The following is a 279,283-nucleotide window of genomic DNA, read 5'->3' as shown; positions in this document are numbered from 1 at the left end:
GTCAAAGGCAGCTCTTGACCTTTTCCAGCCTCTTATCAATGGAAATGGAAGGTCTCTCAGGGCTGCTGGAGAATCAACGTTACTCTGAAAGGACTGAAACAAGCCCGTCTAAGCCGGGCTCCCACGTGATGAACACCCAGTGGCCGAGAACCAGGCTCCTGAGCCGCAGAAGAGCCGCGCTGGGGCAGGGAAGGCAGCGGGAGCCGAGGGCAGGGGCGATGCTGCTCCCAAAGGGGCCACGTCCGTCCCAGCTGTGCCAGGTCCATCCTCAGGGGATTTACACCTTGGGCCTTGGCCGGGAGAATGGAGACGTTTCATCCCCTCTTTCAGATCCAGAACGACTGTTTGTCCCCACCGCTCTGCTCTGTCCTGCTGCTTGCCTTCTACTCCCTGGGTTTTGGTTCCTGAGCCTCAGGAAAAATCATAATATTAAAAAAAACCCCACCCAAACTCATGCATCCTCAGTGTAACCATTTCCTGTAGCACACGCAAAAAAATCCACCAAGAAAATGCACATTTGGTATTTTTTTTTTTCAAGTGATGTTTTAAAATACACTGTAATATTCTGCATTCTACCTGCCGTAATTCAGATCTCTCCTGTGTGGGCCCCCCCAGCCGCCTTCTCTCAAAAAAGCCCTAAAACTTCCCTTTGTTTCAGTGAAAGAGCTTTTCCTGCATTTCAGAGCCACATTCCCTTATTTTCAGGAAAGGTGCTTGTTCACTGGAATGGAAAGCACAGGTCCAGTTTACCCAGTCTCTCACTGGGCTGAGCTGCCCGAAGCTCCACGACGCTTTCACAATTATTCCTGACCCTGGGAGGGGGGGTGCCCGACGGGACCCCACTCCCAGCAGCAGCCGGCGGTCACCTCCGACACGTGCTTTTGTTGGGCGAGAAACTACTGACGCAGGACGTGGGTATCGCTGGATTTAATCATCCTCCACCATCCGGCCACCACAGAAAGGGATTTACTGCGGCAGAAGCCAACGACTCTCAAACACCCCCTCGCGTTCCCCGGAGCTGGACCAGAAGCGGGAATGCCGGCCTGGACACTGACGCTCACGAGCCCATCTCCCGAATCCCTGCATTTCCCTCCCATAATTTCAATCGAAGGCCCACACATTTCTAGTGGCAACAGAAAAACATGTTTAATTAAACTGCTCTGTTTGCACATGCCACACGCTTTGTCCCAGCCTGATGCAGAACCATGTGATGTTTTTCTAATCGTTTTTAGACCGAAATTTTTTTTTTTTTCCCTCTTCCCTAACCAATTACAACCATCCCCCCTGCAAGCCCCCCGATTCTGCCCTCTCCTACCCTGCAAACAAACTCCTGTGAAGATTAAAGCGGACACTTTTCTGAAATGCTACTTCTGGGAGTCCCACGTGCCACCTGATGACACGTCTCAAATCACCTCAACAAGCCGTTCGTGGACAACGCAACAAAGGGCTCAGAAAATGCCACTTAAGGTAGTAACACGCGCTGCTGAAACTGTTCTTCTTTAAAAGGTTTCTGAAAGAATCTTTACTACCAGATATGAAACCCATGGTGTCTACAGGGGCATACGGAGGGGCTGGTCAGAGAGAACTTTCACCAAGCCCAAATTTAAAGCCACCAGAGCAGTGAAGGGACAGGTTCTACACCTAAGCAGGGAACAGCTTTATGAGGCCACTTTCAGCTACAGCTCTTATTTTTTTCCAATTCCCCCAATATTTTTCAAGTATTATTCAAAAAAGCCATAGAGATCGTGCTTATAACTTTTCCACCACTTACTGCTGTATCGTACCCACCCTTCTGTAAGGGGCACAGAGGGATGCTGCGCATGTTACTGATATCACAGCAGACATCAGTGATGTCAACTCCTGCTGCCTAAAGCCATCGGTGTCCCTGTAAAGGCCACCACAGCAGCGTGTTCGTGCCCATAAGCAACGCAGCCGGGAGGTACCAGGAGAGCTGGGTATGGTGGGAACACGGCTGGGGCAGCCCTTGTCCTCCCACCTCCCGGGGGTCTGTGGGGACAGAGCAGCCCGAAGGCTGGGCAAGGCAAACGGCAGAATTTAGCACAGAGTCACTAAAGTGACGTGGCCTCGGTTAAAACTTCGGTAACCGCATCCTGAGCCCATCTGGTGAAGGAACATCGTGGTGAGGAGCCAGGCATCACCCCCTGTTACTGCGGGGAACGGAACATGGAAAAACATGAAAACCACAACCCACAAACCGCCTGGGTGCGCAGGACACCCCACACCTCCCTGTCCATTACAAGGTCAGAGCCACCAGGAGCAGATCTCCCGCGTCCCCAGCACAGCGGGGGCAGAAGCAGCTCCATGTCCCCTTCTACCCTCCCTTGGAACTGGCTTCTACAAGCAAATTACAACCCCCTAATAACGCACCCGGGAACAGGCGTTACCGATCCAGAGTGACTGAAACCTGCTGCTGGTTTCGAGCAAAAGTGTAACAGAACAGGCCCCGTCTTCAGGAGCAGGCACAGCGTTCCCATTTCTATCAGTAAGTTAATTAATTGCCCCAGGGTTCTGATCCACACTTTTCTTCCGCTTGTTCATGAGTTTCAAACCACCAGCCCAGCCCCCAAAATGCTGACACTGCACAGTTAGGTGCGTGCCCACAGAAATCACTTGCTTTTTATCCGCTTTTCCCATTAATTATGCTTGGATACCAATTAGATATGTCTGAAAAACTACCAGCTGAAACCCTTGCGTTATGAGGATGAAAATCTGGGGGTCTGGGGAAGTTAAATCATGGCTGGGTTTGGGTTTTTTTCCCACTTTTATTTTGCACTTTCCTTAATTGGCAATACTATGTATGTTCACACACACACCTTCACCCTGCAGCCATGCAAGCCTTTCACAAAACGCTACGGAACAGGGAGATGGAGGGTGCTGGGAGACAGCCCGCCAGAGAGGCGGTGGGGGGACGCGCCGGGCACATGCAGAGGGAGGGGGGGACATGCACACCCAGCGTCAGGGCAGCACCGCAGCCGCGAGGTGTGAGGTTTGTTAGCGAGGAAACCAGCGCCTGTTGAATCTGTGTAGGATGCAGGAAAATCACGCTTGGGATGGCTGAGTGAGAGCTGGCCCGTCCCACCAGAGTTCTGTCGGACGGGACACGAGCAGCGCTCAAACACCAGCAGTTCTGTACCCGAGAACTGCTTTAGCGATGGCAAAGGCCACATCCCAGTGAGACAGACACCAGCCTGGGGGGGTCAGACAAAGCCATTGCTGAAATTTGGAGTGATTTTCCCAGCAGAAACCACATGCACGACCGAAATGGGGTATCAACATCCTCTCCCTGAAGACTGCTGTGACGTTGCTTTCAGTTGGAGAGGAAACCGAATTGTGAGATTGCCTAAAGCTTATTTGTTCTCTCTGGGAAATTTTTGATGGGCTACAAATATCGAGGCTTTACACAAATTCAACAAGTAAACTCAGCGTGGATTTTATTACAATGGGATGGAGATAAGGCCCAAGCTCACCTTGGACGTCTTCTTCTCCACCATCACCATCCTCTTCCTCATTGTAAGCCAGCTCGGCCTGTTTGTCTGCCTCGTACTCACCCACGTTACCATCATCCCCATTATAATCCGCCAGTTTAGAACCCTGCTGCGGATCAACAGGGGATTCATTCTCATCAAAGAACCGGCCTGTGAAGTAGGCAAAGGAGTCAGTCAGAAGCAGAGAGGACAGAAACAGGAAGATTCCGCCCCAAAGCAGGCGCAGAGTCGGGTTCTGGAGCGGTTCAGCGGGAGGAGGAAGGGGGTGGGAGGGAGAGGGCTAGAGCAGGGGGGGACAACAGGACTCAGGGGACACCTCGTGCCAGAGGGACAGACGTGGCCATTCAGCACCTGGGGCTTGTGAAATCGCACTGTTCTAAGCTTCACTCCTTGGGGGAAAAGAGCCAGAGGAAGCACCTGAACAAAAAGCTCCATCTTTGGTTACCTACAAACACCAATTAAAGCTTTCTTAAAGTGCTGAAGAGCACACGGAGGAAGGTTTTGTATCCCAGCTTTCTTCTGAGGACTGGCATTTCCCCAGGCACACCAGAGCAATGTATTGCTGACTCAGCAGAGCGTGTACCACTGTCAGGGGTAAAGCTCTAGCAGAGACCTGCCCTGCGTCTCTCAATGGGTATTTTTAACTACCTAATTAATTTGGCTTTTCACTCAGGTTTCCTACTAAGATTTAACAGTTTTCAAAATGTTCTGAACCCAGTATTTTTGTCTCCCAGCAAAGAATTAAGAATAGTTGCAGATACTGAGACAACGCACGGGAAACCCGAGATGAGCTGGAACTCTGAAAGGACCAGAGAGTCGGGCAGGCAGAGAGTGAGGGATTAATGGCGGGGTGTCCAGTCGGGAGCTGGGGTTTGATGGGGTACAGGGAGATCTGCTCAAGTCCAGCACAGCTCACTCTGCTCGCCCATCACTTAAAGAATGCAACATTGAGTCTGCAGGGGATACGGGTCTGGAGGGATTAGGTGTAAATGAAAAAAATAGGATTAAAGTGCAATACAGTCCTTAGGGACTGGGAACGCACTGAGAAAACCAGTCTGCCCGGGCAGGTGGTATTACTCGCAGTGGAGGCAATTAGAGAGAGGGAAAGCTGGAGAACAGGATTTCAACAGTGGGATTAAAAAGGAGGTTGGGGTTACAACGGACAGATGTAAAAATGAAATTATTTCTTAAAACAGTAAGAATTATGATGTGGCAGTATGGAAACATGAGGACAGAACCAGTAACAGAGTGCTTCTCTGGACGGGGAGGGAAAGCAGAGGAATCACATCTAGGGCAGCTCAAACAGACAGAAACAGAAGTTTCAGTTAATTTCATAAAATAAGCAAGAAGAAACTATGATCTGTTTAGAAATCAGAAGTTTAGTACATTATCCATTCTCTATTCAGCTCTAGTTGAGTAATCCTTGCTATTATTGGTTGTATTTTTGGACACTGCATTCTATATAAAAAGCAGACAGAACTGTACAATTCACACATGTTAAATATAAATCAAGCTCTGGAAAGACAATTGAATGCACTCAACTTACAGAGAAAACCCAGCCTGCATGTATGCCAGAAATACTGTGGCAAACAAGTACTGAATAAATTTAAGGAGACAGAAGGAAAGGTTAAAATATTAGGAAGGGGTGCTCAGAAACACGGCAAGCCCCCCCCCGGGGCTGGCAGCCGGGGCTCGTGTACAGCCCAGCCCTGGCGAGCTGGATGCCAGCCCAGCTCCGGGACGTGGCTGCTCCTTCACTGCGGGGGCTTCGCTCCCCTGGAAGTGCTCCGTGGTTTAGCTCACGGGAGGGGAGCCTGGGCACACAAACCTCAACCAGCCCGCTCTGGGCTCGGCAGCGCTGGCAGGAGCCAGGGGTGCAAGGTGCTGGCAGCAGGTATTTCCTGCAGAGCGCCAGGAGAACACCAACACTCTGTGCACTCACCAACACCCTCACAGAGGCACGTGTAACGGCCTGGGGGTGCCAAGACCTCAGGCTACACCAGAACAGGAGTCGCTGACAGCTGGAGCCAGCATCCATCGCTTTCTGAGATAGCCAGGATCTGGAATGCTGAGACACTGCGGGTCCCTCAGCTCACCCCAGACACCAGCCAGTGTCCCTAGCGCAGGAATTACACCGACAGATTCTTTGAGGAATATGTTGTCACGGAGCACAAAGGGTTAGTGACAGCATGGGATGCCCCATAAGGGTTTCTCTCCCCTGAATTCCTTCCAGCTTCCCATCATCTCCCCCTGACACCTGAAGCCAGAGGACGGCCTCGCAAGCCCCAGGTAAAGCAGAGTTACTTACTCCATCCTACTATCCTATTTGCTGCTCCTGTCAACACATCCCAGAAACAAACCTCACTGCAAACACCTGTCAGTGACTAACATCCACGGCCAACCGCATCCTTTCTGACTGAACCGCTCACTTGCCACTTGTCACTTACTCTGGGGGTCACTCGGCCTCAACTGCAGACCCTTTTTACGTGTACAAACATCTCTCTCGCTGAAAGCACATCTCACGCAGCGTTCACCAGCCGGCAGGCAAAACCCCCAGCGGTGCCAAGCGCAGGGTGCGTCTCTGCAAACCTCACAGAAGCCTTTCACCTAAAGCTGTGGGTGATACCTCCGCTTGGAATATTCTTCCCTCAAAGTTGTGCGCCCACCAAACAGCAAGTCATTCCCGACAGGTCTCAAATCATCTGCCTACGACAAAGTCACATTCCTGCTTTCACTGCCCCTTCCCCAATGCCAAACAATCGGAATTAGTTCTTTCAAAACAACTGGGCTAAGGTACAGCTGGTCGGTGTGCTCTGTGCTGTGCTCAGGAGCGTCTCTGCTGACACCGTAATGAACTTGTTTCCGTGTGGCGTTCCCACAAGCAGACACAATCAAATGCTGGAGGGATAACACTCCCGCTGTCACGGCATCTGCCGCGAGGTGGAGGCACCTCAAACCCCCAGTTTGCAGACAGGCGAGTGTGGATTTGAAGCTCTTCTCCCTGCCTGCCCACTCTGCCCCACCAGACACCACAAATCCATGGTTTGCTCCTCTCGGGAGGCTTCTTCCTTTTCTCCCATGGAAGGGAAAGGTTCTGGAAAACCTCCTCAGGCAGAAGAACAAACTTCTGGCCAATACACAGGTACCACCACAAAGAACCCCTACACAAGGGCTGAATTCTTGCGATATTGTCCAAAACACTGTATTTAAGTCAAGTAACAGCGTGAACTTGTCACCCAGTATCATGTGTGTATCAAAAGTCTTCACTTAATCTATTTCAATGTGTAGTTATTTCCAAAACCATTTTAAATTCCTATAAGCAAATGATTTTTTTTTTAACTGACTGAACATATATATGAAAGATGAGACATCAGGGCATATCTTTTCCCCAGTCACACATTACATTTCTTTCCAGGCTTACTCTCCAGAAGGCCACCCGCTGTAACGGCTCCTATTTCCCCAACAGGCACTTATTCCAGCTAGAATACGAAGTGATAACCTTCATAAATCGAAGTATGCGATATTGGCCAACTTACTTTGCTTCATCTTCTGCAAGTCACTAACTCTGCTCTTTGGAATTTTTATATGGTCCGTTTCAATTTTGTTTTCTTTCTGATTTTCCATATTTTCGTCAAAATTTAAGTGCTGGAGAGAATTTGGGGGGATCTGCTTTGCAATATCGGCGTTTCCATCATTGTCGCTGTGCAAACCTAGAGAGTGAGGAAGCGTGTTCAGTTTTTACGAGGTTCCAAAAGAAGGCTGTCACAAAAGTTAATTCATCACATTTTAATACGGAATTAACCCTAAATTGTTACATTCTTGGCTGATCTTCTGTATGTACTTAAGCGCTTGCTGAAGCCCAGAACAATAGCACGGTTACGTATGTTTTTATCCTCCTGCTGATTCTGCTTTTCCAATCTATTCAGCATCATTATAGATTATTCAAGAGCTGTGGCGTGAGAAGGCTGCAGCAGGTCACAGACGTTACGCTAAAAACACTGAGCAGAATCACGGGGCTACATCACCACGGAACAGAGAAAGCCCTGCTCCCCTTCAAACCCACAGCAACCTTCTGCTGATAAACTCCCAAGTCAACGAAGCGTTTCACTCACTGCCTTTCATGTCTTCTCATTAATAAAAGCCAAAATGAAGGACCACCCCAGAACAATGAAAAGAAACAAACTATTTGAAAGACTTGACATTTGGAAGTAATAAACTCTAAATGCATATACAGACCTGGAACTCACTAATTTTGGTATTCTCATCTGCTTACAGACCCTCTGCAAACGGGGAGAAGTTAAGAAATACTTCTGTTGCCTTTTTTCAAAAGATGGACATAACAATAATGGACATAAAAAACTTCAAGCTGTTTGGTCCTGTCACAAATATACAGAGTACATTATATTTGATAGTTTTTAGCAGGACAGTGTCTGAATATGACCTTTGCTGTGCAGATATAACCTACCCTTCTCTGTCACATTAAAACAAAAAGACACAATCCACAAGCTTTAAATTTAAGTGTATTTTCTATGGATTTGTGTCCTTTCTACCTGAAATTCTTCTAAACCCTTTCACTGCAGCACTTCAGTACTTTTAGTTTTCTCATGTCCTAAACCTGCTGCATGTTACCCTCCAGTGAGCTGTTCTCAGACACAGGAAGGCACTGAGCAAGTGACCCTGGCTAATTAGTACCCCTAAGTAAAGAGTGTTAATTTCAATTACTGTCCTTTGCCAGCAGAGAAATCTCAAAGCACTTCCCTTTGAAACTTCTAACTCTCAAATTTGGCTGAAGTTGGTCAGAAGGCTCAGAAATTATTGGGTGTGGGGGGCACAAAAAGAGCTCACGCAGCCATCAACCCCAGTGCCTCAGGAGGCCAGACCGAGAACACGCTCGGTCTCGGGTTCTGCAGAAACTGATCCTTGGTTTTTCTCTTGTAGGCACATCAAACCCGACGAGGGGCTGCCCAGGTGCATCTATCCTTCCTGATATGGCAGCAGATACTGAAGGGTAAGTTTCCTACAAAATGTTGACTTGTCAGATGCTCTTAAGAACTTACCTGGTGCCAGATTCGGGGCATGGGGCTGTTCAGTTGGGAGATTCATAACAGGCTGATGAACTTCACTTTTAGGAGCTGAAATAAGCGGCTTCTTTAAAGCTAAAATGAAACACATGGACAAAAGCATGAACATGAAGCAAACAGACACTATATACCAGGTCTTCCTCTAACAACCCTGTAAACTTTTTCTTGTTGTTTTCTTGTTTTTAAACCATAGAAGAAAATATAAAATACAAGATCTCTGGGATAAAAAAATACTATAAGCAGCATTCAGTTTTGAAAATTCAAATTCAAAGCACAGTAAAAATTATCAGATTTTCACCCCACTTGAATTTTATTACCATAGACAGATTGTAAAACTTTGCACTCACTATGAAACACACGGGATTCAAACAGAATATATATACCAAAAACCCAAATGTGAAAGTATTAAATTATTTCTCCTAACCGGTAGGAGTATCTTCAGCCTTAGCAGGGTCGTTATCTTCTATCTCAGGCATGCCCGCATCTCCTCCTGGTTTGATTTTCTCTGTAAAACAAGAACAGGATATTCTGCCTTATTAACCTTGAAGTTTGAACAGTGAATTTCCCTCTCATGGAAGGCTCTAAGGCCAGAAGAAAAGTCCTTTATCCACGGGACACATCCCATATTGATAATGTAAGTACAACTCATATATTGTCCTGTCAAAGCCACTGAAGACCCTTTGAAGCAGCGCTCCCAAGGGCGGTGCAACCTCCAGAAGAGGATGGGAGATGGCTGCGCGGCTCTCGGTAGCCGAGTAAGCAGAGCCCATTGCCAGAGCTTGCCGGAACAGACACTGGACTCATACAAGAAGGTGCTGATTCAGCAACAAAGGGAACCCATCTGCCTTTCAGAGAGGCTACAGGGAGGAAGACTGCGAGAGTCACTCGCCAAAAAGCCTCCTGCACAGCTCCGAGTAGCCAAAGGTCCCCACAGTTCTGCTGTCATCCCCAGCTGGAGGCTTCTCCTCACCTCCAGGCACTGCCTCTGTGCAGCCCCTAGCTCTCCAACAGTCCCCAGACTCCTCACAGGAGTGGAGAGGCAACCCCCAGTTCCCAACTGGCCACACAAGGAAGGAGATGCCAAACAAACCAACAAAGTGAACCCAAAACTGTGCAAGAAACTACTTTTGTAACAGGACCCAGAGAAAGGACATGCCCATCTCTAGACACCTGTAAATTCTACCTTGGTACAATCACATGCAGCTAATAAGTTATCCGAGCCAAATAATTCACTGTTCTACTTCAGAGAAAGTCACTATTCCGTATGATGGCAAAGGATAGAACACAACTGGCCCATCATCTATCAGAGATGGCCAAAAAAAAAAAGGAAATACCTTTCCCATTTACAGCATGGTCCGAGGGCTGCTCACTCTTTATTGCATTTTTATCTTCTGCCTCTGGAACAGTCTTAGATATTGCCTGGTCGTCATTGTTGGGACTTACTTCAGTGTCTTTACTGGACTGAATTTTTTGCGTGACCTGTTAGAACAAATTATAAAGAACCAATATTAAGCACATCCTTGAAAATTACAAAACAAATCCCCTCTGATTCAAGATTACTTTGGGTAAGCAGAGTCACATGTATGAATTAGATGATCAGCAAAGCAAACAGCAGCAGGACCTCTCTCTACACAAACCTGAACACTGAGGGCAGGAGATGAGGGTACAGACACTGCACAGAGGATGTAACACACAGCAGGGCTGGGTGACACACTGGCGTCTGGAGCTCTCAAGTGTAATGCAAACAGGTTAAGGCATCATTGGCCTTAAGCCTCAGGTCAGAGACCTTGAAACAATTCTAGATTTTAAGAAAAATCTGACTGAAATCTGCTTCAAGTCTGCCATATTATTTGAAATGTTTGTAAACAGACAAAGCAAGGAAATTAAGTTTTAAGAAGAACAGCTTATTTCAACTGTTTGCAGGAAAGAGGCCCATATTCTCCTGGCAGCTTGTACCTTTTAATTACACCCCTGATACCATTCCAATGCCATTGATTTGCATCACATTAACACCTCGAGGCCTCAGCAGAGATCAGGTTCCCTTTTGCAATAACCTCTGTAAGGTTGTAAGAGCACAGACCCTACCCCGGAGAGCTATAAAGTAATAGCCATTTCAGAGAGAAGAAACCCAACTCCCGGGCAGTGATATCAGGCAGGAAGGCTGCGGGAGAGCAGAGAATCCAGCCTGCTCTTCAAGGCTCATTCACCCATGGAGCCAAACAGCCAGATGTTCTTACACTAACACCCATTTAGGGCTGCTCGGGAAGGTATTTAAAAAAAATTAGGGGAGGAATGTCCAGAGCCTCCATGTAGCTGAAGTTCCAAGTCAAACAGCAGAATTCAGGCTCTTGAATTCAACACAGAAACTTTGCTGCACCTTACCTTTTGTTCCCGCATAATTTGGTCCATTAATTTCTTCATGTTTTCTTCATGTTGCAGTCTCATTTCCTTGATCTGTTGCCCACACTGCAGGCTTGATTAGAAACACATTGTTAGTTACATTTAATTTTATCTGTTGTATCTGCTCTCCCATAAATAAAATAAGGGGGAAGAAAAACAATGAAGTGGCACAAAAAGCCAAACCTGAGCTACAGCTAGAATAGTCTGTCCAAAAAGCCTTGTCCTGGAACGTGTCTGGAGTGGAAATGGACTGAATACAGAAAGAAAGCACAACTGGAAAAAATAGGGACAGAGCAGAAAAACAGTAAAATAAACAGAACGGCCTTGAACGTATTTCCTCTAAAACCTGGAAAGCAACTGAAAAGTCAAGCTTCACACTCCATGTGCCATCAGCACACATTAATTCCGCCGGGAAAGCAACGTGTCTCCCACAGGTGTCACCACAGGAGAGAGACAACTGCCACTACTGGGTACTGCCACCAACTCAAATAACAGGATCCCAGTGACACAGCTCAGTGTCCCACCTTCTCCAACAAGCCACAGCGAGATCAACCCAATTCCACAAAATTCCCGTCTCCCACAAACCCGCAGACACTCGACAGAGCACACGGAGCAAAGAATATCGATTTGTATGTGAAAGCTTCAAATGTTTTCTCAAGTGTTAACCCCTCCTCATTCCACACAACTTCAGAAGCAGTTTTCTCTCTGCTTCTCCATCAGAAACTTCAGAGGCTGAGATCAACTTAAAATCTCAACATTTACAATGGTTTCGACCTCAGCTGAAAAATAAAGTACACATAGAGAGACAGCGACTAACAAGCCTGGCGGCTTACAGAACTGTGCTGACTAAACTCTTCCAAGTATTTGTTAACAAAGATCTCCACGTTATAAAAAGTGCATTGGCTTAAAATGGTCCAATGATGAACAATTCCGGTAAGTCAGATTTTTCTTAGATCGTACCTCAGTTTGGGGAGAGGAGCAGAACATCACAAAAAACCCGAACTTTAAAATCCAGTGACAGCTAAGTCAGAGTCACATCGCAAGTGAGTCCCCTCAAGTCTGAGGGTTAGCAGGAGTAGGACTGTTGAGGACATACCTGTCATACTCCAGTCTCCGTGCGAGGTAAGTGTTGTTCTTCTTGTACTCATGGAGCTGATCTTCCTGGCGAATGAATTCCTGCCGTAACTCTGCTAGTTGTTCTACACCAAAAATCAACACGAATATAGAAATGTAAGAAAAAATGCCCCATGGCAGATACAACTTGCAATATTTCTATATAAGTTAAAAATTTGCTCAAGCTTTATGTTTTTTTCTTCTAGATATAAAGATTTTTAAACTAACTTGACAAAGATGCCAATTTACTCACGTATGCCAGATGTCACTATGAATTTTAGAACAATTCTTCTGATACTGTGCTGAACCCCTAACTTTTTCTTTACGTTTTCATTCAGAAGGCTCACATGATGCTGTTTCACCTGTTGGAAACCTCCTTAATTCCCTGAACGATTCTGTTATCCTGAGTAACACAAAACTACTACTAGGTTACTTTAGGCTCGGTGTTCAAATATTCTACTTCTGCAATAAATGTTCAAAAGAAGGTACCTTCACACTATCCATAAAACCAATACATATTCCTGTCTTCACAAGTAGTTGCTCCAGAAGTTTTTCTCCCTGTTCCTCGGGCTACAAATAATTGTTAGGTTTCTATTAATTTAAGTTGCAACACCCAGATACAGGCAGAAACGCCAAGTGTGTTGTCTGCATGTTCCCATTTCGGCATTAGCTGTTCCAGGCGACTCCAAAACCCACACAGCAGGACCGTAATCACGTCTGTACGTATCAACCTTAAAAAGATGTTTGCTGGACCTTTTCTAACCCAGCAGAAGGATCACAACATCGCTCACCCAAACTGTACCAAATTGCGTATTTGGCCATGAAAACGTTCCTATTGCCCTGGAAGCGGCCGTGCCAGGACAGGGGTTCCTTCTGCAGAGAGCAGAGCAAAGGCTCCGACAGCCGACCCCGCTCTTACCCAGACTAGACCATAAACAAACACAATGACATTCCACATCAGGCCGTGTTCCAGCATCGCTTCATCTCTCATTTCAAACACATTCTCCAGCGCTCGGGCAGCTAAAAACCACACAACTTCACAGTCCGCCAGACCACCTTTTGGCCCTGAATTCCTTACCCTTTAAGCGATGTATGTCTGCCATTTGATACGATACGTTGTTCTGCAGCTTGATCTGAAAGGAGGAGAAGTTGTATAAATACAGGCGATCGGGAGGTGCGAGGGGCGAGAGCGGGAACACAGGGGTGCATTTGTTTTCATTGTAGAGACAATGTACGTAAAGGATTATCAGAATGACGCACACAAAGTTCCTGTAAATACAGGAAATGTATATTTAGTTACCTCCGTGATATCACCAACCTAAACACTATCTTTAGGCTTTGCTAACAAAGACTTACCTTTATTTCCAGAACATATTTCTATCAAAAAAGTAGATTCTGTCAGGACTAAAATAAACACGCTGCATTGTGATACTGCAGGAGGAAACGGGGCATCTCCAATGTCAAAGCCTACGTGTAGGAAAATAAACACCCAGCATCATCAGCTAAAACAATTTTTACCTAATGAATATTTCAAGTAAGTTTTTTATGTGATGCTACCTAATGCTCATAATACGTTTTATTTTTAAGGGAATCTGACACCAGTGGGCTTCCACAACAGCTTCTAATTTGGTATTTTTAGTAAGGAAAAAAATAGCAAGTTACAATAAATAAGAACTGCATGTACACAAAGTCACTAAGGAAAAATGCTTTGTCTTGTTCTTACGTAAAGACATATGTAAAGCCAAAAAAGAGCAGAAACGAAGAGAAAGATGCACGTGGAGAGGATACTGAGAAAGGGTGAGAAAATCCACAACCATCACCAGGCAACACCGATGCTGTAATTACTTCTGTTGTAGTTTCATGATGGATACAGAGGGTCACTCTAGAAAGGGCACTGACAGAGGGCTGTGACTCGCGGCTCCCAAGGTCCGCATTGACCTGGGAACACCAAGGACACCAGCAAACCTCTGCCACGGGGGGGACACAGGGGCTGGTTCAATCCCCACAGGGACGCTGGAGCTCAGTGCCTGAGTCAGTACCTACATCCCCCGTCAAAACAAACAGAAAGGACACATGCCCTTATTTTAAGACTTCCTCCACCCACCTCTACTTTCCCTTTTTTCCAATTATTCATTTCTTTAGAGATGTTTCACGTCATGTTGTTGTTTGTAAAAGGCTCTCAGCCTCTGGACTGTGACTCAATGTGTCTGTCCCATATGGGTTGAGACAGGCTTTTCTAACTTTAGGAAGCACGGCCATGGGAGAACTGCTGAAATCGTGATTTTCTGCAGAACAGCATGTACACGGGGGCATGCATCCAACTGCTCTGCTCGCATCCCGGAGTGCTCCTGGAGAGCGTGCTCTGTGCCAGGCGGCAGCATCCCAGCTCATCCCCAGCAGCGACAGAGACACGGGCAGCGCTGGCACCAAACCCTGTCCCGGCCAGGGCCACCAGCCAAAAGGGTTTCTGCAGGCACACCCAGCCACTTCCCAGGGCTTTTCCCAAAAAAGCCAGTGGCAGATGATGCAATCTTTTGGGAACCTGAGATCGCTGACCACATTGCTCTGAAATAGGATATAAAACAAAGATACAAAGCACCCAACAGGGACTCTTGAGGAGCAGGTTAGAGCCAGGCATTTGTGAAAGGGTTCCACGTGTGCTCTGTCCCCCAAAGAGGTTTAAGGCAGCCTGTTACAGGGTGCCCAAAGAACAATACTCAGGCAAGTGAAAGCCCGGGCTGGACTTGCCCTGCTTTATCCCAAAAGCCGGAGTAACCCCTGCAGTGGGGACTTGCACAGAAGCACAAAACGGAAGTCACCGCCAAGAATTTCTACTCGACCAGGCGCCCAGCCCGTCAGCTCTCCATCGACAGACACCGGGGAACAGGCAAAAAGTGATTTGTTGATTGTTACTGAAAAAGTATCTTTCCCTATTTTACAAAGCCACTGGCAATAATGACCACATTTTTCCTGTCTTTCACTCTAATGCAGTTCTTTCTCTGAACCCACTAAGTCTACAACCAAAGGAGATCTTGGAAAGTAGCGGGTTCTGTTTTCAAACCTTCAGCTATCAGAATTCCGAATCCATAAAGCCTTCCTGCTGGCTTCTGCTCACCCTGTAACGCATCCGACTGGTGAGGGGCTGGGGGAGGGCTGCCTGTCTGTTACCGGGAGCTGGAGTTGCAGACAGCATCAGTTTTATCACACAATCTTTCATTTTGGCAATTTTGAGTTTCAGAGAAAAGTGACAGAATGTATATCCAAAACAGCTCAGCTGACAGCAAATGTCCCTCATCTGAAGGATAGAAAGAAATGAAGCTTTTTTATGATTCATGGGATCTGTTCCACCTACACATGCGAAAAACCACACTCCACAAACCATGGCGCGAGTCCAGTTCTTTCTGAGCTGTGTCTTCCTTGAGCCCAGACTTATTTGTACTGTTCCTGTTTCCCACTGGCTTCTCAGATCCTTCCCAAAGCAGCTGGGATGGATAAAAGAAATTCTCTGTAACCCAACAAGCTGTGCCCAGGAAAAAAACATCAAAAATCCCGTGCCTGCGGGAGCTACGTTCATGCAAGGCAGCCGTGCAGCGCTGGCTGAATTGTGGAAGGTCTTGTCATACAATGGAAGGCACTGTAAGGAAAAGAGCTATAAATGCTGGAGCTTATCTCTGTGGCAGGACAGCACTCAGGTGGGACTGCTTTCCGATGAAAGAAGCGGTAAATTGTAAACGTCCATTTCCCTGTGAGTCATTGCTTTATTGACTAAGAACACCCTCTGAACCGCCTGTGGGATCACCCCGAGCCGGTGTCCGTGCTCCTCTGTGCCGCTTCCCAGCCTGGGCACTCCCAGCACTTCGCTGGGCACGTGCAGGAACAGCCCGGGGAAGGGATTAACAGTCTGTTTGCACAGAGGTCTATGTGCCACAATCCCATCACCTTTCTACTGCTGTCAACCGCCTTTTCCAAATACGCAGAGCTGTCAGCAAACAGCCAGCACAGCGTTGGAGATGACATTGTGATCATTGGGAACAGGCAGCAAGACTGGAAGATGCTCTCAACATCACTGCTGTAAAGCTGCAGCTTTGCAAACTGGGGAGCTATCAAGGAGTCTGGGCAACAAAGAACATACCCAGCTGCTCCTGGGGATGGTTTACCAAACAGTTGCATCCTAGGAAGCCCCATTTCTAGGCATCAGCTAAGGGCAAGGCCATATCACGCCCTGGCATGGCCAGCAGTGGCTCTGGAGCAAGAGAGGCACGTTCTGGGAGCTGCAACACCGCACCCAGAGCCACCAGCCCTGACACGCTGGACGGCTGCCATCTGGATGTTCTCCACCACAGACGCCTGCCATTCAATCATTTTAGTGTGCTTATTGCAAAGGGACGTGTAAAGCTATGAAAAAAAAACCATCAGCACCATAGAATTCAGAGTGAAATACTCAGGAAATTAGTGCTGACTCTGCATGTATCGCCTCCCCAGCGCTGGGCAACCACCACCCCCAGGCCACCTCCCAGAAAGTGGTCCCAAGGAGAACTTCTCTAGTTTGTTCCAAGGTCCAGCAGACCCTCATGAGCTCATCAAGATGACCACAGGGTCATAGGAGAGAATTTCCAAAATTGCCAAGAACCCATGGTTTTGGGTTTGTAGGTTTTTTTGTTTTGTTTTGTTTTTTTTTTTAAACACAAGAGACCAGGTCACGCTCCTACACTTGCTCCTCAGAGCACACGATATCGTGGTGGGATGAGGGTCTGGGCTCCACTACAGGTATCACCGAGCCCGGAGGAAGCTGCCAGCAGAAATTCAAGTCACCTCAGCACCGGGGAAACGCACATTTGATTTACACCACCACAAGGCAAAGAGTCCCTTACGAAGACAAAGGGGCATAAAGCAGAACTGACCCCACGACAACCACCAGAGCGGCACCTTTCAAACGAGCTTTTTATGAAACAAGCCTGGATCTCCTGCAGTCACTCCATACCCCCAGAATTACCGGTGTTGGTGTTCTATTACAGCTCCTGCACGGCACAAGTGGAGCAAGATCACTGGTAAAAAACAGTTTGCTCAAAGAAGATCCTCGCCAAATTTCATTTTGAGAGGGAAAAAAATTATCAGTCAAGCCTTTTTGGTCAGACACTTTATGCCTACTACTCACTATTTTTTTAAAAATGTATCTTTACCCTCTAAAACAGAGCTTCATTCTCTACTCTCTAAAGTACAGTCACTTAAAGGGTTTTTTTTTAGAAAAAAATAGGATTGTTGCCACTGAAAGCATGACAGTAGCTCACGTGGGAGGAGAAGAGAAAGGGACAGTGAGTGATTATTGCTAAAACATCCCGCTATTCTTGCCTGTTAAGGCACACGGAACATTTTCAGCACAAGAAGAGAGGATATTCAAAAGCTACCAGCTCACATGACCTTAAATGGCAGCTTCTGGAACAAAGGAGGACGATACCGAGCACATACTGCAGCACGCATCCAATTAACGTTAACATTAATTTGGAAGGTTTACTAGTCCCATTTTCCCTGCTCTGCCCTGTGAGACACCAGGCTCCGAGAGCACCCACAGCCTGGCAGAGCTGCGGAGAACAGCTAATGGTCAGCAGCAGCTGCAGCCCAACAGCACCCAGGTTTGTGCCCTGGGCAACAAAGAGGGCTCTGGCTTCCAGGAACCTTGGCGAGACACCCTGCCTGAGCACTTGCATTCTCTCTCCTGGCGTCCTACAGTAAAACATCACGGATTTCCAAAAAAATACAAGTTTCTTGTATTACAAGCAAGCCTTGCCATGCAAGCCAGTAACTGACAGCACCAGCGGGTCTTACACCTGGAAATCAGTTACAATAATGCATGAAACAAGTTCAGTGCGCTACGAACACAGAACCAACTTCACCTCCCTACAGAACAGCCACACTACAAACACCCGCCAGCGTTACTTCCCTTCAGCATCCCCAGCCACCCCTCCAGCAGCGTGCAGGCAGTTTCAGTGCAGTTATCAGCCTTTGGCAGACTCCCTCCCCTAATTCCAGCCCCGAATTTCACTGTCCCAGCAGCCTGAGACAGGACGATCCAGCCCGGTGCCGTGGCTGACCACCTCCTGGCTTTTCAAGCTCCTACCACCCTTGGATGCTTGCTATTAGTGCGGAGGGCAATGGGCAAGTAAAACTATTTGCCCTCTATTTGTATGTAAAAGTTCAATTAAAATAAAAAACAAACAAACAACAACCCACCAAAGAAAACCAAAACAAAAACCTCAACAGCTTAGAAATCTACGAGTTTTCTGTCTCGTACATCTTCGTTAAAACCTAACTGCTTTGAGTTCAGCTTCTCTTACTCATCAGACTTAACTGTCTTGAGACCTGTAGAGAATATTTACTTGTAAATCAAATTAGATTTTATAGTAGCACAATATTTTTAACCACAACAGTGTCAGTTGCATTTATTTCCAGTGGAGAGCACCAGTACCCACCATTACAGACCTAATCAGGCTTTTTATCCCAATCTCAGAAAAAACTAAGAAATTAAAAAATCATGTTTGCTGAACAAACAAATGGCTTAATTTTAATGGTTCAGCAGGAAATAAAATATAACTTTAATACAAACTAAATCAATTTGAAGGAAGCTGTAATTCTGTAATGAGACATGTACACATTCAGTTTTTCTGTGACAATTAAATGCATTTTCTTATTCTGCTCATCAAATGTGGGATGTGAAAGGGCCAGAAAAACAAACTCAGCCAGTAATAAGCTTAAGTGTGATATTTCCAGAAATCCTACTGTGTTAAACAGTGTTCAATTAGCAGAATTATGAGCTGCATGCAAATAAGAGTACACGCCACCACACACCACTGAGTAAAAGAACTTGTCTGCTTAACTCCTTTGTGAGGAGCTGCCCGTGATGATGATGATCAAAGAGGAACAGTGAAAGTTGATGCATTCGCTCATTTTCCCTTCCACAACAACAGCAATCCCCAGGCCACCTCCACATCAAAGGGCAAGCTGAATTTTCTATTAGCTTGTCTCTTCCCAGCTGATGAAAATGACACCTTATGTCTGCAGCAAGAACTTCTGGTTTGGGTTTTTTTTCAGGAATATTCTGGCCACGTAAGCCCCAGCCCCTGCTGTGCAGGGCATTCGGAGACAAGCCCCAGGGCGCTGCACCCCAGCGTTAAGACTTGTTTCTTTTCCCTTCAGGCCGAACAAACTGTAGTTTTAAGGCTGTGCACAGCTTTTTGCCTGATCACAAAAGATCAAATAAGCTCAGCAGAGGAAAAAAGCTCAAAAAAAAAAAAAAATTAAAAATAGCCGTCTGGAAAACGGTGAGCTCTCGGCGTTTCCTTGTTAGCAGAGACACTGCCCTTGCTGGACGTTTGCAGCCCTTTTCTGGGGTGCCCGCAGAACCCCGGCCCTGCTGCAACGGCTCCACAGCACCACAGCCCCAGACAACGCTGCCTCCGGGGCTTATTTCACCACCAGGGCGGGCTGCAGACGCTGCCGGGCCACCGGCCACCACCGGGCGGGAGCCATCGCTGCCCCTCCAGCAGAACGGCCCCGCAGGACACCGGCGGACCGCCCTCCCCCCCCGCGCCGAGCCCGGGCCCGGCTGTCCCCTCCGCTTTACCTTGCTGTCCTCGCACTTCTTCACCTGGCCGTCCCGGGCCTGCAGCTGGCTGCTCAGCTGGCTGTAGTCGGCCTCCTTCTGCTCCAGCTGCTTCTTGTGGGAGTCCACCTTACCCATCAGGTCCGAGTTCCTCTTCTCCAGGCGGCCCCGGGCCACCTCGGTGCGCTTGGCCTGGCTCTGCAGCTCGGCCAGCTCCTCCTGCAGCAGGGCCTGGCGGGACGAGGCGTTCCAGCAGTTGAAGGCGAGGATGGCGATCACCACCAGCAGCGCCACGAAGACGAGGGAAGGCAGACGGCCGCCCCTCCGGTTGGCCCCGAAGCCCACCATGGGGGAGGCTTCACCCGCTCACCGCCTCCGCCCGCGCCTGAGAGGGGAGAAGCAGGGTCGGGAGTGTGGGGGGAAAGGCTGCTCAGGGCACCTGGCTGCCCCGTGGGGCCGGGCGCATCCCCGGCGGCGGCGAGTCCTAAGAGAGAGGAGACGAGAGAAGAGAGCGGGCTGCGCGGGGAGGAGCGGGGCGAGGGGGGGGCGAGGGGAGGCCGGGCGGAGGCCGGGCGGGGGCCGGGCTCTGCCCGCGCTGCCGTGGCCGCCCCGCGGGGAGGGACAGGCCGCACCGCCCACCTCGCCGGCCGGCAGCGCGCCCGGCCGCCCCGCCCCTTCCGCTCCCGCCTCTCGCGAGACCTGCACGGGGAGATCTCGCGAGACCTCAGCCTCCCGCCGCTCGCCGGCGCCATTTTCTGCGGGGCCCCGGGGAGTGGGGCGGTGCGGCGCGGGCGGGTCGGTGCCTGGGGGGGGGGTGGGTTTGCACCGGCGGTGACACACATGGACTCACAGATTCGCCCTCGTCCCCGGTGGCCCCGGGACGCCAAAGGGGCGGGCTGGGCCGGGCCGGGCCGAAATAACGGGCGGTTGGGGAGGAGAGGCGGAGTAGCACACCCAGGACTTCTCCTGAAAGGTGTTTTCCTGAGGAAGCACAGCATAGCTTCGGAATGATGTGGGGAAAGTAGTGCTTTGTTTCATGAAATACACGGGTAAAGCATCGATTCTTAATCAGACTGCTTCACAAGCCATTAGTCTCTTCTGGCTGTGGCACATATGCCTCTCAGGGGTGAGAGCTGGGCTGAAGCAGCTGGTGGCCAGGCTCGGCCGTGGTGGGATCACAGCAGCAGGGCCCAGGCACGCACCTGGGCTGTTCATGCCCATGGATGATACAAACCTTACCTCCCAACTGACAAAATAACATTGGGAGGATGTGAGAGAAACACGGATCAGTTTTCCTCCTAAAAGGAGGAAAAAGAGCAACATTTAAGAAATGAAATATAAACTACATTCCGTTCCTGAAGTACAGCACATACGTACATCCCTTTCTCTTTTCCACCTGATCCTATACTATACTTGCATCCCAATATTTGCATTTTGGCACTTTTAATTGCTGCTACACTGGTAGCCAGTTAATTTGCCAGTCTGCTTTCTGCAGATGGCGGTGTAGATTCACATTCTAAATGTGGTCTTGCAACTTCTACTTCGCTGTGCAGGTGGGCAGTGACAGGGGTTTCGTCCGCTGTGTTAGGCTTGTTCTCTCTGGATGCACTTACTCTGTGCAAACCTGAGCACCGCCGGGAGAAAGGAAATGTTTGTCTAAATAATGTAAATACAATATAAACATAACAAAGGTGAGCTCAGAACTGCACCTGGATTTCCTACACGTTGATTTCTTACCAGCCTGTAAAAGCCTGCTCAGGAATCTCCCTTCACGTGGTGCTCAGAGGAGTTTCCCTCTCTCCTGTTTCAGCCGTTTGGGGGCGGGGGGGTGGGAGCCCCCAGCTCCATTGCTGGCAGCAAAGTCTCCATCCCACCAGGGAGCTGTGTCCGCCTGGGAAAGTACCAGCCCCTGCAGGTTTTTGGTGGTTGCCTTTGCGTATCTGGGAGGTGAGGCAATACCAGGCAGTTTGCTTTTTCTGATTCATTTCCCATTTAATTCCAGCCACGTTCCAGGCCCTGTGATCGAGTCCTAGTCCACTTTTTCTGGTTGGAAAGGCTGCATTCCTGCTCCCTCTTCCTGAGCATCTGACTGTAATCTTAAAGTATGGTAGGAATCACCTATCTCAGCATCTTCAGCTCAACCTCTGACCAGGATCCTGGCTGGTCCTTCACAACAGTTTGTCTTGGCTTCTTTGGCCCTTGACCTCATCACTGTGAGCCGTTGTCTGGTGGACACTGCACTGTTGTTGTTGTGACAGACAATGCAAGCACAAGAACTAAGTTATAAACACCGTACTTATCTTGGAGAAAATGAAGGACATGAAGAAAATTCGGGATCGCGTCAAAACCTTACATGCTTCCGGATCTTTCTATTGAAGAGCTGCTCTGTAAGAGTAGCCATAAGGTATTCCAATTTAGCAGCCTTGTAGAAATAAAAAAAAGTATCAAAATATGCAATAGTAATGTTTAACTTTGGAAAGGGAAGCTATGCGAAACAAGGACGTTTGTCGAAAGAAAAGCGTTTAAGGGTTTGTAATGCAGAGATTGCTTCAAGATGGAGTATTAGAAACTCGGCCCAGGGGCAGGTCACTTATCAAAACACTCTGGAATATCTCAGAAATGACGATGTAGTTTAACAGAGCTGGAGAGGCTATTTAATGTTAAAAGCCATCTTTCTAAGAAACAGAAGTTGTGCCTGACCAAAGAAACTAGAAAAGGCAATCTGTCAAGTTAAGTGTAGAACTGCTGTGTAGCAGCCACAACGACCTCAGAGAGAAGCTTCCTGAAGGCCTACAAAAACATTCACATTAATTAAAATTGAGACCTGATCCCCTGCCACCTTACCAGCTCCAGCAAAAGGGTGAAAAGGAGTGAGCAAGGAGAAATATGGCTGTGGCAGAAAAGGTGCTGCATTTCTGTTCACGGCTGAAGATTCTTCTCAGAGCGGAGCCTTTTCTTGGGGTAGGTCTATGTCGGAGGAACTGGAGATGGCAGTGGAGTTAAAGTTTTGAAATGACTGACGAGATATTCAGGACCAGAACAGAAGATTTTAAAGGAACTCAGACTTGACACTGCTTGGCTGCCAGTAGTCGTTCCACCTGGGTGGCCAGGACGCTGCTCTCATGTCCTCCAGGAGGGACTTGAAGAACTACAAAGGAGAAGCCTGACCAGGCGGACTGAGCCAAGCTTCAGGTGCATCACCAGACGGTGTTATGTGGAGAGAGCCAGCACTGCTCTTCTGGAGGAAGGTCAGTTCTCCAGGTCTTATTGGAAGTTTCTGAAGGAGTCAAAAAGCAAACGCTTGTGGTTGATTTGATCATCACCATGCTCTTGAATTTTTAAGTGAGTTTTCTTGAGGTCCCTTGCCAAAGGTTCTTGAACTATTAAGCTATAAAGTGAGAGAAGTTTGCTCATGGATTAGCAATTAGATAAAAGTTAGGAAGAAAGGAGTAAATAACTTGTTTGCTAGTGTCGGTTTGTGACCTGTCTTCTTCCACATATTCATAAGTGATCAGAGGAAAAACAATAATAGCAAGGCAATGTAATTTGTCGGAGTTACATGTCATTTTTCATCATGATCAAAAGTGAAGCTGACTAGCAAGAGTTACTGAATTTCATGACACTGGGTAACTGAGTGAATAGAACAGCAGAGGAATTCCATTTTGATAAATGTCAAATAAAGCATAGAGGAGAAAGAAAACGATTGCAATGCCACATATGCAGAGGGCTCTTAGCTCCCTCCGATAACATCTCCTTTATCTCATGGGTGTTAAAAGGGGGGCAGGGAAAGGGAAGTAAATCCTGGGAACTGTCAAGATATAAATTAAGAATAAAATGGAAGATACTGTCAGTGTATGAAATTTCACTGCTCTTCTGCTTTGTGAACACGATGGTTCCGATCACAAGGTTATGAAAAGGTTACGAAATGAGGGGTGATCAAATGTGTTGAATGGCTTTTGTTTGAGGAGATGGCAGGGGAGTTTGGAAAGGAGGAGAGGGAGGAGGACTGTGATAATGATGTTTAAAATGATGAATGTTATGGAGAAGATGAATAGGAAAGATTATTTGGTGTTTCTTTTGCCAGTACAACTAGCAGGCACTGGGTGGAATTACTGGGCAGCAGGAGAAGGACATACTTTTTCCACACGCTGCACAATTTAATTGTGCATCACCACTGCTGCATTGTGGAGGTCAAAAATACAAATGAATTTAAAAAGCTGTTACGTAAATCAGTAGAGGAGCAGTTCCTCAAGGGCTGCTAAACACAGGCCTGAGATTCAAACTGCTCTAACCTAAGCCACTCAGAGGGCACACGAGGCAAAGGGTCACCGTGTCCTTGGCTCCTAAGCATTTGCACGGAGGGACCGTCCCTGTGACATTGTGTGGCCTTTCCTACAGGAACGCATTTCTGGGGACTGAGAGCCAAAGCACAAAGTGATGCAAAAGCGCCCCTGGGACGTGGTCCTCTTGGGGATAAATGAGGTGTTCCAGGGAGTGTAGAGCCTGGCAGAAACAGCGAAGCGTAAAGAACATCGGCGATGACTGACAGATGGTGTAACGAGGTGCGGAAACGCGCTGTCCTTGCTGGTGCTGCTGCAGTGGGAAGCGTGGCTCTTGGTAAATGCTGCAGCAATCAAAAAATACCAGTTTGGAACAGCTTTTCCGTGCCAGGCTGTGAAGCCTGGAGGGCAGAGGGGAACTGCAGAGGGAAGGTGTGTTCACTTAAGATTCAGAACTTACCCTGGAATCTCTTCAGACAAGGGTTGCTGTTTGCTGAGGTTCTGCAGACCTATTGTCTGCTGCTGATATATTAATATATACAAGTGTTATTTAAAAAATGAATAGCAATAAAATAGCAAACTCTTATGGCATATTTGTTAAGATAATCAAGAAAAAGTAATGCAACCAGTATTTATGGATTTTTTTATATGTCACAGAGAAGAAAAATGAACTAATTGAATTAACTTTCTGTTAGCATTACTAGGTGTTACAAAAGTGTGGAGAGACTTGATAATATAACATTTTTGTTGTTCTGGAAGGTGTTAACATTTTCCAAGGAAGAATGCTTAGAACTATGTGGTCACTGTAGAGCAGTATAAGCTACAGCTGCAGGCCTTGTAAAGGAAGAAATCGTTCAAAGCAACCTCCTAAGCTAAGGAACTGCGGGTTTGATCTACACACTGGTACTGCCGACAACAATGTATTCCTGCCTGCCCTGCGTTTCCTAATGAAGGCCTGAATGCTAATAGCCTGAAAAACGCATCCTCTCTCCTGGTCTATTAATCAATATTGTGGTGAGCAGAAAACATTTAAAAACACTTTGGCTGTAGAAGTCTGTGTTAGAAAAGGGATCGTGCGCTGGAAAAATGCAGACGGTGGTAAAAAGGATAACTGAGAAATCAAATGCTGCTGGATGCTCTCAGACTAGACAGGTTGAGGGGGAAAATACATTTCATTAGTTCCTGGTACAGATCTAGGGCATATCTCCTGATGAACGGATACACAGTGAGGTTTCTAAAGGCGTCAGGAATACTCACACTGAGTTCCAAGTGCCTGCAGCTCCCGGGGCTGTTGCCTGGCCCAGCCTCTGCCTCCCGCGCAGAGATCTCCCCGCAGCCTGCCGGGGCACTCACAGCCCAGGCACAGACCTTCTCTTGGGTTGGCTTCCCTCAGCAGGATGGTTTTGCTGATGAAATCATAATACACGTTTGATTTTCTTTTCCCCTTCAGACATTTTACTTTGCGAAGGGATTGCTGATTATTTATTTCCCCTTTTTTTTCTCTTGTACTGTGAAGTTGGAAATTCTAAGAGCCCCACATGTGGTATTTTTAGAACAAGTGTTCTGTATTGTTATTCCTGTGACATTTTTATCATTTAAACCAACAAAAAAGTCCAAATTGTTGTTCTGGTCAAGTATTTTGATCCCCTCAGAGCCTGAAGCAGGATTTTAAATGAAAGATAAGCTTAGATATATTTGTTTATTTTTTGTGCAGGATCTAACTCAAAGTTAAGAGAAGAGGCACTCTATAATAAAGACAATAGTTGGACACTCAGGAAGAACTGTCAGACGGGCTTAGATTTGAGTTCAGGCAGAAGGAAACAGGTGCTGATAGAAAAAAAAATGCCAGTAAGTTATCAACGTCCAAAAAAGTTGTGTGTGAGAACGGCAGTGATTGAGCAGCAGGTTTCCAGGGAGCAGCAAAGGGAGGTTGAGTTGTGGCAGCCCTCGGGGGGTTTTGGAGAGCGGGGCGTCAGGAGGAGGATGACGCTGGGGAGGTGTTAGAGCCTCCCCTCAGGGCCACCTCCGTGGGTTTGACGTTTGTTTCTGTCACCTCTGACTGCAGTGTGTCGGGTCCAGCCACGGCCAGAGGTCTAGAGCCGTATCCATTTGCTTGAATTATTCTGCTGTTAATAAGATGAGCCCTAAGAAAATATTCCCAGGCTGAATTGCCTTCGGGGACTTCATTTTGTGTTTCTTGGCTGGGGTGTTGCTCTGACTCGCTCCAGACTTTTTTCCTCTTTTTAAGTAGTGGAAATAACACTGTAGAGTTAAATTTTTTATATATAATTAGATCTAGAATAGTGAAAACTGCGTAAGAGAACATGCTGATTTAATAATCTATTCAGCATTACAGAAAAATAGTGATTTTAAAAGTATATAATTAATATTCTAAGATCTGTTTCCTTCCAACTGCAGCAGAATGTTTTTTGCATGTATTACAAGTTTGTGTTTTTTGCAAACATTCTGAACACAGAACTTAAACTAGCCCAGGCTTTTAGCATATACTTTAAAAACTGATTAACATACTCCATCTGTTGGTAGGCTGCACAACTGTCAAAATGAGCAGCAGAGCCTCCTAACATTTCTGTGTAGATTTGTCAGAGTCCAGTTCAAGTAACAAGCTTTTCATACCAGCACAGCACTCCAGCAGGCGAGTGGGGAGAGGTAATTTTTTTTTTTCAATACGATTGTTTCAGCTGGGGGATGAGGTAGATGCTTAAGATGAAGTTGTCTTGCACAACAGTGGCCGCCACCTATACTTTCCCAACAACTCTTTCGTCATTTCAGATTTTATCAAAACTCATTACAACAAGATTAAATAATGTTTTGAGGCTTATTAATGACATTTGTCTTGGAAGAGACTTCATGTCTTTGATGGGTAAAATTGTCTGTCTTAAAGTCACAAATGGCTCCCGTTCTTCCATGGCTTTCAGCAGGCTCAGGTGCCCCTTCCCTGCTTTGCTCCAGAGAAGGCAGGGGGGAGCGGGCTGGTGCTGCTGGAGACGGCATGAAAAGAAGAGAAAAAAGCTGCAGAAGCTCACGTCTTCATGTCCCTGCACACAGGCGTACCGGCATCTACATGTGCACGTTAAAAGTGTATGTTGCAAGAAAGCAATGCACATCAGCTACTCAAATTCTGTGCTGCTGCTTTTCCTGCCTTATTTTCAGTTTGCTGTGTTAGAACAACTGTACAGACACCCCTGTCATGCATCAAAAGCAGCTTTTATCCTGCGAGTAACGACAAGAAGGGGAACCACCACGGGTGAGGTCAGACAGGCAGCCCATCAGTTCAGGCATCTCTTTTAGCACATCCTTGGGTAGATTTACTGAGCAAGGAATCGATCTGTAGGGACGGAGGGCAATATGCAGTAGGAATTAAAGCTGTGCAAACCCAATCAAACACTTAGGGGGAAAAAAGAAAAGAAAGAGGAGGGAAAGCTGGAAAGTTGGTGTTGCATTTTGTTGTTTTGTGGGTGTTTATTTTTGTCAGTTAGGTTGATGGTTGGACAAGATGATCTTGAGGGTCCCTTCCAACCTAGAAGATTCTGTGATTCTGTGAAAGAAACCAGAAGGGTGGGGAAAGCAAGACCAGGTGGTTTGTGATACCTGGGTCAAGGTAAGGAATTGTGGCAGAGGGGGAACAGGAGGCACAGAACCCCTTTCCTGGTTCTGATTTTGATTTAAAACCATCTCAGCTACATCTTTGCCATCTTTGAAATAAAATGTAAGTTTGGCTGCGGAAGACAATTAAGGCATGTTGACTTCTAAGGCAAATGTTTGCTTTTATCTCTTAGGGATAAAGATGGTCCTTGGAACGACTTGAAGGCGCAATAGCATCAGTGCTTTTTTTTTTTTATAGCTGAAATGGTATTAAGTTTATTTATGGACATCTAGGATTTGGAAATCTTTCTGAGAATAATTTGGAGTGAGGTATCAGAATTAATCTCTTACAACATGTTGCATTCTGAAAACGAGCCAGGGAACCTCTGGGATTGACTCATCAAATGGCAGCACTTTCTGAAAAAAAACAGTCTGAAGAGTAGGTCTGTACCCAGGGAGCGGCGTTCAGCTTGAAGCTCCTGTGTGGGTCGGGAGCAGGAGCACATCTGGTCGGGAGAGGCAGCTGGGGACATTCAGTGCAGAGCTTGGCATTTTGGAAAAAGGTGTTTTCTCTAAATAGCATTTCCCCAGAAGTGAGTTTGTTTTCTTTTTTAATAGAAGCACAGTCATGTATGCAGCTCTGAGGGGCCTGCGAAGTTCCTTTAATAACAAATGACATTTGCAGCAAGGATGAAAACCCCAAATGTTGGCAGGAGCTCATCTAGGAGTGAATAATTACTGAAAAGGCAGAGCGTTGATTTAAATTCCCTTTTTGCAATATAATACCCAAGAACTGCCCATGTGGGGAATGAGGAGTGAGTGTGGCACTGGAAATGGGTTTATACCTGGACTTAAATCCTGCAAAGAGCCCAGAGGAAAAAAAAAAAAAAAATATCCTTGGAGATGGGTGTAGCTGTGACCCCTAAGAAGGTGCCGAAAGCTTTTTGGAATTCCCTGCTTCCAGAGGGAAAAGGTTAGAGGCCCTGTGACAAAGCGGCTGTGGCTCAGCCAGAGTGAAGACAAGTATTCTAATACAGCAGTGGTGTGGTGCTTTTGTCTTACAGTGCTCTTGTGGTTTCGCAAAACATTCATATTCAGTTACTCTTTTGTTTTGTTGCTGGGGAACACAAGCAGAGAAGGGAAATAATAATTTAAATCTAACTCTGCTAAATATAAATGAGATTTCATGGGACAAAGACTTCTCTAGCTTGAGGGGGTATTGCTGTGCCAGATTTCAAAGGCCTTACTGCTGCCAATAAAATTCTTGGAGCATCTTAAAAAAATACTGTAAGCATTTTTTATAAAAATGTTTTAGGCAACACAAATACAGCCATTGCCTCCAGGAGTGTATGTGATGGTACTTGAAGTCTGACACAACTATATCCACTTATTGCTAATTGTTACTGCATTTATTTGTGGGAATTAGAGAGAGCCCAGGATGATAAAAATTTCAAACCATGGCCTTAAAGTTTCAAGAAGATGTATCAAAGTGTATCTATTACCTCACTTTCCTGAGATGATTATGGTTACAATATAGACATTTGTGGGGCAGGTACTCAATTTTTATTCTCCCCGGGACAATGAAGACGTTTCTCAACTATGGCTGCTGGAATTGTCTTCTGATAAAGACTCCACCTGCACAATGATGCTGGTTACAGGAGACTTAATTTAACTCTATTTCATACGAGATTCTAAAAGGTAGTAGACAATTCTCCATTATGTAAGCATGTCTTATTCCAAAACACCCTTCTGTCTGGTACTTTGTATTATATTGAGATACTTTCTGATAAATGGGTGTTGGTTTCAAAGACTGTCATGAAATATCTTTTAAAAAAAAGATTAATTTGATAATATGAGTGGTGCTAAAATAATTGATTTATGAAATGGTTGGGATGGTGACGGTTTATGTTTGTTGTTCCCTGTACTAAATTTAATAATTGCTTGAGACCAAGATTTTAAAGTGTTTAAGCATCCCCAGCTTCATGGGTGAATCTTCTGATCTATCCATCAAAAACCCCAACAGTTTTGCCGTAGTCGTAAAGGTTCACGTAACAAAATCTCTCTTTATTGTCCCTGGAACCAGCCCTGTAAGGGGACCGCTGCTCAGTCACTGGGAAACCTGCAGCAGTTGAGCATATTCTGCATTTTCCAGAAATTTGTCCATCCCCCTTCCCAGACTCCTGTGTTACCGAGGGGCTCTGTGCCCCCCCACCCAGGGCAGTGTCACCCGAAGTTTTGAGAGGATATTTTGACTCCAGTTGATGAGAGCTACTCTAGTGAGGACAAGTGACATCTGAAATGACTTGTTGGGCCGTGCCACAGCCTGGCATCTCAGCACTAGATGGTGCCAGGCACCGCCGTGCAATGCGGGATGAAGAGAGGATCCAATTGCAGGGGCACTGAAGCAAGACTTTCCATCTGTATTGAAGAGCCATAAAACTCCACTGCAAACAATGTTCATCAATTATGGCATAAGTACCAGGTTAAGATATAATCAGCAATTAAGGCCAAACGCTTATTAAGGATTGAGAGACTGAATGCGAGCTCACTGGGCCGTAAGGAGTCGTACTGGAGCCTGGCTAATTCTTTTGCTTTTCCCAACGTACACACAAGTGGCTGCTGCCATTTACCACTCGCGCTTGGGAGGGCAGCTGGAAAAGGCAATTCCAGGGGAAGAGCTCTGCAGCGCGGAGTTGTTTGCTGCAAGCAGGTGATTACGATTGTGTATCTGAGTGCAGGAATAGCGCTGTCCCAATGGACCAGTTCCTTCTGCTGTGTGTGCACCTCATTTGGTTTACAGCTCGGATTCCTGGATTAGCATTTGGTTTTTTTTTTTTCTTATAGACTAAGCAAGCCACAAATGGAGCATCATAGATTGTCACTCCGGTGTCAAACCATGACCTGAATTTAAAACATGCTTTTGTATTCCCACATGTAGTTTAAGAACACCTTCCTTTGTCCTAAACAAAAAAGAAACCAAATTATTATTACAACAGATGGCTTGAAAAACACTTATTGTCGTACTTGAGGATCTCATGTATTTACTTCTTATTTCATGGTAGAAAAATCAGGATTTTAATTATAGGCTACTGATGAGAATTTTGGCAGATTTTCTTTATTGCTCTAAGAGGAATTGACATTTCAGTAGAGGAAAAGCAACAGTTTATTGAGCTGAGGACTAGAAGAGCTGTCCGTGTGCATTAACATATTTTCAATTATATGAAATGTGTGCTTTTGTAATTTAATTTAGGTGTCAATAAACTAGCAGCCATTGCAGCAGTTGATATTTACTGCCTTCCCAGCACAGAGCTGCACTCAACCTTACAGCTGGTATGCTCATCTTCCCTGGGACTTCTCTCGTCTGGGAAGCTCGCAGAGAGCGGCGAATAGCTCGGGCAGCCTGGGCAGGGGAGGAGGGGAGGAGAGGAGGAGAAGAGAGGAAGCTCTTTGCAGCAATCTCACAGCTCGCTGATGCCTGGTGAGGGATCAGGTGGGTCTGGTTTAGAGAAGCCTCAAAAACTGGAGTTGCTGGAGTCCCTCCTTGGCGGGACAGTGTACAGGATACATCCTTTAAGGGGGACTAGGCAGCTTCCCAGGTCTCTTCTAGGTCTGTTAAACATAAATCACTGCAGTAAAATCCTAATCCTGGCCTCTAATCTTAAAGGAAGTGGAAGCAGAGGTTGTGTAGCTGCTCTCCCGAAAGCAAAAGGAATATCGAGCCAGGGTAAGGAAAAGCTGATGCGGGTCAGTAATGGGATATGTTTTTAAGAGCAAATGGTTCCATTAAGTCCAGGGAAGTGCTTGCGTCCTTGGAAGTTAGAGCTGGCGTGAAGTACCGTGTCCGTCCAGGGCGCTGACAAACTGAACAGTCTTTGATGTGCTGAATTAGGTTACAAACTGTTTAAAGAATGCTTCCAGAGAAAAATGCTATTTCTTTAACAGTGTGAATGTGATTCTTCCTATTCTTGCCTTTGCTCCCTGTCCTCTGCCACGTACCTGCTCCAAATATTTTGTTGCTCTTTAAGTGCCAAATACTTCCCTCTCGTCACTCAATTATTTTTTTAAATGTTCAGTCTAATTAAGCCCTCTGAGCCAAGAGATGCAGAACAAGAGGGTCAATTGTGCTCCCTCTTCCATGGTGTGAGGCTGGAGTAACTCACTGAATGCCTGGCAGTAAATTTCCATGAGCTCCGGCAGTTGCTCGGGGCTGGCAGTGCAGGGTGAGCTGACTCAGACCTCTCAGAGCGTCAGAAGGGCACCGAAGACAAGCCATTACCATGAGGAGCTTCTCATGGGAAGCCGTTGTAGTGCATGGGATGAGAAAAGGAGAATGCCGTGGGAGACAGCCAGGCTGCCTCATTACCGGGGTGTCCTTGGGAATGATGCTTTGAAGGAGGCACATTGGGTCAGGCGCTGGGAGAGGGAAAAGGAGGGTGGGTGGATGTAGGGAAACATCTTGAATGGCCATAGCTGCTTTCCCCCTCCAGGAGATGCCTCCACCTGTGTCCTCCTGCCTCCCTGTACAGTACCTGTGGCACACACAAGAGTTTCCCAAGGGGCAGAGCAGCCCAGCGCAGCAGTTGCTGACTGGGAGAGATGGGAATGGTCTCTTCAAGCCTCAGCTTCTGTCTTCCCGAGAGCGGAGTGGGACTGGTGCCCTCTAACCTCACTCCCTCCCGCTCGGAGAACAATGACTGCCAGGGCTGCTTCAGCAATGGGCCTAATTTAGTGAGATGGCTGCGACCCAGGGTGGAGGTTGAGTAGCAAAGTGATGCAAGTCAGAGAAGAGAAGACAGGTCACGTAAATAACATCACCCAGTGTTTACTGTGAGCAAGCAGAATGTGAGTCGGGGAGAAATCTGTCTTTGTCAGGGACTCCTGCTGATCCATTTCTCCATGGATCAGCCGCATGTGAAGTTAATCTGCTTATGCAGCAGCTGAGCAACTGAGATGCCCTCAATGCCCTCATCTCATCCCTGCATCTAGCCAGACTCTCAAAATACCAGGGGAGCGCAAATTTCATTGACATTTGGGATGCGACCACCCCTCATCCCTCTCTCATTTCCTCTTCTCTACCACAAGTAGAGAATTTGGTGGGATGGGCTTAAGGGGGAGTGAAGTCCTGTCTGAGGACCCATCTGGGGTGGAAGCTTGTGGGCTTGGAGAGCAGAGTGCCCTCAGGCTCAGTGTCACTTCAGTGTCTGGGCCACTGCCTCAGATGTCCAAGGGCATCACATGTACGTTGTGTCCTCCAAAGTCCTGCTCCTGGGCTGGCCTCCGTCAGTGGCTCATGGTCCTCAGTTGCAGGAGCCACAGCAGCCAGGCCGCTTCTGGGTGGCCATGGGCTAGGCAGAAGGGCTGGCTGTCCTGGGGAAGGGAAGATGCTGCAGACCTGCTGCTCCTCTCACCTTCTGCACCCTGCCAGAAGGTCTGGTTCCTCATCTGCTGCTCATGGAGAGCAGCCCTGGCCCCTTATTGCCCTTGTTCTGACCCAATGAAGGTGCTGTTTTGTGGGATGCCCAAGTGGGGTGCAGAGACCACCCCAGGCAGTGTCCTTGTGTGAGGCTGCATTTGCCCATCTCCTATTTAAAGCCACAGTGGAGAGGACCGATGGACTAGATAGGCATGTCCAGTGTCAGGGCTGACCGGGATGTACTGGGCAGACTGGGTGGATGGGGACCAGTGCCACCAGGACTCCTGTGACCTTATGCCAGCCTGACACGGTTATTACCCCAACCGCTATGGGCTGATGTGCTCTGCAGGGGAAAGCCTGGGCGATCAGTGTGTGCCCCAGGGCATTCCCACAGGGGCTCAAATGCCACGGTAAGAAAAAGAAGAAAACCTCTATTTCAGTTCTAATTTAAAATCAGCTCAAGTGTGTAGGTTGTGAGATTCAGTATCGTGTTTGTAAACATTAGTAACAAATGTGCAATTTAATCTGCTTCCTTTTTTATTTCTTTCATTTAGAGTCTCATTTAGAATATCTCGTCCTTTATTTTATAATAACATTGCAAGGGCCAATCAGAATTAATCCATGATGCTTCCCTCTGATTCACTATTGATTTCTAGATAGAAACTCTGGCAGATAATTTACATTAAATACAGTTTTTATTTGCCACACACCACACTCTGACCCGTGTTCCTTGTCACTTTGCCTGTATGGGCCAGTACAATTACTTTCCCTTTGTAATCCAGTGCTACCTTCAGCCCCACCTAAGAGACGATACAGAGGCTGTTTAATTCACAGGGAACTAATCGAGGGCCGTGCCCTTGTAATTTCCCATGACAAACGCTTCCAAGGTCATTGCTATGGGGATGACTCGCTGGACGCCGGGGACTCTGCTACCTGCTCTGGCAGAGCTCTGCAGCGTCAGGCTCCACCTTGGGCACCTTCCAGTTGCAGTGTGAAATATCTGCCTGTGCACAACAGCTGATGCTCGGGACACTCCTTCCCGTGCAGCATCACAGCAGAGCAGGGAAACCTCCGGAGGGACCGTTCAGCAGAGCGAGGGAACACTGTATTTCCATGGTGAGGCATTTGGGATCGGGAAGCGCTGGGGTCAGTCTGCGCATCTTTGAGTTCCCCGTTGTGGCTGGGGTTCGGTGGTCTCAGTCAAACGCACCCCTTTATTTAGCTTTACTCTCTGGGGGAGGACCACAGCCAGTGCATTCTGAAAATGCTTCTTGCTTCGTCTTTCAGGCTTATTTTAGAGGAACAATAGGTCAGCCAGCAAGACCTCCCTGCCTTTAAACTAATGTATCCTAAGAAGGACATTGTTTTTCTAAGCCCCACCTCACCCTCATAACCTTTTTCTCCTTGGTTAGCACCACATACAGCAAGGTCCAATTCTCATCACCTGAGCTCCTTCAACAGCTGCTCAGTCTCAAACAGTTAATTAGATTAAAGTGTTTAAGAAATCACTTTCACAGTGAGACATGAGCAGAAAGCAAGATGCTTCTCTTCATTTAAGAAAGCAAGAGTCGTGCATTATATCAGTTAATTGGTTCAACTAAAACTTGGATAATTCAGTTACTTCAGAGTGACTGGGATTTAATAACAAACCCCTTCAGTTTAATGGCATCGCAGTGCTCAGGGTGCGTGACGATGCAGCAGGCTGCGTGTAGGAAAGCGATGTGCCCAGGGCTGCCACCACCAGCCATGTTCTGAGTGGTCCTGTGTGGTGTGGAGGTGTCTTTGGCCGAAGAACAGACACCGGGGGCATGGTCCTGCTGGGGACAAAGGAGGAGCAACCAGCAGGCAGCCGGAGAGGAGTAATTATTCCTGGGGACCTCCTCCAGAAAGGTCAACCTCAGATGGTTTTAGTACAGCTTCTTAAGCCTGTTCCTCAGGATTGTTGCTGTTACAGTGATCTACATTTTTAGCCCAGTTTTTTTCCAAGAAATGAAGCTTTACAGTCACACCATCTGTCTGCAAGTCCCCCTCCAAGAGCTTTTGTGCCTCTTGTCTGCTTGTGGCAGAAGTGTGTGGGTCTGCAACGCCCTGTGTTCCTCAGCGGGACGAGAAAATGGGTAACTGTTGTCAGAGAGACCCAGAGCGATTGACCCATTGAGCTAAAGGGCGAGGGAGGACTGATGACCCCTCAGGAGGTGTATGTAGGGGCAGAACACGGGTGCTTTGGAAATCAGGTGTCTTTAGTTCTGCTCTTCACTGAATTACTGTTCTTTCTCCCCAAAGAATAGGTAGGGGTCTAGATGCTCTCAGCTGTTTACTTAGGACATATTTTTGTTTGTAAGTAGGACGGTACTTGTAATGCACCTCTCATTCAGCCCTTTCTGAGCCTGTCTCCTTCCTCTCGGTTTCTCCACAAGCCACTCTCCTGGGACCTGCCCAGTTCTGGTCCAGGATGGGGCAGTGGCACTTCCCACACTGGGGAACCGCAGCTGGGTGCTGGCTGTGCCCCGCACGCCCACCATCACACCGGAGCTGGGCTCTGCTCTGGGGTGGCCCCTTCACGTGAATCCCTTTCTCTTCCCAAGCAGGTTCTTTAATGAATTTCTTTTCAAGGCTGGATTAAATTGCTGAGAGCCCTTGAGTACAGATTGCGGTGGCTCTAATCGTGCCGTGTTTGCTGAAAACGAGCTTCCAGGGTGTCACAGCGCCCTGTGCTTGCAGAGGAGCTGGTTTATCTGCAGGGTGAGACACTGCTGACAGCTTTTCTTTCCTCACTGCTGCAAGGTCTCTATTCTGACCATTCCACTGTGTTAACTTTCAGTGTCTTTGTGCCAAGTTTGATCCTGGGGACTCTCTTTCATTTGGGCCAGACATTCAAGTTATTGGTAGAAGTTCTGAGATACACCGATTAATCTTCCTGTATACTTTAGATTTATGTGTGATTTCAAAGCAAAGGTCAATTGTTCCACAGTGCTTGGTAGGACTGATTATTCAGATGTACAAAAAGATTCGTTTTTAGCATTAGACAATCGGCTTCTTGTTCACCAGTTTTCTATGGAGAAGAAAGAAGATACTTCCCCCACTTCCAGGTCCTATCCTGGTGCATTAACCCAAGATCCAGCATCTACAAGATGGGAAAATGTTTTGAAATGTAGCTGGTTTTTTTTACGAGTCTATTTGCTTTTGATATACTTTAATATTTTCAAAAGTTAACACTATTGAAGTTTACTTTTAAAAATATTTGCCCCAAAGACAGTGAGGGAATAGAACAGAATAGGAATAGGCTCCTGAGATACCCACAAAGTTGTTTCAAGTCCATGAGATCATACTGGAAAATGTTGTGATTTCTCAGTGGGGACTTTTATGTACATTTTGTTACTATCACAATGTAGCTGTGTTCATCTAACAGGCTAATCCTCACCTCCACTTTCCACCCATGGGTTAGCTAAAGCTCTATAGTCACAAAGTGCCAGGATTTGTGAGGATACCTGGCTGTGACCTGCAGGGAGTGGTGGAACTGAGGGGGGTTTGCCTTCTTGGCCATTTTGTGCCGGTTCTGACTAAGGCAAGGGGGGTCACTCTGAGAGGGCTCCCACCCTGCCACTGGAGAGGTCACTATGTGGAGAGGTTGGTGTGTTCCTTGGCTCACGCCTGCTGCGAGCCTGGATTGCTGGGCAGCGAGAACATCAAATGCCAACTAAGCCGTGGCTCCCAGCCACAGTCCGTGCTTCCTTCCAGCAGTACCGAAATGCTCCCCTCTGTCTAGACTATTTCATGTCCTTTTCAGTGCCTTTTTTATGCCCGGAATTTTGTGGCAGCAGCCTGGGAGCATAATACCCTCACCCTGGAGAAACAGCAGTGAAGACAAAGAGCAGTGTTAAGCTTGTTTACACTCACATGAGTGTTAAACCCATGAAGAACAGCTCCGGCCTCCTCCAGGCCATCCTGTCTCACACGCAGTTTATGTAAATCTTCTGAAAGCAGTTTTATATCTAGCTGCTAGTGGATCTACTGGAAGTAGATCTGCTGGAAGTAGATCCACTCATTTTCCTCCTACGTCTCATTGAACACAGAATCAGGAGAGTTAAGTTCTTTGTCTGGTAGAGGACATGCTAGAAACGGCTGGTTCAAAAAGATTAGGCACAGTAATTAAAGCATAATTGCTATTAATAGTTGTCTTCCTAATCAGACTTATCTCTCTATTGCTCTTTACCTCAGAGGCTTTTTTCTTCTTTGTGTTTTTCTGTAAATGTGTTTGTTGTGGATGAAACTGAAGCTAAACCATGGTCATAAACGTGTTTGGTAAATATTTTTAATTAAATGTGTCCAGCACACACACTGACTCGGGTCCCCCAGCAGAGCTCTGAGGGAGCATCTGGAGGCGCTTGTGATTTCTGGAGTCTGCCATTAAATGGGCAGGGGCCAGCACAAATCAAACCGGGCTCTCCTGGACTGCGCCTGAGCCCGACCCTGTGCACAGGGTGAGGTCCTCTGCTCACCCTGAGAAACCAAACTGCTTTTAACCGTGTAATCTCACTCTGATTTGTTTGCAACCCTGCTGTTAAATAGCGCAGTCACTTGTGTCATCCATCCCTTGGTGGCTGTGTCATTCACCCGAGCGGTTCAGCGGGAGCTGGCTGCCTGGACAAGGGTGTCCCCATCACTGGAGTCAGAGCAAGAGCCCATACTGCCGTGTGTCACTCGTTTCTTTTGCAAGCCGGACGCTAAGGAGGGCAGCTTGTGATCTGCAAATCCCAGCCCTCGACACAGCATTTGTGGAGACTTTAAACATACTGTCCAGTACAATTCAATCTCATCCCAGCTGCGTTTCTCTCTGGACATCTCTGTTGAAGTAGTGGCAGTCAGGAGTGCTCTGCTCATTCCCGACTTTCTCTGTGCTACTTTGTGCAAAGAGAACAGATTTTTCTTCTCTGTTTTCTCTTTCCTGTACACTATCTCCATCACACTCCTCTGTTCTTCTTCATTTTCTGATGTTCCCCTGTTTCAACTTTCTTCCTTTTCCTTTTTTTGTCTTTTCCAATACTCATATTTCCCCCAAGTGCAGCTGTGCAACTACAGGAGAAATCCCCAAGCAATCTGCCAGCCCTTTGAAGAATGGTTGTATTCTTCCATGTCGGCTTAATTACTGCATCCCGTTGAGGATGCAAAGGCCTTTGGGGAGGGGAGGGAAGAGGCAGCTCTGAATATGGCATTCAGCCTGGGGGATCGCGGTGCTCCGGGGGGACGCTGCCTACCATCTGGCCTCTTGACACCCCGAATGAGCCTCCAGCATCTTATTGTGTTGGATTTATTCGGGGTTGGATTCTTATGGACCTGTCTTTCAAGTGCTGAGCTCTTCAGCTGTGGGCTAGAAGGGTACTTAACAGCGTGCTCAGAATTAAGCACCTTGTTTAGTCGTTGGCTGAATTGGGTCAGAATCCGCCATGCCTTGCAGGAACGAGCCTACACACGAGACACACAAGGGTAAATCACAGGGGTAACTAGGAGGGCTCCTACCTGGTTTAGCTCCGATGTGATTGACCTGTTGGCTTCTCTATGTGCGTGTGTAGATCCTCGTTGTTCCACACCTCATGTCCTGGGTCTGTCCCTGGCCATTGCCAGTACTGATGAACTGAACTTCTCAGCACATGAGCTTTGCAGGAAAATCCCTGTTGCCTTGCATGTCTGAACACCTTTGTTGTCTAAACACGTTTCCTGGAAATAGCAAAAAGTTGTTATTAATGGGCCTGATCCTGTGAGGAGCTGAGCTCACTTCGTTCCCACTGACTTCCTTGGCAAATGAGTCTATTCCACAGCCGACTAACACAGCTCTGCTCCTGCTATGGGGACATGCTGTAGCGATGCACAAGCCAGGGAGTGACCACGCAGCCTTCTGCAGAGGGGCAATGGAAGTAGTACACAGAGGTTGGGCCAAATGTACCTTACTCCATAACACTGCCTCACCTACCCCGTCTGTACCCAGAGCCAGAAGCCCTTCTGGTACCTAAATAGGAAACCTACAGCTATGACAACATTTAACTTGAAATCTTGCTTGCTTTTTAAGCATCATATTTCAAGATGGACTGTGGAACGCTGTATGCATCAAACCAGTGTGTTTCTCGAGTAGACAGGGTCACATTATCTATGTGCTTTTTGCAGAAATAGCTTCCAGATGTAACCATTGTGTCACGGTACATTTATGAAATTTGGCAGTATTGCATGATGTGTGGGTTTTGTGTGCGTGATGGCAAATCCGTGCACTAATTTCATCTCTGACCTGCAGTCGTGGTGTGTCCCAGCTTCTCGGGCTTTGTGTGCTTTCATATTTCGAGACCACAATAAACAATCCTGGGTATTTAGCAGCCAGCATCTCCTTCCACTTGGAGGTCCACAGAAATACAAAAGTCCTGCTGGGCTTCAGCAAGATCCAGCAGGGAACCACTGGCATCACCTCCGGTTCTGGGTGGGCCACAGGACCTCCTGTGTGTTCCACCATCCTCACAGCCAGGGAGGTTCAGTCAGGTCTGGTTGGCCAGACTTTCCTCATTCTGGTGACCCGCTTCTGTGGGATTTGGGGCCTCTGGCAGGGATCTAAACACCGACTGCAAAGTTACTTGTCCACACACAGAGCTATGGCAAAAGCACATTAGTCTGCTCTACCATTAGCTTCTCCAGGGGGAGGACAGCTGGGGTTTCCAATCTCCAGTGAAAAATGAGAGCAAGAATACTTCCCACTTTGCAACTATTTGACATTTTTTCATGGCCTTTTAATGCTGGCAAATGGTGTTAGAAAAATCCAGGCATGAATTAAACCAGGCCTGGTGAATGCTTTCATTCTTTCAGATGGCGGGCACCAGACATGTCTCATTGACTGTTTCGATTAGGTTGTTGTTCCTGGTTTGATGCATAAGTTCTCTTTGGATGCGCTCTGAGGCTCCGGTGTTGTCCCAAGCCATGGGGGAGGAAGCTGCTGTGCTCCATGCATCCTCCTCTGCTGTCAGCCCCTTTAGGCAGGATGACACTCAGTGGTGCGAGCCATCTTCCTCAACAGCAACTTAGTCCATGAGAAGATATCAAGGGTGCTTTATTGCTCTGCTGCTTGTCGAACTCACTAACCCTCTTAAAAGGGGGGAAAATAACCATAACCCTTTACGAAGAGCTTTCTCATTAAAAAGCCACATGAGGGAAAGAGGGCATCTCAGGTTTGTTCCTGGTCATGCGCGTTTCCAGCCATCAAAGCATATGGCGAGTGATGAACAGTGACACATCGGAGTTTAGTTACATCTCATGTTATAGGAGGCAGCCTTTAAGGAGTTTTTAGTCATAAAACCGGATTAAGAAAGGTTTTTCTCCTCATGGAAGTTAAATAAACCAGCTTGCAGAGTCTTGGGAAGCTCTTTCCAGTGGAGATCCCTAAAGCCCTCCCATGGGTCATCGGATGGGTTTCCACCGCATCAGATTCCATCCCCAGCTCACACAGTATGAGGTAAAAGCCAAAGCTGGTGGTGACAATACGGTATGGCCACTTCTAGAGCTCTGCTACCAACAGAGGGTTACCTTTTGTTGGGCATGGCAGGAGCAGAAAATCTTACTTGACATAAGAATTTTTTCCTTGGCTCAGGGAGGAATGAATGTGGTGGCTGGAGACAGATTAACTGAGGACATGGAGTGACACGTCACAGCCTTTTTATCTGTGAGCTATTGCACTGGGCAGACGATGATCTTGTCCAGCATTTCAGTGAACTTACAGGACTGGGTCTACTCCAGAGCAGACATGGACCTCCTCTATGGTGGAGCAGTGCTCATGCACAGGATTGTGAAGAGAAGCAGCTGGCAGAGGCGCGAGTTGGCTTTGCGAGGTGCTGGCTCTCAGCGGGGTGCATTTGGTAGATCCCATCTGCATGAAAAGCTTCCATCTCTGTCAGACACTGCAGACATTGTCACACCTAGCAGGTCCGTTGGGTGGTTAGTCACTGCAACCGTCGTCTTCTCTAGTATTTCACTTTGTGAACAGAAGATGATGCTAGAGAATGAAAGACAGTTGAGCTCTGAAGATTAAAAATAATAAAAGTAGGCAAAAATATAACTCTGTGCTTTGTGATGGGTTGCTCAGCATAAGAAGATCTTGAGAACATACAGAAGTGTGAAGCCCAGGCTGGCACTGTGTGTGGACCCCTTTGGGATCCTTACAGTCTCTGGAGCCTATGTCAAAGAACAAAGATAAGGCTGCTTCACTCAAAAACCCCAGGAGATGTTGGCCTCCACATCTCGCCTTGCTTTTGAAGTAACAGATGTAACCTATTTGTTGGATGCCTGAAGGGTGTTAGGAAAAGGTCAGTGGTTAGAATACAGATGACATACTTTAAAAGTGCATTAAAATAGAACAATTCATTAGATTTAAACCACGAGGAGCAGAATGTTTGGAGTTAAGGGTGGGGTTGCTTTTATAACCCCCTTTGAGCTTTGTGGCCCACCTTGTGTGGAGGAATTTGAAAGCCAGGTAGTTTTGCATGCCTTTTTTTTGGCCTTGTTATAAAATATTCATACTGTAATTCAGGGGAACTAAAGTCAGGATTTCGGAGTCCACTTCTGTGACTGACACGATGTATGTCCATGGACTGTCCCTATTCCTCTCTTCTGCAGCAGACAGGCTAAGGGTCAAACCCCCTCTGCGATCCCTACGTGACTGTCCCACTTGAGCTGTGCCACCGGCGACCAGGATGACCTTATGCCGCTGATGGGTCTCTGAGCATCTGCACTGACGTGTGTGTGCACCCTCCCAGCGCTCTGGCAGCAGCTCAACGGTGGGATAATGCACTTGAAAAAAGAATGATACTTCCTTCCCCAGGAGACCATATCAATGCTGAGAATGCTTTTGTGGTCTATCGCAGAATTACACGTGTAGACAAATGGCTATGTCACAGAAATCATCCTAAAGCATATCTTAACAAACTTACTTTTTAAGCTACTAAAAGGAGTTTGACTGCACTGGAACCTAAACTCTTTCCTTGCTGTCCTTGGCAGGAGCAGGTTGTCTTCTTTCAACACGGCCACCTCCCGAAGGAGTGGATTTGCTTCGCTGACTCCAGATGGGAAACTCTGCCCCTGAGCCATGAAAGCAATGGCAGAAAACAGCTCCCCGTATTCTTCTAGAAATAAAAGAGGATTACAGCCTAAGCCAATCAAACAAATCAGACCACTTGGTAGCTTCAGGAGAGTGGCCCAGTGAAGCACCAAGGTCTCTTCCTCCAGGAACACTGTCTGCAGGGCATCCATCGCTTGCTGCCAGGGGTGGCCGGAGCTCCTCAGCAGCATGGACCAGGATTGGTGATGGCATCCAAAGGATGAAGACAAAAGAACTCTTCCAACCTCCTCCAGCACAAGCAAAATAGACAGGAAGTCCATGACAACCGTTTCCCTTGGCCACCCTGGAGATCTGGTGCTGCAGGCAGCTGCCTGCCCTGCCTGCACCCAAAGCGAGCTCTGAGCAGCACTGTGGCCGATTGGGGAGGCCCTGCAGGAATCTCAGCATGTCCCTTGTCCTGTCTCTGCAACATGTAGGAGTGGGATGGAAACTGCCTTACCTGATAGCATCTCCATGTGAGGACTGTCACTGACTCTTCCTGAAGGCAGCAACAAGTTGCTTTGCAGCAGGTGGGATGGTCAGTGGTTGCGGGGAGGATCTGAGGAGCAGTGATGCTGCTCGGTGCCTCTGCCTGTATGAGCACCTGGTGGTTCTGCATGGAGCCTCCTAGTCACGGCCATCATGGCCAGCTGAGGGAACGTTATCTCCAGACTTACAGGGCAGATGTGGGTCTCAGTAGAGTGCTACCAGCAATGGACTTGCAATGGGCAGGAGGGCCTTTGCCCTTACTCTTCTTTATCATGCTGAAAGCCCTGAAGTACTGGCAGTGCAGCATTTCCTGGCCTGTTTGCTCCCCTCCTCAGGGAGAGCCAGGCCAGCTGTCTGCTGGATGGACAGAATGCATGATGCTCTGATGAGTCAGTCTCTCCAGCTGAGGATGCTGCCCAGCCCGTGACTCACCGGACTCACTGGGTACTGCACTGATGCAGAGAAACCAGGTGTGTGCTGGGTGCTCCTCAGCTGGGGACTCATCCCTCTTCGGTCCTTCCTGGGGAGGAGGTTGCCAAGCTGAAGGTGTTTTTTAGAGTGGTCGTAAGGATCTTGGTCTGCATGGGTCTGCAGAGCGCCCGGGCTGGTGGTGGGCTTCCATTGGGAGCAGGGGTGCCTCTGCACCCACCAAGGGCCCTCCTGCCTGGTGGGGAGCGTGGCCACGAGAGGCAGGAGATGCCCATGCCCATCTCCGATGGTTATTTTAGGAGCCGCTTTGCACGGCATCAATAAACCCGCTGCCGTCATTTAGCAGTCACGAAGTGAGACAGACTGGGGAAAGCAGGCTATGGCGGGGGGGGGCAAGGCATGAGCTGATTTAGAAAATAGGCTCTGCAGCGTTTGGAGCGTGCACGCACGGAGCTGCTGTCTCTGCTCGGAGCTGAATAATGCACGGTTATTGTAAGTGGCCCTGGTATAATTAGAGGTGTACTGACCTGTGTGACAGCAGCAAGTTGTCAAACGCCACCCACGGGCTAGTGAGCGGGATGAGTAATTTGCACCCCCACCATCTCTCCTGCTTTGGTGACGGCGCTGGTGGCTGGAGAGGGACCTGACTGCCCAGCCTGTGCCTCGAGCCCCACCGCCAAGGAGGAAGAGGAAGAGGAGGAGGAGGTGGAGGAGGAGGAGGTGGAGGAGGAAGAACCCTGCTCTCACCTGGTTACTGTTGCTTGGGAAACCACTCCCTCTGCATCTGCTTCTTCAGTACAGTGGTTCTGCCTTCCAAAAAGGCAATATCGTGATGGGGCATCCTAAAACCCAGCACAAGGTGCAAGAAAAAGCACAGAAGAGGGATGGAAATATTCCAGAACGTTTTGTGAGAACAAGTACCTAAAGGTATTTGTGTTTTCATGTGCAGCATCAGAGAAAGAGACTGGTGATTGCATGGATGTGTGCTCCAGGCTGTAGTCTGCTGGGCTCTGGAGATGAAATTTTGGCCCCACAGAAATAAGTGATGAATTTCCCCTGACCTCCCAGGGCTGGGGTTTCACCTGGGGACCAGGAGGAGCACTGGAAGGGCTCAGCTGGGCTCTGCCCCAAAACCCTGGCTGGGGCCAGGGACCTTCCCTCTGCTCCCATACGGATCTCTCAGGCACATTTATACCAGGGAGATTTAAACCGGTATATTAGAGAGGACAGATGCCTCCAGGGTCTCTGGCTAAGGTGAGGAGAGGTCAGTGCCATGTGCCACGTGCTGGGGGGATTCAAAAAGGCTGGGGACATGGAGGAGTCCCTGGCTCCGCTCTGTGTGCAGTGGAGAGGGGTGAGGAGAGCTGCCCTCTTGTGCAGTGCCGGGTGCGGAGCCAGCGTGCATCCCGCCGGAGCATCACCTTCCGCAGCAGGAGCAGGGACCTGCATTTCCCCAGGAAACCTCCCAGGAGGGCTCTGCTGCTGGAGCAGAGCTGGGCAGCCTGGGGGACTCTGCTCGTGATTAGAGAAACTTGCTCTACCAGGAGAGAAATTCAAGCGTTTCTGCAAAAATTCATTATTTCCTCTTAATAAAAATTTGGAAAGTTTAAACACCTCTCTCAGTGGACTTGGTGAAATGGTCTGTGTGTGATTCATCTGGGCTTCCCTCGGTAGCTCTCCCAGAGTGATGTGTTTCCTCTTGCTGCCAACAGGAGAGACAGAAACCTTCAAAAGGAGGCAGCCGTAGAGGGGGTTAGCGTTTGGGACGGTGGGTGGGGGTCAGGCCATCTGCAGCTGCAGAGAAGCTTCGCTCAGCACCAGCCGCTCTCCTCCCCAGGCCCTGCGGCTGGATCCCATCATGGAGCGGATCAGGGCTGGGGATGGAGGAGCATCCCCCCAGCTCACAGCACTTGGCCTTGGGGTCAGGAGGAGATGGAGAGTCCATGCGTGTCCAGGACTGGTACTGGTGGTACTGGTACCACGCTTCAGGAGATGGCCCTGAGCTTGCTGGGCTCTACCCAGGGGACCTGCACTGGACTGAATCTGTCTCGATGCACCAGCAGCCCTTGCGCTCTGAGGGCAGCAGCTCCAGCTCCAACTCACTTCTAGGGTTTGGGGCTTTGTTTTCCAGCAAACTCTTGAGTTTATCCATTCTTTTATCCATATGAACTTGAGGATGCTCTTGGCTTTCTGTCTCCAGAGAGGAGGTGGTGTCTTTGCTTTAACTGTGCTGTGAGTCCTAAAGAAAAAAATTAGTTTAGTCAATTTTTCTTTGCCTTTTATCAGGAGATCCCCCTCTGGTCACCAGGGAATTAGATGCAGCTTTTTTCACTGTTTAGATTTTCAAATGGGGAAAGAGGCTGTTCATGGTGGGAGCTTTGGGTCCTGCAGTAACCCTTCCAGCTGGCAGCAGCACAGCCTTCCCTCTAAAATCCATCCCTGATCACAAGAACTGGCGCTTTTTGATATTCCTAAATGATGACATTAATCATTTTCTATTTTTATTCACTCTGTCAGAAACGTGGTAATTCCTTTTTGTTTCTCTTCCCTTCTTCAGGCTGCTTTCCCGGCACTTTCAACCCCCCTCTTTTCCTTGGCCGGATGCATCCATCCTCTCTGCCCTCCTAAGCTCCTTTCCGTGGTTCTGGAGTGAGCAGAAGCTAATGACCGACTTCTTCATCAACTTCTTCACTTTGCAAAAAACGTTATTGTTTTTTAAATGGTGAAGCTGTTTGTGCCGTACAGAAGAGCCAGGGTTGCAGCACCTCTTCCAGTCCATTGGGGACCAGCTGCATCTGGGGCAGCCTGTGCCTGCTTACAGGAGAAATGGGTGTCCGACGTCAGCGTCTCTGTTGAGTCACCATCCACTTCGACTGTCACTTTGATCTGACAGAAAGAGAAACATCTCTCTGAGCTAAAGGTCTTCCCATCTGAAACTCCAGGACACTTAATTACCATGCAGCAAGTACATTTTATATTCCCATTACAAATAATTTAGCTACAACAATATGGCAGTTTAATTTGCCTTATTTATCTCAATCATTTTGCATGAGGGAGACAAATGCCTCAGCGTGATTTCATGTGGACGCTTCGTCTCCTTTAATGTGGCTACAGGTAAAGGCTGCGCAAGACATCCCTGCATCAAATTTAATCTCGCAGGCAATTGGCCTGAATTAACCCCCCCAAACCAGATAAACAGGAACTTTGCTTGCATCCTGTGCTGGTGTCCTAACAGGAATTATTCCCAAAGTATCTTACCTTCACGCACAGAAGAGGGAAGAGGCAGTATCCCCACAGGTCTGTGTCCAGGCAGTCCTGCTGAGCACATACTTTGCTGCTTTTTGCCTTTTTTAGTTTAGAAATGTCAGCACTTTCCGTTCCCATGGGAACACTGTCGTTTCCCTTGGCATGCCGATGCATTTAGAGATGCTGGGACTGGGGGGGCTGTGGTCCTTCTGGAAGCCTGTGCTCCCGGTCCTGGCTCCCGGCTCAGCTCCAGTCCTTGCCCCCCGTCCTGCTCCTCCTGCCCCACGCTGGGGCAGTCGCAGCAACAGGCGTGACTGGCAGAAGGGGTCAGAAACCGATGAAAAAACCAATTGTGGGCCTGATTGATAGCCCTCTTGGAAGTTCCCGGTGATCTCATGGGAGAGCACAGGATCTTCCCAGTCTGGAGGGAAGCGTGGTGGGTACATAAGCACCGCGCTGAAATGCCTTTTTGATGGTGAAACTCATGTCTTCAGAGTAAAAACCTGATTTTGCTGCTGTTACAAATCTCCAAGTTAGGAACCAAGTTGGGAGGATCCATTCGCTGCTGAGGTCATCTGTCGTGTGATAAAATAGCAGTGATGGACTTTGTGAGGTTCAGCCGGTCAGTACCTTGGGGGGTTTATATTCTGGAATGTATTGAGTTAATACAATTCACCAAACATGCGCTGAGGTCACTGGGTTTACGGGTGCCAAGGTGGGGTGGCAAGATAGTCATCTTTGTTGCTCAGTTTTAAAATGCTGCTTCTGAAAAAAGCTCCTTTCAGAGCAGTAGGACGTGTGAAACAATGCTGCGAGCTGCTGACAGGTACCATGGCAATGGGCCCCGCCAGGAGCTGTGCCGCTCTCCGGAGCTGCTGCTCCTATTGACTGAACTATTTCTCACTCCATATTTATGAGTATTCCCACTCCTGAAGGATGCTGACAGCTCTCCCGGGTATTGCGAATGTCTCAGGCCGGGGGCGTGCAGCCTGTACCCCAGTTTCTGCTGGGCAGAGGGGACCTCTCTGCAGGTGTGTGCCCAGCACGCAGGTCATGGCCAGTGGGAGCTGGGGACACGCGCCGTGCTGAGGTGTCGGCCTGAGAAGTGACACTGAGATCCAGGTCCCACCACCAATGCACTGCGATGCCGGCCTCCAGAGCCCCTTCCCCACAAGCTGCCCTCCCTCCCAACACGTGCTGGGGAATCGCCATCTTTTTCTGTTCATCTCACTTGGTCTCTCAGCTCCCTTCATTTTGCACAAGACATTTCTAATGGCCAAACCGTGTCACCTCGCTCCCCGTCCCAAGGTGCTGTGCAGCAGGAAGGTGCCGTCGTCACTCTCTAGTGGGGGATATTTTTACTAATTTTTTGGCGGGTGCCAAAATACAGTTCCAGCTTGTCAGAGCTGCCCGTGTGTCAGAGCTGAGAAGAAGAGACCACCTTGGTCATTGTCCCTGGTGCCGAAGGGACAAGCTCCACGAGGCTGCGTGCCCAGGTCCTCCCGGCCATGCCAGCCCCATGCCAGGCTGGCTGTGCTGAGCCCCCACTGTCACCGTCCCGCACCCCTGGCTCCTTCTGGCCCAATAGCCACCGGTCTTGGCTCTCGGATCCTGCCAGTACTTGTGGGCGCAGCCACTGGTGATTTCTGCCACGGCGGCTCCTGCTGAAGCGCATCCGATGCTCCGTGTTGAGTAGGGTTTCTTTGGTGGCGCAGTAATGGGTTTATTATGCAAGGCTATAATGCAGTTGTATTGCAGCACTGCATAGTGCAATCTTCCCGTTCCACTGGGAGATGCACATGGACATTAAATCCCCAGGAAAGGTGGTTCACCCCCGCTGAAGAGATGCCAGAGCAGGGAGGGGAGCAGGGGGTCTCTCAGGCGCTTTGGGGCAGGAGAAAGCAGCCCAGCCTGCAGCAGGTCCTGCCCTCTCCTCACCAGCCACTCGCTTTGTACCTGTGCCACCCGCTCCTCCCCGACAGCCCAAAGCCAGGCACAGCCCAGGCAGCGCTCACGTGCCCACCGTCCCCCTGGCACACCGTCCCCCACAGCACCGTCACGCTCAGGCTGGTGGAGCTCCATCCAGGCCACGCTGGGTTGTGCTCCCATCCCCACTGGCCACCCATGGCTGCGGCAGCAGCTGGGCCAGCGCCGAGCGGGCACAGGCAAAAAGCCTGTCCTCTCCATCACCCTGGCTTCACCGAGCTGGGACGTGGACCACTGTTGGCAGTGCCAGCTGGGGTATGGAGGTGACACCCCTCCGTGGTCCCGGCTGTGCCGCCGTGGTGCTCAGCCGGCAGCGCATCCCCGGCAGGGCTGTGCCGCAGCCGAGGCATGTGGTGCTCCCCCTCCCCGGTGCCATGTGCCTGAGCTCCGGGAAGCCAGGTTTGCAGAACAGGAAGGTTAATTGCTATTTGCTTTCAAAGCCTTTCTCTCTTTTTTTAACTCCTCTCTCTTTCATCTTCCCTGGCTGCTTTTTGAAGAACAGCGTTTAGAAATCTGTTTTTCAGAGTCCAAACCAGCAGCAGGTTCAGGACCAGGGAGAATAAACAGAGGAGGCCCATCTCAGGGCTGCGGTGGTCCCGCGTGCAGGAACCTGCCTTCCAGTAAGACAGATTTTGTAGACACATGTTTTCAGGGTGTGGGGAGTCACCGAGCCCAGCTCCCACGGGTGGCCTGGCCCCACTGTGACCCCCAAGTGCTTTGTCTCTCATCTCAGCTTCTCTGCTTTGACTCCCAGCCATCGGCACCGTCTCTGCCTTTCTGTGTTAAATAAAAGAGCCTTTAACCGGCAGGTGCTTTCTTACCATAAAGATATTTATATAATAAAGTCAACTCTCAGTATTTTTTATAAGTTAAACAGATGGAGCTCGTAGGGTATTTTTACCAGCCTCTCAGTGATTTTACTCTTTCTCTTCTGCTCTCGCTGCACGTCTCTGTTAGGAACTCAAACACCAAACCTGAATGCAGATTTCCAGTGTTGGTCTAAACACTGGATAATTGGATTTTCCATGGGCAAATTCACTGCCCTGATCTCTTTGCTGTTGGCTTTGCTTGCCAGGGAGTCCCCTGGACACTCCCGGTGCGTTGCTTTGCCCTCTGGGTTCTCCCAGGACTTTCCAGGAGCACTCTCCAGCATCCTCACCGTGCCCCGGCCAGTGCATCTTCCACTCAAATGTCCGATTTTATTCTCATCCGTATTAAAGCACTCTCCATCGGATGAGCAGAGCGTCTCGGAGCACTGTGTGCCTCAGCTGCTCTTCCTCGTTAGTGACTGTCCTGCCAGGCTGTTAATCATCCATATGTTTTATCAGCAGTGATCTTGCATTTGCTAACAATTTGCTGATTAAAAAAAATGACTCCCAGTGGCTGGCGAGCCCCTGCGGAAGCTGTGCCGTGCCGGTCGTGGCACAGACCTGCCAGCTGGCCAGCGTCCCCTCAGCCCGGACCTCTGGATGGTCCTCATCTTCACAAACCCCACATTATAGCACATCTGCACAACTTCATTTAATTGTCATCTTGTCAAGGAACGAAAACACATTTATTTGACAGAATCTGCTGTCTAGAAAACTGTATTGGCAATAATTATATTTTTGTCCCTTAATTCTGTCTCATTTTTTTCCATTAGCCTTCCCATCTAGAAACCTGCCAGTCTGCTTGAGTATCAGTGCAGCACCAGCACTTTGCTCTATTTCGGATTTTCCCCAGTATTCAAAAGCCTATTCAGAATCAACAGCATTGGGTCAAACGCCTCTCTTCACATTCAGGTGTTCCTGATTGTGGCTATTTTACATCTTCCCCGGTTGCCAGTCGGTGGGAAAGGTGTTTGTCGTTGTTCTGTGGCTGAGGCACTGCCCTCTGCTCCTTGCCAGGCGCAGGAGACAAAGCGCGCTCCCGTCTGATGGTGGGCACAGAAATCAACTGTCCCGCTGTTTGGGAGGAGCTGGGTCCAACCCCTGTTACCCGATTGCTCCCGACAAACACAGGTTCTGCTGGTTGTTTCGGATCCTCTCTCATTCCGATGGCGTTTTTCCCTTCATCAGTTTTGTATATTTTATGACTCCTAATTGATCGGCTCATATCTGCTTCCCCATTTCTCACTTCCCAGGTACTGCTTTCAGGGTATTGCTGTTGGTATATCAGGGCAGACTCAGAACACGAGTACATTTCTACTCAGAAATGCTTTGCTCCTGATTGCAGAGGGGCGGTTTTCGGCTGCCTAGTGAGCTCCTCTCAGAGCGCTGGCTTTCCATCATATCTTCCTCTCTCTGTTCTCTTCTCAATCTCTTTGTTCCTAATCCAACCCATTAGAAGCATCAAGTATATAAAAATATCGCTACAGTTAATGAATGTCGTCATTTAATAAATGTGTCTAGTAGGTGTATTTAATAGTGTATTAGCTACAGCTGTGTGATTGTAATGCACTTTCGTTTTTGTAAAGGTTTGGCTTGGTACAGACAATATTCTTATTGCAATTATACATAAACTAAGTTCTTCAGAGCGCTAGGTATGTCTGTCTGTCTGTCGATACATCCCTCTCTACCTTCTGGGCTGGACCATCCTCTTCTGCTCATGGTAGGTACCATCGGGTGGTGCCTGCGGATCCCTGGGCAGCCGCACGCTCCCCACCTGCTGCTCGATTCCTCTTTGTTCCTCCTGAGAAAGTCCAGGAAAGAGCTGCAGCTCTTGGGGTCTGTCTCAGGCCTGAAGAACCCACGTCCCCCAGCACCGAGCTGCTGGAGCCAGGATGTGGCCCCTCCTGGCCGGGCTGGGACAAGGCAGTGAGGAAGAGACCAAGGGGAGGAGGAAAGCTGTCGGTTTAGTGAACCTAAAAGAGAATAGCAGTGTTGTGATAATAGCCCACATGAACGGGCTTCTTGCGTTTTGGAACCCAGTTACTATAGGTGCCAATCGCTTTCCTAAATACGTTCCCACTGGGGTACTTTTTCTGACGGGAACTACTTACGCTTCCTATCCACAATACCTACTTTTTAATTTCTTTTCTGCAGCTCGGCACAATCTCTGACTCCCAGGCAGCATTCAGAAATCCACAGGGACAAGAGAATTTCATATTGACTCTAAATAAAAAGGTAACTTTACACATGCAAAAAAAATAAAAATCCAAACAAAGCAGAAGCAAAAACCCCAGGGTTTCTGAGAGCGGAAAGGAAGGTTTAATTTGTTCCCGAGCGCCGCTGCTGTCGCTGCCAGGGACCAGCCCTGCTGCGGCACCGAGACCGCCTGGGCTCCCAGCCTCCCCCCGGCCTCTCCTGAGAGAGAAACCCTCCGAAAGGCATCTTTTTCCTTATGATTCATTAACCCGTAAAAAGGATCCATTTTGTGGAGAAAAGGCCATTTACTGAAATAACAAGTGGACATCATCGCTGCATTGATTTTCCAGGACTTATCAATAGAAACAGTATTAAGTAACTCAGGTGGGCTGGAGGCTGTGGAATAACGTGTTGGATTTCCCTCATTAGCCTCTAACGGAAGCCGACTCTGCGGCAGCGTGTTCTTGGAAGGGCAGAATGAAGAAAATCGGGATGCTGGCGGAGCTGGCGGCATCACCCATAGCCTCAGCCTGTTCACCCAGCTCACCCAGCCTGGGGTTCGTTATCCCAACCCAGCCTGGGTTCGTTATCCTGGCTTGCCCAGCCTCGGGTTCATTATCCCAACCCACCCAGCCTGGGGGTCGTTATCCCAACCCACCCAGCCTGGGGGTCGTTATCCCAACTGGCCCAGCCTGGGGGTCGTTATCCCAGCTTGCTGCACTCTCTGATATGGTCAGATACATTTGTGTCATCCAAAGGGCACAGTTTTTGGAGGTAATGCAGAGGGGCAGCAGCGTCTCAGAGGGCACTCGCTGCCTTTCCAGACGGGCCCCGCAGACTCTCACAAACCGCTTTATCTCTTTCCGCCCGAAATGTGCAGTAAATGCACAAGGCTCAGAAATGCAAGGGATTACCCGCTCCCTGCCGGCAGCCCAACGACGTCTCTGCCAATGCACAGATTATCTTTGTGGTGCTCTTGCAGCTACAATTGCCCAAAAATCTGTATATAAAATGAAGATAATAAGTAGTAAATATTCAACGCAGGCTGTTGAATTTTTAGGTGTAGAAGCACCCCGGGAGTCCATTTTCTTCAGGCAACAGGATTCTACTAGAAATATTTTGAAGGTAGTAATTTTAGACATATTTAAGAGAAAAATAAGAGCAGGTTAGGAAAAGCGATGCCCATTGCCTGAAACACTCATCATGCAAATGCATTTTCTTTACCCGGTGCCCAAGCCCCGGTGATTTTAGCACGATGTCTGAGGCTGAGCAGCTCCCTCCCCTCTCTGCCCTCCGCAAGCGTGGTTGGAAAGTCTCTTGGATCTGCCCGATGTGTGTTTTAATTATGGAGCTTCACCCGTTCCTCCTTCCTTTAGAAAAATACTAATTGACCCACAGGGGGGACTGCGCCAGGCTGGCAGTTGTCATTCCCCATTTCCCATTATCAGGGAGGGGAGCCATAGGAGGAGAGGGAAGGGTTTGACGCTGAAAGAGGGGAGATTGAGATGGGATCTGGGGAAGAACTTCTTTGCTGTGAGGGTGGTGAGAGCCTGGCCCAGGTTGCCCAGAGAAGCTGTGGCTGCCCCATCCCTGGAGGGGTTCAAGGCCAGGTTGGAGGGGGCTTGGAGCAACCTGGTCTGGTGGGAGATGTCCCTGCCCAGGGCAGGGGGTGGCACTGGGGGGGCTTTAAGGTCCCTTCCAACCCCAACCATTCTGTGATTCCATGATTTCTCTGCGGAGCCATCGCCTCCAGAAGCGCGTGGGGGCTGCAGGAGCAGACCTCCCCTTCCCACCACGGCTCTGAAGATGTTTTACAAATGGAAAGGAAGAGTCTCCAGCCACAGAAACGCTCCTGCAGCCAAGGTGGTTCAGTGACATTGGACAGCCAGCCTGATCCTCCTGACCGTCCCTTGCTGTGTCCCACCCCAGGCTCTGTGGCTGTGGCACAAAACTCAGGGGGTGTTTCACCCGTACGAGAGCCGAAGCGACAGCCCCTCCGCCTGCTGCTGGGAGAAGCGGGCAGAGTTCAAAGCAGAAACGCCACGAGTAGTTTAGATTAAATCCAAATTAATTCCAGTGCTTGTCAAACCCTGTGCTGTTGGGAGGGGTGGCGGGGGCAGAGGCCCTGGCTGTTTGCCGTTAACAGGGTCAGCTGCTGCTTGGCAGAGTGGCTCTGCCTCGGGGCGGCTCACCTCCCTGCCTTCCTCGGGGAAAGAGGTATTTCAGGAGGGTTCCCAAAGGCTCGTGTCCTGCCGTCCCCTCACAGAGACTGGGGACCAAGCTTGAATTAACACTGAGGGATGAGCCTAGGTTTTTTTTCTGTGGGAAATCTGCCAGTTTGGCCACACTCTGTGCACAGCTCGGAGCCCGGGGCAGCTCAAAGCGTGGCTGGCAGCCCACGGGCAGATGGGGTCCGTGGTGGTGGCAGTGGCTGTTCTTCTGCGGCTTGGAAACACATGGAGTTCAGGCAATTGTGTTTTGTTTTGGTTTGGTTTTTTTTGCCAGGGCTCATCAATTGTCTCGCTATGGAGTGGCCTGTTTGGTTCAGGTGAGAAGTGCCATCCTCTCTCGGTGACATCCCACCCATCACACCACGTGCAGCAGGACCCAGAACCACGCGCTCGGCTTCTTCTGCTCATCTTGGCTCCAGACCTACAGCTCCCAAACCCTGCACTGGACAGTCCCACATGCCTGCCCTCGGCGGCTGCTGTGAGTTATTGCCATCTTCCCCTGCAATGAAAGGGCACCCAAATTCCTGCCGTGCCTGGGTCCTCCCATTCTTGGAGCCCTCCCACTCATTTGGTCTGTTTAAACACTGGCTCTAGTGTTGTGAGGGCTTTTCTGCTGCCCCTCAGCACCTGCAGACACCGGGGGAGCCCAGTCCTGGGGAGGTGGCAGGACAGGAGCCCTGCAAAGAGGAGGGTTCCCCCAGGCATGTTCCCCAGGATCGGGCTTCACCAGAGTTGAACGGGGTTCGGGTGCCCAAATCTTGCTGGATTTTGATCCCAAGTCCCTCAAGCGTCCTTGAAAACTAAGTATTTCCTTACACTGAAATTCTCGCACGCCCGTCAGGGACAGCATTAGCAAATCTAGGACCTCATGCCTGAAAATTGGGAGCCGGGGGTGCAGAGCCTGAGATGGAGAGCAAAAAACCCCAGGGCTGCTTTTCCTGCTGCCTTATTTCTGACCCCTGCTGAGCACCCTCTGGTCCATACGCCTCACATTTTCAAGCCTTCTTTTGCAATCAGGACGGATAGCTCTATTATGGGTTTTTTTTGACAGAGACTGTGATTACTTCTTAGTCATGGAGAGCAAGAAGCAGGACTTTGAGAAAAATACCACTGAATATCAGGAGAGTCATACAAGAAATCACAAGCGCTGGCCGTGATGCACAGTGGTGGGTGGTGGCAGGATTCCCCTGGGGGTGTTGGTGGGGACACGCGACCCCAGTAACACGTTTATACGGACCCCCCAGTTCACAGCACAGAGTCCCCAGAGACAGAGACACCCTTCTCTCTGCCTGTTACAACATTTACAGAAAGGTCTGTAAATAGAATTATAGGACTATTTTAAATGGATTTCTGGGCCGGATTCAGAACTATTCCCTATTTGTATTCTCTAAATATAAACCAGAGCGTGTCTTGCTCGCAAAAAACTGCCGAGAGCGTTTTTCAGTGTTACCTCTGTGCGTACCCAAGGAGACTGAAAGTTCTATTTGCACTTTTATGGATCGGTGATGTAAATGTCTGCCGAACCAGTGACTCAGAAAGAGGAGAAAGCCCTGCGTGCCCCGTCGAGCCAGGCACAAGCGCGGTGCCTCCAATCTGGAGTCTCTGCCATGAGCGCTCAGAGCAAGGCTTTTTCTGACACGCTTATGATTAGCTCTGCAAGCAGGGAAAAAAGTCAAAGCAATCGTTTGCTGTGAATTGCCAATGGAACAGTCACACGTCGTGCTGTCTCTCTGCTTCCCAAGTGCCATCCTCCGCACGGGGAGATGCGGTGGTGCCGTGGGTGCGATGCTGGGAGCTCCCCACCACGAGGGGCTCGGCCAGACAGAGCTCCTGAAGGAAAGGGAAGAAAATCCAGGGATGAAGAGCCAAAAAAGGATCTTTAGGACCAAAAAAAGGCTGGCGAGTTTGATCCCCCAAGGAACCTGGTGGAAGATACAGGCTCTGCATCATGAAGGAAACCATTTCCTGAGAAGACCCAAGCCCTGTTGGGTGCAACCAAGAAGTAAAGGTGGGGAGACACGGCTGACGCTGCCCAGGGCTCAAGGCATTGCAGGGGTTCCAGAACCATCCAGAGAGCTTGGTAGGGGTCCCATGGCGAGATGATAGGGGTCCCATGGTGAGGTGCCACCCTGCAGCAATGGTGGTGGAGGAGAAGGAACAAGCTGTTCCAGAGCAAGCCAGGGGTACAGACTGCATCTGCTGCATGAGGGCTCCATCCCTGGCAGGCATCCTCTGGCCGGGAGAAATGCCTCTGGTGGGAATTCTGCCTTGTCCTGCTGTTTGTTGGGGAGAGTGGCAGCAAACACCCTCTGGAGAGAGATCTGTCATACCCTCTGGGTGACAGATTGTGCCGGAGAAGCAGCGTGTTAAAGGGTGTGACATCAGATGGGGACTTCTAAGCGTTGCTAGCATGGAAATGACAGTGCTGTAAAGCGGGTGGTTTATGGAGGCTCCTTGCTGGTTGATGCTCTTTGGCAACGTCCCGCTGCTCAGAGCTGATGCCGGGTGAGATTTTCCCCAGAGTCCACCCGGGGTGGTGGTCCCTGAGCACGCGAACCCCCCTCCTGTTCTTTCTCTGTCATCGTTGCCCCAGGGGAGGATCTGCACTGAACCCCCCAGTATGTGGGGCTGCAGAGAGGAGCGGAAAGTATCTAAACAGAAGAGGCTGCAGTTAAACAAGAAATACCAGTTAAAGCAGAGGCCCATGTTCTGGTCATCTTGAGCACAATAAATGGTTACTACTTACAAACATTAGCATAATTTAAAGATGATCAGTCATCATTTAATGCTGTGCCAGGACAGAGTGCGGCGGCTGGTTAACTGGGGTCTCCGGCCTGGCACCCCCCAGCAGGGTCTTTGCTGCCAACCTCCCCTTGGGAACCCCCAGGGTTTGTTCCCCAGCCCCCCCTTTGGGGACCCCCAGGGTTTGTTCTCTGCACCCCTGTACCCCTGCATCCACTCTCAAAGCTACTGCTAGCTGTTGATGAGAAATTATTATGTATGATAAATATATGGATTATGGATGATAAATAGATAAAGCATGACATTTTCCATTGAAATACCTGAGAAATGCATTACTTTTGCATTTAAGGCAGTCATTGCCTCTTTGCTTCTCTTAACATTAAATATTCCGACAGCTGAGCACTTTCCAAACAGCACCTGGACACACTGGGCTTGACTGGCGTTAACTTCGTCAATGCACCATCCATTATTGCACCAAATTAATGCCAAGTAAGACACGTAACTGGCTGTTTATACTTCGAAATATCTCAGGGATACTTCGGCCTGACTGTGCTGGTTGAACGGGCACGTTCGCCCCAGTGCCCGAGAGAGGACATCAAACTGGGCGTGATGGGATGGGGCTGCTGCTCCAGCCTCGGTCCTTCGCCTGAAACCAAGGTTTCTGCCCCGCAGCAGAGGCGAGGAGCGTCCCGAGAGCCCCTGGGGACAGGTCCTCGTCCACGGCTCTGCAGACACTTCTCCGGGGGCTTTGCGGTGGTTTGTGATGCGGGTGCCATCCCCAGGACGGGGGTCTCGCTGCCCTCGGGAGCCGCGTTCCCTGCTCCTCTGAGCAGCAGGGACACCCGCGCTCCCTCCTCCCTGGGTTCTGAACACAATCTCTTAGTGAAATGTAACCGACTGGAAGACAAATGCATCTAAGAATTCACTTTAAATATACATTTGGAAAGCTGCATTTTGGATTTTTGAGCTCAAAACTGCAAGTAATGGAGAATCCAAATATAGCGAATTTGTACGATTTACTGTATTAATTATTAAAAAGAAAAAAAGAAAAGACATTGCTCATCAAAACTGCATTCTTGTCGATGAAAGCTGGGGAATAGAGAGTATTTTTATAAAGGCATCTCCCAGCCTTTGATTCGCTCGGGGAGCGTAGAGCTGCTCTCGGGTGTCCCTCCAGCGACGTCCCCTCTTCTGAGGACGAGCCTGAGGCAGAGGAGGAGGGTGAGCTCAGCCCAGGGGCTCCTGCATCGCCTCGGCTGGGGGCTTTAAAAAAACCCCACACTTTCTCTGCCGAAAACCAGAACCTCAGCAGAACTGTTCACTTGGTGGAGGAACAAAGTCAAGAGGCGAGCTGTGGCACGGGCGGGAGGCGCCCTGACAAAGCCCTGGCTGCTGTGGCATGAATGCTCTCTTCATTAAGCCGCTCAGCTGGCTCAGAAGCTTCTGTTCCTGATGAAAGCAGCACCTGCTAATGCTGAGGATCCCATTCTTCATTAACAGTTCAGCTGGTTCAGAAGGGGAGCTCTGAGGCAGATGAACAATTTATGCAGAGTGGGATACATGACAAAGTAGCAGATACTTTAGTGAATACAAGCATCTTTGTAAAAGTGCCCAGATGGTTCAGGAGCGAGTCCCATTCTTTGTGAAAAGCGCCGTTGTTGTTCTGGGCTCCGCATCACGCCTCCTGACAACGTGCCGGGCACAGCCCGTCTTCCCGGGGAACGGCAAAATTCAGTCCCCCGACAGACATCCCGCACAGGCTGAGGGTCTGGGTTTGCCGTCATTTTTTCTGGCAGAATCATGTCCACTCCACGGTGCTGCCCACTCTCCCCATCCCACCGCTGCCTGCAACATCACCAGCAAACAGACATTTAGGTTACTTGCCTGTTGGCTACTGAGATAACCAAGCCTGGTCCTCCTCTGGGGTCCCTCCCGCGCATCCAGCCTGACGGGCAGACCCAGTGTGGCCAGTCTGGATGGGGACGGGGAGGCAGGGGCTGGGAAGGACTCACCTCTTGTTACCCATCATGGGGACAACCCCTGGACTGGATGGCCCCAAAGAAAAGCACCAGGCTCCCACGCCTGGTCGCTGCTGACACTGCCACCAGGGATTTCACTTCTCCGGAGCAGCACCAGCTGCATCTGAGCAGACACTGATCACTTTTAGAGTCCATTTTGTTTTAATAACTAGAGATGTAAAAGTTTCCTTCCACAGCGAATGAACACCGAGAGAGAAGCTCGTGCCCTGGGGACCACCTCAGCGTTTGGGCTGGTGCATCACTCTGCTCCAAGCTGACCCCTCGGTGGGAACATCAACCTATTAATCCCAACCCGTCTCAGGTAAGCGAGCCGGGCGCAGGCTGGTGCTTCAGCAGCGACTTGCAGGCCTGCTGGGTCACGCTTATTAATGGAATTATAGAATGGTTGGGGTTGGAAGGGACCTTAAAGTCCCCCCAGTGCCACCCCCTGCCCTGGGCAGGGACACCTCCCACCAGACCAGGTTGCTCCAAGCCCCCTCCAACCCGGCCTTGAACCCCTCCAGGGATGGGGCAGCCACAGCTTCTCTGGGCAACCTGGGCCAGGCTCTCACCACCCTCACAGCAAAGAACTTCTTCCCCACATCCCATCTCAATCTCCCCTCTCCCCTCTTTCAGTTTAAAGCCGCTCCCCCTCACGTTATCACAGGGATGCCGTTTGTCCTTCCCGGGCCGGCAAAGGCCGTTTCCCACCCCCCCGTTCAGTCGGTGCGGGGTGAGGATGCACCGACCACACGCACCCCCGCTCCGCGCCGCTGGTGACACGCACGGCTCACCCCCACAGCAGCGCTCTCGGCGCCGGCTGCCCCCGCAAACGGGGGGCTGTCCCCAACTCCCTGCCCCCGGGTGCGGGGGGGGGGCGGACACCCCTCCGTGGGCGCCAGGCTGCGGGGAGCGGGGCCAGAAGTTGCGGGCGGGAGGCGAAGCCGCCCGCGGCCCGGCCCCGCAGCGTCCCCGCTGTCCCCGGGGAGCCCCGCACCCCCGGCGCGGCGCCGCGCCCCCCCTCGCCGCTCCGCGCCCGCGGAGCCCCCTCCCGCGCGGGGCTGCCCAGCGGAGGCGGCGGATCCGCGCCGCCCCTGCCGCATTGGTTTGCGGCGGAGCCCGTCACCGCCGCCGCGCCGAGATTGGCCCCCGCAGACGGCGCCGGTCGCCCCCCCCCCCCCCTCCCGGGCCGGCCTCCACCCCGCCCGCCGTGCGCCGCGGCCCGGGCACGGGCACTGCGCTCCGCTCCGCGCCGCTCCGCGCAGGGCTCCGCTCGGCCCCGCAGCGGGGGCAGGGCCGGGCCGGGCCGAGCCGGGCGGGGGGGGGGGGGGCGCGCCCACCGCACCGCACCGCGCCCACCGCACCGCGGGGATGTGAGCGGAGGCTCCGCCGGCAGCGCCCGCCGCTCCGCGCCCGCTCCGCGCCCCGGGAAGATGCTGAGCAGGTGGATGAGTGGCAGCAGCAGGAACCTGGACCGCGAGTACAACTGCACCGTGCGGCTGCTGGACGACAGCGAGTACACCTGCACCATCCAGGTCAGCCTCCCGCGGGGCGCGGGGGCGGGACAGACCCCCGCCGGGGTCGCGCAGCCCCCGGAGCCGGCAGACAAAAGGAGCGGAGCGGCGGGGGCGGCTCGCTCCTGCCCCGCCGCCGCGAACAAAGGCGGACTCCCCCCCCCCCCCTCCGCCACAGCCCGGCTCCCGCCGACCCTCGGAGCGTCGCTGCGGGAAACGAACCGCGGCTGCCGGCGGCGAGGAGCCCCGGGGCAGAGTCCCCCGCCGCGGAGGCGTGCGGGGATGGCGCGGAGAGCCCTCAGCCGGCGCGGGGGCGTCCGCAGCCCCCGGAGCCGGAGCGGGGCAGGGACGGCCCGGCACGGCCACCCCGGGGCCGGGGAGAGCCTCGGCCGTGCCCCGCGGTGCTCGCCCTCCGCCGGCGGCCGCGGAGGCTCCGCGCATCGCGGGGAGGACTTCGGTGCGAAGTAAAGTGGCGGGGCTGCTGCTGGGCAGGGATGCGCAGGGGATGCTGCTGGGGGGGGGGGACTCTCCCCGGCCGCCGCCGCAGCCCGGGCTGCCCCGCTCGGCCTCGCTCATTAGCGCCCGGCTCCGCCCTAATGAGCGGTTGGGTTAGCGATGGGCCGGAGCGGCGGGGACGGGGGGCGCATCTGCCGCCCCCCGTGTGCCGGGCGGGACCGGGACCGGGACCCGGGGCCGTCGCCCCCCTCCCGGTTGCCGCCTCGCTGCGGGCGGTGCGGGAGACGCGCGGGGCCGTTCCCCCAGCGCGCAGGGACCGGGGGATGTCGTATTTCCAAAAACTGGCAAAACCCGCTCGTACCGTCTCCGCTGCCACCCGCTGGGTGACGGGACCTCGTGAGCGGGGGGGCTGAGAGCGGCAGCCCCCCCCGGCTGCTTTTACTCCTCGTTCTACCGTCGCCCCTGCCCGGGAACCGGTCCGCTGTGGCTCTCGCCGCTGTCGCCTGGCTCCAGCCCAGCCCGGGGGCGGCGGAAAACGCAGGGCAGAGTTTCGGGTAAAGGTGACTCAAGGAGTAAATAACAACAGCCCCCACCTCCCGGGTCTCCCCGTCCTGCGGCTCCGAGGAGGAGGGAGCCGCTCGCCGCCCGCGGGAGGAAACACGCGTTAACTGGGGATGCTGAAGGACGGGTACCGGGGGATGCTGCAGGCTGGGGGAGGCTCCGTCATTTTTGCTTAAATAGTCTGAAATAGATAAATACGGCGTTTTGTGCCAATAACGGCTGAAGAATGCTAATGCTGCTCCTTCCTCCCCCACCTGGGTTGTAAAGTGTGACCCAGTAAACAATGATAACGGCAACCCAGGTTATTTTGCATAAGCAAAACTAATTCGGCTCTGAGAGGCTGTTTTTGATACAAATTACACGGAAATCTGTAGTTTGGGAGAGAAAGTGTAGGCAATGCAGTTAAGAAAAATCTGGATTTTTTGTCCTTAAGGTAATTTAACGAGGTGTCATCATTTTGCACGTCTTTTTTTTTTTTTAATTACTACTTGATCAGGTATTTCAGTGGCTCGTTTTACGTTCGGCCCAGCGAAGAGTGAACCCTGGTGTTTAGTACGCACGACCTAAGGTAGAAAGAATTAGCTCCTGTCACCCTCACAATCAAGGTTACCCCACTTAAATATTTGTTGGCTATTGCTTTCACGCTGCCTTATCAGCCAAGCATTTATAGTGCGGGCAGAATTAGAGCGTGCATAGTAGGAATGTATAATGTCTTGCAAGTGAGAAAACCCGTCACCATCCAGGCTGGGAGCGGTGAATGAGTTTTGAAGGTCATTCCCTCACGAGCGCAGATATTTCCCGTCTTGCTGGGCTCCGTAGCGTTTCCTCGCCCAGCCTGTTTCTCCGCCTGTTGTTTCTAATTTATGTTTTTCTATTTTTACTTAAATACGGAGAGACTGTCCAAAGCGTAAGTCATCGTTGTCATACGCAGCGCTGTTCATCCCGGCACACATCTGGGGAGCGAAGCTGCTCGCTGGAAGTTCGGAACGTGTATTTTTGCTGCCGTACCCCTGTGTTTGTGCCGCTCACCCCGGCAGCGGCTGGGATGTGGGTGGGCTTCATACCCCCCCGAAGTGTGGCCTGTCTGACGTGTCCTCTGGCTTCTCCAGTGCTGGGGAAGGGAAAGAAGCAGCGCTGGGAGGCAGAGCTGATTTTAAGAGGTCTTATTTACCTTTGAGATAACGGCACTGGTTAAACCTGGCAACAAAATTAACCTCTGGCTGAGCTTGATAAAGGCGCGAGTAGGGCTTTGGTGCCGCTAGATAATACCTGAGTGTTCTGATTCTAAATAAAGCCCTTTTTTTATTTGATTATTGGAAGTTTACTTGGTTAATATTCCCATGTTGAGCGAATGGTTCATTGTCTGAGCTTGGATGAATCCTTCCTCTCTGCTGCCCTCATTTTCTCTCCCGAACAGCCCGTCCCAGCAGGCGGAGGAGCCTGGAGAGCTTGTCCCCGCGTCCCTCGGCCCGGGTGGGCTCAGGGACGGTGCTGGGGAGTCGGAGCGGAGGGAGGGTGTACGGTGGGCTGGGTCTGCGCCTCCATACGCGGTTTTGTTGTTGAGGGGTTTTTTTGTATATTGCAGTATTTTGCCATTTTGGGGAGGACGCTGTCCCAGCATCTGTCTCCGCTGGGCTCGGGGGACGGTCTGTGTCTGTCGGTGAGCGGGGCTGCGGGTCTCGGCCGATTGCCGGGACGCGGGGGCTCCCAGCAGCCGCCTGAGCAGGAAGGCGTTGGGCTTTCTTGACTCGGAAAAGCTTGTTTTTTGGTAATATTACATGCCATGGAGGCGTCTTAAAAGCAATACAGGTGGTGGTTTGCGGTGTGGGGCCCAGCAGGTGTGAGAAGGCAGCAGTGCCCGTTGATGCTCCGTTCCTCGGCGCTGTGTGATGCTGGGTCCCCGCTCCCGTGGGGGTCCCTGCCCCGCGCTGCGTCCCCGGGGAGCGCCTCGCCGGGTGGAGAGGCTTCTTGTTCATCCCCACGGCAAGGGGCTGCTCTAGCGGTGTATTCGATTTGTATTTACCACCTCGTGCTCCGTGTCTCCGATGAGGGACGCGAGGCAGCCCGGCCGCCGCCGCCGGAATAAAGCGAGCTTTGAAAAAACCCGAGCAGCGCTCTTGCACTGCGGTTTTGCTGTGACTGAGCCGCTTGTCTGAGGAAATGTTTTAAATTCTTCACTGTGGTGTCAGTGGTGGTGTAAAAGGCTTGAAATAATTAATGATTTGCCGTTGCTCGATGCATCAAGCATTTTCCTGAAAAGACAGCGGTGTTTTGTTTCGGTAGTACTACGAGAACGTGGAGATGTCAGAAAATAAATATAAAAATACGGTTTCTTAGATGCAGAATGTAAGAACTTTCTTGCATAAGACGGGGAATAAATGAACACGAGCTCCTGACTCTGCTCTTGGACAAACCCCGTGTTTTCCCCATGAAGCGCAAAGTTCATTAGAGGACCTGACAGGATCATTAATAACAGGCAGTCGACACAAAGGGGAACCTTGGGTTTTTGCAGCGCTGGCTGCTGTGAAGGTTATTTGTTCATTATCTTTTTATCTTCTGAGAGTTTCCAATGGCTTTTGCTGGGAAATAGGTTAGCAGCCCGCTGCTGGCCCAGTGGGGTCTCTTGTCTGAAGTCCCCAGCACAGGTGATGTCTTCTGCTCCGGAGGCTGCTCCCCACTGCCGACAGCGCCGGGAGCCACCAGGCTTCCAGCCGAGCAGCTCCGGTCTGCTCCCAGAGCCCCCCCTTCCCTCCCGCAGCCCGCACCTGGGGACAGGAACCAGAACTGGTGCCAGACCTGTCTGAAACATGGAGGAAGGTGGGTTTGGGTCCGAGGCTGCGGGTCCACACGGTGGGTCGGGTGCTCCGAGCATCCCCCTGGTCTCGTGGTCCAGCACCAGCCAGGTTCTGACAAAGCCACTGCAGCATCGCCGGCGCATCCTGGGAGCCAGGAGAGGTCCTGGCCCTGGAGAAGTTCATAGGCAAAGTCTCGGGGGTGCAGGGGGTGCAGGATCGCACCCCTCCCAGCCTGCGGGTCCCGGGGGCGTGAAAGCGACACTTTGGCCGGTTTGCTGTTGACTCTATTCAAAGTAATGTTTTTATTTATAGCTCTGGAAAGGTATTTGCAACAGAAACCTGTCATTCTTACTCAGGTGATCCTCAGCAGAGCTGCCCGCTGTCGGGCAGCTTCCTCCATCCCCTGCTCCAGCATTGCCATGCGTGTGGTTTGTGGGCTGGCAGGAAAGCTGCCTGAAATGCACAGTAAGTCTGAAGACCAAGTAGCAGCCCGAGCTGAGAGATTCTTGGGTTTCACCTCCTTTTCCCTTTTAAAGTCATTTGCAAGTATATAATTTTAAATACGAAGGATACAAAAGGCAGCTGAGGAAAACATCCACCAAATGTCCACTGAGAAACCGGTGACATGTTTACTCGCATTTTAATGGGAGGCAGAAACACAAGTTGTTATGGAGACCCGTCAAAAACATTTCTAGTGCTGCTACTTCCTCACCAGCTGAAATGTCTGTTTTCTGTTAACTTTTCCTACCTGTTTTACGACGTTACCTGCCGTGAGACTGCCAGCCATCCCCCTCTTAGGAGCCAGCTTCCTGAAAGAACTACTTTGGTTATCACTTTGCCATATAAGATGTGGAAGACAAATATAGACGCACACACACGCGGTAATAGCATTGTCGAAAGGTATGCACAATGGCATCACGAAAGAAGAAATTTGCTGCTTCTGTCATGTAAAAATTAGGTAATGCGCAGTAGGAGGCCTTTTTCAAGCTGTCTGGGGAATAGTGAAAGTGCCTCGAGCAGCCCACTTATTTTTAATTTTTGACTCATTCTTCAGGAGCTGAAAGCGATCGTGTACACGGGAACGACGTCTGCGGCCACGTTCCAGCAAGGCCAGCTCCTTCCACGGGAACTCACACGATGCTTCCATTTGCCCCATGCCAGGCTGGAGGCACCGAAGGTGTCCGTGGTCCCTCTCTGTCGGTCCGTGTCTGTCTTTTATTTTGTGTCTGGCGGGACATTGACGCGAGGGCTTCTCGCAGCTGAAGGCAGTGATTAAATATCCATTACGGCCTCTTCGTTTCCAGAGAGAGGAGTAACTGCTGCCTCTTGCGTTCAGTCGCGTTTGGAAAGGAGAAGGGTGGCGAGGTCTGAAGCGGCTGCAGCCTCGTCCCCCGGGTACGTGGTGCATCTCGTGACAGTGGGCAATCTTTCTCGCCCGTTGCTTTGTGGCACAGATTTTGCCATGATGTGATTTTCCAGGCGTTTACCGGGCGAGATGTACTGGGATGTGGCTCTTTCTAAAGTGACCTGTGGGAGCTGGGGCTGGCCGGGCAGGTTTCCTGCAGAGCCTGTCGTGTCTGTTGGGTAATTATGACCAAGACTGAGCTGAATTTCTGCAAAAAATGCCCAGTCCTTAGGGGCTGTTCCCGTCTCAGAGGGAAGTCGTCGGCTCTTTTTCCTAAGCAGAAATAGGATTTTAGTAGCTGCCGGTGGACGGATCTGGCGTGGCCCTGGGAAGCAGCTGGGCGCTTTGTTCCTCCTGCATCATGGTTTCAAAGATGCAGACCGTGCTTTGCCCTTAATTACAATTTGGCAATTACCATCCGGGTAGATTACCTTCACTGGTAACCGCTGGCTTCATTTGCAAAAGGGACTCGGCAGAGGAAATTTTGTGAGGAATACAGTTTATTCCACGCACACACAAAATGCGAGATGCCATCGTGCTCCCTCTGGCTCGTTATCTGTAGGGGACAGCAGGGGGGAAAATACAGTAAAATCTGATTTTAGTCAATAAAGTCAGCCGCTGTCTCTCCAGATACTCGTCAGGGGCTGCGCTACGGAGCAAGACAGGGCCATTTTTACATAACCAGTCTGTCGAGCAGAGCTGTATTTTAAGCCACGGGATCTTTCAGCTGCTCCGAGGATCGACTTTGTCCTTCCATTAGTGGACAATCCCGGTTCTCCTGATACAAACCGGGGGGGGTCTGCCTTCCAAACTGGTCAGGACCAAAGACTGAGCAGGAAAGTTGCAATGAAGCTGGTGTAAATGGGAACTGCTCTTCTGCAGAGGTGGGAACAGACTGGGAAACCCGCCTGTGTTTGTGGGATGTACTTTTCACTGTGAAAATGCAAAGGTTGGGAAATCCGTCCCGAAGAGCTGTGAGCCTTGCAGGGCTCAGAGCCGTGAGCCAGCTGCGCCTTAATAATTTTAACATCATAATTTTAATATATTTGCTTTAGATTTCTGAGCTGGCAGCCTCTCTCCACTCCCGGCCGGGTCACGGTCTCGCTGGAGCTGGACGTTGTGCGGAGAGCCATTTTCTGTCCCCGGGAGAGAGCACTGACCGAGCATCTCGTTGGAAAGAGAAGGCTGGCACATATTTTAATCTTTCCTATCTGGCAGTAAAGAATATGAACACCGCACTCCTGAGCATGGAGAAAAATCTTAGGCTGGTTCAGGGTGCTGCAGGAAGGGGTGAAATAAGGTGGGTCAGCACTCGCCAGGCACCAGATACGGGAGGCATTTTTATAGATGATAATTAACAAAAGCTGTGTGGTGTTGTGCTTTGTGAGGCCAGAGAGACCTCAGCCAGTTAATGTGGGGTGTCAAAATTTGATCAATGCTGCAGCTGGAAATAGAATATTTTGGCTGCATAATGTCGGTTACCAAAGACTTTAATTACAGTGGCATATCTGTCATATCGATGAGGCTTTTCTATTTTTCAGGGGTTTATAGCAGGGCTGCTTCAGATCGTATTGGCTTTTAGCTTGGCACATAAGCTTGGCTCCCGAAGGAAATATCCATCTAGCTGCCTATATGAAATTTTTCTTTAATAAAAAAATTACAAAAATTGATGAAACCATTCTGGAGCTAGAGAGAGACTTTAGGAATGCATAGATTTGGTAGTTTATAGCAGTTGTGACTATACGTTATCTAGGTACTTAACTCATAGAATGGACAGTATATTGGAACTGGAAAAAAAAAAGCCAGAATCCAATATAGTTGTGTTTGAAAAATAGATAAGAAACATGCTGAGCAGGTACTTTTCATGAATCGATTTAATTCTCATTAGCGTTGCGCTATACAGCATGCTGACTAATATTTCTGGCTTGCAAACAGCAATGGCTTTCCAAAGGAAATGTGTAACGAGAACAGAATGTTTTGGGGATCTGGAAACCTGGAGCTCCTGGGGCTATTGGAAGTGGGGAAGGGAAGACGCCAGGGCAATAGAAAGCGCAGCAGCGGAGGAGGGGGACGGGATTGGGGATGATGGTGGGACAGGGTCAGGACAGTTGGGGTGTGACAGATGTTGGCGAGTGTCCCCCGCCGTGCCGGGCACTCCTCCTCCACCCTGCAGGGACCCCTGGGACCCCCGCACCTTGTCTCCTGTCCCCGCAGTGGCACCGTCCCACCTCCCTCCCAGGGTGACTCCCTTGGACCCCGCTCCTGCCTTAACCTCGGTGTTCCTGGGCCCTTCCTCAGTGAGAAGGTTCTTCTCCTGATCCAGAACGGCCTTTTCTGTCTCCATGGTCCAGGTCGGTGTTACTGCTGTCCTTCCTTTCTTCCACTTGCATTTATTACCTCTGCATTTACAGTTTGCACCATTCTTGTTTGCACCTCGATATAAACCCCCCAAACCCGCAGGGAATGATTCCCCAGCCCATCACCACTGCCTGGAAGCAACTCCTTGAGGTCACCGATGGGGCTTTATCCGGCTGTGACTTCTGCTTTCTCAGGACAGATTTCTTCACCTGGGGTTTTGGAATGAAGCCGGGGCTCCTCGGGGCAGCTCAGGGATGGCTGCCAGCCCGCGTTCTGGCCTGCTGTCTTCCCCAGGACAGCCTGGGAGCTCGTGTGTCCTGTTGGCAGTGCCTGGGTGTCGCTTGGGCACCGTGTCCCTCAGCTTAACGCCTGCTTTTTGTTATAGACACAAATAAAGTGCTGATGCGCAATTAATCCCAGTGGAGGTGCCTTAAATTAATGATGGCGGTGATTTCCCTCTGCCCTTATGGGATGCTTCCCGCTGTCAGCGCTGCCACGTTGGCCCCATGGCGAAGTCCCCCAGAGTTAGAGAAAGAGAGTGCGCCCTGGAGTCTCACCCCATGCAGTTTCCATGGGACAGGGATAAGAGTAAAAAGCAGCCCAGAATGGCTTCAGCCTCGGCTTCTCCGTGGGACTTGGGCAACCGTAAATCAGCCTGAAAGGAGTGACTGCGTGTTGACCCCTGCAGACACTGCCTAATTGTTTTATTTTGCTTTGTTCCACGGATCTCTGTGGAGAGAGAGGAAAAGTCGACGTCGCGGTGCAGCTGCCGGGGCCGGGGATTGCCATGGGAACAGAGGAACGGGGCTGGTGGTGGCCATGGGACACCGCCATCGCCTGGGAGATGCCCTGGTCCCCACTGCTGCTGCAGGGACATCCTGCTGGAACTTCACGTCCAGCCCCTGGAAGCGATAACGAGGAGCCGTAGCCCAGATCCAGCCTTGTCCCAGGCACGGGGCTTGGGGACTCCTCCTGAGCCTGGCAGCAGTTTGGGACCACGCTCCCCACCCTGTGGGACCCAGGGGCACAGGGACCGCTGCTCGGGACTTGTTGGAGTTCAGGATTTGCAAGTCCTGCGCCTGTTGGATGCTCCAGCGTGCCCTTCCAGAGGGACGGGTGTCTCTTCAGCGTTGACCAGAATCACCCCAAATTGTTGCTAATGATGGAGCGTGATGTTGCTGGAGCGTGTCCAGAGGAGAGCCACCAAGCTGGTGAGGGGTCTGGAGAGCAAGTCACACGAGGAGAGGCTGAGGGAACTGGGCATGTTTAGTTTGGAGAAGAGGAGGCTGAGGGGGGACCTCATTGCCCTCTACAACTCCCTGAAAGGAGGGTGTAGAGAGGTGGGTGTTGGCCTCTTCTCCCAAGGGAATAATGACAGGACCAGAGGAAATGGTCTGAAGTTGGGGCAGGGGAGGTTTAGATTAGATATTGGGAAGAATGACTTTACTGAGAGAGTGGTCAGGCACTGGAACAGCCTGCCCAGGGAGGTGGTGGAGTCACCATCCCTGGAGGGATTTAAGAAACATGTAGACGTGGCACTTCAGGGCACGCTCTGGTGCCCGAGATTGCTGGGGTTTGGTTTTGTGTGTGTATGGTTGGCCTTGATGATCTTGAAGGTCCCTTCCAACCATGAAGATTCTGAGATTCTGTGATTCTATGGTAACAGCTTGTCTGCAAGCAACGGGGTTATTTACGGTCTGTGCCACCTTCCTGGGCAAACCCGTGCCCGCGCTCCCCGGGCTGTGCGCTGGCAGCCTGGAGCTGTGGGTGTTGCTGGAGGAGCTGCGCCGTTCCCTTTCCTGGGATTTTCTCCGTGGCCGGGCAAAGGAAACACAGTGCCATTTTGCTGTTGTGTCCTTCCCAGTGAGCAGCCCGGCATGAAATAATGCGTAGAGCAGGCATGAAGAGGGTGAGTGCTTGTGGCACGTTGACTTTTAGGTGTGTTTGGGAAAATAGAATCATCTTATAGACTAGAGAAGCTGAAAGAGACTATTTTGAATGCACTTGATTCTTCTGTAGGTGCTACAATTATCCTGGCCTTTATTTAGACACGGGGATAGCACCAGGGTAAAAATATGATGCTTTTTCCTGGATGGCATCCACTGCCGAGGGAGGGGCTGAGAGGGCCAGTGGAGCTTGGTACAACGTTAGCAACAGATTCACTCAAGCCCTTAAAATATTTATGGCGCTGTAATCCATACACATTTTAAGCGTATTTGACATCATCCTACACTTCCCTCATATCTGTCATTGCTTATGGAGAGACTCCAGAGAGCATCGCTGTGTGGCTGGTGGGAGGTAGCTGCAGGTAGCCATGCATTGCATGTGTATTTTTATAGCTGAGGTTTAGAGAGGAGCCGTAAAGCCTGTTCCTGGAGAGCTCTTTATGGGGCCAGGAGGGGCTTTGCGAAGGTGGCCGCCTGCTCCCGCAGCGGAGGGGGCTGGGATGCGGGGTACGTGCCGGCGCTGGATGGGCGAGGAGGGTTTTGGTCGTGGGGTTCGTCCCTTCCTTGCACCCCCAGCCACCCCCCCGGCTCTCCGTCACCCACAGGGAAGCGAAGCAGCCTGAGGAGAAGATATCTCAGACGTTTCTTCAGTGACTCAAAGGCCCCCGGTCGTTTGCTGCCTTCCCCTGCACAGGGGGACTGGGGACCTGTCACGGGGGCTGCCAGGGGGTTGTCACCTCGCAGCAGCCGGGTTTGGGGAGGCTGTGCAGCTCTCAGCACAGCTGGGGGGATTTGGGGTTCCTTTGAAGCTATGAAAACCCAGCTCAACGGGATGGATCATCTCCTCGGCTGGGCAATTTGTCTGCGCCGCTGCCAGGCAGCACCCCTGCCTCCCTCCTGCCTCCCTCCTGCCTCCCTCCTGCCTCCCTCCTGCCTCCCTCCTGCCTCCCTCCTGCCTCCCTCCTGCCTCCCTCCATTCTTCTCTCCCTCCCTGGTTTATGGTCCTGCCTGGATGAGAGAGCAGCCGCCGCCTCCTCCCGTGGTGCTGGTTCGATGGGACGGGCTGGGTGCCCTGCAGGTGCGGGGCTGGGGGTTCCCCGGGGCAGCCCCGGTGCATGGAGGGGGGATGGCACCAGCGCCTGGTCCATGAGACCCCACTGAGTGCTGGCTCCTTGGAAATCAGGCTAAGACCATTATGCAGGAGATTTAAAAAATCATCAGAAGTGGAAATGTGAATGCCTCCTTCCTCTCTGCCGTGGCACAGGAGGGCAGTTTTTCATCTAAAAACTACCTGGATTTTTTTTTCTCTTACGGTAAACCAATTTTTTAAAGGATAGCCCAGAGAAAACCCTCTTATATCAGGTTCCATCAGCCATAATCCAGCAGCTTTCCTTTTCCTCTGCACTGTGTCTCCTCCATCGCTCTCCTCACTTCTGCCCCTTCCATCACGCCTGAGGCTGCTGCCTCCTGAGTAGCTTTGGTCCTTGGGATTGGGCGGCTGGGCTGGGCTGGGGGTGGAGGAGGGCACATCTGCATGGGGTGACACCTCTCCTGGAGCCGCTTCAGCCGGTGGGAGCAGCGATGGGAGGGACGGGGTGACAGGAGGATGTGAGCTGGGTGGTGGCCGTGCCCAGGGGTGGCTGGTGGGGCTGCCGCAGCTGGAATTCATCTCGCATCCTGGGATGATGTGCTGGGAAGTCATTTTATTGGGTCCATGGCTTGGGTTTCCTCCACGGAGCATGTTACGTGGTGCCACCTGCCTGCGGAGGCTTGGGGGCAGCAGTGCCAGCGTTCTGAGCCGTCTGACTGTGGTGACAGCCCCAGTGCTCCACAGGGGACCTGCATGTGCCATGGGAGTGGGAATAGATAAACCCCTGCTTGGAGCTGCAGGAGAGAAGGTGGTGTGAGACCGTTACCTGTTCCCATGGTCTGGGGGGGAGAAAGGGGAGTTCTTGGCAGGGACCAGGAATGCTGGCTGCTTCCAGCTAGGAACACTGTTATTTGCATGTGCATCGCCCCTTTCTTTTACCTTTTTCTCCCTTGGAGGCTGAAATCTCCCAAGCGTTTCACCTCCTGGGCTTTCTCTTGACCCAGAAATACTTCCACCTGCCTGCAGTTGTCCGTGGTGACCGGGGCTGAGGAGCACAGCCAGGGGGTTTTGTGCTCGTGATGGTCTCCATGGGAATGGGGCAGCAGGGCTGCTGCTTTTTGAGGAAGACCATCCCCATGGCACCTTCCTGGGCAGCAGCGAGCCCTGGGCAGCTTCGTCTGCCCCACTGGGGTCTGCGGTGGGGTGGCCACCACGGCTACCAGCTCATGTGCATCTCCCCAGGCTGGTGCAAGGTGACACACGGGGGTTTATCATCAAGACAATGTCTGTAACAGGCCATAGGAGCAGCAGGACGTTCAAAAGGGTCTCCTCAGACATAGGGGGCAATTCCAGAGACCTGAGCAGCATCTTTGGGATATTAGTCATTTTGAGGATCCAGTCGAGCATCTTCCTCTTCTTGAGCGCCAGGCTGTGTCCCTGGGGTCCCCTCTGTCCCTGCCTTCTTGGACACATGCCCACTTGTCTTTGTGTTTTGGTGGCTTCTAGGAAGGCAAGACTGGACGGTTTCCCTCCCCAGGTGTTGAGGACACCCACGATCTCTGCAGGTGACAGGGTTGCTCTGACAGGATCGGTGACCCCAGGGTGCTGCCACTGCAGACAGGGGACACGTGGCTCCATGCCAGCAGAGAGATGTGACACCCAGCCGGGGTGGCCCTGGGACCATGAAGGGTTTGCCGTAGCTAATCCATGCGTGAAGAATGGCAGAAGAACCAGAGGCAGAGCAGTGGACCCCCAGCCCAGGTGTGTCCATCAGCCGGGGAAGTGGAGAGGACGGTGGGCAGCAGTGGCCCCTGCACCGGCTCCGCTGGTGGCACCCACCTGCTCTGAAGGGACAGGAACTTATTTTCTAGCAAAAGCAAGAAAAAGTCGTCAGTTTTACCAAGCCAGTTGCCTTACTGCTCGAGGGATAATTCTTGTCAATCTGCCACTTTTTACTCTGATGTGCTAAAAATAGTGCATTATTTCCAGGCAGTAATTGCACATCCTGTAGTCGTAATGAGCTCTTAAGGTAATTACCTTTTGGTGGGAAAGAGTGAAGATAGGGAGTGTTTGGCTGTCAGAGAGAGGGGTTTCAAGAAGCCCAGGGGGTTCTGTGCTCAGTTGAGGGGCAGAGGTCCCACAGCAGGGGAAGCGTCTGCGGGAGGGGGGACAGGCAGCAGCACATCACCCCTTCCTTGATTTCTCCACGGGTGTTGGGGGAACCACGGCTCCCCCGGCACATCACCCCCCTCTGTGCTGCTTTTACGGGAAATCCTGGAAATAGCAGCCACATCGTTGCCGTGCTTTATCCAGAGCACGTGAAAGGTGAATGTCATCTGGGGGGGGTGGCTGGGGAGGTGGCAGTAATGAGCTGTCCCCACGGACACCTGCAGCTTCCCATCTACAGAAGAGTGGCTTAATGCGTTCAATTTATTTGAACCAGTATCTAAAAGTGCTTTTCCATGGCTAGGGGTTATCTTCATGGGAATTATGGTATAGATTGAGAAAGTACAACGTGCCACCCACTCTGTCAAGCTTTGCCCTGCAGGAGGTTAACCTGAAAGCCCCCGTGCATCCTCCGAAGCCCCCCTCCCCGTCAGCTTTTGGTGCCGGGGGGGGCTGCCGGAGCAGGCAGGGGGGGACGGACCCACCTTTCCCCTGCGCGTGGTTTGCTATCTCTGGGTCAATAAATAATCTCTTGTAATACTGCTCTGCCTCCAGCTTTGTAAATCAATTTACCATGTTGCAGAGTGTCTAGTTCTTGCATGAAATAGGTAAATTACATCTACTGCCGCTACATCTTTGTAACTAATTTGATAACATATTAAGAATATAAACCATTTAGAACATTTTTGTCTGAATCAATTTTCCTTTTGTAAGGCAGAGGTGCTGATCTTACAGTACAATGCATTTCCCAATCCTGTGTAATCCTTTGGCTTTTCTTTATCGTGGTCTCCAATGTATTTTCACAATTACAGCCCCTTTATCTATCTCCAGTTTTGCTCCTGCACGGCGATGCTGGGTTATAACCTCTCCAGCTTCGGGTTTCTACACCCGCCCCAGGTACGCGAGCACCTTGCTACAAGGGAAAAAGCGTGTAAAGCCATAACTCGTGTTTTATGGAGACAGGATTTCCTCATATTTCTATTTTTTCCAAGCGTGGCTATAGCCAGTAAAGTGCTCCAATAAACCCCCCCGCCTCCTGCCGGCATCAATGAGGTCTGTGGCTGTGGGTTGAAGCTTTCTATCAGACATCAGAGAATCTGGACAGGAGGGGGATTTGGGAACATGCTCCTTCCCATGGCACCTCGTGCTCCGCTGGTGTTTCCCACCTGGGCTAACACGAGCGATGGGATTCTGAGGTCCTGGACTGTCGGTGCCGCATATTATTTTGCACAACCTTCTTTAAAATAAAGGACCTTATTAGGAACCAGGCTCAGTAGCCACACCGGGGCTGTTGTTCCTCGGGAAGAAGCTGTCAGAGCAGATGGAGCAGGGTTTGCTTGATGTGCCGTTGCCGGCTGCGCGGCTCCGGGGCCAGAAGCCGGCTGCGATCCCTGGGGAGGGAGCGGGCAGGATCCCAGCCCTGCCCTCGCCGCCCTCCCAGCGGAGTGACGGACGCAGCAGGACGGACCCACGGCGCTGACGGGCGGTGTTTGATGAGATCCTGCTGGCAGGAGGCTGGGACGTGGCTGGGTTCCTCTGCCCGGCTCCATCCCTGTTTGCCCCCCCCCCGGCTTGGGGGTCTGCAGCCGTGGGGCAGGGGACCAAACCCACGGCAGGAGGATGAGGTGCTGTCCTGAAGCTGCTGCAGCTCCCCAAGGGGAGGCACGGAATTGCTGTGGGTGTGAGGGAAGGGGCTGCGGTGCCTTCGTGCCACCGGAGCAGCTCCTTTGCAATAGAAATATTGTGGGTTTAATGAAGCCCGAGCGATCTGTTGCTGGCAGATAGCACCTGGAACGTGGTGTCAGCATCAGCAAAGAATTAAGTCAGCAATTGTTAGAAGGATGTGGCGGTGGCATGTCCCCGTTTCAGAGCGTGGGGTTACAGGCCACGGCATGAAATCTTTATCTTTTAATTGGTTAATGCCGTGTTTCATTGCCTTAGCTAGTGCAGGACTTTCACTGTAATTAATACTAATGAAGGAGTCTGTTGGAGGATGTGGTGGGAAGCCCTTCATCCTGTGCGGTTTTCTTCCTTTTTATTACTGTTTTGCTTTAGACAAGACCCCAAAAAGGAGAACCTGCCCGTTTCTGTGCTGTGGGAAGGCACTGGGCCAGGGGTGCTGGTGACACTCGGGGGCTCGGTGTCCCTGTGTGACTGGGGTTGGGGGACCTGCCAGGAAATTGCCTCCTGCCTCCCCGTCAGGAGCGTCTCTGCATCGGTGCAGAGCCCTCCATTGCTCTCTCAGACCCTCGGCGCTGGCCGGGAGCCCCTGCGCGTCCCGGGGAGGGCAGGACCCGCTGCCTGGATGAGGGAATTACAGCCGGGGGCTGCCCTACCAAGGTGGTTGCTTTTTTTTCCACCCACCTTATCTCGGGTGGCTTTCTGCTGCTTTGCTTGACGCAGAGTCCTGGGCATTTCGCCCTGAGTACTTTTTATGCTGAGCGCTGCTGGGACCAGAGAGGTCCCCGGGGGCCGTGGGTGCTGGACCCTGCCGCTCCCCAGGAATGCCGCCCCTCGACCCCCCCTGTGCCCCCCAGCCTGGCCGGTGCCTCCGGGTCTGTCCAGCCCCCCCTGCGAGGGCCGGGGGTGATGCTCCGCTCTCCTCCATCCGCAGGGAAGCGACTCCTCTCCGACGTGCCGCATTCCCAGACACGGCAGTGTTTTTAGGCTGATTTAGCGCAAAACGCTTGTGGAAGAGGGAGGTTTGTGGCGCGGAGCGGAGGTGGCCAGAGCAGCGCGGTTCCCTGCCGGCGGTGGTTCAAATGGGATTTATGTGATGTGGTGAAGCCCAGCTGAGCGTTGCAGAGCAGCTGAGACCGGGAGCGCGTGTTGTCTTCCCAGCTTCGAGGGCCATTTTAAGGGCTCTCGGTGCTGGCAGGATGACACCCTCTGGCAATTCCTGACCGATGGGGTTTTGGTTCAGGCTGGGTCAGAAGAAAGTGGTGAGAACATTTATGTTCATTACAAAGCTCTTCCTCCACCCCCTGCCATCAGCTTCCTGCCGTTCCCAGGCTGCTCCCCCTCTCTGGTGCTTCCCCCCAAAAGTGTCCCCAGGTCGTGTGGGCCGTGCCCACATCTCTGCTCCCAGTCTGCCCTTCGCCCCGTGCTAAGCTGGGAGCACTGGGAGGGACAGGCGACTGCTGCTTCCCTTGGCGGGTTCCCCCTGTCCTCCACCCCCTTTTCTTTGCACTTACAATCTCACGTGCACCGAGGGATGCTGCAAAGGACGTGGTTTTGTCCGTGACTGGCTCAGCGAAGGCGCCCCTGGGCACCCTGCTAAAACCCGGGGATGTTTCTGAAGGTGGTTTAGATTTGTGCATCTTCACAGAGGCTTTGAATTAAATCTCTGACAGTCCAGAGCCTCTATTTCCTTTGCTAAACTCCAGGAACTTTGAGTGATAGATCGGGAGTGGTGGATCTTAGAGATAGCGAGCAGCTTGAAAATGTGTTTCTGTACCGGGCCTGATATGAAGACTTGCCTCCAGCAAAAAGCGCTGCCGCGATTGCCAGGGGAGATGGCAATTCTTATACCTGCCAGGCAGAGCTTGCCTTTCCCTGCCTCTGCCCGCCCCGTGCGTCGCTGACACGCCATCGGCACTGACCCTGCGGCCGCCTTAATTTTTTAGCAGCTGAGAATGGCAGGAGCGTGCTCCTCTATCTGTTTACCCGTCTATTTCTGCAGAGTGAGGACCTAATTGAGCGAGTAATGTACGAGCCGACGGGTCGGGGAAGCCATGGCACAGCGCTTTGTGTTTTGGGGAAAAGCTTTTTACGGTGAGCCGTTTGCGGTGAGCCCCCGCAGGGTGCTCGGTCCCTGATGGATAGCCCCGGTCCCCGCTTGGGGCCGGCGTGGGACCCGGTCCCCGGGCCCGATGTGGGGGTTACTGGTTTGTACCGTGGGGAGAGGGTCCAGGAGAAGGTCTGCTTTGGCCCCAGGGATTGCAGGATCAGTCCCTGGCACCGTCAGACCAAGCCCAGGAAACATCCCCGCTGCAAACATCCCCGTTCCCCTCGGAAAGGGCAGATGGGACCCGGAGCTCGCTGGGTCCCAGTGATTCCTCGGTGGGATCTCAGCTCATTGCTGATGCCTCAGACCTCAAATGGCCTCTCGGCTCCCTGGGAGATGCTGAGCGAAGCCCTGTCCTTGGCAAACCGTTGGAAGCCCGCTCTGGCCGCAGGCTGAGCCCGGAGGAGCCGTTCCTCTTGTAATGTCCTTTGGTTTTCACTGCAAACATCAGCTCCGGCAGCTGGAAAAGCGCAGTCTCCCACCAGAAACCCCCTGTGTAGCTGAGCGAAATGTGATTGCGTTGTCTAATCAGGCAAGTGACTGACACAATTTGAAAAGTCCTTGAGGGTTTTTAAAGGTCAGTAATGTGCAATACGTCGCCAGCCCAGCGTGAATCCTGTGAGCTAAGCCGGCCTCCGCTGAAGTCGCGGGATGCCCTGCTTTGTTTCTGCGGTACCTTTCCCGCTTCTCCAGGAAAAGCATCGGCTGAGGATGGACCCGCACCCTCAAGGCATGGCTGCAGTGGTCTGTGAGCTCCGTGAGGGTGCTGAGGAGATGCTGGGCAGACGGGGTTTGGAATAAGAGCCACGGAGGACTGAGTACAGGCACGCTGAGAACACGGACTGCGCTCCGCTCCGTGATTCGGGGCCGTTTAAAGCGGAGCTGATGGGTGATGGAGGGGATGACGTTTCCCACCTGCACGCTGGGCTGTAGGTGATGTGCCTCAGCTGCTGCTGTATTTGGCGCACACACAGATGCTGAGCTGTGCACCAGCCCAGGCTGTGGCCGGGAAGGTCTCGCTCTCGTTTCCCCTTTCTACAGCAAAACTCCTCCGAAGGCGCCCGGCGCGTGGCCGGAGGGCTGCAGGCAGGGGAGGGGGCTGGGAGCGGGACGGGAACGGTGCTGGATGGTGCCCATCTACCTCCCCCTCCGGAGCAGCATCAGCACAAGGGATCACAGCCCATCCCTGGAGGGGTTCAAGGCCAGGTTGGACGGGGCTTTGAGCAACCTGGTCTGGTGGGAGGTGTCCCTGCCCAGGGCAGGGGGTGGCACTGGAAGGGCTTTAAAGTCCCTTCCAACTCAAACCATTCTGTGATTCCATGATCACTGCGGGGGCAGAAACTGCCTGGATTTAGATATGTCCTAGGAAATAAAACATCTTGAGCAGCCCACGCATGTGTAGACTTGACTCAGCTTTCCTAAAGGTGTTCTCCAGTTTTGGACAGAGTTGGGGGTGTTGTGGACGCAGCCCTGCCTGGGACTGCTGGCGGGTCATTTGCTGTTCCCTTTCCACCATTATTTTCATGCCGCAGCATTAAAGTAGATTCTCGTGCCTTGGGGTAGCTGCTTCATGTGTCTTTATGATTTAGGGAAAAATATTGATGAAGATGGCAATGGCGAGGCCGTGCCCGCAGGTTTTGGTGGCAGCAGTGACAGCAGCAGCCCCAGGCGCAGGACATGCGGTGCCTTTTGTGTAACCCAGGGCCTGTGCAGGATGGATGGATGGACACAGGGTGGCTGCTGGCATCCTTACCTGCCGAGCCATGCTGGGGATCCTGCTGGGAGCTCCCGGTGGGATACAGGAGCGAGAGTCCTGTGTCCGGAGCCGCTGGGGAGGTGGGATGTTGGGGTGAGCAGGATTCAGCAGCGCCGTGTGTGTGAAGGCAGGGTAATGTGCACATACATCATTTTTAAGGACTGCACTTTCTCCAATGTATAGATAATTTAAAAAAAAAATCACTCTGGTCTCTTTATCTACTACCAACATGTATTTTGTGTTTATTTGTGCCGAGACACGCTGGTGTTCTATAAGAAAGCTCGTCTCGGGCAGCAGTCAGGGTGTTGGTGCTCTCTGCACAATGTCTTTTGTCCTGACAGTGAATTATGGACCTCTGTGTCCTTCTGACTTTAATTCTTCTCTCATCACTCCAGAGTAACTCGGTTTGAGTAGGTGGAATCGCTCCGCCAACTATTTTCCCCAGCGAGGTCCCCGCTTCTGCAGTGGGTGAGCTCCAGCAGCGCTGCCTTTGTCTGCGCTGGGGGCAGTGAAAGGGCCCCTCCACTCCCCCTTTCCCAGCTATTTCAGCCCAAATTCCTCTGCAGAGTTTCAGTGGGTGGGAAGTGATCTCCTTCACTGGACCACGCACAGCAGCACTTGGTTGCATTTTTTACTGCTGTTGTCAGCAGTAGCATCTCGTTTTGAAGAACCACGACTCCCAGGAATTTTCTAATACTGGAGTTTCCAAAAAAAAATCCCCACCACCAAATCCAAGGTCTGTGTGGTGAGCACTGTAGCTGTGGCATTGGGAGCTGGGTGGCCACCCCTCACATGGGTTCAGGTCAGGGGCTGAAGGAGGGAAGGTGCCGTCTCCAGGCAGTGCCTGCGGGACGAGCTCCTCTGTGACAGCGGTGGGCTCCTAAAGGGATGGACGCCAAGGAGGAGCCAGGAGCTGGTGGGACCACAGGCTGGTTTTCTGAGCGCTGCCGTGGGACTGGGACGACCCTCAGGGTGCGGGCGCATCGGCCAGTCCCTCTCTGAAGTCAGGGATGAGGAGCCTTCTCACCCTTATTTCTCTGTCCCTTCGGTGTGTGTGCACGTAAATGCACACTGGTCTGAGACCCTTCAGCGGTTCTTTTACAGAATCACAGAATCTTCATGGTTGGAAGGGACCTTTGAGATCATCGAGTCCAACCACACGCACACACAAAAAAAACTCCCCAACAATCTCGGGCACTAGAGCATGCCCTGAAGTGCCACCTCTACATGTTTCTTAAATCCCTCCAGGGATGGCGACTCCACCACCTCCCTGGGCAGGCTGTTCCAGGGCCTGACCACCCTCTCAGTAAAGTCATTCTTCCTGATATCTAATCTAAACCTCCCCTGCCCCAACTTCAGACCATTATTTGCTTGGGAGAAGAGGCCAACACCCACCTCTCTACACCCTCCTTTCAGGGAGCTGTAGAGGGCAATGAGGTCTCCCCTCAGCCTCCTCTTCTCCAAACTAAACATGCCCAGTTCCCTCAGCCTCTCCTCGTGTGACTTGTTCTCCAGACCCCTCACCAGCTTGGTGGCTCTCCTCTGGACACGCTCCAGCAGCTCAATGTCCTTCCTGTAGTGAGGGGCCCGATTGCACTATTACCTTAGTGCAAATAATACATCAGAGATGGAAAATGTACTCAGAATGTTTATTCTCCATCAAATTAGTCCAACTGGCATTGATTTCTCTAACCCGTGCAAGCGTTCCTTGGGTGTATTTTCATTTTTCTCCCCGCAGGTTTCACAAACCATCGCTTCCCTGTAGCAGAGACGCTCTCTGATCCCATGTGAAGCCCGGTCGGATGTGAGTAAGTGGAACAGACAGGCAGAACCTTTTTTACATTAAACTCGAGTCGCAGAGTCTTGTGCGCACTCGGTGCTGGGAGAGTGTTATCTGCAGACATGATACCTTGGCTTCACATGCTCTGGGGACACACGGCTCCGCGCCTGGAGCAGCTCGGCTCAGTCGCCTTCTCAAAATTATGAGGTTGAACTCTTGGGAGAAGTTCCCTCGTTTGATTTTGTGTAAAACCAAACTGCATCTCCTTGTCCCCTTCGGGTTGCTGTCCCAATCTCATCGCTCTGTTTTAGGCGCAGCTCGTTTGGGTAGGTTTTTCTAAGGGCACGTCCGAGGCTGTGGAGTCCAGGAGTTGACCTGTTGTGGTGCTGACCCATCCCAGGGGGTCCCCGTGGGGCTGTGACCGGTCCTTGCTGAGGGGGGAGCACGGGGGGAGCCATCGCTTTCTGCCCGACAGATGATGGAGGAAGCACCTGGGGCTCTCAGCCCCCCCAGTGCCGGTGGGTCTGCTTCTTTAGCCTGGGGTAAGAGCAACTCGCTACGAACCCCTCTTCGTTAGGGCAGAATAACCCCCCCAGAGAGCCGGGGTGAGGAGGGGCAGAGGACAGCCCCTGCGATGGGTCATGGAGCTGTTGCTCCATGCGAGCGTCAGGGGAAAGGAGATGAGCAGGAGCGGGTTTGCTTCTGAGGGACAGCATAAAAATAGGATTTATACACTAGGATAAGGTTTGGAGCTCGCCGTCACCAGCAGCACCTCAAATCATTAAGCCTGAAATAATTTTAATTGGATCCAGAATTCCCAAGAGATGTCTTTGTGCCGTTGTGGAGCTGGACTAGTTTCTCCGATATCACACCAACCGTCTGAGTGTGGGAGGGGAGAGTCCCTGCTTTGCCTTGGAGTGCTGGGGGTCAGAAGTTACTGGGGCTCCTTCCAGTGCCAGCCTGGGCTTAAAGACTGAGAGAGAAATATTTTGTTCCCTTTGGAGTGGATAAACACCTCTTGAAAAGCTCTAAGTTGTTGATTGAAGTTCCTGAAACAAGTTCTCTAGTTTATTGCAGAGACAGTCTCTTGACACCCTGCTCCCATGGGACAGAGTTGTGTGTTGGGGACACGGACACACACACACACACACACATGGCTCTGCTGGGGGGGCTGAGGCGTGTGCAGGAAAGATAAAATTTCAGTTAATCGCTTTGCGTGTCCCAATTAAAAATCAGGCATTTGTCTTTGCAAATGAGTGGCAGAGCAGTAACCATCACCCACACAGACAGGCTTTTTCAGTTAATGTGTCTTTAGAGTGCACGGACTTCTTAAAATTAATCAGGCATTAATCAAACAGAGATGATTCAGTGACTGACTGCACAGAAAGGTGGAGTAAAAAGTAAGCATTAAAAATTCCATTTAAACAGACTGGCCTATGAACATTTGCAGCCTATAGGTTTTTGCGTTTTTTCTCTATATAACAGTGATGAGAAGCTTTAGCTTCATCCACACACCTTGGAGACAGCAGTGAATTAATACAGGAAAATGCAAAAATGCCATGAGGTTTAAAAATTAAATGGTACTTTCACCAAACTCTGTTGTATTTCCAAAATGATACTCGTGCAGCTGCTAATGGCAGTTCCTTTACCTTCACCCGGAGTCGCAGCTGCACGAGGGCTCCGGTTCGGGATCTGGCAGCTCCTGGGGTCTGAGCATCGCAATAAACCTCCCATTTCGTGCTTCCAGTTTAATGCCGGGGCTGCTCTGCCCCCGTGGCGCGGGCGGGCGAGGACCCCATGCGTGGGCAGAGGGACACGGCCGGCTGGCAGCCCAGGGAGGGGACTTGCCGCTTCTCTGAAGCGCCTGTGACAAGCGCTGTGGTTTGAATGGGAGTCGGCTCTTGTTCAGGTGTCTGCGTCCCTGCTGATAAGCACTGACGGGGAATTAAAAGCTGAAATTACATCGAGAGCCCCTGTCGTGTTTTTCCTGTTGCCGTGGGAATGGACAGGGTATAAACCAAGCAGAAGGAGTTAGTGCCAGGCAGACACGGCTCTGCCGGAGCACGGGGCTCGGGGCAGCACTTCGGGGTATTTACCGAAATACAGCTACAAATGTATTGATTTGGGAATGTCAGGACGGTATTTCTTGTTCGTGGAGCACCTGCTGGGAAACCTGTCAGGGCGAAAGCTGGTGGTGCTACCAGTGCAGCTCTGATCTGGGTGCCCAGGAGGATGCTGGACCTCGTTAGCGGGGTTAAAATGGGGCAGGGGAGATTCTTCCAGGTGGTGATGATGGGGCTGTAAATGGTTTGCTTCCCAGCGCAGGAGCAACCAGGGGATGTTTTAAAATGTAAATGCAAAAGTCCCATAGAGCATCAGAGATTTAACTCTGTTTGAGGAGGGCTCTGGAGTACAAACGGCACGGGGTGTTTGCACGGTGGTGTGCTCTGTGGAGCAGCCAGATGGTGTTCACACGGGGAAAAGTGTGGCCGAAGCCTCAGGAAGGTTAAAGCCTCGGCTGCTCTGGCCCCTGTGCAGGGTGGGATGGGGATGAGGAGCGACAGCAGGAGCGGGAGGAAGCGGGGGGCTGTGGGGAGCAGCGGCTGGTGTGGGGCTGGGGGCAGGCGGGCTGGCAGGGGGAGCGCTGTGGAGCTGGCAGAGCGGCCGGGGACACGGGCCTGGGCTGCGCAGGGAGCCACAGCCCTGCCCTTGGCCTCCGTCCCTCTCCGTGGGCGTCTGGCGAGTGGCTTTTGAGGAACGGCCGCCCCACCTGCCCGTCCTGCTGCCACCGCCACCACCGCTGCGAGCCCCGCAGGCAGGGGCTGCCGCCCATTGCGGAGGGATGAGGGGACGTGGGGGACGATGGACAAATGCAGAGGGGGACAGTGGTGCCATTTGCCACCATGAGCCCCAGCCCCATGTCCACCCCTTGCAGGGAAAGGGGCACCAGCCGTCTGAGAGCGGTCCCCAGCTGGGGTCCCTTGGCTCTGGCAGAAGCCGGGGGGCTCTGGCTGTGGTGCTCCATCCTCCAGCCCACCTGGGCATTCAGGAACCTCTGATCAACTGGCACTAAAACCGAGGGCAATTTTGCAGACAGGTTTTACAGCTGAAGTTTTGTTGCTGACATTCATTATTTCCTTGCCCTGACGGGTGCCGGCGATGCCATTGGGTCACCCTCAATTTTGAACGTTTAAGGAGATGCTTAAGTATTTAATGGGAGGTTGCCTGCTGTGAGCATGCGTGCCGGGGAGACGTCGCACCGCCGGTGCGATGCTGCACGAGCACAGAGTTTATTCTGCTCCAGCAGAGCCACGGCTGCTGGCGGGTGGTTTTCTGCCGGGGGGGACACATCCGAGTGGGGCCACGGGCTCCTGGTGCTCTCCCCACTGTGACCCCCGGCCAGAGCCACCCACGGGAGCCAGGCTGCTCCTCCGCAGGGACACGGACACGAGGACATTCCCTGGGATTGAATCCTGCTCCTCTGCGGAGCCCCCTCTGCCTTGGAGCCCCCCAGGGGTGGCTGTGTCAGGATCATCATTCCTGCTGCAGGAGTGAGGATTCCCAATGCTGGCAGCTATGGTTGAAGCCAATCCTGCCCAGATAAAAGCTGAGCTGGACCCCTCTCCAGCGCAGGCAGAGCCGGTGCCACCGGCTGCACGCCCAGCCCTTCCACCTTTCCCATTTCAAACCTCGACCCCTCAGTTTCCCTTCCCCATGTTATTTCACTCTGCCCTCCTTCGCAAAGCCCCTTTTTATTCTCTTTCCTGACTTCTTCATAAACATCCTTTTCTGCTGTGCTTTAAGGGTTGATGGCACCCTCCCAGGGGGCTCCTGCCCATGCCCCGACCGCCGTGGTGGGATGAGCATCCCGGTGGGATGAGCTCCTGGCACGAGGCTAATGAACCGTGCGCTCTCTGCAGCTGGACTTGAGCAGAGATCAGCTCGTCGCTCCAGCACCTCCCTGCTCCAGGCCATCTGCAACTTTTTGGACTGTGGCAGCTTTTCTGTCCTCTCCTGGGGTTGAGCTGCCAGCCCAGCTGCGGTCCCCGCTCCCGCAGCAGAACGAGGCGCTCCCGGAGCTGGGGGATCAGTCTGAGCCAACCCGAGCATCCCCCAGCCCTGGTCCCCCAGGCTTGTTCTCTCTCCGCTCCTCCTTACGCAACCCAGAAACTCCAGTCCTATTTTTATTCCTAGTTATTAGTTTGATCCAGTGAGAGTGTCAGTGTGGGTTTCCGAGGCAGGTTTGGGTGCCCTGGGAGGGCAGTGGGAGCACTGGTGCACACACACGTGCTCGTGCACACACGGGTCTGCCCTGTCTTGGCTATGTCACCCCCCAGCCCCACTCTGGGACCACGGCCGGGGGGGAGCTGCCGCCTCGGCAGGGGTCAAGAAGTAGTTCCTTGTGCTGCCCCTTGGTGCGGTCCCTCCCTGGTCTGCACCGTGCGGTTTTTAGCTAAATATCACTGCTGGGGGCGGTGGCTGTGGGGGCGCTGGGGGAAGACCGAGGCATCCCTCGACGTACGAGCTGCCTCTGAAGCTGCCCTGAGGTTAATTCGCTGTCGCAGACCAGCAGCGTGTTCTTGTGTCTGCCATGAGCACGGTGACTTTGAGGTGCTGCTGTCGTGCAGGTGACCAAGCCTTTTAATATTGCGTTTTCTGTTCAAACAAGCTGCAAACCCCCCGTGTCAGAGAGACGGATCTTGGGGCCGTGATGTGTGCTGGAGGTGATGCACCCTTGCTCTTCGTTTTCCGTTCACATCTCACGCCGACGCTGCTGGAACAGGCAGAGCTGGCAGCGATGGGCCTCATCCCCATTGACAAGAGATGTTCCTCCTCCCCGGGTTAATGAAATAGCCCAGGGGAGGAGCAGCACCGCTGTCTGTGTGGGGCTCTCCAGGCTGGGTGGGAAGGCGGAGAGCACAGCCATGCCCTTGGCTCCAGCTTGTTGCATCACTGGTACGGTGGCTTTGGTGGCTTTGGTGGCTTTGGGGGTTGCTCTTTGCCTTTGCATGGAGGAGGAGGTGGGTTTTCGGAGCGGTGCCTTGACCCGGCTGCTCGGGAGAGCCCGTGGGCCACGGCTGGGCTGTGCAGGGCTCATGTGGATCGGTGAGGGCACGGGAATGGCTTCCCAGTGCCTGCTGTTGGTTTTCAGGCAGCAGCAGCCGCAGTGCCTGGTTGGGCTGCTGCGAGCAGCCGAGCAATCGGTGCCACCCGAGGGCAGGCAGGCAGGAGCCGGGACGGGCAGACGCATCATTTTCACCACCTCCTTGTTGTGAAAATACTTCTTTAGCGATTGCAGAGGAGCTGGAGCGTCGGGCTGGGCTGTGCCGAGGTGGGTCTCACCGGGGCTTTCCTCCTCTCCTGCCCTGGCTGCTCAGCAGCTCCGAGCTGGGGGGCTCCAGCCCCATCGCCATGGGGCTGCAGATGTCAGCACTGGAGACGCCGGTGAGTGCCGGGAACCTTATCTCCCGCATGGGGCTGCGGCTGTGCGTTCCGTTCCTGGGGATGAGGGTGGTGAGTCTGTGGAGGGAAGACGTTAAACATTCCCTGGGTTTGTGCTCTGGATGGTTTCCCGTTGCCCGCGGGCTGCTGGATGGGAGCAGGCTGCCCCGTCTGCCTGCCGAGCGGCAGTGCCAACCTCCAGGCCGTGCCGTGCTGCTGCAAGCCCGAACCAGACCAGCAGATCTCTTCAGCTGCTTTATTTCTCTGGAATTAGGAATCAAATTCTTTTTTAGTAAATACTAACACTTAAAAAAAAAATAATAATTCCCAAGGCTGGGATCCTCCGTTTCAAGTTCCATTTGGTGCCAATGCAGCTCCTGCAAAGCCATTATCTCCAGTATAAATCGTTACACAATCCTAATTCTCATGCTGCAAACGGCTTCATTATGAAAACATAACATCAAAGTAGACCCAGAAACAATCAAGTTTCTGTTCAGAATCCAAGATGTTTGGGGAGGATCAAGAGTTCAGCCTTGCAAACTGCTCCAGAGAAGCAGGTTGGGCTGGAGCCGGGGAGGATGAAAAGCGGCTCCCTCCCCCCGCAGCCTGACAACAAGTCGTAGTTTATCCTGAATTTGCACGGGGAGATAAATGTGGAAATCCTTTCATGACCCAGTAGGCATGCTGAATTAACTGGAAGTGAATGGGAATAATGTGTGAAATAAATGAACAAGGAGTCCTCGTACCTACTGCCTGGACAGCGGGAAGTAACTGGTCTGGCAGGGTGGAATGCTGGGATTTGATGCCGGGACGGGAGGATGGAGCAGGATGCTGGGGTCGGATGCTGGGGCAGGAGGATGGAGCAGGATGCTGAGGTCGGATGCTGGGGCGGGATGCTGGGGCAGGAGGATGGAGCAGGATGCTGGGGCGGGATGCTGGGGCAGGAGGATGGAGCAGGATGCTGGGGCGGGAAGATGCTCCCTACACGTCTACCCCCCCCCATCCCTCCCTCTACTTGACCCGAGGATCCTTCCACGCCCAGAGACTTACATTTTCCAAGATGTGGAACCCTGCAGGGTCCCACTGGGCTGGAGTGCTGGGGGATGAGGATTTGCTGGGCTGCCCCAGCTCTCTCCTCGGGACGTCTCTCTGTGCTTTGGGGCAGCATGGGGGCTGCAGGATGGGGAACCGTGCTCATCTTGCATCATGCTGCTTTAATGAACTTCTTTGCCAGTCCACGGCACAGACCAATTTGGTTCCTGTATCGCAGAGAATTAGCTGGCGGGGAAGTGGCCGTGTCTCCGCAGAGGTAACCGAGTTATCCGCGCAGTGCTGCTTTAGCTCCGATGGGGAGTAATGGCCGTGTAGCTTCCCATTACAGCTAATGGGCATCACCGGGGTGACTCGCCCGGCGCAGTGAAGCCGTGCCGTGCCGTGCCGTGGGAGCAGTGGGGAGGGGGGGCAGGGAGGGTGTCGAGGGACCCGCCACGGGGGGGTGGGTGCTGTTCCCCCCACGAAGGGGGATGGAGGGGAGAGACGGTCTCCCTGCTGGAGGGGAACTGGGGTGCGGGTCCTAAAGCTCCTTTTCAGACTGAAGCAGATGCTGCAGAAACGGGCCAGGGCCATGCAATGGGCACAGTGGGACCCAGGGTTTGGGCACAGTAATTCTAGGATTTTTCTAAACAGGCTTTGATTTTGTGGGATCCATGAAGGAAGGGCAAAGACCACAGACCCTGGCAGGTCTTCAATCTTCACAGCAGCCACCAGCGCATCAGCTGCCGGAGTAACCCTCGTTCCCTGGTTTTCCCTGAGCAGCCCCTTCTCTCCCAGCGCCATGGGCCATGGACCTCCTGGTCCCACTGGCCATGCTGCTGTTGGCCACCACTCTGTGCCCTCCGTGATGGCACCGTGTCTCCATCGGGCTGACCGGGGAGGGCCCTGAGCATCCTTCTGTCAGTGGAGCTACTTGTGCTCAGGGAGAGGCGCATCACAAGCAGAAACACACAACTGCCTGCTCTCTTTTCCTCCAAATTTCAGGATTTCTGATTAAGCAGGAGCCCAACCCGTGTCAGCCTTTGCTGGTTTCAGCAAAACCACTTCCCCCTGCCAGCTTTGGGTGAGGCTGGGGTTTCTGGAGTACACAATGGATCCAGCCTAAGCGCTAGTGATTTGATGTGTGGTGTTAGTGTTTCTTCTCGTCCTCAGTGTAACGTAGCGAAGAGGAAAGGGGAATGAGCGAGGGAGCCAAGCCTGATTGAAGAGTGTTAGAAAAGAGAAGTAAATGGCACAAATGGAGGCAGCTCTTACGTGACGGGTGACTCAGGCTCCCTTGGCGCGGGGCAGCCCCGGTGCGAGGGCGAGTGGCCGGCGAACAATGCCCACGGTGTGTGCGACACAAAGGGGCTTTTCTTCACCCAGACCACGCACGGCCGCTTGCTCCAGCTCCTCTCCCCCCCCAAAATAATGGCAAGAAAACCTCTATTTGCGCTGGAGTTCCCCTCGGTTGCTCTCATTGTCTCCCAGGCCAGGGGCTGCGTGGTCGTGGCTGAGCTCAGACCTGGGGGGCTTCGTAGCCTTCTTTGAAAAAACCCCCATCCCTGTGCCAAGGAGCAGCTGGTGGCAGCTGGTGACTTTCCGCACGAGTCGGTCAGTTTGTGTCCTGGGCATCCAGGTGCTGCCCATCCCCGTGGTGTGAGCCGGGGCAGAGCGAGTCCCCCTCCTGCCCATCCCCTTGCAGCCCCCAGCGCCGCTGCCGGGGACCCCGGGGGCTCAGCCCCCAGACACGCATTGCGGCTGGTGGATGGTCAGTGCGTGTCCCTTCCTGTCCTGTGTGAACAGAGAAAGAAAACCCATGGTTTTGCCCCGTTACGTGTGCCGTGGCAGCACCTCCTGTGCCTGGAGCTGGGCGTGGGGCTCCATCCCCTCCCCAAACCCCCATGGGGGGGTCCCCGACCCACCCTGCTCCAGACTCCACAGGTCTGGCTGATCTCACCCCTGTAAACAATAGGGTGAGAGTGTCACTTTTAGGCGGGTACGCGGTGCCAACGGTACGGACGTGCTGCGGGACGGTGGCAGGTAGGTGGGATGCTGCTGGGAAGTGGGGGTGCAGCACCGGTGGGCAGGAGCCGGGCACCCCAAGGGGCTGGGGAGGGAGAACTGATGGAAAATCCTCCAAACCTGGCAAAGGATGCGGCTGCCCATTTCTCTGACTATGGCTTTGGATGGTAATAGCAGGAAGAGCATCAGTGCAATGATGACGATAATGATGGTAATTAATGAAAACGCTTTTTCAGGTTTAAACCTATCGCTTTTATCTCGCCTGCAGAGCTTGCCCAAGGGGCGATGGTGGCCGGGCCACGGCGTTCCCTGTCCCGCAGGCTGCTGCTGCTTGGTCATTCTGCTCAGCCAGTGCAGTCCATTCGACGGCCTCCCTCTTTATTATAGTTTATTTCCTGTTTCTGAAAGATTTATTTGAATAAATTGCCAGACGAAACGCCGCTTTCAACTTGTTGACCCGCTGGGGTACTGCAGCCTTCCAGCGGTGCCGTCAGGGAGAACTCGAGCCTCAGAAGTTTGCCTGCTTGAAATTAATTGCCTCCTGGGTGCTTTTGATGGGAAGCTGCTTTAGGCAGCGCTGGGTGCTGCAACAACCGCCGGAATTTAAACTAAAATGGGGCAAAAGCACCTCCAGGAGGGTGAAATGGGGCAAAAGCACCTACAGCTCAGCAGCGGCCGTGCCGCTGCTGAGCTGTAGGTGCTTTTGCCCCATTTCACCCTCCCGAGCCTCCAGGGATGGGATTTAGGGGGGAAAAAACCCAATAACCCCCAAAACAACCACCAGCTTCCCATCTCCAGCCACCTCTGGGCAACCTCCAGCGCTTCGGGGTGACCTTCATACTCCTCCTCAAAGCCTGGGAAGCCCAATGATGTTCACCCCAACAAAATTACTCCTGGAAACGGAGCGCTGAGTAAAATAAATCACCTTCAGTAGCAGCAGGCGAGTTGTTACAGGTGGGGCGAGGAGCTTCGCTCGCCCTCCTGCGCTGCCAGCGACTCCCGCGGAAGGGAAAGCTCCGGGTGCCTTTGGAGCAAAAGTGGCACAAAATGGGGCATAATACATAGTTTGCAACTGTCCTGTTATTAATAGTTAATCAGTCTGCTCTGTGTTTCAAAGCGTGTGGGCATGGCAGGGAATTGCCAGCGCAGCAAACCACTTAACTTGGAGTTGCCTTTCTGGCGTTGGGCCCCCGAGGAAATGCTCTCCAGGTTTTTTTTTTTCCTGGAGAGCTCGTTACAGAGACAATAAAGGCCCGTGATAAATAGGATGCAACCGTTATTAACACGCGGTCCCTAGGAACTGGTCTGAAAAACTCGGCGCTTGGGCAGTAAAATTGTGTCCTTGATTTGTGTGGAAGTGTGTTCCCTCCCGTTGCCATGGCTACGGCATCCTCCAGCGATGCTCCCAGCTGCTGCCTGCGGGCTGCTCACGCTAACGCTGCCTCAGATCTGTGTCTTCTCGGACTGGGGTATTTGCATTTTAAACCACCAGGAATGCCTTCGCATGGATAGCCGGATTCGCGTCCTTTTTCCAAAGTATTCCCATTTATTCCTGCCATTTGTTCCTGTGAACGGAATACCCTTCCTCACGGCAGAGGGTGCCGGTGGGTGCCACCGCCCCCCCGGGTGAGGAGAGATGTCTCCAGAGGGGAAATTTACAGCGAATTGGATCGTTCGCCTTTTTGTTTAAAAAAAGTCTGTGTCTGTGGACGTCGGTGGTGGAGAGTGGGTTGGGTACCAGGAGGCCACCTCTTCACCGGCCCCGGCGGCAGAGGGGTCTGGTTGGGTATCCCCTTCCCACCAGCATCCTCCCTCAGCCCCACGCTCAGTCCCCGTCCCCCCGATTCCTTCCCGCACCCCCACCTCGTGTTTCCTGTACGCAGCAGCCACGGGGGCTGGGGGGGTGGGCGGCAGCAGGGAGCCAGCACCGGGAACGTTGTCTGGAGCCAGCACTCGGAGCGGTGCCAATCTTGGTTTGGGGGCACCATGAGCTGCGGGATCCACCACCTCCCGGGGCAGTTTATTCCTCTACTTAATCGCCCTTATTTTTAAAAACTGCATCTTGTTTCTAATTCGCATTTGTCTGCTTCCAGCTCCCAGAGGCTGGTTCTTGGGCTGCTTTTCTTCACTTGATTGAAGAGCCCTTTAGTAGCTGGTATTTTCTCTCTGTGAAGGCACTTCCTGATGGTAATCATGTCACCTCTCACTCTTCTGTTTGATATATTAGAGAGGCTGAGCTCTTCAGCGCTCCCACTGCAAGGTGGCTTCTCCAGCTTCCAAACAATTGCTGTCTCTTTTTGCAATCTTGCCAGTATTTTCACCTCCCCGTTGGCGATGCAGGGGCCGAGGCCGGGCACAGCCTTCCAGCTTCCCGGCTGGGAAGGCCCTGCAGAGGGAAAATCCTCTCCCCAGAGCTGACGCGGAGCCCCAGTTCGCCCCTCCAGCCCCACGCTGCTGCCCGCTGCCCGTCCCGGGGCTGCCCCGGCTCTGCAAATGCACCCAGGGAGCTCCCAGGGACAACTCGTTGCATCCTTTATGTAATTATCTTTTATTTTAGAGAAACTGCTTCTGTAGGCAGCCAGCACAGCAGGTCCTGTCTGCTTCTGTGTCTGTCCCCAGCAGCCTCTGCCAGACCCAGGGGAGGGACTGGGGGACCTCTGGTCTGAGCTGCTGTGACCGTGCTGGTGGCATCGCCCTGTGGCCCTGCTAGTCCTTCTCCTCAAGAGCAAACTTGCAAAAAGCAAGGCTTACGTTGCACAAGCAGCATTTAACAATTCCTCCCTCGCAGGCAGGCGTGTGCTTGGGGCTGTGCGGGTATTTGACAAATGGCACGTGTTTATCCCGTCATCGTGCCGGGATGGAGCCCTGTGGGAACCTGGTACCCAAAGCCGACACGGGCATGGGGGTGGCATTGGAATGACCACCAGCAGATCCCAGCACTGCACTGGTCCTGCCCCTGCCAGGGGACGTGTCAGGCAGCAGGAAGCCTCTGCACAGGAGAACGTACGATGTATGACGATGCTGAAGGGAGGCAGGGACGCAGCAGTGTCACCCTCCTCTGGTTCTGCCACTGCCCTGGCTCTGACCTTCCCCTCCCAGCCCCTCTGCAGCGCTGTGCTCCCCGGATCTGTGGGCACGAGCCCCACAGCCTTTTGCACTTCATCACTTTGCATTTTTCCCCGCTTCTTTTTTTTTTCTGATTTTTCTCAGGAAGGGTGGGGTGCTCCCGTGCACCAGGCAACGCCGTTCCCTGCCGTGGGGTGCAGCGGTGGCTCTGCCGTGACCTCTCTCCGAAGGAGGACTGTAGCCAGAAGGATGTGTTTCTGTACATCCTACGTGCAGGGGGTCGATAGGGTTTCTTCTGGGTGTGTGTTTTTCCAATTACCGCTTTTGACAGCATCTTCCTATGGATCTGCTGCCATTTTGCATTAGTGCCCTTTATGCGAATTCCTGCCTGTCTGAATACTGGTGTTTGGTGCCAGCATCCCCTGCAGCCCGGGGGAGCCTGCCCTGGGCCTCCTCCATCCCTGCTTCCTCTGCCTGAGTGGAACAGCTCAGCGTAACACAAAATCTTTTTTCTGGCAACATTTTTTCTGTACAGAAGCTCATACAACTGGTTCCTTCAGCAAAGAACTCCCATAATTTACTTCCAAGCCATGAAGAAAAAAAATACAGGTGGGCTAAATTGGATGGATGAGAAGGGAGAAAAGCAAAGGTCAGAAGCATCATTTTTACTGTGGGTGTTCTCAGGACGGAGGGGACAGGAGCAGGGACAGGAGCGGGGACAGGAGCGGGGAGGGCAGGGGATGCTTGGGTGGCTCGTGTCTGTGGACCAGGAGCTGATGACACACCGTCCTGCGAAGCGATGCTGGTGGGGACACCGCGGGGTGCTGGGCTTCCCCTGCCCGGCAGTGCCGGCGGGAGCTGTGCGCTGGTGTCACTTATAAGTCAGTGAAGGCCAAGCATCTCAGCAGCCCCAGAGGTCACCACCATCCCTGGGGACTGTAGAGAGCACAGCCCCAGGGCCAGGAAGATGACGTGGAAAGGACAGCAGCTCCTTGGCGAGCTCGCCGGGGCCCTTTGCACAAATAACGCCATTTTTCAGAATCCAGAGTGTGCCCGGCACACGTGTTAGACCACGGAGCCTTGAACAAGCACATGGGAAACCCAGTCATCGCTGGTGTTTGAAGGTGCCCCCACCTGCGCAGGGCTCGGGTGCTGGTGGGGAAGGGGCTCTGGTCCCCTCCCACCCTGGGAATGAGCCCCCCTGTCCTGCTGCAGGGACCGCGGTCCTGGCCGCTCCAGGGAGCGAGCCTGGAGACGGAGATGCTGCCCGTCATTGCATCCAGCCCAGCAGGATCCAGGTGCTCTGGATGCTGGGTTGCTCCTCCGGTCGGGAATCTGATTTCAGCGCCAGGAGCGGAGCTTTGACGGTGGCTGCTGAGTCCGGCCGTGGGCACGGTGGTCGCATCCCCTCTGCCTCCGCAGGATTTCTCAGCTCCTTCCTCCTCCGACAGCTTTTTGCTCAGGAAAGCAGTGAAGGTGAAAATTTAAATGAAAACACAAAGCGAGGCTTTAGAGCGAACAAATTGGAAAACAAACTCAGTGTAACAAGGAGAAAAGGCCCGTGACACACAAGAAATGGCGTGGTTAGAAATAGAGCTCAGCCAAAAATCAGCCAGTTGCGTTTTTTTCCCCCAGGCCAATTAACAGACGGTTAGTTCCTGTGGTTTTGAGGAGCTTTCTGCCTTACTGTGCCCCTGTTGCTCCCTCTGGTTCTGGTTTTGAGGTTCTGATTTTAATGAGGGGCTGCCTTGGCAGGTCCGGGCTGGTCCCACGCCGGGTGAGGAGGAGGATGGAGGGAGCAGACCCGGCACGAAGCTCTCGGGGCTCAGCATCTGCCTCACCCGGAGGGTTTTGCAGCTGGTCCCCAGCCCCCCGGGCAGCTGCTGGGAAATAGAGGGTCGTGAAGATTTTTGGAAAAACAACTGCCCACCAAGTCCCCTCTGCCCGTCGCCCCCCGGGGTGGGTATTTGCAGCTGCCTGGGCTTGTTGGTGGTATCTCCTTCCGGTGGGGCTGCAGGAGCAGATTGCTGCTCCCCCTTGGCAGGCGTGCGGGCTCCTGCGCGGACGCCCCTGTGACATAAAACAATGTGACACTTTTGCGCATGATGTCACACTCACACAAAAATACCCACGGCTGTCCACCGAGATCTTCGTACAGCCGGCAACAGCCGAATCTGGGGCATCTGCGGCCGTGGTGCCCACGGCACTGAATTTCCATATTGTCGTGTGCGGTTAATAATTTTATTCATCCCCAGCCCGTCTCCCCCAGGAGCGCGAGGTAGACAAAAGAGGTTCTAGCACTGCATGATCTGATCTTTGCCAGTCATTAGCAGGGCGGCAGCGGGCAGGCGCAGCCACAGCAGGACGTCCGATGGTTCGGGGTTCAAAATGGTTGTCGCTTGTTCGTATTGTGCGCTGGGGTGACGGCACCAATGGAAGTTGTGCACTAGGGGAAGACTGTCAAGGTGGGTTGAGATGAAAATGCCCTTTTTGTCCCTTTTCTTCTTGTTTACAATTGTAAACAAGCCCTTCAGTGCTGGCCGTCACCCGAGCAGAGCCCTGCGTGTCCTGGGGAGACGTGGCCTCGTGTCGGAGAAGGAGGGAGAGGGAGGGCGATGCTCTTTGCCGCATCCTCCTGCGCTCCCCTTCGCTGCGGGGAGCGGAGCTGTGATGTGTCCCAGGATGGCTATGGTCTCTCCTAACAGAGATGCCTCTTCCAAATCCTGCTCTTCTTCTTAAAACTTGTCCGAGAGCTGCCCCTTGGCCCCCGCTCCCCCTGCCCCTCCTGCTGCGCATCCTGGTGGGACTGGGCTGCCTGTGCCTGCCCGGGGGACTGTGCAGAGACGTGTACACACACACACACACACACACATATATTTTTTTTTTTTTAAAAAGGCTATACATACAGTCTTTACAAACCCTTCGCAAGGTCACCTTATGTGACAAAGGACATCAGTGCTTCAGCGTGAGGCACAGGAATGATCTTGAATGCTCATCCAGATGCTGTTGCGGAGGGTCACTCCGTGAGTGTGGGGATGTTCTGTGCCGAGGCGTGTTGCTAATTCATGAGGCAGGGAAGAGGCTGCCCTGGTGTAAGCGAGAAGGAGGAGGAGAAGAAGGAGAAAAAGGAGGAAGAGGAGGAGGCAGCAGGGTCAGAGGGGAGCAGGAGGGACAGGGCTGGCCTCTGTGCTCGGGCAGGGTGGTGGATGGTGGAGCTGGGACACGGAGGAAGGGGATGGGACACTGTATAGTTCATGCTTGGCAGAGAGGATGGAGAGACAGGGATTATTTGCACAGGGGGAGCGGGACTGGCAGAAAGAGCAGATGGCAGTATTTAGAGTTACAGGGAAATATTTTAAGTAAGTTTGCTGCTGAGGGTTAGGCTTTTCTGACCGACAGGGACAATACATGGGTAATGAAGCTGCTGCTGCTGTTTACGGATGACTTGACTGGTAATAAATTAGGTTTTAGGGCGATACCCAAAGGTAGTGTTTAGATTTGTTGCTCGGCACCCCCCTCACTGTTTCCCGCCCCCCCGCAGATGTGGAGGACAGCAGTTGTGGGCTCAGGGCAGTGCAGCATCTGCAGGGGCAGGACACTGAGAGACGGCTATGGTCGGCCAAGATGCTCCTAATAATACAGGTCCACGCCCAAATGCCTTAATTTCTCTTTAGTCTCATTTTATTCATCTTACGCACCGTCCCCCCAAGCCAAGCCAGAAGAAGCTGTAGCACGGCAGTGATGGTGAGACGTTTGAAGATGCTTTCATTTGGAGTGGCTCTGCACGGCGAGGCTCGTGCCGAGGATGGCAGCCGGCCTCCCCCCAAGAGCCTCTGCCTCACCGCATTTGCACAGCAGGAAGAGTAAACCCTCGGAAAACACGCTACCTCCTTTCAACCCCGTGCTGTTTGGAGAGTGGCAGTGGGGCAGCCTCCAGCCCGTGCCCTGGCCATGCAGCGAGGGCATCAGCCCATGGAGCCACCTCCGCTGCCGTTGGGTTCACCCCATTATGGTGGAGGAGCCCCCCAGAAGAGTCCCAGCTTTCCCCATCGCCCCTGCTCCCGGGTCTCCTTCCCATCCATCTCGTTAACTTCTCCCCCAATTACCTCCTGCTCACCTCTGCCTGTCTCTGATGATCTCTGTGGACATCTGCCCATTGACCCGAGCCCTATCTTCATGAGCCACCCCATTGTCATCACACAGGGCCACAGCCCTACATCATCCCCCTTGGCTCCTGTCCCCACGCTCAAACAGTGGCCCAGGCTCTGGCTTGATCTCTGGGTTTATTTAATCATGGGAGCAGCAGGAGAAGCAGCAGCTTCCACCTCTGCAGGGAAGAGAGGTGGCGATAGACAGACCTGCACGTGGCTGGGTTTGATGCGGTGCCTGGGACTCACCACAAAATCCCAACAGCAAATTCTTGAGGATTTCAGCTTTCAAGCAGGTTTAGCTTTTCCTCCTTCCATTGCCAGAGCTAATGGAAAATCGCTGTTTTCCTGCGGTCAGCAGGCTGGAGGAGCCAGTGAGGAAGTGGTGGTGTCCCATCGCCGGCTGGTGTGAGCTTGGGAAGCCTCTGGAGCAAACCCTCCCAGTCCATCTGAGCATTCGCCTTGGCTCCTGCTGAGCCAGAGGAGGTTGGCCAAGGACCAGGGCATTTCCACGGGGGTGAAGCCATCACCTGGCTGGGGGTAAGCCCCTTTCCACATCACCTCCAGGACACGTTGTTCCCCAGCACTTTGCTGATGTCTATTATTGACCAAATCACCCTGCCCTGCATCTTTAGTGCCTGCAGGAACCCCCTTCTAGGGGCTGAGGAGAAGGAGCCCCCCCAGGGTGGGTGGTGGCCAGCTTGGCTTGAGGTGTGAGGATGCTGGGGACCGGCCTGGCTCAGACACCCGAGAGCTTCCCTGGACAGGATCACAGCAGAGGAGCTGGAGACGGCACAAATGTCCCGTGAAGGCTGACTGTGATGCCAATAAACCCATTAGTCACTTGTGTAATTACTGCTCGGAGTCTCTCTGAAATCTGAAATTGCACATTCTTTTCAAATTACAAGGTGGCTGCAAGAAAATGGCAAGAAAATGGCTACAGGAAAAGGTGCAGGTATTTCACCTTGTAGAGAGCAAGTTTCATGTGTCCTCCCCACGTGCCATTTTCGGGAGACCCCATGGTTTGGAATTAGGAATTTTTAAACACCCAGGAGTGTCCTGGCAGGGTCATCCTCCGTGCTGGGGCTTAGCCGAGACGTTCATTCTCTCTCCTGCTTCAGCGCCTGCGTGGGGGCTGCTCTCGGAGGAATTAAGGGCATCAGCCGAGGAAGTTTGCTGCATAATCAGTTTCTGAGATTATGACAGAAAATGCACTTTTTTGGCGGCAGAGGTTTGGGGTTTCAGTCTCACACACCCCAGCCGAGGGAGCGGGATCTGCTCTGCCGCGGAGCTGGGGCTCCAGCCCCTCGGGGTTTTCTGCTGATGTAATGGGGAATGTGTGGATTATTGTAGCAAGAAGCCTTGGAGTCAAACCCCTCCAGCTGGATTTTGTGTTATCCAAGCCCCTCCCGCCAAATTTTCTGGGAATTTTAAGCTTTTTAAGATGGGTGTGGTAAAAATTGTCATTAGTAGGTGCTGTGAGGGTTGATTTAATTATTGCAGGCACCACTGGAGTCTGAAGGGGCACCATTTCCTATCACAAATGTCTCTGTTTCAGTATTGCAAAATCGGAATAATTCTCTTTGACAGCTTCTTTCTTTTTATAGCAGTAATTAGGCAAAAAGTGTTGCCGTGATGAGTGTTGGGCAAAGCTGCCCTGGGATCCCTGTTTGAGAGCTGCAAGTCCTGCTGCTCGGCTCAGGAAGGACGGGTCTGCAGATTTTAAAGGCGGCAATAACTACAGGATGTCGGACTCAAATGCTAAAACCTTTCCTCCAGAGGACAAAAACCAGCCTTTTTTTTCTCCCTAAAAGTTGCACTGGCATTTTGAGGCACCTGGTGGGATGCTGTGACCCGTGTCAGAGCCAGGCTGGTCAGTCAGCCCCAGCAGTGATTACTACAGAAAATAGCAAAAAAATTAAAAATTAAAGACTAGAAACTGTAATTTTTAAAGTTCAGCCTAGGTGGAAGGAGGTAGACGGATGTAGGGAAGAAACCAGATATTAAATGTAGTTTTAATCGCAGTTAGTCCCCCCAAAATTACAAGATCGAGTCACCGGGGGCTGACATTAGTGTCACATCGGCAGGACTGTGCGTTGCTTTAAGGGAAAATGTGCTGAAGTGTGGAAAGAATTTACCAAGGGAAATGATGGAGGTTTTGTCTCTCTTTGTCTCATTCAAGTTATCTAAAAGCCAGGGGCCTAGTTTTATTGAACACAAGCATTTTGTCAGGGAGGATAGTTGGCTTATTTTATTCAAAAGCTATACTTAGCGGGTCAGAGTTACCCGGTGACTTCAGAACAGGTGAGCTGGAGTGGAGTTTGAGTCGCCGGTGATATTTTTTTCCAGAAAGCCAAGATGGAATTAATCCGGCTTGCTGCAGTCAATGCAATGGTTTTTATACGGCGTGGACCGTGACTGTGTCTGTGTCCCAGGGGTTCGGTGCTGCTGATTCTCAGCAGCAGCGGCGGCAGCAGTGGGGATGGGGGTTTAACCCGTGCCCGGGGGATGCAGAGGCTCTGCCTCCCGCTGCTCCCCTGCATCACCAGCTGCAGAATTGAGCAGAAAAGGGGGCATTTCTCTTCCTTTCCCCAGAACTGCAGAGGGAGAGATGATGTCGCCTGTGATGTCGGAGAAAATACCTTCAGGGAGATGGATCTTTTCTCCTTGTTAGAAACACACGTGCAAATCTGAGGGGGCTCAGTGCTGTGGCCCGCAGCGGGGCCCGGGATGCACCCCTTCCCCTGGGGGTACCTCCTCTGCGCCCCCCTCCTGCCCAGAGCCTGCAGCGTTAGAGGTGCAGCCCTTAGCCCTTGAAAACGATAACATTTCCATGTGAAAACCCCATTTTGAGCTTTATTTTCATCTACTAAAGGGGGACGTTGCTTCCTGTTCCCACGCAAGTGAAGACGAGGAGCAGAATCCGTGCGTGGCTGCTCCTGCAAACGTGCTTTGGCAGCGGGACCTTCTGGTGCCAGCCCAGACCCCCTGCCAGGACAGCCCCTCGCTGCCCCCTTGCATCAACCGGGCTGCAGCAGCTACAGCCCTGGCCTCATTTTTTGTCTACACACACATGAGATACAACCAGGCATTCTCTATTCTTCTCTGTTACGCAGGAACGTTAAGTATCGGTGATATTAGAATAACGATGGATATCACCAGTAACTATAAAGTAGGTTCATCACAGAACGGTAGTTTTCAGCATTGCCTTTGGACGGACGTCTGAGGTCGGGCAGAAAAGGTGATCAATAATGGCCTGTGCTGCTGGTGGGTGGTGAAGGTTTGCCGAGGATGGAGTAGAGCTGTTCTAACCTTCTGCTTAATGCGCAGTTATTGCTGGTGGCCATATGCTGTTCTGTGTTGAAATAGTCAGCAGAGACTGTCGCCTCAGCTGCTGGAGTGCAGCAATTTGGCACCTCTGGCACCGTGTCCCAGCCTTGGCAAAGGCAGGGACCACAGATGTGTTAAGCACAGACGCTGGCAGCAGACAGCCCTCCCCGGACCCCTCCCCACCTCTGGGGGTGCTGGGCCCCTCACCGCCCCGGGAAGCCGATCAGCGGTGGGTGTCCCCACCTCAGGACTCACAGCCTGGCCGTCCCCTGCTTTGTCCTCGTTTACAGCCGGCTGGACCCTCTGGGCTCCGAGACTCATTTCGTGCCTGGTTTAAACTGGGCGATAAATATGGTGAAGGGCTTTTGCCAGTCTGATGGTAAATCTGGAAGATTTGGGGCTGGCACGCACCACCTGCGTGTCACCTGCACGGCCACAGCCTGCGCTGGGTTTCTGATGGGAGACACCGCTCAGGCTGTGTCCCATGAGGTTACCTTCACCTCCGTTGACGTTACCGAGGTGCCAGGTTTTAGTCAGTTGAACGTCAGACAACAGAAGCATCACGTTCATCTTGGGGACGAATGTTGACAGTGAAGTTCACACCTGAAAAGACACCACATGGAGTCCAAGGTGGACAAGGATGGGGACTTGGATGCCACCATGAGGACACAGAAGATGGAGATGCAGAACTAAGTAATCAGCTTCTTTGCTCTCCTGGCATTAGCAGCGCTGAAAAATTCTGTTCTATGCCCCAAAAAGACTGCCACTTGCATGCAGAAGCTTTTTCCTTTCCACGGAGCATTAAGATTAATTGTGAACGGGCATCGCAGCTCAGTGACTGTCCCAGGACCCCCACGGAAACAAAGGATGAGCCTTTGCTGATCGTTTCCAGTCTCAGGGTGCTCATGGTGAAACTGGGGAAGGCGGCCCCTGCAGCAATGCAGAACTGGAGGTGAAATGCACAAGCACCACAAGGAAATCCGGAGATGAGCTGCCATCTGCTGGGAGGTCCCTTTGATGGGGGTAAATAATCCAGTGGCACCTGGGAATACGGGAAAAACCTGGGGGTTTGTTTGAGGTGAGATGGTTCTTCCTCTTACGTGTGTTATGGAAAACTGAGGCTGTGCCTGAAATCAAGGAGAAGAGTTGAGCCTGTAAGACCTTGGGCACAGTGCTCAGCGCCCTGAGAAAGGGGTGTCCGTGATCAGGATGAGCTGGATGGGCTCTCCCAGCAGCCCGACCTCACGGGAGATGCCTCTCAGCCCCACAGCAGACCCTCAGCCCCATTCCAGCCCTGTTCCTCCCCCGTTCCTCCTGGCGAGGGCTGGGTGGGGGCTCCTCCCTGGTGTTAATGAGCCCCAAGTGGACCCAGCTGGGCTGTCTCTGCTCCACCCCACTGGGGTGGGACCAGGCTCTATTTATGGGGAGCAGCTGGGGGGGTAAAGGGTCCTTTGGAGCTGCTGGGGTGGGTGGCTCTGTGCTGTTCAGGATGTCTCTGTGGTGAGTACAGAGCCATGCAAAGTGCTCTGGTGGTGCTGAGCTCAGTGGGGTGGGAGGCATTTTGGCTCTCCAGGAGACTGGAGGATTTTTAATTTTTTTTTACCTCTACAGCAGTTATTTCTGGGGTGGGATGAAGGCTGTGAGCTGGAACCTGCTCAGGGTAAGGCTGGGGAGGGTGGAGAGTCAAAGGTTTTGCTAAAGAGTTGAGCTTTCAGGGGGTGAAGTGGCTGGGAAAAGAATGAGCATCGGTTACTAGAGAGGCGGGATGTCTGTTCAGAGTCCTCATCTCGCGCTTTCCCTCACTATCGTGGGTAAGTCCCAAGGAGCCCCTGGGTGCAGGTGCCAGGTTTTTATTTCTGAAAGGTGGCCCAAAGCCAGCACTTTGTCCTGAGGAACCTGGAGCAGAGAGTGGGAGGGGTGGCCCCGGGTGGGAGCTGTCACCCACGGACTGGGGAGAAGGCACCAGGGAACCTCTGGGCTGGTGCGTTTACTGGACCTTATGGGGGGAAAAAATACAAAGCAGAAGAAAGTGCCTGCTGCAGATCGTGTTATGTTTCCATCTTGCACCTTGGGGGAGTGTTTTTCTTTACTCCAGTTAGAAAACAAGGGATGGCCCTGGGTGGGAAGAAGGTGATGTCTGGTCCTGACCGAGCCCCGGGCTGGCTGGGGGGATGATGTTGGGCTGATGGTGCATCCAGAGGGCTCTTGGTGCGAACGCCTCCCGGCCCCCTCTGCCCATGCTCCTCCAGCGTCTGCGGCTGCGGTGGTCGGTGCTGCTGATGCCCTTCTGGGTTTTGCAATGGAGACAAAGCAGGTGAATTACTGGTTGCTAGTCCAGAATCTTGTAGCAAGTGGTTTTCCGTCTGCAGGACGGTGTCTGATGCTGAGTCACGGTTGTCTGGGTTTTTGTAAGGTTATAAATAGCTCTCGCAGCCGGTAGCCCACGGCGTTGGCTCTGAGCGGGGCTCCCCCCCACCAGCCCCATCTTCAGGGTTCATCTCTGCTCCTGTTCATCTCCGCTCTCCTCTTAGTGAGGAAGATGAGTGACTTCAGCCCCGTGAGAGGTGGCAGGAGGGGCTGAGTGGGCGCAGACAGGTCCTCCTGTGGGCACCGGGTTCCCTGGAGCTGGGGAAGGGTCTCCTCATCCTGGGGCTGGGGAGGCTCCCTGCCTGAGGGGGTCTGCAGGTGCGGGTCGGAGGGTGGTCCTGGCCAGCATGATGCCTTAGGTTTCTACTTGCTCTGGTTTCTTCAGCTGTGCTTTTTCCTCTACTGCTGTTGAATTCTTTGCTCTAATTCTGACCAGAAGAATAACTTGTAATAATCTCCCCAAACTGTGGTCCAGAAGCCGTAGTAAATCCCTTTTAGTCAAAATACACTGTGATACGTTTCAGTTTTGTTGTTTTATCTTAGATGTAAATACCCTGCAAGTCCAAAGTTGTGACTTGTGAAGGTATCCCCAAAGCCCGCTCTGCTGCCAGCGGGAGCAGCCGTTTGGGGAAGTTTTACTCTATTTGCTCTTTCTTCTATTCTTTTGTCGAGTGAGTGCTGGGACAGGCTGGGCTGGAGCTCTGCTCTGGTCCAGAGGGGGATGTTTTTATGTTCTGGGTATTTTTTAGTGTTCTTGTGTCACTTCTCTGGGGGTGCTGGGGCTGGTGGTGCTCTTGTGAGTGCTAGGCACATGGTGACATCTCTGCCTCAGTTCCCAGGTCCCGCTGGCACCCGTGGCTCCTGCGTTCCCTCTGTCCGTCGTCCCACCACCCTGTGGTCTTCAGTTCCTTCTCTATCATCAGACGGGGACACTTCATTACCTTAATGAAGGAGAAGTACGTATGTGCTTTCTGTTCCCAGGTGTGTACGCTTCACTTGGCAGAGAGAAAATGTTGATTTTTAATCTGTATTTAGTTTGCCAAGCAATTCCGATTGCTCTGTACCGGTGGCCTGGCATCTCCTTGTTTGCCGCTCTGTTTGCTGCCAGCTTTGCAGCAAGGCTGTGTTTTCTTGTAGGTTTTTGGTTAAAGTCTTGGGAATTGGATGCATTTTCTCGAGGATCCCTGTTAAACACCCGCCCAGTGGTTTCAGCATCCTAATTGTGTTGCAGGCAGCTTTTTTTAATCCATTTAGTGCGTGTCATGTTGATGCTGTGTCATTCTAATTTTTAATCAAAATGTCATGCAATACCAGGTTAAGTGTCTTACGGAAGTCTAAATATATTAAATCAACACCATCGCCTTTATTAGCAATTTTTAAACTCATCAAAAACTCTAATAGATTTGACAGGGTTCATTTTTCACCAGCCGTGGTTGGTGTCTGCGCTGGTGTCAGTGCCTTGTTTCGGCGGTTCCTTTATTTTTCCCATGGGCAGGGTTGGGCTGGAGGGACGGCGTTTGCCTGCGCTGACACCGTCCTCTCTATGTGTTGGCAGAATCCTCTTTTCCATCAGACTTTTGGAGCTTGCTCCAAAGAGATGAGATGAATTTCTGGTTGTAAGGGAAACTGCCTAACCCCGAACTGACCGACCGTCCCTGTCCTAAAGAAATTGCAATTTAAATGCTTAAACCCAGAGTCTGACCGGAGTTTTCTCTTTCTGAATAAGAATATTTGAATTCTGCTGTCGAATGCAAACCAGGAGCTGAGTTCTTGCCCTGCAGAGGAAAGCTAATTAGGCATTGACTAATTATTTCAGGTTTGGTCACCTTGAAATCTGGCTGAGAGTGGGAATGTGAAGGGGACGGGAATTATGGCCACGGCTCCTGGAAGGAGACAGAGATGCTGTTTCTCCCTTTGGAGGGTTCCTTTGCAGGAGCAGATCCAGGGCTGCCTTTTCCTGGGAAAACTGCGGGAACGCGCTTTCCCTCCCGCCCGGGGGGGTTCCAGCCTACCCAAGCCTAATTTATGATAATTATTTTTAATATTGCTTTTATGTGGCAATATATTGTTTTAATTTCATAACAATGCTACATCTGATATTAAGTGTTTCCAGCTTGACTCTGAGCTCCCTGAGGCGGTATTTATTAAAATCTTTTTTGTCCATATTTCATGTTTATTACTGCCATCTTTAATTAAGGGAGGTAAATATTGCTGATGTGGGTTGAGGGGCCTTTTTAACATGAATAATTAGAAATGCACTCAGCAGCACAGGGTGCAGTAGGAGGGAAAGGAGCTCTGGGGTGTTATTGCTGCCTCCCCCTGCAGCAGAGCAGGGGACCTCCCGCTGGTCCAGGGCCTGAGAATTTGTGGTTCTGGCTCATAATAACACTTCAGCCCTTTCCAAGGGGATCCCACCCTGTGTCCAGAGGCAGGTGTGGGACCTGGCAGTGGTGCAGGCTCTGGAGGGATGGAGCATCTCAGAGCCCACGTCACTGGGCTGCAGGATGGGGATGGGTGTTTGACACAAGCTCCCTATTTCTGCAGCACCTGAGATGTGGGAACTGAGGACACCCTGGGAGGCTCAGAATGAAGTCCTTGCACTGTGGTCCTTGCTTTGAGAACGTGTCTCAGGGCGCTGGTGTCTGGCATCATATAATTGTCGGATGGGAAAGGAGGAGAGCACGTGGCTGTGGGCTGGAGTGTCCCTGCCGTGAGGCTGAAGGTGCTGCAGGGCTGGTGGGGAGCAGCCTTTGGGGGCACAGGCCCTTGTTCCCCTCAAAAGGAGCTGTGGGGATGGTGCTTTGAAAGCTGGCAGAGGTCTTTGCTGCTGCCCCCGGACTGACTGCTCCGGGTTGGTGAAAACTAATTATCAACTGTTGGCACATCTGTTGTCCTCTGCTCTGCAGATCCCAGCCAGGAGAGGGTTTAATTTGGGAAAATGTCCTTTGGGGACAGATCAGATGTCTCATTTGAGGAGGCATCTAGAATCCAGCCACGCTGGGAAGTTTTGGAGATGCTTGTGCTTGCCTGTGCCTAGCAGGGTTTTTCTTTTGTCTCTTTTCTTTGTTAGGTCTCCTGTGTTCTCCTTCCTTGCATCTCTCAAACAGTCGCTGTGGAGCTACTTTGTGAGAGCTGAGTCACCGTTTGGTTTCTCTCTCTCGCATCTCCCCTTGCTCTGGAGAAACTCACTGACAACTCCAAACTTTCCCACGAGTCGTTCTGTCTTGTGGAATATGTTAAGGTTGTTGAAGCCTGTGATGGAAGGATTTTTCCTCTTTAACAGCCGAGGCACAGCCTTGCCGAGCTGTTGGGAGCAGTGTCTTGCTTTCCCTTATTCCCGGCAAAGCAGATGGAGGGAAACATGCCTGGTTGGGGGAGCTGAGTGGGCAGAGGTGCTGTTGGGGGAGAGCTGGGGCTAAACGGGTCCTGGTGCAGCCCAGGAAGCCCTGAGCGCCCTTTCAGAGATAACGCCAAACTCTTTGAACTTGGTGGCAGCTGAGATGAAGTATCGAGCAGCAGCAGGGAGGCTGGAAAAAGCCCATTGCTGCGCTGTGTGGGGCAGGAGACCCGCGCTGGGAGAAGGTTGGTGCCCTTTGGTGTGGTGTGGGGCGAGAAGAGTGGTCCAGCCTTGGCCACCGAGCGGAGCCTCTGCCGGCAGGGATGTGCTTCATCTCCAGCTCACTGCAGAGGGAGGGAAATGGTGTTCGGATGAAGGCTCGGTGGCAGCGGGGAGCCGAGCCGACCCCGGCGGTGCCGGGCTGTCCTGGCAGCGCTGCTGGCTCAGCTGCGTCAAGGGAGACTCTTCCTCCGGGCCTAATCTTTTGTCAACCTTGAGATAATTGGATGTGATAGTGCAGCCACAATGACTTCATTTCTGTAATTATTTTTGTTTCTTCTGCAGGCCTGTGTTTTAAAATAAACTCAGGAGCCGGTGCATTGAGTTACATCTCCATCTCCTTTATTTCATTTTGCTTAAAGGACTGAGTGTTCAGCTGTTCCTCGGTGCCAGGGTTGCCCAGCTTTGCTTGCTTTTCCTCCCTCTCCAGATTATTGAGGTGGGCTCAGATATTTCTAGGCAAGGCTGTGCTAAGGATTTTAAACTTAGGCTTTGGTCTGAGGGGTGGGAAAGGTTCCTGCAGAAGCTGGGACCCCATTGTGACGCTTGGAAGGATGGACAGTACTTACAGGTGGGACTTCTTAGGCTTGTGGCCCAATTCTGGTTTCACTTGCCAAGATGAAACCTACTGGCAAGTGCCTGTTTCCACCCCACTGCACAGCCTTCTCTGGCTGCGTTGCCTCTTGGGCACATCCCGGTTCTCCAGGTGCTCGCCCACCGTTGAGGCTCTCCTGCCCTTCCCAGGCTCCCCATCCCATGCCAAAGCCTTTCCCAAGGAAACGTTCATTTTGTGGGCATCTGAACTGGCTCCTGTGAAGTGCGTGCCCTGTGGGATACAGAGGGAGAAGGGCTCTGCGGGGCGCAGAACAGGGAAGAGAAATGTGTATTTGCTCTTGAGCTGTCGCTCGCAGAGTAACCTAGTGCTTGGTGTTTGGATATTCAGCCTGCGTTCGCTTCAATCAAGCGCTCGATCGGAAGTCTCCTGCCATTAAGTCGTGCGATTCTCATCCGCTGATCTGGGCTGCGGCAAAGCTTATGCAGCCATCTGGGCTTAAAACAATGACTTTCCACGTCAACATGAGTAATCCTCCTGCCTGACATCATTTAATCAGTACTTTGTCCGAATGCATCGTAAAGACACGGGGCCGTGGGTGGAGTCTGCGTTCCCAAAGCTGCTGCTTCTGCAAAGGGCAAGCGCCCCGTGCCTGAGCGAGGGGGTCTGTGGGGCAGAGGGTCCATGGTGAGAGCCCATGTCCTGCCCCTGGGAGCCAGGGCCATGTGTGCTGAGGTCCCCGTGTGATGATGGTGCTCAGGGTGGGTGTCCCTGGGACCCCTGTGCCTGAGGGGGGTGCAGCAGGGCCAGCCCCTCCTGCAAACTGCTGCTGTCAGTGGAGATCTGTCCTAAAAGTCAGGTTTTGTATGAACTCAGCTGCTGCTGAGCCCCGGGGAGAGCCCTGGGCCACGTTCCTGAGGATTTTTTTTCTCTCTAAATATGCAATTCTCTCTAAACAGCATTTAAAACTAATGTCATTGCCCTGGTGGTGGTGGCTGTCCAGGACACCAACGCGAGCATGGAAAGCATGGATTCTGGCATGAGAACTCAGACCGTTTCTTTCAGTGTCCATGACTTTTAGTATTACCAGGAATTTATTTTTTTAAAAAGTGATAATTTGTCTGAATGTGTTGGAGTCAGTTAAATGAACTGGCCGAGCTCATGGGGATGATTGAGCTCTGTCCGTCTGCAATTCCCACGTTCCTTCAGGGAGAAGAACCCCCCGATGGCTCCCAGAGCAGCTCTGCGGCATGTGCCCCAATCCCAGAGATGCTCCACACCTCCTGCCCATGCACATTCCAGTTTCAATACTGGGGAAAAATCCCTGTGAGACCGCAGCCTGGCTGCAGGACCGTGTTAAGCCCATCTCTAAATATTCCCGGGCAGTAAATCATCGGCCAGCAACTCTCAGAGCTGGGATCTCGCTGGGAGAGGGAGCAGGAATGCACCCACCTGCGCTGCATCCCTGCGGAACAGCCCACACCCGGCTGTGGGACCCCTGGCTGTGCCCCTCTTGGTGGCACATTCAATTGGTGGCTTTAAAAATCCTCTTCATTATTTAAAATAGAAGCATGGAGTTGTGAAAGTGGTGGTTGCCCTGGGGGCAGGCAGAGGTGATGCTCTGCCTGGCTCCTGCTGCCCTCCCTCCCTGCCAGCAGGACCTGATTTCCCTCTTATTTCCCCCAGAGCCAGCCCAGATGGGTCCCGTCGGGCAGGACACAGGCTCTGCAGCGCAGCCCTGCGCTCCGTGTCAAAAGAATCATCCCGATTTGTGCAGTGAAGGTTCAAATGGCATCTCCGTCGTCCTGCTGTCATGTTTTTAGCCAGGCAATAAAGCATTGTGGTAATTAGGAAGGATGACCTCGCCCCAATTAGCGTAATGAGGTGGCTGCTCAGCTCAGCCTGCTCGGGGCATCCTCTGGGCAGCCCCCCTGGGGACATCTTGCCTTCCCTCCTGCAGGGGAAGAGGTGGGAGCTGGGCACGGGTCCTGCAGGTGTTGCTGCACCTCTGGCTTCACTGTGGTGTCCAAATTTTCCCTTCCCATCCTATTTTTAGGGGTGCCACCCCCCTGACAGCACAGACGCTGCCCAAGTACACCCCACTCCATGCACGGCCAAGGTCTCTGCCTGGTTTCTCCAGGGATCGGCTCCCTTCCCTGGGGTGCTCCCAGGGATCCCCCTGGCATTCACCAGTGATCTGGGGAAGGGGAACGGCTTTGGATTTCAATTTAAAATGAAAATCTCAGCAACTGTTAAAACACTTCACCCCTGTGCCTGCTGGTGATGCCCTTCCCTGGCTCTCCCTATGGCTCCCGCCCGCAGGAAAGGCAGTTTTTCAGAGGCAACTGGTCTGTTTGCATGTGCTGGTGTGAACACCGGTACCTGAAAGTGCCGGGTGGACACAGGCTGCCGGTTTGGTGTTGCAGAGATGGCATCTGTAATTTGCATGGCAATTGATGGGCAGCAGACTGTGCTGTGCAGGGAACAGCCCTTGCAGGAGCCTCCCGCTCCGCAGGGACCGGGCGTGGGAGCCTGGGTGGCCTCTGAGACAGGATTTTGTGTGTTGCTTGTAGGTACAATATAGAATGAAGGAATTAAATCGTAAGAGCTTTTGTAATTTAGGTAACTAAAGGTTCTGCAGAAATGTCAGAGCCGCAGCTGGCAGGTCCCCGGTCCCCATGTGCCTCTCCCTGCGGCGGGCGGGAGCCTGGGACCTGGCATTTCTGGAGCTGTGCCGGTTTGTGACCTCGGCAGAGTCCCGTCGGGCTGCAGTTCTCCACCCACCTGCTGGGCTTGGGTGCTGGGGGTTTGGGGTGCGATGGGAGATGCTGGAGCTGACTTCTCTTGGGGGGGACTCAGCCCTGCAGGGTTTGGAGACCTTGTCACTGGTTTCTTGCTTTCACAAGAAATCTGATGCTTCCCCTGATGTTGGGGGGCTGGACCCTTATGGAGCCCTGACTGCCCCCGGAGCTGCTCGCCTATCGCCTGCACTGTGCATGGGGGGGCTCAGCGAGGAGGGCTCGGAATGGGCTTCACGGGGCTCCAGGGCACCCGGACCTCCTGGCTTCATCCTTTTCAGGCCGGGGGCTTGTATCCCTGTGGGCGGTTTGCCCATTAGCCGTGTGGCAGTGCCGCTGGATCCCCCTTTGCTGCGCAGCCGGGGACGGTGGCTGCAGTGATGGTGGGTTTGGCACTCGGTTATGGGGGGGCCTGATGGGTTCCCCCCTCCCTCGGGGACGCTTCTGCTTCTTCTGTGTTGTGCAATTGCAGCAGCTCCGCTTCTGTGCCGCCTCAGCCCCGTCTCGCTGCTTCTCATCTCCAGACATGACGCTTTGTCAAACATATTTTTTTTTCATTGAGTGGAGCTAAGAGTCCTTTATTCTGCCTTTTTTTGATATGGAAAGTAAACAAGTTAACACGGAGGCGTCTTTCTAAGGGCGTTTGAGTTTGCAGCAGGGTTGGGCTTCGGTTCCTTCTCTGCCGCCCTCTGAAGCTGTGCCAGTGTTCAGCGTCTGGGGGGGGACACACTACACGGGGAATTAAATTGCTATAGAGAGTGCTGAGAGCCGTGCGCTGCCTGCCCTGCTGTTAGCAGGGGTAAGGTCCCTTGTTTTACAGAATATAATAATGTGGGAGATGCTTTTGCTCTTAGAAATCCGGGCTGGGTTTGTGTGCTTTTCTCCTGCACGCCCTCGGGTCCCTGCTCCCCCCATTTGCCTCCCAGCGATGGGGTGGGGGCTTTGCAAGGAGGCTCTTGCTGTCTTACCAGAGTTTTCCGTACCTTTCCCCGTGCGGTGACAGGGGTGAGGGGTCTGGGACGGGCGTTCTGAGCCCTGGGTGGGCAGGGGATGGACCCAGCCCCGCACACCTCCATGGCTTGGTGGCCTGTGGGGACAAGCCTTTAGGTGCCACAGTTCTCACCCCCTGCTCTGGGCTGCGGCAGAGCTCACACAGCCCCCAGCCAGGCTTAGAACAACCTCTTCCTACAGCAACATGAGTAATTCCTGCCCGGCAGCGGGGAACAGCCCCCAGCTCTCGGCAACTGTCCCCTGCCAGAGGGTGTGATGGGGCTGAGGGGGTGAAATACCCAGTGATCAGGACAGAACACAGAAATAAGGTCACTTGTTTCTGTTGCGGGGGGAGTAATTCTGCTTATTGCTTGCTGTGGATAATTGGATCCTGCTGGAGAAGGACACGTGGAATGACAGTTTTCTTTCCGCTTCCCCAAGAGTTTCCCGTGAAGGATGGCACATCCTTCCTGCAGATGTGAACGGCAGATCCGGCCTCAGTCCGTGGCTGGAAATATCCAATAGACTCCTTATCTGTGTTTGCACTCTGTGGAGGAACGGATTTATATTTATTTTCATATTTATTTTCCCCAGCTGGGGTTTAAGCCGGGCTCTGTCTTGCTCCCTGTGGCGATGGGCTCTGGATGCCCAAGTGCCCTCCAGCTGCCCCACACAATCCTGGCTGTGGAGGGGAGGTGGGGGGATACCCCGGAGAGGGGGTGACAGTGACGGGGGGGCTGGCATCGGGTGCAGCATCGCCTGCCGGGTGCCCGCTCTGGGCTCGGGAGGACCTGAAATCCCCTGACATGTTTTCTGCAAAATACCAAGGCGCTGTGTCCTGTGGGTGTTTTCGGGGGAAGATGTCAACCCACATCACCATTCCCCAAATCACGTTACCGAGAGAATGGGTTTTTTGCCCTCTCGGGTTAATCAGAAAAGGTCGTGTGTGACACTGGCATGTGACTGGGAGGACAGAGGCCTTTTGGGGTCTTCTCTTTAAAAATAGCAGCAGCTGAGCAATGCCCCGTTCCCTTGCAGCTGGAAATGTCCCACAAGAGCTCTGGGCTTGGCTCAAGCAGGGCATGGGCTGTGCCACCCAGGGGGGCTGTGAGGGACAAGCAGGATGGCATCTTGCAGACCCCTGTGTCCGCAGCTCGTCCCTGGAGCAGAGCCACCAGCCCCAAGGACACGTGGAGGGTAAGAGGGGCTGTGCAGTGCCCTGCAGACCACAGGGGCTCCTCCATGGCTGAAGGGCGGCCTGAGCGATGCTGTGGGGCTGCTTGGGGGTCCCCGAGCCCCCCAGGGAGGGGACTGCGGTGTCCTCTAGGGAGCTACTGGGAAGTGCCATGAATGATGCTCGGCATCTCTGGGGGTTTGTCCCTGGACCTGGCAGGAGCCTGTGGAGGTTCCAGATGGGGCACCAGCATGAGCCAGTTCTGACCATCTCTCTGGACAGTTTGGGGTGGGTTTTCCAGGGAGCCTGTTCCCTGCAGGAGTCTGTTGCCCCGGAGCACCCTTCTCCTGGTGCCCATCACCAGGACGCTGCCTTGTCCGGGCTGGGGCGGTGGAGAGGGGGCGATGGTTGATGGCTGTTGTTCACCAGCGCCACCTTCTTCCCAGCAAGGTCCGAAGTCCAGGTTGTCTTCAGAGGCTCCGATTTGCAGAAGAAAGCAGGGAGAGACGAGAGTCAGCGTCAAAGGTCAACATTCATTTCAGCAAGAGCTTTTGTTGGGTCCCAGGTGAAACCAGAAAATTTGCATTTAAATGAATATGTATTTTGAGACATTAAACCCACAGGCAAAATAGAGGCCTTGCTGAGATGACAAATGCATCTCTTCTCCTGCCTGTTCCTGATGTTATGCCAACCAGCCTTTAGAAATAAAACGGCTAAAGCAGTTTTTCTTCCTTTTCTTTTCTGAAAACCACAGCCTGCTGTAAATACTTGATGTGGACATGAGCTACCGAAACTTTAAATGATGAAAGAAAAGAATTGGTGGATTTACAGGGGGACGTGTGCGATGTGTGGAGAATGGAGCTGCTCTGCAGTTCCAGATCAGCTTCTCTTTCATCCTAAAATCCTAGTAAATAGAGAAAAAATTGTTTGGGGGGGGGGGTGAGGGGGAGGAAAGTCAGCTCTGGGTGACCTGTGAAGAGCTGAGCCGGGGCTTTTCACTCCCGGTGGGTGCTGGGCTGGTGTCAGGCGTCTCCTCAGGCATTGGGGAGATGAGAGCTGACCTGTCACTGTGGTGTCTGTTGGGGTGTCAAAGGGCTACCGGGGCCACTGGCCAGGCTTTGCCGGGGGAGGCAGCGGGCAGTGGTCCCACGCAAACCAGAGCGGGTCTGCGGAGGAGTGGGCACTGTAAAACGAACAGTTACGGGGCTCCGCCACTGCTACAGGTTCTTGTCTGAACGCATTTCCTCTCAGGCTTCCGATGAATAAAACAGGGCTCTTTGCTGTGCTCTGAAGTCGACACCCAGCTGCTCAACAAGCTTGTAAAGCGTTTAGTTGAGGAGCAGAGCTGTGATCAAATGTGCCTGCTGTCTCTGCTCACGTGCTCCCGGGACCCACAGCTGGAGAGAGTTGCCCCCTGCCTGCATCTCCTGGCCACGGCTTTGGGGGAAAAGGGGCCGGTGCTGGTGCCCTTCCCTTGGAGGGGTCTTGCTTTGTGCACGCTGCCGGCCAGCGCTGCCCACCCGTGCCAGGTGCCGTGGGGCTGGCTGCCCTGCTGCATCCCTGCAGGGACACAGCCCTCGGTCCCTCCGAGGCGATGCTGGGGGAAGATTCCCCATCCAGAAGTCTCTCCGCTTTGTTGTTTTAAGCCCCAGTGCTGTGCGGCAGTGCCTGCGAGAGCTGCCCCGGCTGCCCTCGGCCAAGCCATCCTTGGTGGTGGCAATGGGGATGAGCATGTTTGCGTTATCCCATCCCAATCCCCCCAGATGGGGGTCGCTGAGCAAAGCGTCCCTGGCTTGGGGAAGGGGAGAGGGGACCAGGCAGTGGCTGTTGCTGTGGGACAGTGGCTCCTGGAGCTGCTTCCCTGGTGCCCGCGGTGTCCCTGCTCAACAAGGGGCTGTCCCAGCACAGACCGATGCTGGCACAGCTGTCCCTGAGCCCCTGTTTTTTGGGAAGAGGGCTCACAGCAGTGTTTTCCCCCAATTAATGCTTTTCCAGCCCCATGAGGGTCTTCTCTCCCCAAGGACAAGAGATTGTGGGTACCCTTTGCACAGCACCCGGCGTGTTAGCTAAGGTTTATTCCATGGTGTTATTGGGGAGATAACACTGTCCTCGTGGAGTTTTCATCACGCGATGCTTGTGTCTGTGTCTCATTTTCTGCTGAAGGCAGAGCCAGATTTATTGGGAGGCTTCTGCTCTCTGTCCCTCTATTAGTGTGGATCATTTACACCCTAAAATGGCTCTCCTCCCTCTCCCTAGGAAGTCACCTTTTGGGAGGATTAACAGTCTTTGCAGTCAAGTGATATCCGTGGTTATAAAAAAAAAAAAGAAGAAAGCCATCTTTGTTAATATTCAGTGAGCAACACGGTGTCTCCGAGGACAAAGATCTTCCCATCGCTGGGTAAATCAGAGTTCATTATCATGTTAATCTGGCTGATTACAGTCTCCCAAAAGGATTCCACATATGGTCATTTCTGTAGCACAAATAAGATCTGTTTTGCCTTAATGACAAGGCTTGTGCTCCTCGCTTCCTTGCCTGACAATCTTTATTCTTGAGGTGCAGTTCAGGGAGATTTAAATATTAATTGCTTTTGGACCTGCTCTTAGTTTTGATTCTGAATTGGGGTTTTGAATTTCTACCTCGTGTTTGGATTTGGGATTTGCCCTTATTTTTGTTTTATGTTGATTCTGTCTTATTTTAGTTTTCTGTTTTAAGTCTCTGGGAGCATGAGCTGTATCCCTTCCCCTCCAGCCGGGATACTGCGCAGACCCCAGGTTTCCCGGATTTTCTAGGAAATCATTTTGGGAGACCTTGGCATTGGGCTCTGGAGCAGTGGGGCCACGTCTGGCCCGTGGGCTTCTCTGCTCGCTCAGACACATACGGACGCTGCTGGCCCTGGGCTTTGCTCTGACACCTCACACCAAATCATTCCAGCAGCTTCCACAGCGATGGCAAGGGTTTGGGGACACCTGTGGAGCACATACAAATTAAACGGCTTGTTCCATCTTCCTGGGCACACTGGGATGCTCAGGCTTGCCCGGGACATGATGCTGGAGCGTTGGTGCAGGGACCCCTAGGGTGGGGGGGGTTTGGGGGCCGCACGCTCGGGGAGCAGCGGGGATGATGGAGGGAAGGGTGAAGGAGGAGCTCGGCTGGGCTGTGGCTTCACTAGGAGTTACTGCAGCTCTCGCCCTGGGTTCCTTCCAGCGCCTCACTTCGCTTTCATGAAAAGTAAATTTTTTATGAACCATTTATACTTTTCTTTCTTTTCTCCCATGAGCTTTTTGCTGCGTTCAGCTGCTGGAAGAGAAGCGAGCTCCTCGGCAGGAACGTTGCCAAGAAAACCGAAGGTGCCTGGTTGTGACTAGCGCACACCGAGTTTCATTTTTGGTGTTTGGTTTGTTATATTTTTCCTCGGCTGTGCGTGCCGAGTAGCACTGACCACAAAGTGCAGGGCTCTTACCAACAAGGTGTGGGACAGGATGCTGCTGGGAAAGGGGGATTCCCCCTGGGACCTTCCAAATCCCGGTCCCTCTGTCGGGCAGGACCCCGGCTCTGACAGCAGCTCAGGGCTGCCTTGGGTCCCCAGGGGCTTTCACAGCATCTCTGTGCTGTCTGAGGGCTTCAGGGGCACAAAGGGGAGGGGGCTGCGTAGCACAGCCGATGCCATTGCTGTCCTTTCCCCTCTAAGCAGCTTCTCGGGCTCATAAGGTCTGACCCAGCTTTGCTGGAGTTAGAGGATGCTGAGCCGGAGATCAGTTTGAGCATCCCATGGGAATATGGGGCTCAGGTCCCAGGGGTGGTTACCGGTTTGCACAGGAACCAGAGCTGCTCCGCAGCCAGCGTGGCTCCGGGTACAGATGCCAAGGTTCAGGGACAGCAGTGTTGACACCAGCCAGGTGGCATCTAACACGGCTTTGCAGACCAGAGGTGCCCCAGGCTTTGGTTGCTCCTCATTTGGGTTTGGAAATGCAGCCATCCCGTTTGCAGGAGGAAAACCAGGCAGCTCCGCCGTTCCCTGGGCGATGCAGCCGTTGCAAGTGAAGCTGTTGCTGGAGCATTTTCAGTTCTATGTGCCCCAAAGAGCAGGACTTGCCTTAAAAGTATCTTCCTTGTGTGCAGCAAGTAGGACTGACTTTGTGACAAGGCAATATTCATCACTGGATGATTACTGTGAAGGTGTTTATTAGCCTCTAAATAATATATACCAGAATTAGTTGCACCAAGAATATTTTGTGTGCTGAGGGGAGCAGCGTGCCAATTTAAACAAGAGCACGCGTGGAGCCTCTCCAAGCCTGCATGGATGAAAAAAAGTGAGTTTGAGTTATTGGAAAAACCAATTTGGTTTTATGGAGAGAGGTTTTTCAGTGCCTCTAAATTATAGACTTATAAATTCTAAATTTAATTCATAAAAGTTACACTGTAGCAAAATGTAGGGTGACATGTCATCAGTCACTGGGACTTAACGTATGGATCGCTGGAGAGCTGCCTTGGGAGCTGGAGGATGCTCTGTGCATCCTCGGGAGGGCTCAGTGGCAGGACCTGGGCTGGTGCCAGCCAGGATTTTGTCACCCCAGGTCGTCTTTAGCAGACGGGGACATCCTGCCTTGGGCCGACTGATGTTGGGATGGATGGAGGAAATTATGTTCCTGGTGATGCTGGGGCTCCAGGTAACCCCACGGGTGGTTGGGATAAACAAGGAAAAACAGTTTCTTGCCTTAAATGAGCCAGGCTAGACGATTCTTCACAAAATCAGACGTTGGTACCTTGGGGTCTGCAGAGCAGAGGCTTTTTTCTTACCCCCAAACCCTCGTGTTTGTGTTTTCCATTGACTTGTTGCGCACCGGCATGCTCTGAAGCCCTCCTATATGAGTGTGGCTGCAGATGTCACAGGGGATGGGATCGCTGTTAATCGGTATGAACTTCCCCTGCAGATATCACCGGCTGGGGGCTCTGGCAAAGAGAGCCTTTCCCTGCCCTGGGTTTCCTTTGCAGAAAGGGGGCTGCTGGAGACCTGAAGCACAGCTTGGATTCCTTCTGAAAAATTCCCTGCTTGACATCAGTCATTAAAGCTGGCTGTGGAATAGCCCCAGGCAGAAATATGGCCCCTCGTGGTGGGGTTGTTGGGAGAGGTGATGGGTTGAGGGTGTCCCACTGGGGGGGTCCCCTCTGCTCCTCTGCTGGTGGGTCCTTCCCTGCCACCCCCCCGGTGCCCTGCAGCCGGGCTGGCACCACGCTGACCACCTGGAAACTGCCGGTGACTGCAGGGCTTGTCGGCATAATATTTCAAAAATACATTTTTTTTCTCCCCCCTTTATTTTTTTTTTAAATCCTCTGTATTTAATACATGATAAATATTTGAATGGTGTGAAACTCGCTGTTCTGGCAGAAACTCGTGTCGTGCTCGTTCTCAACGGTGACTCACTGAGGAATGTTTGACTGCGAGAACAGCAAACAGATGGCCCTGTCGCCGGCACCCAGGATGGGAGCCTGAGGGGGAGAGGTGTCCCGTGGAACTGCTGGGTTTATTTTGGTTTGGTGGCTGCTGGCCGCCCTGTCCCCACCGCTTGGGCTCTGGTGTGCACTGGCAGCCCTGCTCGGGACAGAGTCCTGCCCTGAGAGCGGCTCCAGTGCCTCCATCCCTGCCTTCCCAAGGAGCTGGAGCATGTGGATCCTGCTCCTTGCTGAGAAATGCTGGGGCTGTGGGGATTGTGCCCACAGAGCTGTGGTGCTGGTGTCACACTGGGCTTTGTGGGGTTCGGGGAAGGGACAGAGCAAGTTTTGCCAAGCTGTCAGGAAACCTTCCTCCTCAAATGAGGAGATAAAACCTCATTGGATGCAGCAGCGAGGTGTGGACAGTTATGCGAGGCTGGCATGGTCCAGGAGGAAAAATTCCCTGATTATGATTTAAGATTTAAAAAATGTGCTAAACTGCTGTCCCAAAGTGGATTCTTTCCTAAATGGGGGCGTAAGCAGCATCAGCGGCTGGAATTCAGTGATGGAGAGCTGTGAAGGGCCTCTCACGTGCATGTCAAAGGGTTTTAAAAACCTGCTTGTGGATTAAACCAAGGAATCGATAATCTGGAGTTTAAGGCTTGGAGAGCCACTTCATTAGTAACTTTCTTTCTCTAAAGCTTTATAAACTTGTGGAGCAAAGTGCCCTGCTGAGTCTCGGAGACAGAAATTACTGTGTCAGCTAGGGAGAAGGATTACAGATAACAGGGAATTAATACTGAAATGCATATGCTATAAATACAGCAGGATTACATTCCAGTGTTATGTAAAACCCCTTTTCCCTCACTCCAGGTCTCCTCGGGTGGGCAGGTAGCCGTGGGCTCGGGCAGCACATCCCCGTGGGCTGCAGCCTGGGGGGGAGCTGGTGGGAGTTGGGGCTTTCGGGGCACAATTCTGCATTTCCCACTTTGCTGCCTGCTCGCAGCTGCCATTTGCTCCTCGGGCGACTCTGCTCCTGTTACCGCCTTTGCTGAAAGGGATTTTTTTCGTGTGTGTTTCTTGGAGATATGTTCATTTGGCACATGTGAAAACGCTTGGTGGCCCAGGGCAGGGTGGACTTGCTCCGTTCTGCTGCATCCCCAGCAGCTCCCTGTTGGGGGCTGGTGCTCCTCGGGGTCTGTGTGTCCCTGTTCCTACCCCTCCCCAGTCCCCTCCATGGCCTTTCGTCCTCCTTTTCCCCTGCGCTGGGGCTCCCTCTGGAAGCTGTCTGTGGTGTCCCGCCAAGAAAAATCATTCCCCTCTCACCCCTCTGTCCCTTCCCAGTCACTGCGGTGAGGCTGGCATCACTGCGGCAACTGGGTACCAGCCTGGGGCTTGGAGATTTGGCTGGAAATAGCCGTGCTCCCCCCTCTGCTCCCTACTGCACCGTGCTGCCTGGGGCTCATCCCCTGCTGGGCCTTCTCAGAAACCAGGGGACTGTTCCTGGAGTGGCCCCTCACCGCTCTTCTCAAGTCCTGGCTTCTCTGGTAGCTCCGAGAGCATCTTCCTGGGGGCTTTCTGTGATGCTGAGGCTCCCTGGTGTTGCTTGGTCACTTCTGGAAGCAGGGTTTAAGCTCCTGCCACAGCACGCTCGGGCACAGCAGGCTTTTGCTGAGCTCTGGCCACTGGCTGGGTTCTCCGTGGGCTGGAGTTGGGGGTGTCTTGGGCAGGGGGGGTGTCCCCGCTCCCTTCCTTGCCATGATGGGGTCCTGGGTGGGCACCTGGTGCCCTGCTTATGTAGAGCATCAGCTGGTGCAATAGCGGTGAAATAGCCAATAATAATAATGCTTCTTTCTGTGGCAACGGAGCAGGGGACAGGGCAGGTCTCAGCTCCTGCGCAGGAGCAGCGGATGGTGTGAGAGCTGTATGGTCCCCTGCCCTCCCCCTCGGGGTCACCCAGCCCACGTTGGTGGCCCCAACATCAGGGGTCACCCCAACATCAGGGACCCTCTGGGCTGGTGCTGAGGCTGCTCCTGATGCCCACAGCCCCTCCTGAGTGGCACGGGGACAGAGGGGCCATCGCAGGTCACGCACCCCCTTGGAGTGCTCTGCTCCAGGCATAGTCACAGATTTCTCAGCTGCTGCTTCCCTCTCTGCAAATAAATATTCTCGGGCATGCTTTTGCCCGTTTCCTCCTCGTGCCATAGCTGGGATGAGGTGCTGGGTTACTGTGAGGGCTGAGAGCTTTCAGCTGGAAGGACTGTGCCCTGCCTGCAAACCAAGCATTCACTATGAACTCTGTCCGAGGGATGATAAATCCCAGGCTCGTACAGCACAATGCTGAATTTTGAAAATGAAGCATTTAAACCACAATATTGCAATCAAATTGCTAGCGAAAATCTCTTCATGTTGGCAGCGGAGCTGGTGGGTCTTTGATCTCTCCCAGCTCAGATGTTGCTGCCAAAGGGACTTAAGCTTAAACTTCACTTTGTAAAATAGACTTTTTTTGACAGTTTCCTTTAAAAAAATAATCTTCTCCTAAGCTCAGGAAGCAGGGAGGAATGGCCAGCTCCACAATGAGATTTCCAAACCAAATAGTGCAGAAAGGAGCTGCTTTCAACGGCTGCTATTTCTTCCCTAAACCCTGTGCTTAATCCGCAGGGCGGCGCGGGAGGAGGAACGTTGCGGTGGGGCCGGGGGTCTGGCAGGGTCGGGTTGGGGCTGGCGGTGGCTGATGCTGATCTGGGCGAGCAGCCTTTTCCTGTAGCCCCGGGGCCGGTTGGGGTCCCATCGTCTTGGGGTGCCACTGCTGGCCGTGTCCTGGCAGGAGAGCCGGGACAGCGGTGGCTCTCTGCAAATGGATGCTCTGCTGATGTGAGAGCTAACCCTGTGGGTTGCAAAGCCCCGGTGGCCCCCCTTCAGCCCAGCTCCTGCTCCTCTCCAGCCCTTTTGGCCATGTCCGTGGAGCAGATCCAGCCCTCCCCAGGCAGGGGGGTGGTGAGCTCGGTCAGACTCTGAACCCCCTTTCTGCCCTGGCTCGGTGCAGCCGCCTGGCATCGCTGGAGCCACAGAGGAGAAGTGCCCACCAGCTTGCATGGAAGGAAATGCAGAATTATTACAGAGGAGGGAAGAGGGAATCTGTTATTACGCAGTTTGGAGCCGTCTCAGATGATTCTCTGGGGTGGGTGACTGGGTTGAGGTACAGCAGAGCTGTCACTGCTGCTCCCCAGCGTTCCCCAGCTTTGAACTCCTCTGGGCATCCGACCTGTTCCTCTGCCCCTGCGCTCGGGGAGATGCAGGATGCCCCCCAGCTTCTGCTGACGTGCTTTTCTTTTTCCCCTGGCAGAGGGAGAAGGCTCCCAGCTCCCCCAGCCCCTCTGCAGCGTGCTGGTTGTGGGAACTGCTTCCCGGGAGCTTCCCTGCCACACAAGGCGTGCCTTGTGGCTGCTTCAGTAATGCAAATGATCCCCTGCTTTTTTCTTTCACTCTGCAGTGAGCACCTTTCCAGCGTCTCCCCATGATTGTCTCCTGCTCTTCTACCTTGCTAAGCCTTGGCTGTGAAGTGAAGGGGGTGGTTGGGGGGATCGGCGTCTCTCCATAGCCCCCTGTGCTCTGCTGGGCTGCTCCACCACCACCACCATCTCCTCCCTGGGACCGGCCCTTCCTCCAGATCTGGGCTCCTGGCTGGGGCAGGACTTCACAAGGAGGACTGGGAAGCATGAGCCCATCTGGTTTGGTGCAGGGTCAGAAGCTGTTCCTTATCTCGGAGCAGAGTTTTGCGGTGCGAGCACACTGAAGGAGAAGGGAAGAACCTGCTGGGGGATTCCAGAGATGTCCCACGCCAAGAGACCTCTGGGCTTAGCAACGCTCGAGTGAGTACGTGGTACCCAGCCCTCACCTTCCCCTTGTGAGAAGCACATTTAAGGTTGGCCGATGGGTTTTTTCCAGCAGATGTATCGTTGTGCCGTCCCTGGGGCCATCGGCAGGAACTGGCAGGCTGCAGGAAGGCGCCAGGCTGGTAAAGGGGCTGGTTGTGCTCAGCTTCATCATGGAAACTGGCCTTGCTGGCCTGGTGTTGGCCCTGGAGGTGGCAGGTTTGGTGGCAGTGGTGCTGGGGCTGTGGTGGGGACCTTACCCTTCTATATCTCTTTGGGCTCGGTGCCGCGTGGTACCCGGTTAAGAAGCTGGAGTGAAACAAAACCATCATGGCACGTGATAAATGGTTCAAAAGAACCAACTGTGCTACCGGTATCTAAAAGCAAAGCTTTTGGAGAGACCTGGGCATCATCCTGCGATGCAGAGCCGTCTCTTCCACAAGTTCACAGCGCTGGAGCACATGGAAGTGCTGCTGGAGAGCTGCTGTGCTCAGCAGGACGAGGAACGCTCCTGCCTAAAGCCAGACACACCATTCGTTTTCAGATGAGCTACTATTTTTAAATATATCTCCCTTCACTTTTTTCTTTTTTTTTTTTTTTGGCTGTGGATGACCCTAATTTTGGCTGAGTAGCTTAGAGAAGCTGAGAATGCAAGGTTAGTTTAATCTTCTTAAAGTTTAAAAATCATCTGGGATTCTTCTGTTTGATAGTGCCGGAGGCGCTTATCTCCCCGCAGAAACCTTGTTTCTGTTTTCACAGGACGTCGTTCAAAAGCGCTTTTGCAGAAATGGGTGCCAGATCTCGGCGTTCTACACTTTTCATCTTCTGAAACTTTAGAGATGCTCCTGCTCGGCACGGGGAGGCGCTCGGGGGTGAGGAGCCACCGTGCTGGGCTGGTGGCATCCTTGCTGCCTTCCTGCAGGTCCAGGGCCAGATGGGTCCCAGCTGAAGTTTGGAAAAATCTGGAAAATCCCTGTCGCATCTCCCTGCCATCAGTGCAGCGCTGTCTTTCTGTCCCCTCTTAAAAGGGATGATAAAACTCCCTGGAAGAGCTCCTTCCCAAGGCCCCTGTTGAACCCGTCTCCTCCCCGAGCAGAGAGCAGTAAATCTCTGTGTGAAGCTGTTGCTGATGTGTTGATGCTCCTCAGGTACCTCATGAAGATGCTATGGGGCTGGATGGCCCTGAAGGGCTCTGAGGAGCCACAGCACCCTTGGTGACGGGCTCCCGGAGCCAGCCCTGCTCCTCTCCCGGAGCAGCCTTCCCTTCCCAGGGTTTGTCCCACAGCCAGCTCCACTCCCCTGCAGGAAGGAGCCCCCCGGACTGACCAGGGTGGCAGGAGGGTCTTGTGCCCAGGCAGCCACCGTGCCATGGATGGTGGCCCGTGAACAGCAACGTGTGTGTGGGGCTGGATGGCCACAGCGTGTCCCCAGGGGACCTTTGCTCATGTCACCCAAGGGCTCGGGGCAGAGAGCTCCTGCAGCTGCTGTCGGGAACACACAGGGCTGTGTCTCAAGGGAATGCGTGCCCCTGAGCCCTTCCAGCCCCAAGGCAGTCTTGTCCTGAGTTTGTCCCCAAACACCCCGCCGCTGCTGCCCCAAGGAGCTCAGCCGCTCTGCAGACTCCCACAGGGCTGTGGGTGGGGGCACTGGGATGTGCTCGGGGCTCCAGAGGGATCTCCGTGGATCCGGTCCCAGCACCCACAGCCACTGTCAGGCCCGAGGGAGGATGCAGGGGCTGAGCTGAGGGGGGTCGGGGCCCCCCAGGAGCATCGCCCCGTGCTACCCTGCAGCGCTGAAACCCTTGGGGCTTCGCCCGTCCTCCGGGGCGATGCGTGGTGCGTCTGCGGGGACCGTCACAGAAAAATGCAGCTCTGCAACTTTCTGCCTGTGCCGTAGCGCAGCCTTCTGTGAGCACGGCACGTCTGCGGCTCAGAGCAGGCGAAATTGGGGTCTGTTACCCATGGGAACCCTGGGGTGCGGTGCGTCAGCAGCGACTGGCAGCCCCCCTCAGCCCCTGTGCTGCCTCCACAGCCCCGGCCTCCCCCCGGGGACCCTCCTCATCCTCCCGCTCAATCACACAACTGAGATTAGTAACGGCAGCGCGCCGCCCTGCAGCCGGGACGTGATTACCTGCAGTTCCTCAAGTATTTATGTGTAACAGAAGTTTAATACAGAGAAAAGTCCCCAGGAACTGTTAGGATTCAGCAGCGCGTTCCTTTGCATGGTGCGTGCCAGCCCGGCGTGCGCCGGCCCCCCCCGGCAGTCATCTCTCCGTTAGGCAGCCGTGCCCTGAAAGGCCGACCTCAAAAGCTCTCAAACCCTAAGACAGATATGTGTCTTATTTTATAAGAACATATAAAGATCAAAACAGAATATTTAAGCTGATATTATGCAATAGACAGCTCTTTTAAGTTGTGATTTGTAAAGACAGTTCAGATAATTTCCTGAAAGCCATACTCATAATGATTAATTTAGAATATGTTTAATTCAAGTTAGAGAGATCAAAGGGACAGCGTTTCCCCCTGTAACGCCATTTGCATCTTTACGGTTTCCCCATATTCCATTGGACTGGGGGGGGGTGGCTGGTTTGTCTTGGGCTGTGATTTCTCTGTGCTAAAACTGCAGAGAAAAGGGTTATGCAGACGCTGCTGCTCACATCGGGCACGGACAGGGAGAAGAGCCCAGGGCAAATCCCTGCCGAACTGGCTGCGGGGGGTGAGGAGGGGGGTGATGCTGGGGGAGGTGAAGGCGTCCCCTCTGCTCTTGTCGCCCGGCTGGAGAGGTTCGTGCTTCTGCAGCTTTCTCTGGCGCTTTCCATGAGCGTTGGGTGTAGGAGCCTTTCCCGAGCGTGACCATTGGGTTCGTGTGAGGGGGACGGAGCCCAGCCCGGCGTGTGGGGCTGGGGCAGGGTCCCGGGGGAGCCCCCAGATGTGCCACCACAGCTGGCAGCAGAGGGACGAGGGGGGTGCAGGTGCAGTGGCAGCTGCTGCCGATATAACAGCCCCTCAGCGCTAATTTGGAATAATTTACCAGTACATCTTTATTTATGCAACCACGATTTCTGTTGTACGGTCGGTTGTTTTAACCTCTGCGGCTGCATCCAGTGTCTCTTTAGTTCAGCCTGTGAAGTAATCTTTTCTAGGGGAAGAAAATAAAACCAGCATTTACTACTGTTTTCCATATAATTCAGGAGGAGGTCCAGTCTTCCTCACGCCTGGAGCAGCGGTCGGTTACGTGGCGCCTGATGGCGAGCAGGGCTGGGCTGCTGTTCCACTGCCCGGGAGACGCTGCCGCTTCTCTCTTGACAAGAGAGACACAAGCTCCGTGTTGCCGCTTCCGTTCCCTTTGAAAAAAAAAGATGAATATTGTTTAATGCAAGAACAATAAGGTGCTCTAAGACAGGAGAAGAGATTTGGATTTTGGCAGGTTGTGTTGTTCTTTTCCGTTCTGTGCCCTTGTGCCTGCGCGGGGGCACAGCCTGTACCGGGCGGTGGTTGTGTGTGACAGTGATGGATGATGCGCCCAGAGACCCAATTAGCCTATTAATAAAGCACAATCTGGGCCACACTTCTCCAAGCTCCGCACCTAAATCTGTATTCAGGCTCAGGAATGAACGGCCTCGTTTCCCGAGTGGGTGCCGGTGAAGGTCTGGTTTGGGGGTGGGAAGCGGGGGGGACGCTGCAGCCGCAGGGACCTGGCCCAGGGCCAGCCACGTCTGCCTTCCCCGCCTGGGGAATGGGCACATCTGCCCATTCCCAGCTCATTAAATGAGCGTCTCTGCGCTGGGGGGGGTGCGGGACAAGGTGGGCTCCCGGGGAACGGGGGCTTTGCCAGCCCAAGGAGTCACCTTTGGCTCAGGTTGTGCTCAAACTCCAGGTTTCTGGTCCTTGAGCAATGGAAAAGGGGACATGGCCGGTGCGGGTGGCCCTGGGGTCTCTCCTGCTCCCCATGCGTCTGCTGTCCCCACCGTGGACTGGCATCTCGTCCCCTGGGGTGGTCCGAGGATGCTTCCCGAGCGTGGGGCAGCACCGGGGTGGCCGTGCCCATGGGCTGGGCAGGAGCTGCTGTGTGGGGGCCCATCCTGTGTGGCCACAAGTCATCGAAGCCTCGTGGGGCTGGTGCCCAGCCTGTGACTTCTCCAGCGGGTCCGTGGCTGTGGGGCTGCCACAAACACCGCTGGCCTGTGCGGCTTGGGGGGGCAACCAGCACCATCATCCTAGCCCGGCGAGGGTCCAGCGTGCAGGGCATCCTGCGGCCGGCAGCAGCTGAAACGGGAGTTTCGATATCTGTGTACGGAAATGGGAATCTTTCATTTTTTCCAGTGCTGGAGGCGTTTGGACACCACGGCAGGGGTAAGGAGCAGCTTTGCTGTTCATCCCGGGGGGGGGGAGCCGGGGAGGGATGCAGGAGAGGAGAGCAGGCAGAGACAGCTCCTGACGTTTTAGCTCTGAGCTGTCAGAGCGTGGATCCCGCGGGCTGGCAGGGCTCACTGCCTGCGGGGAGCTGGGTCGGTTTGTGGTCTCAGCATCTCCCGGGGCCGGGGGTGGGTCTGGCAGCACCGCTGCCTGCTTAGCTCCAGCCCGGCTCCCGGCCACGCTGCCTGGCTTCAACACCCTGCCTTCTGCTGTGCAGCCGTCAGGGCATAAGGATCCACCCTTGGCTGCATCCCAAACCGATCCCAGCCAACACCTTTGCCACAGGAGGCTTTTTAAGACCTGACCTAAGCTTGGCTGATGCCTGAGTGAGTCCCACCCCGGTCTGCGAGCGAGGGGGGAAGGAGGGGAGAGCAGGGGCTCGCTCCCGAGATGTGTAGATCAGCCCATGCTTGGGACAGCCCTGGAGGGGTGGGACACTGAGGCTGCAGGGATGAACCTCGGGGGCAGCCCATGGATCCTCTCCCTTGCCTGCAGGTGTTTTGGCGAGACGGCTGTGCCCATGCCGTGAGCACGGAGCTCCAGGAGATGGAGATGGTGGAGCAAGGGGAGGGCTGGGGTACAACCCCAATGGCACCGGCCCCGGGGCAGAGGGTTGGGGCCCAGTCACCAGCAGGATTTCCAGAGGAGGCTTCATGTCGGCAATCACTTTGAGACCATCGTCTTCTGGGAGCACAGGGCTCAGTGAGCACTCCCTGCCCCTCAGCTGAGCTTTACTGGGCAGCACTGGGGTCTTCCCTCCGCCGGGCACAGGGGCTGTCTGTCCTCCCCCCTCCTTCTGTTCCCTCTGGAGCTGGAGTGGGCACTGCACACCCCGTGTCCCCCCCAGCCCTCTCTGTGCTGCGTGGCCGGTTCCGCTCCCCTGCGGACGTCTGTGACTGCCCAGGATGCTCCATCAGCCGTTGCTGCTGGCCGAGGGCCAGCGCTGCAGCAGCCGGGCTGGCAGGATGGACGGGCTCCCCCACGGCCGATGCGGAGGAAGGGTTTTTCCCCCGGGACCGGGTGACCCTGCTGCAGCCGCAGCTTGCCCGGGAGCCACCGGACCAGTGCCTCCCATCACCTCGTTGCTGCCCTGCTGCCTGCCAGGCTCCGGCACCGGGGGCGAGTCATTTTAGCTGCTGCATAATCCCAGCCTGGACTTTGTGGCTCTCCAAACGAAGCGCTGTTTATTTAAAATGCCAGAGATGTTTATCACACTGTGCCGAGCCCCAGGAACGGGTTAATGCCAGACCGTGGGGTTCCCCTGTTGCAGGGCCTGTGTCTGGGATTGATTACTTGATCAGATAATGCACGTGTTAAATGTGTTTGTCGGGAAACAGAAACCGGTGTTCTGGGAAGGAGGCAGCGGGGGCGGCTGTCAGGAGCTGCCTTTGATCTGCGGAGATGCCGGGATGTAAAGCAGGTCCCCCATCAACTGTGGGTAAAGTGGGTCCCCCATGGATTGCAGGGTAAAGCGTGTCCCCCCATTCCCAGGTCCTTCTGCAGACCCCAGAGCACGGCGGAGGGCAGGCAGCAAGGGGGTGCTGAGGGGCCGGACCCTGCCTGCGCATCCCCTTAACCCCGGGCACCTGGGGCAGAGACAGCGGGGTCCCAACGATTTTACCTCTTCTCCCTCTCTGGCCCCAGGCAAGGGGGTTTCCCAGGGTTGCATCACTCAGTTTAAGCTTTTCAGAAAGAAATAAAATACTGGTTTTGATCCCAAACCTGGCACAGACTGAAGGACCCCGCTCTGAGCAGGCGCTGAGCCCCAGGGGTGAGACCACCGCGGGGGTACGGTTCTGCTCAGCTCGGAGCCCCTGCCCCGGGACGCATCCTGAGCACGGGCTCATGAATTAGGGGGTGCATCTGGGTTCTTGTCCACAAGCAAAGTGTTGCACTGGTCGGTTATAAATTGGATGGAAAATTTTGGAGCAGTTAAATTGCTGCCGTATAATGGGTGCGATACACAGCATTGCACAGCCGTACGCTTGGGCTGGGTAAATCCCATCGCTGATAGATCAGCTCTCCTGGGGGGGCTCTACAGCCCATGGATTCTGGGGAGCAGGGGAAGTGTTGAGCCAGAAGAGCCTCGGTGTAACTCCTTATTCTTCTCGGCTTCCTGACTTCAAACCTTTAGCACGTAGGAAAAGCTTTTCTGGATCAAATAGCGACCATCTTTTTGGCAGAGGGGATGCGCAGCCCGACTCCAGCAGTGACCCCCGCGGCCGGACGAGCTGTGAGTGGGGTCCTGGGTGGCTGTGAGTGGGTGTCACTGGGGTCCCGGGGCCCCTGTCTCTCTTGGGTGCTGCGTCTCCACACCAAAGGCAGGAAGGACCGTGGTGTCCGGGGCCCAGCGCTGCTGGGGAGCAGCTCACAGCACGGAAATTAAGTGTGTGTCTCGGTCTTTGCATCGCTGGAAATTAAATTTTTAATAATTTTGAGATGGATCAGATTTTATAACTATAATACTTTAAAATTCCCCATTAATGTTCAGTCCAGCACTGTCTGTAAGTTGCGCTGGCCCACAGGACCTCATAAAGCTGTGATTGTCGTTGCCCAGGTGCTCCCCCTCTCTCCAGAGTGGGGTCTGGCGGCACAGGCTGGTCCTGGGAAAGGTGGAGATCGGTGGAGCCCCCCTGGCGCAGCCCGCAGCGATGCCCAGGCACAGCCCCCAGGGCCCAGGGACGGGGAAGGCTTATTCCTAAAAGCTCAATAGCAGAAAAAGGCACAGAAGAAATCAGCTAAAAATAGGCAGGCGAGCCCTGGGCTGACGCCGTAGTGCCAGACTGGGGAAGGAGTGTGTAACGGGAGGGAGCAGAAGCGATGAGGTGACGGTGACCCGCGCCGTGTCTGCGGCGAGGGAGGCCACGGGGGTCACCACAGCCGCAAAGCTGCGACGTTACTGATCTGCCTGGAAACAGACCCCAAAATTCACAGCTTCCCCGCCAACGCTTCACTCCGGCTCGAGCTGCTGGGTGATTCCCAGACACACTCTGACCTTGGTCACCATTTTCTTTATGCTCTTAAAATACCCTGGGTGTCTCGTGGTGTTCGGGCTGTGTTTGGGGTGGTTGCTGTTCCGCTGCCCCACTCGTGCTCCATCCAGGCAGCTTCGCCTCCCCACCGCTGCCCAGAGTCACCTGGACCCAGTTGTTGTCCAAGCAATGGTGGGTTTTGGCCGATGCCGTGGTCTCCTGCCAAGCCCCGGTCAGCCTCAGCATCTTGCCGGGGTCTCGGGATGGGGACGGGGACCAGGGCACTCCATGGCATCCTGCTCCCGGCTGCTGTGGGGCTGCCCCTCGGGTGGGGTGGGAAATGGTTTCTGAGCTGAAAATGTCACTGGTGAAGGGGAAGTTGTTGGGATTTGCACTGTTCTTGGTCCCACCGTACGGGTTTCGGACCCTTTACCCGCTCAGCACCCCCGAGCTCCTCAGCCCCGCTGCCCCCCTCCTGCCGCTCCGTAAATGGGTTTCTTTCTCTTGCAGAGAGATGCCAAGGGCCAGTACCTGTTCGACCTTCTCTGCCACCACCTGAACCTGCTGGAGAAGGACTACTTTGGCATTCGGTTCGTGGACCCCGACAAGCAAAGGGTGAGAGCCCGTCCTGCCGGGGCTGGCTGTTGAGGGTTCTTGCAGCTCGGTGCTCTCAGACGTGTCCTGGCTGCCGTGGCTGAGAACCGGAGCGTGGGGCCAGTGGCCAAAATTCGGTTTGGGTGGTGACGGGGGGCTCTTCCCCAGCCATTCTCCCTGCCCTGGTGCTGGGACAGGAACAAAGCCCAGGGGGTTACAGGTGGCCTGATGGGGTCGTTGCTTTGCCTGTGGGAAGAGCGGCTACTTACGGTCCCTCTGAGAACCCTGGAGGTCTCCCCTGCCCCTTCCCACCTCTTTGGCCAGAGCCGGGGATGGGTCTGGTGCTCCAGCCCTGGGGAGGGGGTTCTGGGGTGCACCTGGGCTCTGGCAGTGGCAGCCTGGGTGTCCCGGCCCTGGGACAACGTCCTCGGCGCTGGTGGGGATGTGAGAGCTGGAGGAACCCGCACGGCTCTCGGAGCCCCTCACGAGCAGTGAGAGCATCGGGTGTTTGCAAAGTGAGAGGGTTTGGTGCTATTGCCCAGGCGAAGAGGGAGATCTCCTGACACCGGGTTTGCAGGACTGTTTCCAGCGCAGAGCCGTGTTTTAACGCCGAGATTAGGCCAAGTGACAGTTTCGTGCCCAGAATCCAAACACTTGCCTGTGTTGCCTCGGGCAGAGAAGAGTGGAACAAGACATGGGAGTGCCTGGAGCCGAGAGCCCCGTGGCAAGAGCTGGGCTGACCCAGCAGCTCCCGGCACGGATCCGTGCGAGTCCTCAGCATCTGCAGCAGGTCCGGGCACAGGGTGGCACAGCGTCCCCCAGGGACAGAGCCACACCACGCTCCCAATGTGTGACCAGCAGGTCGAGGAAAGCCATCCCTCGCCTCTACTCTGCCCTGGTGGGGCTGCATCTGCAGCACTGGGTCCAGTTCTGGGCCCCCCAGTTCAAGGACAGGGAACTGCTGGAAAGAGTCCAGCGGAGGCTACGAGGATGATGAAGGGCTGGAGCGTCTCTCTGCTGAGGAAAGGCTGAGAGCCCTGGGGCTGTTCAGCTGGAGAAGAGCAGGCTGAGGGGGGATCTTATCAATGCTTATAAATATCTGAAGGGTGGGGGGCAAGAGGATGAGGTCAGGCTCTTCTCAGTGGTGCCTGGTGGCAGGACAAGGGGCAACGGGCACCAACTGGGACACGGGAAATTCCATCTGAACATGCGGAAAAACTTCTCTCCTGTGAGGGTGCCAAAGCCCTGGAAGAGGCTGCCAGGTCTCCTTCTCTGGAGATATTCAAACCAACCTTAGACATGTTCCTGTCCAACCTGCTCTGGGTGACCCTGCTCTGGCAGGCGGTTGGGCTGGATGGTCTCCAAAGGTCCCTTCCAGCCCCTGCCAGGCTGGGAGGCTGTGATTTCCACGCAGAAGTTGTGTGAGCGATTCCTGCCGCTTCGGGGTTACCTGTCCAAGCTCCTTTTACAACACACAGAACTCAAGTTCTGCACAAACACACGTGAAATCACTGCTTGCCATTAGAGCCCTGGAGGTTTGTGAGTGAGCAGTGCTGTGAACGTGCTCGCAGGCGTAACTATTAATAACAGTCTTGTTATTAATTCCTGCTGATCAGTAGAAGCCACCGTAACCAACAATTTCTGCTCCCCGAGGCACTTTCTGCTGTGTCTGCTGTGGGGAGCAGCCGGAGCTGGGCTGGGGAGCTGCTCCCTCGCTGCCACCCGTGGTGGGACAGGGCCGATTTGAACCCCTCGCTCCCCCCTTCCCCCTTCCTGGGGCACCCACTGACCCTCACGTGGCTTTTCTCGCCCGGAGCAGTAGCCGCCTCCTCCTCCTCACCCTCCCCACCTTGCTGTGTTGGAGCCATCGGGGAGCGTGGGATACTGCTGCCTCTCGTGGGGTCTCTGGACCACCACCCCCCCTCACCTCACCAGTGCCCCCCAGCTTGTGTTTTCCGGGCTCTCTCCCTCCCGTCTTCTCCAGCCTCCTCCCGTCTCTGCAGCCTCGTCTCCTGGCTGTCATTGTCACGAGCCACCAGCCTGTGGGGAGATGGGTTTGTATTTGTTGCCTGCAGGACCTTGATTTAGGCTTTAAAAATCGCATCTCCAAGTGACCGGTCCACGCGCTTCTTCCACACCAGCCAGGGCACACGGGCAACCGTGTGGCACCAGAAAAGGGGGTGATTTTAGGGTGATTTTAAGGGCTGGGGACCCTTGGCTGCTGGTGAGACAGGCGGGGGCTGCAGCCCCCTCCCGCCTCAGCACAGGCTTTTATTTCAAGCAGAAGAGGGGTTGTTTCTTTAATTTTGCCCCAAAGAGTCAATGTTATTAATGGAAAGCGTTTGTTACCGAGTTGCTTTAATTGCCTTCTCTTTCCTTGCAGCATTGGCTGGAGTTTACCAAGTCGGTTGTGAAGCAGATGAGGGGTGAGTATTGCGGACGGACAGACGGCCCGTGCTCCTTCCCTCTTAGATGTGTGCCCATTTTCCCCAGTCCTTCCCCTTTGGGGTGGATTCCCAGCACATCTCCCGGAAAAAAAAAGGCCCTTTTTTGATTATCCACAAAGCTGTTCTGCTGGATCAAAAGTGGGATCATTCCACACCGGTCCTGCTGCCGTCGCAGCCGGCCGGGACCCCCCGGTGTGTGGGCACCGTCCCTGCCAGAGACCAGGGCAGAGATGATGGGGTCGAGCAAAGGGGGATTTGGGGGCGCCAGGGCCGTCCTGGTGAGCGGGGAGGGATGGTGTGGCCGGCAAACGGTGCCGCGGGCTGTTGGGGAGGAGGAAGGGGACAAACCCTGCCGTTTGGTGACCGTGGTGCCGCTGTTCCCGCTGCAGCCCAGCCTCCCTTCACCATGTGCTTCCGTGTGAAGTTTTACCCCACGGACCCCGCTGCCCTGAAGGAGGAGATCACCAGGTGAGACCCCGCCGGGGGGGACGGGGCAGCCGGGGCTGGAGCACACCCTGCCCAGCTCCGTGTTATCATTATATATAACTATTATATAGTTATATGTATATAACTATATGCATATAGTATATGTATATATACATATACATATACATATACATATACATATAGTATATGTATATATACATATACATATAGTATATGTTATATATAACAACAACAGCCATTCGGATTTCCCAACAAACCTGGCCGTTTCTGGGTTGCCCCAGCTGTGGGGGACAAGTGTGGAAATCCCCGCTGTGCTTTGTTGGGGTGTGGAGCGCGGGGGGGAGCGCTGGCTGTGGGTTCAAACCCACTGACCTGGGCTTTGGCTGCAGTCGGTCACAAAACCCACGTTCCCAGGGCAAAGTGCTCCAGGTAGAGCTCTGCTCACCGTAATGTCCATCGCAGCTTCCAAACCATCCTGCCAATGCAAGAGCTCCTGGGCTGCACCAGGAACTTCCCCGCAGTTCCCTGAAATCTCTCCTTCCAGCTGGGACCCCCCGGTCCCGGGGGAGGTGGGTTCCAGCAGGAGCAGCATTTCTCCTGCGAGGGTGTATTTCTGCCAATGCTCGTGCTGCTTCTGAATCAGCCGTCAGTGCCGCTGCCCGAGCACAGCCCTCGCTCAGGGTGTCATCAGGTGTGCTTGGTCCATCGGGAAGGGCTGGAGTGTCTCCGGTCCCCTTGCTGTCCCCTGGAAGCAGTTAGCCACCTCCCTTTTACGTAAAAGGGCATGAAGGCTCTGGGAGAAATGGATGATAAACTGCGCTGCAGAGACTTGACAGTGCTTCTCTCGAGTTTCTATCTTTAGGGGCCCTTCGTGCCGCTCTTCCTGCCAGAAGGAAGGATGTGAAGAGCACTCGCTGAGAAATTGCTGCAGCTTTGGGAAAAAAAGCCAAGACTGTGCATCTGTGGGGCACGACAGCCCAGTGTCCCCCACTTGCCGTGGGGTGGAGGGTTGGTCTCTGCCGGAGCCAGCCGGGCTGGCGCCTTTGCTGAAGGTTTCTGCATTTTCTCCCTGGAGCCTTTGCCCATTATTGCTGCAAATAATTCTTAGGGTTTTTTTTCAAGGGGTTTGTCAGGGAGAAGGCAATGAAAATGGTGCGGAGTGGGTGCGGGCACGCAGGAGGGAGCTGGGTAGGAGGGCTGAGCCTGGCCCCTCAGCGTGCCCGTGAGACCCCAGCCACCCAGCCGTGGCAGCGGGGACCACCACTGGGGCAGCGGTGGCACCCACCCTGCCCACGCCAGGGTCACTGCGGCTCCCTGCGGGACTGCCACCGCCTGTTAAAGCAAAGCTGGGAGTTCCTCACCCACGCTTAGATGTTTTCCAGATTTTCCTCAGGTCGGGAGTGAAGGGTCCCTGCTCCCCTCCCAGGTGTGGGGGCGTCTCCGCGCCGCCCCGCTCTCTCCCCGCTGGCTCCTCACGCAGGTCGAGAAGCTCTAAATGAACCTGTAGTGCGGAAAGTGAGGAAGGGGATATGGATCTTACCTGGGCTGTACCTCAGGCCAAGGAAGCCCCCCTTCTTTCCTGTCAAAAACAGGGACAAAAGTAGCCCAGACTTCTCCTGGTGTCTTCAGAGAAGGCTGTAAATGCCGTGTTGCACTGTGGACACTCAGCCGCTGCAGATTGCTGCAGGACCCCCGATGTCTGGGCCCCAGATGCCCTCAGATGGTGGCCCGTGGCCCTTGTCACTCCCGCAGAGCGGCTTGGTGCCAGCAGCCTGGAGCCGCGCACCCTGAGTCCCCCTGCACCTCCGGGTCCCGCTGGGTTGCCATTTCCCGTTTGCCTGGGGGACGATGCTCTGCTGCCCTGAAATATTCCCGATGAATAGCGGGGGTCCGTGCTGAGCCCGTCAAGAATTAAGTCGGCTTACTGATAGAGCTAAATATATCCCAGGATTTAATTCTGGGGATTTTCAGTCTGTTTCTGCAGGCAGCAAAGGAGAGAGGGTGTCTGGGCTTCGGCAGCCTGCTGAGCAGCGTCTTTGGAATAGACCTGGGCTCAGCTTTTTACTCCTTCAGTTTTGCATCAATAAACTCTGTATTTTTGTTTGGCAGATCAGCGAGAAGAAGCAGAGGATGGTGAGGTGTTTCCAAAAGCCGAAACTAAAAAAACAGCCTCAGATGTTGTTTGGAGGCCTGAGAAAGTTTTGGTTCTTTGGGTCTGACCTCAGATGGGGGGGTGCAGATTGGGGCGAGTTTGTAAAGAGCCCTGTGCGTGTTTGCTGAGCCTGTTGAAGGTGTTCTCGTGCCCAGAATGCTGCTGCCACTGCCAGCACATGTGCTGGAGTCGCTTTCTTGGGCAAGATTGATCTGGGGTTTTGTACAAACACATTTTAGGGGACCCACAGAAGTCGTTTGACATGGATCCATCGCCTTGTTTTGCTGAAGAGGCATTTATTTAGTTTGCAGATGTACCATTTACTCCCAGGGACTGCAGCCCTGGGCAGCCACCAGGCCTTCATTTAAATGTGAAATGGCCAAAGCCCCGTCTCTGAGTAAGGACAGCTCTTATGTGGGCATTAAGCTGCGCGTACGATATGTTAATTGTATTTCTTTTCTTTAATCAGAGCTTAGCAAACATCTGCAGTTGTCGGCACAGTAAGGAGAATTGAAATGCAGGTCAGGGATTTACCCTTGGGAGGGTGGGGGCCTCGGGGATGGAGCCAGCCGGGGGGCTTGCCAGGAAGCTCGGGAATATTTCCCTCAGGAACATTTCCCGTCTTTAATGCCCTTTTCTGAGGCAGCCTCATCCCCCAGCCCAGCACTGCCCGGGAAGCTCCCCTTTCCAGGGTGTGTTTCCAAGGCAAGGCTTTGGCAAACACTCTGTGGCACCCGCTCAATGGGTTTTGTTGGTAAAACCAGCTCAGATCTACAGCCTTTCCCTGCTCAAAGGGAACGGGGGGCTCCGTGGGGGGGGGAACACGAGGGGGCTGGGGGCTTGGCAGGGTTAAACCTGCTCGGTTATGCATTTCTGGTGAGGTCTGTGCTGGGGTCTCCATCCCCGCTGGCCCCTCGCGGGTGGGCTGCAGGGTTTGTCCCCCCGGCCACCAACCGGGGCTGTTGGAGGTGATGGGGGGCACTGGGAGCAGGAGACCCGTGAATGAAGGATTCCCCCAGCTTTGGGGCTGCAGCCACCTCCGTCCCCTTCTGTGCCCTGGGAGTGTGGAGCCCTGCAGCCCCAGGCTCTGGCTGTCTGGGGTCAGGGTCTGACAGTCCCCACAGACCCCCGCAGGTCCCCCACGCACCAGGACGAGCCCACGGTGTGTGCGGCTGCCCCTGCTCACCTCCTGCAACTGCAGCTGAAACCTGGGCTTAAAATTCACTTTCCCCTGGACTGAGTACGCTTTAATATCTGGATTTCTCTTTAATATATTTTATCTGAGGAAATTAGTGGTTTATCTCATCATAAATAGGGATTTGAGAGATGAAGCGTGACTGAGCTGTTGCAGAGTGTGAGTCTGGTTATTTAAACACGGTTCTGAGCACTCCAGTTTCCATTCTGCTCCTTCAACTCTGTGACTTACCTTTTGCCATCAAAAGGTTTCCCCAAAAGCGTTGCCATATGACTCAGCCCACACTGCTACTTGGGTTTAAATTTATGCAAATATGTCATTTTCCAACACAGTTTATCTCTTCACTGGGCTGTGGTGCGTGGAGATGGAGATGGGCCAGTGCAAGAGGTGGCTCACTCTGGGTGACGTGGTGATGAACATCAGTGAGGGGGGAGGAGGGGAAAGGGGGGCGTACGCAGGGACCTGGAAGGGTACAGAAAGCTGGGAAGGAGAAAATCACAGGAAGCTGAAAATACAGGGAAGCTGAAAATGTGGGGAAGCTGAGCAGCTGGGCGAGGATGCAGGACTGGGATGTGCAGCAGCCACTGGTGGGTTCAGGACCCCCTTCAGAGCATCATCCCTGGGTACCCTCAGCCCCGTGACGGGCTGGGGCGGTTGCAGTTGTCTTTGGGCACCGCTGCCCAAAACAGGGCAAAGCATCGCGGGGGACACTGGGGGCTGGTGGGCAGAGGGGACCTGGACCGGCAGCTCCTTGTCTATGAATTTCCTCCTTTCCATGTTTTCGCTGGTGGGAACGTGCATCCCGGTACCTCCCTGCCCAAGGGAGCTCTTGGTCTCTGCAGCAGCTCTGCCCTGCTGCGGTGGCCATTCCAGTGGGGAGTGGGCCAGTGGGGACCTCCATCAGCCCCCAGGGTCGGGTCCCAGCCCCGGGGCAGGTACTGTATCCCTGGGACAAGGAGATCCGAGCCCCAGCACCGGCCCTGACCCGGGGAACAGCCCGGTAATTAGCACTTGTTCCCTCCTCGCAAGTGTAATGTCTTGTAAATGGGCTGCTCGGAGAGAAATGTTAGTGCAAGTGTCTCGTGGCAGATATTCCACATCTAAATTGCCTGTTTAGGTAATTTAAACTTTGCTTAATAAATGGACTATCTCTTCTGTCCTCAGGTATTTAGTCTTCCTGCAGATAAAAAGGGATCTCTACCATGGCCGTCTCCTCTGCAAGACTTCGGATGCTGCTTTGTTGGCCGCCTATATCCTTCAAGGTAATGCTTTTTGACAAGATAAATTTGCTTTTCATGCTAAGTACTGATTACATTATTTCACTTACAACAGATCACTGCACCTAGAATACAAATGTCGTCCCGCCGGCGCGGGGCTGCTGCTCTTCACAGCTCTGCTTGTGCCTTGTGCTGGCCAGGAGGGGGGTGAGGATTGATGGCGGGGGCAGAAGCACCGCGCTGCCGTCTGCTCCCCGAGCTGTGTCCCTGCCATTCGGGGTGGCAGCATCCCCATAGGTGTCCCCTCGGCTAATCCAGCCCCTGTCCCCTGGTTCAGTGCTTGCCCGGCGCAGCAGCAGCCCTGGGACAAGGCACTTCTCTCCCTGGGGCTGCGCGTGGCCGGTGGTAGCTCCGGCAGGAGCCAGGGCTGCGGTTTGCAGTGGCCCAGAGAGCTCTGGGGCTACCGGCAGCGTTGCCGATTGCTGGGATGGATGGAGATGGCCTTGGGAAAGCTCATCACTTGCTGCCGAGCACCTCGGCAAAGGGAGTGCCTTTGTCAGCAAGTCGCAGAGGCGCTGCTGGAGTTCGGAGCAGGAGGTGGGAAAGCCTCTGGCAACCTCCTGCCTCCTGCCCGTTTCCCTGCCAGGGCGCCTCTGCCTGCTCTTGCCTCCACCGCCCCTGGCACGGAGAGCATCGAGGTGGCTGGCGTCGCTCGGTGTGGTGCTCAGCGAGGTCCATCGGGCTGTTTGGAGGAGCTGGATGGCCCTGGCACGGTGAAAAAGCCATTGGCACCATGATGCTGGGTGTGTGAGTGGGCATCCCCACCCAGGGGCGCTGGGCTCGGTGCCCTGCCGAGTCCCAGTCCCCTGGTGCCTGCAGTCACATCCCCGGGATGAGCTGGGGAGATGTGCCCCAGCAAGCAAAAAAGACAAATTTCAGCCCCAAAGCATTTTTGAGTTATTTTGCAGTGCTGGTGCGATTCCCCCCTTTTAGTGTTTTAAGCAGGAAACATAAAAATTAATGTCTCATCGTCTCCATCTCGCTTAGGACCTGAGGCTGGAGGGAATGAAATCAGAGCAAGGTCCTTTCATCCCCGGTGGAAGGGGCTGCCGGATCACTGCGAATCCCGGCAGGAGACACCAGCCCCAGCGAAACGCCGGGGGCGGTGGCTGCCGGTCCCGCGGGGTGCGGGGATGGGGAGCGGGGATGGGGAGCGGAGCTGCGTCAGCCCCCACCCAGGGGGGAGCAGACGATTCCCGAGCCCAGAAATCAGGTTCTCTCGGGCGTTTCTGCACCCTGGTCTCAGGGTCAGGGCCGCTGGGGAAATGTCTTGGGGACAGACCCCCTTTGGCTGCGCTTGCCCAGGCTTGAGGCAGGTTTTCCGGGGCGGGGGATCAATCCCAGGGCAGGCAGCCCCCCTGCCCCACTGCTGGGGCAGCCAGTGCCTGGCAGCGCTTCCCCGGGGCAGGTAAAGAGGGGGAAGGAGCTTTTCTCAATGTCACTTTACAGATTTCCAACTAATTATATTTTTGCAAGGCGCAGTGGCATCCCCTGGGCGAGCAGAACCCGCTCGCTGCCTTGTTCCCAGCTGGGATGGGGTGGGGGAGCCCCTGGGGTGCTCAGGGCCGGTGGCCGCAGGGCTGCCATCGCGCGGCCCCAGCTCCCGGCAGGTTCTTGGCAAGTAGCTTGAGGAATTAATAAATTCAGGACAGTCACCATCTGCTGGCGGGTGCTTCCCAAGGAAACGGTGAAATTAATTGGACGCAGTTAATGCTTTACAAACGATTCTTCCTAATGGGAAGCTCGGCCGGGTCGGAGCGGTGTTGCTCTGAGGATGCTCTGAGCCCCGGCCCTGCTCCTGGTTGCCACTGGCTCGGCTGCCGAGGGTTGGGGATGCCAGGATGGGGACACACACTGCAGACTGGTTTCTGACCAGTTGCACTGCTGTTCCTGACCAGCTTTGTCTCCCCCTAGCCGAGATCGGGGACTACGACCCTGGGAAGCACCCGGAGGGCTACAGCTCCAAGTTCCAGTTCTTCCCCAAACACTCAGAGAAGCTGGAGAGGAAAATTGCGGAGATCCACAAGTCGGAGCTGAGGTAGGGCCGGGGTCTGGCTGGGCTGGAGCGGCAGCTGCTGCAGGGATAACTGATGCTTGGCTGATTTTTGCCCCTGTTTGGGATTTTGAGCCGTGCCGTGGGATGAGCGCTCAGGGCTGTGGGATCCAGCGGTGCCCTTGGCGGGGTTGGTGGTAGCGGAAATGCCGAGCGGAGCTGGCTTTGGGAATGCAGGTCCTTGGATGGCGTAGAGGCATCACAACAAATCTCCCTGGGAGAGGAGCTGCCGTGCCCCGCCAAACCCCGCTCGCTGAAAGGAAAACGTGACTGAGAAGTCAAGGGCAAGCCACGGGAAGTGCAGGCAAATAAAAAAATACTCCAGCAATGTGGCAAAATCAGCCCGATCCCTCCTGCCCCGGGGGAGCGAGGGGTTTCTCTGGCTCTTGGCACAGCCGGCACAACCTGGGGGGGTCCCTGGTCTTCCCCAGTGGGATGGGGACAGTGACTACCCCCCTGTCCCCCATAGATCCCCTCCGCCATCTCCCCTCCTGCTCTGGGGACAGGAGGTGTGAGAGACCGTCACCAAAGCCCCGTCCTCCCGTGGTGCTGGCAGTGCCATGTCCCGACCGGGCAGCCCTGTGCCCATCCCTGGGGAGGACGGGGGGGTTGAGCTCCCCAGAAACCCAGCAGAGCCATCCCTTACATGCCGTGGGCTGCTGCCGTCTGCCCGGCAAACTCCCCGTTCCTCCCCCTGCCAAAAGATGCCTGCGCTGCCTATAGGAAATCCAGCCCTAAATTTTGCAGATACCGCTCAGATTTGGTCCTTTCGGGCAGTGCTGGCTCAGCGGATCGGATCTGCCGCGGGACGGGGGTGGCGGGAGACGAAGGGCTGGGTTTGGGTGCTGGGCTCCTGCTGCAGATGGACTGTGCTGGGGGATGTAACGGGGATGTGCCACAAATGATGCCTCTTGTGACCAGAAACCCTGCAGCCGAGGGCTGACCTTCACATTCATGTCTTCCATGGAATATTCGGGGGGGGGTTTCCCTTTTTTCCCTACTGCAGCGGGCAGACACCAGCTACTTCAGAGCTGAATTTCCTCAGGAAAGCCCAGACTCTGGAGACCTACGGGGTGGACCCGCACCCTTGCAAGGTAAAGCAGTTTTTCTAGGCTGTTCCTTGTGCTGGGTTCCGGCTCCAGCCGGTGCCAGGCTGCAGAGGCGCCGGTGACCGGTCCCCGGTGCAGCCCGTTGTCACCTGAAAAACCAGCCCCCAGTGGGTGTGTGTGCAGAGGGGGGAGCGGGGAGGGTGGGCACTCCAAAATCCTTCCAGAGAGTATTTAGGGAAGCGGTAGGACAGCGTTTTCACATGCAGACAGCTATAAGAGACAGCGGCTGATCATCTTCTGCTAAAGCATGTCATTTGGAGGCAGGAACAGGGTCAGTAATGTGTCTGAGAAACCAGCAGGCATTAATCTGCCCGGGAGAGTCTATCGCTCTGCTCTTCCCTGGCCAGTAATCCAGTTTTCTGTTTGAAATGCTTTTTATTGACTCTGGATGTCATTGCGTTTGGCTGGCTCTGGTCCCTTACAATCCCATCGCATGCAGATGGATGCGGGATGCAAAGCAGGGGGAGAATTTTACTCGAAGGGCAGTGCCTGCTCTGTGCTCCCCCGGGGCTTTTAACTGAATTATGCCCCTTAAACGCACAACTGGGGTAAATGAACCTGGCCTGGGTGACTGCAGCATCAGCCGTAGCCAGGGTTGGGGTGTCAGTGGTGGACTGGGGTGGGGGGCTCTGTACCCACCTGGAGGGTACGTCCCTCTCCAAGACCCTGCTTCTCCCATTCCCCAAAGTTTTCCCAGGCTGGTTTCTGTGAAGATGCACCGAAATCTCCCTCCCTCTGCAGGACAGGGCTCTGCAGCTCCGACACCGTGACTCTGGGGGTTCACATCTTGCCTTGTGCAGGGCACGGGCTGGGGGTTCAGGGCGCTCCGCTCTCGGCCATTCGCCCTTGACAGATTGAGACGGATTTTGGATCTAATTTGGATTTAAAACCAATTTGTTCTGTGCTCAATTCAGAAGATCTCCTCACAGCGCTGGCTCCCTGCGCAGCCCCAGCAGGTCTTTGGGGTGGCCGCCCCTGCCCCGTGCCAGCAGAGTAACCAAAAACCAGCACCCGGGGTGGAAAGCGAACAGCAGAGAAGATTCTTGTCTCTTGATTGAGCCGGGGAAGGGCCCGACTGGGAGCAGAGGGGAGAGCTGTGCTCCTGAGGGGGACACGTCCCGGGCACGGGGTGTCGCAGGGGCGAGCAGAGCTGCCCCACGGATGCCCTGCAGACGCCACGCTTTCCCCCAGGGAAACATCACAGACACCAAACGGGCCTTGCTCTTCTGCCACCACCCCTGGGGAATTCCTTGCCTGCTTTTCCTGCCCAATGTCCCAAAAATCCTGAGCCTGGCATCACCTTCCCTCCAGCTCAGCATCTTTTGAAAGCCACCGGAACGTCTGCCGGCCAAATTAAAGTCAGGGAAAATCTAACAATTACTGATCGGCCACAGCTGTTTCATAATATTTTTGAAACTGAGTGTATCTCTGTTTTTTCCGTGCACACCAGTGCAGTTAATGATTACTTCCCCCGAGTCTATAGACGTTATGATTAAGTTAAACTGCCGCCTTGCTCCGTACATGACACTAATTATTGGTTTTAAACTGTCTCGCTGCCGCCCAGCTGCACTGGCTGTGCCGGGCTCCGAGGGGAGCCAAGTGTAACGGGGTTTTACCATTTTCTGGTTTAATTACTAGCGAAAGGGCTGGTGAGGCACTGCCTTCGCTGTTCATTCCTCACCAGTAAGCGGATGGGAGCGCTGGGAGCTGTACTGCGGTTTCTCCCCATTAGTGCCGCCGGACCAGCTGCCCCGTTACTCGGCGGTGGGTTTTGCTGGGTGTTCGGGGTGTCACGGTCCACGTGAACCCCCCGGGAGCATCCCGCTGGCGTGGTCGGCACGGAGGGTCCCGCGTCGCCACCGCCTTCGGGGCCCAGGGCCGCTGGCGACGTATAACCTTTGCCAGCTCGGCGACGTTCTGCTGAGGGATTGCTGTTGTCTTCCAGGACGTGTCGGGGAACGCGGCGTTTTTGGCCTTCACTCCCTTCGGTTTTGTTGTTCTGCAGGGAAACAAGAGAGTTCACTTCATCAAGTGGTGAGTTCCCGCCCCGGCGCGGCCCCCGCTGCCCGTCTCCCTTCGGCTCACGAGAGGCGCGTGGGGCCGGGGCCGGGAGAGCCCCACGCCGCCTTCGGGGGATGCTCGGGTGGGCTCCTGCAGACGGGGTGCGGGGGTGATCCCCGGCACTCACACGGCACCGGGGCAGGGCGATGTGCCCGTAGGGGAGCGCACCCGGCGCCCACCCTGAGCCGGGACGGGGGCCGAGCAGGGGGCACGGAGGGGAGCGACGCTGCGGCGGCTGGAAAAACCACCCCGTGCCCCGCACACGCTTGCACCGGTGCAGCCGGGAGCTTGCACGCCCACAGCGGGGGGAAAGGGGTCCTCTTCACGCTGCCGGGGCAGCGGGACTCTCCGGAGACCAAGCGGAGCCTGCGCTGTGCGCTCAGGGTGTCACTTCTTGCTCTGTCCCACCCGTGGAGGAGCCCGGGAGCCCGGCTGCAGCCGCACACTGGCCCACTGGCTCCCACTGGCCCACTGGCTCCCACTGGCTCCAGGGTCTTTTCTGCCCTGGCCCCTGAGCCCGCCGCTGGTCAGCGGGGCTCCGTGTGAGCTGCACCCTCCCTCCATTCCCTTTGTTGTCCCCAGGCTTCTTATTTTCTACGTTTGTTGACATCAACCTGCATCGTCCCTGCGTTGACCGAGTCCCCCGAAATCCCCCCACCCCTCTGAACCCGGTGGCATTGTTCTTTGCTGGGTCTCAGGTTTTGGCCGGTGTGTCCCTCAGGGCTGTCATTGCCACCCGGAGGGTGCCCCTGTGCCGAGGTCCTGGTGACTCTGGGCTGCCCCACTCTGACCCCCAGCTTCACCCCAGGGCGTCCCCCTTTTCCAGCCACTGGTTTCTGAGCCAGGGCTCCTCTCGCTGCCCCAGGGCTCCTCCCAGGGACAGAAAACAGGGTCTTGAGGCTGTCCCCCCCCGAAAACCAGCTCGTGACCTGCAGCTCCCGATAAGCGCCTTGGCCGGGGCTGTCCCCGTCAGCCGGGCTGCGGGGGGTCCCTCACCTCCCTCTCCCTGTCTTTTCAGGAACGAGGTGACCAAAATGAAATTCGAAGGGAAGACTTTCTATCTGTACGTAAGTCAGAAAGAGGTGAGTGCTTTCCCTTCCCGCGGGGCTTCCCGGGCACAGCCATGGCCATTGCTCCCGCAGGTTCCCGGTGCCCGTGGGGGCGGCATCACCCCGTGCTGTGGTGCGGGGACACGGGCAGGGTGGCAGCAGGGGCTGTAGCTCGGTGGCAGCGCTAGGGCCACCTCCCCGCTCCTGCTGGCACCTTGCTGTGGGCGTTAGAGCCCGCAGATGCCGGGTCAGCCCCAGGCGGTGCCGTGGCCACAGCCCTGCCCTCAGCAGTAGCCCGGGACCTCTCGCAGCCTCTCCCTGTGCTGCCCCCCCAAGCCAAGTGCCGCGTTTGGGATTGTTGTGGTTAATTGTTACCGCTGTCCCCCTCGGGAATGAAGTTCACCCCCCTGGTGAATGAAATCAGCTTAAAAACCTCTGGCTGGAATTGGCTCCCGTGCAAGCCATCAGCATGATTTTTTTTAAAAAAAAAAAGAGTTTCTGGTAATTTAAAAAGGCGGGGGGGGGGGCGGCAGGTCACCAGGGCGCATGGCTGCCCGTCCCTCGCGCGAGGTGCCGTGCCGGGATGTCAGCTGATGCTCCGATGTCTCCCTGTGTCCTGAGTGGCTCCGGAGCAGGATCTGCCCCTTTCCAGCGCCGTTCTCCAGCCCCGGCTGCTCTGTCCTCCCTCCACACCCCCAGCATCCTGCCCGTGGCCACCACTCGCCTGGGCCCCGACCGACCCCTTCTCTTTCCCCTTTAGGAGAAGAAAATTGTTCTCACCTATTTTGCCCCGACACCAGAAGCCTGCAAGCACCTCTGGAAGTGCGGGATAGAAAACCAGGCTTTCTACAAGTAAGTGCCGGGGCACCTGGGTGTGTGTGGGGGCTGTTCTGTGTTCCCCCCGGGGGTCAGCGCTGGCCTACACGGCACCCCCCCGGGGGCTCCATCCAGGCACCGGGGACTTGGGCAGGGGCTGTCACCGTCAGCGTGGCCCCGGTGGCCCCGGCAGAGTCACCAGCCACCAAAAGCACCCATGCCCCCTGGGCAAAACCTTTGATCAGGAAATTAAAACTAATTGTTTGGAGATCAGACCTTTAATGCTGAGCGAGTGGAGCAAGTCCTGCCCGCAGCAGCACCTGTGTTTTACCCTTTTCCCTGTTAATGGCAGCATTTTTGGAGCCGTCCGGCGCGGGCAGATGCTCGGGAGCTGCCGGTTCGGTGCGGGAAGCAGCAGGGACGGACGCCGGCAAAACTGAGGGAATGTTCTCTGACCCAATATTCAGGGATGGATTTTCAAAATGGCTTTGCGGGGTCTGTTTGTGCTGAATCCAGCGCGAAAATCCCCACTGAAGCCGAGCCAGCGCCCCGGGGTGCTTTGGAGAAGCCTGCCTTTAGAGAAGCCTGCCTTTTAATGGGGAAGGTTCAAAAACTTTCTGAAATACTCTGCTTCTGAGCTCTTTGGGAACAAGTTAATTATTCATGGGAAATATTCAAGGGACTGGGGAGGTGATGCACAGCCTGGGCTGCAGCCGCGAGCTGCTGAGGACAGTGGCTCGAGGGACCATCCCTGCAGCTTCCTGGCTTTGGGGGACCCCTGGGCTGGGGGTCTCGCCGGTTCTGTCCTTCCCCAGCAGCTCTGGGCTCCCCGGCTCACGGCCACCTCGTCAGCTCCTCTGCCCCTGGTGTGGCTAATTGGGCTCAGAAAGTGGAAGGTCCTGGGCTGGATTGTGCCAAAACACAGGGGAGGTGCCAGGTGGAAGGGTTTGTTTTTACCATCCTGCTCGTGTTGTTACTTAAAAATAGCCTGCTTTGTGCTTCGTAATGAGTTTTATTTTAATCAGCGAGATGCGAGATAAAGCGTGTGATGTATTCTCTTTGGGAATACTGCAATCAGCAGCTGCAATCAGCAGGTTTCATTTCTCATTATATTAACATGAAATGAAATTGCGATATTGCTTTACAAATCTTTTTATGATTAATCGTGTCAGTGAATTACTGCTGGATTATGCGCCCGGTGGAGTGGACCGTGGGCTCGGCCGAGGTGCTGCCGGGCTCCCGCTGGGGCGAGGGACGGGTTCCCCGGGGATGAGGAGGAGTCGGGACTGTCCCTCCTGGCAGCGTCACCCACCGCTGGCCCAAATGACCCCAGCTGGTGGTGGCCCTGAGGGACCCGGTGTGAGCTGCAGCCTGAGCCCCCCTCCAGCCCCTGGGATGGCCGTTGGCAGCGGAGCCCGGGCATGGGCTGGGCAACGCTCCCGCTGCCGGCAGGGACGTGCTGTGCTGGCCGGGAGGGCTGTGAAGTGATGCCGTGATGGCCCAGGTGCTCGTGTCCCACCAGCCGGTGTCACGCCACCGCTGCCAGGGGCTTGCTTCATTCCTGGTGGTGTTTGGCATCTCCAGGGCTCTGCTGCTGTAATTTGGCCTGGCTGCCGTTTGCCGGCGGCTCTTGGCTCCCTCCCTCTGATGCCGGGGTCTGTCTGGCGGGGATGGTGCCGTGCCAGCACCAGCAGAGCGGGCAGTCCTCGCCACCGGCACGCAGGGTGCTCACGCAGCTCTTGGTGCCGTTGCAGGTTGGAGAAGTCGAGCCAGGTCCGGACGGTGTCCAGCAGCAACTTGTTCTTCAAGGGAAGCCGGTTCCGATACAGGTAAATAATGACAGTAAGTAGCAGTTACTGGACATATTTTGGGATGCTCCTTTGGATGCGCTTTGGGGAGCAGTTTGGGGCTGCAGTGGCCTGAGGACTTGCTGAGGGTCCTCCTGTCTTCCTGAGGTCCTCCCTCCCACTGCGGCGCAGCCACCTCAGCGAGGCCATCACCTCTTTGTTCACTGTGTCATGGCTGGCATCCCTCTCCCCAGCCCCAGGACGGCAGGGTTTGGGAGGGACAGGAGTGGAGGAGCGGAGAGGGTGGGGGGCTTTGGGGTGTTCCTGGGAGGGTGTTGCTCCTCCTTGGCCCTGGAGCGAGAGCCTGGACCTGGGACCTCGTATCTCTGCAAGACAAGAGACCCCAGCGCATCCCCAGCTGGGAGGTGCACGATGCCAGCACCCTCCTTGTTGGCGTGGGAGGGCCCATGGTGTGTGTGTCCCCCAGGAGGGGAGGTGACCCCCATGGTGTCCAGCATCTCATGCCAGGAGAAGCAGCAAAGCGTGGTGGCAGAGGTGTCAGCCCAGCCTTTCCCTGCTCTTCCCATCACCTTTATTTCCAGCAAATATGCCTCTGCTTCCCCCTGGAGCTGTGGGCAGACCCCCCCACTGGCCCATGTGGTGGGGAGGGGGCCAGGCCGTGCTGGGGCACGGTGGTGCAATGGGGGGAGGTCGTGGCTCGCCGGTGCGGTGGTCACATTCTCACACTGCTGTTCTTCACCTGCTGCAGTGGCCGTGTCGCAAAGGAGGTGATGGAGTCCAGCGCCAAGATCAAGAGGGAGCCCCCCGAGATCCACCGGTAAGAGCCGGGCAGCAGCTGGGGGGGCACAGCCACCACGCACCCAGGGCTCTGCCACCGTCCGGGGCTCTGACACCGTCCCCCTTCTCCTCCCCAGGGCAGGGCTGGTGCCGAGCCGGAGCTGCCCCTCCATCACCCATGGCCCCCGCCTGAGCAGCGTGCCCCGCACCCGCAGGAGAGCCGTCCACATCTCCATCATGGAAGGTAGGGCACGGGGCAGCTCTCCCTGATGCTGCCGGAGCTCACGACTGGGACACGCACACGCATGTGCACACACGCCCACAGAAAGCAGATACACACACATCCAGTTGGTTTTTGTAGCCCCTGATGTGGGGACACCGGGACAGGAAAGGTCCCTGTCGTGTCCCCAGGGTCCTTGGCAGGGCTGGGTATCACCAAACGTGGCTCTTGTGGCTCAGGGCCGGTTTGGCATCCATAGCTGAGCCAAGGCCGGTTGTGGGGCAGAAGTTTCCAGCACAGAAGCAAAGCAGAGGAGAATTTCTCAGCAATGTTAATTTAGGTTAAATTGGAAATCCAGCAAAAGGCTGCAGGTTGCCCTGAGGGCTCTGAGCCGGGCGAGCGGTGAGCGAGCCCTGCTTTGAAGGTTCCCAACAGCCCCATCCCGGTGTCCCTCGCTCTGCTCCTCCAAACGTGGCCCTGGTGTGAAAGCAAAGCACTGAAAGCACTGCCCGCCCAAAAGGACAGGTCCCTCGGAGCAGGAAAGGGGTTTCTTTCCACGGAGGGAGCCCAGGGCTGACGTCTGCGCTGGTTTTTGGGTCGGGAGCCTGTGGGGCGGCTGCGGCAGCCCCTGCAGCCTGGGTCACCTCCTCCCACGTGTGCTGTTGGGAAGCGGCAAGAGCATTAAATAGCCTCCCGCAATAAATCACCGGAGCTGGCACGGGCTCCCAGCCCCGGCAGCTCTCGCCCTGCCGGCAGCTGCTTTTCTTCCCTCTCACTTCAGCTCTGTCCCGTGGAAATGCGGGAGCCCAAAATAGCCCTGGCCCGGGGTCCAGCGGCACCTGCCCGGCTTGCGTCAGCCGTGCCGGGGGGCCAGCAGCCGCCCCCGCTCCCCGCCGCAGTCCCCGCAGTCCCCCCAACGCCGCGGGCCAGGCCCCGCCGCTGCCCGTGCCACCATGGTGAAGTGCCTGGTAAAGATTAAAACCAAAGTCAGCGTCCACCTGCGGCTCATCAACCACTGCTGCCGGGAGGTGAGGGTCCGGGTGCTGGCCCTGGGGCCGCGGCTGCTCACCCGGGCCCTGGGGGTTCTGCCGCTCCTCCCGGCTCTCCCCGGCCTCGGCCGCGACCCTCCGCACGGCCCCGGGGACACCCTCGTGCCAGGTAACGCTGCGCCAACGGGCTGTGCCAGGTCTGGGCTCCTCTTCGGCAGGAGCGTCCCCGGGGGGGTGTGGGAATGTGGGGTGCGGGACACCGTGCCGCGGGGAGCAGGCTGGGGGCTCCGAGCTGGCTGGACCCTGGGTCATTATTACCATGAATCCGCTCCAGTTTTGGGGCTGGACACAGCTTTTTCCAGAATCTCTAGCTTTTTATGGCAGTCCCGTAGAGAAAGCCGGGGGGGGCAAGTTCGGGTTTTTGGGGGGGGGAACTGGCACTGCTCTCATGGCAGTGATGAGCAGGGGGACCCCCATCGCTGCCCTCCCCGGGGAGCGGGGCTGCTGCCCACCCCAGAGGGTGCCCACCCCCTCGGGGACGCAGCGGGTGCCGCGGGGGGATGTTTTGTGGCCCGGCAGCAGACACAGCTGTCAGGGTGAGAACGCGTTTATTCCTCTGCTGCGCTTATCGCCGGAGCTGCCCCCGGCACCGGGTGCCCGCTGCGGCACTGGCGTTAAGCCGGGCTGAGCCGGAGGAATCCCGGGAGTATTTACAAGCAGGAGGTGGCAAAGTCCAGGGGAATGCAGCAGGATGGGCCCCCGGCCCTTCGCTTCACTCTCCGGCAAGGCGCGGGGCCAGGGCAGCCGGTGACACCGTGCCGGGGTGCTTTGGTGCCCTCCTCGCCTGGGGAAAGGCCCAGCCCCGGTCCCCTCGCAGCCGGGTGGCACTGGGGACCCGCCGGTCCCGGCCACCGCCGCCTCCAGCCACCCTCCCTGACACACGGGGGGGGGCAATGGCAGAACTGCCCAATCCCCCCCCACCGCCTGCCCCTCTTGCTGGGAAAACTGCAAGGAACGAGTCCCACATATGCGGGGTTTCTTGGAATGTGGAATTTGGAATTGGGAGGGGGCGGGGGGGGGGCGGTTGGTGAGGGGGGGAGTTCCCTGGTCCTGCCCGAGGCGCTCAGCCGTGGCGGGGGGCCGGGCGGGCTGGCACAGGGCTCCCCCCGCGGCTCTCCTTCCTCCGCGTCTGCCTGAGCGGGTGTCAGACGTTGTTTGGGTGGTGAATCAATGGAAATGGGAGCTGGCGGTGCCTCCGGGACGACTCGCGGTCCCCGAGCGTCCTGCTCTGCGGGGAGATGTCCCGCGGGACGGGGCTGCGGCTCCGGCCATCCCCTCCCCGCAGCCCTCGCCGCCCGCACGCCGACCCCGAGCTCGGCTCTTCGCCCCCCGCCGCGGGGTGGGCAGGAGACGCCTGTCCCGGGGCTCCCACCTGGGGCTGCGGCTGCGGGGGGACCCCGCTGCGCCTCTTCGGGGTGCAGGGGTGTGGCGGGGAGGGCTGTGCCGGCCGGGGGGGTAAACCCGTAAGGATAACGATGTGCGGATCGCCCCGTGGGCTGCGGCAGCTCGGCCGCCTCCGGCGGCGCCGCAGGGCGAGCTCCTCCCTGGTCCGCAGCTCAGGGCTGGTGGGGGACCCTCCGGCTGCCCCAGGACAGACCCCTGGGGGTGCCTTTTTGCCCCCCCCCCGGCTGCCGTGGCCGCGCTTCCCGGCTCATCCCTGCCCGCCTCTGGGCAGCCGGCCCGTGGGGGCTCTGCCGGGGGCCGAGGGGCCTCGAGTCCCGGGGACAGCTGCCGGAGGGGGGGCCTGTCACCTCCCGGCGGACGTGTTTGTGATGGATGGGGGACAAGCCCGGGTCCCCCGCCAGCAGCCCGCCTGCGGTGCGGAGTGACAGCCCGCGGCTGCGGGTGACGGGTCAGGCGGGTGTGCGGGCGTCACCGCCGCAGTCACGAGCTGCGGGCTCCGGCCGGGCCGTGGCTGCCGGCCCAGGGCACCGAAAACGGCAACGGGAGGCAGCCGGTGGCAGCCGTGCCCTGTCCCCGGGGACACACACACACACACACACACACACACCGGGCCGAGGCTGGCATCGGGCAAGGGGGGGGGGTTTCCATCCACTGAGCGTGTCCCCTCTCTCCCCCGCTGTCCCCAGGCCTGGAGTCCCTGCGTGACAGCGCCCACTCCACCCCGGTGCGCTCGGCCTCCCACGGCGACGCCTTCGCCGCCCCCGGCCGGGGCGGCCGCGCCGACAGCAGCGAGCGGGTGGCCGTCATCGCCGACGAGAACTACAGCCCGGCGGACAGCGTGCTGCCCACCCCGGTGGCCGAGCACAGCCTGGAGCTGATGCTGCTCTCGCGTCAGGCCAACGGGGCCCCGTGCAGCATCGAGGAGGAGAAGGAGTCGGAGGCGGGCACGCCGGCGGCGGGCGATGCGGAGGCGGCGGGCGGGGAGCTGCGGGCCCTCTGCCCCGGCGCCGGCGGCCTGGGGGCGGCGCAGGCCGAGCAGGTGAATAAGTTTGTTTTAAGTGTCCTCCGTTTGCTCCTTGTGACAGTTGGACTCCTCTTTGTTTTGCTCCTCCTCCTGATCGTCCTTACCGAGTCCGACCTTGACACTGCCTTTTTCCGTGATATCCGCCAGACCCCCGAGTTCGAGCAGTTCCATTACCAATACTTTTGTCCCCTCAGGCGATGGTTTGCCTGCAAAGTCCGCGCCGTGGTAAACCTGCTCATTGACACCTGAAGGCAGGAGCCGCCACCTAACTGTGCCGGGGGCCCCGGGGAGAGACCCGCCGCCGTCCTTCGGCCCCCTCACTAACCCTCCCCGCCCGACCCACGGCGCGTCCCGGGAGGAAGAGGGGGGGGGTGGGCGCAGACACCCACCCCCGCCACCCCCCCCGCGCCCCGGGGCCTCCTCCTCCCCGTGCCCGGCCGCGCTGCTGCTCCCACCCCCGGAGCCCGCACAGCACCCTCCGTCCCGGCCCCCGCAGACGCCCGCAGGACTTGGGAAGCACCCAGCAGAGAGAGGAGTTTGTTTTGCTCTGGCCGCCCGCCGTGGCACGAGCAGCGGCCGGGGGGTGGGGGGGCTGGCGATGCTGTGTCACGCAGGAGCTTCAGCAATGGTGCTACTCAGCGTTGATTTACACACTCCTGTACTCTCACGTTATGAAATCCGCCACTGTGCACATCGCCGCCGCCCGAGCACCGCTTCGCAGAACCCCTTCCCTGCCGCCCGGGGTCTCCTATGCGGGATGCGCGGCGGGGGAGCATCGCCCGGGGAAGGGCAGCCCTCGCCCCACACTGCAGCATCGACCAGAGAAGGGCAGCCCTCGTCCCATGCTACAGCATCACCCCGTGAAGGGAGCCTTCACTCTGCACTGCAGCATCACCCAGAAAAGGGCAGCCCTCGTTCCATGCTACAGCATCACCCCGTGAAGGGAGCCTTCACCCCACGCCACAGCATCACCCAGCCAAGGGCAGCCCTCGCCCTATGCCACAGCATCACCTGGTGAAGGGCAACCCTCGTCCCATGCTACAGCATCGCCCGGCCAAGGGCAGCCTTCGCTCCACGCCGCAGCATCACCCCGTTAAGGGAGCCTTCACCCTGCACCGCAGCATCACCCAGAGAAGGGCAGCCCTCGCCCCACGCCACCGCATTGACCAGTGAAGGGAACCCTTGCCCTGCAACCACAGCATCGCCTGGTGAAGGGCAGCCCTCGCCCTGCACCGCAACATCACCCAGCCAAGGGTAGCCCTGGCCCCACAGCACAGCATCGCCCAGAGAAGGGCAGCCCTGGACCCACAGATTTGGCCTCTCCCCACGGCTTCTGAGCCTGGCTGGGGCGGTGCTCCCCGCGGCAGGGAGAGCAGAGCTCACCGGGCACCCCCCAGCCAATCCCGGGCGCGTAGCCAGCAGTGACCGTGTCGGATTTATTAGGAAGACCTCTAGCCTCCGGAAGTTGTACCTGTTTTGTACAAAAAAAAAAAGAAAAGAAAAAAAAAAGAAAAAGGAAAAAAAAAAAAAAGACTGTTTCAAGGTCTATTTTAACAACAAAATGCTATTTTATTATGGAATCTAATCAAGTCTTTTTTTACTTTTCGTCTCGGTGACAGCGGTCAGTGACCTCGCTGAACCAAGCGGGTGTCGCTGAGGAAATGGTTCAGGAGGAAGCGCGTTTGTAGCCTGGAAGCCTCACAGCAGATTAACCCGGCGCTGGTTCGGGGCTAGAGAAAGGAGTTATAATTTTTGACTTTTCTGAAGCTAAAAAAGGCCAGAACTGCAGGAGCGGAGGTGACACTGAACAAGCCAATGGACAGCCATTAGACGTATTTGTTGTTAAGCAAAAATCAATAAAAGCAACTCATCACACTTGTGACGTAACCACCGGGACCTTCAGTTACCTGGGAAGCAGCAGTTTATTTCCACAGGGAGCAATAAAAGCCAGTTCTGTTAAGTTTTTGTTTGAGAAGTTGGACATACTTAACAAAAAAAAAAAAAAACAAAAACAAAACACACAAACAAAAAAGGTGAGAACAGGTGAGCGAGTTTTATTTCATCTCAGGGAGAGATTTTACGTAAGCTGGGGCCATAACTGCAGTTTTAAAGAAAAAAAAAACACCACAAACCCACAAATGAAAAGCCTGATTTTTGTGTTGTTGTCTCCGAGCATCCCCCGTCCATCTCCCGGCGGGTGCCAGCGCCGCTGCCCGGGTCGGTGCCCGGCCAAGGAGCCCCACGGTGAGGCTGGGGGATCCCACGCCGCGACACCTCGGCCAGACGTGGCTCCTTTGGCCCCACAACGAGAGAGCCCCCGGTCGCTGCCGGGTGGGGGGCGATAAAGCCCCCAGCCCTCGTGTCTCGCCGCTGAGGAGGTGGCAGCAGGGCCGTGGGGGCTTGGCGTGGAGCCCCCTGCTCGGGGCGGGGGGGGGGAGTGAGGGGGGGATGTCAGGAGACGCTTCGGGCGCTGCCAGGAGACGGAGGACGGCTTCGTTTTTTTTCATGTGAGATCCCGTTTTATGCAACGCAGCAAAATTAACTCTTAGCGTAGTGTTCCTACCTCAGCCCGTAGTTACTGGTGTCTCTATGCAGTGCGTGGTAGTCCCCAACCTGACGTTTCTCGACCCGGGTTAAAGACGCAGCACGTGTGTGTGTGTGTGTGTGTGTGTCCCCAACCCCACCCCGTCACTGCTGATGTCCCAACAGCCCAGACACCCCCTTCCACCCGCAGCGCAGTCCCCTGTTTCCCCCCCCCCCCCCGAGACCTTCAGCTTTCTCTCGCCGTGCGATTCCCACCAGCCCGAGTGTCACCTCCGCAGGTTTCACCCCTTTTACTGCAAAACCACCACAACTGGCGATTTATAATATTTTTTATTTTTTTTTCCCCATTGTCTGTTTCTCCTGTTGGTTCCACATCGCGTCTTGTGTTTCACCACCCCTTAGTTTTACCTGTCTTTATATTAAACTGTTGTTTCCATAGGTTCTTCTATCAGAAAAAGAAATAACTCTCATACTAGCGTACTGCATCTTTCCGCAGTAGACGGTAAAATACCTGAAAATGTGAATTTCTTAGTTTTCATAAAAAAAAAAAAAAAAATCTAGAAATTAACCTTTCATGTGCCAAATACTGTAAGTTACATTTTTCCTTCAAAATGTACCTTTTTCTACATATTCAATATCTTAGTTAGCATAAAAATCATTGGTGCCATGAAAAGTATTTTTAAATTTAAATAAATATTTAAATACCACGATCGCCAGAGCTGGTCTGGGCTTTGTTCAGGATTTACCGTGTCAGCACCAATTCGTCACTTAAGTGAAACGCTGTCCCAGTGGGGTCCCTCCTGGCCCCCCTCGGGGGAGGGGGGGCTTGTGGGTGCTGTGGCCAATGAGCCCCAGGACTGCGGGCCCCCCCGTGCAGCCTGTGCCACCTGCACCCCAAAAACTCCCCAAGTTCTGCTCAGACCCACGGGGCTTCCCTGGAAACTGGGCCCAGGGGCACCAGCCCCCCCAGCCCCAGACCGTCCTTCTGCCCCCAGGAGGGGTTTAATCAGACCTCAGAGACCTCACTCAGGGGACACGTTTTGCTGAGGACACAGACCTCGAGTGCCCGCTCCCCAAAGAGATGGTAGGAACCCCAGAACCCTCGGTGGGAACCCCAGAACCCCGCACAGGGGGGCAGAGAGCAAGCGCCCCACATTCCCTAATGGAAATGATTAATTGGCGCTTCACACCCGCAGCAAGTACCTTCTTGTTTTGAAAAAAGACTTCAGTATTGGGGAAATATTTCTATTTTGGTACAAACTGTCAAAGCAGGATTAACTTTTTATTATTTTTTTTTTTTAAAAATCAAAGAAGAGAATGCCAAAGGTAGTTTAGAAGATTTATTTTAAAGCTTTTAAAATATACTCTTGTCCTGAGAAAATACAGTTCGCTTAGAAACAGCGTCGTAGGGATTCAACAAACTTAATGCAAAAAGGAAAAAAAAAAATTATATATCTGAGCCACTTTTATTCTTCTTTGAACACATGAAGGCGGCCGCTGGAGTTGCCGCCCACCAGGATGTTCTTACTGGGATGGAACCCGTTGATGGAGCAGACGGAGCTGAGGCAGTCGGGGTTAGAGAAGGAGTGCAGGAGCTTCCCCGTGTCCTGGAAGACCTCGACCTGGCGGGGCCGCGCCAGGCTGCCCACCACGAAGCAGTCCTCCCGCCTGGGGTCCCAGACCGCCTGGAACCGCGTCAGCCAGCGCCCCGTGTTGTTGTTGTGTCTTTGGGGAAACAAAGGCCGGGGGGGAAGAAAACAAAGAGATGAACGTTCCTCTTCTTGCAGCCAGGATTTTTAAGTATCATCATTTATGTCACAGTTGCTTAAACCCATTCCTCGCCTCCTAAACCACCGGCGTTCCCAAGCCGGGCAGGTCCCACTGCTCACACCCACCCGGTGACCACCAGGCTGGGATGGGAGAAGGAAAGGGAGCAAGAGGACAAAGCGGAGGGTACTTTGATGTGATTATTGATCAAAGCAGTTACGCTTCAAGGTTGCACACATCAGTAAAAACAGGACAAACGCACATCAAGCCTGTCAATAAATCGCAAACTAAGAATTTCCAAGTTCCAGCCCCTCAGCAAACAACCCCGGCAGCGACTCGCCCTCTGGAGCACAAGGGGGTTCTACAAGCGTTGAGATTTCTCCCCAAACCACGCGCTTTTCTGTTCAGAGGCCGTTACAGCTCCCCTGAGGGCTCGCAGTGGCCGTGCCCCAGCCGTGCTGCGTGGACAAAAGGCATCTGTGGGGACGAGGGTGAATTCCCAGGTTGGAGGGCGCTGGGGCTGCTCCGGCTCCTGCAGGTGCCGTCACCCCGGGGCTGTTGGGGACCACGGCACCCACCAGGGAAACGGCCACAGCCAGGGCTGTCCTCACCCCCGACGCCTCCACTCACCTGATGGTGCTGAGAGCTGTGACCGTCGGTGACAAAGAGGAGGTGTCATAGATCCTGGAACACAGAACAGCGTGTGTTAAACACGGCAGCTCTCTCCTCCCAACACCCCTCCCGCAGGTCAGCACCGGCCAGTGGTAACGAAGGGCTCAGACATCAGCCCCCAAGCACCAACATCCCAACTGCCATTGTTAAATTTGCTTTTTTAATTGGATTTGCTCTTAGCTAGAATTGAAGGTCATCCTTTCTGAAGGCCCTTTTATGAGGGGTAACAGTTTTACCCTGAAAGAGGGGAGATTGAGATGAGATCTGGGGAAGAAATTCTCTGCTGTGAGGGTGGTGAGACCCTGGCCCAGGTTGCCCAGAGAAGCTGTGGCTGCCCCATCCCTGGAGGGGTTCAAGGCCAGGTTGGAGGGGGCTTGGAGCAACCTGGTCTGGTGGGAGGTGTCCCTGCCCAGGGCAGGGGGTGGCACTGGGGGGGCTTTAAGGTCCCTTCCAACCCCAACCATTCTGTGATTTCTAAGACCAGCACAAGAAGGACTCGCTGGGACAGAGGAGAGGCTCCCCCCACCCAGTGTCCTCTCCGTTCCATCACTGCACACACGGGCTGCTGGAGGAAGAACACAAGAGAAGAGGACACTCACCCGTGGTGAAATCCCACCACCTACAGCCCCAGGGCCAAGACTCCCTCCCAGGCGTCGGCTGGGCCAACACAAACCATCACAGCTCTCCCAGGCTCTCCTTCTCCCCCAAGAAACTTTTAGGATCTCAAAAACCGTAGAGCAAAAAGTTCAAGAGCTGCTGGGTTAAAAGCTGCTTTTTTTCTTTGGAGGAGGCAGCAAATGAATGATCCTGTATCTGTTTCTCCTTTCTGTCGAGCAGAAATATTCTGATTTACTCGTAGCCAGTTCCTACTCCGACACTTGCTCTGTTAGTGCCAAGGATTTACAATTTTCATAACAAAGCCGACTAGAACAGACCTTCAATTATCTACAGTAGCTAAATCACAGGAAAGCAAGCTTTACAGCACCGCACGCGGAAGATCTCTGTCCTGGGTACGTGGAGGGGGAAGAAAGAAAATCAAGTTTCCAGACAAAAAAGGGAATGCCATTACAACCACACCATAGTGGGGTTCTTTCCAGAATCCGTGCAGTTACTCCAGCTTTTAAAAGCCCTCACAGCCTGTGGAGCAGAGGCTGGATTTTCACCCTGGCCTGAGCTGGGCACCACGTTTTATACCTGCTCTTCTTTGGCACAATTTGGGACTCTGGAACGTCTACGTGGTGTATACGCAGCTGCAGTAGGGTACTTCCATCAATAGGTTGTCTGAAGTATGGGCACAAAACTACCCAGTAGAGAGAAAAACTACATCTCTAACACAGCTCACAGCAGTTTGAATTAATAAATAGGAGCTAGTTACAAAAGAGCTGATACTGTCACACTCCTAACTACCAGCAGCTAAAAATAAATCCAGTTTCTAAGCATTTCGTATTCACCAGCCGGGTTTTTGACTGGTTGGTTTGGGGTTTGTTGTTTGGGGGTTTTTTTTTTGTTCATTTGTTTGTTTTAAAGGCCAACAGCACCTGTATGTTTTACTGTTCACTGTTAAATATTCTTCAGGAAAATGAGAATTAGGAAAAACCACTCAAAATATCACGCAATGCAAGTAAGTATCACTTTTAGAAGAAGCGATAAAGACAGGAAGCTCTCAATGATGGACCATGCAAACAAGAAATATTAATAAAACCCCCACCAGCTGATATTTTCCACAAAGATGATTCCCCCCTCGCCTTACCTGAGTTTGTCATCAGCGCACACCGTCACCACTCTGCTCCCTGTCACCGGTGAGAAATAGGCGGAAGCGACGCTTTTGGTGTGTCCCTTAAGAGAGCTCACAGGGCTGTTCCCGCTGGACTTCAGGTACCGAACATCGTAAATGCAAACATCCCTGCAACACAGCACACCCAGCACTTCAGGAGGTGACAGGTAAATAACTAATATTCGTATGTTCTGTTCACCAAAACACGCTCGAGACATGGCAGGTTTTACGTGAGCTGCGTTTAGAAGCTGCCCTCAGCAGCACACATTCACTGCAACGGCCAGAGGCTCCACGGGATTCCGAAAGCCCCAGAACCAGCCCAAACCAACAATAAAGCCCCTCCACCTCTACACTGTCATCTGTCATAAGACCATTTTGTACCCACTACCAAAAGCGAAAGTCAAAAGCGTATCACACTTCAAATCCCGCTAAGAACAAAAAACCTGTTTTCTAAATAGAGGAGGAAAGCTTTGGCTGTAACTGGGGCTGACAAACAGCCTCATCGGGGGCTGCTCCTGCTCCAGCTGCAAAATTCACAGCTGGTTTCAGCCATCGGCCTGGAGACAACCCTGAGAACACTCAGAAACTGCAGCTGGGTTTGAGCTACCTACACTGAGCCAGCAGCCATGAAATACTGTTTATTCACGGGGTGAACGTGGACCGTCCTGGTTCTTTTGAAGCCGATGTCCACAGAAAGCTCCGAAGACGTTCCCGGGGTGCGTCTGTCCACAACAGCAACGCCGCCATGCCAGTACCCTACTATGGCACTGCAGGCGTTATCTTCCAAGAAGTCAAAGGAAGACAAATCTTCACTTCTGCATATCTGGGAATAGGAAAGGTCCAATGTAACCGAAACTGCTCAACACAATACACTGAGTTATTCCTGAGCGACCAACGGCAGATGCTGCCCACACCCCCGCCAGAGTTACGGTGCTTGTAAGGGTTGGGGAAAAAGCGCTTTATAGTGTTGTAGCTTGTTCTGTTTTCCAGCGTGGGAGAGCTGATCAGTGCAGATCTGTCTGTCAAAAGATAAGCAAAGCGAGCCCCGTGAAGCTCCTCAGTAGCTGCCTGGCTCACCGGGAGACACGCACAGCATTTTGCTCACTTCAAGCCTGAGAAAAGCAAAGTCAGCTCATGCTTTATGTTGTTTTACAGGGTTTATTTGGGTGCGGGCTTTTTTTGGTAAAATTTAGTTCTTTAAATCGCTCTTGTTTGTCATCATTAGAAGGCCCTGCTTTTGTAAAGATGCACATATTGCTTAAGTACAAAGATATGAATTTAAATTCAATAACTGCAACTGCCTCTGCAGGAGGGCAATGGGGAGTGCCCAAGCTGTTACTGCGTTCTATTGAGTAGAAGCATCTCCACGTTTTTATGATGTTTATTAAAGGTTACTTCATCTGTCCTTATGGAAATGGAGTCTTGAACTTTCTTGTTAACAAACCAACCAGCAAATAACAGCCTAGGCAGAAGGAGACCGAGACCCCCCAGCAGCAGACCCCAGGAGGTTCCTGAGGCGCCTGGAGCCGGGGGAGCGCTCACCTCATCGAAGATGGCCCTCGTGACGTCCCCACAGCGCAGGGACTCCGTGCTCAGGGACAGCAGGTGAGCAGGGTTACAGGGAGAAAACTGCATGCAGGTGACCGAGTAGCTGTGTGGGACAAAGACATGCGCCCCCTCTTCTGACCTGCAGCTCTGGAAAACAATTGAGACTCAATGGACACAGACGCTGATCACTGTAGTCATTTCTGCTAATTGCTGCAGCTGTCAAAGCAGTCTCTGTTTTCCCAACATTCTCGCTCTGCCCTGGAGAACCGTAGGAGGCAGCAGCGGGGTGCCTGATGTGTGGCCAGCACAGGTAGCAGGACGCAAGCCCACCTGGGGGCCCAGGCAAACGTTGTACCGGAGCAAAAGGGGTTTCACCTCTGCGTGGGAGAGAGAACTGCGCTCACACTATACAAGCAATTTAGCTCAAAAGAGCACTAAGAATTTACTCTGTTTCAGAATTCTGTTTCCTAATTAGGAAGAGCTGCCATTTCCTGCTGTAATTAAAGTGCACTTTATCTGCAAAGCCCTCAAAAGTTTTCAAAACACCAAGTGCTACACTATTTTTCAGACAATGTAAGTAAATACATGCCAGCGTATATATACTGGCACAGCAACTCCATCCCTGCTGCCTGGGACACACAGCGACTCCCTGCAGCTTCCCAAAATCTGTACAAACTCAAAAACCAAATACTCCAGCATCCATGCCACCTCACTCTCCAAAACCCAGCTGTGGTACTGCTACAAGGGTACTGGAATTAGAATCCCAATTTCTCAACGGTGACTTGGAATTTTAACCCTCACTGATAATATTGTTTCAGCTGGCGATCCATTTTCTTCTGCTCTGCCCCCCAAAATTACCAGTGCGACCTTTCCTCCCATTAAACCTGGCCTTGCCAAGGACCAGACAGACCTTTCAAGCCGTTCTGCTGAGCTTCAGCCTAACAGGCACCCTGGTGTTATCCGTGAGAATGGGGAAAGCCTAAAATATAACCGCGAGCCTGACAAACTAACGCCCCAGGCCGTGCCCCCTGCTCCCACCCTGCAGCCAACAGAGCACCCCAACAACTCCCCAGCACCCACTCCCAACACCCCAACAACTCACCACGTTCCAGAGCCCGATCTGCCCGGTCTTGTCCCCCGCTGCCACAAAGAGGAGGCTTTCGGAAGGGTGGATGGCCATCGAACACACTCGATACTTCACCACCTTTTTCACGTTCTCTTGGCTGAGCACCATGCTGTTCAGGCTCTCTTGGTACCTACAGAGCATGGTTAACGCCTTAGTTATTCAAGAGAGGAGAACAAGCCCACACCCGGTTTCTAGCTGCTGTCTTCAGGTTACCTTTTTATGTCACACGTGTGCTCTGTGTGCTCTTCGGGATCCTTAGCTTTCATCTACAGACAGAGAGGAAATACTTATCAGAATTAGATTGCTTAGAACCCAAGGTAAATGACTTTACCCCAAAATAACTCAGAGTAATACCTCGCTTATCCTCATCCACGTAGTCAATAGTTCCTCTCTCAATTTACTGTTCTCCACCTCATCTTCCGGAACCATGGGCAACGGTCCAGCAGGAACCTGAGGCTGGAAAGACACGAGCAATTTCTGTAACTCAAATCAACTAAAACTACAAACAGGGCGAATTGTTACTTTCCACACACCAGATATTCTGAGAACACACCTACGATAATACCAGAAATAAACATAACAACAACAAAGTTTCTATCAAATGTTATTAAAAAGATAAACAGAACTTTACTAAACACAACAGGGAAGACAAACAGCTCCCCCCTGGTTTTTCCTCTCCTCTCTGACACCCGGCACAGCTCATCTTCAGGAACTACACTAGAGATTTAGCTTCGTTCTACACCACTGCAGAAGATTTAAAGTCCCATCTCTCAGAGCAATAGAATGTTTACTTACTGCTATATAACTGCTTCAAAGAGGTAGTAAATATTGCAAAGGAAAATAAACTAGATCAAAAGTTACAGTGAAATAACATTAAAAAAGAGTAATAAAACTCTGAATTTAAAGCAGCTCAAATCTATGGGCTGTTGAAAAATGTGTAATGTTTTACCTCAGGCCCCTTCTGATCATCCCAAACCACCCTATTTCATCAGCCCGAGTCACTGCACGTGGACTAACGTTTGGAGAGGCCAGGGGGAGGTTGCGACTCGAGGGGCTTGCGGGTGAAAGAATTTACCTTTTCTTACTGCCAGGGTATAACGCACCTTCCCAAACATCTAAAGGCCTTTACAACAAGCTCAGCTTATTATAAACAACTGACAAGTGTTATCAGTCAGCAGCGTTTCTATAAAGCTGTGTATAAACACGCACACACACACGCACACCCCTCCTCTAGCCCTTCCCCGACTCACATATTCCTCTGCTCCCGGCTGGGCTGCCACCTCCGCCACTGGAATTCCTGATGGCTCCACTCTTTGCAAGCGCATAGACCTTCGCCGCACCGTTTCATCTTCTGCCTTCTTAGGCTTAGCCCTAGAACAATCAATACGTTTCAGAGTTACAGACACAGGTGAATAACATGAGCCCCCTGCGTTTGAGCAGCAGACTCCAGTGTGGGTCCCAGCCCTCCAGCCCAGCTCGCTCCCACCCGCTCCGGGAGGGCGGGCGTTACGTTTGCCTGCAGTGATGGTGCCCATCACCAGGAGCAGCACTTCCCAGTGCGCGTGTATGTACCGCATCTCTGTTTCGCTTGTAATACATCCTGCCGCTGTCACTTTTCTCCCCGGTCCTCCTTATTTATAATTCATCCTTCCATTCATTCATCTAGTCATCTTTTCCCACTTCCTTTCATCACGTATCTCACTCTGGTTTGTACCAAAGCTTGTTCTCCTGCTCTGCCTGGCGCTGTTCTGGCACTGCCGAACGTCTTTTCCTCTACACTAATTGGTGACTCTACCCCCTGCACCTCGTTCTCCAACCCCTTTCTTTCCCAAGCCTTTCCCCATCATTTGTTTTCATCATTTAACATTTCTTTCTTTAGCCATCGTGCAAAAATATCATCAGAAAAAAGAAATGGCCTTGAAATACCTTAATACGAATCTCACAAAAAGAACATATTCTGTAATTTGAGGGAAAAGATATTAATACTGTCATTCTCTTTCCAAAGGCTACAGAGGAGAGGCACCACCGAGAGGAGTTACCCATTCCTGAAGTCACACAGCTTAAGATAATCAATTATTCCTGTTTAGCTTTATGGGAGACTCCTTGCTAGCTCTCCCTCTTCCCACTATCAAGTATGTGCAGAGGGAAGCGCTAAAAGGGCAAACATACAATGAAGGAATGGTGACGTAAATCTCACATAAAGTTATTTTACCTTTTGGTGACATGCGATTGTCTTTTAGTTGCAATCTGTTGAAGTCTTGCAGCTGACTTAAAGAGAAAAAGATTAAAAATACATATAACAAGCATAAAAGATCAACCTGTATAAAATACAATTATCTAAAGGCTGCAATACGCAATATTACACTTATTTATAACAATAATAAAAAGGGATTTTTAAACACTGAGCTGTGTTGGGCCCGCTTCACTTCCGTGTACCAGCCTAATCTTCACCGGCCTCTCCGAGAGTGACTGGAGGAAACGGAGTTATTTTCACTCCATTTCAGTCTCGGCGGCAAGAGCCTCACTGCCCACGGGACACGTCTCGCAGCCAGGTATAACGACCACGCAAGCACACGGGCACTCACGGAGGTAATTCACTACCTGCTGCCAGGAAAGTCCTTAGAATACTTAGAATCTGCATTAGAAGCAGAATCTAATCCAGGAATTATGGATTTTAGAAATAAAAAGTTAAAAAAAAAAAGTAATAGAATGAAAGAGTATGGAAAGAAGGGCAGAGGTTTGGATCTACTCATGTGACAGCACTTGAAACCCTATGACCTGAGCTTTCCAGACTTCTCCAAGGTGGAAAGAATTCTGGTGACTAGCCGGGACAGGGGGAAGGGATCAGCAGCACACACCCTGCGGGCCCTCCAGCAGGGGGGGTGAGCCGAGCCCCCCCGACAGCCCCAGCCCTACCACCCGGTGCCCTGCCCTTAGATAACCAGCTGCATCTCCAACAGGAGAGCCCAACGCCCCGGGCGGGAAGGCGGGCGCGGAGCAGGGGCGGGGGCAGGCGTTACACAAGCGAGCAGGCCGGCGCACGTCCCACGCTCACACAAGCACCTTCACGAGAGCATTTCACCCCAGGGTCACCTCACCGGGCCCTGCCGGGTCGGCAGCGCGGGGACCACGCGCACTGGGTGCTGCCGGTCGGGAACACCGCGTCCGTGCGGTTCTGCTTTCTCCACTTTGTGCAAGTTTAACCAGTGACCTCCCCCTCTTTGGGTAAAGGGAACCGGCAAAACAAACCCCCCATTTTTTAGCCAGTCAGGGCAGTCCTGATGGCTCAGGACACTTCATGGCTCTCCTCACACACGTCACTGCTAGGGAAGGGTTTCACGATGAGAGGGACGACAGCACAATTACCATCACGCTTGGAGAAAGCCCATTTTGAAGCTACTTAGAATCTGCACAAACCTCATGCAGCTTTAAAGCAGCAAAGAATTTAGCATTTTCTGTAATGTTCTTCAGTCTTTTCCTTTCGTAAGCTGATAACTGTGAGCGTCCATCCTACAAAAAGAAAAGCCAATTACTCTTAATCGTGCAGTTACATGGCACACAAGATGTCCCACGCTTCTGGGAAGTGAGTCTCTAAATTGATTGACTAAATTATTTAGAGGTGGTTCGACAGACTTGTAATAAAACCACGCCAAACAAACCGGGGTGATCCCGTATCAATACCCAAACTTGTCCACGTAGGCCCTAGCTTGCATTATGAAACTTACTCCTAGCGTTAATTCTACAAAAAGGGTCAGTTCATCAAAATCTCAGTAAAATGAAAACAACTGTGAAGTGAATCAATAAACAACTTAAAACCTCAGCAACACAGCAAAGACTGCACATAAAGGCAATACAGCCTTGGATCATTTTTATCTTCTGTGGAGGAACAGCTGGACTTGACAAGTTGAAACGATGATTTAAATACGAATGAACATTGACAAAACTTTCCTATCTTGTGACTGCATCCACCTGTAAAAACGTCTGGAAGGTGGTTATCGACAGCACAAGAACACACCGAGGCTTTCGCTACCGGGTTTTAGCTACTCAGGCTGACAAGAGGAGCGCTGTGCTTCCAGCCCTTAGACATTCGAAGGGCAAAGGGAGGTTTTACACGCCAGCCGGAGGGGTCAAAGGGAAACGGGAAGAACCACTGCGCAGAGAGGAGAGACACCTCCAAACTTCGCTTATATAAACATCATACGCGGACACCCCGGGAACCCCAAAACCACCGTCCGTCCCCCGCCTCTTCGCGGCCGCGGAGCCAACAGCCCCCGAGGGCCGCGGGGCCGCGCCGGGACTCACCGCAGGAGCCTCCGGCCCCGCATCGCTCCCGTCGCTCTCCGCATCCCAAGCGCCGTCCCAGCCGTTTCCCTCCGGGCTGCCCGGGGGGGGCGAGGCCGGGGCCGGCTTCGGCGGGCCGGGCTCCGGGCGCAGCCTCTTGCCGGCCGGGGCGCTGCCCTCCGCGGCCCCGCCGCCGGCGCCCAGCAGCCGCTTCTGGGGCAGGCGGCGGCCCGCCACGGCCAGCGGCCGGAGCAGCACCCGCAGCTGCCGCGCCGCCACCGCCCGCCGCTCGCCCGGCCCCGGGCTGACCCGCAGCGCGGCGCTGCCCGGCGGGGTGGACTCCTGGGGAGGGAGAGCGGGGTGAGCGCGGCGCGGACCGGCGGCCGGGGCCGTTCCCGCGCCCGCCGGGCCCCGCCTGGCGCCCGCCTTCCCGCCCCGCTCCTCCCAGCCCCGGAACCCCCCCCGGACCCCGCTCCTCCCAGCCCGGGGCACCCCGTCCCCACAGCCCCGGAACCCCCCGGACCTTCCCCTCCCAGCCCCAGGACCCCTGGGTCTCCCTCCCCTCCCAGCCCCGGCCCCCCCGGGTCCTTCTCCCCGCAGCCCCGGGCGCCCCCGGGTCCCTCCCGGACCCTTCTCCCCACAGTCCCGGCTCCCCCAGACCTTCTCTTCACGGAGCCGGCTCCCTCGACCTCCCATCTCCTCCCAGCCCCCTGCGGCCGCTTCTCCTCCCGGCCCCGGCTCCCCCAGCCCCTCTCCTCACGGACCCGCCCCGCTCCTCACAGCCCCGGCCCCTTCCGCCCGCCATCTCTCCCCGCTGCCCGCGCCGCCCCGGGCCGGCAGCTCTCACGGCGGCCCCCGCTCCCCGCCGGCCCCGGACCTGCATCCGCTGCCGGGTGCGCGGCGATGCCTCCTCGGGCTCCGAGGTAGCGGCCTGAGAGAGCGCCATAACGGGCCCGGGTGCGGGGGGCGGAGCGGCCGCTTCCCGCTCCGGAGAGGGGCGGCCCGGGCCGGCTCCCGCCCACGGCGCCTTCCCGCCAGGGCGGCCATTGGCGGGGCGGCCCCGCCGGGCCCCGGGGCTGCGGTGATCGCTTCAAGAGCCCGGGGCCCGTGCGGTGTTGGTGCCCCAGGGCTGCGGGATCGAAGCCGTGAGACAGTTGGGGGGGTTCAGCCTGGAGAAGAGAAGGCTCCGGGGAGACCCCCGAGCCCCTTCCAGTCCCTAAAGGGGCTCCAGGAAAGCTGGGAGGGACTCTGGATCAGGGAGGGGAGCCCTAGGAGGAGGGGGGAGGGTTTGACACTGAAAGAGGGGAGATTGAGCTGAGATGTGGGGAAGAACTTCTTTGGTGTGAGGGTGGTGAGAGCCTGGCCCAGGTTGCCCAGAGAAGCTGTGGCTGCCCCATCCCTGGAGGGGTTCAAGGCCAGGTTGGAGGGGGCTTGGAGCAACCTGGTCTGGTGGGAGGTGTCCCTGCCCAGGGCAGGGGGTGGCACTGGGGGGGCTTTAAGGTCCCTTCCAACCCAAACCATTCTGTGATGGACAGACCGTGGGCGGCAGAGAAGAACGATGTGGTTACGCTCCACCAATACGTGCTACAGCTTGTTACGCTCAGGAGAGAAAAAGTGAACGTTCTGAAGAGCGAGGTTAATTGAAACGGTCTGAAGGCTCGCGAGGTGGGTCACAAAATACACAAGACCAGTCATCTCGGAGTCGTTGCTCAGCAATAGCTGATGAAATCCTCTGCTCCAGTCAAGCGAGCGAAGGGCTGGTCCTGGCCCCAACAGGCATCTCTGCAGCCCTCCTCTGAGCACACCGGGGCTGCCCTGGGTAGGGCAGGGCAGCGGGAGCTGAGGGCAGCTCAAACACCCTTCACCGCAGCTGCGACAAGATCACAAGTTTTAAAAATAATGAAAAAATTAACAACTGAAAAAGAAGCAGACCTGGGCCAGGGCTTGGCTCTCTCGTGAGGCTCTGCAGCCCCTCTTCAGCCCCAGAACCTGGGAATAAAGTGTGAAACTTCCAAACATTAATTATATTTTCTGTCTCTGGAGAATGCCCCGGGCTGAGGTTTTGAGAGGAGCAGCTCAGCTCTGAAGTGCTCACACAGCCAGGCAGGGAGCGGAGCAGAGGCAGCCCCAGCGCTGGGACACGCAGCTCCAGTCACCGCTTCTGATGTGGGGTCCCCAGGGGCTCCCGAGGAAGCTGAGGAACAGCCCTACACTCGTCTCCGCCGCTGGAACGGCAGCGCCTCCGCAACCCGGCAGAGCTCCTGTTTGCTTACGGCAGGAAGAACGGTCCAAATAAGCTTATGAGTTAAAAAGCATTTATTTAATGTGAGGTTTTTGTACTTGACAAATGTACAAGTCTCAGAAGGTTTAGCAAACGAAACAAAGATTTAATGAACAATGATTACATCTTCAGGGCTTGCTATGGTACAGTATTTACACTTCCCGAGTTACAGTACTGAATACGAAGGTTGAAGGAATTGCCTGGTTTTGGGTTTGGGAGGTGCCATAATCCCCAGCTTTGCGGCGGCTCCCCGGGGGGCTGTGACGGTGAGCGAGGCCGAGCTGCCGCCGGAGGGGCCGGGAGCCCTGGGGCCGGGCTGGCGTCGGGGCCTCCGGTACCTGCTGCGGCCCCTGCACGGGAGGGAAGGTGTGCGTCAGGCATCGCTTCGCTTCCCACGCTCCATACATATACTTAGATACAGATTTTCTAGAAGACTATGCTTTCATTTTTAAAGAGTTTTGGGGCTGGGGGGTATTTTGGGTTTGTTTGTGTTTTTTTTTTAAATACACATGGCTGCAAAAATACCTTTGAAATGTAAAGGGCGTGTAGCTGCTGCTCCGGCATCCACCTAAGGGCTGAACCACCCTGACTCCGATTAATTCTATTAGAGTATCAACGTTAAGCGACAGTTCAGGGTCAACAGCATTTAATGACTAATATTTTAGCAGATTGGAAGGTGAAAAGGGTGGGAGTAAAACCTACTGAGCCGGGACCTGCTGTTTGCTACAAAAAACAAGGACCAGAATGAGGGAAAACAGGGCAGAGGAGGAGAGAGACATCCTGGGAAAGCACAGGCGATGGCAGAACGCAGGGGGTTTGAAGAAGGCAGACGGTATTTTGGTGACGAATGCAATACTAAAGCAGTAAAACATAGGCAGTTATATACCAATAAACCCAAAGGGTCTTTAAAATTCACGGGGGGGTTTTACAGAACATTCTGGAGAACACGTTAGTACCAATTAGAGCTGCTCTTCCCCACGGCCTGAACTCCTCCCGGCTGGAAGGTAACGCAATGCCTGTGACACTTACAGACCGAATGAAGTCCTATTCAAAGAATTCTTTCAGAAATGCAAGAGGTGGGTTGTTCGTGTCACTGCTCTTTGGTTCCTCACCTTGTCTCGGACTCCAGGCGAGGTGCAACACCTCGGCGAGGGGTAAGGTGACCTGGCCATACCGCACTGAGGAAACTTTAATTTACTACCTTTTTGTGCCAGGCCAGCTGTGAGCACAGCCAGCCTCCGACAGGCGCGACTGTGGGACCCAAATAACAACTGACTGCTCAAGTTTTCTGATGTCACACACACATTACCCCACCTCTGTTTTTAAAGAGGGTTTGGGGAAGGTGGAATTTCTCCATTTCTCCTTTTTCGGTCATTCCCTTTCAGCACTGATTAATCAAGTTTTGAGGCACAAACATTCAGCACAAACTGCCACTTGAGTTACTGCACTAATAACTACATGAACTGTCAAAATAAGGTCAGATCTCAAAGGATGAGGCCCAGCCCGGCTCTTCGTCACCCTGGGATAGTTAGTGGTGGATCTGCCCTGGAAGCTCAAGACAAACCAGGCTCCTGGATCCAAACCTTATGGTCTTGATGCAGGTGTTGCCCCATATGGGACAATTGGAGGGAGAAGTTCTGAATTAACAAGGGGCTGGGAACTGAAGTTCAGATATTCCATCAAATCTTCAGTTTCCAGCTGCCTTTATGTTTCCAAGCCCAGAAGCCAGTCAGGCTGCTAACGACGGTTACGGCAGCACACTGAAACTCACTGTCACTACTCGGTTTGGGGCAGTCACGAGTGAGAAACAAAGGACAACTCCTAAATCCCTTTCCTCACCAGGAGCTTTCTAAACAGAAAATGGTAGAAAACCAAAGCAGAGCAGTTGTTAGCAGGTACCTGGATCATTTTAATGCCATTTTTAAAGCCCATACTCACTCAAGAAAGCGCAGCAGGATGATAGTGCAGTTCTGGGATCACCATCGGGCTGTTCTGGACAAAGAGAAGTTACAAATTACCACAACAACCTACCCTTTGGGATGGAACTGCTGGCTACCGCCAGCGCTTGTCTTTTTCCTCTTCGAGTCTGTGAAGTTTGGCGGCCTTTTCCTTTTCCTTCTTTGGTTTGCGTTATTGCAAAAATAGCTTGAGGTGGTAACTATGTCTTCCGCTTCTCCCTCGCTCTCGGGTGTGCCCGTGCTTCCCGTAGCCGTGTCCACGCTTTGGCCGGCAGCGTCTTCTGCAGAGACAGAGAGTTAATGCAAATGAAACCAAGGCATGGCCTGGGCCAGCCAGAACTGCCAGCCAGAGCACACCGACTGCGCCAGAACCACGGTCCTCGCTGTTCCAGGCCTCCCCTGCACCGCCTTCACCCTGCTCCAGGCTCAGCTAAAGGTGATGTCAACCAAAACTGCCCTCTCTCCTCGCTTTATCTCATGCCGTAAGAGTCCCGGGCAGCCCTGTTTCCTCTAGCTTGGCTTCTTGTCTACGCTATTTTGGTAACACTGGGCTTTCTGCCTTTACACTCCCTTCCCCGGGTCATCTGGAAAGAATTATGGAATATACCATAAATACTACAGTCAAATCTGGCACTTGTTTTTAAACCCAGCACCAGGAGACACTGAAAGGCTCAGGGAGCCCAGAGCTCCTTCTCAGTCAGCCACGATCCAGAGGGACGTGATCCTTTGCACCAGCAGTAGAATAAAATACTTTAAAACTGAGGTTTGTAGATACACGTTTATTCACATTGCAGTGTATGAAAGCACAGCCTCCTTAAATGTAAACATGAATCACTTTAAAATTGCAGGCCCCAGTGTCTAATCTGATAGCCAGGCTGTGTTAAATACTCTGATTACAGGCTACATGCTACACTCGGGGGAAGTTACCGGATTTACTAGTCTCGGGGCTCCATTTGCCATTATTCAATGCTGCCCCTGTTCAGTGCTGCCCCTGCTCGATACTGCCATTGTCACCTGGTCGTGGGTTTCACACCAAGCTTTGAAAGTTCTCCACTATTCAGTGAAGACCTGAACTCGCTGACCTCAGTTACTATGAAAAACAAAAGGTGGGAGTTACTGATTTTCTGCCAGCCCACGACGTTACCCCATACGTAGGAGATGCAGGTGTAAAAATATGCAGGAGGTGCAAGACCTGTAACTTTCAGGTCAGAATTCTCGTTATGACTAAGCATATTACATAAATGCCAGTAACTAACAGGTTCAGAGCAGAGCAGTCTGCTTAGGTCTCGTTTGCCTCTTCTACCCTTTCAGAGATACACTGAATTTAACAAGCGAGAAGATAACAAAGATCTTTGCATCTTCTGAAAATGTGAAATCACTCCCTTTTTGTAATTATTAAGCTGCAAGAATTAGTTATTTGTATTTAAAACAAGGCAACTTTTGAGTGAAACTTGTGATAGAGGAAGGGTGTTAGAGAGGAGAGCACACATTTAGATATTAGGAAGAAACTCTTTACCGTGAGGGTGGTGAGGCACTGGAACAGGTTGCCCGGGGAAGTTGTGGATGCCCCATCCCTGGAGGGGTTCAAGGCCAGGCTGGATGGGGCTTTGAGCAACCTGGTCTGGTGGGAGGTGTCCCTGCCCAGGGCAGGGGGGTTGGAACTCGATGATCTTTAAGGTCCCTTCCAACTCTACCCATTCTATGATTCTATGATTTAGGTACAGAGTATACTGAACCTGGTACGCTCCACTCCGAGTACTTATCCATCACTTTAATTATTTCTGCTCCGTATTTTTCCAGTTTATCTTCTGTAACACCATCAATCTGCAGTAAAACTTCTACATCAGATGACAAGGTCTCTGCAATGGAACAAAGTACCAATTAGACATGTCAAACAAACTAACTTTTTTTGAAGAGCTTCCCCAGGACGCGCCCAGTTATTTGTACTGAAACCTGTTCTCACTAAATGTCAGAAACTGCGGAGTTTCTGTCAGAAAAGGCTCCAATTGCAGCCGATGGGGCTTCCGAGTAAGGAAAAGCTGACCTTACCCGCTATTTTCTTTAGTGTTGAAGTACTGAAAATATTGAAGTAATGCACGTCAAAGACTTTCCCAAGCGTTTTGCAGGTGTCCGTGAGTTCCCCGAGGCACTTTTTAACCATCTCTTCCCGCTGGGACACCTTTGCCACGGAAGCCCTTTGCTTTCTGATGGCGCTGGCACTTTCCGTTTCATGAAACTCCACCTGAGCCATCAGGAGAAGAGTGAGGGACTGATTGAGAACACAGGAAGACAGGCAAAGAAACCGAAAGAATTCTCTGATGCACCAAAGCAAGCTATTTACCCAGTACACGCTTTTAAAGTTATTTTTTACAGGCTATTCAACCATCCTTAAGTTTCTTCTACAAAGAATTAGCAGAATGTGCACAACACAGGGGAAAATCCTGAGAACACTAATTACAGCTAGATTTAAAGAGTGGTCACTAGGCCTAGCGCTGAGGGCTCTCTCTGCTCCAGACACAGCACTAATGTAAAGGCGACGCTGTCTCGAGCATTTCTGGCACTGGTTCCATGACCTTCTCCAAGTGCATTTTCCATCAGAGCTCACCAATGACTGGGAAAAAATAGAGCAGAAAATGCTGGAGAAGGTAGTGCTGCTCCTTCTTCTCGCTTTAGCTTTTTCTGTGTTGGCCATCACTTCCCTTTCTTGCCAAGTGGGAATCAGGTGGATGGAGGAAGAGCAGTGAAGATTTCACCCTCTCCAATCCTCTCAAACTCACCTTTTGCCTTACAACGTTATTATTAGAGTAGTGGACTAGAAATCAAGCTTGCTGGATTCCGTTCCCTGCATCTGCTACAGATTGGTTCCTGCACTTCAGCTGGTTTTAGCTGTCCCAGGGCAAACGCTACAGAGAAACTGTAGCACGTCCCTTATAACAATATATTAGAGAACAACCCCAGCTGTTACACACCTCCAATGACCCGTCGAGCACCGCCTGAGCTTTCTGTCCCAGGATGACATATGCCACCGCCTGGTCGTTAGCAGTGATGTACAAGTCTTCGTCCAGAATCTTGTCCAAGACCAGTTTTCTGAAGAGCCTTTCGGCGTTGTGCCGCGAGTAGGCAGCTCCCTTCCCAAATATCCCAGACTGAACCTTCGCACTCTTGGTACCTGTGCAAGAGAAAGCACAGGGTTAGCCTGCCATCAGAAACCCCACCTGTGTGTGTACTTAGGCCTGTGGAGGGTTCCCAGGGGGATTCCATAGTCTACGCACATTAAAAAAATTCATTTAAGCACCAGAAACTCCAAGCACCACCAGAAAACTAATATTATCACTATAGCAACCTGAAACGGATTAAAGCTTTATTTTCATTTATTTTGGATCATTTTCCACCAAGAGATTCCTGTGAAGAATAAATTTGCAAAATATATCTTCTTGTCAACCACTGCTAGTGTTGCAGAGAGCTCCTGATACTTGATCAGGAATTTATGCACCGAGTCTCTTCAGGTGTTTTTTCTGGAAGAACTGAACTCACCTAAGAAAATGTCTACCATCATATTCAGTGTGTATCTTCCAAAACCTGCATTTCTCTTTGCAGTAGTTCGTCCCATTTGTCCACAGTGCTCTTGTACAAATCTTACAATGCTCTTCACGTCATCCGTTACATCTCGTGATTTGTAATCCTATTAAAACAGATTCGATTAGGAAACAACGTTCTGTGGTTCTGCCCCAATGCAAGTTGTTCCTGACAACCGTGGGTTTCATTATTGAGCTTTTTCCGGTCATAAATTAGTTTTGTTTCAAACAGAAATAGTGATTTTCTAGTTTGTACACCCACCGTGATACAATATAGTCACAAGCATTCTGCTTTTGATAATACTCTGAGAATATTAGGTACCAACTGTGTGTATATAACTGTTGTGTTAATTGTAGAGAGTGAGCTGCAGGATTGCTGGGTAAATACTGGTAATCAAGGTAAATCGTTTGGAAAGCACTCCCCTAATTATTCTGCTGCCGTGCACTAGGACTTACACTTCAAATATGCATGGAAATGAGACTGGACTGAACATACACTGTTCTAGTCAAGTTCTGTTACAGTGACAGCATGTAAGGTAACGCTTCAAACATGGGACTGAGAACCAGTATCAGCAGGTATAAAACTGAACCAGCTTACAGAGACCAGTACCCTGCCCTGTCTGCTTCTCTTCCACTCCTCTTTGTGCCACTGACACATCTGCCTCGGTCCCTGAGGCACAAGCCCTAATCCTTGGGCCACCTCAGGCAGTTACACCTCCTCAGGTGGCACTCGCCGCTCTGCCAGCACGGAGCTGCCTTGGAAACACAGCAACAGGCAGCTGAAGGGGCTCCCCCACAGCCCTTCCGGGGGGTCTGCTATTTGCTCTGCCTCCTGTAAGCACCCCCGCCACGAAAACGGACAGCAAGGAACATCCTTGTACCTCCTGGTCCTCCCCTGGCAGAAACAGGAACATCATAAATCCATGGACAGTCAGTGTAATTCTACCCTAGGTTAATCCCGGGAAATCATTCGAAGCATCCAGCGTCACAACAACACAAGACATTTTAAACGTTTTCTCCATTTGCCTTCCCAAAAGTCAGGTAACCATTTTTTAACACAGCTAAATGCAAACTCAGTTTAACAACACTACAAATAAGAGCTATGGCTTTTACCTTCTTTCTACTGCAGTTGTCGCAAGTAACTTCTGGGTGATCTTTACAGAAGGTGGGATTAAAATTAGTCTCCCCAAAGTAGGCTAAAAGCTGGATTCTCCGGCAGTCAACCAAATTCTCGCAGTAGTGAACCATGCTGTACAGGTTGTTAAAGTGGGTCTGCCTCGTGTGACTGTTCCCATCCTTCTCCACTGAAAGGCAAGAAATTAAATTGTATTTGTTAAATCTGCACCTCTGCATTTTTATATATTATCAGGTAGACAAAACACACTGTTCCTTTTTGCTGAAAAAAAGATGAGTAGGTTTAACCTAGGACAGATTTTACCTTTAAAATTGTAAAGGCTGGAGAAGGGAAAGACGACTAGAATGACAAGAGTCAAGAGATGGATATGAAGCAAAATGTTTTTGGCTAAAATTAAGTACAAGTGACAAAAATCTTTCATTACAGGAAACCATTCAGGTGAAGACGCCCCGTTCTCCCATCCTGGCCATACCACGCTGTATGTGGCACCTCGAAACGAGAAAATAACCCAGTCTAACGAAACAGAGACCAGTGATCGTGTGAATGCTTTAGTATTGTCTCCACTAAGTCAGAACGGGAGGACTCACTCAGTATCAGCCTCCGGAGCCGGGTGACGTCGCTGTAGCTGTAGAAGAGCAGACAGTGAGACATTTCCCCGTCTCGTCCAGCTCTGCCGGACTCCTGGTAGTACCCTTCCACCGACTTGGGAAGGGAGGCGTGGATAACGTAGCGCACGTCAGGTTTGTCGATTCCCATTCCAAAGGCAATCGTTGCACAGATCACCTGGGAAGGAAATCATCCTCTGTTACGCAGAGTTATCCGGGCAGCACTCTGCACCAAAAACAAGCGACCTGGATTACGAAACTGTGCAGAACCTGGAATTCCAATTGTAACCCTGCAAGAAGAGTATGAAACAGCAGAAACACCTCTCCCCTCAGAAGGGCTATTCCAGACAAAGGGAGAACCCCCAGTGTGAGTCTCAGCATACACTCAGCAGCAGGCCAAGCGCTGCTTCAGAAGCCTTGTACTGCTCAGCTCCTTCCTCCCTGTGTATCATACTTAAGTGCGGTGCTGCAGTCTTTGATTGGCAAAATTCCCAATAAAAAGACAGGTAAGGTCTCTGTTTGGGCAGATCTGTCCGGATCACTTATTTAATACTGCATCCCATTTGGCAATAACGTTACACAACTCCGCTTTCATTTTCTAGGCCAAGAGGGATAAAAGTGCTCTGAATTGTATTCACTCTTTTCCTGCAGTTGCTTTCCTTTTACCTGGCATCCTTCTTGGTTAATCCACTTCTTCTGTACCAGATCCCTGTTGGAGTCAGTGAGACCAGCGTGATAGGCCAGCGCAGCAAGGCCTTCCTTCTGCAGGATAGCCGCTGTCGTGTCACATTCGTGTCGGGAAAGGCAATAAATTATTCCAGAGTCATCTGCAAATATATAAAAAGATCTGTGCTACAATACAGCTTTATTCCCTTTCACTTCCTTAACGGTCATACCTGTCAAGCATATTAATTTATTCCACAGAGGAGAGGTTGGTAAGTGTAATGCAATAACTGCTTAATAATAAAGAAAAGTAGTTTTATTAATATCAGATGTTTTGTTAGTTTCTCCTCACCCAATTTCCTGGGGTTTTTTGGTAAGGTGGAATCAAGAAAAGTTTCCCTGGTCAGTACTGTGCAATCTCAGGATTTAAAATACATGAATAAAGAAGCAGATAAATGAAGAGCTAGAGCAGTTTAGGCAGTGAGACACCAGGTTAGAGCACAGAGAAGCCATGGGGGAGCCTGGGGCAGGGACCTCCCAGCAGCAGGACTCCAAACAGAGCCTCAAAGATAGGAATCTCTGAAGGTTCTTCAGGGGAAACCACAGATAAGCAGACCAAGACAATTAAACAATTAAAACAGTACAGACATTACATGACCTTTATATACAAGGTCTGGCATTCTCCAAAACGGTTACTCAAGAGCAACACCATAATTGACTTTTCCATCTTAACTTGAACTCCGAATTTAGGATGCCCATAAACCTGATTCCCACTGTCAATAACATCATTTTGCCTCCCACTTGGTTTTCTTGTAAATCTGTTCATGGCTTACAGAAAGGCACAAGTCTGGGGGTTTTACAGCATTATAAAAGCTTTTCCTGCCTTAAAGAGCAGTTCACGAAACACACGCAAGCACCCCATGCTGCTTGGTACTCACGTGGGTGATACTTTTTAATCCATTCCAAGCAATCCATCGCTACCTTCTTTGGCTTCTTGGGCAACACGTCGTATTTCAAGTTATGCCTGTTGAAGCTCATGGTAAACCTAAAACACGACAGTTCACGGGTGTCAGCTTTGTGGGTGCAGTGACAGTTCCAGCAGCCGGGTATCGACTGGAACGTCCCACATGAACTGCTGCTCGGGCTGATTAACTGCAAAGAAATTTCTGTTCCACTATCCCCACCGAGATTCACGGCACCCAGACTTTGGGTCTAAAATTCCTGCATTTTTCCTGTGGCTGTGAAAAAACCACAGCTGCATGGCTCTACGGAGAAGGAAGAAACACCCATAAACCAAACACTCACACCGTGATTTGCTTCACCTTCATTTTCCTTTTGAATATTTGCATCCACATTTGACTGATCTAATTTGCGAAATACAGCATCACCTCCCTCCTTCTACCCTAAAATATGTTGCTAAAATAAGAAATCTAACAAAACAGAATCCTTTATTTTTCCATCATGTACAATGAAAACACAATTCAGTCCCGGCCCAGGGGTACCTCATTAGCTACTTTGCTGCCAATGCTAATTAAGAAACACTTCCAGCTTTTGCAGTTTTCCAGCATTCTCATGAAAAGCACCCAAAAATACAACTTGTACATTTTGTCAGTGACACAGAAAATTTCATGATGTTATTTTCTATTAAACAGCTTCCTTTATCATGCAAGGAAGAGTTTGGCAAGTTTTTTTTTCTTCTAACTTTAATATTTTGCATGTAACTCACTGCAAATTCCGTGCATGCAACCTCATTTAATCAGCTACAACTACCTAAGTATTCCAGGCGGACCCAGAAGGCTTTTCTTACTTTACTAAGTTTTCCACTCAAAATTCCTGCAGCACAAACAAAGGGTATCAGGAAACTGCTGAGCAACTCACACTTGTGGTTTGAGCATCTCCAGCTGGTTCTGAATGTCCTTCTGGACTCTGGGGTTGGCGGTGGCCGTGAGAGCCATCATGGGCACAGAGCGAAACTTCCTGCGCAGCATGTTCAGCCGCTTGTAGTCTTGTCGGAAGTCGTGACCCCACTAGTTTAACAACAACGTTTAAGTGTAACTCAGTAAGATGCTCCCACCGAGTCTTTTGCCATTTCGAAAAGCAAGAGAAGGCTTTTACCTGGCTGACGCAGTGGGCCTCATCGATGACAAAACGCTCCAGGAGTTTCCTGTCGTAGAGATTTTCCAGGGCTGACATCAGGCGGCTGCTGGCACAAACCTGGGAACAGAGCCGCCAGCGGCGTCAGACAGACTGACTGACAGACAGACAGAGCATGGCCCTTCCTGATCAAGCCCAGAAGCCACTCTCTGTGCAGCAGAGCTAACCCCAGCTGCACGGGTGAAGCCTGAGGACACAAAGCAGATGGTGACCAGCTTCATTTTCATTGGCAAGGAAGCAGCTGGTGTGGGAACCCCACGAGGTTCTAGGATTGTCTATCCAGAGGTCCTATGATCGCAGTAAACTTAAATGACTTATGTCACCAACGACAAGGAAAGACAATGTTGAAGAGAAATAACCAGCACACTGAACAGTGTCTCTTACAGAGCTCTTGTGGAATAACATCACTTTTAAAGGCAACATATAATTAAGAACAAGGCAATTTTTGACAATCACCTATTACCTCGACAGTTACATGTTTTTTCCCTGTATTATCCTATTCATAGCACCCTAGATTTTAATAGTCGCTTGAGAGCAATTAGCCAATAATATATAGTAAGATATATTGAAATGGATGGGCATGGGGTTCTTGTTCTAAGAATTTAAATTGTGCAGACATACTCAGTCCTCGTTCTTGGACTGAAATGACTTACATCTGTACAGAGTCTTACTGAATTATCGAAAAAATATTTTAACATTTTTTTCCCCTACTCTAAATTCAGCATTTCCTCTTGCTGCCTCCAGGATTTTACAATTCAAATCAAATACAAACCTTCTCAGGGGTAACATACAGAAGCTTTATTACAGGATCTTTTTTTGACAATTGCATATATATTTTTGAAGCATCAGCATCTGTTCTATCACCAGTCAGATATGTTGCAGCAATCTATATAAAAAAAAAACAAAACGTAGTTTTAATATGCACAAAACAGAAGCATCTCCAAATATAGTCCTACATCTAGTTATAAACCAGATGAAATGTATATGCAGCTGTACTTGGAAACTAAGCTCCGATAACAAGTACACAGCAGCATCAGTAAGTGCAGGAGTCAGACTGCCCAGATGTTCTAGTTCATCTGATTTAGTTCTTCCTACACAACTTTGCCTTTTACACTTTCCGTCTTATCAATTTTTACCATTTATATCTGAGACATAAGATTTAGTGTAAAATTCCAGATTTCCAACTCACTCATCTGCAGTTTAACCAAACAAACAGAGTCAGCTGTTGGAACTTACATCTAAGGTCTTCAGTTTCTGAACCTGGTCTATTATCAGGGACCTCAGTGGGGAGATAACGATGGTGACTCCAGCAGAGACACAGGCCGGTAACTGGTAGCACAAGCTTTTCCCACCACCTGCGAGGATGGAACAGAACACACCAAACATCAGGTACCAAGAGGAAAAGGAGACTCTGGAGAAGAAGCAGAAAAGGGAGACCTATTGCTTATTTCCCATTTTACAGCACTTTCAGAAACAACGAACTTTTCCCAGTGGGTGCCTTTGACATGATACCTGCAGGATAAGGAAGAGCCATCATGTGAAATACTATGGTAGGCAGAAACTCAATCCCCTCATCCAAAACACCACAGTGCAGACAATAGTCCTGAAATCCTGCAGCCACAGAATTCAAGCATCACAATTTATCGCCACCTCCACAAAGGCACAGAGAAAGAGAAGAGTTTGGCAAGGGCCCCGCAAAAGGAGCTTCAGGTCTTTATTTTTCAAGCCTGTGCTCAAAGGCTTGGGGCTGCGTGGCCCGTGGAGACACCCACCCGTGGGCATCAGGATGAAACAGTCTTCGCCCAGCAGAGCAGCGTTGATGGCCTCCAGCTGGTTTGTCCGAAAATAGTGCAAACCAAACTTCTTGTGAAAGATATTCATCATCCCTTCGGAATGGGAGAATTTCATGCCCCTGAAGCGTTCCAGCGCAGGGTTATTGGCCGGCGGGTCTAGGAGACACAGAAAATGCACCTACAGTAAGTTACAGTGTAAAGTTGTGGATCCCTCTGGCAACGTGACACTGCCTCGCTGTAACACACGGCTCAGCCACCACCACAACCCTTTGAACCTTTTAAACTCAAATCATGACTTATTAAACAAAATTGCATTCATCTAGAAGTTAAGAGCAGCTAAAGTGTGAACTCTGACTATATGCAAATCTCTGGAAACAAGCTTCTTCCCCGCGACTGTATAAATGCCTGGTCTTACACCAACAAACTTCAGTTTCCCACAAACAGCTATTAACAGGGTCCCCGTTTGTGGTTACCCAAACCCAGGTGCTGGCTGAACCAGCGACAGACGCTGCTGAAAGGGGTTGCCATTTCCACCTCCCCCTTCACCAGCCCCTTCCTTCAGTAACCACAAGTGACAGCGACCCCCTGACCCCAGAGGGATTAGGTTTGCTTCAGCCAGTGCCCGGTTTTGAACATTTTGCATAAGCAGCTACAACTGTTGCACAGCTCTGAATTAACAACTGCAGAGTCGTTACTTAATTAAAACACACAAACATCCTAGTTCCCAGTTTTAGCAGCTTCATCTTCCCAGCAGCCTGCCACCTGCCTGGCGAATAAACACTCAACAAGTTTGGCATCATTGGAGGAAAAAAAGCAGAAGACGACTTTGGAGAAAGAAACCAAAAGAAATTTCCACAAAACCAAAAGGCATTGATGTAATCTACAGGAAGTCATTTGGCCTTAGGTCTAAAAATAAGTAAATAGAAGTTTAGAAAGGGAAAGACAGTAATCCTAGTGACCATCATTTACCTGAGTGGTTCTTTGTCGCCATCAAGAAGCTGGATTTTGGAGCAGCAGGGCTTGATGCAGCAGCAGAGCCTTTGGCTCTGGACAGTATCTTTGAGGAGAGCGATCTGGCAGGTGGCCCCTCCCTGACGGGCTGATACAGCGGCGTCGACGGCGTCTCGGGTGCTGAAACATTAACCGAATTCTCCCAGTCCTCATCAAAATCATCGATATCAAAGTGGTCGAGGTCAAAGTCCGTATGGTTCATCCCCAGACCATCCTGCGCAGGGATGCTGGTGGGAGCCCTGCCCTGGCCTCGCAGAGCGGTGCTGGTGAGAGGCCTCTCCAGCAGGTGACAGCTCTCCCCGTTTCTCAGCCCTGGTTCCCCACAAGAGCTGCTGTCGAAGGACATCTCAGGGTAAAGGCTGAGGGAAGCTCCATCTCTGCCCTGTCCCCGGGAGGAGGACGGTGCTGCAGTTCCTGGGCAGGTATCCTCCTCGGTACTTGGCTTTAAAGCATAAGAGAAATCCAAGGTTTGATTTTTTTTGGTAGAAAAATGGCTTGAAGGCATAGTCCCGGAAAGGCCAGAGGGGAGGTTTGGGGACTGGGGTGAGTTCCTGCCCGAACTGAAGCTCCAGGTTGGGCCAGAGCCCAGAGCGGGGGGTGCAGGAGGGCTCCGCTCCACACACCCCTTCCAGGTCCCAGGAAAACTCTTGTTCATGGCGCTTTTGTTCAAAGTGACAGAACCAGCCAGCAATCTCCTCCTGGACAGACGGCAAGGGAAGGAAGAAGGAAAAAATACATTTAGTCACAAGCAATGATTTACCAACTTCTACAACATACATTAAACAGTTTTGTCTCTCTCCTATGAAAAATACTAACATATGGTGGTTACACTGCATTCTGTGTCACCGTATCTTAAAAATATTTCAGAGAAATGAGGGAAGAGAGAATAAAACCAGAACTCAGATGAACAAAATAATTACAAAATTACAACACCACCTCTGCAGACATAAAAGAATTCCTAGTAGCAAGGAACTGATCCAGGCAAGGGAGAGCATAAAATAAAATAATAATAGTAAAAAAAAAAATATATCTTTAGAGGCACAAACGTTAAGTTGAAAAAGTAAAAATATGCTTGAACCAAATTATGTTTTTATGTACTTTCTAAAAACTATGTCTGACTACAGTAAGGAGGGGAAATAGAATAGAGTAGTTTTACTGAGAACATTCAGAAAAAGCACATAGATCCAGGCCAGTAAAAAAACCAAAACAAAATCCCAAATCCCAATGCTTTGTCTCCGTATCGTGCCATCAGAGTACGCAGAAGCTGAAGCAGCAGATCGCAGCAGCAACGATGAGGCTGAAAGGCGACAGGCACACAGGTATTAGGAGAACTCATAATCACTGCAGTCAGCGAGAGCCAGTCCCGGAGAGAGAATATGAAACTAACGCCTGGGGTGACAAGGACCGAGGATGGCACCTGGCAGGTTCTATCCCATCACCCTGCTGCTTTGGAAGCAGCTGTTTCTCATCACCTTCCAGAGAAGAGACACAGGACACCTGGGCCTCAGACTGAATGTGAACCGGATCCTTTCTTCCGGCAGAACACTGGGATCATTAACACTTTCAGCAGGTTTGGGGGGATTTATTTTTTCCCCTTCAGCTGGTCGGTTAATTTAAGCTTTTTAAATAAATCCTTCCGTATCATCTTCTCGGTGTGGTGGAGACACCTGCAGGCACGACACCGCTCCACACGGAGCTGGGAAAGGCGGCTCATCAGCGCGTACCTGAGATCTCGCTGCTGGAGAAGCTCCTTCGCACAGGAGAGCGCCTGCAGCTCCTGGAGCGGGATGGCATCTACCAGGTCACAGATGTCGGCCATGATGCCGAAGAGTCGCTGTTCCAAAGGCAGGCCCTTATCTGTGAGATGGAGTGTTTTACCATACAGTAACACTAGTTTTTATTAGAATATACAATAAGACAGTAAATTGCAATAAATAAGTTGAAATAATTTAATTTCAATAGATTTTTTTAGAAGTCCATTCGCATAAAGAAACTGTTTCTGTGTGCACAGGCTCAGCCTACATATCTTTGCCCTTGCCTTTTAATTATCCGTCTCTCTGTATTTTCCAAACCTCACCACAGTTCTTTCCCACTTATTTTGAAAAAACACTCAAGTTTACGTGTTTTGCTTATCTCAAATTACCCCTCCCCAAACACACTGGAACACATCTTATCAAAATATTACCTTGCAATGCTAGTCTAGAAAGCACCGTGGAAAACCTCCCACAGGTGAAAGTTGGTGTTTGTCACCTCACAACCTTCCCTTTCAAATCTGGAACCACAGAACCGTCTGGATTTTGCCCTGGAACTGCATGGGACCCCAAATCGCTGCTACCGGGCTGTGACCCCTCAGAACACATTCCTGCCCCTGCTGCAGTTGCCCAACTCTGATTTACCCAGGGGGGCAGCAGGGTGTCTCTCGCCGCCACCAAACCCTCCCCACTGAGCAGAGCTTGCTACGGGCACAGGAACGTACAACGAGGCAGAGCCTGACTAAACTGACTTCTAGAACAGCATCATTAAAACATAAACAAACACACTGCTCTGAGCATTTATAAACACAAAGTTTTAAACAACACAGATACACGTGATACACTGATACGCATCTGAAAATCCTGTCCCAGACAGTCCCCTGCTTCCTCCTCCCCATCGCTCACTCTCAGGGAATGCTCCCAGCAATGGGAAACCCAGAACGATTTGTTGCAAATCGTCCCCAAAACCTGAGGCATAAAATTTCCAAATGTTTTCTGTACCTGCACCCTCCACACCAGGGTCACTGTCAGCAACAGGCTGCGTCGTGGCACCCGGCCCAGGCGTGGACTCAGCGCTGCCTGTGGACCTTCCACTGGCAGGAGACTCTTTGAAAACATTACTAGCATTAAAATAAAAAGCCATTAAAATACAGATATCTGGAAAACAAGGCATTTCCATATAAGAAGTTTATCTTTTAGATAACAACATTTAGGGTGTGCATAAAAGATAACCGAATTTCTGAAAACCCAGTTAAATTGCAGGGAGCTGAGCGCTTTGTCACTCGTCCTCTGTGCCACCGTGCGCAGACTTGATTCATTAATTGTTTTTCCCTCTCATTACGGAAGGAAACGTAACTCTTGCTTTTTCCGAAGCAAAAGCCACCTTTAACATTGGCCATGAAACAGAAAGTATTTCATAAGGCGTTAACAGCAGCTGTCAGCTGTTAATGTGACAATCAACTCAGTCCGCAACTTTTTAACGAGCACTAGTTTCATGTCTTTTTTGCTACTTTTAAATATCATCCTAAAGACAGTTTTATCAATGAACTTTGGTTTACCTAGTGCTTTTTACAGAAGGCAAGAAGGAAGGCAGCTCTTCCTCAGGGGAGGGCGGAACTACATCCAAGTAATCGTCCTCTTCGAGCTCGGAGAACGGCTCGATGTCGACAGCGTCCAGTTCTGGGGGGCTGCTCTGCCCCCCACCGCCCGGCTCCTGCCTCGCCCCGCTTTCAGCACCAGCAGCTGAAGGAGAAGTGTATTAATGTTGTTGGGTAACGCTGTAAACTCATTGGGGTGCAAACAAGAATGCAACTCAACAGAGGGGAAAAATTAACAGCCAGATTTCAAGACACTCGTTTAATAGTTTCTGACTTCCAAAGGACAAAAAAAAAAAAAGAAAAATTATGACTGCTCCCTTTTTCTCCCCCATTAAAAACAAACGGATAAAAATCCCACACTCTTTTAAATGCAAAGTTATATAGCTTGCCTCTAGTTACCTCTCCCTGCCAGAAGAGAAAAACCTAAAGAGGTTTTTCCTACAAGAGATTTTATTGAAAACTATTATATTTAATACTAGCTTAAAAAGAGTGGAGACTCATCAACTAGTATAGTCTCTATACTAGAATTAGAAGCCAAATTTGCATGTATTGTGCCTTATAAGACAAATCCTATCATAAATACATTAAAACTAATTTCACAGAAAGAGGGGAAAAGGTAACAAAATATTTTTAAGAAGAAAAATACAGTTGACAAATCCTTTCGCCATTTAGTGTAACAGCAGCACCACAGGACCCTGTTCAATATCATGCAGTTGCATAAACATATTAATTTCACAAATAAAGATCAAAAGTTTCAAAGCAGCAGGGAGCTGCCAAGGAAGCTCTGACTGCGAGTCACAGACTTTTTGGTTATAACTGAGGGCTGACGTTTTTTGATGGTGGGGTGTTTTGTCTGTTTTGTTTTAAATTGAAAGATCTCTTTTTCTCGTTTAATATTTCTCATCATTACATTTAGGCTTAAGATGATTTTGTGTCTCTTTTGTATGAATTTTAAATAGCACTTTTCTTTCTCTAACATCCCTGTAGATTATTGCTCTTCGTTTCTGGAATGGCAGATGGGAAGCCTTGCAGCTCCCAGTGTTGCCACACGACCAGCTGCTCCTTCTGCCACGGAGACGCCGCTCCGCCGCTCACAGCCCTGGTTACCCAACCGAAACCCACCTACCCACGGCTGCTCCTCAGACACGAGCGTGCAGCTCCCTCCAGTTTCTGAAAAGCCAAGCCCTCTGTGTGCAAACACGAGCATGTTTTCCTCTAGCACACCGGTACTTTAAAATAAATTGTTACCTGGGTGAGCCTCTTCCCTGTCATCACCCAAAATCACGTCAGCAGATAAATCCTCCCAAAGGTCCTCACCCACAGCCTTGTTATCACTGCAGGGAGCTGAATCCTCAAGGCAGATCACAGATTGCTGCGAGGAGGGTTGTTGCTCGGCCTCTGGAGAGGTCTCCCCACGCCCCGAGGTGCCGTGGCTGCGAGGCCCCGTGTCGTGGCCCACAGTGCCGGGGGAAGAGCCGGGCAGCTCATCCAGGTGGGGCTCGGGCCTCTGGGAAGCCTTGCAGGTGGGCCGCTGCCCCTTGGGGGACAGGACCGGCGGCCTGCAGTACTTCTTTTCAATTCCCGACAAATCAAAGTCATCGATGTCATCCCACTCATCTCCTACGGCGATGACGGGGGCAGCCGCAGGACGGGGCGCGGGGGTCCCACGCAGCCCCTCACTCACGCTCCTCTGCCCAGAGGCCACGGGGCCTCTTGATGCCTCCTGAGGCCTGGCGAGCACCGGGCTGGGCTGGAGGCTGCATCCACCGGACACCACGGGAAAAAAATTCTGGATTTGCGTTTTCTTGTCCTTGGAGGCGGGGAGGGCCGAGGCCAGCGCAGCCAGGGAGGTGTTAACATCTTTCTCCCTCAAGGCGGAGGCGGCGGGGAGGCGCCGGGGCTCCCTGGGCGGGCCGCCGGCCGGAGAGGTCTTCTTGAAGGTAAAGCCCCTGCAAAGAGAGGAGCCCCCGGTTAGCGCCTCCCGCCCGGTGTGTGTCCCCCCGCCCCGCCGAGGCCCCGCGGTACTCACGCCGGGCGCTGCCGCGGCGGGGGCGGGTTGCGGAGGGCGCTGAGGGCTCCGCGGGCCGAGTGGAGCCGCAGCTGCTCCCGCAGGTTGTTCTGAGGCAGGGCCGCCATGAAGGGCCGTGGCCGCCCCGCCGCCAGAGGGCGCCCTGGGCACCGCGGGGCCGCGCGCACCGCCCGCTCCCCGCCGCCCCGCGCCCCCTTCGCATTCGGCGCCAAAACGCCGCCCGCCCCGCATTGGATGGACGCGGCGGAAGCGGAAGTGGCGACGGCACCTTCCACTTCCGGGGCAAAGGCGGACTTCCGCCCCACCCCCGGGGAAGGGAAGGCAGGAGGCCCCGCCCCGCAAAATGGCGGCGGCGGCAGCAGGCGGAGAGCGGCGGTCGGCAGCCCCCGGGCACCCCCGCCCTGCCCCGGGGCCTTAAAGCTGATTATAAAAGCAAATTGCGCAACCCGGGGAGGTTTTAAGGCTGCGCGACCCCTTGCGGCCGGCGGAGCCGTGTCAGGAGGGGGGGTGTCCCCCCGTCGGGCACCCCCGGGGTCGGGTCTGGCCCTCCCCCCCGATGGGAAAGAGCAGGCCTCAGGCCCCATCCCCCATCCGTGACCGCGGACACCACACCGGTGAATGAGTCATCTTTATTCTGCCAGTGGCCGCTTTTAGCATGAAATAACACAAAACAGCAGTGCCCCTGACAGACACACACCTTGCCTGACCACTGCGTGTTTATTAGCAATGAGCTTCTGGCTGTCTTCATTGATTCATAAAAGAAAATCATCCATTTCTTCTCTATTTGCATTAAAATATCCTATTCTTTTTTAATAAAAAAAAAAAATACTAGAAACAAATGTCAGAATAGATAAAGTGTACAAACGGCAGCACTCCTCCAGAGAAAGGAAAAATTATCCATCCATTGCCAAGAAGTGAGATGTGCCAGTTGGGAAACAGCCGCTCGGAGGAAGGGGGGAGCTTTGCTGGGGCAAAGAAGATCAGTCTCCAAACCAGGTAACGGTGGGACATCGCCACCCCACAAGCAGCGTCCCCCCCCTGCTGCTGCCACCCCCAGTGGAGCCGCGGGGCCCGGGCTGGGACGGGGTGGGGGTGGCAGCGGTGCTTTTCGCTGGGGAGAGCAGGCACGGGCCTTCCTACCGCAAGAGGCTGTGTGTGAGCCAAGGAAGCTGCCTGAGCGTGACGACTGTTGGCAGATGGGTGTTTCCTCTGGGCCTGCCTTTCTTGGGGTTTTGCATTCGGAAATTCACAGGCCATCGGTTGTCCCTTTCCCTGTGCCCACCCTCCCCGGCCTGCCCCCTCCTCTCACACCTGAGGGACCGGGTAAGACGCACAAGCGGCGAGGCCACACATATTCTTGCCACGCTCGATAAGGAAGTACCTAAAAAGAGAAAGAGATGTGTATGAGTGAGCGTCCCCTCCTCCGGCAGAGTCACCACGGTGTAAGGGGACTGTGCAAGCTCCTTTCTCATGCCAGCACACAGAGCAAACACCGGAGACAGCGCTGCTGCCGCCAGCGTGTCCCCAGGCAATGCCATTCCCTGTCCCCTTGTGCCACAAACCAGCAGAGTCAGCACCTGACTCCAAAAAATTCCACTTGCAGCTGGAAATACTTGAGGAGCTGGAGTGAAAGCTCACTCCCGGCACAACCCGTTCCTCTCGGGACGTGTAACCACGGCAGGGGCACGGTGCTCTCCCAGCACCGGGCAAACCAGCGGCACAGCAGCTCCGCAGACGCCAGCCGAGCCCCCGGTGACAACAGCAGGTCTATGGATCTAAGGGTCTGCTCTACCCGGTCACCGCAGGAGTGATGTAGAGCCACGGCTCCTTCGCTGCCGAGGCGGGGATGATTTCCCTGCCTTTTCCCAGAGCATAGAATCATGGAATCATTGAGGTTCGAAGGGACCTTTCAGATCATATATATCGTATAACAGCCTTCCAGTACCTGAAGGGGACTACAGGAGAGATGGGGAGGGACTCTGGATCAGGGAGGGGAGCCATAGGAGGAGAGGGAAGGGTTTGACACTGAAAGAGGGGAGATTGAGATGAGATGTGGGGAAGAACTTCTTTGCTGTGAGGGTGGTGAGAGCCTGGCCCAGGTTGCCCAGAGAAGCTGTGGCTGCCCCATCCCTGGAGGGGTTCAAGGCCAGGTTGGAGGGGGCTTGGAGCAACCTGGTCTGGTGGGAGGTGTCCCTGCCCAGGGCAGGGGGTGGCACTGGATGGGCTTTAAGGTCCCTTCCAACCCAAACCATTCTATGATCAAGTCCAACCATCAACCCACCACTGCCAAACCCACCACTGCCAAACCCACCACTAACCCGTGTCCCTCAGCACCACGTCTGCCCAGCTTTTAAATCCCTCCAGGGATGGCGACTCCACCACTGCCTTGGGCAGCTCGTTCCAATGCTTAATAACTTTCAGTGTAAAAATTTTTCCTAATATCCATCCTAAACCTCCCCTGAAAAAAATGACACCAGCTGCTATGAACCAGCTGTGAAACTTCAGCTTGAGAGCATAGGGGTGGCTGGGGGCGGCTGAGGGTGGGTGGAAGCCCACGCACACGAGGTCCCTTTCCCCAGGTGCAGGGAGACCGGGGTGGCCCCGGCAGCACTGGGACCTCCTTACCCGTCCATGCCCCAGTGTGGGCCCCAGGAGTTCTTCACAATCCAGTGGGGAGTTCCGTTTTCTTCCCCGTAGCCCACAGCAAGGACGGCGTGGTTCACCTTGTCAGGAGTGTGCTCGCATCGTGGGCTGCAAGGAAAAGGGAAAAACAACACAGATTATTTTTTTACATGAAAACCCAGCCTGTAATCAGCGGTGGATTAGCCGGCAGTCCTGATCCCACTCCAACTGCAAAATGGACTCATGGACTCTGTGAACTTCCAGTCGTGGAGAGCAGGGAGGGAAGCCAAGGAAAAGAAAGAGCACTCGGTTTTCCCACTCGGGAATAACTCCCGGCCATATCTGAAGTCCGGGCAATAGGCTGCAGGGACCTTTGATCTGAGCACCCACTCCAGCCCTCTGCTCAGAGTCAACATCAACAGTGTCACACAAGAACGAGCTACAAGGAAAAAGAAAATCAAGCAAAAGAATGTTTCCAATGAAAACCAGCAGCTCTTAGTGCTTCCCAGCACTGCTTCGTTCTGCCCCAAAGTTCAGGGGCACTGTTCCGCATTTCGCGCAGAGAACAGCGAGTTCTTCGGTCTAAATACACATTTCTTTGTATTTCCTCTGAATTTCCAGCTTTTAAATTGTGCGTGATGGAAGTTGCTGCCCATGGTATAAAACAAAGAAACACAAGGTACAAGCTCCCATCTGTAGAGCACCCAGATTTAAACATTTTCAAATGGCAGAGAGCTAAAAGATCGGTATCCCCGCAGCAGAGTTACTTCTCTTGAATCTGTTCATAGTTGGTCCGGGGAGCACGGCCTGAAAACACCGGAGCATCAGTTATTCCGTTTGCTCTGACTATAAATCTGGGGGACCACTTTCCCTGGGTTGTTCCTCAAACTGGCCGTTCCCGTTGCCATTCCTGTCCTTATGGCCACAGCCAAGGCTCTGGGATTCCCGGTGCTGCCCGTTCATCCCCGTGCAGATCCCTCATGTTTGGACTCTTGGTTTCATTCTCCCTACAGTTCTACGTGAACTGAGGACTCACTACTCTAAAGTGTTTTTTGAGTTCTCTCCAAACTTTTGCCCCTTTTTAATGCCCTTTTGCCCTTTCCCCATTTCTCACCCAACAGAACCCTGCCCTGCCGCAGGCAGCTCCCACAGGCCTCCCAAAATACAACACTCGTCCTCTTAAGGAGCTCTTTGCCCTGGCTGTGGAGCTGGCACAACCCTCCAGACCTTCTGCTAGCTCACCTCACGTCCCAAACTACTTTTTCATCTCTGCCACTTTTCTTACACGTCTCAGTTTACTTACATTTTCTATTTTCAGTTTAAAAGAAGACACAGGAAGAGTGTCCCCGTGTCCCTCCCGGGGGGGGAGGTGGGGAGGGGAGTGACTCTGTCCCTCACCCACACCCCCCGGGCGCACAAATACTCACTTTGAGTAGACTCCCTTTCTGTAGTGCATGAAGTTACTCGTCACCTCAAAGGCAAAGCTCACCGGGTTGTGCTTCCCCACGGCTTCCACCATCCCATCCTCGTCGTACTGCAAGGAGAGCATCCCGGGGTTATCCATCTCCCCACTACAGTCGGGATCCCCGGAGCAGCACTCGGGGCACAGCGGGGAGGGCAGACCCCAGCCTGCTCCTTGCAGACAAGGAAACGAGCGCTGTTGGCATTGAAAGACAAGAGCCGAGACTTCCGTATGGCCTGGGGAGCGGGCAGAGACCTCCTGCCTGTGTGTTGCCTCCAGCACTTCATTGGTGCCACCATCAGCAAAGGGGATGAGGAGGAGCGTTCACGCCAGCTCCGAGGAGCGAGTGGGCACCCGAGCAGGTCCCAGGGCGGGCTCGGCACAGCCCTGGAAGCTGGGAAACACCTTGCGGCCTCACCTGGGTGATATTGATAACATCCTTGACAAAGGCAACAGCCTTCTCCGGCTGGAACTTGCAGGTGCCGTTCTGTGGGGACAGAGAGGAGCGGGGTTAGAGCTGCTCGGGCCCCCGCTCTGCCGCAGGGATGCGTCCGCGTCGCCCCGGGAATACCTCGGCCCGGTACGGGTAGGCGTCCTCCCCCATCAGCCCTTTGTTATACAGAATGTACTCAAAGGCCTGGCTTGGCAGCCCCCTGCAAGACAACACAGCCAGAATGCAGATTAATTAGGACGGGAACACCGCAGCGTCTGCAGAGCGGAGCCGTCAGCCCCCCCCCCCCCCCGCAGCCCTACAGACCCCTCCCGCACAGGGTGGGCAAGGGGAAGGACAGTGTGTACCCCAGACCCTCTAACGGCACGAACTCCAGCCTGTTCCTGCCCTGTCTCCCTGTCTGGGACTCCTGGCCCAGCCCATCACCGTCTGGGATGGTCCTATAGGTGCGGGAAGATCCCCGTCTCAGGGGTGCCCAGTCCCCAGGGGTGAACGTCCCCTCGCCCGCACAGCCCCAGCCCTGCCAGCTCGGCTCCGCAGCCCCGCACACCCAGAGGTGGGTGTCTGTGACCTCCGCCCAGCAACACGGCACGGGCAGGGACAAGGGACCCACGTCCCCAGCAAGGAGCCATCCCCGGCCACCTCCGGGGAGCGTGGTCAGGACCTGCTCCCAGGGAGAGGACTAAGGAGGGGTCAGGAGAATAAAAAGCACCCAGAGTGGTTGTGCTCAGCTCTCTGAACATTCCTCAGGGACCCCTTATCTGACAGAGGATGTAAGATTTCAGAAAGCTTTATTTTCTGCCTGCTGTGGCACTGCCAGCAGGAATTCACCAAAGGGGAAGCGGAGGTTTCTGTGGGTTCCTTAAAGCACCACGAGATGTGCGTGACCCACGAGCAGAGCACCAGATAAAACTCCCCCTGTTTTCCCTGGGCACGTTAAAGCCTCACAGCACCCGTGACTGCGGCATCAGAAGATGTTGCAACAAAGCAAGTATCGGAACAAAAACTAATAAACAAGAGGAACAACAGAGGTTAGGAAACGCCGGAGATTTAATGAAAGAGTCTAACCTCCAGGGAGGGCGAAATTAAATCCAATCCCATAACTGTCTTCCCTCACCCGGGGAAACAAAAACCATCCCCAGATCCTGACACTAGATCTGGAGGGAGGCTGTCAGTCACGGAACACAAGATACTCTCATTTCTGTTCTTCCTTACTGTATTATTACTTACCCGCTGCAGCCGTGGTTGTTAAAAGCCTGGGCACAATCAACCAACTGCTGTTCCGCCTACGGAAGAGTGTTTTGAGTCAGCAGATGTTCGACACCTGCGAGTGGAGTGGGACCGGGTGCGACCCGCGCGGTGTGAAACCCAAGAGCGGCTGCCTCCTCACCCCCCCGCCACCGGGAACCACCCCCCCGAACGGCTCCACGTCCCGAGGAGTGGGAGGAGGAGGAGGACGTCCAGCCGGGGACGCTCGGGCTGCAATTCCTCCCGACGCCCGCCCGGATGCCGTCCCGCTGAGGGAGCGCTGGCAGACATCCCCTTCAAAGGTCAAGTTCGTTTTTCACACACCCAGCCCTCGGCTATCCCGGTAAGGCACGCGAGTGGCTACTGCCCGTCTGCTTCTTCCAGAACATACATCCTCTGACAGTTTAAAAACTTAAACAGCCTCACGGCGTGCTGCTGGCAGCGTGCTCTTCTGCAGCATGGAGCTCCTGCCGGCTGGTAGCCCCAGACCCGGCTCTGGCCACCCACGCCTGCTCCCAGGGTCAGCAACTGTCACCCTCCAGCCTCTCCGGTTTCATCCTGCTCCGAGAAGGGCTCTGCCCAAGCCCGGGGCAGCGGGACACATCCCGAGAGGGGATGGTGACAGGCACAGCACCCAGGGACGTACAGCCGGAGTCAGAACAAGCAGCCGGTGGCTGTCCCGGGCAGGGGTGGGCTGGCCCTGCAGGAGCCCCCCCGGATAACCGGAGGCAGGACTCGCTGTCAGTACACAGAGAAGGAGAATCTCTTACCAGCGAGAGGAGCTTTCCCGTGGCAATAGCGATAGCAGACTCCAAACACCCCGTGGTGGAAAAGGTCCAGCAGCTCCCACAAGGGCCCTGCGTTGGGAACCGGAAAGGAGCCAGTCCTAACGTGCCGGGGGGTCACTGGCCTCCCGAAACTCCAGGGCCGGGGCAGAAGGGCAGGTCAAGAGCACAGCGCTTCCACTCCCTGCCCGCAGCCAGGCTTCGCCTTCCGCTTGTCCCCTGGCCTCCCCCTGCCCCAGCCATGGAGGGGGTCCCGGGGGAGCCTGCTTCCCTGCGGGCACACACCCCCCGCACTCCTCCTCCCGCCACGGTTCCCCCCTCTCCCAGCCCATTCTTGCCGCACCCCCGATGACACACGCTCCTCACCTGGTTTTTCACGGGCGTCACAAAATTTCCCTTCTTCCTCCAGTCGATGGAGTCTGGATACGGTCCAGAGCCGCGCAGGAAGTTCCCCTTCGTGGCTGAGCAGTTCTGCAAGCGAGGCAGGAGGGCTGTGGCAAGCCACCATGCCAGGGGACTGCCACACTGCCTGCTGTGTGGCCACGGCCCTCTGCACGCTAGCCACGCCAGCCAGGGAGCCCTGGGCCAGCCCTGGAAGGGCACTGCCAGCCCGCACCCCCAGAGCTGCTCAGGGAGCCCCTAACTCCCCAAAGAGCCGGAATCAGGCCTTGGGCCTACCCATAAAAATAGAGATTAAGCTGTAAAGCTGAAAGTGGAAGTAAGAACTTGGCCAGAGCCGGGGTCAGAGCCAGAGGCGGCTGAAAGCTGGGACGGTAGGGGACAGGGGGGCTCACTTCCTCGCTCTTACCCAGGCTCTGGTGGGACAGGGCACTGAGCAAAGGGGGGGTTCCAGGCAGCACAGCCATGGGGTGCTGACCCGCATGGGGGTGCAGCACAGCTCAAAGACCCCCGCGGGGGCCCTTCCCCACCCCACGACTCACCTGGGGCTCTCTCCACAGGTACAGTTTTTTAAATTCAGCGAAGGTGAGATCTGAGAACTGGTTCAGCCCCACTAGAAGAAGAAGGAGGAGAAGGAAACGGGAAGTTATTTTTTTCTCGCTAAAGCTGGGATTTCACAGCCAGAGCTGGCCGGGGGTGGGGTGAGGTGGGGAGGGGGGGGTGGTTTGAGATGGGGAAGAAGTAGCTCCTACTCTGGAAGCTGTGGTTGCCAGCGTTGTGCTCCTCGATCTGCCTCTTGTTGCCCAGGAAGATGCGCAGCCGCCGGGGATACTCGCCGGGCTCGTACCGCCGGTTGTTCTGCCGGGGGGGGGGGGGGGTGGAGAGGGGAGGGAAGGGGGGCAAAGCCCATCAAACCCTGACCCCCAAAACTCCCGAGGGGTCCCCGGAGCCACCCCCCCTAGAGCTTTACCTGCAGCATCCAGGCTTTGAACTGCAGCTCATCTGCGGGGAGGGGTAGAGGGGGGTCAGTGGCTGGCTCGGCTCGGTTCGGCTCGCCGCCCCGGGCGCTCTCCGAGCGCCCGGGGCGGCGAGCCGAGCCGAGCCGAGCCCCCCTCTTTCCCCCCGGCCCCAGTACCCCTTTACCTTCGGCGGTGGGTTCCCAGGCGGCGATGGGCACCAGGAGCGCGGCCGAAACCAGTATCGCGACCCAGTCCATGGCCCCGATGAACTGGGACGAGCCGCCGCCGGAGGGGCGGGGAAAGGGAGGGGGCGTGGCCACGCGCAGTGGGCGGGGATTGGTTAGCGGGCAGGGAAAGGGAGGGGCGGGGGAATCGGTCAGTGGGCGGGGAAATGGGCGTGGCGTGTGCGGCGGGCGGGGGAAGGGGGTGCGGAAGTGGGCGTGGCGCCGAGGGGCAGTGGGCGGAGAAAGGGGGCGGGGCATGCGCAAGGGGCGGGGAAAGGCGCCGGGCACGGACCGGGGAAGGGGCGCGGAAGTGGGCGTGGCGTCGCGGCAGTGGGCGGGGAAAGGGGCGGGGCGTTCATTCGGGGCCCCGCCCCTCCTCTTTCGGAAGGAATCCGGCCTTGCCCCGCCGATTAAAAACCATACCAAAAGCCCCGTTTCACCCTGAGATAGAATAGATTTATTAGCAAGAGGTAATCAGGAAACATATATTTTTACAAAAAAAAAAAAACTGAATTTTTTTTATATTTTTTTTTGCCTTTTTTTTTTTTTTTTTGTTCCAAACAAGCTGTAAGTTGAAATAGTATTTTTTTTTTTTTAGGGCTTGAAAGAGAATTCTCATACCACGAGGTATTGCTTACAGCAAAAGTGTTGTGGTTGTCGGAGTGGAGCATGCCTGCCACCGCAAAGTCAAACTGTGTTTAGATACTGTACAATGTAAAAAATACATGGTAATATTCACAGAATAAGCACTACATTACTATACTCCTGCTAGAAGGTGGTTAGACAGGATTACAGTATATGTAATAAAAACACTCGGTCATCTCTGCTTTGTCTAACTCTACAGCGTGTTACTCATGGTGCTCACAAGGGACGCGCGTCTATAGCATATCAACAGAAGCTGCTCGGGAGCCGCAGGCAGCGAGGAGGCTCAAAGGGACGTTTCCATCTTCCCGAGGTAGTAGGGACGGGGGGGGAAAAGGGGGGACAGCGGCCGCGGGGTCCCCCCCCGGGCGCCAGGCCAGCGCTGGGGGGGGGGGGGGGTGGCACACAGAGAGAGGGCAGCGTCGCAGGGAGGGATAAACTTTTAATGCGTTCTCTTCCCCCGCCTTACAGAGTTTGCCCAGGGATGTTACTGCCCTCGAAGTCCGAGCAAGAGCTGCTCCGCGTCCCCCCCGGGGGGTGGGGGGGAGCACCGGGGGGTTCCCCTGCCCGACCGCCAGCCCCCCTCGAGAAGAGCAAATGACAAAAAAAAATAACATCATCAAAAAGAAACCGGGACTCCAGCAAAGTGTCGATGCGTGAAACCTTAGAGGATGCGGGGAATCCTACGCGAGGTCTGCTGCGGGCTACGGAGGAGGAGGAGGAGAAGGAAGAAGAGGAGGAGGAGGAAGAGAAGGAGGAGGGGGGCGGTTTGCTTGGAGAAGCAGGAAGGTGGGAGTCACTCCAGGGCGCCCAGGAGACAGAGCTATGTACAGTATGGTATAGCTGTGTACACGTCCCCGCCGCCCTCAGGAGGGCAGCTTGGGCTCTATCCGCAGAGACGCTTCGTAAAGGGTTTCTTCGTCCATCACGAAGGAGTGGTCCAGCAGGTACTGCGTCACCTGGAGGGACGGGAGAGCCAGAGCGTTAACGGGCAGGACCCACCCCTGCTGCCACCGACCAAAAATGCCAAAATTGGGAACTGCTAAAGGCCCGAGCAGTAATTCAGTGGGGGAGAAGCGCCTGCAGCTCCTGCACACCCACACGGGCGTTGCGGGTGCTCCTCTCACCAGGGGCACAGTCTGGCCGAGTCCTCGGCTGCTCCTTGGGGTTTTTTTGCTTAGTTTTCCTCCCTGGTACTATTCTATCAGCTACAAAGGTCTCTCCTGTTGAGAACACCACATCCTGATAATTAAGGCACCACCGAAGTTGGGAGACGACGTTCCTGCCGCACGAATGCTGCCGTCGGGGCAGGACATCTGCCACGGTGCTGGCAGAAACTCTGCTGGCAATTCCCGGGAGAACGTTCCCAGGTGGGCTCCTGGCCCCGCTGGCAGCGCGGCACCTGCGGCTGGTGCCAGGGCAAGGAGCCGTGCCTGGGTTCGGAGCCAGCCGGCGCGGGGAGCAGCCTGGGAAAGGCTGGCAGTGTGCTGGGGGGGCAATGCCAACGCTGCAGCATCCTGGGGGGGCACCAGGGAGCCCGCTGCAGTGCCCTCCATCCCCTGCACCGCTGCCGAGAGCCTCCCACTGCTGCCGGCACAGAGGCTCCAGCCACGCTCCGGCTGCAGGGACGGGCAGCAAAGCGGGAGGGAGCCCAGGGCACGAGGGCAGCGGTGCCCGGAGCCACCGGCACGTTACTCATTCCCGTGGAATTCCTCCATGTATGGGGAAAGGCACAGCTTCTCCTTCCACCTCCAGGTCAAACACCAGCTCGGGCTGATCTCAAGCCCTGGAGCTGCCCTCCCGCAGGATGGGGACATCCACAGCAAGACCCGCGCTCTCTGCCTCGGCCAACGTTTGCCCAAAGGTGGCTCACAGCGGAGGACGGCTCCATCCCCAGCGCCCACCTGCTCCCCGGGAGCCCTTCCAGGCTGCTCCCTGCCACGCTGCCCGGCCACGGCCGTGCTCCAGCCCCAACTTGGAGACCGTGCCGGGCTGCTGCCCGCCGTGCCCAGGATCGTGGTGGGTCACGGCAAGAACCAGAGCAAAAGGGCAGCCCCCTTTTCTGGGAAGGAACGGCAGCAAAGCCGGGGACAGAGAGGGCCAGCGCTGGCTGCTTCTAGCCAAGGCTTGGACGGTGGGCGAGCACCCGCATCCTTTCGCCCTGCCAGCACTGCTGCGCGGGCGAGGGGCTGGTTACGGCTCACACAGCAGGGGACACGCGTGCCCAGAGGGGCAGGGAGGTCGCCACCCGTCTCCCCTAGCTGTGTCGCCCCCCCGTTACGCCTTGCCTGACACAAGCCCCCACACCCGCCCTGGCTCTGCCAGCATTTCCTTCCATTCTACAGCATTCCTTACAGGAGCACCCTGCCTTCCCGCCGGAGCGGCCAGCAATGGGAGGGGGCTCGGACACCGGGGTGGGACACGAAGAGAGGGAGCGGGTGGCTCTCGGGACAAAGGCCCTACCTTTGGCTGGTGCTCAATCTTGTAGGAGGTTTGCTGGAACTGGCGGATCTCTCTTATGATGTGTGAAATCTGGGGGGAGATAAAGCACAGGAGCCGGTCAGAGCAGAGCCACCCCCACCAGCACCGCGTCCCCGCACCCGGGGCGGGGGGTGACGGGCGGCCAGCAGAGTGCACCCCGTCCCCACCTTCAACGCAAAGGGCTTTTTTCTTTCTTCCAGGCACATCCCTCCCCAGGGACAGCCCCGGCTGCGTGTACACATGCAGGGGGACGTGTGTGGCCACCCGGTGCCATGTGGATGACCACCGGCTGCGGGGGGTGGGCACAGACCCGGCTGGCACCGAGGGGCATCGCTCCAGTGCAGCCCCCGCACGCCTGCCTGCCCCAGCGGGGCTGGGAGACTCACCATCCTCATCTTGGAGAAGTTCACCAGGCCGTCCTCGGTGTAATTCGGGGTCCCCTCCTCGATGAACGCCAGGTCGGTCAAGTACATGCCCAGGTAGGGGACACACGGAGGGTCACAACTTGGGGAGCAAACCAGGAACAAATAAAGAAAGAAAAGTGCCTTACTCTGGGGCTTCGGAGCGGGGAGGAGGGTCGGACTCCACAGTCAGCAGAGTTTGAAGGATTCTCTCTAATTTACAGACACCCCAGAAGGAAGCCTGTCCCCGGGAAGGCTGCTGCTCGCGTGGGCCTCGTCCTGCAGCCGCCGTCTCCGCGGGCAGGGAGGACGAGCACGAGCCCGGCCGTGCCCCACACGAAGCCGCGGGCTGTGGGGTGAGCCGGGGGCAGCTTCAGCAAAGGGTTGGGAACACCTCTCAGAGTTCCCCCCCCCGGTAGGAAACCGCAGCAAAACACGGTGCACGTGGGGGTTCAAACCCCGAGTCTCCAAGGGGAGGAGTGGAAAAAGGTTTCCGGGAGCCGGGCAGTGATTTGCCCCTTTGCAACCCCTTTTATTCACCCCGCTGCTCAAAGGAGCGGCTCATGCTCGGCATCCACTGCCCTGTGTCTGCTGGACACGTTAGTGCAGGCTCTGAAATCATCGTGAGCCCGCAGCGTGGGAGCCGGGGTGGGATGCAGGGTCCCTGTCACCGCGGGGGTCCCGGGCCGTCCGTCAGCAGCCCCCCCGCAGCAGCAGCCACGGGAGGAGAATCATCGGTCACTCACTTTTTCAGTGCCTCCCGCAGGTTCTTGAACCTCCCCTCCGACGACACCAGCTTCTGTAGCTTATCGATCAGAGCCTTCGTCTGCAAGAAACCCACAGCCTGGCTTGGAGAAGGCCCTGGAAGAAACCCCCATCCCCACGGCTGCGGGGGGTGAAGCCTGCAGAGCCGCAGGGTCATTCCCATCCCATCCCATCCCATCCGGCTGCTCAACACTTCTGCAGGCACAAACTCTGCCCTTGTCACACCTGGCTCCTGGTGACGTCCAGAGGAGCCGAGCAAGCCCTTGACAGCAAAGTTCCTCCAGCGCATAACAGAGACCGGCCACGCGCTTGTTTCCTTCCCCTGCCTCCCACTTTCTGCTTTAATTTACAGATTTGTCACTTGGCAGGAAAAAGAAAGACGGTGTTTGAGATTCAGAGGAGCCCACACAGTGGCCCTGGCTCGGCAGCCCCTGGCCTCCGCCAGGCTCTGCACCGCGCGGGTACAAGCTGTTTCCCAAGTAACCCAAGACAAGAATTCATTTTGCTCATCCAGAATTGGTCTGAGAAGCCCAGAAAAGCAGAGAGTGTGTGTGTGTGTGTGTGTGTGTGTGTGTTTACAGCTGTGTGTGTGCGTGCGTTTACAGCTGCAGTCACCCTTCAGAGAAGGTTTCTTTCACTGCACATCCGATCTGCGGGACCTCTCACAGCCGGGCAGACACAGTGCTTAGAGACAGGGTTTAGTGACGGTCTACGGCAGCGCTGGGTTGATCATAGAATCATAGAATCATAGAATGGTTTGGGTTGGGAGGGACCTTAAAGATCATCGAGTTCCAACCCCCCCTGCCCTGGGCAGGGACACCTCCCACCAGACCAGGTTGCTCAAAGCCCCATCCAGCCTGGCCTTGAACCCCTCCAGGGATGGGGCAGCCGCAGCTTCTCTGGGCAACCTGTTCCAGTGCTTCACTACTGAAAGGTCCCTTCCAACCTGGGCAATTCTACCATTCCATGAATAAACCCGACAGCGACGCAGGGCCTGAGCTGCTCACACACCACCTCCCTCCTGGGAGAGACCCACAAAAACCTTACTCTGTTTCCTGTTTTTCCAACGCCCGTGTCTTCTGTCACCCCCACACCCAGCCCGTCACCCCCTGCCCTGACCCTGGGAGCGGGTCAGCCCCATGTCCCTACCTGCTTGGAGACCTTGAGCCAGGTTTTCTTCAGGCGGAAGATGGCACTGCGGTTGAGGGAGGAGGTGATCTCCAGCACCGCGTTGTAGTTGTGCAGGCACCGGCAGATGTCGGCCACCGCCACCCACTTCTCGATGGCGCTCACCCGCGCGTTGATCTCCTCGTTCCGGAGGATCTCCGATGCAATCAAGTTACTGACCTTTGGGGAGACACCAGTCCCACGTGTCAGGACGAATCTGGGCAAAGGCTACGCACCCTCCAGCCTCACAGCACTTTTTAAAAAGGTTTCCCTTCACTGCAGCAGCCCCAGCAGGACCAGGAGATGCTCCACCTGCAGCAGGTCCCCCAGGTCATGTCACGTCCACGGCGTGGGGGCAGATAAACCTCCAACACCCCGGTCCCTGGCTAACGCTGGGGGCAGGTTGGCTGCGCTGCCTCCTCTTTGCCCGTCCCCCCGTTCCCCCCCTGGGGCTGCACTTACATCATTGAAGTGTTTCGTGTTCTTCATGATGTAAGGAGTCCTTTCGTTCTTCTCGAGCTTCATCCAGCCTTGCCCGAAGAACTCTCTGCAAACGACAACATTCAGGTCAACATTTCTTTCCCATTTTTCTGGGACGCCCAAGCCCTGCTGGCTCCACCGCATGGAGTGGAAGTGCCGGGGCCTTTGCCCCCCCTGCTGCTGGAAAGGGACCACAAGGATGGGCTTGAAAGTGTGATGGACATGAGAGGTTCTCCTGAGCCACAGGGGGACACCAAGATAAGCCACAGGGTGAAGCCTCAGATTTGGGCTTGAGCCCAGACTGGGCAGCTGGGAAGGGTTTGCAGCCTCCGGGTTTAGCCGGGGCCAGGCTGGACGTGGGGGAGCAGGCGGCCACGCAGCCCTGGGCGACCAGAAGAGCCCTTCCTCGCTGGTGGGGATCACTCACTCGTACGGGATCTTCTTGAAGACCAGGTGATCCAGCAGCGTCAGCTGTTCTGCTATTTCCAGAGCCGAGTGGTTTTCAAAAGGTTCTGCTTTGACCCCCTCCGCCTGCGTGACAAAGGCAGCGATGAGGGCTCCTGGGCTCCGGGCGCAGTCACGACCCCTGCACGGCACGCACAGCAAAGCAACGACGCAGGCGGACTCCGTCGGAGCCGGCGTGTGGTGCCGTGCTGCTCCAACGCTCCCGAGGCACCGCGTCCCGCGTCCTGCCCCTGCTGGGGAGCGCCAGCCTCACACAGCCCTGCCAACCCGACGGTTTTAATTACATTATCATCCCAGCACAGGTACGGACACTAAATTAACTAATCTTCTCCATTTAAGTAATTAGGTGTCAGCTGCGGAACGGATCCCCGCACGTCGACTTCTACAACTGCTGCCTTTTTGCTCTACGTCTGTGTAATTAATAAAGCACCGGGGGATCCCCGCTGGAGCGGTGCTGCCGGGCCACTGCCCCCTGCCCGCCTACCCCTGCCCGGCTGCTCGGCCACCTCGCCGGAGACCCCTGGAGCTGCCAGGATGGCTCTTCCAAGGGATGTCCAGAATAGCAGGAGAAGGGGGACAGTCCCCACTGCCAGGCTCCAGGGGGGGGGACTCGAGGTGCCCTGTGCTTGGAGACACCAGGGCTGATGGCAAGACCCTCCAAGCCCCAGACCCGCACGGAGTGATCATGGACTCCGCTGTGCTTCAGGGCACACACAGCCCGAACTCAGGGCTTTCCCAGCAGGGAATGGTTTAAAATCCTGCCCCAGCATCCCTGCTCCTGTAGAGGAGTGGCAGCATCTCTCCTGTCGGGGTCCCAGGGGAGGGGAGGGAGCAGCTCCCACCACGGGGGGTCCAGGGGAAAGAGGGGCCAGGCTGGCATCGCGCCGGGAGGGAGCAGTGCCATTGGGAAGGGCAGGTGGCTCTGGGGACAGAGCTGGGAGGGATGAGGTGCAAAGCACAGAGCACACAGGGTGGCAGGAGGTGGGTGCGGGTGCTCTGCGCTGCCTCCAGTCCCACCAGTTACTCCCACAGGCAGCCGGGACCCTCCTCGCTGCCCCCCCAGCACCACCTGGAAGCAAACAGCAAATCATAGAATCACAGAATGGTTTGGGTTGGAAGGAATCTTAAAGCCCACCCAGTGCCACCCCCTGCTCTGGGCAGGGACACCTCCCACCAGACCAGGTTGCTCCAAGCCCCCTCCAACCTGGCCTTGAACCCCTCCAGGGATGGGGCAGCCACAGCTTCTCTGGGCAACCTGGGCCAGGCTCTCACCACCCTCACAGCAAAGAAGTTCTTCCCCAGATCCCATCTCAATCTCCCCTCTTTCAGTGTCAAACCCTTCCCCCTCCTCCCACAGCTCCCCTCCCTGATGCAGGACGTACAGGTGATGCTGTGGTCCAGCTGAGCCCCCTGCTCTGGGGCGCTGCTTCGCCCCAAGAAGAGGCATCACCACACTCCAGCACCTTTTGCAAAGCAGGGGGTTCACCAAAGCAGAGCGGCTCCAGCCCCTCCCCCAGGGTGAGCCGGCCCCAGGAAACCCCCCCGGCCAGCACCAGTTACCAGCCTGTTGCCAAATCCCTGCCGGCTGTGGGAAGGGGGTTGCGAAAGCGGCTCCCGTGGAGCAAACACCAGCTGGGCTTCCTCTGGGGCGGCTCAAGGGCTCGTGGAGAGGCTGCGGGGGGGTGGGTGCACACTGGGGGGGGCGCAGGGGGCACTCCCTGCCAGATGATGGGGTGCTGTGACAGCAAACACCGGGTGGGCAAGTGGTACCGGTGGCACTCAGCAGCACCGGTGCCGTGTGGGAAGGCACCGAGCACCCGGAAGGCTCCCCGGCGGAGGGGTCACAGAATCACAGAATCTTCATGGTTGGAAAGGATCTCTGACATCACTGAGTCCAACCACACACACACACAAGAGACCCACACAATCTCGGGCACTAGAGCGTGCCCTGAAGTGCCACGTCTGCACGTTTCTTAAATCCCTCCAGGGATGGCGACTCCACCACCTCCCTGGGCAGGCTGTTCCAGTGCCTGACCACCCTCTCAGTAAAGTCATTCTTCCTGATATCTAATCTAAACTTCCCCTGCCCCAACTTCAGACCATTTCCTCTGGTCCTGTCATTATTCCCTTGGGAGAAGAGGCCAACACCCACCTCTCTACACCCTCCTTTCAGGGAGTTGTAGAGGGCAATGAGGTCCCCCCTCAGCCTCCTCTTCTCCAAACTAAACATGCCCAGTTCCCTCAACCTCTCCTCGTATGCACAATGCACACCCCCAGCTCGGGAGGAGGGGGCCAGGAAACCCACAACCCCCGTCACCCCAAAACCCAGGGCTCCCTCGCCTCCCCACCGCCCCTCTGCCCGCAGGGTGCTGCTGCTCCGCGGCTGGGATCGAGGGGCAGAACGAAACCCTCGGGTTCCGGTTGTCTCCGTCAGAGGAAGCGTGCAGCACCCTTGGCCACAGGCACAAGCCTACAGAAACCCCAGCTGCTCCCGGGGCCGGCGGCAGAGCCAGGGGACAGAGCTGCTGCCATTTCAGGTGCACTCGGCCAGTTTGAAGTGGCTCTTGAGTTTTTCTTGGAGCAGATTTTGGTGTTTTGTTTTTTTTTTTTAAATGCAGGAAGGTGGTAAATGCACTGCGGCCACCTGGATGGTTTTACACAGAATCATAGAATGGTTAGAGTTGGAAGGGACCTTAAAGATCATCAAGTTCCAACGCCCCTGCCCTGGGCAGGGACACCTCCACTAGAGCAGGTTGCTCACCCACGGCATGTTCCCAGGGCCCTGCTCCCAGGGGAGCCAACGCCAGCTGGGCCAATGCCCGTCACTTGGAACCGGCCACAGCAACACCAGAGCAGAGCTGGGGACACGGTGGGAACCCCCGGGGTTTTCCTGCTGGCAGATGCGTGTCCGTGCCCGCTCCAGCCGTCCCACGATGGTGCAGGAGGACTAAGCAGCGGGTGGGCTGGATTGGCACTGCCCCTGCCCGTGACAGCTCCAGCTGTGCTCACAGCTGGCCCCGACGCTGCAAAGCCTTCAGCCCGGGCTGGGAGACCTGCTCTGCACCGAGCCGGCTGAGTGACGGGGGAAAAGCGTATTTACCATCTGTACAACCTCCTCCAGGGTTATCTGATTGTCTCCCGGGTCCTCCTGCGTCAAGGTCCTACGGCATGAAAAGACAGCGTTACTTTAGCTGGGAAAGCACCAGAGCTGCCCGCCCCCCGGGGGGGGCACAGCACGGCTTCCTGGTTCCTCATAGATCAAACACTCAGTGAGCACAAGAATGCTTCTGAGCCCCATTTCCTGTTTTAAAGAGAAAAAAAACCACCCTTACCCGAGGCCACAGCTGGCCCCGCGTGTGGGGACGAGGGTGGGGGTCACACCTCACCCACGGCCCTGACCAGGTCCCGGTGTGCCCGGGAGATGGATGTGCTCAGCATCCTCCTCCTCGGCTCCTCCGGAGCCCCAGGAAAGCTTCCTCCCACCCACGGCTCCTCACCTGATGATGTTGGCGGCTGCTTTCCTCTCCTGGGTGAGGAGCTCGGGGTCGTGGATAACCTCCTCCAGGAAGCCGATCACTCGGAACTTCAGCTCCTCGTTGCTTTCAAAGTCCTGCCGGAGCCGGCACAGACACAGCGTTAATGAGCCGTAACGCCAGTAACGCCGGTCCCCAGCAGCTCCCCTTTAACTCCAGCCCAGACCGATGCCCCCACGCGGGATTCGGCTGCTCGGCCGAGGGCAGAGGCTGCCTCTCCCCCCCTGAAATCCCAGCCCATGGCACCTGGAAAACGGGAACCGTCCAGGAAGGCACCGGGCTCACTCTGTACCATTGAATTGGCATCACCCGGCCAGGGAGAGGTGCAGGGGTTTCCCAGTGCCAGCCAGTACGGCACCGCTCCCAGAGCCCCCAGCCACCAGTGGCAGAGGGAAAGGGAGAGCAAGGAAAGCCACGTGGTCCCCTAACCCGGACCCCAGCCTCAAACCCCCCGAGAGGAACCAAACCCACGACTTCACCGAGCCCGGCCGGGGGGCGACGGCGGATCCCTGCTCCCTTCCTTTGCACATCGAGTACCCAAACACCACAATCCACGCCTGGCCCCCCACTCCGCGCCAGGGGCTGCCAGCTCCCCTGCATCACAGTCTTCGTCTCCTCCCCAGGTCCACTCATTCGCTTAATTAAAAAAGAAGTGCCAAATTGTATCTCCAGCTGGAGCCACCCAGCACGCAGCCAAATTCGCGCTGGCGGGGAGGGAGGGTCCCTGCGGCGCCGAGCCCCCCCCGCCACCCACCTGGGAGTGTTTGGAGACCCAGTGCCGCAGCACGTTGAGGACCCGGTTGGTGGCCGCTCTCCGGATGACGAACTCCTTGTCCCCGTTCCGCTGGTCCGTCGGGAAGCCTGAAACTGCCGGCGAGCCCTTAGCCCAGCCCTGGCCCCCCCCGGGAATGGCTTACGGGGGTTTTTGGGGCTGCTGGAAGGAGCAGCCCCATCTTCCCCAGCACCCCTAAGATGCCTCCTTGTGGGGGGGCTGCCTCCCAGCCCAGTAGAGTAGAAACAGGCACCCCAAAAACACATCCCCGCGCTCTGGGTGGCCCAGGGCAGGGTACCTGCGCTGGCGAGGGACATCCTGCGGTACTTCTCCTTGGTGGGGGTCCCCTCGTTGGCTCCCGCCGTGGCGATGGCGAAGGCGGAGGCGGCGGAGAGGGCGCTGCGGGTGCTGTCGAGCTCCCGGCAGGACGTCATCACCACGCCGTTGTTGTAAGAAAACAAGGAGAAATCTGGAGGGGGCGGGGGGGGGAGAAGAAAGCCAACACCACTCCAGCCACTGCCACAGCCCCGGACCCCGCTCGCCAGCTCCCCCGGGCCAGGGCAGGACGGGAACGGGGCTCATGGAGGTGGCCAAAGTGGGGCTGCCCCCCACGGAGAGCTGGGTTCCACCCCGCCGGGGCTGGGGGAAAGAAGATGGGCGGCTTTGGATGCCACCACACCAAGGGAATTTATCCAGCACAGTCGTAGCAGGGGTTAAGCCTGCCTCGGACAGTGTGAAGACAGAGGGGAGACTCGAGCCGATAAATCAATGCTTGATCCAGCCCCAGCTCACGTCTGGAGCAGCACAACTCGCTCCTAAAGCGCCCCATCAGCCCCGGGAGGGGAGGACGGCGGGGGGGGGGGGGGGGGGAAGAGCCGGTGAGACCCACGGACCAGCTCTGCAATTCGGGCCAGAGAATTCGGCACTTCCCTCTCCCCTCGCAGGAAAATAAGGGGTGAACTCCGGCTCCTTCTCACGTCTGCTCTGGTTTCACACCCGCACCCCCGCAGCTCTGGGGGGCCAGTTCCAGGGCAGGAGAGAGCCCTGGGCAACCCCAGCGGGACGGGGACGGGCTCACTCCTTACCTGATGAATTTTTGCACTTGATGGACTTGGGAGTGGTCGGAGATTTCGTGGGGGAAGTTTCAGCTTCTGCTTCATCGCTCTGGTTGGGGTCCGTGTCCGACTCCTCCCTGACGGACACCTCCGTGCCTGCAGGGACAGGGAGCCCCGTTACCGTCACTCCCGGACACGGTTTTAGCTCCTCCAGCTCTTCCTAAGTCACTCCAGCTGGGCACACAGCAACCAACGGGAGAGGCACAGGGTCCCCTGATTACTTTGGGATTTTTGGGGGTGTTTTTCTTTTGTGGTGGGTGGGGGGTTTTTTTGGGTGGTTTTTGTTTTGTTATTACAACTCACTCAGTTCTCAGGTAGCACACACACTCTCAGGAGCAGGAGCTCTCCGTGCTGTGTGTGGGACACGTATTGCCAGCTCGGAGGCTCTGCTGGGGCCGGTGACAGCGAGCGGGACCGCAGGCGAGCTCCAGCCCATGCCCCCCGTGCGCAGTGATGGGGTGGGATGCGGTCCCTCCCTCACCCGGTGCTTGGGGAAAAAGGGGCTCACACCACCCACAGTGAGGGAGGGGATAACGTCCAGGTGCAAACGGAATCACGGAATTGCCCAGGTTGGAAGGGACCTTTCAGATCATGGAGTCCAACCATCAACCCAACACTGCCAAACCCACCACTGACCCGTGTCCCTCAGCACCACGTCTGCCCGGCTTTGAAATCTCTCCAGGGATGGCGACTCCACCACTGCCCTGGGCAGCCTCTGCCAAGGCTTGACAGCCCTTTCAGGGAAGAAATTTTTCCCAATCTCCATCCTAAACCTCCCCTGGTGCAACTTGAGGCCGTTTCCTCTTGTCCCATTGGCTGTTCCTTGGGAGAAGAGACCGACCCCCCCTGGCTACCCCCTCCTTTCAGGGAGTTGTAGAGAGCGAGAAGGTCTCCCCTCAGCCTCCTTTTCTCCAGGCTGAACACCCCCAGCTCCCTCAGCCGCTCCTCACAAGACTTGTGCTCCAGACCCCTCACCAGCTCCATTGCCCTTCTCTGGACCTGCTCCAGCCCCTCAAGGTCTTTCCTGTCGTGAGGGGCCCAAAACTAGGACAAAAGAGGGAGGCTGCAGCCTCGTCCCACTTTCCTCAAAGACAGGGAAACTCCACTGGCTGTGCCGGAGTCGCAGGCACAGCCTCACTTGCTCCCTGGGGCAGCCCCCCCTGCAGCTGAAGGGTCCCAGCTCGGGGTGCCCAGTGTGACCCCAGGGTGGCCGGGATCTGGTCCCTGGTCCCTGCCTGCCGGGGGGGGACACAGCAGCTCCCCCTGCAGCCACCAACGCCACGGCGAGTGCCCAAGGCAGAGGGTCCTCAGGGTCTCCACTGCCGAAGCACTCCCACGGGGCGAAGGCAGGGGGACCTCATCCTCTGCTGCTCAGAGCTGTGCCCGGGGACGTGGGCGCAGGGGGACAGAGGGATGCTCAAGGGGACAATGACCTGTGGCCTTTGTGGGGCCTCACTCACCCCCCTTTGACTGTCTCCCCCTGATACCCCATTGCTGAGCCTCCTGGAGGCCACACCACAGGAGTCACTGCATCACCAGGAGCATCACCAGCACCACAGCCATCACTGCCACCACCACTGCCACCACCACCGCCACTGCCACCGCCACTGGCCTCCCCAGCACATGGGGGGCTGCTGTGTGTGTGCTCATGGGGCGGGGGCTCCCCACACCCACCCCTCGCCAGCACACAGCCGTGTCCCCTGCCCCAGCCCGGGGCTGGGCTGCTGTAAAGCCCCCGGGCACAGTGCCCCCAATTTCCCCCCAACGTCCTTGTACCCCCTGCCCCAAAACCAGCCCCCTCCCTGCCCACCCATCTGTAAACCCCCAGCAACTCACTTTGCTTGCTCGGCAGCGACTCCTCTTGCTTTTCCGAGGCTGCTTCTCCTTCATCAGGGATTTTGTTGGGGTAGTTACTGGACACGTAGAGTTTGTTGATGTCCAGGGTGGTCTTGCTGAAGGGCGCCATGGAGGAGTACATGCTGGCATAGCCGTTGGAGGAGCAGCTCAGAGCCGCCAGGTCCAGCGCCTTCCCTCCCGTGATGATGGGGATGTTGAGGGAGAGCTTCCTCCGCCGGCTGGGGGACGAGGACTTGGTGATGGAGAGGGGCGGAGGCGAGGAGAACTTGCGGTTGGCTCTGGGGGACTTGGGGGGCTCGCCGTACAGCAGCTTGTTGTTCTGGCTGTTTGCAAACAGGAGCTCCAGGGACCTGGGCGGAGAGACAGGGAAAGGCTGAGCTTGCACCTCCGCTGCCTGAGGGGTCGTGAAGATCCCCAAGGGCAGCTCCAGCAGTGCTGGGTCTCCAGGGCACCCCAAAGTGAGCCCCCACCACCCCACTCCCACCGCTTAGCCCTCCCAGGAGCGAGTGTCACAACTCATGGGGACCAGGTGGAACAGCCCCAGGGTGGCACCAGGGCCGGGCAGGTCTGGGGAGCAGAGGAGTGACTCGGGACAGAAGAGGGGATGGGGGAGCGATGCCACAGTCCCCCCATAAACCCCGCTGGTCCCTGAGGGGCAGGATGGGTGACGGGGACAGGCACGGCCGCGATGCTCGTGCAGCCTCACCGTGCAGGGATGGCACTGATGGGCTTCTTGTAGATGGTGATGAGCTTGTCGAGGACGACCAGGGCGGTGGTGAAGACGCGGTACGAGTGCAGGAACGTGTTCAGAAAGTCAATGCTCAGGAACCGCAGGTCCGTCAGCCTCTCCAGGAGCCGCTCTACGCTTGCATAGCGGATCTGCAGGACCTTGCAGGAATTCATCGTTTTACTGAACCTAATGTCAACATCATCACAATACAAGCTGGCATCAGACCTGCAGAGAAACAAGATAATCTGTGGTTCCAGCCTGGAACGAAACCAAGAGCTGCCTCACACAAGCAGCTTCCCCCTGAGCTGTGGGGGACCCGGAAAGCAGCAGGGGGTCCTGAGCAGCAACGGGGCTGCGTGTGTCTGGGGTGTCGCTATGTGGAACAGGCAGGGACACCTCCAGGGGAAAGGAAGGAAATCTGCACCCCAGAAGGGGCGGAAACATCGCACGGTGCTCATCGCACAGGTTTTTGTGCAAAAAACACGGAACGACTGTCCCTGAGGGACACCCATGAACCAAGACCCTTCCCACAGCAGGTCGATGTGGTGGGGACACCCCCGTGCTGCCCTGTCCCCCCGGCTGTGCCTGTCCCCCTCGTGCTGCCCGTGTCCCTCCTCGGGCTGGGGCAGCCCCAGCACACACAGAGCCCGCAGCCCCTGCGCCCCTCTCCTCTGGGGGCTTCACACACATCCCCCCTTTTACTAGCATTATTTTTCCTCTGAGCTCTCCCCTTTGGCTGTCCCATCTCCCCAAGCACAACCCCAATCAAATGCCCTCCCCCAGCTAATTATCACCCTTCTGGGAACAGAACAGTTCCCCCCGGGCTGTGGGGCTTTGGGCAGCGCTTGGCTGCGGTGGGAGCTGTGCCATGGGGCCGTGGGACCCCCAGGCTCCCCGCAGCGCCTGGCCGCGGCAGCACTCACTTGATCATCTGGGGGACAGTGACCTTGGAGTTCTCCTCGAAGGCATTCATCATGAGGCCGTTGCAGCGGATGTTGTCCACGCACTGGAAGAAACGGGAATGGGAGATGATGGAGGAGGTGGGGACAACAAGGGTGGCCCCGCTGCCCCCCCGGGCTCGGACACGCCGTAAGAGAGCCCGAGCTCGGACAGGACATGGTCCTTGCCGGCTGCATCCACCGTGTGTGATGGGAGACCACGGCTGGGAAGGGCAAGAGCTTCTGATGGAAAACAGGAGCTTCATGATGAGGGTCCTGCATCCCTGTGGTGGGGGAAGCATCGCCCAGAGCTGCTCCCCAGCCCCAGCTCGGGGTGTGCGGGCAGACACAAAGGATTGCGAGAGCTGCCAGAAACCCCCTCGCACCCCGTACCAATAATAATTAAACTCCCCTCCCAGCCCGCTGGATGTTCTTGGAGGGACCCCGTGAGCAGCAGAGCAGCACCGGTCCCATCACTGCGGCCCACCAAGGAGGGCTCTGCTGGGCAGGAGCGGGGCTGGAGACCCCCGTGTGGGCAGGACTGGCCCCGGGCCCTGCGGGGGGCCAGGAACCCCCACCCCTGGCAAGGGGACGCAGGCAAGGACTTGGTACCACAGAGGTGGCCAGGAGGCAAACCCTGCTTAACCGATAACTTTCTCTTCCTCCCACCTGGGGACAAAGATCTTCAAAGCCATTTGCATAAAGCAAACGAAGAACGGGCGTAAATTGTTAGGACGTGCCTGAGCCAGAGGAGAAAATCCAAACCACGGATCTAGGTGTGCGGGCAGAGCATGGACGGGACAACCCTGCTGTGGCCGTGTCACCTTCCTACCCCACCTCTTCCTCTCCGAGCCACCGGACTCCAGAAAGCCTTTGGGATGGCCGGGCTCCTGGTGCACCCCAGCTCCAGACACCCTCTGCATGGACACGGGTGCCCAGGGCTTGGTGGTCCACCCGCGCTGTTCCCACCAGCCCGACGCTGTGAGACCTCAGCCCGTGGCAGGTCCTGAGCACCCCGGTGGTCCCGGGAAAGCACCCACCCCGGGTGCAGACCAAGGGGGGCACGACAGCCCCAGCAAACACCGAGTGTTAATTCTGGGTGCCCAAAGCCACCGCCGCAGCCTGCAGGGGGGAATCCCGCGGGGGCTGTTGATCCCCGGGGACCCTGCGCCCCAACATCTCCTCCCTGCCAGGTCCATCCTACCTGGCTGATGTCACTGGTCCACGCAGCCTTCTCCTGCCGGGACGAGGCCACGAGGATAACCGTAAAAGACGAGGAATCCTTTGGCTCCACCACGATTTTGAAGTCCAGATGGTCGATGTCTTGCCCCGATGCTTTTGCTTTGGAATAGAAAAAAAAAAAAAAAACCCACACAGCGATTGTGAAAAGATTTCCCCAGCCCTTCTCCCCCAGCAGAGGTTTTATCAAGGTTTTAAGGACATCGTGGCATTTTGTGGGTTGTCTGCGTGTCGGAGGTTTTGCTGGGCAAAGGCTCTGGGTTTGCAGAGTGAGGTCTCCACAGCAGGGGGGCAGCACGGCCACGGGCCAGGGGAGAGCCCGGGCTAGAAAACTCCTAATGAGGGCAAGAGAACGGAGCCCGTGGCTTTTCCCAAGCCGGCAGTTGAGCAGGCACGGCTGAGGACATCCAGCACCTCTGCCTTTTTGCCGTTGCCAGCACCCCGCCGTGACGCTCGCTGCTGCCTCGGGAAGGTCAGATTTGCATAAATGTGCATCTGCTTGGTGCACACTAAATAATTTACTTAATTAAACCCAGCCAGTAGATCAAGACTTTCTCCAATCTATCCAGCATCTGCATCTGCTCCAGCTCTGCCGTGGCTGGTTTCACGCCGCAGGGAAGAAGGGCAGGAATGGCAGGAGGATGCCGCAGCCGTGACAGGGGACATCGGCCACGCTGGCCCTGCTGCCATCGGTCCCCAGCTACCTCCGGCCGGGGAAGGCATCGCCCGGGGCCGGCGGCAACCTCGTGCCAAGGGTCTGGCATTAAGGGCAGCCTCCAGCGGGACCCACACTCCTGGCACCTCCCTGGAGCCCTGGGTGGGGGCTCTGCCCTCCCTGCGATGGGGTGACCACGCTGCAAGCCTCGAAACCACCCACGGCTCGCAGGTCTGCCGTGTGGACAACCTCAGCACAGGGGGTCCTGGAGCAGCCACGACTTTGCTTTTTGAGATGCCCCCATCTACCCCGCAGCCGTGGGGAGATGCACAAGCCACCCCCCCCGACCCCGCACCCACGGTGGGGGGCTGAGGAGGGGACCCTGCCCGGCGCGGGGCTGGGACACCTACCCTCCTCGTCGGTGCTCTCCTGCTCCTCCACCAGCGTGCAGTCGATGAGGGAGATCACGCCGTTCTGCGGGGGCGGGAGACGGGGCTCAGAGGCAGGACCCACCCCCAGTCCCCCATCCCACGCCACAGCCCACCGCCCCGGGGACAGGGATGGGGACGGGGCGATGCAGCCGGGGGTTCGCCATGGCTGCAGCGCTGCGTCTGCTTTCACTGGGAGAAAAAGCAGTTACTGACTGCTGGGACACGGCTGGGACATCGCCATTTCCCTCCTACAATCCATCAACTAATTTGTTTATAAATTATTTAATATGAGCTTTAAATTAAATTTTCCCAAAGTCTGTCGTTGTAATTATCAGCTCTTTGCCATGGACTGTAATTTTTCAAACTGATAATTTAATGCCAGTAATGAGCAATTTCTGTAAGATTCTTGCTCAATTAACTGCAAAACTTCCACCAACAGAAGCGTGAGTCTGGGGAGCGGACGGGAGGGGACGGGGAGCGTTACGTACAAACCTAAGCTGTAATTTCAGTTTCTCACTGAATAGATTGCAAAGGTTTCTGCTGCAAATCGGGACAACTTCTTTTTTATCGAGAACTTGCAATTTCTCCTCTTTGCCTGTGACTCAGAGCTCTGCACATCACCAACGAGGCGAAATAAATCCCACCGACCGCCTGCCCCCAGCTTGGCCCCCCCCTAGGGGAGGGCAGGGTGGTCTCGGGACCGCCGGTGTCAGTGGCAGAGCTCCGGCCTCTGCCCCCTCCCCGTGCAGGAGCCCAAGCCCCCGCACCCTGGCACCCTTCACTGGGGGCCACCAAGCCCCTCCCCATCCCATCCTCCGCACCTTGGTGAGATGCAGCTTGCCCCCAGAGCCCCTGGTGCAGATGATGAGGTGCTTGGAGAAGAGGAAGCACTGCCGCTCGCCCTCCTTCCGCAGCGAGAGGGAGCCCAGCCGCCCCCGCGTGATCTTCCCCTTCTCCGACATCGGCACCTGGATGAGGGACCCTGCGGAGGGGAGAGACACGTCCCTGGCACCGGCACCGGGGGCAGCTTCGCAGGGCACGGTCCCCGGGAGCGGGGCTAGCATGTCCCCAAGCGCCACGGCTGGGACCGGGGCTGGCCCCACCGGCTGCGCGGATTATCGAGACCCCAGGGACCGGGCAAGCACTGGCCACGGCCCCCGGCCCACCCTTGCACCACAGGGCATGGATGGTCCTCGGGGAGGTCAGGATGTGTCCCGCTGCTTCCCCGGCAGCAGGAAATCAGTAACAGCTACAAGCACTCTCTGCTCCGTGCGGCAATGAACCACGGTGCCCAGACCCTCTGAAGGTGAGGGGCTTCGGAGCAGAGAAAACCCAGAAATGGGCTGTATTTTTAAATGTCACAACTCACCAGAGCTGCGGAGGGATGTAGAGGGATGCGGAACCATGGGGGGACATGCGGAGGGATGTGGGGCTGCAGGGGGTGATGCAGAGGGACACAGGGCTATGGGGGGAGATGCGGAGGGATGCGGGGCCACAGGGTGGGGTGTGCAGAGGGATGCAGGGCTACGGGGGGGATGTGGAGGGATGCGGGGCTATGGGGGGCTGTGGGGGGGATGTGGAGGGATGCGGGGCTATGGTGGGCTGTTGGGGGGGATGTGGAGGGATGCGGGGCTATGGGGGGCTGTGGGGGGGATGTGGAGGGATGCAGGGCTATGGGTGAGATGCGGAGGGATGCGGGGCTGGCGGCTGCAGGGCTTTGCGTAACCTGCCGAGGGGAGGGACATCGCCACCAGCACCATACCTTGTCTTACAAAAGTCTGGCTGGTGTCCAGCAGGATTTCACACCCTTCAATGATCATCCTCTCTATGGCCAGGTTTTTTCGAATGTTTTCAGTCTCGCTCACTTCATCGTGCATTATCCTGAAGGAGGGAGAAGAGGAAAATTGGAGAGCGGCTGAGATTTGCACTTTTCCTAGCAGGTCCCTTCGGGCACACGGGAGGGGCTGCAGCAGGTAAGGCCAAAACCAAAGGAATTCCAGGAGAATTACAGCAGTCGTCTGCACCCACACAGACCCCGGGGCTCAGGAGGTCACCTACACATCAGCCTGGGCTGTGCCTCCAGATCTCTAAATACTGAAATATCTGTGCTTTTTGCTTGGAAATCACAAAATTCAGATTTAGGGCAGACGGATCCCCACCATCACCAGCCCCGTCCAACATCCCTGCTCCTTGAGGAGTGGGAAAAGGATGAAAACTCTTTTTATGGATCACCTCAGGACTGAGGAGTGCCAGTGGGTTTGGCGCCGTCGCAATACGCTGGGCAGAGGACACAGAGAACGCTTTGGTCTGGGAAAGGGGAGGATCAGAAATGGGGAATCGCAACCGATTCCCGGCTGCTCATTGCAGAGACCTCGGGGGCACTTGGCCCCTTCCCATGGGGCAGCCCCACCAGCACCCAGCACAGAGAGAGAAGGATGGAGCCAGACCTTTAGAACCATCCCAGCCCTCCAAAACTCAGATTTCATCACTAAGGAGCCCTGGAAAAGGCAGCCCCTGGCCAGAAGCAGCTGGGCTCCCATCACACCGCCCCAGGGATGGATTGGCACAGGACAGACTGGCACAGGAGGGCAGGAGATGGCACTGGGACACCTCAGCCTTCGAAACGCAGAGGACGAGGACAATGGGAGGGGGGTCCTGGCTAAAGCAGCATGGGCCGCCTTTGGGGAAGCTGGGCGAGCTCCCCAGGATGGCACCCACAGCCCCCCTGCACGAGCAGGCAGGTCCCCCAATGCCAGTGGCTCACGAGGGGTCTCATCCTCCTCAGGGATGGCCAACAGCAAACCAAGGACCGAGCTTCTCCTGCGTCCCACCCCGGAGGGACAGCACAACCCCTCCGTCACCATCTCCACCATAACTACCAGCACTGCACCCTCTCCAGTCCCCATGGGTTGGGGGCTGCCTGCCCCAGCCCCTCTCCCTGCCCACCCGAAGGGCAGCTCACTGCGCCGGCATCGGGCAAGAACCCCTCCACCAGCCCCAACCGCCCCGCTGCCATCGCTGCCCCCCAGTCCCCAGCCCCGGCCACTGGGACAGGCAGGGGTGGCCAGCTGTGAGTCTGACCTGGAGAGCTCTTCCAGCTTGGACTTGGCGTAATCCAGGCTGTTCCTTTCCACATGCTCGTGGGGAGTGTGAGCCAGCAGCTCGTGCAGCGTCAGGATGTACCGGGGGATCTGCGGCACAAGAGAGCAGAGGGGGCATCAGCCGCGGCGCCGTGCAGGGGGTGGGAGGGATAGAGGGGGCACAGAGGGCTGAGGGTGCCCACCCTGCACTGCTCCTGGGGACACAATGGCTGGGGACACCATGGCTGGGGGTCACTGCGCCTCAGACCCCCTGATCTGGGAGGTTATAAAAGCTTCAAAGCTCTTCGTGCTAAAACTTAATGAAGAGAGGGAAGAGCATGGGGTTTTCCCAGGGCTCTGTTGTTCCCCATCCCTGTCCCAGCAGCACGGGGGAACCGGGAAGCCGGCAGCGTCACCCAGAGAGTCCTCAGTGGCAAGCCCAGCAACGGCCCAAGCAGGTCCCAGGAGCAGCGTGGGACCATGTGGGGGTCCAGCCCCAGCCCATCTTCACCTCGGCTTTGCCTCCCCATCGCCCGGCGCCTCCTGCAGGGCTGGGGTTTGCACCTCCCAGCCCATCCCTCGCTGCCAGTGCTGTGGTAGCACCTCCGGGGCTGATCCCGGCACCAGCGGTCACCTGGAACATGGGGTAGGTCAGGAAGGTCTCCAAGGTCCTCTCCTCGCAGTCGGGCTTGGCCTCGTAGTGCTTGAGCAGCTTGTCAAAGTCCCGGTTCTGCTTGCAGTGCGCCAGGATCTGCAGGCTGTACTGGTGGTTCCTCACGAACTCCTGGTAGATGTTCAGCATGGGCAGCAGGATGTCGAACAAGTCGGCTGCGAGCGGAGAGGTGGCGGGGAGGTGGGCGTGCTGGTCCTGCTGGTCCAGCCCCCCAGCTCCTGACCCTCCTCACCCCCAAATCTCACCCAGGGCACCCCCAGGCGTCCTGCTGCTTGTGCAAGCCCCAGAGCTGCCCAGTTGGGGTTTTACAGACACCCAGTGGTGCCAGCTGAGGGTCCCATCAGCCACAGCAATGCTCTTCAGCTCCAGCTCCCCCGTGCACAGCCCAGCCCACCCCTTCCACCGCCCGGCAGAGCCAGGAACGCGGGAATTGGGGTTCTCTGGGGGTTTTGGCTCTGGTCACTGCCACGGAGAAGCAGCGCGGTGCCGTGCGACGCATGTCACGGCTCGCACAGCGCCTGGCGAGTTGCATTAGGAGGAAGAGGGCGGTCTGGGCTCCTGGGGCGAGCAGGAAGGAAACGCGGTGAGGAGGCAAGACTCACCCAGCACCAGCGTGGGCCAGCTGGATATCCTCGCCTTCAGGCCCTGGTAAAAGATCTGGTGCAAAAACATGATCGTTTCGCTGAAAGACAAACCAAGGGGTGAAAAGAGGTGAACAAGCGGCAAATGATGAGTGATGAAGAGGGTATCACCAGCCCAAAGGGGGAGCCCTGGGGCTGGCTGGGGAGGTGGCTGCACACGGTGAGGTGCAGAGAGGGTCCCCAGAGGCGCATGGGGGGAGAGGAAGGAACCGAGCAGCCCCAGAAGTCAACCCTGAAACGCAGGGGACCCCAGATCCCACTTCCCGCAGGGGAATGAGCCACCCCCTTCCCAGACCAGCCCCACAGATCGGCACTGGCTGGGGGGGGCAAAAGTGCCATCGGCTCCCCAGTACCCCCTGCCCAACCTGGGACCCCAGGGCTGGCACCCCCCAGGGCTGGCTGGTGAGACACCGCTGGTGTCAGTACCACCCCGGGATGGAGCCATTTCAGCTGCCGTTAAACCTGGCAGGTAGGGCTGACACACACTTGGCACCACGGTGGCTGGGCTGGGGTCAGCGAGTGCCACCTCCCACGGCCACTCTCCTCACGCTGTGCGGTATCTGTGACCCCGTGTCGCAGCCGCAGCTATGCCTTGCCCCTCTGCACCACCTCCCCTGAGAGCTCCATCCTCCCCGCTTCCCTCGTCCATCCCTATCCACGGGCTGTTCACGCCAATGGACACCATCCTCCCCCTGGCCAGAGCCAGGACCTCATACAGATGGGCTCCTGCCAGCCCCAGAGCACTAGCCACCATGGCCCCTCCTCATGTCCCTGCCAAGCACTCAGCAAGCCGCTTGTCCAGGCATCCCATGGGGATGGCGAGCTTCCATCCACGGCTTTGGGGACCAGGCTGTGGGCTCCCGGAGAGCTCCCCATCCCCGAGCACCCCAACACCCATTCCCAGGGGAGGACAACAGGCTGTGGACACCACCATCTGCCCGGAGGCTGCCAGCTCCATCGCAGGGGGAGCTGCCGAGCTCTCCCCTTGGAGAGGACCCCCAGGATGGCACCCACCTGTTGAGGAAAATGCTGCTGACGTCGTCGTGCGTGATGGGGGGCTTCTTGGAGCTGGCTGCCATGCGCAGCGGCCGCAGGAAGTTGTTGACGAGGATGTGGAGCTGCTGGACGTACTCGGCCTCCGCCTCCAGCATGCTGAAGACCACCTGGTTCCTCTTGCGCATGCTGTCGGCGTGGGGGGACCTGATGTAGTCCTGGATGATGGTCTTCCACTTCCTCCGGCACAGCCAGCCCCGCAGGAAGCTCTGGACCTGCCGGGGGAGCAATGGCCACGTTAGGGTCCGGGCTAACGAGCCAAGCGGACACCCTGTGGCCAGCACGGTGCCGGGGCTGGGGCTCTGCAGTCAGGTCTCCCTGCCTCTGTGCTGGGGTGGGCACGACGGCGCCTGTCACCGCTGCTCTGAGCCCCCCCGCCTGGGAAACGAGCAGTAACTCATTTAAAAGCACTTTCTTATTGCAGACAGTGCCCTCTTTTCCCTTTGACAGAGATGCCCGGAAGACTCCCGGGAGAAGCAAGGATCCCGTGGTAACTCCTGACCCCCGCCCCCGGCACAGCCACCGCTTCCCTGCCAGCAGGACTGTGTGGGTCTGGGGGCTCCCAGCCTGAGGGGTGCTGAGCCCTACCCGGCACCCCACAACTGCCCGGGGAACCACAGCCCCCCTGGAGCCAGCACCTCTCCAGGCACCCAGACACACGGAGATCTACGGAGACACTGGGAAAAGCTTCCAAATATCCCTCGTGTGAACGAGCATCTGCAGCACATCCCGCCCCATGCCCAGAGCTCCGTCCCACCTGCGGCTGCTGCCCCAAGCCCCAGGCCCCATCCCACTCACATTCGGGGGGCCAGGGCCAGCGGAGGCTTTCCCGGGGGTCGGGCAAGGGCAGGACCTGCTGCCACTGTCCCTCAGTGCCCCCGTCCCCCGGTGCCCCCCAGCCACCACCACCCACCTTCTTGATTTTCTTGATGTCGCTGTCGTCGTCACTGGGCGCGCTGGTCTGGCCAGCCTGGATGCGCTCGTGGTCCTTGAGCAGGGAGGCGATCTGTGGGGACAGCGGGGTGTGAGCGGCCGCCCCGGCGCGTCCCGGCGTGTCCCTGGAGCCGGGGACAAACCCCCGGGAACAGCAGGCGCCTCCAGCTGAAGCACAGACGGAGGGACACCCTGTGCCGATTGGGTCTGACTGGGAGGGGGGTGGATGGAGCAGACAAAACCCTGCAGAGCTCCCCGGCACCCCCCGAACACCCCCAACACCCCACGGAGACGGGGGTCTGGAAACCCCGCGGGTCCCCAGTGCCAACCGCATCCCTCCCTCCGGAGAAAGCCTTCGCGGGCGAGTTGTTAGAAAACCAAGTTGGACAGAAATTGGCAGAAAAATCTCAAGTCATTTGCACCCTGAAACTTGCGGCCAGGGCCGAACTCTCATCCAGTCCCAGCTTTCCAACAGGGATTGCACCGAATCTCCTCAGCTTCCGGAGCTGGAATTTTTACTGCTTCTCGCCTGTCGTTTTTCTCAGTCCCCTGCTCATCGCCCTGTCCCTGCCCCCATGGCCACAACCACCGCTAAAGCTACGGGAGAGGGTGGGGAAACACAAAATGTACCTGCAGAAAAGGAAAATTGGGAAAAAGGTGATTAGGATTTTGATTGTATAGAAAATAAGAAAAAAAGTGGGAAATGGAAAGGAAGGGAAAAGAGGAAAAAAGAGGAAAAGAGGAAAAGAGGAAAAAAGAGGAAAAGAGGAAAAAAGAGGAAAAGAGGAAAAAAGAGGAAAAGAGGAAAAAAGAGGAAAAGAGGAAAAGAGGAAAAGAGGAAAAGAGGAAAAGAGGAAAAGAGGAAAAGAGGAAAAGAGGAAAAGAGGAAAAGAGGAAAAGAGGAAAAGAGGAAAAGAGGAAAAGAGGAAAAGAGGAAAAGAGGAAAAGAGGAAAAGAGGAAAAGAGGAAAAGAGGAAAAGAGGAAAAAAAAGAGGAAAAGAGGAAAAGAGGAAAAGAGGAAAAGAGGAAAAGAGGAAAAAAAAGAGGAAAAGAGGAAAAAAAAGAGGAAAAGAGGAAAAAAAAGAGGAAAAGAGGAAAAAAAAGAGGAAAAGAGGAAAAAAAAGAGGAAAAGAGGAAAAAAAAGAGGAAAAGAGGAAAAAAAAGAGGAAAAGAGGAAAAAAAAGAGGAAAAGAGGAAAAAAAAGAGGAAAAGAGGAAAAAAAAGAGGAAAAGAGGAAAAAAAAGAGGAAAAGAGGAAAAAAAAGAGGAAAAGAGGAAAAAAAGAGGAAAAGAGGAAAAAAAGAGGAAAAGAGGAAAAAAAAGAGGAAAAGAGGAAAAAAAAGAGGAAAAGAGGAAAAAAAAGAGGAAAAGAGGAAAAAAAAGAGGAAAAGAGGAAAAAAAAGAGGAAAAGAGGAAAAGAGGAGGCGGCTGCTGGGGGAGCCAGACACGGGCAGGAGCTGCTTCTGATTCACGGCCACAGCCCGGGAGGAGGAGAGGACTTCCACAAAACCCAGACGGTAACAGAGCTGTGTGTTTTCACACCTAAGGAGCTCCCCAGTCCCCCCAAGACTAAAGGCAACCTTCAGCGTACCCTGACTCATGGGCAGCGATTGCTGTTCACCTGTACTTTTTAACTCAAAAATTCAAAATTTAAGGAAAAGACCACCATAAGGACGTGCCAACCCACTCCTGCCCTCGCTGCCTCTCCTGTTGCCTCCTTCGTGGCAATTTTGACTGAGGGTGGACGTCTCAGCCCAGCAGGACCCCCTCCCGGCTGCCTCCAGCACGGAGCTGCTGCCCGACCTTCCCCGCTGGACACCAGGATGGCACCAGCAGCAGGACCGGCTCCGGGGTGCCCTGAACCCGCCGGCCCCATGGCACCAGCACCACCAGCAGCCCAAACCCCAGCACTGGGAGGGTACCCAGGGCAGGTTGCAGCCCCACGAGGGGGGCCAGGCAGCGTGGGGCAGCCCCACACCTGCGAGCATCTTCCTCCTGGGTGCCTTAGAGACGCCGCTTCCCTCAGCACTGTCTGCTGAGTCACTTTGGCATTTTGTTGCTTTCTCCGCCGTAACCTGCGTCACGTCACCCTTCCCACATCCCGCCAGCAACCGGCTGCGGGAGCTCCTGGGACCAGCTACAGGCAACGGGTTTTCTGGGATGCTCCCACTGAAGGGACGCTCCCTTCTCAGAGAAGCATCCGTTTCTAGCACCGTGCATGTGAATCCCCCGACATACCCGGGCAGTGCGGCTGGCAGCTGGCACAGGTCCCCCCCTGAGGCCACCAATGCCTCTTTCTTTCTCGGTCACTGCCCTGGCTCTGCAGCAGCCGGCAGATGTCACCACCCGGCACACAGCACGCAGAGCGGGTCTGAGCAGGGCATCCAGGATGAAAATAAGGAAGGTGATAAGGAGTCCCCATCCCTCCCTCAATACCGACTCCCGGGCCCAAGGGACCAACTCATCAGCCTGTTTGTTCCCCAGCGCTCGCTGCCGGAGCGAACCCTTCCCTGGAGCATCCCGGGGCTGGGGACCACAGTGAGCCCCCCACACCGCGTCGGGGCCACTCACTGCACGGCTCCTGCAGGAAAAACCTCCAGCCAAGGTGATGCCAGAGAAGGAGCCAGCCTGATGTCATTAAAACACACATAAACCCACCGGCTGTGAGGTCGCCCGGTCCCTGCCAGTGTAGTGATGCCACCCGCAGCCCCCCGGTCACCCCGGGGAACGGCAGCAGATCTGGGGGGCGATGCCAGGCTCCTCACCTCGGCCTTCAGGCGCTCGATCTCGATCTCCCCGTCCTCGATCTGCTGCCGGAGTTGCTTGGCAACCGTCTTCTCCGTTTCCACGATCTGCAGGAGATGGAGGTACTTCTGCATCAGCGCCTCATGCTCCGTCGCCAGGTTCCTGTAGCTGCAGGAGGACAGGGCCGTCAGCACCTCTCCTCCCCCCGACCCGCTGCCATGGCCCCCCCAGGACACGCAAGCACGATTAGGTGTCTGCACACTGCAGTTTTCGGGGTGTGGGGGGGTGTCTCCTGCCTGGCTGCCCACATGCTGCCCTGGACCCTCCAGCTTGGGGTACCCAGGAGGCTCTGGCAGTCCGGGGTGCTGCTGCTCAGAACCGAGCGATTCGGAGGGGACTCGGGTTCCCCATGAGGGTGCAAACAGAAAAGACATTGCAAATTTTAAGGAAATGGTAGGAGACCAAAAAAACCCCCAAACACCCATGGCCAAACCTCTCCCACCTACTGCGTCCCAAAAGCTTAACGAGGAGGAGGACACTTGTGGCAGGAGCTCCTGTGAACATCTGCTCTCATTAAGGTGCTGCAGCAGGGAAAGACCAGCTTGCGAAAACCTCCTTCTGACCTACTGCTATTCCAGATTAAACCCTTCCTGATGATCTCTGAACCCAATGATGAATTGGGCATCCCTCCGGCACCAGGCAGTGCCAGCCTGCTGGTGCAGTCACCCCCAGTGGGATGGGGATGGGACGGGGACAGGCGCGGGAACGGGGGGGCACATCTGAATGCAGCCTCTGGCTCTGCACGAGGGTCCCTGAGACGGGGCTGGGGACCAAAGGGTCTCTGCTTTGCCTGTTGGCAGAGCGCCCCCGGCTCTGCGCTGGCGGAGGGCGATACCTGGCGTGAGCTATGGCTGCCACCCACTCGTCGCAGTCCTTGGCATCCTCCGTCCTCAGCTCCAGGGTCTTCTGGTTCTCATGGTTGAAATTAACGGTAAAGTAATGCTGGGGGAGCAAACACAGGGCGAGTTACTGCCTGCTCGCACAAGGCCATTAGGAAAGCGCTTTATGATCCACCACAGGGCACTTCATTTAACAAAAAAAACCAAAACAAAATAAAAAAAATATTTTGAAAGCTGCTCCTGCCGGCGGGGCAGCCACGGGAGAGGACAGGGCTGGGAAATGCTCCGAGGGGAAATGCCGCTGGGCAAAAACTGGGCTTCAGATAAACCTAAACCCAACGAGGAGCAGGAGGCTGCAGGCCTGAGCCCGCAGCCATCGTGCTGGGGACAGCCCTCACCTGTGGAAAGGGGCAGATGAGCAAGGGTGTTCAGCCAGACCCAGCACCAGGCATCCCTGCCAGTACCCCTGCCCGCATCCCTGCCCGCATCCCTGCCTCCATCCCTGCCTGTGTGGGCAGCGAGCACCCTCAGGCATCGACACAGAGCCCAGCTGCTGCCGGGGGCTCGGGGCTGGGCAGAGCCCCGGTCCTGGGCAGTCGCAGGGCTGGAGCCGGGCGGCTGTGAGGGGCAGCAGTGGAACAGGACCTGGCACAGGACTATATTTAGCCTCCCTTGACATTTACAGTATTTGTGCTAATTGTGCGCGGCGGCAGCCCGCGCCGGCTGGGGTTTGTGCTGCTCCTGTGCCTTCCTGCAGTCTCCAAGGAAACAGGTACCACGCTGCAGTGCCGGATACTGCCCGGAATAACTGGGATAAAATCAAACCCACTAGAAAAAGCTCATCCTGGCGTTATCTGCTGCTCTGTTAGCTTTAAGGAGGGATCTGAATTATCAGGTATCGTGGCAAAAAATTGCCAACCCAAATCCAAGCTGCAGCAGCCGCTTGCTCCCTGACTGCACCATCTCCTGCACCCAGCGCTGCCCTGGGGCCACACCAGAGCCCTCCCGCAGAAACTGGGGGGCAACTGGTTGTTCCTGCGACCCTGAGCCTCCTTTACTTCTCTCCAGGACCTTTTAGGTGCAATACCTCTTTATTACTGAACCCACAGACAAGTTTTCTCCTTATGAAGCTTTCTCCACGGTAGAACATGCTATCGTCCCTCTCCCACCCCTTCCCCATCCCACCACGGCCGGGCTGGCAGTGGGACACGTCTGGAGCTGCAGCAGCTCCACAGCCCTTCACTTCTCATCCCTTTTTCTTCTCCCTCCCACCCCCAAAGGCTTTTATTGGCAGCAAGACATCTCCGAGAGAAAATTCACCAGAAATTTTTGGTCTCTGGCACAGTGCGGGGAGTGACGCCTCCCTGCTTTGTGCTCCCCGCTCTCGCACCCCTTCCCTTGCAAACAGCGCTAAAAAGAGCTCGTCAGATCGGCAGCTCTGGAAATCCTCCTCCTTCAGCGCCGGCTCAGGAATGTCACCAGCTGTGCCAGGGCACTGCCGAGCACTCACTCCCTGGCCCCGGTGTCCTGGCCCCGGGGACACAAGGGGTCGGAAAGCCCTTTCTCAGCCCCGGTGCCCCCGTGAGCTCCCGGTGTCGCGGGGACAAACCTCCCCAACACCACGGCACACACTCTGACCACCCCACGCTCCACCGACGTCGACAGCCAGAGCTTGGCTGGGTTCCCATGGGACAGAAACATGGGGAGATGCCTCTGGGGCTCCCCCAAACCACTCCCTGCCTGGCGGGAGGGGACGGCGAGCCCTGGGCTGCCCTTCCCGGGTGCTGCGGGTCCCTGGGGGGATGCGGGGGATGATGCAGCACCCGTGTGTGCTCCCACGGGCGAGCAGGACCAGGCATCGTGCCGGGATAGAGCACTCTGAGCCCACCCAGGGCCCTCAGGGACAGCAGCACCTCGCACAGCTTCGGGACTTGCTGGATTTTAACATAAGGGCTGTCAGAGCCTGGGGCAGGGACCCACCCTGCTTCTCCCCCTGCTTCGCCCACCAGGTCCATTGAGGCACCTCCTGACACACCAGCACCAAAAGCATTCCATCAGAGACAGCTTCTGCCTCATCTAACTTAAACGCAGAAGCTCCTGAAGGTTTTGCAAACGGCAGTTTTGATGCTGTCGGCAGTGGAGCCGGGCGATGTGGGGCTGAAGGCTTCCCGGGGGCAGCTCCGGCAGCCGCTGCAGGGCTGTGGCCAGGACGGTTTGGTCCCGACCGCTGCTCCACGTGCCACGAAAAGCTGGCTCCCACAAGCACACACGCACCGCAGCTCCCGTGTCACTCTGATTTATCCCCACACAATACCCAGGAAGTGCAGCGCGCTTTGCGAGGAGGAAGTTATTTTATATTTGAATAATAAAACTCCCACCACCTTTTATCTCTGCCTAAATTATGATCCTTCTCCGTTATCACAGTGACACATCAAACTCGACAGCCCAGGAGTGTTTCCAGCGGCACTCACCGTGTGGGGGGGCCGAGGCTCAGCAGCAGCAGGACAGACCCACTGACAGGACCAGCCACCCACCGGCACCGGGACAGACCCACGGACAGGACCATGGCTGTCACTGACACCGGGCAGGGAGCAGCAGGGTCAGCCCCCACCTCCAGCATCACCCCAAGCCCAGCTCCCCCGGGGGCAGTTGGTGCTGCTGGGCCACCCCTGCCCGCTGCAGAGCACAAATCACCCACAGCTTCAATCTGCTGCTTCTCACCCTCACCTGTGCTCGTTTGAGCACCTCATTAACTCCCAGCTGTGGAGGCACCGACACCCCCCACTCAAACCACCTCTTACTCCGCTTCCTGGCAAACTAAGCAGATGCAATTCCTTAAATCCCTCATTACGGGGCATTTTCCAGCCTTCCCTGTTTCCGTGGTGCCTCCCGAGCACTCGGCTGTGGGATGCACAGCCCCCAGTGCTGCAGGATGCATGGCCCCCCCAGACCCCGGTGCTGTGGGGCTTTCACTTCAGGAAAGCCCAGAGCCCGGGCGGACACAGCAGTTCTCCTGGAAGAACGACACGGGAGCATTTCAGGTCACAAAGCGGGATGTTAAAAAGCCCACCCACGGCCAGCCCCAGCCCTGCGACCATCGCCCAGTTCTTCCCAGTCCCCCTGCTGCGGGAAGGGTGGGCGCTGGACACCACGGAGGGGGGTTACTGAAGCCCCTGATGTGCAGAGACCCCTGGGCTCAATGAGAAACCACCCGTGGTGCCAGAGCCCCCCCAGGACCTCTCCTCTCCCCCACCTGAAGGGCTCCACAGGCTGCTCCAGCTCTTTGCCCGGGGAAGGCACGGTGCCTCTCCAGCAGTGGGGCAGAATTTCAGCAGGTTAATTTGGGGCTCTGCTGAAGGGTGGCCTGGAATGGAGGGACCTGGCCCAGCACCCACCACAGCCCCCCTTGAGTCCCCTCCCCAAACTCTGCTCCCTCTGTTGCTTTTTCTCCAAAAAATCCCCCGGCACCAGCTTGGCTATTTTTACTGAGGAGAGTACAATAGCAAAATGCTGCTCGGGAGCTATTTCTGCTTCCAGAACCTCAACAAGCGACTTTGAATTAATGAAGGAGACTACCAAGTGATTAACGTGCAGGGACTATCTCCCAGAAATGTCCTCCCACATGTCTGATGTCCCCGGGCTGGCACTGCCAGCGCAGCCACGGCTCTGCCCTCCTGCCATGCCCAGTGCTGGAGAAGCAAAACCTCCTGCGCCTGCACCCCCAGACGTGGTCCCTGCTGCTCTGGGACACAGGTCCCCATGCACCGCAGGACATGGGACCCCGGTGACCCCAAGATGGGGGTCCCCGCACACCCCAAGATGTGCTTTGCCCACTGCCTGTCTGATGCCCATTCTCACCCACCGCAGCTGGGACGCTCGGGCTCCTCCATCCTCCACATCCTCGCCGAAAGCCAAAGAGATGATTACAGAGAGTGTGTTTGGCGTTGTTTTGGGGGTTCCCACGCCGGGGTCTTGCCAGGACACAGATCCCTGTGTCCCACGGCCACAACACGGTGCCACGTGGTGCTTCCACAGAAACATTTACCCTCTGCCCGGCTCTGGTGAGACCCCACCTGGAGCACCATGTCCAGCTCTGGACTCCTCAGCACAGGAAGGACATGGAGCTGTTGGAGCGGGGCCAGAGGAGGCCATGGAGATGCTGGGAGGGCTGGAGCCCCTCTGCTGTGAGGACAGGCTGAGAGAGTTGGGGAGGTCCAGCCTGGAGAAGAGAAGGCTCCGGGGAGACCTCGGAGCCCCTTCCAGTCCCTAAAGGGGCTCCAGGAAAGCTGGGGAGGGACTCTGGATCAGGGAGGGGAGCCAGAGGACAAGGGGGAAGGGTTTGACACTGAAAGAGGGGAGATGGAGATGAGATCTGGGGAAGAACTTCTTTGCTGTGAGGGTGGTGAGAGCCTGGCCCAGGTTGCCCAGAGAAGCTGTGGCTGCCCCATCCCTGGAGGGGTTCAAGGCCAGGTTGGAGGGGGCTTGGAGCAACCTGGTCTGGTGGGAGGTGTCCCTGCCCAGGGCAGGGGGTGGCACTGGGTGGGCTTTGAGGTCCCTTCCCACCCAAACCAGTCTATGATTCTATGATTTAAGGATGACCGGTGAGTTCCCATCACCCGGCTGGCCCCTGCCACCCCACCCTGCCCAGGCAGACCCTGCCAGTGCCCCGCCGCCAGCTCAGCATCCAGAGGGGACCTGCTGCCGAAGGGGATGGGGACAGAGACTCCCAGCGCCGCCACCCACACGGAAGAGGGGACCCTCACCCTTTCCCACACACAGCGGTCTCGTTGTGCCATCACAAGGCGCCTTTCCCACCCGTGGCAGATCCCCGCCCCCATCCCCTCTGCAGTGCCGGGGACCCTCCTGCCCCCCACCTGCCCGTGGCAGGCAGGTACGGGGCCGCCTGCCCACCCAGCGGATGGTTATTGCAGCCGACAGAAAGGGCAAGGGAGGAGAATTCTCCTGCTCTGGATGGATGAGTCTAAAATCCACAGCCAGCGATGGCAGCTTTTAACTCCCCTGACCTACATAGCCTGTGCTGCGGGAAGCCGGGGCCCGGGACTCAGAGGAGGAGATGGGGACTCAGGCAGCTCATTTCCCTGCAGGCAGTAAGAAAAAAAAAGAATCCCAGAGGCTGCAATTTCTCTCCTCTGCTTCAGGACGGGCCGTCAGGATGCTCATGCAGAGGCAGCAGAGCTGAGCATCAGCCGATTCGGGAGACCGCAAGCAAACAGGAGGCAAGGGACCCTCTGCAGCGAGAGGCTTCACCCCATGTGAATCCCACCCGAAGTCCGGGGCAGAAACATTTGTAAAAAAAAATAAAATCAATTTTTCCCCTCTGTGACACACCATCCAGTGACGCCTGCATTGTACATGCATGGTGAGCAGCCCCCCGGCTCGTGGCTTGGAAATACAGCCTTGGCATCACTCTGGACGGTAATTAATGAAGAAACCAGCGTTAAACCAAAGTCCTGACCCTGGGTACATCAGACATTCAGACCTCGGCCAGATTTCACATTGCTGTAATGACTCTGCACCTTCGTATTTGCAAGGAATCTGCAAATTGTGTATGTGCAGCTGAGAAAATGTCCCTGAGGCTGCTGAGCTGGGGGGACTGGGCTGGGGGCAGGTTTCCTTCCCCTCTCCCCCTGCTTCTTTAACAGATTTCCCTGATCTGTTGGGTGAGAACGTGTGAGTAAAGGTGAAGGACTGGCTTCGGGTTTAACACGCAAAAATCGGTAACATAATCTCCAGATTTATGTTGCAAAAAAGCAGATTGTATGTAAATACGTTGATGTTTCTGTGCTGCTGGTGTGAAGGCTGAGTTCAGCCCGTTGCAGAAAGCCTGGCTAAAAGTACATGAGTCCAGGAAAAGTCTAGGAAGGTTTTAATTAGAAGTTTACAAAAACCCATCAGGACAATCTAAGAGGCAGGTGTTGTGGCAACGACCCAAACGAGCGAATCGAGGGGAATTAAGCTGATGGGAAGAGCCAAACAGCTTAAGGCAAGAGATCTCTTAATCAGAAGTGGTCCATACATTTAAAATGAATTAAAAAAAACCATACTGAAAAATGTCCTTTTAAACTTTTAAATACCATTTTCTTTTTCAGATTTTTTTGTTTTGCAGGTGAAAATGCTCTCGGCCTTTTTGCTTTATCAGAAACCACCAACCTCTGCTGACTCCTGGTCTTTGGCAACCAAAATACTCCAATACCTGTTTCACTGCTTCAGCTGGGAGTTTGGCCGCACAAACCCGCTTTTTCTCCACCATCCGACCACCGGCAGCTTTTCCTCCAGGATTCCCACTGCCCAGAGGGAGCTTGAGCACCCTGGAAGTTGGAGCTCAAGGACCCGAGACATCGATGCTGAACTCAATTCCGGAGCTGGAAAACCCCGGGAAGGTGTTTAAAGCCTGCTCCGGGGCTTGGGACAGGCGGAATTTCCTGCTGAGCTCATGATATCCCAACGGATCTGGATGCTGTCCCCAGCCTCGGGGCCGTGCAGGGACACACTTTGCACTCGCCATGACGTGCAAAAGGCAGCCATCACCCACGGCAGGTCTCAGCCTTTTGGAAAACTGTTTGTACACATTAAAAACCCCCACAGCCCTGACCACCGCTGCAGGATGAGCGCCGTTAACGTACACACCTTGCTTGGCTCACGAGTGCCACAGACACCGGTGAGCCCAGCGCGGAGCAGCCCGGGGTTGAGGCTGGCCCTCCGCAACCTGCCCAGCGTCCCCCCCCAGCACCCCCCGCTGACGGCGTGTGCACTGCCCGGGGAACAGCCCACCCCATGACTTCAGCTCCTCTGCTCACACAACACCTGTAAGGGGGCCACGCTGCCCCAAAATTGCCTTCTTTGGATTTATACGACGAATTTTGGGGAACAGCTTTTCATGACAAAGGCAGCTCCCGCGGAGGCGAGGTGTCCTGCACTCAGACTGGGCTGCAATCTCTCCGTCGCCATCAGTCACACGGATGACACCACCTTATCCTGTCCTTTGAATAAGCACCATGTGAATAATCAGAAAAATGGCAATCAGGCAGCAGCACGCTCAGACAGACACCCCGAAGAAAATCCAGACTTTTCTAGAAAATGAGAAGCGCTTTACCCTCCTGTGCAAAGCATGTTCTGCAGCCTCAGCTGCGGCTGGATCTACAGCTAATGTAGGATTTCCATGTGGCATGGGGATGGCCGGCTGTCTCCCAGCAGCCTTGGCCTTCCAGCATCCTCACCCTGCATCGGAGCATCCTCACCCACCGCCTGCATCCCTGCACTGGAGCATCCTCACCCACCACCCCGCACACTCAGAGCGGAGCAAAGTGTGCCCAGGCTCGGGGTGCCCATGGACACCCTGCTTGCCCCAGTGAGAAGCTGCTCTGCAGGTGGAATCTGTCCCCTCCTGCCACCGGGACTGGAGCTGTGCCCTGCTGTGCCCAGGAGGGGAACCCCTTGTCTGCGGCTCCTCTGGCCATTGCCAGAAAGAGCCAGGGGTCCCGGGGAGCACATGTCATTGCCAGGGGGGCTAGGAGAGCAGCACCCAGCAAAGACACTCGCATCCAATGCTGGAGGAGAAGGTCTGGGCAAATGCCTGGCTGCTCTGGAAGGGCCATCACCATGCTCTTCCTCAGAGGGATCGGCAGCAGGTGCCTGCCCCGTGCCACCCACAGAGCGAGGCTGCGTTTGTCCCTGGCTCACCCACAGCAGCCCTCTCCGAGGGTACCGGGAGCTCTGCCCCCGCGCAGGGACAGGCAGAGCTGGATCCCGTGGCTGCTGCACCCCCGGAGAGCTGCCCAAGCTCTCCTGCTGCCAGCAATGGCTCTGTCAGCGGCTCCGAGAGAGAGGGAATATGCCACCGGCAGCCGGGACTGTTGCAGGAACCTGCCTCCCAACACCCCACAAGGGAAGGTGTCCCCAGGGTGCCCAAGCATCTCCCAGCCCTGCTTCCCTCCAGCTCTCCCAGCACCCCAGGGATGGGTGACACGGGACAGGGTGCCCACGGTGACCGTGCTTTGTATCTGTTCAGCACCCACTCTTTGTGCTCCGGTGCTGAGAAGAGAGGTGGCTTCCTTGGAGGCTTCAGGACGGACCGTAAGGACGCTCACAAGCAGGGCCAGGGCTGGACACGCTTCAGGGAGCTGGAAGACAAGCTCTTTCCCCGAGGTGCCGGTGGGAAATGTTTCCACAAGCCTTCTCCCATCCAACTAGGAAAGCACGGCCACACACACCCACCCACTGACCGCTCATTTTCAGCTGTGAATGGTGGTACAAAAATGCCTCCTCGAGTCTCCCCTGCCCCATAGAGCACCCACGATAAATGTTACCCCAGCCCTGGCAAACGCTTCAGAGGTGGGGAGGAAAGATCTCCAGCCACAGGCTGTGTGCTCCCGAGAGCAGCCCAGGCTTTGCGAGAATAAAAGACTCATGGCTTCAAAGAGCCCCCGAGTTTCCAGTCAAGGGTTTCGCACGGTGCCACCACTTGACTCAGCATCATCTCGGCTCTCACCTGAGGCGCAGAGGGCGGCTGGTGAGGAATAACCCACGGCACCGGGGTACGGGGCTGCAGATCTGCCTCGAGGCTGGATCCACGGATCGAACCCAGCCGGGATCTCCGCTGCCCCATGTGTGATGGAGACACCCCCCACCCCATGCCGGGGCCTTCCCGGTCCTGAGGTCAGGGATGGATCAGCTCTGGACCCCCAGCCAGTTCAGCTCCTCCACTCAGATTGCACCCTGCCTGCGCCCCACCACACGCAGCCCCAGCAGGGGCACCTCACCTCCTCCCCCCTCCCCTGCATCGCGGCACGGACCCGGGGGTCTCGCCTGGCCCGGCCACCAAGAGGCAGGAGATGTGACCACGTGAAGGCACATCCCAGCATCCTCACCCTTGGGGGGCAGGCGGACCCAGCAGCCCCTTCCTCCCGGCCACAGCCTGAAGCCCACCCAACAATAAAATCTCTTCCAAGTCAAACTGGGGTGAAGAAAATCTCATATGCAGAAAAACGTAACAAAAACAGAAAGTAAAGTTTCCAGAGGCATCCAAATCCCCTCTTTGGCATTTCAGTTTTTCAAATAACTTTGCTCCTTTACTCTCCCGTGCACTGTGTGCTAAAAACACACTGCATGTCCAGCAAAGCAAAACACGTGAACTTTAAAAAAGAGGGGGTTTTTAAAGACCCACCTTTTAAAATTTCCCCTTTGTGGAGAATGTGAAACCTTTCAGGCTTTCCTCCAGTGCAGAAGGCATCTAAACCTGAAACTCCTCTGCTGCAGGGAACACTGTCCCCACAGCTCCAGCTGCAGCTGCCCGCATGGATAAATACCCTCGGAAAACAATTAATGGTGATCCCAGGCAATGCTAGAAATCTCCTCAGCACCTTCCTTTCCGATGAGGAGCAGGTGATGCTGGACACGGCTGGGTACCCACTGGAAGGAGAGGCTTTCTCTGGTTTGCAGGACCCGGACCCTTCCTCCCGGCGTCCTGCGGGCTCTGCGTGCTGTTCCCTCCTTCCCACCTCCCGCACACTCCCCGCTGCAGACCCGCACCAGGAATATTCTGCTGCTTATCTCGGCTGCTATGCCATTAATTAGTTAGCAAAGCAGTGGGCATTCAAGTGCTCAAGCACTTTCATTTAAATGTGTCCAAATGAATTATATAAAACCATGGGCCAGCCCCTAAACCCTGGTACATCGCTGCAGACCCGCAGCCTGGGAAATATTTGCTGTGGCAGCATCTCCCTGCGCCGCGACAGCAGCCCCTCTCTACACCGAGGATAAACCTTCCAGCTGCGTTTTGAGCTGGGAAGGGGCTGTGACATCCTCCCCGGAACCTTCACCTGGTGGAAAATCCCTCCTGCACAACCAGGAGGAGCCAGACCCTGGCGAGCGAACTCGATTTAAACCAAGGCTGAGTGAAGCCCAACCAGGAACACGCAACAACATGGGTTACACCGGTACCCACAGGGACACGGCTGACAAAGCAGGACGGCAGCGTGACCCCCTTGCAGATGCAGACCCTTCCTCGCTGCTGTAGCCGACCATTGGCACGCTGGAGGCTCCTCCAGTGCCGGAGCCAGGGCTGCGAGGAGGCACAACTGTCACCAAAAAAAAGGGTATTTTGCTCCAAACAGGGAAATATTCCTGTGATCCCTGCTGGGAGTGAGGAGCCGCACCACGGAGTGGTGGTGCTGCACTGTCTCACTCTTGGGGCAGGGTTTTTTGGGGGTGCTGAGCATGCCATGATTAGCCAGAGGCAACGAAGGGGCTCGTTTCCTTGCAGCCAGACCCCTGCCACATGGGGGGGTCCCAGCGGGGCCCGTCCCGCAGCGCTCCCCACCACCCCCCGGGAGCCGGCTCAGGCAGGAATTATGCAAGACCTGCAGAGCTGGACCAAACGCAGGGAGCCTCCTGCGAGCACCGGGCCTGGGCTGGGAAAGGAAAGGCCCCCCCGGTTCCTCCTTGCCAGGGGCTCCCCGGTGCCCTCTGTGACATGGGCACCCCCCCGGGTGTGCGGCTGCACTCCACGGGCAGCGGGCGAGGGGGGGACGCAGCCGCAGAGGGCTCCTTTCCGCGTTCATGAGACCGGAGTTGATTTTGGGAGCTACGGCAGCGACGGATGGGGATTTGCACACCCCCCCAGGCTGGAAGCCAGCCCTTCCTGCCCCCCTCCCCGGCAACAACCCCTCCCCTGCCTGGCTGCACCCCCAGCTCCGGCAAACGACACCAGACAAACAAGCCAGAGGTTGCCAGCATCGCACGCCACACTGCTCGGTGCCACCCTGCCCACCCGGGAAAGGCACAGCCAGGGGAGAGAAACCCACCCCCGGGCCGGTCGGGGGCTGCCGTCCCTGCAGCCGGGTCCCCAGGCACCGGGGGGACCCGAATTCTCCCAGGGCCTCGCACCGGCTGTGCCGTTTCCATGCGGTTCCACCCGCAGACATTAGCATCTGGCGAGGAGCACTGCAGACAAGTGCCAGCCCTGCCTGTGGCATGGGGGGCTCCCAGCTCCGCGTCTCCCCACCGCCCGGGGCGGGGGACGGGTGGCACTTCCAGCCGGTCGGCGACAGGAGCACGAACCGCACGTGCGGGGAGCGGGAACGGGGTGAAATCCGTGAGAAAACAAGGCCCTGTGACACCCACCGCTCCCCCACCCCCGCGCTGAGCACGGCCCCATGGTGGGCACCACCGTAGCGCCCACGCCGCGGGGCCGGGACCGGGTTTGCCCCCCAGCACCCTGCCAAACCCCGGGGGGCGCACACGGCGGGGTGCGCCAGGCCGGGCAACACGGGAGCAGAACGGCCGAGCCACAGCCTGGACGGAGCGGCCCCGCGGGACGCCCGGGCCCCTCCAGGCCCCGCCGGGGCCGCTGCCCCCAATCCTGGTCCGGGGCGGGGGGGGGCGCGCCGCGGACACGCGTGGGGCTCCGCTGCGCAAAGCGCGGTCCGCGGCCGCCGGGGGGCGCCCCGCGCCGCAGCCCCCGCCGCCAATTACCGGCGGCTTAATTAGCCGCGATGGGGGGGTGGGGGGGGCGCCGGGCAGAGCCCGACACCCCCACAACGAACCCACCCGCCGCCCCGGGGTGCGCTGGCAGCGCGGTCGGGAGACCGACGCTACAACCACGGGGAGCGTCCCCCCCCCTCCCCCGGCCGGCCTCACCCCCCGCCCCGGTCACGCGTGGGGCAGGTCCCGGGCAGGTCCGCTCCTCGGGGGGAGCCCCGAGAAAGGGGGCCGGGACCCCCGCGGGGGCTGAGACGGACCCGGGACATCATCTCCCTCCCACAGCGGCCGGTGCGGGGGGGGGGGGGCGCCGGCCCCGGCCCCCGGTGGCGCCCACCTGCTTCTCCAGGGAGTCCTTGGCCGAGAGGGAGGGCTTGGGGGAGGGCGCCCGGTCGCAGACGCAGCCCTCGAGCAGGTAGAGCCCCGAGGGCCGGGAGCTGGAGTCGGTCTCGAAGTAGAAGAGCATGTTCTGCAGCAGCGCGAACCACTTGGTGTGCCATTTTGTGTTGTCGGAGCTCCGCTTGCTCAGGTAGCCCTTCCTGGCGCCGTCCTTCTTCGCCAGCAGCCCCAGGTAGGTGACGTGCCCGTCATTGAGCCGCATCCCCTTCTGCATCTTGGTGGGCACCGCCAGCTCCTCACATGGTCCCCGCCGGGCGGCCGGCGGGCGGGTCCCTGGCGAGCAGCCGCAGCCCCCGCGCCCGCATCAGCGGCTCCCGCTGCCCCCGGAGAACCGGCGGCCGCCGCGGCGGCTCATGGCGCGGCCGAGCCCCGCCGCCCTCCCCGCGCAGCGCTCGCCTCCCGCGGCGCCGGCGGCGGCGGCTCTGCCGGGGGAGCGCCGCGTCCCGGAGCCGCGTCTCCCGCAGACGGGGCGAGTCATGTGATGCCGGAGCCGGCGGCGGCACCGGGAGCCCGTCAGCGCCGGCCCGAGCCGCGCCGAGCCCTTCCGTGCGGGGCCGGCCCTGCCCCGCCGCCGGTTTGCGGGGGCGGCCGCGCCGCGCTCCCCGGGGCCGCCCCCCCGGGCCGCGGGATGCCGGGCCGCCCCCCCACCGTGCCCGCCGCCAGCGCGGCCACCGCACCGCGCGGGACCCCCGGGCACGCGGGACCCCCGGCAGGGACGGACCCCTGCCCCCGGCCGAGAGGGACCCCCGGGTACACGGGACCCCCGGGCCAGCGGATCCCTGCCCACAGCTGGAGCCCGCAGCTGAGAGGCACCCCCGGGCACACGGGGCCCCCTGATGGGTCCTTGCCCCCAGCCGGAGCCCCCAGCCAAGAGGGACCACTGGGACAGACAGGATCCATGGGCACAGCGAGAGCCCTGCACCAAGTGGGACCCCCAGACCAGATGGGAGCCCTTGGGTGAACTGGGGCCCCAGGGCCGAAAGTGACCCTCAGGCCAGGAAGGACCCTGGGACAAATGCCACCCCCGGGCAGAGCGGGACTCCCAGGTGACCCCCAGGCCAAGTGGGGACCCCCAGTCTGAGATCAACCCAGGGCTGGCCCAAGCCCTGAGCCCCAGACTGAGCAGGACCCCCAGGCCAGGTGGGACCCCCGGCCTGCGCCGGCTCTGCGGGAGGTTGAGCTGGGTTGGGCACCCACCCTGGGCACCACCTCCCCTGCTGCCCTGGGGAAGCTCCCCCCCGTGTCCAGCCCTGCGCATCTTGCTGACCGTGGGACATGCCCACTTGTGGCCTGGCCCGTGGCGAGTCCCACCCGCAGCCTGTGGTGCCGACCCTGACCCTGCACGCTGCCGTCCCGTCCCTGCACGCTGCCATCCCTGCACGCGGCAGCCCCTCACGCTGCCGTCCCTTGGGCCGCGTGGTCCCTCCACGGGACCCCTCCATGGCATCACCCTCCACCTCTCATGAGGGTACCCCATAACCCCGCAGCCGCTCCCGGATGTCACACGTGGGAGAGCAGAGGACCCGGTTTCTCCATTTATTTCTGTCCATCCCACTCTGCGATCCCTCTCATTCCTCCTGGCCCTGCAGGGAGAAACTGGGAGAACTGGGCACTGGCCGCAGCTGGAGCCTGTGCGGGGCAGGGAGGGCCCTGGTGCTCCCCACATCCCAGGGGGTCCCAGCAGCACTGGGTGGGTCAGACACCACAGTGATGGGCACGCGTGAGGCCTGGTTTGGCTGCGAGGTGGCACGTGAGCCCTGCAGCCCATGGGCATCTCCCTGCCTGCGTCGGCCGGGGATCCGGCCCCAACCCCTGCCCCGAGCCTGACCAAGCCCCTGCAGACAGGGAGGGCATCAGGAAAACCGTGCTAATTAGCTTTGTTTCCCTGGAAAATGCTGGCAGATCTCCAAGGAATTCAGTGAGGTCACGAGTTGCCATGGCAACAGGAGGGAACAGGCTGGAATTGGGAAGGGTGCTGGCATTTCCAGGATGGGGCTGCTGGGGTTGGGTGCTCACTGGGACTGGGATGTGTCCCCGTCGCTGCCCCGAGGGACACGGCCCGAGAACCGGGTGGTGCTGAGGCGGGGGGACAGGCTGCTGCCCCCCCAGCTGAATGCCCCTGCTGTTACCCAAATTGCAAGTGGGTATTTGGCTCTAGGACTTTCCCCACTGGCATGGCCCTCTCTGCTTCTCCGCCTGGGCTTGCCCCTTTCCCATTTTTCCAGCCTCATCAGTGAGGTCCCACATCCCGCTTCACCCCCCCAGCCTCTGCCTGGGGCGAAGGATGGGCCAATTCAGGGAGCAGAAGGTGCCCCCCGCGCCTGGCCCGTCCTGCCGCCAGCTCTTACGGTGGGACACGGCAGGACCTGCTGCCTCTGAAATGGTGCAGTGGCACTGGGAAAGATCCTTCGTGGAAGCCTGCAAAACCTTGGGTGGAATAATAGCTTGGAAGCTGGCACTGCCGGGAATTCTTATCCTGGGCGAGAGCGCTGGACAGGAAAAACGTCCCCTCTGAAAACCCGTCCTGCTGCCATTGTCCAGGCAGGTGCAAAGCCTGTTGCTGTGCCCTCTCTCCTCATGAAACGCATCCTGTCATTTCCATGGCAAAATAATCAGCTGTGGAAAACACGGCCCCTGCTGCTCCCAGCCCGTGCTTCAGCCTCTGGCATCGGTGGGGCTCCCGTGGACTCGGCTGGCAGCCGGCTCTTCATACGCTTTATTTGCAGCAGCCTCCTCACCGGTTCTGTACGGTCTCCTCCCTCTTTCAAGCCTGGATGGAAGGGAGAGTTTGATGCTGCGGGGGTGAAATGCCCTTGGGAAGAGCCCCACAGGGTTGGGGGTCCCTGCAGCAGCGCTCTGTGACCACAGCCCTGCTCCCCGGGGTGTTACGTGGCTCCCAAGATGGTCAGACTCGCTGCCGGTTCCATTCGTGCCTCCTTTCCCCCAGGATTTCAGCTGCCCGCTGGCCCCTCGGGCTGCCCAGCGCCTTCGCTGCCTGAACTGCAGGCTGGGGGTGCTGGCGCTAAACACGTGCACAGCAAAACACCCCCAAACCCACAGCCTCCCCCCCGGCTCCCTTCATGCTGCAGGGAAATGTGGGTGCTGGCTTTTATCGGTGGCTTCCCGGCCCGGCGGCACGGAGACCAAAATCGGGAGGTTGTATCTGTGGTGACAAACTCGTTTCCTTCCCTCGAAGCGGGGAGTAAAATGGGCTTTTTCATGCGGCCAGGCTCAGAGGCATCAACCCAGGGCTGAGGCATCGACAGGGCAGGTGCTGACGTTTGTGTCATTAAACACGTGTTTTCCCAGGACACGGCGTCGTTCCAGGCTGCTGGCAGCTGGGCACATGCTTACGGAGCACGGATACTGGTTTCATGGCCCCCGAGAGCTCCTCTTCTCCATGTAGCAGGAGTAGAGTGCGCTTCCCACTGCTGGGAGGGACACAAAGTGTCCCGGACTCTGCCCAAACTGGGCTTTCCGAAAGGAATCGGCACAAACTATAGTCACAGTCGGGTCGGAGGGCTCCCAAATCCCACCGGCAAGTAAGTTTGAAAGCCCTGTCCTTGGTTGAGCAAGTTCAATCCGTGGTTAAGGTGTAGCTGCGGCGGATGCCGGTGGATCCCAGTGCTCCCGGGAGCAGGGGCAGTGGGGTCCGGAGCAGCCCTGGGGGCACCAGGATCAGTTCTCCGGCAGCAGGAGACAAATCCCACCAGGCTCTGGCACAAAAGCAAACTTTGTCCCTTCCTAGCAGCAAACTTTGAAGGAACGGGAATAGGAACTTGGCATTTCCTTCCACGGCACTTACTTCCAAGGCATTTCCCTCCGCGGTGCCCTGGCAGAGCTGACGGGGAACCCGGTTGTCCCAGGGCAGGGCAGAGCAGCCTGGTTCCAGCAGCACCCTCATTGAGAGCTGCTCTCGGGGGCGCCCCCAGTCTCTATCCAATTCCCCATCAGCGCCGTCTCCTTTGTGTTCTGGGAGGAGCTGCTGGGGCGCTGGCAGGGCAGAGGAGAGATTTTCAGAGCACAAGCAGGTATCTGCTATGTTCACACGAAGCGTCAGTGCTCCAGCCTGGTAAGCGGTGCCCTCGCCGATGCACCGGCACCAGGGCACTTGGATGGTATCGAAGGGACAGTTCTCTGCTAATTGGCCCCAGAGGGCGTTTTATTTTGGCAGAGCAGGTTCCCATCCTTACCATCACACGTTTAGCCTTCCCTGACGGAGGAGTCTCCAGGGGAGAGATAAAACCTGGCTCCTGGGGATGCTCTGGGAGTGCAGCCCGGCAGCCCTGCGAGGGGAGCAGCGCTGCTCTCCCCACCCGCACTGCCCCGGGCAGCCCCGGTGCTCGTCCCGGGGCCACTCTCTCCCCCCACCCGGGAACCGGTGGTGGGCCGGAGCCATTCCCCCTCCTCATGGTGCTCAGAGCAAAGCTCCGCTGCCGGGGGGTCCGCCCTGTCCTGCCAGAGCAGGAGGGTGCTGAGGAGCCCGTGGCCGGTGCGGGTCCTTCTCTCAGTGCCCCTTCAAACCTGCACAAGGACCCGATTTGGGGCTGGGGAGCAGAAGACCAGTAGCCCAGACCCCACAACCCAGGTGCACACTGTGTGTGGGGCTCCCCGGCGCAGCTCCCCGGGGTTTGCAGGCGTAAGGACAGGCTGCTGTGGCTTCCTTGGCATCGCTCTGCAGAGCCCAGCGGCCTCCCCGCCAAGGGGCTGGTGGGGACCACTGGTGGGACCACCAGACCAAAGCCCTGGCATGACACAGCCCTACAGCCACTCTTCCTCCTCACACACGTTTCCCTCCTGCTCCGGCACCGCGGGTGCTGTGTGACCCATGGCATCACCACGTGTGGCCTCTCCAGGCGGTGGCCACTGGCCACACAGTGCCCTGTCCTGATCTTCAATCCATGACACGCGCCATTCCTGGGAATAAACCGTAGGATGAATGCGGGTTTGCTGAGAGGTTTGTGTGGGAAAAGCACCTTCTCCATCTTCTGTTATAAACCCCTCGGTAGTGACTGGTTTCACAAGCAAATGGTTCTGGGAACCTGCCAGGCACTTCGTCTATTTTGGATGTCACTAATTCGGTGGCTGGTGGAACCAGCAAACCAGCCCTGCAGAGCGAGGTTCTCCTCAAACGCCGTGGAGCCGGGAGCAGCCTCCTCCCTCCTTTGCAAAGGCAACTCATAATATTATGTAAAAATGCAAATAGTGCCCATGCGAAGCTGCAGAGCCGTAAGTGCCCGGAGCAGAGCTCCGGCGAGGAACCACCCGCCGCTGCTGGAGGTGTGAATCACAGGCACAGGCAGTTTGGTTTACAAGCGTTCGCAGCCCAGTGCGAGCTCAGCGGCCGTAAAGGGCCCTTTCCGCCCGGGCTGTGCCCCCCCGCGCTGACGAGGAGCCTGCCAGGAGGGCAATCCCCGCAAAACGGGGTCGTTCCCTCGCTCCTCCTCAGCACCTGGAGGGTTTGCAGAGCTTAAACGCCGATAGGAGCTGCCCCTTGGCTCCGCAGCTGGAGGAGCCCAGGAGGGATTTGGAAAGCGTTGCCCTCCTGGAGCGTGGAGGATGTGTAGGGCTTTGTGCAGGAGAGGGACAGGGACAGGGACAGGAGGGGGGCCAGGGAGGTGACACAGACCTACATCCTGGGGACAGCCCTAAAGGGCACGGTGCCGGTGGTGCACAGGGCTCACCTGGGAGCAGAGACCCCTCTCCCAGACCATCCCCACTGGTCCCAGTTGCCTGAGGGAGTGGGGAGATGAGGGAAATGGGCTCAGGAGCTCTGTGAAGGGATGTCCTTTCTCTTCTGGCCCCGCTTCCCCCCCAGCACCTGGCCACCGGCGCTGGAGCCGAGCAGACAGGGGAGTGACGCTTGCGTGAAGTGCTGGGGGGGGAGGGATGTATAAACCAGGGCTCCTCGGCAGCAGGAAGATGCCGCGAGTTCATTAGGCTAATTTGTCACTTAGAACTAAACTCACCGCGCCGGGTGTCAGGAAGGGGCTGGCTGCGCCTGACCCCCGGGTGCCAGCAAGTCAGCCGTGCTGCAGAAATCATGTATTTGTTGACTTTTTTTTTTTTTTTAAATGGAAAGCTTAAGGACTGTTATTATGCTGTGCAAAAATTATTTCAGCAGCCCTTTGAACCGCTAAGCTCTTCTCTGGGAATCTCAGCGCCGGGGATGACAGGGTGGTAATTTATGCCCGCGGCTCCCACGGAGAGGGCTGCTGGCACCGCTCCGGCTCCTCGGCACGCAGGGCCTGGGTGCCAGCTCCATCACCTCAGATACGGGGTGGGGGGAAAAGAGTTGCCTTCCCACGTTTCATCTAGCCATGGCTCGCTTGGGTCCTTCCCATCCTTGAAGGAGTGTCTCTGCCCACCCCAACGAGAGCACCAGGCACCGGGGGCCGCGTCCTGGGCAGGGGACAGGGATGTCACACACCCAGCCGCTGCCACCCCCACGTCCCGGGCACCGGGGAGGTGGCGTGGGGACAGGGCTCTGCCGCTGCCGGCAGTTTGTGTCAGGAGCAGCACCATGCTGGGCTTCCCAAGCTGCCACGGGAAAGCTCACTTAGTGCAGATTCAGCAGCGATTTGGTAACAGAAAGGTATTTTTAGGCATTTCTGAGACAAACTGGAGTGTTTTACGAGCCTCTCTGAATGTATTACAGCTAAAACGCATGTTATATATTTGTGTGATCCTGTACTTCACAGGCCAGGGGTCCCTGCTGCTACATACAATATTTGCTGCATGACAGACACAACAGCGCTGAAACCTCCCCTGAAAAATCACAGCTGCAGGCTTCTAAAAACATTTCCTGTCCTTACAGGTACAAAGTATTCTGAGGTACAAACATCCCCGCTCACCCCGTGCCTGACTTTATTACTCCGCATCTGACTGGCAGTTTCCAGGCTGCAGCTCCCAGCGCTGGCAGCCGCTGCTGGACGGCCAGGGCAGGAGCCGGGCTGGGACATGGGTCCCCAGCCCCGTGCATCTCCAGGGAAGCACCCCACATCCCTTGGGGAGCAGTCCCCACCCCTAGCAAAGCACCCCACATCCCCAGGAAAGCACCTCCCATCCCTGGCAGAGCAGCTCCCATCCCAGGGAAGCACCCCCAGCCCCGGGGCAAGCAGCCCCCAGCCCTGGGGGAGATTTCACCTGCCGAAGTCCCCACTGCGGGTTCTGCGGGATATTCAGCAGATCCGTGGGCACAGCCAGCACGGTCAGGGAGGCGTTACCGACTCCCGGGTACATTTCATGGGCAGGAGGATGAAAATCCCACTTTTTTATCTCAATTTTGCCAGCAGCGGGATGGAGTGGTATCTGAGCTTGGGCATTTGCCGCAGGAAAAGGCAGCTCTTCGTGAACAAGTGACATCAGGCTCCTGCAAAACCCCAGAGCCTGGTCCCCGCCATGGTGCCCATGCACCTCCCCTGTGCCTGGCTGCGGCTGCTCTGGGCCGTTCCCAGCGGGATTCCCCATCTCCCCGGGGGCGCACGCATGGCAGCTCTTGCCGTCCTGCTGATCGGGGCTAAAGCTGCCCCTTTGCCCCTCTGAGCGCATGGCACAGTGACATTTGCAGAGGGAACAGCTCTGCACATTTTCCCTTATTAGGCTTCAGAGTTAACGCCACACTGGGGGAAGGGGAAGGGCTGGTGCTGCTGCCACAGGGACACAAAACTGCTTTCCCTGAGCTGAAATGTCAAGAGGAACCACGCTCCCCTGACTCACAGCCAGGGGTCCCGGTCCCCAGCATCTCCCGTGGGATGGGGACCAGCTGAGGGGGGAGGACGGGGAATAAACCCAGCTCTAAAGCCTTCCCCGGGTCCCTGCAGGAGGAGCCTGCTACTTTCTGTTCTCTAATTAAACTAATATTGCATCTTTCTAGTGAAGATCGAGTAAACAAACAATTAAAGACTCGATGAGGTGTTAAATGTGACACCGGCAGGAGCAGGGAAGCAGCTGGATAAAGGAGCCAGGCTCTGGCTGTGGGGCAGCCCCCTGAGAGCTGGGCATGCATGGGGCAGGGGGGGTGTACACACGTGTAAGTGCACATGTGTGGGCATGTGTGTGGGAAGCCCAGGGCTTGATCTGACCAGCACTCGGAGAAGGTGAGGGTGTCCCAGGTGGGGAGGGGATATGGCACATCTCCGACAACCAGCATCCTTCCAGTCCCCGCAGGCTCACACACAGCCCCAAAATAGGATATTTTTTTATATATATATGTATATAAAAGGGCCTTTTTCCGATTCACTGCTTTCACTAAAGGCTGGAGAGGGCTCCAGTCCTTCCACCCACCTCTCAAGAGCGCACCAGACCTTTATTCAGCAGCACTAAAAGCAGATCTGGCAAAGTCTATTTCTGCCAACCCCACGGACGGCTTTCAGAACCCGAGCTCTGCGCTGGGAGCAACCAGATGGCAAAGCTCTGCCTGGGGTCTGCCTGCACCCCGAGCAGTCTTCGCCGGGGGGGCTCGGGCTGCTCCCCACGGGGGACAGGAATGAGGGGCAAAAGCAGAGCCCGAGCATCCCCGAAGGACACTCTGAGCCCGGGGTGTGCGTGTGCCGGTGCAGGAGGTGCCGGATCACCTTGGACAATCCGTGCCAGGGCTGGACACGCCGTGCCCAGGCGGGTAATCCCCAGGGCCAGTGGGATTAGCCCAGGGAAGCAAGGCCAGGACGATGCTGCTGCGACTCCCAGGAACAGTCCTGCCAGCGGGAGCTTCTGGCTAATGCTGTCGTACACTTTAGCCCATCTCTAATTAAGAATTTAATAACCGAATCTCTGTTAGCAATTAATTACTTATTGCCATGGAGAAACTGTTTCTCCCTCCCTCTCTCGACCAGCAGATTGGGAAGACGGCAAAGCACGGCTGTATCTGCTCAGAGGCGATGGTTTAAGGAGAGGTGGGAGCCACAGGACTTGGTGTGAGTGGGTGAAACGAGCCCCGAGAGCAGACGAGGCTATAAATACGCCAGACGACGCGGGTGGCTGTGGGCAGAACAGGGGTGTCATTGGCTAAACCAGTTAGTTCCCCACTTGCCGGGTGGCAAACACCCACTGATCAGCTCCACGTGAGCTGCTTACGTGGGCGGGTGGGATTATCCCCACCAAGGGCATGGAGGGGGTGCCACAGCCACGGCGTGGTCCCCCCACACCCCTTGCAGCCAGGGCTCCGCGCACAGGAACCCCAGCCGGGGTCTGAAGGACGGACCAGACTGTCCCCGACAGCAAGATGCTGGTGCCAGGGCTCAGACAGCCCCAGGATGGAGAGGTCCAGCAGCCAGGGATGGATTCCTGCCAGGCAGGAGCCCTGGGGGGAGCAGTGGGTCCCCCTCCCCACAGCAGCCAGCAGCAGTGGGAGGTCATGGGGGACAGGGATCACTCCCATCCCTGCGGGAGCTGCAGCTCCAGAAATGGAGGTTCAGGATGCCCTGGATGGGCAGCCAGGGAGCACCCCAGCTCCAGGCAGCATCACCCTCATCACCCGCAGCAAGCGGGGAGCCTGGCAGGATGCAGGGGATCCTGCTCCCTCCTGCTCTAGGGATGGGGTGATTCAGCTTTCCCATCTGAGGCCACCCCCCTGCCCTGCTGGGATCCCCCCCAGCCAGTGGGCCAAGCTCATTGTCACTTGGCCTCCGGGGCTGGGGGGCAGCAGTCCCCAGGGTGCTGCCCGTTCATCCCCAGCCCACGGCAAGTCTCTCCCCCTCCCAAGCACACAGTGCAGCAGCCACAGATGGGGCTGTGAAAGATGGGGGCCACAGGCACCCCAGCCCACAGCCGGCTCCCCGCACCTAGCCAGGAGCGGGGAGCAGCCCAGGGCCGGGGGAGACGAGCCCCACTGGCCCACGCTGGCTCTCACCCAAGGCAGCGCAGTGCCGCCGGCTGTACCCGTCTCTGCAATGCATCAGCGACACGCTGTGTCTGCTCCTCCTCTCCCAGGAGGGCACGCAGGGACAGGTTCCTGAGCTCGGTGACGCTGCTGGCCCTGGCACCCACCGGTCGCTGTGCCAGTGGGGGTGAGGACCACTCCTGCTGGCAGGGGTGTGAGGATTCACCACCATGCCGGGAAGAGGAACTGGAGTGTTTTCAGGATTCCCAATGCGGGAATCTGCCAGCCTCGCCCCAAGCCCAGCTTTCAGGGAGGGAGGGGACCCCTGTCCCAGCAGGCAGGACCCCCAGGGTGGCACCTCCAAAGGCATCACAGCAGGGGGAGGCTTTGCTGCACTCTCCCCCTGAACCAAGTGCTCTCACTGCTCCTGTTTCAGGAACAGAAACAACCCCATCTCCATCAATCAGGGGTTTAATTAGCTTGTTACCCACTAGATGCAGGGCAGAGCCCCCCTCTGCACCCCAGTTCACCTTCCCAGGAAGAAAGCGCTGTGTCAGGCCTCCAGCCTCATTAGCTGCAGGTCATTAACGGAAGGACTTTGCCCTCACAGCACCTGGCACAGCCCCACCGTCCCCCAGCTCCCACCCCCTGCACCGCAATCCCACCCCCCCCACACCAAGGCAGCATCCCTGCCGTGGGGCTGACCCACAGAGACCTGACCCACATCCCCAGTACCTTTACACTGGTGCCCACACCCCTGTGTGTTAATAATTATTAACTACTTAAAATTATTAAATAATTATAAAAAATTATTAGAAAAAATAATAACAATTAAGCCATGCAGAGAACAGCGAGCTGCCCCGGGACCCACCAAAGGGACCCAACCCCCCCCCGGAGCCCAGCAGGGAGAAAGCGCCAGAGTTTGGCAGAGGCTGCTCAGTGCCACGTTACAATGGGATTTGCTGTAACAGATTCCCATCAGTCACAGAAGAGTGACAGATTTATTTTTAATCAGATTAAGCATCTGCTGCTGACAGAGCACATCTCTGGGCAGGCTTTCCAGCCAGCAGTGCCCACGGGGGGGAAATGTAGCAGGAAAACACCGGGGACGGCAGCAGCCCAGTTCAGCTAGCTCATAAATGTGTTTTAAGATCATTTTAGGCCAGATGTGAGAGTGTCCCGCGAGGGCTCACCCTCACCCGGCGCACTCCAGGCGGGCTGGCACCCCCAGGGATGCAGATGCCGGGCTCTGTAGGATGTTTTCCTGTTGGTTATAGAAACAAACACAACAAAACATTTGCTAAGGCAGGGAGATTCTTGTGGATAAGGCAAATTAATCAGATGTGATTCATTCTCACGCTTTCTGTGCGGGACAGAGGCAGAGCAGGGGATTAGCGAGCGGGATGAGAGCCCTGCCGCTGTGGGAATCCCAGCGCCCAAAGGCTCTCCCAGCAGAGCTGCAGGACCCAGGCCAACCCAAGCCAAGCATCACTGGCAGCAAGGAATCAATTAAGGGGTTGTTCATCCACCCTAATTGAATCCAGAATTAACCAGGAGACACTCAGGAGGTGGTTTGCTTCATTCCCATGTCCAGGTACCAGCCCTCTCTCCCACCCTGGCTCCGGCAAAGGGGTGCCCACGGCCAGTGTTTGATCAGCTCAACCTGCAGTTGCCTCTGTGACAGTGAATCAACCTGAGTCTCCACCTTCAGCCCTGGAGATCAGACTCAAACCTCTTCTCTAAACTCTCTCTAAGTTTTCAACGTCCTTCTCCATGTGCAGACCCCAGAAGGAGACCCTGGTCCAGCAGGGCTTGTGGCAGTGGTGTGGGTGACACGGTCTTTGTGACACCGTGTGTTCTCCCATCACACACAAAGGCTTCAGCTCTGCAATACATGGCGGTGTGCCCCATCCCTCGAGAGCCTCAGCGCCCCTCTGTGGCTCCACGCACAGGACAGGACCAGCCCAGGTAACTGGCTGCTCTCCCCTCTCTGTCAGCAGAGGCAGGAGCTGATATTTGCACAACCCGAGTGTAAATGGTTTCCCCGAGCACACTTCTCCACCCCTTAAGCCTATCTCACCTGCAAACATTTGTAGTAACGATTTTCTAGCTTCTCTCAGGTCATTGGCAAAACCTGTTTGATAATGCAAGTCCCAAACCTCGTCCCCAGAGCCCCCACCACCCCCGTCATAGAATGGTTTGTGTTGGAAGGGACCTTAAAGCCCTCCCAGTGCCACCCCCTGCCCTGGGCAGGGACACCTCCCACCAGACCAGGTTGCTCCAAGCCCCCTCCAACCTGGCCTTGAACCCCTCCAGGGATGGGGCAGCCACAGCTTCTCTGGGCAACCTGGGCCAGGCTCTCACCACCCTCACAGCAAAGTTTCTTCCAGTGGGTTTCTCAGTTCCAGTCACATTTTGGGGCTGACCCACCAGTCACTTTGAGCCCTTTAAGGTACACGTTGGTGACCGCAGCATCCCAGGTACCAGAGGCTCCAGCAGCAGCACTGCTGCTGCACCGGCTGGGGCTCTCATCCCCGCCACAGCCATCCCCAGCCCCACCAGATCCAGCTCCATTGCCCTTAATCACCCTCTTAATTCTTCATTAACAGGGTCTGGCACCGGCCATTGCCCAGCCTGGAGCCAGGCCGATGGCAGCGCAGGCAGCCTGGCCACACTTGGCTTTTGCCACCATCGCTGTGCCACCCACTGGTGCTGGGTACATCCACCGCCGGCCCTGGCCCCCCTCGGGGTGCAGGTCCCTTAGGGGCCCCTCTGTGGCCTTCCCTGGGGCTGCTCTCCAGCACAGGGGGGGTGCAGGGGGTCTCCCAGCCCCGCTCTCATCCTCTGCTCTGGCTGCAGCGACCCAAGGGGACAGACGGAGGGATAAGCCAGCTCTCGTCTCTCTAACAAAGAAGGCGTCTAATTAATTTCAACATTTTTCTCCAATCAATTATTCAAAGTATTGGCACATTTCATTCACCCAGCTCTTTTAACCCCGGTGGCCACTTTTACTTCTCCACCGTAAGCCCATGGCATTGACACCCCCCAGGGGCACATCCCCTCTCTCCCACACCCCAAGCACCCAGAAATACCTGGGGCACGGTGGCCCCACAGCAACTTCCAAACATTGCCAAAAAGTTACCTCAAATACATACGCTTGAAAAGTGCTTTTAGTGACATGATTTCCACTCTCTTGGGCCGAGGACGCTGGAACGTCTGCGTTACACCGATGTGCTTTGATAAGAAACTCTGTAAGGAACCGCCTGAAGAGCGCGGTGCCGCTCCGCTGTCCCGGGGGGTTCTGTCCCTGCACAGCCGGGTCCCACAGGGACGCATCACCCCATCCCTGCTGTCGGCGGGGTGAGGGTGCACAGCCCGCACCCCACTCACTCACAGCCCTCCCCAACACGTCCCGCAGCCCCGGATTGTCACACATTCAGGCTCGAAGAGAACTGGAGCTTTTTTCCTACACTACTGCTGTCTCCATAGCTCACTAAAAATAAAGATCGCTTTTTTTTGCGGCAGGTGAAAACCGATGATAAAAATCCCCATGAATACTTCATCAGGCTGCCTGCTTTCCCATAGATTTTCTGTCGCCAGGAGAGCATTTCCAGCAGCCGCTGGTGCCTGGAAACCAGGACCGTGGGGGAACCCAAATCAATTGCATCTGAAAGGGGGAATTTTCTACTAAATCCTACTGCTCCCCATGGCATTATCCGGGCAGGAGCTCTGGCAGCAGCTGGAGCAGCACACAGAGGGAGAGGGTGAGGGTCCAGGGCTGGTGCACCCCACCGCGGGCTCCCGGGCACCCTCACCTCCCTGGCTGGCCAAGCATGCACTGGAGACACAGGACGAGGAGAAGCAGCAACAGGGTGAAGATACAGCACAAGAGATCCAGCTCCAAAGGCATGGAAGGCTTTTGGAGCTGCCGGGACACCGGAGGCTTTGCAGAGAGATGGGCCACTGGCCAAGGGAGTTTGGAGAGGTGACCCTGCCGCAGTCTCCTCTGGTCCATCAGCTCTTGTCCTAGCAGGGTCCAAAGCCACCTTCTTCCCCCCCGGTCCCTCACTCAGGAGGAGCCACCCATCCCTGCCCCATGTCCCCAGGGGTTTGCAGGGTCCCTGCATCCATCTCACTAGAGGAGACCCAGCACGGAGGGAAGAGATTTCCTCCCAAGGATAAGGCCTGACGACCAGCATCCTTCTTACCCCGCATCCGCCTGAGCAGACGTTGAATCATACAGCAAGCTGGCATTTAGAATAGTTGAATTCCTCTTTTTAGCAAAAAATATTGCTCAGCCCTAAGAGGAGACGGCTGGGGGGGGATCTGCTTGTCGTCTGAACTGCCGCGCAGGCGGGCAGAGGGAAGGCTCTTGGCAGGGGATCACAGGGGAGGATGAGGGACAGCAGGCACCATGGGGTGGTCAGGAGCTAAGGCAGGGCCGGGGTGCTGGGGAGCCCCATCCCACCCTGGGGATGCTCAAAGCTCAACTGCAGGAGGCCCAGTTAAACGTGGCCTGAGCCTGGAGCTGGATATAACCTGGAGCTTTGACCAGGGGTGGACTGGAGTCCTCCAGAGGCAGCTCCCACGCTGGGTGATGCTCTTGCCTATGATCACACCAGATGCTGTTTAACGAGGTGTGATATTGCACCCCCAGCCAGCAAAAAGCACAGAACCCTCACCTCGGATCCAGCCGTGGGCTCAGGGCTGTTTGTCACCGTCCCAGCCCCATGTGACCAAAGGCTTTGCTAAGGGTCCCCGGGGGTCTGCCAGACATCCTCACCGGCTTTGCCACGCATGTGAGGCGAGCGGCCCACGTGGAGCATCGTCCCCAGCACAGGCAGGCAGCCACCCCCCACCCTCCTGGCCCCCTGGCCACTGTCCTCGCTCCGGATCACAGGGATCACGGGTCCCCTGCCCTTGGCACCAGCCGTGTGCCGGTGGCTTGCCGAGCCCTGCTGTGGGGACAGGTACGGCTCGTCCTGCGTGACCTGGTTAGCTGCGGAGACCAGCAAAGCTTATCTCCCATCCAACAGAGCCCAAGGCGTCCCTCTGTCCCCCGGGACCCGCAGCCAGCCCCGCGGGAGCCCAGGGCTTATCTCCCACCACAGGCGATGGCAGCATCCCCAGCTGGAGGTGCCTGCCTAAGCCGGGGGCTGGTTCCCAGTCCTGGGGTGAGATATTTTCTGCCTTCTTCACAGGGCCAGAATCTACTCTGCCCTGACGCCTGTCCCCAGGGCAGGAGGAGAGGCAGGGACACCGCACTGCTGCTGGCCCTTTGCCGGGTTGCCCAGGCTGAGCCCCGGCTCTGGGCATGGGGGGGGGGGGGGGTCTGACTTCAGGAGATTTCCCTGGGTCTGTCCCAACCCCCTTCCCGCTCGCAGGCATCCTTTCCCAGGCACACAAAACCAGACCTGCTTTCCAATAATAGCCCAGAGGCCGGGTCCTCCCCCAGCCTTTTCCACATGGCCCCTCCCGGGGCAGGGAAGGCTGGATTAGTTTTTCCCACCCGCATTTTCCGGAGCGGTGCCGGCTCCGCCGTTCCCCGCAGCCTGCCGGCCCGGGGCCGTTCCCAGGTGCCTCCTCCCAACCCAAACCATCTGTTCGAACGAGCCCGGCCATTGTGCACCCCCGGGTCACCCCTCCAGCCTTTGCATCACCTGGGAACCGCAGCAGCCGTCGTTTGTTTCCCTCTAAATTGCCCATTAAAAAAAAAAAAAAAAAAAGAGCTCTAACCTGGCTGCTCTGCTGCCTGCGGGCCACCGCTCCGGGCTGGCACTGGCCACAGCGGGTAGCACATTTTTCGCCTGCCCCAAGGCATCCGGCTTCCCCAGCGCCAGCATCCTCCGCAGGCGGAGGCAGCGCTGCCGTCGCCCAGCCCTGGGGAGGCTGCAGGGGGAGACTGGGGGGACGGGGGGGACAGAGGCGGCCGCAGAGAGAAAAAGCCACCGCTTCCCCGGCTCATCTTCCCTGCTCAGCCGAAGGGGCTACAGAGAGAGATTCCCACGGGAATCGCCAGCCCCCGGCCCCGTGATCCCTGCGCAGCCCCACACACGATACAAGCCCCACAGAAAAAGAAAACAACCCACCAGTACAAACCGAGGAGCGTTTTTCCCCTTTTCTTTCTGAAAATGACCCAGAAACACCCATACCAGCTGCCGGTGCCTTCCTTTTGTGTCGCTCAAGCACCTGGCAGTTGATTGCTAATGAGGGCTAATTAGCCTCCACCTCCCACCTTGCGGCTTCCCCAGGAGCTGCTGTACTCCCCAAACCCGGGTTTTTTTCCCGGTGTTTCCCCGTGCTGAGCCCCGGCTGCTCCCCCCTTGCCGGGACCCGCCGCCGGGGTGCCCGCAGAAGGCTCTTCTCCCTGGGGACCGGGGCCTTTCCTGGGGACCGAGAGCTCCACGGGGAGCAGCTCAGCCCCGCTCCTGCTCCTTGGGCGCCGGGCTCATTAACCCGCGCGAGCTCATTAACCTCAAACCCTGCCCAGGACCGGCCGGGAGGGCGGGCATTGCTTTCCTCCCCGGGTTTGCAACAGTTTTCCATGGCCCTGGCCAAGAACGGGCGTTTACTCGCCGGTGTGTGGTGGCCCGGGTGCTCGGCAGGCAGGAGCCCACGGGCAGGTCCCACCAGCCGCGGGGGGTGGGGGCAGGATCCGCCAGCATTTAAAGTACGGCTTCTGGTCACGCCAGGGGAAAGATTTTTCCCTGCGTGCACGTGGCAGCACTTCAGAGATTATTATTTAGTACGGGAATTAATTCTAAAGAGCCAAACATCAAGCAGTCTTTTAAAATGTCACATTCGGTGTGTTTTCGGTGTCGGGAGCAGTGATATAATGCCTGCACGCCCCCCCGGGGCTGGCGAGGAACAAAGCGGGCGGGCGGGTACCCGAGAGCTCCCCCTGAGCCTGGAACCACGCGGACAAGCCAGATTTCTGCTATTTCACAGCCAATTTTATTATTACAGCAGAGATATTTATTTTTTATTTTTTTTTCCCGAGCTGGTCTGCTCATAATGGTATGAAATCAGAAAAAGTAGGAATTCCTGCACTGAGGAACAGCAGGAAAAATACAGTGTAAAGGCGTAAGGTTTTGCCTGGCAGTGAAATAAGCGAGTTTCAAATGTCAAGCCTGCTGAGTTGTGCTGCATTCGAAGGAGCCTTTCCAAGCTGTCTGAGGTGTCACAAACGTTGGATTTTGTCTCTCTGTTCCAACCGACTTCAGCAAATGGCAAAAAAATGCCACTAAAATACAGCAATTGGCTGCACAAATAAATAAGCTTGTCATCATTTTAGTTTGGGGTCGGTTTTTTGGTTTTGTTTTTTTTTTCCATTTTCTAAGTGAGAAACCTTCTGGATGCCAAATGCCACCCGTTGGACCGATCTCTGTGTGTACACACAATTAGCAGGAACAACAGGGCTGGAACAGAACCGGGGGAGGTGTAAATATGACCTCTGCATTTCTGCGCGCGGCTAATTAAAATGCATTTCAGGAAAAAAAAAAAAAAAAAAAAGAAAGAAAAGAAAACCCAAACTGATTGGCCAAGAGTTGAGCAAAGACAATGTCTACTGGGAAACCAGGTTTGGGACATCTGGTTGTCCAGCCGCTGGCACTGCCAGCGTGCAGAAAATCCCGAAGCCAGAGGTGGATGTTCACAGAGGAGACGGAGGAGTCCTGCAAAGACTTTATTGGAATAAAGGGAGCGTCCACTGGGGCGTTCCCTTGGGGGGGGTCTCTCCATTTTCCGGAGGACGCAGCCTCCATTTTATCCTAATTCCCCGGCCGCATGGAACCCTCTTGCTTTCCCCATTGGCTGAGGGACTCGGAAGCTACAGACTTCTCGAGCTGCCTAGTACATAAAAGTTTAACTTTTGCGGTTTTATAATTGTCTAACTTCTGTATTTTCAGTTAATTCCCCTATTTTCCGGTTATCTCAGTCCTGAGGTTTCAATTAACTCTCCTGTTTCCTTCGGTTATTTTACTCTTGCAATTTAAATGAACTTCCCTGTTTGTGGAGACACCCATACCCGTATTTTATCACCTGTTTGTGGAGACACCCTTATCCCGGTCTTATCACCGGCGAGCACGGGGTGGGGGGACCCCAAAACACCCTTGCTTTGCAGGTGCCGGATGAGGCAGCGCCCAGCTCCCGCGGGAAGGGGATGTTTCCAGGAGCCATTCGTCACCCCGGGCTCAGCGCCGGCCAGGACGGGGGTCACGGGTCCCTCTGACCCACAGCGGGGGGGCTGCGGTCACCCCCCGCCCCGGGAGGGAGCAGCAGGGACAGGCAGCCCCGGGATCGGGATGGGGAGCACCAAAGATGGTGCAAATCCCCAGCACGGCGGGCAAAGGCAATGGTTTATTTATTTAGCTCGTCTCCGCCACAAAAAGCCTCCGCGGCCGCGGAGCGGGCTCGGGAGCAATGGAAAAAAGGCATTTACATTTACTAATTTGGCAAGGGCCCGTCGCAGCCGCTTACCGGCGGGTGGCGGGGAAGCTCGTTCGCGGGTTGTCAGAGCGGATCCCGCTGCCGAATCCCGCTGACAGATCGGGGGTCGGGAGCTGCGGGGCTGTTTGTTTTGGGGATGGATTTAGAAACTGGGCTGAAAGGGAAGGAGCCGCGTCTGCAAGGAGGGTTGTGTGCTGGCGGCTCCCCCTGAGCTTTGTGTGCTTCCGGCACGTAACCCGACAAAGCTGCTCCTGCTGCAGCAGCCAGGCGGAACACCTTCACCCAGGGCAGCGTTTCCCCGGCGGATCGCCGCGGGATCCTCAGGGAGAAAACGGCTGGAAAACCGTGGGAACGAAGGCTCTTCCCACCCGCGTGGGGCACGGGCAGGGGACGGTGGTTCCGGCGCGGACCTCAGCGGGTCGGGGGTCCCTCTGCCCTCCCCCGCCGCGGTCAAAACGCCTCATGGTGCTGCCCACGCCTCGGGGGGGTGTTTCTTCAGGAATCCCGGGCGCGGAGCTGGGATGGAGCAGCCAGAGCGCCTGTGGCAGAGCCAGAACTGGGCAAAAGCCACCGGCCCCTCGGAAGCCACCCCAGGGAGGAGAGGGGACAGCGGGAGGGTGACGGAGGGGAGGCATGACACGGATGGCACCCCAGCGATGGGAGAGCAGCGCCTGGGGGACCCGGGGGGGGTAGACCCTTGCCTGCAGTGGGGGGACAAGGCGCAGAGCTGGGCCGGGGGGAGGCAGGAGCCATGTGGGGAAACGCTTCTTCCACAAGAGGTAGAAACCAAACCCTCCAGCACAGGCGCCGGGACGGACGGGGACTGCCTGACCACTGGGACCTGCGGTCCCTGGGGCAAGCACAGCACCCAGGAGCACCCCTGCTCCTCTCCAGGGGTTTGCAGCCTCCTATCTGAGGCCCGGCTGGGAGGGCAGGAGACACCCCCAGGCCCCATCCCCTGCAGTCTCGACCCCCCCACCTCGAAACCACATAGCCCCCAGGATGGATCCATCCTCTGGGAGAGATCCAGCCCCGACTCCTCTCTTCCCGAGGAGCAGCACAGCCGTGGCGGGACTTGGCTGGAAGTCAGAGCGACATGATTCAGTGCCGTAACATTTCCCAGGGCCTCGCCGCCGTCGGCACGTGGGCAGCAGGGAGCTGGCAGCTGCCTGTGCCGCGGGAGGAGGGTGAAGATGTGCTGATGGAGGAGAAAGGACCAGCCCAGTCCAGGTGGTTCCAGCTGGACCCGGACCCCATCCCGGTCACTTGCAATGGGCTCTGATGTGACCACCCGGGGCCATCGGTGCTGCCAGCACAGACCCCCGGCATGGCCAGCTCATGGGCTGCTCCCGCTCCCTGGAAAAGGGGCCCCAAGGTGGAGAAACCTCCAAACCCAGCGTGGCCCCAAGGGCTTGGCCCATCTGCCCCTGCTGGTGGGAGGTCACTGGACACATCCCACATCCATGACATCCCGAGGGATGTTACTTATGTCCCAAGCATATAGAAGCAGGAAAATTAAATTAAATTAAATTGCCAAGCTGCCTGGGTGCAGCAACAGCGGAGGCAGCACCCGTGCATGGGGCAGGTCTCCTCATCAGTGCGGAGCTGGGAAGCCCAGGAGGAACCTTCTCCCCCCGGGCTGTGCTCACCCGCCCATGTACCCCACGGTTTTGCTGGCCGGGAGAGGTGTGTGCCAAGGAAGGGGACAGAAACAGGTTCCAAATCCTCCCTGCGGACCATGGGCAGGGTGTCACCTCCGGCAGCAGGGCCAGACCTGCCCTGGACCGTCCCCTGCCCGGGTCTGGGGGTCCCCCCAGACCCGGGCAGGGGACGGTCCAGGGCAGGTCTGCAGGACAATGATCCACCTCTTCACACATCACTCGTGCCCTGAATAGATTCAGGTCCTTTTTCCTTAAGTATTTATTCCTCTGCAGAGTAAACTGCTTCAAAACACATTTTTAATATGTAAAAATAACGTTTGGGGTTTTAATTCCCCCTTTGCCCAGGTTTTCTTTGGCCAATGTCCCACGGCTCCTGGAAACACCTCTCCTCAGGTTCGAGCCCCTCTGCGGCACGACTCCCGCCACCGTCTCCACTCCTCTGTGCAGCTCGGTAATAGAAGTGGTGAATGTAAAACCCCCAAAAAAAGAAAAAAAAAATCATGATCTAATTAGCAGCCTTCAGCTACAGCATTGAATTAGCAAAAAAAAAAAAAGTGAAAGTGGGTTTAATTAAAACTGTTGCTGGAAGAGAATTTTGATTAACTGATGTAATGCATTAAAATTGCAAATCCCAGAAGCTTAAGTGACAGATAAAATAGCGCAAATGGTTTACAAATTAATTTACTTTTTTTTTTTTTTGAAAACAAGCATGCTGCATATTATTAAAAATTAATTAGTCAGAGAGGGAAGATCTCACACAAAGGTTACAGCGGCATGGGTGGCGGAGATGACCTACGTGTCGGCGTGTGGCTGGTTGGTTGCTGGAGCCGTAAATCCGAAATGCGTGTTCATGCTGCGGGTGAAGCTGCAGGAGCCAATGGGGGGGTCTGGGGGAGCCGAGAGGCTGAGCAGCCCAGAGGGGGGGCTCTGGACACCCCCAGCAAGTTCTCAGCTCTCACCCAGCCCTGGCACCGTGTCGTCGTCGTCCCCCCCAGTAACTCCAGCCTTGTGCTGAGGATGGGTGATGTGGGAGCACAGCATCCCTGCCCCACTGCATCCCCCCACCCTGGGGACTCGTGGGGAGGGACACCCGGGAGCTGCTTCCTGAGCCCCAGCGCCGGAGCCCCAGGAGGTAGAAGGGCTGGGGAAGCAACTGGAGGAGGAACACAAGTTCTTGTCACCCTGGTCTGGCAGGGATGATGTGATGGAGCCTCTGAGGGCCACTGACGTTGGAGGGGGGTGGGGACACTGGGGCAGGAATGCAGCCGGGCAAGGGGGCACAAGGGGGTCATGTCCGTGCTGAGCCCCATCTCGCAGAGGGGATGGAGGAGGGTGCAGACTTCCATCCCCAGCTTGGTCTGTGTTGGCTCTGTGCTGAGAACCCGGGGGCCGGTGGGGAAGGGGTGAAAAGGGGGGATTTGAAGTGATTTGAAGGCGGTGCTGGAAAAGGTGGCAGGGCTGCACCCATGACCCCTCGGACTGACAGCCCCCAGACCCAAGTCATGGCTGGGTGCCTTTGGTGGCACATCCCGGTGCTGTGGACAACACGGGGCCATTGGCGGCCCTGGGGCCGGGGGTCCCTGCGTCTGGCCAGCCCCCACTTGCGGCTGTCAGGTACTGGGACCCACTGCCGGCTCCTGGGAGAAGAGGCTTTTGAGAGCAGTTGGGAGGCTAACGTGAGTCACCATGGCAACCGGGTATGGAAACATCATCAAAATGTGTCAAACCAGGGGAATTAAAAAAAAAAACAAAAATACAGTCTGGTGTCAATAAACATTTTAGTTTGACATTGCTGCTCTTGACAGCATTTCAGCTGCAGCCTCATGTCACTTGTCATGGGGCTTCTGTCCTGGAGCTCCCTGGGGGGGCTGGGGCAGAGCCACCCCCAGCCCCGTCCTGTCCTTGGGCGAGTGAAGTTACTGTAAATTATTAGAGTCTTGGTCTTTAGAGGTGTCGGTGTCCCCATGGCCACCAGTGGGTCATTTCTGCCCCACTCCCCAGCTGCATCCTCTGGATGGGGCTGGGGCAGCATCTCCTGAGCCTGGTCCTGGTCTTCCTTTGGCACCGGGGGGTCCTCCTCCTGCCCCCGGAACCCAGTGCCCTGTGGAAGAGCCAAGTGGTTCCCATAAACCCCCCACAGCCCAAGCCACAGACTGGAAAACACTCACTGCCTTGTGTTTAGTAGCACTCGAGATATTTTTTTCCAGGCAGTCGTTATTTTCCAGGTTATTTTATTCTGTTTCCAGTACACAGTGACCCTGGAAGCGCAGGACCAGCCCGGTTCAGGTGCACCTACAGTGCTGCATTTTCCCTGGCTCATTAACGGGTTCATACACGGCCTCAGAGCGTTCGAGGAGGCATTGTTTCTGCTGACAAAATTAGCACTAACAAGTAGGACATAAAACAGCATCTACAGTAAATCTGGTACCTCCGGGTGCTGCAGGAGCCGCAGCTCAGGCAGGAATTTAATTGTACCCTTTAGGCGTCAGATAAAGTTTTTAAAAGATACAGCAAAATATAAAGCAATGCAAATCTGCCAAAGTGTTGCATTTCTCATTGAACGCGGTAGGAAATAGGGAGGCAGAAAATGGAATATCCTTAGAGAAACCCAGTAACCCTTCGCGGGCTGCGCCACTGCCGGTTCCTGCTGGACACAGGGTCTGCGCCTCCGGAGAAAAGGGGGAATGGTTCCATGGGCTGCAGGAGGAGCTGGGCTGCCTGTCCCCCTGCCGCCCCCACCCCATCCCCCTGCAGGCAGCGGGCAGATGGGCTGCCATCACGTGTGCCACCATTCCCAGGGAAACCTGGCTCCACACCCCACGGAACACAAAAATAGGAAAATGCTCTTGAGGGAAAAGGGATACGGAGCAAACACCACTGAGAACACATCCAGGTCACCCTCCCCACCTGGCCTCACAGAAACACCCTTGCGGTCTCCGTATTTTGGGTTTTGGCTCAGCCAAAACGGTCCCATTTCTCAAAAACTGCACAAAACATGAGTGACAGCAGCCAAGCAGTGCGCAGATCAGCCGGGACGGTGCCTGGGCTCCGGGGCCAGGGCTGTCCCCCATCCCACAGGATCACACACAGAGGAGCCTGGTGCCACCCGGGAGTGCTCCCTGCCAGCACAGCAACACGGGCAGAGCCAGCCCCACTGCCTGCCCCAGCTCCCCTGGGACTCCTCGAGCTCCTCTCCACAGGGTGACCATGGGGCAGGCAGGGCTCCCCTGGGGACCCTCGAGCTGGTCTCCGCAGGGTTGATGGTGGGGCAGCAGCAGACCCAGGGGACCGTGAGCCTCCCTTGTGCAGCATCGGCTCAGCCCATCACTCCTGGGCACAAATTGACCCGTTTTTGCCGGCAGAAGGAACCAGAGCCAGCCTGAGCCCCGCACACTGCAGTCCCACCACCGCACCGAGGGTCTGGAGCATCACCCAGGGAGGGTTATCGGCCTTTTGCCCTTGGTCGCAGGGAGGGAAGGCACAACGTCCCGCCCGCATGTGGGGTACCAGCACCCCCTGACGCCTTTGCAGGGTGAAACTGGGGAGGACTCATCCAGCCTGAGAAACAGGCTTTGGTTTAGCAGTAGCTGAGTGGCAATTCCAGCTGGCTGGTCTCGTGTTATTGCGGATTACAGAGATGTTCCCAGAAAGATGGGCTGTCAAATCCAATCTCATTCCGCATTCCTGGTGTGCTTTCTGCACGCCCTGCCACGGCAGCCCTCCCCAGCAGGGCACGCTGCCACCGTGGCCCAGCCACCACAGGTGCCATAGAAGGGTTAATGCAGCCCAACGTGGGGGAGCATCGTCCCCAAAAGCCACTGATCATTCAGGGTCCTACCTGCAACTGCATCCGGCTGCCATGGCAACCGGGGCTGGGGACCACTGGCAGGGCACCATCCCAGCTCCCAGCCCTGCCACACAGGGACCGGTGCCCGAGCTGGGGGTCTCGGAGAGGAACAGCCTCTCTGGTGCATCATCAGCAGTAGCAGCTTCGGACGGATGGGAACCAGGAGCAGCGATTGTGGGGAACCGTGTGGGAAGAGCAGCCCTTACCCCCTCCAGCCTCCCTCGGTCCAGCGCTGCTGAGGAGCTCAGCAGAGTTTAGGGGTGAACAACAGGGGCTACAAACATCTTCTTGCTAAAACCACACCGCGGAGCTGCAATCCAAGAGCTACCTGTGCTGGGACAGCAGCACCGCAGGGCAGGTGCTGGGCGGTGAGAGAGCAAACCCCAGAAACCCCCCCAGAATCATCAATACCTGCTGGGCACAGGGCTGTGAGCTTCATTAAGAGCACCGGCAGACTCACCCGGTGAGTGCCGGTGTCCAGGGGGTGGTGGGAAGCGGAGTGTCCTGGGCAGCCAGAGCAGCGGGGACCCCGACGGACACCTCCCTGCAGGGAAAATAACATGGAGAGCCCAAGACAAATCACCCACTGCTGAAAGCGTCCTCAGGGAAAGCACCATTCCCAGCCACACGCCAAGAGCCTCGTAGCACCTTATTTCTGCCCAAAGAGCAGGGAGCAGCCAAATCCCCACAGGAGCAGCCCCCCAGCTGATATAAGGGCTGGGGGTCGTTAGGGCTGAGCAGCAGCAGGTGGGGGGTCTGCCCAGCTGGCCGTGTCCTGCCTGGGGATGCCGGGACCAGGGAGGTGGTAGCTCTTCCCCCGGCTCCAGGCATTTCTCCAAGGCACAGATGGGTCTCTGGGCTCCCCCTCTGCCCACAGCTCTGCTGGTGATGGAGCTGTCCCCCCCCTGTCACCCCGGGGGTCTCAGCACCTGCTGGTGGGCACAGCCAGTGCCCTGAAGGAGGCCCATGTCCTTCTGCCAGCCTGTGCCGTGGGTCTTTGCTTTAGGAATCCACCCAAAACACCATGCAGGGATTTAGGAAAAGGTGTAGCAGGTAAAGTGAGGCTGCACCAAAACATGTGTAGGATGAGAAATCCCCCTGCCCCCCCCCCCCCCCCAGCAGCCATCCCCTCCCGTTCCTGGTGCCGGTCCCCTCTCGGTGCAGGATCCTGAGCCGAGCCCTGCACAGGAGTGGGAACGGCTGTTGGGTGCTTGGGAGATCACAGCCGCACAAACACCTTTAAATGGGCATTTCTGGCTGGGGAGCTGCTCCTCTGGAGCTCTGCTGGGCCAGGGGACAGGCCAGGGTGGCCACATGCCAGGCTGGGCTACGGCATCAGCCCGTGCGGCGTCTTGGTGCCCACGTGCCTGGGCACAGCCGGGGAGGGCGGCTCGTCTGCACAGCCCCCCCCCGCTGGTGTGTTCACCCACAGAGCACAGTTCACAGCTACAAACCAGGGACGGTGGCAGGGATCGGTGACATCTTCCCTCTTTGGCCCAGAGAGCGCTGTTTGCTTCCAAAACCCATTCCCTTGCCCCGTCTGGAGCAGCTGGAACCCTGTGTCTCTCCCTTTAACTCAGGACTTGTGTGTCTCTCTGTTTGCAGACTTCCCTGGCCACGCGCGGATTCTTGCTACAACCAAAATATCCGTCCCTCGCGTCCCTAAGCCTTACTCCAAGGAGACCCTTCCCCAGCCCTGTGGAAGGGGCTGCCGCCCCCCGCGGTGCGGAGGAGCAGCGGGTCCAGGCGGAGCAGGGGGACGGGGGGATGCTCAACCCCCTGCCCTGCTCCCAGGGCGTCTGCAAAGAGCGATCCTTCCGTGGCCCGTTCTGCTCATGAATAAACACCACCACTAACAGCGCGGTTCACGTTGGCCCCTGGGGAAGCATTTTTGCAATTTCTTGCTAGAAACCCTCTAAATGCATCACTTCCCCGATCCCCCACGGAGATGTTTCCACAAACAGAAACCGCCAGGCTGCTGCATGTGAGCACAACCTACTGAATTTTTTAAGAATCCCACCTCGCTCACCTTTTCACGGGGAGAGCTCAGCTCATTTCAGCGAGGCAGAAGCTCTGCTGAAGCCTACAAACCCCTGCTGTCTCCCGGCTCTCTGTCCTGGGAGCGGATCTCTGCTCCAGGCCCTGAAAGGAGCAGCAGTGACGGGAAGAAGATGAGCAGACAAGTGCCACCGCTCCTGCGCTGTCGCCAGCGGGAAAGAACCCCCAGCTCCTGGGATGCTGCTCCCCCTCCCGCGCACAGCTCCCCCACGGCAGCATCTGTAGGGCTCCGGAGAGCACCGCTCGCCTCCTTGGGCCAGGGGCTGGACAGCAGGACCCCCGGCCACGCAGACCCCGGGGGTGGTGGGAACCATCCCCCAGCCCCACCATCCCAGCTGAGCCCTCCACATCTCGCCCCATCACCATCCCGGCTGAGCCCCCCTACCTTGCCCCACTGTCCCAGCTGAACCCCCCACACCTTGCCCCATCATTTTGGCTGAGCGCCCCACACCTTGCCCCATTGTCCCAGCTGAGCCCCCCACACCTCACCCCATTGCCACCCTGGTGCCCTGGCTGCCCCACTGCAGACCAAAACCTGGCTGGGGGGGTTCAACCTCATGTCCTTGGCCAGGGTGGGCAGCGCGCCACATGTGGCACACACAGCACATGTGGCACCCGCCGCAGCCGCCCCGGTGTGGGGCAGTGGGACAGGCTGGTCCCCACCCCCAGGTGGGATGCTCTGCCAACCCCCACTGTGGTGACCAGGGGTGCCGCAGAGCAGACCCCGAGCCCCAGCCCCTGCGAACCCCCTTTTCCTCGTGGGTCGGGGGGCCGGGCTGGGCAGGCAGTGAGCACCCGATGTGCCCGTCCCGTTTCACTCCCGTCCCGTTTTCCCGGTGTTTGCCGCTGCCCGGGGCCGTGCCGGAGCCCGGCTGCGGTGCGTTCGCTGGGGTCTGAGAAGAGCCGATCTGTCAGGCGCGGGCTGGAAAACCCCGCGGGCAGGTGCAGGTGCCACATCAATATGTCAGCGCTGGGATGACGAGTTCATAATATTTTCTGCTTGCATTCCACTGTCTCCGCGTATTAGCAAACAGGCTGCTCCCCAGCGCTGCTCTCCCGAGCCAGGGGTTGCAGATTTAATAACAAAAATCATCGTTGTAAATCATTAGTTGGTGATTCAGCGTGGAAATACCTCATTACCACTTAAGCATGTGCAGTATGCGACTTATGAAAATCCTCTGAATTATGACTAATTAAGTGCAGGCCGAGAAATATCCCGGATGAGAACTATAGACACCCGCCACGGAGGATAAAACCTGTGGGGCCGAGAGCGCTCCTGGGACTTGGGGGGGATACACCCCTCTGGGCTCCAGATGGAGCGGAGTGTGGAGAGCAGCAGCGTGGGGCTCAGAAAGCTTCCTCCATCCCGCAGCACTGGGATACTCAGCAACACGAACCTCTAATTAACAGATTTTTTTTTTTTTAATCTGCAACATGCTAATTAATTTCTGTATTAATCACCAGAACTTTGAACACTTTGGCAGATTAAAAAAAAAATAAATCCATTTTGCTTTGCAACAACCGACCCCAAAGAAGCCGGTAACTCCGAACCCTGTGCCCTCCCGGCTCTATGGGACTGGAGCCATCGGTGCTGAGAAACCGGGGGGCCGCTGTGCCCCCCACCCAGGACACCGCACCCCCATGGCCCCACAGCTCCCAATGGAATCTCCAGGTTCGTCTCAGGCAGCCAGAGGGGAACAGGGGGGACGGAGCTGCCACCGAACCAGCCTCTCACACTAAGAAAGGGTCTAAAAATAAGCTTTTAATACACTCTTGCATCCTGTCAGGGCTTTAAATAGATGTTTGGAGTTCAAATTTTAAAAACTGTTGAGCTCAAATCATTTATGACAACTTGAGAGCCAAAAATAAATGGGGAAGAGGAGAGAGGAGGAGCCCGTCCCCACCATAGCTGCCGAAGAGAAGTGCCCGTGGGCTGAAAGGGGGTGGTGGTGGGGGTCACCCCGGGGGGGGAACTGGCCCCACGGTCACCCCATCCTACACGGCATCGCCTTCTAGACCCTGTGCCTGCCGCTGACCCCCCCCATTGCCCAACACGCTGCAGTTCCTCCCTCTGGGGGTCCCATCCCAGGTGGCTTTACCCCATCCCCCAGCAGTGGGGGGGGGGGGGGGGGGGGGGGGGGGGCAGGCAGGGCTCCCCGGGGGGGGGATCACACACCAAGGGCCTGTGAAACCCGAGGCCCATGGCTGGAGGGACCGGCTGTGTTTACCCCTCCGGGCAGGGGGTGGCAAGGGTGATCCATCACGAAGATGCTCTTTTACCCTATAAAACATTAGACCCCACTTTAAACCAGTTTGTAATAAGAAAAGTGTGGGGAGAGCTTGCTCGCCCCCCCTCTCCGAGGAGAGAGACCCGCAGAGCGTATTGCGCCTTCGCTCTGTTTTTTATAAATAGGACGAGCTCTCGTGAAGAGACCAGAACGCGCAGCCCGCTATATACCACGGCAAAATAGGAAATTCCTGTCTGACATCCCGAGGAGCCGCTTTGGTTCTCTGGAAAACAGCCGTTCCCAGCCCCCCTGCACTTGCCCCCGGGGTCAGTGGTCTCTGGGGACGCATGGCGGTGGTGGAACACCCAGGAGCCCTCCATCACCGGGAGCAGCCGATCTCAAGCCGCCCCACGGCGAGGGCTGTCCCTGGGGAGCTGCTTTGGTGGCTTCACGGGGTCTGAGCATCTTCTCGGTAGCGCCTGGGGGGACGCCTGAACCCCCGACCCCACCACTGCCGCTGCCACCGCCCTGGAGCAGCTCCTGAGCCGGGGACACGTCTCCATCTGCTGTGGGTCCCTCCCACGGACACCTCGGCCGGGGTGGGGGGGTTCGGGGCTGGGTCCCTACATCTGTTTTAAAATCCTCCCCACCCAGCGGTACCCAGGCCACCACCATTATCTCGTTTTCCAACAGACCACGGGGGGCAGGGGTGACATCCTGTGATGCAGGTCTGCCCCCATAAGTGCTGTTGCCGGTGGGGCCGCGTCATCCCCCGCTGCGTGGGGCAGCCCCACACCTCCCCCCCGCTGCTCGTGGAGCTGCCCCCCCCAACCAGTGCCGTGGCCCCCGGTGTGCGCCGGGCTGTAAGCAATGGCTGCTCCTGGCCTTTCCAGAAATACCCTGCTCTCTCCTTCACTGAACTTTGATCTTTTATTCAATTTTCATTCTTCTGGAAAACGAAGAGACAAAAAGGATGCCCCGATGCTCTCCGTCGGGGGGGGGGCTGCGGACGATGACGATGCTGCCTGACTGCAAAAAATAACAACAGGGCTGAGCGGGGGCGGGGGGGGGATCAGGAGCACAGGGCCAATTATTTCATGTTTTCTGGACTCTGCAGGGGCCGCCCCCCCCCGCAGCCACCGCTCGCTGGTCGGTCCGGGGGCAAAGCATCCCCCCTCGGCTGCCTCCCCCGCTGCGGGGGGGCTCGGCATCAGGGGGAGGAAGCAGCGCTGCAGCTCGGCACTGTGCTCCTCAAACAGCTGAGTAGGAGGTGATGGAAAAAACATGTTTTCCCAAATCCCCGGCACTTTCCGCTGCAGCGCTTGGCTCGGGCTCCACCTGCATCTCGCCGCGCAGCGCAGCCGCGGCCGGCCCAGCTCCGGTTCTCTCTCCGGCACATGCACCTTCCCGGGGCTGGGAATAAGTGGGCTTCACCCACTGCTACCTTCCATCATGCACGGGGGGGTTTAAATCTACTCTGTAGGGAGCCTTTGGGGGGGCTCCCCGTGTACCGCAGCAGCAGGGCTCCCCACACCACGGCAGTGCCACCGTCGCCGTCCCCTCGCCACGGCACCGCTGGCTGGGGCTGCCCGGCACCCAGCGCACTGAGCCCACAGAAAATCCCCCAGCTGTGTTTAATCAGCATTTTCCTCCGTCGTGTTGGAAACCTTTCAGCAGCGCGGCTTTGTTCCTGCTTATTTATGTCGAGTTGCTTTCAGGGGGCTAATTCCCGAGCGGGTGCCTGCGCAGGTGCCCGCCAGTGGAGCGGGAAAAGGCTGGAGCTGTGCTCGGGGTGGAGATGTGGCCGCTGCCTGGTCTAGGGATGAGGGACGTGGTGCCGGGACACAGAACTGGCCTGAGCAGCTCAGTGGCTCCCGAAAGCCAAGGAGAAGCAAAGGGGTGTGTGTCCCTGCTGTCTGGGGGGGCATTAACTCTGCCCTGTGAGGCTGGTTGGCATCTGGCTGGGGCTGCCCCATCCCTGGAGGGATTCAAGGCCAGGTTGGACAGGGGTTTCCCAAGTTGGAAGGGACCTTAAAGCCCCCCCAGTGCCACCCCCTGACCTGGGCAGGGACACCTCCCACCAGACCAGGTTGCTCCAAGCCCCCTCCAACCTGGCCTTGAACCCCTCCAGGGATGGGGCAGCCACAGCTTCTCTGGGCAAACATCAGGCAGATGGCCCGCCGTGGGACCACTGCTGGCCCCACTGCCACCAGTCAGTGACACTTGGGGAAATAAAGCACTAATGTGAAATTAGGACCAACCTTGCACCTTCCCCTTCCGCTGCTGCCAGGCGGGAGGGAGACTCAGCCCCTGCAGGGTCGGGCCCTTTCCCAACATCCGTCTGTGCAATAAAACACACAACAGCGCAATGAAACACCCGCTGCCACCCAGCCCCCGGGTTTGGGGGCTTCACACAGGGGCCCCGGTGCAGAAGCCACACCGAAACCAGTTTTGCATGCAGCTCTTTCAATTACTGATCGCAACTATTAAAAGGATGTATCCCACAACAGCAGAACAATGTGGATGTGAAAATGAAACTTAATAATGAATAATTTGCTCTCTAGGGGAAAAAAAATGCCAAATGGAAGTATATTGTACTCGCAGTCATGTCATTACAGATGTAGTAATTTTGTGGTTCTTACCGAGCCCTCGTGAAAACAGTGTTCCCGAGCAGCACGCCCGCCAGCACCGGGGGGGCTCCGGGGGCCATGGGGCAGAGCCCTGGGGACCCCAACCCCCCTGCTCCAGGGGCCGGCACAGAGGGGTCAGGAATCCCAAATGGAAAAACCGAATGTAAAGGTTGTAATCCCAAAAGGAAAAACCAAATGTAAAGGAGCAGAGCGGGAATAACGAGCCGGCAGTGGCAGGAAGGGAGCCTGGCCTCGGGAAGCCGAGCGTGGAGGTGTCAACGGCGGCAGAGAGGAAGGAGCAGCCGGGGAATGGCGCGGCAGAGCCAGGCTTTGGGGACGGGTAAGAGCTGAGCACACTCTTAGCTTCTGCTGCCCTGGGCTTTTTTTCCTTTTCTGTGTTTTTTTTTTACCCCTGCACAATGGTTCTTGCAGCTCACTGCACATTGAGGGGGGAGCACAGGGGGAGGAAAGGGCTCAGCTCCCGCACCCAGCGCTGATCCGTGGGACCCCCAGACCAGGCTGGTGTTCACGGGGGTCTTGGCTGGGTGGTGAGGGGCTCTGGCAGCCTCCTGCTGGCCCAGCCTGGCTCACTGTGACCCTGCTCGCTGGGAAGTGGGGTGAAGGCAGAGGGACCCCGTGCTCCCGTGGGCCCATGCTGCTGGCGGGCATGCCCTGAAGAGCAGGTACCTGCTCACAGCCTGCGCAGGCTCCTTCTGCCCCCAAAACCTCATCTGAGGGGTGGGTGTGGATGGAGACACCCCCCGTAGCAGGGTGGGTGGCAGCAGCACTGCTCAGACCCTGACAGAGCCATCGCAGGGTCATGGGGTGATGCTCTGCTCAGGGGGTTCAGGCTGTGCGGAGGTGACAGTTGGCATCAGGGTTTCCAGGTGTGGGCACCCCCTGTGCTCCAGGGGCCCATGCCGGGGCTCTTTCCAGGATATTTATTCCCAGAGAAGGGTTTTTCTCTTGGCAGGCCAGCCATGTGCGCTGCAGGGGACACATCGCCCTCGGAGGGGTGCAGGGTGGCCCACGGTGTCTCCATGTGCCGCACCAGCACTGGGGGGGGACCACGACTCAGTGCTGGGGCCAGCACTGGAGACACAGCCACAGCTCTTGGGGTTGTCTGGGGGGGCTGCAATCGAGGACACCCGGCGTGGGCTGTGCGGCCAGTGCGTGTCGGGGCTGAGGGAGCGAGGGAGACCCTGGAGTGTGGGAAAGCTGCTGTGCTGGAGGGGGTGCTGCTCCCGGGGCCAAGAGGGGCTGCACCTCTGCTGGACACGTTTGGCACCCACATACTGCTCTCGGGGTGTCGACACACAGGGCAGCCCCGTAGAGCACCCCAGGACTACCCCGTCTGGGCGGGGGGCGAGTCCCTGCCTGGTGCTGCTGCCCGGCGCTGTCTGACCCCGGCGTCCTGCTGGGAGACCCCAGGGGAGACCCCAGACCCCGGCACTGCCAGGCAGAAGCGGGTGCTCAGGCAGGGCCGGGAGCAGGACAAGGCTGCCATCTACAGACCACCGAGGGGGCAGAGGGGGGCCCTGCCCGGGGATGGGGATGGGGATGGGGATGCTGACGGTCCCCAGACCCCCTGGCCGGCAGCATGAGCAGCCTTGGCTGCTGGAAACTAGCTAATGCCAAAACATTTGCCCCGGCAGTGAGGGGTCCCGGGAGCACCCCCAGCCCCGATGCGGCTCCGCGGGGTGCCCTGCAGCCACCCCTGTTGTGTCCCCCCAGGACCCCGCTTGCTGCCCGCAGCCAGCACCCTGCCCGCAGGGAGCGCACGGGCGGCCGGGCGAGAAAAGGCTCGGTTTATGCCACGTCATTTAAATGGATAAATCATGCTAATGAGAGCTGCATCCGCCACAAATGTTCTCATTAGGCTTTGGTCATGCGTTAATATTTAATAGGGATCTCTCGCCTGGGGTGAGCCAGGCCGAGCACACGAACTCCCGGCCCCCGGCTGCCCGTGGGGCAGAATGGGGCTGGGGCAGCTCCAGGCAAAGAGCTGAGCAGAGAGATGTGTCACAGCAAAACCAGCCCGGCACGTCCCATGGGAGCCACGGTCCCGCTCTGGTCAGGGCTCAACCCTCCCAGGGCCAGGACATGGGGTGGGAAGGTCCGATGTGTCACCTTCAGCCTCCCCGCCTTGGTGGCACAAGGAAAGCCGTGTCCCCTGCCAGCCTGCAGCTCCTCTAGCCCTTCGTCCTCGCCGTGGCCGGCCCGGCGGGGAGCTGTGCCCTCTGCCCCACGCTGGGGGCGAGGGGCTGGCGGGTCCTGTGCCGGCATGTTGGAATGCTGCAGCGATTTTCCCGGTGAATAACCAGCACCCACCATGCTGGCAGCAAGCTGGGCACAGCCTCTGCCGTCACGTCTGCATGTCCTGGCCAGGCTGTCTGTCCCCGGGACTGCCCCGGAGCCGGGAGACGCATCAGGGGTGTCACACCGAGACGCCGGGTGACACCCTCCGGGGTGCCAGGGGAGGGTGGCTCTGAGTGTCCCAGCCCTGAAGGTGTGGATGCAGCGCGGGCAGATTTGCCGGCTTCGGCTCCTCCATGCCCTTCTCGGTGCCGTGGCGGGGCCGGGCACGGTGCCCCGCACCGGGGCAGAGCCGCGGGCAGCCTCCATCGCTCCCGCAGCCGGGGCCGCGCACACAGTCCATATTGCAGGTGACATCCAGCGGCTGCGGGGAGAAAATGCAGCCCTCACCGCCACCGCGGGCACCCCGCACCCCGGCACCCGCACTGGGGCACGTGGCCACCAGCCCCCAGCGCCTCTTGGGGGGCTCCCGTCAGCCTGGGTGATGCCGGACCCCACTCTGCTCGAAGGGTCACACGGATGTCAGGCGAGCCCAGGACTCGCTCGTGGGGAGCTGCCCGGCCCCCTGAGCATCGCTTCAGCCCCCCGAGTCCTGCCCCACGCGTGGGAGAGGGGCTGAAGGGTGCAGACCCCTGGCTCGGCCCCCACCGTGCCCTGCTGCTCCCAGGGAGCTCCCCCCGAGGTGGGGCACACAGGCTGGCACCCCCCACACCCTGGGGTCTGGCAGGACCATGGCACCGCTGCTGGGGAGCACGGGGAGGAGGGACCTGTGTGGGTCCAGCCCCAAGAGGGGGGACCCCGGGTGCCTCCCTCTGCTCCTCCGGGACCTGGTGCTTGCACGGGAGACAGGGACAGCACCCCCCACCCCTCACCCCCCCCCCCCGGTGCACCAGTGGGTGCCTCTGATCCAGGAAAAAGTGGGATGTCCGTGCCGGGTCAGGACCAGTGAAAACCAGTTGGAAACAGCCCTGAACTGGCGCTTGGGGAAGTTTTTATCCCGCTGCCAGCCCTGGCACGTCACCCCCATGTCTCTGCTGGGCATGGGGAAGCTGCCGCACTCTCCAGAGCAGGATGGAGGTGCCAGGGCCTCCTGCACCCCGGGCAGCCAGAGGGTCCAGCGGCTCGGGAGAAGGGAGCCACTGGGAAGGGGAGGCATTAGGAGGTATTTGCAATTTCCTCCCCCCCCCAGGGGGATTTTCCCTCCCCTCTGCAGCAGCAGTAGGAGGAAGCTCACTTCGTGTTAATAACAGGAGTGTGGGGAGGAGCCCGGGGGGGCACAAAAAATCCACAGGTGGGAGCGCCAGAGAAGGGACTTCACCTTGCCCCCAGGACTTTGTGGGAGCCCTGACCCACACCCCCGCGGCTCCCACACCTCAGCCCCAGAGCTTCCACACCTCAGCCCTACGGCAGCCCCTGCGCCCCACTACTGGTGAGTGTGCCCTGAGCTCTCCTGCCCCACTGCCAAAGGGGGGTTGCCCCAGCAGCAGCAGGCATCGGCCAGACCAAATGCAGCCTGGATGGGACACCCCAGCCTGGCAGAGCTGGGACCTGAAGGGACACCCCAGATCAGCAGAGCCAGGATCCAATGGGACACCCCAGACCAGCAGAGCCAGGATCCAAAGGGACACTCCAGCCCTATTTCTACCCCTCCTTTTGGGGCATCAGCCCCACCGAACGAGCAGCTCCTGAGAAGAACCCGATGCCGGGCGCCAGCCCTGTTTACTCTGTTCCCATCCCTCGGAGCGCCTCGGCCACATAATCATCGAACCAAACACGGGACCCGCCGCTGCTCTCGCTTTTTGTGCTTGCCCACTGGCCGCTCAGGGAGATAAAAAGCCTTGGCTCCGGTGGGACAAAGCCGGTCCCACGGGCTTTGTCTGGCTGTGCCTGCCCCGTGTTCCCACCAGTGGTGGCACCGGGGCAAGGGACGGTGCCGTGGGAGTGCCGGGAGAGCCACCGGCGCCGTGGGAGCACCGGGAGAGCCAGAGGCTCTCATGGTGCTCCCACGGTGCCAGTGGCTCTTCCGGTGCTCCCAGTTGCACCAGTGGCTCTCCCAGTGCAGCCAGCAATGCTTCAGGACCCCATCTGCTCTCACCCAGGACTTGATCCTCCTGCTGACCCCAAAACACCAGGTTCTTGCAAAACACCCCGAGACCTGTCGCAGGAAAAGCAGTGGGTCCCGCTCTGCCTGGGGCGGGGGGTAGGGGGTGTGTGATGCTCTTACAGCCCCTTTGGTGCCATGATGCCTTACGGCCCCCCCCGGTTTGTTGTACACCCCCGACACTTACACACACACACACCTCTCCTACCACCCAAAGCAGTGGGGACAGGATTGTCCCTGTCACTGGTGAAACGTGGGTGGCTGGGGGGGGGGCACACCCCAAAGCCAGGGCAAGGGGTGAGGGACAGGGTACCAGCCCTGAGGGGCACCGGGAGAGCACAGCCGACTGCTGGCCCCAGGGGGGGGCTGGTGGTGGGACAGCTTCTCACGAGCCCCCACCAGTCCAGGGAATACCCCAGAAGGAAGTCCCCACAGCATCCCCCCAGAGGTTTGTGCTCACGGGCACGGACCCTCACACCCCCCACGCCCCCGCAGACACCTGTGGAGGTTTTGTTGATCCCTTTCAACCTGCTGCAGCCTAACGGAGCCTCCCCAGCCCTGCTCTGCGCCCCAATGGCCATCTACACGTGTGCTGAGCTGTGCCGGTCTCATGGGACTCGGACGGCAGCGGGACACAATTGTCACTTGGACGCATGCCTGACATGGGGGTGCACGGGTGGGGGGGGCTTCTCCCCCGCATCCCTGGCAGCACGCAGGGGACGTGGAGAAACATCTGTCTCCTCTCCTACAGATGTTTTCAATGGGACAGTTTGTACCTTCCAGCAAAGCCAGATGCTGGATGTGGCCTCGTCCGGTGGCCTGAACCCCCGGCTCTGCACCACTGGGAGCCGGGGGGGCTCTCCCCGGTTCTCCCTGCACCCGTTACCTGTCCCTGCCAGGCTGTTGTTACCAGCCAGACCTGGCCACGCAGAGGGGTCCCCACCCTGGGAGACATCACTCCCACCTCGGGAGGACCCTGACCATGGGGCGGTTGAGCCACAAGCATCTGCTTGGCATCACCCCCCCAGTGGCTCCAGAGGGGTCCTGGGCATTCATTTACCACTGACTGGTGCTGGGAGAGGACCCCCAGTCCCATCCGAGCATCCCGGTGCGAGACCGTCCCCCGGTGCTCGCCGATGCCTGCGCAGAGCAGCTCAACGGCGGTGACAAGCTGGCACACGCCCGAGCCGGGGAGTGGAGATCCGGATTCCTGGGCTCCAGCCTCGCCTGTGCCGAAACCAGGGGGGTTGGGGTGCTCCAGGGCAAAGGCGCGGGGTCCTGGCCCCCCCAGCCCTCCCAGCAGGTCCAGCCCCGGTGCTGGCCTCCCCCTGCGTGCCCACGGCTGAGCCACCCTATGGGGATAGACCCCGCTGGGATGCTCTCCTTGAATTCTCCAAGTGCGCCGAGGGGGAGGAATCACTCGGGAGAGGAGAACTGGGGGCCACGGTGACACGGGGGGCTTCCTTGGGGCACGGGATGGGGTGGCACCATGGGCAGCCGGTGACGGCGGGCAGGGACAGGGGTAACTGCCCTTTCCCAGCCACCTGCAATGGGGTTTTCTTGCCTGTTGGAAGTGGGGCACCCCCAGCCCGGTGCCCCCCGGCACCGCCGCGGTGGTGGCTGGGGAGGGCGGTGGCTGCCGGGGCCTTTCTGCAGCGTCAGACGAATCCACCCGGCCCAAACCCTGCCATTTATAGAGCTTAATCCCTCGGCAGGCAGGTCCCCACCCGCGCCCGGCCGGGACGGGGTGCTGAGCTCGGGGGGACGGTCCCACCCCGCAGGGAGGGGACTGAGGTTATGAAATTTGTGAATGGGGAGTGTCCGGGGGGCTGGAGCGGAGGGAGCCCACGGGGCGCCGGGCACTCGCTGCGGGCAGCGCGGGCAGGCGGGGGGCTGCGGCGCAGGCAGGGGCGATCCACGCGCACCCCGAGCACCCCAAGAGCCCCACGCCAGCGCCAAACCCTCGCCTCCCCACGCCGACGGACGACGCCGACCGGAGGGAAGAAGCACCCGGTGATGTCCCAACCTTTATTTCAGCGCATTCCCCGCCTGGCTCGCTTTGGGCATTTTTATATCCTAACGTTTTAAGGGGGGGGGACGTCTCCAGAGGCCACTCTCGTCTCCTTATCACTTTTCCAGCCCAGCTTCTTGACTGTAACTGTTGGACGGAGAACTGATAAGGGTATGCGAGTGGCACGAGCGGCTGTCCCCAACTGTCCCCTGGCTGTCCCCGCGCGGGCTGGGACACTGCTGGCTCTGCCGCAGATGTTGGCTTTAAGTAAAACCAGCTGCAAAGCAAACTCAAGGGTTAAAGAAATATATATTTTTTTTTTATTATTATTTTTTTTTTCCACTAAGAGCTGGCGGGTTCTGTCATTCCTGACTTTTTCTCTTTCAGCATCTATAACAGGTCTCACGGAGGAAAATGTGGTTTGTTTTTTTTTTTTCAAAAAGGTCTTGAAATACTGTTTGTACAGGGGGGGTCCTGAAACGCTACTTTAGCACGTTACTGTCTGTTTGTGTTTCAGTGGAGCTGGCTTGAAATTCTTGGAATCGGCATAAAAAGCAATTCCACAAGTAAGAAGTAAGTGCTGCGTCAGGGTAAAAACCCTCTGCTTTATATATGTCCAGAATCGTTCACGTTAGAAGTTATTTATTCTAAGTGTTTATTTTGAAGGTGAGAGCTCGCACCGCGGCTGGAGCTGCAGCTGACGAGAGGGGCTGCGGTGCCGGGAGAGCAAATACCCCGAGAGTCGGAGGAGCAAAGCCAGGGTTTAGGGAAGCAAAGCCAAGCCTGAGGTAAGGGGGTATTTGCCCATGTCCCCTCCGAGCCGGCGGCGTTGGGGGTCCCACAGGGGCTGCTCCCATCACACATTTCCAGCCTCTTTTTTTCCAGTTTTCCAGCTATTCTGCTCCATCAGATCTCCCCTCTCTGCCCTGAAACCCTTTGCCGGAGCGGGGCTGGGGAAGGGCTGTGCCACGACGGCATCCCTGGTGCTCGCCCCACGGCCACAGGGGCAGCCGGAGATGAAGGAACCAGCACTGGGGGGAGGTTTTTTTGCCGGGGGGAGACCCACCGGCCACGCAGCTCTCACCCCAGGGCTGCCCTGGATCCCCACTGCACAGACCACTGCGGTCCCATGGGGGTCCCCAAGTCATGGCCACCCCCCCGTGACCAGGACATGGGGAAGGAGCAACGCCACCACAGGCAGCCCCCACCCACAACTCCCTGCAAGCCCCTTGGCTCAACAGGGGCTCAAGGCGGGGGGGGGTCCTGGAGCTGCCCTGGGGTGGGCGGCCCAAATCCCCTCAGTTCCCAGGGTCTGACATGGTCGAGGCAGCTCCAAGTCCGGCCTGGGGAGGGGATGCACCCCCAAAACCAGGGGCTGCTCTCAGGCATCCTCCTGCCCACACCTTCCCCCTGCCACAGCCTGGGTCCAATCCTGACCCCTTAGACCTGGCCCAGCACCATTGGGCGGGTGGGGTTGGCCCCCCCAGGCTCATTCTCTTCTGTCCAGAAGGGCCAACAGCTCTCTGCACCCACTGTTTGGGGAGCCCCAACCTGCCCCCCTGATGCTCTCCCCCATTGCCGGCAGCACGGCAGCCCTCACTGCAGCTGTGACTCTTCCAGCAAAATTCAGGTGTCCCCTCAGAGCAGGGAGGGAAGTACCAATACCTGGGACAGGCTCCATCACCCCTTGTTTTTGGCTTTGCCAGCCAGATGAAAGCCTTGGGGTGCAACCCCCTTCCCCCCGACTCAGAACCCAGTCACAGGGTGGAGGGATGGAACCCCCCCCACCCCACAGCAGAGCAGGGAAGGGATTTGGGGGGGTGGCAGCGAGCAGACATCCTGAGCAGGATGGCACCAGTGGGCATGGAGCACCCGGGGGTCCCAGGACACCCCCTCAACCTACTCACCCACTGGGGAGCAGGGGGGGCTGCTCTGCAAACAGCCCCTTCATCCCCTCACCCAGGGGGATGGGAAGGTTGTGGTGAGCCCCAAAAATGTAGTGTGGGGAGAGGAGGTTCCTCCTTAGCTTTCCCCCATGAGCCCGTCCTGGGGATCAGGCTTGGGGGGCTCCTGCATCCCTTGGCCGTGACTCGGTGGCCGGCAGTGCCGGGGTCTTCCCAGGGAAGCAGCAGCAGCGCAGGGTGAGCCCAAAGCTGGCGGGGGGGGGGGGGGGGGGCACAAAGATGCTCCGGTGGGGAGTATCTGCATTCCCACGGCCACTTCTGCATGAGGGGTTCAGCGGCAGGACGGGACCTCGTCTGATCCCTCTGCAAACAGAGCCGATTGTCGCTGTGCATTTGGATTTCACCCCTGGCAGGTGGTGTGATGAGCCATGAAAAGCGGGCTTAGCGCCGGCTGGAAAAATACTGAGGCAGCCGAATTCCCCACACCAGCCCCCCACAGCCACGGCCACGGGGAGCCGAGATGGGGGATCCGCAGCCAGGGGGTGTCGGGGCAGAGGGAGGGCGATGGCTGAGCCAGCACCGGCACCGCTGCCGTGCAGCCGCTTCCCTCCCAGAGCACGTAGCCCTTATATTAAACCCATAAATAGGAAATTCCACTTCTTCGGAAAAAAAAACAGAATCCGGATATTTCATAAGTGTCCCAGCACACATGAAAGCCGAATCAGGAAATTTCACTCAGCGGAGATATTAAAATTGCCCCAGACCTTCAGCCGGCCGTGGCAAAGCCGCCGCGCCGTGCGCCCGGGGCCCGGCACAGCACGAGGGCTGGCTGCAGGACACGAGGGCCACGGCTCCCTGGCTGCATTTTCTCCACCATAGGTGACCCCAGGCTGGGCAGAGCCGGGGCTGCAGCTCTGGGAGAGCCCCCACGGGAAGGCATCGCTGCCCACCCATGGCATTCCCGTGGCAACCCCCCCGGCTCCTCTGCGGCCCCTTGCCGAGTATCCCATGGCACAGACCCCCCCCCCACCAGAATGCCCTGCCCGCACCAGAGATGCGTCTGCACAACCGCTGCCCATCTGAGCCTCCATCACAGAGGGACCGGGCTGCGGGGGCAGTGACCACAGTGGCCAAGAGGCTTTTCCTGACAGAGCCGCAGGGAACAGGGCAGGATTGGGGTGTCACGGGGTGACGGGGCAGGCGGAGGCGATGTGGGGAGGGGAGCTTCAGCCTGTGCCGGAGAACGTGCTGCTGTAGGAGATGCAGGTGGTGGGTGCCGGCAGGAGAGCCCCGCGCTGCCACCGGCTGCTCCGCAGCGCCCCACACTGCCCCACATCTTCCCAGTGCTATGGGGCCACTCCTGCACTGAGACAGGCAGAGGGGTCTCCCCCTGCGCTGGTGGAGCAGAGCCAGCGCCGGAGGGGCACAGGTGTCCCCGTCGTGCTCCTCTGCTCACAAACCACCACCTTTCCAGAGCAAAGCCCACCAGCGTGGCTGGCTCTCCTGGCACGGCACTGGGCAGGCAGGGGGGGGGCGGGATGGGGAACCAGGATCATAGAATCACAGAATGGTTTGGGTGGGAAGGGACTTTAAAGCCCACCCAGTGCCACCCCCTGCCCCGGGCAGGGACACCTCCCACCAGACCAGGTTGCTCCAAGCCCCCTCCAACCTGGCCTTGAACCCCTCCAGGGATGGGGCAGCCACAGCTTCTCTGGGCAACCTGGGCCAGGCTCTCACCACCCTCACAGCAGAGAAGTTCTTCCCCAGATCCCATCTCCATCTCCCCTCTTTCAGTGTCAAACCCTTCCCCCTCCTCCTAGGGCTCCCCTCCCTGATCACGAGTCCCTCCCCAGCTTTCCTGGAGCCCCTTTAGGGACTGGAAGGGGCTCTAAGGTCTCCCCGGAGCCTTCTCTTCTCAGGTTGAACCCCCCCAACTCTCTCAGCCTGTCCTCGCAGCAGAGGGGCTCCAGCCCTCCCAGCATCGCTCACGGTGGTGGGAACAGGGGGAGACGCAGCTCAGGAGGAGGCAGAGCCTTGCAGAGATTCGCACCAGGGCTCCCCAGCGCTCCTTGTGCTCAGCACCCAGCCCACCTCCTCCCACCCATCACAAAATGTCCCTCTGATCCCCAAGAGGCTAAGGACACCCCCATTGGAAAACCCCACTAGCTTGGGGAGGGCTGGGCTGGGGCTGTCCTTGAAGGAAGAGGACATGTGACAGCCACACAGGTACCAGCCCCATGGCCACAGGCAGAGCAGGAGGTGAGGGTCTCAGGGGGACCCTGTGGGCACACCCACCCCCCCCCCAACATGTGCTAGGACAGACTCCTGTGGCTTCACCCAGGCCATGGGGAGATGCCACCCCTGGGGACCGGTGACTGGTGGCAGCAGGGCTGAGCACGGAGGTCGGGCTGAAGCTGCCCAAGGCTGTGGCTGCTCCTGGGTGACCCGCTCCATGCCCGTGCCATCCTGCCCTGCCAGCCGTGCTGCCCACCATCCCCGGCCCTGCCCACCCCAGCCCTGCGGCTCCCACAGCCCCTCCTGGCACCCACGGGCGCTGGCACTGGGCCACGCTGGGTGCACGCCGGGCACCGGGAGCACCGCGCCGAGGAGGGAGGAGGTGGCTGGGAGCAGCCTCCCCGCTGGCAGCGTCTGCGGCGCGGGAGCCCTCACCCCTCGCTCTGCCAGGGAAAGAGCCGCCCCCACAGGCACCGCGCCGAGGTAATTGCAGGTTATTACACGGCTCTGTTGTTAAATACGGATCACTTCTCTTCCGACAAGCGTTCTGTGTAATGCAAACTAAATCATCTCCCTCCTCCACACGGCACCTCTCCTCACCTGCCAGCAGCCATGGCACAGGGGTGGCAGAGGATGGGACACGCATGGTGTCACAGGGGTGGCAGAGGATGCCACGTCCACTGTGTCACAGGGGTGGCAGAGGATGCCACGTGTGTTGGACATTTCCCAGACACCTCAAACCACAGAGTTATTTTCCAGACCCGGGGTACCTTTGTCCATAGGATTCGCCGGAGGGTGACTCTCAGGCAGGGGAACGTTGTGCCTCTCCCATCACCTCTTTCCCATGGGGAATCCACCATGCCGCCTCTCCAAAGCCTTCCCTGCCGCATCGCCCCAGCAAAGCCACTCAACTGCTATTTTATTGCCTCCTTGCTGAATCCCTGCTGGTTCCCGTTTGAGGTTTGCCCTGTGAAGTGCAGAGATCAGGTGCTGCAGCAGAGCCACCCCTTCCCCAGGCGCCCACCCCCAGGTGCTGCTAGTCTCCCTGCTGCCAGATGTCTCGTTACAGCTGCCCTGATAATTCTTTCATTTACACGATTTAAAGAAAAAAAAAAAAAAAAAAGGAAATTAATCAAGTTAATCAAGTGCTGTGTTTAAGGGCTGTGGCTCAGCCCCTGTCCCACCACACCTGCCCGTGAACTAAAGCATTAACCCCCACCCCCCGACCCACCAGCTGCCCTCAGCCAGAGAATCCTGACAATGAATGTTTCATCGGGCAGGGTTGGTATGAGGCCAAACCAAGATTACTTTCTATATAAACGAGCTTAAATCGAGATGTTTTTTAGATGAAAACCTCTTTGCTGTGACGGCTCTCAGCACAGCACGCGTAAGGCGGGAGTGCCAGGACGGCAGGGCCAGTATTTACCCAACCCACCTGGAGCACAAAAAATGTCTGGAATGGGAATTCGGCCAGGGACAGTGACGAAATGTGGCTGCCAGCTCTCGGTCCCCACAGAGCAGAGAGCACGAGCATCGGACACGCGTGTCCCGCCTGGTCCCAGGGCCGGGCAGCCGCCGCTCCGGGAAATAGGAAATTGGTCTGGGGAAGAAAATCCTCCTGTATTTCAGGGTTGCTGTAACAGTAAGTTAAAACAAGCTGGTTTGGCTTCTTAACCCTTTGGTGGGACGAAGTTCCTGGGTCAGGAGCACAGAGCCCCGGTGTCGCCAGGCAGAGCAGCGCCCCCAGACCCCCCCCTCAGGTCCCACCGGTGCTCCCAGGGGAGAGCTGGGGTAGGGGAGATGTGGTCTCCATCCAGCCCCCCCACACCCTCAGCTCAGGTCGGGGGGGGCTCCTCGGTTCTCATTAGAAAGCGCTTCCCTGTGCATGGGGATATCCCACCTGGGGGTCTGCAGCCGCTGCCCGGCCCCGGGGACAAGGCGCCGACGTCCTGCTCTTGCTGCTCCCTGCGCTCGGGAAGATCCTCACGGGGTGAAACGCAACCCCAAGAACACCGCAACGACTTCTCAAGAGAAAAACGAGATTCTAAAATTGAACCAGCAAACTGAGAGGATGGAATATTTTTGCAAAGATCTCATTGCCATGAACATTTATAAAATGTGGTTTAATAACATTAAATAAACTAAAAAAAGAGCGCCGGGTGAGAACTGCCGCCTGCATCTCTCTGTTCCCATCAAACCGCGGAGCACACGTGAGAAAACACGGGAACGACGGCCCCTCCTGCGCCCCAGGGACTGCCCACACCCTGCACGGACCAGAGCTGTGGGGTCCGCTCCAGCAGGGACCCGCCGGGTCAGAAACAGCGTGAAACCCCCCAAAGACTCACAAAACCCTGTGGAGTTTATTGCCCATTGCCCAGCTCACCCCCTGGGGAGGCCCTGACCCCCTGGGAACCCATGTGCCTCGCCAGCGTGACACCCCCCCCCCCCGGCCACGCAGGGGTCTCGGGGGGTGTCCGGTGGGCTCGTGGCCCTGCCTGACACAGGCAGAACAGAAGGGAAAGATGGAGCTGGGGGGGGCTCAGCCCTGGGCATCGCTGCAGACGCGGGGTGCCGGCATCAGCAGCCCCGTCCCTTCCCCTGCTCCCCTTCGCACCCCCAGCTTCACCTCGGCCTTTCCAGCCCCCGTCCTCAGACCAGGCGGCATTTTTCTCCCATCCCAGGCACTGCCTGCGCTCCTCTTAATTGGCAAATAACGGCTCCAAATCAGATTGCGGCTCCGCTCCTCCCACGCCGGGCTGGTACCTCGGGAGCCAGCGGCTTCCAAGGCTCCCGTGTGAAACCGCTCTCCATCGCAGGCTCCTCTCCCAGCTCCAGCCCCGGCCTTGCCCACCTACTCCCAAACCCCGCCGCAGGGACCTGCCCCAGCCCCAGGAGACCCCAGGGGGAGGTGTCTGTGTGGGGGGTATGACTTTGGGAAGCGGGCGGGATCGCTGTGACAGCCCATGGCTTCGGAAGGACACGGGACACCGTCCATCAGGGTGAGACGGGGCAGCACCACCTCACTCAGCTGCAGGACCACTGTCCTCCCTCCGCCACCTCCCCTCACCTCCCTCCCCCTCCGGGGGCTGGGGGTGCCCAGCCTGGCCCAAAGGGCATTTCCCCACCTCTCAGCCCAAAGGGCTGCTCTGCAGACCCTCCGGAGCACGGCCGAGTCGGAGCAAACCGACACGGGGAGGTGCGGGAACCGACAGGGTACAAAGGGAAGCGGATGAAAAAGTGCAAGGAGAGGGATGCGTTGCCAAGGCAACCGCCAACTGTGGGGAATAGAGGGGGGGGAGTGGGGAGAGGGGGCACCCGGGGCTGGGGGTGCCCCAGGGGAGCTGGGCGAGAGGCTGCACCGTGGCTGTGGCTCACCGGAGGGAACGCAGATCCCCAGCGCACGGCTCCGTGCGGACAGGAGCCAGTTTGGAAATGCTTTTCCAGCCGCTTTCAAAATACATTTACCCCCCCACAGCGGGGCCAGAAAGCCCAGGGGTGAGGAGAGGACGGGGACAGGTTGCCCCCAGCCCTTCTGCCCGCCGGGGCAGCTCCCATCCCTGCTCCGAGCGAGGGAGGAGGACTCTGGGCACAGCAGCATCTCCCGAGCCCATCAGCCTGCATCCCGCCTGGTCCCGCAGCCCAGCTCCCGAGTGGTCAGGATCCAAGGGATGGAAATGGCAGTTGTCTGAGGGCCAGCACATCGAGTTAATTGTGAAAAATGTCAACCGGCAATTAGGAAATGAGAAGCACTCGCTGTTCAGTGACACATAGCAGTGGCATTTCTATTTTCAGACCTTAACACAACTTATTAGAGTCAAAGTCTAATTAATGCACCACACTGTGGAGCAGGGGATGGAGAGTGACCCAGATCTCACCCATCTCCAAACAATCCCCGCTTACAGGAGGGTTTAAAACTTTGCTCACGCTTCAGACATGGATCAGGAGAGAGGCACGGAAGCGCCCCGGGCAGGGCAGAGCTGGCGTTGTACGGGGGCTCGCTCCCGGGCTCCTTCTCTCTCTGCAGGTGCCGTTTGGGGCTTTGTTTGCAAGTGGAAAATGAATTAATGCCAGACCCATCCTGCCGGGGAGGCGCTGGCGAAGGGGAGCAAGTGGGTTTCCGTGTGTGGTCTCCATCTCTGCAGCAGGGAGTGATGCTGTGGAGCTGCTGGCCCCCGGCTGGGATGTCCTCACGGCATGTGGAGGAGGCCACCAATGTCCCTGAGGTCCCCAAGTCTCGGTGCGACCCCTTGCAGAGGACACTGCATCCAGTTGCCCAGCCCTGGTCCCAGTGAGCATGGCAGAGCTGGGACACTGACAGCATGGCCACAGCCCACGGAGGGTCCCCAGGCATGGGGAGTCCTGGGAAGCAGCACAGCCCACCTCCGCCTGGGGACAGCCCTGCCTCTGTCACCACAGCAGCACACTGGGATGGCGGCAAAGCCCCTATTCTCCTATGCCCCCCTCCGAAAAACACTGGGGGTGACAAACAGCCCCTTCAACCTGCCCCAAACCTGGGGTGAGCCCAAGCTGGCTTTGGTGTAGCTGGTGATCCTCGTCTCTGACAGTCAGAGTTGAGCCCCTAAACCCTCCTGAGCTCCCTCAGGCCTGAAAATCCCTGTCCCCCAGGGCCTCCAGTGGGATTTTGGTGCTGGGAGAGCCTGAGTGCTGCGGGGCTGAGGGGACAGGCAAGGGCTCTGCACTGCCACACTCAGCATCCCGAGCCCCCCATCCTGCTCCCCCTGGCCACCCTGGGGCTCTGCCCTGCCACACTCAGTATCCCGAGCCCCCCATCCTGCTCCCCCTGGCCACCCTGGATCATCCCCAGCACCAACAGCAGCGCCCAGGGGCACGGCAAGCCCTGCTCCTTGGGTGAACCCCCCCCATCCAAGCACCGCATCCTGGGAGCCGGGCTCCAAAAAAGCCGCTGCACTATTTTTACCCCACGGTTGCCATAGAGACGTGGGACCCGCTCGCCGTGATGCAGCCTCTTTCGGCAGTGCTGCGGCATCACCCGCTGCATCCCGCCTCCAACCACGCACGGGGCAGGAGGCCGCTATTTTGGGCAGAGCCCCACTGTAGTGGGAGATAACCCGTCCCCACAGGACAGGGGGCCTGGGGACACCGCAGGGTCCAGCAGAGAGAGGGAGATGGGGATGAGGGGAGGGGCACGGCAGCATTTCGACGCCCCAGGAGCCTGTCCCTGCAGCCCCTCACCCTGCTCTCTGTCCCTGGGGTGGGAGAGACTTAAACCGGGGCTGCTGTTAAAAGCAAGAAGGGTTTAAAAGCAAGTTGAGGTTGTCCAACACAGGATGTGTCAGGAAGGGTTTGGGACCCAGGAGTTCCTGGAGCCGGGGATGAGAGAGCACAGGCACAGGATTCATCCCCTCTGCCGTGCTGTGCCCAGCCCTGCCGTACCCACAGCGCTGGGAAATGACGGGGCAGCAGCTCTCTGGAGATGTTACAGCCCTGCTGGAGCAGGATTGGGGTGCGAGTCCCCCCGGACACCCTCCCCTGCCCTGCCGAGGGGCAATGCCGGGAGCAAATGGCCGTCTGCTCCATTGCTCCCGGTGCCCCCACATTGAGGGCAAACTGCTGCCCCCCCAGCCTAGCCGGGGTGCAGCTGTGCCCGGGCCATGTCCCTGTATCCAGGCTGGGCTCCCCCAGCACCGCAGCCAGCTCGACCCTCTGGCCAAAGCCAGGGACAGGAGGGGACACGGAGCCAGCCCTACACAGCACGGGTGCAACACAGCGTGGCCACAGGGGGTGTCAGGGGCAGGGCTGTCACCAGCAGAGGCCATCGCGGACATTAGCTCATTAATCTCCATCATGCCCTGGGGGCTGGCGCTTACTTCCTTAATTTTTCCGGGGGGAGAAATGAGGGTCAAAGTTAAAACAGATGTAAACCTGCACTGGGCTCTGGCTCTGCTCGGGTCTGCAGGAAAACGTCCGGACGCCGTGGGAACGGCCAGTCCCCCCAACCCATGACACCCCCCGGAGGAGCACGGCAGGGTCTGGACATGGCAGGGACCTCCTGACTCCCCCCGGGGAGCACAGACAGGGCTGAGGGCCTGACCCCAACCTTCATAAACCTGTCATTGGTCCTAATTAGTACCACACACCCGCAGCATCCCCCCGGAGCAGCACAAGCCCACTGCACAGCCAAAGCACAGACTTCTGCAAGTCACGGGCATGCTGAAGGGCTGGGACCCCCAGCTGCCCTGTGTGGGGCACGCAGACCCCCCACACACCCTCCTGTGCCCCGTGGTGGATCAGGAGACAGGGGTCGTGCCCCCACCAGGGTGCAAGGCAGCAGAGCTGGTGGTCCCCCCTGAAATACCAGCACCAACAGCCCCCCGCCTTGTTACCTGGTCCCATCCCTGCAGGGAAGCATGTTTATAAAAAGCAGCGGTGCCTGGATGAGCTGGCAGAAATCGCTGCCCACAGCCCCCCCTCTTCCCCCCCCCCCCCCCCCCCCCCCCGCGGTGAAAGGGATGATCACCAGCTGTTCTGCAAAACACCCAAAATAGACCCAGCGCGGCCCCCGGGGAGACCGTCCCTATTTAGCTGAGGCTGGGCTCGCATCCCACTGTGTCTGTGCACCCCCTCCAGCTGCCGGGGCAGCCGCTGCTCCCCGGGGGGTCTTGAGGATAACCCCCTTCCCCAGGAGATGGACCGGGCGCTGACAACCATGGGCTGTGTTGCTGCAGCATCTCCCGGGGCTTTAGAAGCACAGAGAGCCGTGATTGCCCCTTGCTTCGCCCCCAACCACCCCCTCCCTGATCCTGCACCCACGGCCTCAGCCTCCTGAGGCATCACTCCATCCGCTGTCCGAATGCCCCTGGGGAACACAGCTGCACCCCACACAAACCAGACAGGCCCATTATGGTCCCAGTAAGCAGCTGAAAGCAGCTCCCTCCTCCTCTAGGCTGAGCCAGACTCTAATTATAACTTGGGAAAGCTGCAATGAGGGGATGGGAACTGCCCAACAGCTCGGCTGTGGGGAGATGCTGCTGGAGTGGCCCGAGGAAACGCTCGGCATCTCTGCTCGTCTCTTCGGTGTCACAGTTGTGTCATTCCCTCCTCCCTCTGCCCAGGGGGAAGGCACTGGGGGGGAAGAAGGAGCCCCCCTGCTGGGATAAGGGTCCTGGGTACCCGTATCACCCCTCTTGCCGCCCCAGGGCTTTTGGGGCAGAGCAGGGCCTGGATCACACAGGGGATGGCACCCCAGGCACCTGCAAAACTACCTCCATCCTCGTCTCACCCCACACCGGCTGGGTCTGACCACCACCCCGCAGCCCCCAAGCCTGCCCAGGCCACCGCCCCCGCCCCGAGGATCAATCCCAGGGCTCGGAGCCCTCGCACCG

The 279,283-nt window shown here is 55.8% G+C and overlaps 6 protein-coding genes across 10 annotated transcripts in view; 1 reads left to right on the top strand and 5 right to left on the bottom strand.

Annotated features, from left to right (window-relative positions):
• The window catches only part of GOLM2 (golgi membrane protein 2), a 21,082-nt gene extending 738 nt beyond the window's left edge, over positions 1–20,344 (bottom strand). Inside the window, exons 1-9 of one of the 2 annotated variants that reach the window (XM_074155885.1) lie at positions 19,719–20,344; positions 13,179–13,233; positions 12,084–12,186; positions 10,970–11,060; positions 9,922–10,066; positions 9,012–9,092; positions 8,564–8,662; positions 7,043–7,216; positions 3,489–3,656 (exon numbers count right to left, since the gene is read on the bottom strand). In XM_074155885.1, the coding sequence (XP_074011986.1) occupies positions 3,489–3,656; positions 7,043–7,216; positions 8,564–8,662; positions 9,012–9,092; positions 9,922–10,066; positions 10,970–11,060; positions 12,084–12,186; positions 13,179–13,233; positions 19,719–20,045 (1,243 nt within the window). In that variant the 5' untranslated portion in view covers positions 20,046–20,344. The remainder of the gene's footprint in view (positions 1–3,488; positions 3,657–7,042; positions 7,217–8,563; positions 8,663–9,011; positions 9,093–9,921; positions 10,067–10,969; positions 11,061–12,083; positions 12,187–13,178; positions 13,234–19,718) is intronic. The other variant, XM_074155886.1, reaches the window with a different exon arrangement.
• Positions 20,345–59,756: 39,412 nt separating this feature from the next.
• On the top strand, positions 59,757–148,902 carry FRMD5 (FERM domain containing 5). Of its 4 annotated transcripts, XM_074155435.1 has the most exons (15): positions 59,757–59,858; positions 127,682–127,786; positions 130,149–130,191; positions 130,602–130,680; positions 135,171–135,268; positions 137,198–137,321; positions 138,343–138,430; positions 140,391–140,479; positions 141,525–141,588; positions 142,316–142,407; positions 144,126–144,200; positions 144,928–144,996; positions 145,094–145,200; positions 148,316–148,668; positions 148,848–148,895. In XM_074155435.1, exons 1-15 carry the CDS (start codon positions 59,757–59,759, stop codon positions 148,893–148,895), a joined length of 1,536 nt encoding a protein of 511 aa, XP_074011536.1. The 4 variants fall into 4 exon arrangements, with proteins under 4 accessions (XP_074011536.1, XP_074011533.1, XP_074011535.1 ...); XM_074155432.1 differs by having other exon boundaries at positions 148,316–148,902; XM_074155434.1 differs by lacking the exon at positions 127,682–127,786 and having other exon boundaries at positions 148,316–148,902.
• A 2,317-nt stretch (positions 148,903–151,219) lies between these two features.
• Positions 151,220–163,311, bottom strand: WDR76 (WD repeat domain 76). The gene is made up of 13 exons (XM_074155431.1): positions 163,243–163,311; positions 162,387–162,707; positions 161,502–161,594; positions 160,297–160,352; positions 159,335–159,464; positions 158,439–158,540; positions 158,298–158,350; positions 158,061–158,214; positions 156,953–157,105; positions 156,022–156,233; positions 155,387–155,539; positions 153,595–153,648; positions 151,220–152,922 (listed from the first exon to the last, which is right to left on the bottom strand). The coding sequence occupies exons 1-13, from the start codon at positions 163,309–163,311 to the stop codon at positions 152,664–152,666; spliced, it is 1,809 nt and encodes a 602-aa protein (XP_074011532.1). The 3' UTR covers positions 151,220–152,663.
• Positions 163,312–164,667: 1,356 nt separating this feature from the next.
• Positions 164,668–183,025, bottom strand: BLM (BLM RecQ like helicase). Its single transcript, XM_074156015.1, has 21 exons — positions 182,919–183,025; positions 182,138–182,838; positions 180,851–181,034; positions 180,294–180,412; positions 179,265–179,397; positions 177,499–178,238; positions 176,509–176,685; positions 175,973–176,091; positions 175,509–175,622; positions 174,698–174,796; positions 174,461–174,609; positions 173,521–173,627; positions 172,586–172,746; positions 171,902–172,097; positions 171,293–171,483; positions 170,139–170,286; positions 169,574–169,773; positions 168,654–168,846; positions 168,341–168,463; positions 166,678–166,885; positions 164,668–164,996 (listed from the first exon to the last, which is right to left on the bottom strand). The coding sequence occupies exons 1-21, from the start codon at positions 183,023–183,025 to the stop codon at positions 164,813–164,815; spliced, it is 4,353 nt and encodes a 1,450-aa protein (XP_074012116.1). The 3' UTR covers positions 164,668–164,812.
• Positions 183,026–183,531: 506 nt separating this feature from the next.
• Positions 183,532–191,125, bottom strand: CTSH (cathepsin H). The gene is made up of 12 exons (XM_074156193.1): positions 191,029–191,125; positions 190,856–190,887; positions 190,638–190,743; positions 190,428–190,498; positions 189,853–189,957; positions 189,472–189,558; positions 188,684–188,739; positions 187,574–187,655; positions 187,421–187,489; positions 186,968–187,074; positions 185,544–185,669; positions 183,532–184,299 (listed from the first exon to the last, which is right to left on the bottom strand). The coding sequence occupies exons 1-12, from the start codon at positions 191,099–191,101 to the stop codon at positions 184,224–184,226; spliced, it is 990 nt and encodes a 329-aa protein (XP_074012294.1). The 5' UTR covers positions 191,102–191,125; the 3' UTR covers positions 183,532–184,223.
• Positions 191,126–192,576: 1,451 nt separating this feature from the next.
• RASGRF1 (Ras protein specific guanine nucleotide releasing factor 1) lies at positions 192,577–230,874 on the bottom strand. The gene is made up of 27 exons (XM_074155874.1): positions 230,599–230,874; positions 218,759–218,865; positions 217,884–218,031; positions 215,100–215,192; positions 214,148–214,401; positions 213,095–213,174; positions 212,454–212,647; positions 211,821–211,930; positions 210,502–210,620; positions 209,561–209,721; positions 208,719–208,782; positions 207,619–207,755; positions 206,400–206,482; positions 205,453–205,701; positions 204,726–205,096; positions 202,860–202,985; positions 202,073–202,243; positions 201,757–201,863; positions 200,967–201,079; positions 200,570–200,630; positions 197,432–197,535; positions 196,987–197,071; positions 196,507–196,704; positions 195,339–195,418; positions 194,578–194,695; positions 194,174–194,242; positions 192,577–192,669 (listed from the first exon to the last, which is right to left on the bottom strand). The coding sequence occupies exons 1-27, from the start codon at positions 230,872–230,874 to the stop codon at positions 192,577–192,579; spliced, it is 3,771 nt and encodes a 1,256-aa protein (XP_074011975.1).
• Positions 230,875–279,283: the final 48,409 nt, after the last annotated feature.

This window comes from Numenius arquata, chromosome 11, assembly GCF_964106895.1.
Source record: "Numenius arquata chromosome 11, bNumArq3.hap1.1, whole genome shotgun sequence".
In the NCBI taxonomy this organism is placed as follows: Eukaryota; Metazoa; Chordata; class Aves; order Charadriiformes; family Scolopacidae; genus Numenius; species Numenius arquata.
Note: the sequence above shows the minus strand (reverse complement) of the source record. Positions and strands in the feature narration are given on the sequence as shown.

Coding starts and splice junctions, on each gene's coding strand:
- BLM (XM_074156015.1), bottom strand. CDS start 183,025: ATGGCGGCCCTGCCTCAGAACAACCTGCGGGAGCAGCTGCGGCTCCAC. Junction 182,839..182,918: donor CCGCCGCGGCAGCGCCCGGC/GTGAGTACCGCG, acceptor CTCTCTTTGCAG/GGGCTTTACCTTCAAGAAGA. Junction 170,287..171,292: donor ACAACTGCAGTAGAAAGAAG/GTAAAAGCCATA, acceptor CTGTTTTAATAG/GATTACAAATCACGAGATGT.
- FRMD5 (XM_074155432.1), top strand. CDS start 59,757: ATGCTGAGCAGGTGGATGAGTGGCAGCAGCAGGAACCTGGACCGCGAG. Junction 127,787..130,148: donor TGGACCCCGACAAGCAAAGG/GTGAGAGCCCGT, acceptor CTTTCCTTGCAG/CATTGGCTGGAGTTTACCAA. Junction 141,589..142,315: donor TGTACGTAAGTCAGAAAGAG/GTGAGTGCTTTC, acceptor TTTCCCCTTTAG/GAGAAGAAAATTGTTCTCAC.
- RASGRF1 (XM_074155874.1), bottom strand. CDS start 230,874: ATGCAGAAGGGGATGCGGCTCAATGACGGGCACGTCACCTACCTGGGG. Junction 205,702..206,399: donor ACTGTCCCCCAGATGATCAA/GTGAGTGCTGCC, acceptor GTTTCTCTGCAG/GTCTGATGCCAGCTTGTATT. Junction 195,419..196,506: donor GGCTCAAGGTCTCCAAGCAG/GTAGGGACATGG, acceptor GGTTTCTTGCAG/ACGAAGGCTCTGATCGATAA.
- CTSH (XM_074156193.1), bottom strand. CDS start 191,101: ATGGACTGGGTCGCGATACTGGTTTCGGCCGCGCTCCTGGTGCCCATC. Junction 188,740..189,471: donor CGGGAAAGCTCCTCTCGCTG/GTAAGAGATTCT, acceptor ACTCTTCCGTAG/GCGGAACAGCAGTTGGTTGA. Junction 187,075..187,420: donor ATGTTATCAATATCACCCAG/GTGAGGCCGCAA, acceptor CTCTCCTTGCAG/TACGACGAGGATGGGATGGT.
- WDR76 (XM_074155431.1), bottom strand. CDS start 163,311: ATGGCGCTCTCTCAGGCCGCTACCTCGGAGCCCGAGGAGGCATCGCCG. Junction 160,353..161,501: donor CTGCTTTAAAGCTGCATGAG/GTTTGTGCAGAT, acceptor TTTCTCTTTAAG/TCAGCTGCAAGACTTCAACA. Junction 158,215..158,297: donor CACACGTGTGACATAAAAAG/GTAACCTGAAGA, acceptor CATGCTCTGTAG/GTACCAAGAGAGCCTGAACA.